General features: G+C 42.5%; 2 protein-coding genes across 4 annotated transcripts in view; both read right to left on the reverse strand.

Moving 5' to 3' along the window:
* Window positions 1-601: 601 nt before the first annotated feature.
* On the reverse strand, window positions 602-209901 carry OTOGL (otogelin like). Of its 2 annotated transcripts, none has more exons than XM_075600516.1 (57): window positions 209568-209901; window positions 208811-208853; window positions 206845-206893; window positions 205474-205543; window positions 202290-202388; window positions 198808-198962; window positions 195195-195316; window positions 194043-194248; window positions 188822-188949; window positions 173866-173972; window positions 166933-167039; window positions 164564-164689; window positions 152077-152185; window positions 151903-151949; window positions 149851-149996; window positions 145487-145610; window positions 143085-143262; window positions 136451-136575; window positions 126484-126693; window positions 123988-124153; window positions 120991-121065; window positions 119344-119396; window positions 103404-103566; window positions 100682-100789; window positions 99529-99667; window positions 76213-76347; window positions 75216-75362; window positions 71691-71810; window positions 70215-70331; window positions 66229-66385; window positions 65753-65779; window positions 64176-64343; window positions 61522-61800; window positions 57892-58009; window positions 57325-57404; window positions 54322-56810; window positions 52503-52680; window positions 50991-51133; window positions 45865-45888; window positions 45040-45132; window positions 44419-44608; window positions 43352-43566; window positions 42688-42829; window positions 41216-41401; window positions 40356-40568; window positions 39103-39204; window positions 38450-38557; window positions 30563-30664; window positions 30342-30446; window positions 28818-28858; window positions 24985-25048; window positions 24106-24284; window positions 14143-14247; window positions 12577-12696; window positions 8019-8064; window positions 2802-2881; window positions 602-2125 (listed from the first exon to the last, which is right to left on the reverse strand). In XM_075600516.1, the coding sequence occupies exons 1-57, from the start codon at window positions 209644-209646 to the stop codon at window positions 1925-1927; spliced, it is 9408 nt and encodes a 3135-aa protein (XP_075456631.1). In that variant the 5' UTR covers window positions 209647-209901; the 3' UTR covers window positions 602-1924. The 2 variants fall into 2 exon arrangements, with proteins under 2 accessions (XP_075456631.1, XP_075456632.1); XM_075600517.1 differs by having other exon boundaries at window positions 195195-195305; window positions 209568-209612.
* A 61464-nt stretch (window positions 209902-271365) lies between these two features.
* Window positions 271366-288358, reverse strand: part of RPS16 (ribosomal protein S16) — a 243444-nt gene continuing 226451 nt past the window's right edge. Inside the window, exons 1-6 of one of the 2 annotated variants that reach the window (XM_075600524.1) lie at window positions 275894-275998; window positions 275739-275790; window positions 273998-274099; window positions 272152-272248; window positions 271643-271690; window positions 271366-271550 (exon numbers count right to left, since the gene is read on the reverse strand). In XM_075600524.1, the coding sequence (XP_075456639.1) occupies window positions 271405-271550; window positions 271643-271690; window positions 272152-272248; window positions 273998-274099; window positions 275739-275790; window positions 275894-275910 (462 nt within the window). In that variant the 5' untranslated portion in view covers window positions 275911-275998 and the 3' untranslated portion in view covers window positions 271366-271404. Of the gene's footprint in view, window positions 271551-271642; window positions 271691-272151; window positions 272249-273997; window positions 274100-275738; window positions 275791-275893; window positions 275999-288358 lie in introns of those variants that run through there. The other variant, XM_075600525.1, reaches the window with a different exon arrangement.

Consider the following 288358-nt stretch of genomic DNA (forward strand, 5'->3'; position numbering starts at 1 on the left):
CTCTCCATGTCACATTTTCACCCTCTCCATGTCACATTTTCACCCTCCCCCCTCTCCATGTCACAGTTTCACCCTCCCTCCTCTCCATGTCACAGTTTCACCCTCCCTCCTCTCCATGTCACATTTTCACCCTCCATCCCCCCTCTCCATGTCACAGTTTCACCCTCTCTCCTCTCCATGTCACATTTTCACCCTCCCTCCTCTCCATGTCACATTTTCACCCTCCCTCCCCCCTCTCCATGTCACACACTCACACACCCACACTCTGACCTTATCAGGCAAGGTAAACAAGGTGCTGCATGAGCTTTGTAGCACAGCGCCACCTAATGGCTGAAAGAGAAATTGCAGTTACCGACTGCTTTTCTCTCTGCTCCTAGCACAATTGCCCCCCCTTTGAAGAATCTTGTGCCCCCCCTTTTGCGCACAGCTGAGATAAGGCATAGGCAATCATTGTTCGGGAACGCTCACATAAACCAAACCTTTCGTCGAGAATTTTTGTAGGGAAAAAAATTTGCATTGAATACTCAAGAGTAATCCTTCATCGCTCAAAGAAAAATACAAGCAACCACACAAGTTTTTAATCAGTTATATTTTTAAATATTTTTAAAATATTTGAAATGCAAGGGATTAACAATGCATAACACGTACAGAAATGTATCAACATTAAAAAAAACAAGATTTACAGTATGCAACAGCATTCTGAAGAGGAATAAATGTTATACTTGCCTTGTGTAATCTAACAATAATTTTAGCCAGCAAATAATGTGAGTTGACAATAGGTGTTTTAATTGATTGTATTCATTTCCAATAATTCCTTGGTCTAGGTGCCTAATGCTCAATAAATATAATTAGTCTATATAAACATCAGGCAGTTTAAAAAAATTAAAAAATCCCTTAATTTATCCATTATGTGTATATATACACACAGAATTAGTTGAATTCAGCTACACATTAATCCATCTTAATTGCTATTATAGGCTTAATAATTAAGAGAAATTAAAAGTTCACATCATATTATACCAGTTCTATGTGTATTACAAATTATACTGGATGTTATACTATATCATTATTAAATCCAATAGGATATTTTAGATTTTTCCTTTACATAAATTATAGTAACGTCTTATAGTAATATGTACGCTACATTCAAAAGGGTTAAAAAGATGCAACTCACGTTTTGTTATATGTGGGATGTTATGTTGTTGGATATATCCAAAGTTTTGCATTTACGAATGCAAATTTAAAATATCTAGACAATTTACATTAAGATTATTACCCATCATGGTACATTTTGGATCAATAACGAAAATATATATTTTATAAATGTAATATTATGTACCTTAAATCAAGTATAAAATGTACTATAAATTTCACATGGACAGTTTATATATGCTGATCAACATTGGCAGGTCATATGTCCAAGCCAATCAATATGCAATGTCTGTGTATAATATAATAATGATGTGCTTTTTTACCACAGTTTCCGAATGATCATCATGTATTTATATTAAAATATTCTGTTGTCACTCATTTTTCATAGCAGTGGAAGACCTTTCATGTGACAATAAATATAATATATTTGATACATTTGATGACTTTCTCATGATTGTCAATGACTTCTTGTAAACTGGAAAATATTTTGGTCTCACTCTAATCAAAATAATCTGGGGCTAATTTTCTATTCTTTTTGTTCTCAACATATAAAATATTTATCTTGCATAAATAACAGGCATCGATTTAATACTTTAAATAAACCAAGATATTGGAGTTTCGTGCTGGATATATGAATCTTTTATGGAAACATACAGGCCTGCTCTCTTTTATTCTGGAAATGTAAAACACATGGTAGTTCTTATACGCTCTTTGATTTTCTGTCTCTGGTTGTAAAGAACAAATCAGTTGTACAGAATCCATTTGAGATTGTTTAATTCCATTGACATGAACAGTCCATTGGCTCTTGTAAGACATACATCACTTCAGTACCATTTCCTGAGCAGTATAGTGGCACAGTCAGATTCTGCACTCCATTTTCTCGGCAACATTTACAGAATCTTATATGGCTATCAATGTTGACATTAAAAATTGTAGCTGATGGACACTTCCCATCGCAGGATGCCACCGTTATCTGTTGAATCGATAAAGAAAAAAAAAAGGACATCAAACGTGTACTTTAGTTGAGAAAAAATAATTAAGATTAAAAGGCATGTGGGATAACTTCAAGTGATTGAACTAAAATCATAAAATGTCCCACACAGTGAGTATTGGACCTATTGTTACTGTCTTTACTGTAAAATGAGACATACAGTATACAGCATAACAGCAACAAATTTACATTTAAAAAAAGACTGAAGAACAAAATTAGAATTGATTTAAACTCTAGATAAATATTTACTTTGCTTTATACATACGATACAGTATACTGGATTTTGCAAATGTGCTAAGTCAGTATTATTTTATATATAGGACAACTTTTTTTTTTACAGAATACTGACTTACAAAGAGTCTGTCTCCTTCAAGACCTTTGAATTTTTAGCTTGACCAAACTCAGCAAATAGTAGGATCATGTTACGTTTACAAAGTTACTCAACATTCAGCATTTTATAATAATATTGCTTCCTGAATCCTATAGTCTGTCAGTTGATGAGAATATTGACCTTGAGCCAAAATTATTTGACACAGACAATTTGAAGGCACAGATTTGCAGGCCCATAATTATGTTGTGTGTACACTGTACAACTATGTTTTTCTACAACCAAGTTTTATGCAACTAATACTTCAATCAGTAGAATTGCTGTACTTACAGGACTTTGACTTATACAGTCATGTTTCCTTATAGTGGTCCTGACTGCCACTTTCTGACAGATTTTTTCTTCCTTTGTGCCTGATAAGATATAGAAAATATTCATTTGCCAACTATATAATTCAGTGCCTATTTGATTGCTAATAACATCTACATTTTATTCTAACATTATAAGAAAATCCAAGTCCTAAACTTTCAGACATACAGATGTAGACAACATTATTGCAACCCATGGCATGCTTCAGCAGGACATACCGAATGCACCAGCGGGACAAGTGGTCACTATTTTGAATCGCCATAAGTTGCTACATCTGTATAAATAAATGCAACTTTTTATTAAAATAGTTTTACCTATCTCATTGGCATATACCTCAATAAGTCAAACATGCTTTTCATCTTTTGGCCAAAATATGTAACTAAAAAACCCTCCTTTATTATAAATGTAAAAATTTAGGAAAGGGTTCACTTTTTACATATATATATTTTTTTATTTGTACCATTTTGGGGTGAAGATGTGTGTTGTTACTCTCTTTTTTGTTCTTATATGTATTGTCCACAACTATTTTTTTTAAGAAATAATATTGTGAGGCATTTTTATACTTAAAACTACGTGGCTTTTTATAGCAGGAAGTAAAAACGGAGTAACCTAGTTTGGCTAACACGCCATAAACATTGGCTTTTTTTTTTTTTTTTTTAAGCATATGGTCCTGCATTTTAGCCATGACTTTTAGCTCCTTTAATGCTCACATGTGATCTACTGATTAAAATACAAAACACATGTTTAGGTTTTTAAATTGAGGTTGGCTTCATGTAATAGGAATTAGGGTTTTCATTCTGCTGATAAGCGCATTTAAGGATGTAAAGGTGTAGTGTAGAACGCTCCTATTGAGAGTTTGCCTTGATAAGGCTGGCAGGCATTTCATCTTCTGGCCAAAATATGTACCTGAAAACCTCTCCCTCATGGTAAATTTAGCAATAACAAAGAGTTTACTTTTATGAATTCTTTTATTTATTTTTATTGTAATATTGATAATCAGGAGGTGCATTGGTGGCTTTTTTGTGTGCTTAAAAATGTGTATTTCACTGGCTAATATATATTTCTACCACATTTTAATTAAAGAGAATACAAATACAGTACAAGGAATAAAGATGAAATTGTATTTCTTTTAAAACGGTTGACATCAATCATGTATTCTAGTCATCTGAATGTTATAAACAAGTACCAGTGCATATAAATGTAGAGTTATGGTTATGGTCACAATTATTGCCCATCATCATGGTGCTACATTCTGCAGTACTTTACTCTTTTCTACCTTTCTTAAATAACTCTGCCTCTCATTTCTATAGTACTTTACTATCTATGAAGGAATTCTGACTCTCTGCAACATCACTACCTTCTTTCTGACTGGTTGGAAAAATAATGTTTAAACATTATAAATGTTTCTTATGTTACACAATCGACATCTATAAATTGTTACTATTCGTTTTTCAAATTCCTTCTACTTTTACAAACTAGAAGAAAATATTGCAAGTAAATCACAACAAGCTGAAATATACAGTAATTATGAGTCTCCCTCACTAAATTGTGGTAGCAATTAGCCTAGTACCTAGTTAGCATAATCACCAAATGCAGTATAGCTACAGCATTGCCATTTGGTATATAGGTACAATGTATGCAAGTTCTTTTTCAGACCCAGTTAGCAATTTACTGTATACTATAGTTGTATATGCATAATAATTCTATTTATTTCATATGTAAAGATTTGTTTTATGTTTCACATTGCAAATTCTTTCATTAACGACTGCCAGACTGCTTAAATAATTATTCCACAACAATCTAGCTGCAGTGCATGTTCTCAGCCAGTTGCTAGAAAATTCATACATTTTGTAGTACTATGAGAACTTTGTGTAAGGCATACTACATTCGATGCTATTAATGTCAAGAATTTTCTCTTATTGGTTTACTGTATGTATATGCTTTCCAACCCCAACCACAGTAATGAACGTAGATGGAGTTACCACTAAATGGCAGGCCAAGATATTTAAGTATAGATTGTGTGTACCTGACTCCAGGGAAATTACTTCCCAATGAATGATAAAAAATACAAATGTATGGAGCAATAAAGATTCCTTTAATTTATATCATGTAATCTATATTGCTTTCACCGTGAGTACAGTCATATTTACAGAAAGAACCCTGCAGGGATTCCAGTGAGGCAGCACAATTATATAGAACATGTATCATTATTAATATTAGAAGCCAATAATGAGCTCAACAATTAGAAAAGTAAGGATAATTTGCTCATATAACATTTTGGGTAAGGGTACGTGATACAGGAGTGTAAAGGTGTAATTCCTTCAAAGCAGTTAAACATAAATACATTTATAGCATTGTTATAAATATTGAATAGCGGGTTATTGTTTTTTTTCACATTTCTAAATAGTATCACAAACTTGTAATCAGTTGGCATCAAAACCAATGATTTTCTATTAAACAAATGGCACTCTTTCTATATACTCCAAATAAAACTAACAACATACAGCTCAGTATATTTTAAGTGATACGGCATAGAAAAGAAACAAATTGTGTTTAATACAAACTCTTGTATTTCCCTTTTAACATTAAGGACCTTATTCTATATATGCCAAATCGGTTGTTTGGGACGTTTTCGCCCCCAAATCCCAATAGACTTCAATGGGGCTTGCGGACGAAAATGACCTGAGTGGCCTACTGTATATGGAATCACCCCCTACTGTATGTGTAATTAAATATGGGTGTAAGAATGAACAAAGTTAGATGCATGATCATTTATTTTTTTAAACAAAGCTACAATTTTATCTCTTGTTATGTTGGGACCACCATTTAAACATCAGCACAAGATATGTTAAATGAAAAGATGTATTTACAATACACATTCTTTCTGTAGATGTGGGAGAATTAAACCAGTGCTCTTCTAACTGCACAGGCTTTCAACTAACATTGTATTATGCTGGTAATGTGTTTGTTAATTAGGGGGTTATGTATTAAAGTGCCCGACTGCAAAATGGGAGCTACAAAACTGCACCAAATGTATCAATGCAAAATATTCCATTTCTTTCGATGGGACCTTTATCTTTGAGAAATCTGAACAATTTTATTGCTCCCGTTTTGCAGAGATTTTGCAGCCTGGAGACTTTGGGGCTGTGTATAATATAACACAATTACACTTTGTCAAAAAAAATGCACACAGAGAATAATTTTAAATGTGCGCCTCAAAATCTCAATGTATCAAGGTCATTTTCACTACGTTTGCCCCATGTATATCAACTTGTGCTCTAGGGGAATGGTTACAGAAGTCACCAGATGCACTTACTATAATAAGATATATATGTTATATGAAATATATTACAGTGGGTGCGTTGTTTTCTATTTTAATTGCGTCAAAATTATCTGCCAAATCAAACTTAGTGTAAACTCCTCTTACTAAGGAGCGTTAACTGCAAGAAATGTGTTTACCTATTTTCTTACGTTTGAAATGGGTACATTTTTGGTGCTGTGATTTTCAACAACTTTAAAACAAAGGACCCCAAGATGCATAACCCCCAATATTCTCTTAAAGCAGCTATTACATTTATCAGTAAAGTACAATAAAATGCATTAAATAATAGTACCTGGTTCACAATTTATTTTAGCAGTAGGAACTACGGGGGTAATGGTAAAGGGTAATACACCCATTCCAGAACCTGGCAGAATTATTAGGAATATAAGATTTTGTAAAATAAAACATTTTGACACAAATAACATGTTCATTAATTCTTACACTGCCAAGTGCTTTCTCACATGTGTAATGCAAGGATCTATATTTTTTTTCCCAATACATTTTTATAAAAATATCATCACACCAGAAGTTCCTGACGTACAGCAATGTTCACAGACATAACTTTACTATGGTTGTTGCAAAGTAGCTATGGCAAGGTAAGAATTAATACATGGACTCACTGCATGCATTTAATCAAGCTTTTTACATTTCCCTGCCCATTGCAACCCTCAAAACTGCAAGCCCACATTCTTAAGTAGGTTGCCTTTCCCATAGAGCACATGCTTTTAGTTCATAACCCCACTTTTAATTAGCAGTTAAAGTAGCATTTTCATGTTACAAACACTTTTAGTTTTAAAAGCCACATCAGCAGATTTTTTTTCTGAAGTATAACATTGACTTTTCTGGGGCCACAGAGTATTGTGAAATCTACAGCAACTCTTTCATCTTAAGGTAGTACAGAATAATGAAAAAAATACTGCGTGGTTTCAAGGATTTAGTACACATTTCATTGTGTTAATATAACATAAGCCTTTTTTCAGAAATTTAAGGCAACGTTGATTCCTACAAAATATTTTATTGTATGTTCTGCTGTGTTGAAAATATATATATTTTCACATACTAGTTACAATTGCCACTATTGCAGTGCACTTAAAAAGGTTACTGTAAAAATCCACACAGTACAACCTGAAAATAAACTATCTGAATCTCGAACCTACAGTAGAGCTAGTGTAGTAGCATGTTATTGTGACTGTTATAGAATATTATTTTCGTATAACGCAAGATATTTGAACTATTTGCATAGTTATTGTTTGTAAAGCGAACATTTGTGATCAAATATTGTACTTTTGCTTATCTTTAAGAATTATGACTTATGGTGTCAAATTGTGTTAATAACTGTGGGTGATTCATACTATACGACATTAAAACAAGTTCAGATTCAATATGTTTTCAGTGTCTTCTTAAGGTAAGAAAAGTTTGCTCCCATACTTTGGCAATAGAAAAAAGTAGAAAAACAAAACATACCAATATTATGCTTTATTCTGATTCAAAACGTGGATTCTTGTGGTATTCATATTAATGTCAGTAATGCTGTACATACAGCCTATGCTGCTGAGTTCATTTTACAAACATATATGCTACAGAACGTATATTGTGATTCAAATATTGTTGTTTTTCCTTTCTTATTATATTTTTAAATAAACTATAGTTATACTCCAGAATGATAAGGTTAAAATCACCATGTAGTCAGCCATGAAAAGCAATGCCCGTGAGTGCTAGTTGTTAAAGAAATACAGCTTGATTGGGCCGCTGCATGCTTATTCTCTCCCTTATGACCCAGCAGATGAGTTATATAAACCACAGCTCTCCAAAACAAAGCAGAAACTAGCACATACAGTAATGTAGCTGTGTTCACTTACAAATCTTGCAGCAGCCATCATTGTACGTATGTATAGTTCCTCCATTCTAAAAAAGAAAAGGAAAAGAAGTACATAAGAAAAATACTGTGCTAAGCTTTCCCAACCCTCAAATGTCTGCTTAGAGACTTCTACAAATATGTCAGCGCTGAATATAATCATGAAACAGAACCGAGATACAGTAGCTGTGCCTGAAACATAGCAAACAAGATGTTTGGCCATCAATGGGATCTTCACCAATAAATAGCTGATGCAGGACCAGCTTATAAGTTGTATACAAAATAGATAAGATTGGGTGTTAATAAACGGCTTAATGAATGATTGAAAATATAGAGATGAGAAAGATAAAAATAAATCTGAACCAGCAATCTCGCCTAACCAGTTTATATGCCCTGAGGAAACACATATACCTAAACCAGTATTCTTGGAAACCGGTTTAGGACTGATTCTGGGATGCTTGAGTTCTCTGTAACAAAATACCCCTCTTAGCACTGACTGAAACTTGGCTTTCACATTCTGACTCTGATCTGGAGGCACCTTCATTTTATGGTGGCCTCTGTTTCTCACACAACTCTATTTGTGGAACGTGGTGATGGAGTGAGAATTCTTCTTTCTTCTCACTACAAGTTTCAGCTCCTGTCTACCGCTGCATCAGGCATGGTCATGTTTGAATTCACGACACCAATAGTAGGCATGGCACGGAAGCAGTACTCCTAGCTGTGAGCCACATGCACTTCTGGACAGCGCCAGTGCTCCAGGATAGCCTTGGGCTATGCTCCGTTCCTGCTGCCAATCTAATTTGTTGGCAATCATGCCTCACTGACAAAGTCTCTCGCTTCCTACTTAAGGCCAGCCATTTCCTCCTGTCCTTTGCTGCATCAACTTGTTTGTTTGGCTGCTGTGACTCGTATCCTTCTAACAGAGACCTGCCCACTGCCTGCTTTGACCTGTGTCAGCCTGACCACTCTACCTGCCGCCTGATTTGACCTGTGCCAGCCTGACCACTCTACCTGCCGCCTGATTTGACCTGTGCCAGCCTGACCGTGCTTCATCCTGATACTTATGACCATGTATAACCTGAACTGCCTACAGTAGCTCCAGCTGCTAGAATCTACCCCGCTACATAGAGCCCCCAGCAATGGGCCTGTCATCCTGATTCCCTGTCATTCTCATTCTTTGAGGTTCACGTTTCCCGTTTCCCGTTTCTCTACACTCTCTCTGCACATTGCTTTCATCTATAGGCCACCTAACTTCACATCCTCCCACTTAATTTTCCTTTTTAACTTTGAATCTTGGTTATCCTTCTTCCTCTCTTTTGACTCAGTAGCTTTCCTCTTAGGGGACTTTAACTGCCACATTTATAACCTCTCACTTTTCTGGGCATCTCTCCTCCTCATGTCTTCCTTTGGTTTCCACCATTAGACTGCTTATAGCACCCACAGGGATGGCCACTTGCTTGACCTCATTGTTACTAAAAACTGCTATTTGTCTGAGTTTTCAAATTTTCCTCACCCAATCTCGGACCATAACCTCATCTCATGTCCCCCCCTCTCACATTCCTGACACTGAACCTCTGCTTTCTATACTGGCACATCTGCATAGAAGTGACCTTCAGTATTTGGATTCCAACTTGAAATCTAAACTTTCTTCTTTACCACCCTTGTATATGGACTTTATTTGACTGTTCCCTTTCTTTCTCCACTAATATTTATTTATAAAAATGTTTTACCAGGAAGTAATACATTGAGAGTTACCTCTCGTTTTCAAGTATGTATTGGGCATAGAGTTATAGAAATACATGGTTGCATTACAAGAACAAGGTTATACAATGCAATGCAATATATGAATGCTGTTGCTAAAGCTTGCAGTTTCTTCCTCTGCAACTTAGCAAACATATGCCCTTTCCTCAACGACTAAAACACTAATGCATGCCCGTTCTCTCCCTTATTCTTCAAGGGACACATGCTCCTTGAAGAAGTTCTCACGAACGAAACACGTAGGGCGGCTCTCCAAACAAGTAGGAGGTGTGCTGAGCATTGGTGTTCAATGAGGGATTGCCCACCCAGGATTGACTCCTTGTATCTGGTGAACTGCTGTGGATGGCCGCCACAAGGTTTTCCTGAGAGAAAAGGAGTGTTGGACTTCCCCTCAACTTTCTGACCCCGGGTGGTCCCACTGCTTAAAACCCATTTATGTCTGTGAGTGCTACTGATTTATTAATATTTATATTATTATAAAGCAATCTGCACTATATCTTGTGTCCTCTCTTCCATATTTTGGCTATCTCCTCTGCATCCTCCTGTGATCTGTGACCTGAGTTGGTTACTCCTAATAACCTCAAGGCTCTTACTACTCATAATAAATGTGAGTAGGATTACTTCTGTGTATCATTCGGGTACTTTCCCCCCTTTTTGTACTCCATTGCACTATTGTGTGCTTTTTCTGTTTCTAATACATAAACCTACCTGGATGTGAGTTCGCACCCGAACTTCTGACTTCAATGTCTCTATGGATCTGGATTGAATCCATTAAGGAGCAGCATCCATTACAGGACCATATTTATACCTCTTGTTTTTCTTATTTATTTTATATCTTCTTTAACTACGGTATTTGCGCTCGATCTTTATTCACATTAGTAATAGTCAGCATGGATTTATGAAGGATAGATCATGCCAAACTAACCTTATTTGTTTCTTTGAGGAGATAAGTAGGAATGTAGACCAGGGTAATGCAGTTGATGTGGTCTACTTAGATTTTGCAAAGACTCTTGATACGGTTCCACACAAGAGGTTGGTGTATAAAATAAAGCAAATTGGACTCAGTAAAAATATATGCACCTGGATTGAAAACTGGTTGAAGGATAGACAACAGAGGGTTGTCATTAATGGAACTTTTTCAGATTGGGCTAAGGTCGTGAGTAGAGTACCTCAGGGATCGGTACTGGGACCCCTGCTTTTTAACTTGTTTATTAATGACCTTGAGGTTGGCATCGAGAGCAAAGTCTCCAACTTTGCAGATGATACTAAATTGTGTAGGATGTTGGGAAGGATGTTGATCCAGGGATTAATCCGATTGCCAATTCTTGGAGTCAGGAAGGAATTAATTTTTCCCCTTAATGGGGTTTTTTGTTTGCCTTCCTCTGGATCAATAAGTAAGTATAGATATAGGATAAAGTATCTGTTGTCTAAATTTAGCATAGGTTGAACTTGATGGACCTACGTCTTTTTTTCAACCTCATCTACTATGTACTATGTAACTATGTGTAAGGTGGTAGAAACAGAGCAGGATGTAATTTCTCTCCAGAAGGACTTGGAGAGACTGTAAACTTGGGCAGGTAAATGGCAGATGAGGTTTAATACAGATAAATGTAAGGTTATGCATTTGGGAAGCAAGAATAAACAGGCGATTTACAAATTAAATGGGGATAAATTGGGGGAATCCTTGTTAGAGAAGGATTTAGGAGTGCTTGTAGACAGCAGGCTTAGCAATAGTGCCCAAAGTCATGCAGTAGCTGCAAAGGCAAACAAGATCTTATCTTGCATTAAACGGGCAATGGATGGAAGGGAAGTAAACATAATTATGCCCCTTTACAAAGCATTAGTAAGACCACACCTTGAATATGAAGTACAATTTTGGGCACCACTCCTTAGAAAAGACATTATGGAACTAGAGAGAGTGCAGAGAAGAGCCACCAAATAAATAAAGGGGATGGACAATCTAACTTATGAGGAAAGGCGGACTAAATTAGATTTATTTACATTAGAAAAGAGGCGTCTAAGAGGGGATATGATAACTATATACAAATATATTTGGGGACAGTACAAAGAGCTTTCAAAAGAACTATTCATCCTAAGGGCAGTACAAAGGACTCTGGGCCATCCCTTATGGTTGGAGGAAAGGAGATTTCACCAGCAACAAAGGAAAGGGTTCTTTACAGTAAGGGTAGTTAAAATGTGGAATTAATTACCCATGGAGACTGATAGCAGATACAATAGATATCTTTTAAAAAAAAAGTTGGACATCTTTTTAGAAAGGAAAGGTATACATGGATAAACCAAATAAGTAAACATGGGAAGGATGTTGATCCAGGGAGTAATCTGATTGCCAATTCTTGGAGTCAGGAAGGAAATTATTTTTCCCCTTATGTGATATCATTGGATGATATGTCACTGGGGTTTTTTGTTTGTTTTCCTCTGGATCAATAAGTAAGTATAGATAAAGGATAAATTATCTGTTGTCTAAATTTAGCATAGGTTGAACTTGATGGACACATGACTTTTCTCAACCTCATCTACTATGTAACTATGTAACTATGTAATTCTAATGTGTTGCTGTCAGAAGTGGTTTGTTTGTATTAAAGACATATTGCTATTAAGCTTTGTTATTTGACATTGAACAAACCACCTGGTTTCGTTTGGTCCTATGCCTCAGTTTCACTCTGTTTGGATTTCCATTTAGCTACTTTGGCCCTAAGAGTGATATATTTATTAAACAATAATGGGTTAAATATATTCACTTCACTTGTTAATACATGCACGCCATTAGCATTGATAACACAAACCTTTAGACATTCACTGCCATTAAAAGGGGGGCAGACAACACTAGAGCCCAGTATCATAGCACCTACAGTTGTCTTTGTACACTCATATTTTGTGCAGTTGGAAATCCATGCGTCTCCCACCTGAAAAAAAGAAATGCCTTTGTCACTGATATTATGTAAACATGGTTCGTTAGCAGAAGCACCATTTTCCAAGAAGCATTAAAAATTAGTATCCTCTCTTTATGGTCTACTGAAACCACGTTTATATGTGAAAGTCTTTTTTCCCATATATAAAAAGCAAGCACAATAGACAACACATTTGTATAGTCTTGTCCTTTTCCACAGCATAGAATGTGTCAAATGCAAATATAAACCTTACTTTCATGGAGGTTTTACATTGATCAAACTTAACTTCAATGTAGACCATCACAGGGCACGTCACTGTGTTCTGCTGCACATATAATATGAAAGCACAGTGAGATTATTTTTATGATTTTATTTCCAGCTTTTAGAAAAGTCACTACAGGCATACCCCGGTTTAAGGACACTCACTTTAAGTACACTCGCGAGTAAGGACATATTTTCAATAGCCCCATACCCCTGTGTCCGTACGCTCGCCTCGCGAGTACGGACACTTATTCTGCCCTACATACTGCCGTAGTAGTGATGCGCTGATTCCCCTCACCCAATAGGCAAATGGCAGCTCGGGCATGCGCCAGTCAGTACGTCCTGAACAGCTTTTTGCTGAGATACATTTTCTTATGCTGCCAGCTTTTTGCTGTTTTAATCAGTAAGCAATAGACTAGTTCTCTGGGAAAGGCAACATCACCTCACATAGTTGCTAGAGAAATCAAGGTTGTTTATAACGTAGACAGTGAGAAAGCTATGTATTTCAGACAGTGCCTGTCTTGGAAGAATTACGCCCCAAGATCATTCCACTAACATGTCCTGCCCCTAAATCACGCCTCTAACCCAAGTTACGCTCACGTTACGCCACTAACCAATACATTCTTTTTTCTGTATAAAAATCTTTACCCTATGCTTAATAAACTGAGGCGGAAGGATTGAAACACTGTCTGTGTGTCGGTTCTTTCATTTTCCCGGGCCCATACGTTTTACCAGATCGGAGATCAACAGTGCCAGGGCGTGGTGCCAAAGCTTCCCGGGAAGTCAGCAGTGTGGTACTGCTCTGTGTGTGTATCCAGTCCAGTCACAAGGTCTCCAGCCCTTTTTCCAATTGGCAGAGCAAGTTCTTACACTTACTGCTTAGTAAATATGGGTTGTAAATTGTTGCTGTGCACCTTCTCTGCAAGTTCATGTTTCACCTTCTCTGTGGGTATTTAAAGCCATGATAACCAAGATGAAGAGCATTCATTGTTAAAAGCTGCCTTTAAGACCATAAATGACCGATTTTCTCCAGAAACAATACAGACAAACTAATCTGCCCATTTTATGCTAAATAAATAATTAACCTGACTTCCTGTAATCTATATCTTGGGAGACAATCAACTATAAATTGTAAACACCCAAAAGAGGGGAATAAATACTTATATATAAATGTATATTTATCCATATTGGTACACTTACCTCATGTGTCGCCAATGTTCCATTTTCACTAAGAAATGTGCATGACACATTTTTGCAGGTGCCACAACACATCTGATGGCTGGAAGATGGAATATACAGCTGGTTCTGTTGAAATGGATTGGTATGTTAAAATAACCTAATAACATAATACTGTAATTTTCTTAATTTTTCTAACTATATTTTATTTAGGTTTATTCCTGTCAAATCTGTAGCAGTTTTTAATTCCAGAGAAATACCAATGTGAAATATATTTTGGGGCTGAGAGTCCAAAAATGAAACAGTGTTGCTATTGTGAATTTTCCATAAAATGCACTATAACAAAGCCCAGGTAAGTAAACATGGGAAGGATGATCTAGGGAGTAATCCAATTGAATGTTCTATGTGATCCTGTTAAAGGATCATACAGCTGCACATCCAGGAATTTAGTGTATATGATTCAGTGCAACAAATGTGACCAAGGTTGCTACATTGGGGAAACCAGCCAAAAACTAAAGGAAGAATGAATATGCATAGACACTCTATACTCCATCACGAAGAAGGAAGATACTGCTCACCTGTGGGACATGACTTCTCACAACCAGATCATTCCATAAATGATCTAAAAATCAAAATCCTCAATGGAATGTTTAAAAGCACCCAAGAACGGAAAACATTTGAACTCAGAATGATAAGACTCTTTGACACCAAAACCAAAGGACTTAATGCGGACATGGGTTTTCTCACACCCTATCAAAATTGCTTGTAATCATCCTGCTTGCCTCTATTCTTATCCACACTTTCTCTCCCCCAGTATCCCTCCCCCTCCCCACCTTTCTTTGACACTGTCCCCTGGCTTCAAACACTTAACACCCTACCTTATCTACAGTAAATATCTGGGTTTTTTTCCCTCTCTCCACACTGTTTTAGCCATAGATTCCTTTGTATATCAGTATTGCCTGACCTGAAGAAGAGAGGATAACTCTCGAAAGCTTGTCCTATGACATAAATTGTTAGTCCAATAAAAAAGGTATCACCGAATACTGAAGAACTCATTTATTCTGCACTATTGCAACTGGACTAACACGGCTATTTTCTGCTTTATATATATACATAATATACATATATATATATATATATACACATACACACACACAAATACAAAGGATAATAGGCACTCCATAGATGAATAAAAGAGTAGGGGCAAATGCATGTATCATATATATTACACATGGTAAATACGTCAACCAAACTAGAGTCCGATGAAAAAGACACAGCACTGCAGAATTGATATTCAAAAAAGGATTATATTACATTTTAGTCGACTATTGGACCTTCATCAGGGCTTGTGAAGAGTCATGGGGAAAGTGCAACCAGATATCCAGTAATATAGCCCAGAAGTGAAGAAACAAAAAACCATGAAGCCCAGGGGCCACACAGCCCAACCTCCCACTGCCTAGTGATCACCCAGAAAAAAAATGATTCCTACAACTGTGAATGCTTCTAAATCCCATGATGCATAGTGAGGGGTAATTACAATATCCATAAATATACCTAGCTAGAGAGCTATCAGCGAGATACAAATGTAACAGAAAAAATATAACAAAACAATGTATCCAACAAAGTTGCAGAACATAGAGACAAAACAGCACAATTATGTGGACAAATATCAGGACAATATCACTACATATAAAAAATGAGACTTAAATTTGTTAAAACTGACAATAGAGATAACAGAGTCTATAAGTGGTTATTGGGAATGAACGAGATACCTCAAGACAGACCACAAAGATGATGCTTCAATAGGACTAGATGCCCGGTGTATACCGCCAGTCCAATTAATACCAGTCATACAGACTTTTCTGACACCCAGGATAGTGCAAACGGGGTCACAACTTATTCAGAAATGGGGGCCGTGAGCCGGACGAGTGCAAATCCCCCACATTCTGGGGCAGGGACAGAAGGGGTGGGAGAAAACATAACTGTGCAAACCAACAGGAAGAGAATCAGACCCAGACTAAGAAAACTGCGATTTATAATTTATCATCCCACAATTTCATTTAGACTGAGATGTGTCTGTAGACCAAATGATTATCATTTGTCCCATCAAATAAACATGACCCATTTGACTGGGAGATCCCTAGATACAAATTATATAGACATTTAAATTAAATGCCGGGGGATCGTGTGAAGCCCCTGCAACACTAAAACTTACCTTGACTCTGCCGGCGTCACTCGTCTCCATGGCAACGCGGCGTCATTTGACGCCGCAGGGTCATGTGGCATCAAACGCATCAAATGACGCTGCGGGTCACGTGACGTCACGTGACATGACCCAGCAGCGCTCGAGGTAAGGAGGGGGGCCAGAACGCAGGAGAGCAGGCGGGAGTGGAGGGGGGGGGGGGCACAGCAAAAAAAGTTTGCATTAACAGACACAAGAGAAGCTTTAGTAGGATTGAGTACCACTCGATTAAACAATTAAATGACAATAAGGAGATCATTTTTACGGCAGCAGACAAGGGAGAAGGAATTGTGGTTAGCGGTAAAAGAATTACAAATCTGACATTGACACAATTGGGCAACATAACCTGCTATAAGCAACTTGATTCTGATCCAACTGTGTTTCAGAAGAGACCGATCATTTTGTGACAAATGCACCCCATTGTCCCTTATCTGAAGGACCACTCAGTGGTTAGGGAGAAGTATTTACTATTAGACTGTAAGCTCCTCGGGGCAGGGACTCCTCTTCCGAAATGTTACTTTTATGTCTAAAGCACTTATTCCCATGATCTGTTATTTATATTATCTGTTATTTATTTGATTACCACATGTATTACTACTGTGAAGCGCTATGTACACTAATGGCGCTATATAAATAAAGACATACAATACAATACAATACAATACTATATAGATATATAGATATATAGATATAGATATATATATATATATAATGTATAATAAACTTAATTCTTCGCTAACACTATTAAGAATTATTTTAGGGTATACACCAAGTTGAACTTGGCGAATGATGTTGACCCTTATTTTGGGGTAATATTTGCATGGAAATATAATTTTTTTGCACAGAAATATTATTTTTACTGCATAACATTTACATCTGTACACCAAACACAGTCCATTTCTGTTTGCAAAAACATGAAAAAATAAAACTTTTTGACACAACTGGAGAAATTGTGCTTAGTAGAATTGAAATCGAGTTTGAAGGACGCCATTTTTGCCCCAAAAAATAAGTTTGAGATGCTTAGTATATAGGCCCCGTTGTGTGTGGATCTCATATCCTAAACATATACTGTAACTTCCTGAGAGACACCTGTTTCAAATCTTTTGGGGTGTCTGTTCACAAATGTTTCATTTGGTAAAGTATAGGATTTTATTTTATTCCCTTTTATTTTATAACTGTCTGATCTTATTTTTAGTGAGGAGAGGCAATTCAGCGGGCACCACGAGGCAGAAGAAAAAGTTGCTGATGCTGGACTGTGCTGTATAACAATTCTTTAATAAAGCATGATTAAAAAGAGGGGGGACGCATACCCCTGCACCTCTAACGCGTTTCACCCGCAAAATGGGCTTTTTCAAAGAGAACATTACCCGTGCGCAGGTCATTGATATACCGGGAGTTAACCGGATGTGACGCCATCCAGCCAATGGGCTGTGAGTATGTCGCGAGCGGCATGATGGGATGCCAAGCCCACTGCCTGACGGCGTCCACACGGAATGAACCGGAAGTGACGTCATCCAGCCAATGAGCTAATGGCTTGCCGCAAGCTGCATGATGGAACACTGAGTCCAGGCTGGATGGTAATCGCACGGAACCCCCGGGCATCAGTGTCATGCACAGTTGGGACAGGAAAGTTAAAAACAAAACAAAATTAAAAGGACATTTGAACAATCTACGTGTCGAATATGATATAACAATATAATGTTAATAAAAGACAAATGATATGAAAACATACTTTTCATAAAGTATATGTATAAATTATAGTAGAAAGCAAAAATGAAAAAACAGAATTAATTGGAAATAATTAATTAAGAATAAAAACAAGTAATGGCAGAGGTAATAGACATTTCCAATATATAGATGTTGTATTCTAATGATATTGAAACACACAGCTGTTACAGTTGTGTTATAATTGGTACAGTTTGTTTATATCATTGTTCAATCAGATAGTAATCAATTGCAATTAGAGAAATAAAAGATATAATGACATCATTTCAACTTTATAATATAACTAGACTAACAAAGCATTACATGATTCAGCATGATATTGGTTATCAAATTCATCATTTTAAATGATAGAGTGCACCAGTGTGGACATAGCAGGTCTCATTTATGAAATGGAAGAAATATGTGGAAAGCAGGGAAATCGGGGGAAGGGGAAAAGAAAGAGACGGAGGGCTGGGGATGAGAAATTGAATTGAGAAAAAGAGGGAAAAGAGAAGAAAAAAAGAGAGAAAAAGAAAGAAAAAAGAAGACAGAAGTAAGAAGAAAATGGGGGAAGGGACATTGAAGAGGGGGGGGGGGGGAGGGGGAGAGGGAAGGGAAAGTGGGGAAAACGGGGAAGGGAAGGGGGGGGGAGGGAGGGGAGAAGGGAAAGGAAAAAGGAGGGGGGGGGGGGGGGATGGGAATGAAAACATTGAATGAGTATATTATCAAAATGCATTATAATCATATACAAACATATGGACTCGAGTAAGTGGGCAAAAACATGCTGATAGATACCTCTTCATTGATCACGAAATCCAAGGACTGGATAAGGAATATGTTAACATATCAAGCATATATTGAGCATTTAAACCTGGAGGTTGCATATAGACGGGGAAGGTTTAGTGTATTTCTTCCCCCTAACATGTTAGTGATAATAATTGCATGAAACATTATGTTAATGGGCCACATGGGCGAACTAGAGACAATGAGACACTTTATTATACAGGGTTCCCTGTGGCAAGAGGAAAACGTTCTATAAAAAGTGTTTTATCTCCCAGTCCACGTTGATACCATTGGTCACCCACGTTCCTTAATTAAAGGTATACCAAAGGCTCAATTCCTAAGGTTGAAACGTATTTGCTCCACAGATGATTCATTTGTGGAGCAATCCAAAGAACTGGCCTTGAGATTTTTCAACAGGGGATACAGTAAAGTGGATTTACAGGAGGCTTTTGAACATGCGTGCCAGATTCCACGCTCTAAGTTGTTGAAGAAAAAGATCAAATTGGATCGTAAAAAAGAATCAATGCCACTCTACTTTATCACACAACATAGCCGCCAAGCAAACAACATCCGGTCTATTATATCTAAACACTGGAACATCCTGTCATTGGACAGTAAACTGAAGCCACACATCGAGAAGCTACCTAAATTTGTGTTTAAAAAAGCTAAGACCATCTCTAACTATATATCACCAAGTATGTATACACAACCACACATGAAAACCAAGGGTTTTGCTCCCCCGATAGGCTTCTTCAAATGTGGCTTTTGCAAAGTCTGTACTCATGCAAAACCAATTAAAACAATTCAGTCAAAGATAAATAAAAACAAAATCAAACTGAGGAGTTTTATCACGTGCAATACCAACTACGTGATATATCTCTTGACATGCGGTTGTGGCATGGGCTACATAGGGCGAACTATACGGCCATTAAAACTTCGAATAATGGAACACATCAGAAGTATTAAAAACAAAGACCAGAGGTTCCCTGTGGCACGACACTTTATGGAATGTCCCAAAGGAAAGCTAGACCATCTTACCTTTAGTGGTCTAGAATACATTCCACTCCCAGTCCGACGTGGAGATCGTCAGAACATTCTAAATAAAAAAGAGATGTTCTGGATTTTCACACTTGATACCATGACACCAAATGGTATCAACGTGGACTGGGAGATAAAACACTTTTTATAGAACGTTTTCCTCTTGCCACAGGGAACCCTGTATAATAAAGTGTCTCATTGTCTCTAGTTCGCCCATGTGGCCCATTAACATAATGTTTCATGCAATTATTATCACTAACATGTTAGGGGGAAGAAATACACTAAACCTTCCCCGTCTATATGCAACCTCCAGGTTTAAATGCTCAATATATGCTTGATATGTTAACATATTCCTTATCCAGTCCTTGGATTTCGTGATCAATGAAGAGGTATCTATCAGCATGTTTTTGCCCACTTACTCGAGTCCATATGTTTGTATATGATTATAATGCATTTTGATAATATACTCATTCAATGTTTTCATTCCCATCCCCCCCCCCCCTCCTTTTTCCTTTCCCTTCTCCCCTCCCTCCCCCCCCCTTCCCTTCCCCGTTTTCCCCACTTTCCCTTCCCTCTCCCCCTCCCCCCCCCCCCCCCCTCTTCAATGTCCCTTCCCCCATTTTCTTCTTACTTCTGTCTTCTTTTTTCTTTCTTTTTCTCTCTTTTTTTCTTCTCTTTTCCCTCTTTTTCTCAATTCAATTTCTCATCCCCAGCCCTCCGTCTCTTTCTTTTCCCCTTCCCCCGATTTCCCTGCTTTCCACATATTTCTTCCATTTCATAAATGAGACCTGCTATGTCCACACTGGTGCACTCTATCATTTAAAATGATGAATTTGATAACCAATATCATGCTGAATCATGTAATGCTTTGTTAGTCTAGTTATATTATAAAGTTGAAATGATGTCATTATATCTTTTATTTCTCTAATTGCAATTGATTACTATCTGATTGAACAATGATATAAACAAACTGTACCAATTATAACACAACTGTAACAGCTGTGTGTTTCAATATCATTAGAATACAACATCTATATATTGGAAATGTCTATTACCTCTGCCATTACTTGTTTTTATTCTTAATTAATTATTTCCAATTAATTCTGTTTTTTCATTTTTGCTTTCTACTATAATTTATACATATACTTTATGAAAAGTATGTTTTCATATCATTTGTCTTTTATTAACATTATATTGTTATATCATATTCGACACGTAGATTGTTCAAATGTCCTTTTAATTTTGTTTTGTTTTTAACTTTCCTGTCCCAACTGCGCATGACACTGATGCCCGGGGGTTCCGTGCGATTACCATCCAGCCTGGACTCAGTGTTCCATCATGCAGCTTGCGGCAAGCCATTAGCTCATTGGCTGGATGACGTCACTTCCGGTTCATTCCGTGTGGACGCCGTCAGGCAGTGGGCTTGGCATCCCATCATGCCGCTCGCGACATACTCACAGCCCATTGGCTGGATGGCGTCACATCCGGTTAACTCCCGGTATATCAATGACCTGCGCACGGGTAATGTTCTCTTTGAAAAAGCCCATTTTGCGGGTGAAACGCGTTAGAGGTGCAGGGGTATGCGTCCCCCCTCTTTTTAATCATGCTTTATTAAAGAATTGTTATACAGCACAGTCCAGCATCAGCAACTTTTTCTTCTGCCTCGTGGTGCCCGCTGAATTGCCTCTCCTCACCGGAACAGGCATACTTCCTCTGCTTACCACAATCAGCTTGGAGCACACAGAACCGGTGGATTCACAGTGAGTAACATTGCTGCCCCATGAGAGCTGCCCCAGGCATTATAGGATGATTTAGTACAGAGAGACTGGAGAGGTCAGGGGGGTGGTTTCACGACTCCCCCCTACAACTCTGCACAACTCTGCCACCTTGTGCCATCTAGGGGATTTATGCATACAGCCTCAAGCACGCATTTTTCACATTAAGTGACCCGGTTCATAAGCAGTTAGATACTTACACATTTTTTATTATTTTTTCATCATTGTGGGTTATTATAAAGCTCTGTAGCACCGGGTGTTTGGGGTCCTCCACCCCATTTTTTCCTGTGATCTTATTTTTACTTTGTAATCTTTTTTTCTGTACAAGCACAGTAATACATTGTTGTTATACTGTAGTAGTGTCTTTGTGCTTCAATTGAACATATTACTTTTGAAGGGACGTTTTGCTAAATTGGGTTTATACAGTTGTGTGAAAAAGAAAGTACACCCTCTTGGAATTCTATGGTTTTACATATCAGGACATAATAACAATCATCTATTCCTTGGCAGGTCTTAAAATTAGGTAAATACAACCTCAGATGAACAACAACACATGACATATTACACCGTTTCATGATTTATTTAACAAAAATAAAGCCAAAATGGAGAAGCTTTGTGTGAAAAACTAAGTACACCCTTACTGCTTCCATAGGAATTAAGATGCCAAGTAGCAGACAGGTGCTGCTAATCAAATGCCCTTGATTCATTGATCATCAGCATGTGTGACCACGTCTATAAAAGCCGACGTTTTAGCAGTTTGCTGGTCTGGAGCATTCAGGTGTGTGTTAACACAATGCCAAGGAGAAAATACATCAGCAATGATCTTAGAAAAGCAATTGTTGCTGCCCATCAATCTGGGAAGGGTTATAAGGCCATTTCCAAACAATTTAAAGTCCATCATTCTAAGTTGCATCTGAACAAACCACAAGACTTCTGGAACAATGTCCTTTGGACAGACGAGACCAAAGTGGAGATGTTTGGCCATAATGCACAGCACCACGTTTGGCGAAAACCAAACACAGCATATCAGCACAAACACCTCATACCAACTGTTTAAGCACGGTGGTGGAGGGGAGATGATTTGGGCTTGTTTTGCAGCCACAGGACCTGAGAACCTTGCAGTCATTGAGTCGACCATGAACTCCTCTGTATACCAAAGTATTCTAGAGTCAAATGTGAGGCCATCTGTCCGACAGCTAAAGCTTGGCCGAATTGGGTCATGCAACAGGACAATGATCCCAAGCACACCAGCAAATCTACAACAGAATGGCTGAAAAAGAAAAGAATCAAGGTGTTGCAATGGCCAAGTCAAAGTTTAGACCTCAACCCGATTGAAATGCTGTGGCTGGACCTTAAGAGAGCTGTGCATGAACAAATGCCCACAAACCTCAATGAACTGAAGCAACGTTGTAAAGAAGAGTGGGCCAAAATTCCTCCACAATGATGTGAGAGACTGATAAAATCATACAGAAAACGATTACTTCAAGTTATTGTTGCTAAAGGTGGTTCTTCAAGCTATTGAATCATAAGGTAAACTTAGTTTTTCACACATGGCTTCACTGTTTTGGCTTTATTTTTGTTAAATAAATCATAACACGGTGTAATGTGTCATGTGTTGTTGTTCATCTGAGGTTGAATTTACCTAATTTTAAGACCTGCTAAGGAACAGATGATTGTTATTATGTCCTGATATGTAAAACCATAGAATTCAAAGAGGGTGTACTTTCTTTTTCACACAACTGTATGTCCTGCTGGGGGACCAGGTAAGCGTGTACACCTTAAATCACTCCTGTAATTGGGGTGTAGTGCGAAGGTTTTGGGGCTGTGAGAGCTTATTTGTAATGCACTGCAGGGAGGCGAGTATGACATTTGGACAGCCAGTTGTTATTGACCTCTTTCACACACACTCACATGGGCAAGCATGTATATTACAGGGTCCATTTAATAAAGTCTCCCCACTAAAAAAAAAAAAAAAAAAAAGAACAGCACCATATTTATTACCAAGGGAAAAGAATCTTGTTGAAATCGATTGTTATACTCACAGAACAAAAAGCAAATAGCGCACTGCCAGGGAGACAGGTGGTGAAAAAACATAAGTCCCATTTATTTCAGTACATAACTGATAAAAACATCACCCCAGGGGGGGGGGTAACAAACAGCCTCCTACGCGTTTCTGACGGGTAGGTCCTTTATCAAGGAGTATTGAAATCGATTGTTGATTATTAAAATGGATCTGGTGCAATTCTTTCGCACTAGTTTGATCCCAGTTTTGTACCCGGAAGACTTTAGTAAATAACCCTGAGTGTTTCCACATCACTAGGACATATATACCTTTACATTAAAGATACAAACTTGCACGGCAGTTATTATTTCTTAATCAGAATATATTTCAGAGTAAAGCATTATTGTTTTGCATATGCATCTCTTCTCATGTTCATTACTTACAGCTTCACACCGTTTTGAGCAGTTCACCGTCGAACTTTCCATGGCATGAAATCCAGTGTTTTGATCTTTTTCATGTAAACACTGAACAGTGTAACACAGCTCCGCATCTAAATATTGAACCAACGACTGACCGGGATTTAGTACCGTGATTCCCTGAAACACGCAGACTTCTTGCTTTTCTTTAATAAAAAAGATAGCAAAGGAAATGGGTTATGGAATATTCCAACAAATTTGTATCTAACACTATAGATGTTTTGCTTTGGTTCTAAAAAAAATATCACGTTATGGTTTGGACGAAGCTCTATTGGTTTTAGATTTGGTTTAGGATGTGTACAAAATTATATTTAAAAAAAAAAAAAAACTTCAAATAAGCAGGATATATATATATTTTTTAAAGCAACATTTTTAAACTTCAAATCCCCCCCACCCCTCCCCCCCCCCAAAACTATTGTGAAAAAGTTTGTTCACAAATGTAAAAGTTCGCCCAGCCTCTCTGGTTACATTTTGCTCACATTTCAACGTTCATTCTGAAGTTCGACTCGGACATCCGATGAACTTCTAAGTGAAGGGAATTCAAACATGCTTGAGATAGACATAAGGCTATGCTACATAGGTAAGAAAGGCATGGATCAAGCAGGGTTTTTACAGCAGATGGGGAATTGAGCAGACAAGGTGGGCAAAGTGCTTCTTATCTGCTGTCAAATTCTGTTTTTATGTTTCTAACCTAACTGTGTATTTCTGAATATATTCAAAATTCCCTTTGCAGAAAAAGGGTCTTTAAATGATACATTCTTTGTTTATGTTGATGAGTTGTCAGAATATAATTAAACACACTTTGAACAGAAAAAGTACAAAAATAAACAGAATAAAAGTAATTACCACAAAAGTAATGAGTACATCCACAGGAACTTTGATAGTCAGCATCTATTGTTTGAACTTCTCCCTGTTTAACATGTAAAGAAATACATGAGAATATCAGATTATATATAGCATTTATATGAAGAGAATAATTTCTAATTTGCACAGCACTCCCATGAAAATAAACTGGATAAATAACTGAGAAAACGCAAAGTTTCATATCATTAAAACAAATGAAAATGCCACTTGTGAGCACATTCACGTGAGCACATTCACATGTCTCAGACAGGTCTGCAACATTGCTTTTCCCCATTATCTCTTAAAGCAGCAGTCCAAGATGCTGTAAAAAAATAAAAAATAAATATATATATATATATATATATATATATATATATATATATATATATTCCCCTTTAAAATGTGCATCAAAACAATCCACACAATGATAAGTAATTCGCTAAGTTGCCGATCGATCTGTTCTCCTGTGATCGATCAGTGAAGATTTGGCTCGGGAGTTCACTAAAAATCTGTCAATGCAGCAGTAGAGGACCAAAGATGCAAAGTTCTGTGGGGAAGATCATGTGACAAGGCAGTTACTTTATACAATTGGTGCACTGCTAGAGCGAGGGTAGAGCTAAAAAGGGGTGTGCCAGAGCCTGTTTCAGAAGAGGAAGGGGATGTGACTTTGTAAATGGTTGCTATAGAAACAAAATATGCTTGTTACATTATAATATATTAAAAATGTCATTCAGAGTTGTTTAAAAAGAAATTCTAAAAGTATGTTCTCATAGTACAGAACTGATTTATTTAAAAAAAACACATGTAGGATATTGCTTGGTCTGCAGTTATAACATACAAGGCTTCTACTGCAGCCATGGATTCTGCAAATGACATGCAAATGAGCTTATTATTGAAACAAACCACATCATTATGCATTTGTCATAGTATTTACACATTTTTAAATGTCAATGTAGAAGGTGCAACCAGGGTGTTGACGTGTTAAAAGACCTTAAAGACATATTAGTTAATTTATCAAAACTGTGTAAAACAGGTGCAAACAGTGTACCACATTTATATTATCAAAAATACTTTTTCTATATGAATCTGGTGTAGTGTGTTTGCCTTAGATTTGCAGTTGGGACTTTTGTAAATTACACCCTAATGGTATATTTATTAAAATCTTCTAGCTCCAAAAACTGAGGCAGAACCAGTGCAAAATAGTACCACAAGATTTATCAATGAAAACAATCCATTAGTTTTACAATTAAAATTAGAAATTGATGGCAGATAGGAACAATTTGGCCCACCTAATCTTCCCATTTTTCTATCTGCTGTAAGACCTTAAACCCCACTTGATCCTCGGGTTTCTTTAATATTTACAATAGTTTTATATCTATCCCAATCATGTTTTAATTCCTTTACTGTTATAGCCTCTCGTACCAAGTTGGGGAGGCTTTTCTACAAATTAACCACCTTTCCCTGCAGTACTTCTTCATATCTCCCGTGTCTGCCACCCTCCAGCTTCATAGCATGACCTCTTATTCTAGCACTGAAATCTTGTACTTTGTTGAAACCCGTTATATATTTGAATCTTAACTCATTATCATAAATCATATCCTCTCCCATCTCTTATCTTAGTTGCATATATTAAGCTCCTTTAGGCTAAGGCCCCGCTCCCTCAGTCAGCGCGCCCGCACTGCAGACAGGCGGCGCGCTGACAGGCACAGACCGCGATATGCGGTCTGTAGGGAGCTGGGAGCCGGAACGGGAGGGGGGCGGGAGTGGGAGGAGGGGGGGCGGGAGTGGGAGGGGGGGCATGGTTTGAGCGGAGGGACCCGCAACTCCCCCCCCCCCCCCTCCCTCCACGGGCTCGGTGTCGGTCTCCCGGGCTGCAGGAGGGAACTTCTGCGGGCTGCTGGAAGGTAAGCAGCTCCCGCTCCCTCCCCCTCCCCCCACAAATGCCCTCCTCACACACGCTGATACACACACACACCCCTACCTTGTGGAGGAAGCTGTCTGACAGCTCCCGCCCCCGCCGCTGATAGGCTTATCAGCGCACCACGTGACGCGTCAACGCTCGGGATCACAATTTTCTTGCATCCCCTGGCAGCTGACGCGTCACAGCACGTTGTGAGCCATGCAGCGAGGGGGGACTGGGACCGGCTAGGAAAGGATACCCCTGCTGGTGAAGAATGCGCACGCGGCCGCGCACCGCCGGACGCAGCGGGACCAAAGCCTTAGTCTTTCTTCATAAGTTTTATGCTGTAGATGATGACCATTTTAGTAGTCTTTCTTTTCACAAGAACAACGTAGGATGGGCTGGACGCAAAATCTAAGTGAATGCACTCCACAGCTAAATCATCCTATGTGGGGGAGACGGTGCCTCATACGGAGAGACGGAAAGCCAAGAACAACACCAAACTCGGACGGGGGCTTCAGAGGTAATTTTATATTTTCCTCTGTTGTGCATACCCCCCACCAAGTGTTGCAGCTAAGAGACAGTATATATATATATACACATCTCATCTCCATACACCTCTCCGTTTACTCTAATCCCCCATCCTACCTACGTTGGATGTTACCAGTTCCTGCCTATTATTATATTTACTTACCTGCATATCACAACTGCTGTTTAAACTACAATCAAACTTTTTCAAGATCTACTATATTTGTGGGACTAATTGTTCTCTCAGGTTATTCTTGGAGCTAGCAATGGCTTATCTATTACATATTTCTTTGCACAAAGTCTGGTCTATTTATGTCCATCTATCTGGAGATATGGTTTCTATTGGATTCATTTTGTTATAAATCTGTTGCTATTTTTGTCCTAGTTTTGCAGCCGTAATTTGATACACAAACCCATAGTTGTTTAAAGCCATTAAGCAATTTGTATTCTGATAAACTACCTGATTTATTAATAAGATTTATTGCAAGGAAAGTCTGCCATACAAAATAATTAAGATGGATATTCTGTAGTATTTTATTGTGATACGCTCATCTTTTGAACACGCCATTGACAAAGCTGCTTAAGTTACCTAGTTCTAAACCTTGGGGAATATTTACCAAATGGAGCACCACCGTGATTGAGAATACATTTTCACCAATGTGTTCCTGCTCCATATGTATGAAGCGTCTTAACTGAGCTTCTTATATCTGGCGCTAAGCAAAAGAGGTTAATGCCACATCAGGTCTGGTGGGCTAAATTGACTCAACTCTGCTCCATTATATTGATGCAAACGTTGACACATTCCATTAAACTAATGCACCAAGCACCTCAGCCTAACTACTTCAAAAGTACACCCTTATGCCCATATTCACTAAGCTAACTCTGGCGTTACTATCATCCTGACCTTAAATTAGGAGAAAACTTGTGAACAATCCAGAGAAATATATTAATTTATATAATGAATATATAAAATATATTTAAATGATTTAAACTAGCATTTTCACAGGTATCTCAGGTGTGTTCACAGGTATCACCTCTTTTTCTCTATGGAAATAGAGCCAAAAACGTATAAAAAGGGGTGTTAACCCTATGCTACTGAGCCCACATAGGGACAATATTTTTGCATATAATTACCTTAGTGAATAAGGATTCAACTTAGGGAACATAATGGCAGTTCCTGTTTTAGGTAAAGTCACGTTTCAAAACTTGGAACAAAGACCTTGATACAGGTATATTGATGCAAAGAGATCAAAATGATGACATTTGCACTATTTACTCTCCAAATTTGCCTTTATACTGTACATCACCCACACTGTGTATTGATATATGCATATTTTACCTTGGGCTTGTATTAAAACGTATCCTACCTGCATCTCATATCAAGAACGTGTTTAGAAAATGTTCTTACCAAGTGGCACTCCAGACTTGTAACATTTTCACAGTCGCATTCTACAAAAAGCAATTGGTACAGATCAGTAACCCATCTACATGCCTAAACAAGCCTACAGAGTATTTTATGATTGATATAGTAATTAAACTGTCTATTACATTAAGCATAATGCACAGCTAAGCTTAGGTTAAAGACACACAAGAACAACAAGCCATTAAAAGGCAGTATATTGTCCTTTTAGATATTTCTGTCTGGCCTTGTTGTTCTGGTTTTGCATTAGAAAGCTGAATGCGATTTGCAAATTAGACACACTAACATCCCTATCATACAAGGTAAACACAAAGGCAAAACTGGTGGAATGTAAAGGCAAAAAACTGCACCAGAAGTATCAAAGAAAAAAATCCTACAAGTGTAACGCCCCATCTAAAGGGTTACTAGCATGTTTAGCGTGTTCCGGGCCCCACCCTCTGTTGCCATGGGATCATGACATCATGGAGAATACATAAAGGGAGGTGAAGGTTCGAGAAGGTTAGGTTCGAGAAGTACAAGAGAAGAGGAGCCTCGGGGAGGAGAGATAGGAATGTTCATAATACAATAGTACAGACCAGACCCCCCTCTCCTTTATTATGTTGTAGCTAGTGACAGTACCCTTGTTAAGTTAGAGACCCAGAAGAAGATTAAGGGAGTGCAATATAAGCTTTTAAGTATGAAAACGGCAGCCACAGAGGGCTTCAGTAATGAGGACTACTGGGTGCCAGCGAATAAGCATTACCGGGATAATACAGATGTATGCCCAGGTCTCAGAATATTTAAGCAACTAAGATCTATACCTGCCTCTGAGTGTTAAGTGTAGACACTCATGGAAGCACAGAATGCATCAATAATAATAGAGAAACAGTACAACGTTGTTTAAAGTGTGGTGTGCGGTCCCAGTACCAGGGGACCTGAATAAAAGACTGTTGTATGACAAAACTTCCTGGAGCCTATTATGCCACACACTTGCTACCTCATCACCCAGCTGCCTGAATCCAGCACCTGAGTTAAGGTAACCCATGCAGAGTAGCCATACTGTACATAACACACTTATGTAATCGCCCTACAACCCGGGCTAGGAGGAGTTACACAAACAAGACAATTTCTGTCTTTCATACACCTGCGGGGCTATGTATAAAGAATTGTTTTTTTTTTTCAAAAGTAATTGAAAGAGTGCATTCCGTCAAAAAATCAACATTCTTATCATAGATAGGTTTTTTTAGCTAGAAACTGCCAACTGCAATTATATTATATAACCGAGAAGTATTTTTTCTTCCAAGTCAGCGTTCTCTGTTATTCAGAGAATTGAGTTTCATTATTCATTATATTTGATGGAAATAAGAGCACTGTATAATGCTGCACATAGCGCATGTATATTACATCATTATAGATAGACAGTACAATCTCCTGAAGCACATTGATGAAGAAAATTGTGCCTACAGTACTTATAACCCCTGCAAAAATTAATTAAAAATAAAAACAAGCGTAAAAAAAAACAAGTATACTGACCACAGTGCCAGTCGGGACAACAATATTCAGAATTTTTTCTCTTAACTAGTTTGGTGTCAGCCAAGCAATTCGACTCTGGTGCAGAGCAAAGATTCTCATCGCATACTAAAAATGGAAAAAATGATACACAATGAAGAACCACTTACAGTACTATATTTTGTTTCAAATACAGTATTTAGATTGTATAAGTATATCACTTATTTGAGAAACATTATTCTTACCACAGATATAATGAGGGCAACAGTGGTGTGTAGTGTTCAAATCAACAGTAAGAATTTCCCCGTCACTGCAGACAGGAACTGGTTCTGTACAGGATTCACAAACTACATATGAATAAAATAAATCATTGTTAACGTTTTGTAAATGATGACAGTAATATACAGCATTTATTTAAGGTCTCTACTATCTTTATATTTAAAAAATGTTTCAAAACTGTTTATAGGTGAGTGGAAGACAACCCCTACTTTGAAAAGCAATACGGAAATGCAGGGGTGCTCAACTCAAGTCCTCAAACCCCCTCAACAGGTCAGGTTTTCAGAATATCCCAGCTTCAGCACAGGTGGTTCAATCAGAGACTGATACACTGATTGAGCAAACTGTGCTGAAGCAGGGACTGATTGAGACACCTGTGCTAAAGCAAGGATATCCTGAAAACCTGACCTGTTGGGGGGACTTGAGGACTGGAGTTGAGCGTCCCTGCTGTAATGAAAGAGACTGGAGCAGGCAGTTAATAAAAGGTATTTAGAGTATTAATAAATGCATATTACATAAACAATTTACACTGACATGTGTCTTAAAGTTTTATTAGATTTTTCAGATCATGGTATCTTAAAGTAAATAAAAGTGTATTTTTTTTTTTCAAACATTACCTTTGTTCTCATTTTTTTTACTAAGGCTCCTATTCCTAGCTGAATAATATATACTTTGTTTCAGTTGGGGAGACAAATAGAACAGGTTCACATTTTCAGCTGTTTGGGGTTTGAAAGTTCTGCATCATACATTCAATTCTACTTGTCCATTGTCTTACCAGCAATTGTAGAGGACATATTATTGCCTTGAGCATGCCTGTAAACTTGGGGTACATATCAACTGAACCATGGACAAGAGTGGACATCTGTCTTTAAGCGGGACAAAGATCCATAGTTCAAGCAGTGTGATGAAGATTGATGTTTAAAAATAGTACATATTAACTACTGTAGGTAGTATACAGTACATGTTAAAAGAAAATATTGAGGCGCATGCGCGAAGGATCGGAGTATGGAGGCATAAAAGACTAGCTCCGTCCCGCGCGATTAAAAGAGAACGCATAACACTACCTCAAAATAAAATCAGAGTTTCAAACACCTAACCGGAGCACTACTAACATCCCAGGATGGCGCCGAAGAAATCAGGGGGGCAAAAAAAACAAAAACTGGCGGATGTAAGGACATATTTCGGTGGAGCAGCTGAAAGCGCCCCACCAAGAGAAATGGCCGACACGGACACTGAAATGGAAGGAGACGAGGAGGATACAAGTAATCAATCCCAACTCCCAGTCAGACGCTGCGACTTCGAGCGACTATATATGGACTTAAAAAAACTGCTCCAAGCAGATATTAAAGAGCTCAAACGTGAACATACAAAACTGGGGACACGCACAGACGACCTGGAAACTAAGGTGGATCTTACGATTAAAGCGGGGAGAAAAACAGATAAAAAAATGACTGACTTACAACAACAGATTGACGACCTCAAAGAAAGACAGGAAGATGCAGAAAACCGCGATAGAAGAAACAACATTAGGATCCGCGGAGTCCCAGAAGAGATAGGAGACTGGGAGGCCTTTACCGAAAGATGGCTGGAGTCCCTCATGCCAGACAGCCCAAAAGAAAAACTCCTAATGGACCGATGTCACCGGGCCCTGCGATCGCGTCCGACACAGAACGAGCAGCCGAGGGATATAATTCTCAGGCTGCACTATTATTCTACACGTGAAGCTATACTGCGGTTAACAAGAGGAATGCCAGTAATAGAATTTGAAGCCACGAAACTACAAATATTTCAAGATTTATCTCCCCTTACCTTAGCGAGGCGTCGCACCCTGTTCCCTGTAACTAAAGTACTCCGGGAATCAAACACACGCTACCGCTGGATGTTTCCGTTTGGACTCCAAGTCACGCAAAACGGGAGATCCCTTGTGCTAAAAAACATTGGAGAGGGCCCAGGGTTTCTGAAAGCACTCGGCCTACACAGCCCCCCGCTAGGAGCAGCAGAGGAAGAACCAACCCTGGAACCGGAATGGTCCGGCGGACCTTCCACTCCAAAACCAAAGCGCACGAAATGATGCATGGAATAAAACACAAGTGCATATCACTTAAAATACGTTGTTCAGAGTTCTCCCAAGTTTACTGTTAAAACACCACGTTGTGCCAAGGGTGGTACTGAATAGAAGCAGACCTACACCCACATAGTGTCTGCAGACCCCAAGCGGAGTACCTCCAACAAACCCCTGGAATAAAATCTAAATCTTCCCGTCATATCCGCCCAAGAAAGAGCCAAGTTCCAGTAAAAGAACCCAAGAGACTCACTTTTTGTTGTACGCCATGTGGGCAGGAGAAGATGGCTGACATGCTGGAGCTTCTTGCACCCCACCGTGAAGCGCACAGGTAGGAAATGGCCGACGCGCGGGAGCAGAGATCAGCACATCCTACACGAACCAGCCAAGGATCCAAAATGGCCGCCGCCGGAAACCGGAAGCGGATGGCACCGAACGGAAGGAGAGACACCTGCGCCATCTTGGAGGTGGCAGAGCTGCCCGGAGCGACCACAGGCCGCGAAAGCCCCCACAGGCATGAGAGGACACCTAAAGGGCGCCGACTCATATACCTGACGCGAGTCGGGGATCCGACAGGCCCCGAACTAAGACACCATACTCAGCGCGGAGGCAGGGAGACTCGGGCACTTAACAAAATAAAAGAGATAGCACCATGCCCACACACACTTAGACAGAGATACAAGAGGGAGCAGACGGCAAGGGCGATCACTCAGCTACGGATAGTCACTCCTAAGATGTCACACACACAAGGCCCCACAGCACTGCTCATAAGAGGGATATAAAGTGAAGGGAGCTAGGGAAGAGACACAGATACAACTATGAGAATAGTTGAAAGAACACTAGGGGGCTGCAACACAAGCGATAGGAGAGAAAAAGGCACAACATGAGTTGCAATTATAGGTTAAGGTTACAGCTACTTACAGCTATACAGAAGTTGAAGTTACGGTCTAGATAGACCTACAGTTGGTAGTTCGCAAATGAGCGCGGGCCGGAGGGTAGGAGGGAGCTCTATACCCCGAGGTAGGCATGTGCCTTGGACAGGACCTGGGATGGAGGGTCTCCCGGAACCCTGTCAAAGTCCTTTGGGGAGGGAGGGTGGGTAGAGGCCCTAGGGGAAAGGGGCCACACTCCCCGAAGGCGCTGGACTCTAATTCAGGACTGGGGAGTCTGGATGGGGAGCCCATGCTGTTTGGATATGTTCATTTAAACAGTGTTTTTTTTGTCATGTTATGTTTGTACCTACCCTCTTGTGTCTTGCCCTCCTCCCCCCCCCACCTCCCATCCCAGCGACTGCGGTCATCAATGAGGCGGAGGACACGGCCCTACCAGACCGAAAAAGGAGAAGGACTACGCAGAAGGAGCCCACCCAGATGTTACAAACCTCCGTAAAGCAGCCACCAGACGCTGATCCAAATGGGTAGAGAGATATGTTGCCTTTCCCATAATGTAAAGGGACTGAATCACCCAGCTAAACGTAAGTTAGCCTTTAAAGACTATAAGAGGCATAGAGCTGACATCCTCTTCCTTCAAGAGACCCACTTCTCCAAAAAAAGCTACCCCAAATATATAGACAAAGAGTACCCCACAATATATCTAGCCTCAGCCCTAACAAAAAAGAGAGGGGTGGCCATTATATTCCACAAGAACATACTGTTCGAACTAGAAAGGAAAGTTATAGATCCTGAGGGCAGATACATTATCTTAATAGGCTCCATCCAGGGTCAAGCTATCACATTAGTCTCGCTGTACGCCCCATGCGAACAAGCAAAATAATTTTTTGCTCTCTTCTTTAGGCGCTTACAGAGGGAAGCAAAGGGCCAAATCATATTAGCAGGCGACCTGAACAGAGCGTTAAATTCAAAGCTAGATAGATGTACAGCCCCTAATCAGTCCAATAAACGAGACATACTAACAATCTCCCACGGACTCCGGGACTGTTAGCTAGTAGACATCTGGAGGGAGCAACATCCACAGACCAAGGACTATACTTTTTACTCCCACCCCCATGACAGATATAGCCGGATAGATTACTTCCTTGTATCCAACAGACTGGTCCCAATGGTCTCCCACACGGGCATACACGACATTTCGTGGTCAGACCATGCACCGATAGAGCTGCGGTGCGAACTACAGTTGCGGGACAGACCAGGAGCGAATTGGAGGATAAATGAACTACTGCTAAAAATCCCTAAATTTGATCTCGAAATTGCAGACAAAATCAGAGAATACTTTACAGAGAACGAGGGAAGTGTATCCTCACCTGCCACTTTGTGGGAGGCCCATAAAGCTACCCTCCGTGGATCTCTCATGTGCCTAGCTGCTAGACGCAAGAGAGAACAAGAGAGTCAGATCAAAGAACTGAAGGGGAAACTGGCCTCCCTGACAGCAATACATAAAACCTCAAAAAGCGAGGCAATCTTGACTCAGATCCAAGATACCAAAAAACAACTAAATTTAAAACTGACATCTCACGCTGAAAAAGAAATGAGCTGGACGAAACGCCGATTCTTCGAGAGAGCGAACAAGCCAGGCACGCTCTTAGCGACTAAACTTCGAAACAAACAACCAAATTACCAAATACAATCAATTCGCACGCAGGGAGGGGAACTTACCTCTAATCCTGCGCGAATCGTAGAGGAATTTAAGCACTACTACGAGTCGCTGTACGATGGGGGTAAGGTTATCCACAATCAAACAACAAACAAAAATCTCCGAGAATTCCTGAAAGAGGCAAATTTGCCCAAATTGAGCAGAGCGGAAAGAGAGGCACTACAGGCAGACTTCTCTTCCGACGAGTTGACGGATGTCGTAAAGTCTCTTAAGCCAGCCAAGGCGCCGGGCCCAGATGGATACTCCAACCTCTATTACAAAAAATACATAAAACTTCTAGCCCCATACTTATTGCAACTCTTTAATTCGGTATTGCAGGGAGCTTCCTTCCCGGCGCAGATGCTCCAGGCGTCCATTTCACTGATCTACAAAGCTGGAAAGGACCCGGCAGACTGTAAGAGTTACCGGCCCATCTCTTTAATTAATACAGATATTAAAATTTTCTCAAAACTCATAGCCAATAGAGTGGGTATCGTCCTTCCAAAGCTGATACATCCAGATCAGGTGGGGTTCATTAGCGGCAGACAGGCGGCAGACAACACCAGACGAATAATTGACGTTATCGATCTGGCCCAAAAGCAAAATATTCCTTCGATGGTGCTTAGTCTGGACGCTGAAAAAGCGTTTGATCGGATCGATTGGCCCTACCTGAAAGAGACGCTGGGGGCGTTTGGCTTCGGAGGAAGCTTGTTGGAGGCCATCATGGCACTGTACGAGGGGCCGGCAGCTAGAGTGAGGCATCAGGGATTCCCTTCAGAGCTTTTTCAGATTCATAGTGGCACGAGACAGGGATGCCCGTTGTCACCCTTGCTGTTCGCCCTATGTGTAGAACCCTTGGCGGCACATATTAGGTCAAGCCCGGATGTCAAGGGCATAACTTTTAAAGAGCAATCCCATAAGGTTGCCCTGTACGCAGATGATGTGATCCTGACATTATCGCAGCCTCTTACCTCTCTGCCCAATGTGTTCTCAATTCTGGGGAGATTCCATCAAATCTCGGGTTTCAAAATAAATCAGGCCAAATCAGAAGCTCTCAATCTCAATCTACCTAAATCAACTGAAAAACTAATTGGACTCAATTTCAATTTTAAATGGCAGCCCTCTATGATTAAATATTTAGGGGTTAACCTCACCAAAGATTATAAAACCTTATATAAGGCAAATTACCCACAGTTGTTCAAGACACTAAAGGAGGATCTACGGAGATGGGCAGAATATAGCATCTCGTGGATAGGCAAGATACAAAGCGTAAAAATGAATCTTCTCCCACGAGTGCTGTATCTCTTTCAGACCCTCCCGATTCCCCTGCCAAGAGAAAAGATCCTCTCTTTACAGTCCGCGATAACAAAATTCATTTGGAATAAAAAAAGGCCCAGAATTAAACAAGATATCTTGAGGAGGCCGACCTCAAGAGGGGGGCTGGGCGTGCCGTGCTTGTTTGCTTACTACGAAGCAGCTCAATTAACGCAGATTCTGCAGTGGCACACAGACCCAACCCTTAGGAGATGGGTGGCACTGGAGAGGGAGTGCTGCGCCCCGGTGGATCTGAAGAACCTGATATGGCTACCCAAGAGTAGTCATGTACGGATGTCCACACCACTGCAGGCCATGAGAAATTCCCTGAAGGTATGGGGGGCCACTAAATTTAGATGTTCTCTTACATCACAGCAGTCATTGATGACCCCCATATGGGGCAACCCGGACTTCGCTCCTGGTCTAGACAGCGCTCAGTTCACAAAGTGGAGACTAGCAGGCTACCTCCGATTGTACGATCTTGGCAGCAAGGGTGTAATTAAATCCTTCGCTCACGTAAAAGAGGAAAAAAACATTCCGAATACTGAATTATTTAGATACCTACAGATAAGGGCCTTCTATGCCAAGACCCCAATTCGGCCACGGAGAACAAATTTCGAGCAGCTGTGCGCCAGACAAACGGACACACGGGGACTAACCTCTCGAATGTACAGGGAAGTGATTTGTCCGGAGACAACTGACACACCTAGACTTAATTATATGAGGCAGTGGGAAGCTGACTTAGGGGACACATTAGAGGACGACGATTGGGATAGGATCCTACAGGCAGCAGCAAAGAGCTCTATCTGTACCACGCTAAAGGAGAACGCCTATAAGGTCCTCATGCGTTGGTACTATACCCCATCAAAACTCTCGAAATTTGTCAGAGGCTACTCCCCGCTCTGCCCCAAACAGTGCGGGGAGAGAGCGGACATGCTCCACATGCTGTGGTCGTGCGCAAAAGTGGCCCCGATTTGGGAGGAGGTACGGGAGTGGCTACAACGGCTGTTGGGGATCGAGGTCCCCTTGGATCCGTGGCTGTTCCTGTTAGGCCGGCGGGTTCAGGGGTTCTCGAACGCAACACACAGACTAGTGGCACATTTTGCCACTGCCACTAGATGCGAGATCGCAGCACTGTGGAAGCAACCACAGATTCCAATTATACCCAAAATCAGAAATCGAATTTGGTTCGTCTGCCGGATGGAACAGTTGACAAGTCTGGTCAACGACACCGGCACAAATTTTCTAAAAGTGTGGTCACCTTGGCTGACACAGACAGACATCCCGGGGGTTGACCTCACCAACATATTGCAATGATAGCTAGCAAAGGCGTTCTCCGGTGGCGAAATGGATCCTAGACACTAGGCCCTGAGGTAAGCAACATAAAAAGGGGAGATTTAGTTAAAGGATATTCCGAACTGGTAGAGGAAGATAGGCACACAGCCACATAAAGAGCTGCGATCCCGGACCTAATTAGGAAAGCCTAAACTAGCACAGACCAAAAACCGCCAGTGTCGCTCACCACCCCCCCCACCCCCTCCCTCCCCCCCCCTTTCTCTCTCCTTTCCCCGGTTCCTTTGTTCGTCCGGTATGTCATGTCATGTTTTGTATGTTGTTTGGAGAAGAAGTATGAAAAAACAGTGACGCATTGTAAGCCAATGGATTGTGTTAATATGTCTGTATTGCCTCACCTAATAAAATGAAAGTTTAAAAAAAAAAAGAAAATATTGATATACTGTAAGGAATACTGCTTTGTTCAGTTATTTCTACTAACATGCTGCAACCATCTTAGGGATAATAAAACGTATTATACTGTACATCGACAGAAGCAAACATGCCGATTCAATGAAAAATATATCATTAAAGGTAAATCCACTACATATTTCCTCACCACAGATATAAGAGAAGCAGCAAGGATCATTTTGTCTTGCTTCAACTCTGATCTGATCTTCTCTGCAATCAAGACGTGAAGCTTTAGGACATGCATAAGGATCACACTCTATGCGGGGAAGAAAACGGATTTAGCTGGAATCTGACAACGTTTCAATAGTTTTACAGATGCTTTAATGCTTCCTAATAAATATCACATATAAAAGTATCAATCATAAATACAATCTAATGTATTTGGGTTTCCCATGTATTCATCATCATCATCATCATCATCATCATCATCATCATCATCATCATCATCATCATCATCATCATCATCATCATCATCATCATCATCCAGCTCTTCTGATTCTTATCCAGGATGATTTGGAAATACAGTAGTTACAATGTGTGCCACTCACTACCAAGATGCTTACACACAGTATATTTAATAAACTAACGCATCCAATTTTTAAAACTATAGACCACGATCAGCCTTAGATCAACAATATTATAATTTGCAGTCGAAGTAAAGGGTGAAAAAAAAGAGAGAAAAGTTAAGATTCCTCTTTTGGAAGCGTTAAATGTTGTATACTGAACATGTAATGTGGTGTCATGTGGTGCAATGTGGTGTCATGCTGAGTTTATGAGAACCACGAGTAATAAACTACTCACCACAACGGTACTGTGGACAGCAGGATTCAGGGTTGTAATTGGCAACCGATCTTTCACCGATTTTACATATTATATCATTTTCACATGAGGACATATTGCATTCTGCAAACATAAAATGCAACAATGTACAAAAAAGCTGCAAACATACTCAGAGTGTTACTTTAGGAAAGGATGGGCAAATTAATGTAAGAATGCATAGAGTTCAAACGTTCAGATTTCTTACAGTCAAAGCCACAATCTTTATACAGCTGATATCTGAATGTTATGTGGATAAACAGAAGCAAAAGTAGCAAACTCCTTTGATGCCTCGGAGGGATACTGGCTATGATCTCAGGACCACATGGGGTGTCTGTCGCTCTGTGCTAAGGGTACTGCACCCTACGCTGGGTGGTTGAGCCTTGTCACGTGCAGCTTCAGAAGTCTGGAACTTGCTACCGCCAGAGATTGACTCTACCACTGTTTCGGGCACGGTATAAGACATTTTTTCCTTCTGACTTCTCCTGTCTAACAAAATGAATTGCATATAATTTTAGTTTGTTCTTACACTGACTGTAAAGTATTGCAGTGCTTCCTTAAGTGGAGGCGCGCTTTTACTTAAAAAAATAAATAAATGATGATGGAAAATCATTATAATGTGTGCAACAAGTGCCTAGTTTTTTAGAGCTAATCGTGGGAAAGGAGATAACTTTGAAGAATTGTCCCATTTAAAAAAAACAAATTATGAATTAGTTGGGCGTACATATTACTTCTTATTATTTTACTACATTGTGTTTCCACTTTGGATGTGTACAGTTGAATTGTTAAAATGAATGGTTTCTCACAAAAAAAATTGATTATTTTGAATTGTTTTTAAAGGTGGCGGATAGATTCAGCATATGACTTATTTAATACCACATATCACCTCAGATGGCTATGTACAAACCATTTTATTTTAATAAGTTACTTGTTTAGAGGCCAAATTGACTCCAGTTTTACAAATGGCGAATGTCTGTAAAATGTGGATGAATTCTAACATTTCTTAAATACGTAGCTACTAAAAGAAAGTTCAATTATATTGCTTACTGCAGAAACTGATACATTTTACTGCCCCAGCATCTGTAAAGTTTGCTAACGCTTATTACAGCAAAAAGATTGTTTACAAAAAAGTACTTCAAAAGTAGGAGGATTTTTTTGAAGAGTTAAGCAAATAACTTAATATTGTATACAAAATATATTATTAATTAGAGTTATCTTTATATACAGATGTTACATACCACACACTTTCCTTGGACAGCATACTCCTTCTGCAATGATACTGATGAGAGCCTCGCCCTCCCGTTGACAAGTTGGCATTGGTTCTTCACTGCAATTAGGTTCTATAGCTATAACAGTTCCGTTCTCTAAGCATTTAGACATACAACATCCTTTCGCTGATCCATTCCAGACCTCTCCTGGTGAGTGTGGATTCCCTTCATTATCAGTACATGCTTAAACACAAAAAATAAATGCATCATTTAGAAATGCATTCCCCAACTTGAATTGCTTATTGTCATATTGTGCTCTGCCTCACTCTGGCCAAACAAAGTATAATTCACATTAAAAGTGTTACATTTAAATATCCCATACAGACATTTTGCTGTCCATTTATTTTTATTTGGGATCACCTTTCAAAGCTATTTTATGTGCTCTGGTTGTCCTAGGATTTAGGGATGTAAAAATGATTTGTATTCCCTCTTAAATGAAATAACAGGTTTGCTGCCCTATAATTAAATATGCGTACAATGATTTCTAATGAGAAATTAAATAAAACGCTGAATGTTTTAAGGGTTCTACTTTTAGATTCTTTCCATATCTTTATGATTAGGACAGAATGTATGTCCTGTGCAATCACCTTTTTGCCCACTGGCAGTATGGCTCATTAACACTAATCTTAATCAATTAATATAAGTTTTGCTCAATTGTAAAATGACAATAAATGGTTAAAGTTTAGGTATTATATGCATAACGTAAATAAGGTAATAACACTAATCAAAGCAATTGTGGCAAGAGTTTATACCATGGGAAATTAGTAGTTAGATGGGGAAAAACTGAAATTAAAAATGAAACAATAATTAAACAATTGTTTAAAATGTACCGCATTTTTCTTCTGGAATACAAAGCTCAGAATCAGTCCTGTGAAGAATGGTTCCTTTTTTGCACACACAGTCTTCCCGTAAATAAGAGCATGGTGACTCTGCATAGTACCACTTATTTACACATGTTTTGGCGGCACAGGGTTGCACACAGGGCTGATATTCCTTCCCTTCCGGACAAGTCAACGCTATCAAAGAAAATGCAGCTTAATTAGAAATATCGTTTTCATGGTCCCTGAAATGTTTCTCAGACCCAGATATTTAGACAAAAATTGTGCTAAGGCTTAGCAACATTTAGTAAATCTTTTATTTTTGAAAGCTTAATTAATAAAAGTATTAGCATGCCTGGAATATTAGCAGTATAATTATCATTGCAGCATCATTTCCCTTTACAGCATTTATTATAAAAACAATTGACCCTGTATATATTTGGGGAAAGAGCAACTGTGGACAAAACAGTGTTCAAATCTGATGGGCACGTTTTTTATTAAATAGGTTGCTGGAATCACTTATACATTTTTCTATATAAAATACTAGAGCGACATTACCCTGTAAACATTTAGATACATAATTAAAGAGACTCTATGCTTACCCTGGACACTACTTGGCCAAAGGCCATCTATAACAATATTGACTGAATAATCACCTAAAGAATAGTGGTGCTATCAAATTCCACAGTCGACAACATATGATAATCTGCCATGTCTGGCTTAATGTGGAGCTATTTGCTTTTCAATATTGCAAGTCCCTTCATCTCCATTGATAACATCATCTTATTGTACTTTAGTAAATGAATTGTACAATAATGAATGAATGAATGAATGTCTTTATTTATATAGCGCCATTAATGTACATAGTGCTTCACAGCAGTAATATACGTGACAATCATAGTAATAATAAGATATAAATAACACAAAGGGAAGAAGTGCTCAGACATAAAAGTAACATTTTGGAAAGGGAGTCCCTGCTCCGAAGAGCTTACAATCTAATTGGTAGGTAGGAAGAACGTACAGAGACAGTAGGAGGGCATTCTGGTAAGTGCGTTTGCAAGGGGCCAAGGTTAATGTGTGAGATGTTAATTATCAGCCATGGAGCTACTCATATGCTTCCTTAAGCAGGTGTGTTTTAAGGTGGGTCTTAAAGGTGGATAGAGAAGGTAAGTGTTGTGTGCATTTGTATGAGCACACAACTTCAAGGGCCACTCCCAAATCCCAACTAAAACTAAAGAATTACATTACAGTTCCCTTCACTAACGGATAGGTTAAAAAAACAAAACGTTTGGATAACTATGTGTTTACCATATCAAAACCTAGTGGTGAAGATGCAGTAAACTGGCCTACCAAAACTCAGCAAATACCTGCACTACATCATTGCTGTGAATGAATCAAGGTGAATATCAGCACATTTATATTTCTGATGGCAGAAAGGGGGGATCAAACTTATAAAAATGATTTGGTTGTATTTTCTCACTTACAGCAGTAATCTCTGGTTCTCCATCTAATGCAGATATTGTGCTTGCTACATAGTGCTACATATGCAGAAAGAGCATCACATTCATAATTTAAAAAATATGTGTTGTTGATCCACATCTTCTCACAGAAGTCTTGCGGTGAAACCTAAAATAAATATAATTGAAAATAAATGAATTAGTTATTACCTTGCAGTTAGTATAAATAAGTCACAGATACTGGTTTATGAAACCTGTGCTGTTAAAGCAGCACACTTGGGAAATATGCCAATTGCTGTGCAAAGTATATTTAAATGCATCCCATCCAACACTTCCTAAAAGGATTTCCATACTAACTATATAGAGTTGATAAGCATAAGGCACCTAGTGACTGGAATGGTGTACTGATGTCTGACCAAACACTTCTAGAATCTCTATATAAAAAAAATCCAGAGACTTTTTGAGACTGATCGGCGGACCTAAGGAATCCGCACGATCCGAGGCGGATCCAAATGTTCCCATCTCTAAGAGTAACATCTTATTTATGAAGGTCTCTAGTATTAGCCAACTAAAAGATATCACATCCTACAGAAAATCTACATTTCTCCAGGACCAATACAGCCACTAGAACTCAGAACTATAATTTGTTTAGTAACAGTACATTAATATTATGCCATACATCTTACAGTACCTTCCTGTGACATGGGGCAAAAGCCCTTCTATTCAGTAGTTCCATGCAGTATGTGCAGTTATCCTCAGTACAGTTCCTCACAGGCCGTCTTGTGGTGACATCAATTGATTTCTCAATCTCCCAGCTTTTAATAAAAGCTTCAATGTCTTCCTTGTTTGTAACTATTGTTCTGTTTTGCATCTTCAAATCATCACTTGGATCCCCATTGCAAATACCTTGAAACGTAGATCAGGAGAGTCATACACTTATTCATTTACAAACTAACAGTATTACTGTACCTATTGGTTGTCTATAGATAGTAATGGCATATCTATATATGTATATATAGATAAACAATGACAAATCTGTAGTACTCGCTGAATACTGTAATGGTAGCAATGTATTCCATTACAAATACGCAAATTATTAAAAACAAATGGGTGAAGTTTCGGTCAACAAAGTACTTTTTAAATAATTTTTGTATTTCTGATGGAATAAATTGTTACCATTTAACATTATTGAGTGAGTGCTGCCAATTTTTCCTTGTTTATCTATGTTTCCTGGATCTGGATGGTGATTCTGGCCCCTCTGTGTGCACCCTTTTGGAAACGACGTATTTTTTTAATTTTATACCATTGTACTACTTTGAGTGCCACAGATCATTGTTTTTCTGTGTGTGTATACATATATATATATATATATATATATATATATATATATATATATATGTATGTATCAATATCTACAGTATATCTGTATCTATATAATGTGAAGGTATTGGTGCAGACACTTAAATAGTATAGACCAGACTACTGGAGAGGGTGCTGCTATCAGAGTGCCTGTACAAAAATAACAAAGGGATAAGCACACCAAAAATATGCAAAACACATTTTTTATTGGCCCAACGTTTTGACTACCCTCTGGAGCCTTTATCAAGATATTTATGATTTTCTATATAAGATCACAAAAGGAATTTGATAAAAATCAGATCTCCATCCAACAGATCTAAGCACAACCAACAACATAGATATTTTTGTAAGCCTTCAAGTCTAAAAATATAAGATTCTTCTTGCAGACACAGTTCTTACCACAAAGTCCTTCTGTTTTGGTAGAGAGATTGGAATACAGGCCATATTGTATATCTATAATGCCGGTAACATGAGTCCACTTAATGCTGATGCCTGCTGGTGTGTTAATGACATACATTGCACCTGTATCCTGAATGCACAGTCCTTGTTTTGAGAAAGGCAAAGGCTGAATTACTGAATTCACTTCTACCTAAAACAATAGCAAAAACAATTAATCATAAAACACTATTGCTGGACAACTTGTATCCCAAGCAACTTCCAGGTAACAAATTGCAGCCCCATAAATATTGCGCCCCTACTCCTGTTCGGCCACAATTCCCCCTGTCTTATCCACACAAACACCATTAAACAACAGTTCATATTATCTCTAATGCAGTTGCCTTTGTAGCTAAATATTCAAGTTGACATCATCTTTATCTGTTATACATGTTTTGTGCATTTATTCATGTTACCTTGGTAAACGGGTACGAGAGGGATTATGACTCGAATTACTTCTGATGTTTTTTGAGGCTGCAGTTACCTTTTGATTTGCTTATGTTACAAGCGCTAGCCAATACTCCAGACCTCTTTAGTAAAAATATAGGCTACTCATACAGAGAGCTTAATTAGCTCTGTCCTCACCTTCCTTTCCAAGCGGTTTACGAGCACTTGGAAATTTGCTGTTGTAACATTTAACTTCTTAAAGCAGAGTCCAGATGTGCCTCCAGCAGCAACCTAGATTAAAGAGCAAACATTTCACAGGACCAACAGATGCACTGTTGGGATATGAGGGGGCATGGACAGTGCAAATAAATGTGACCAAAAATGAACAGAAAATATTACAGAAGAGAATGAATTGTGGAACCCTAATACTAATACAAAAAGTAACATGACATGTAAAAATTGCTGAGAAGGGCCACATTTGGCATACATTAACATGTTTCTAAAAAAACTTATGAACAGCAACTGTATATAAACATATTATTATGTTAATCTAATACAATGTATCACAGACTGCAAACGTTTAGGTAATAACATTAGTCAATACAAAATATACCTGATGAAGAATGAACCTGAAACGTTGTATACACTGATGTTTCACCAATAAATCACATGCTGAATGATTTGAAAGTAGAGCTCTACAAAGTTCTTTTGTATCAAATATGTTTGAAGAAAATGAATAATAGCAGATTCTTGTATAGTGCTGCTAGTTTTACATAGCTTTTTACAGAGACATTTTACAGGCACAGGTCCCTGCCTCGTGGAGTTTACAATCTATGTTTTTTGGTGCCTGAAGCACAAGGAGATTAGGTTACTTGTTCAAGGTGACAAGGAGCCGACACCAGGAATTGAACCAAGTTCCCCTGCTTCAAACTCAGTGCCAGTCAGTGTTGTTACTCACTGAGCTGCTCCTTCTCCCATGTATGAGTTTAACATTGTGCAGTTTACAAATAATACAGTACTCACCAGCTTTCTTATTGAGTTCACACTCTGGAAATGAAAGTAAATATATGCATTAGGATAGAATTATTTTCCTGAAAAAACCCTATTCTTATTGAATAGTTTTTTCAGTTTTTTGGTGAATACTCTCTGACACAACAGCAAGAAAACAGAATAGGGACATCCTACAGTATAAGGTTAGGAATGGCTAAGACAAAATTGGTAAATCGGAGATTATAAAGTAATTGTGAGACAGAGATACAAAATCTTCACTTTGTATACACAGGCCTCATAGTTTCTAGCAAATGAAATCATATTACCAGCTACAGATATATATTTATTAATATATTTGCTTATATTAGAAAAGAGGCATCTCCATGAGGAATTGATAACTTTATACAAATATATTCGGGGACAATACAAAGAGCTTTCAAAAGAACTATTCATCCCAAGGGCAGTACAAATGACTTGGGGCATCCCTTTAGGTTGGAGGAAAGGAGATTTCACCAGCAACAAAGGAAAGGGTTATTTACAATAAGGGCAGTTACAATGTGAAATTCATTAATCATGGAGACTGTTATGGCAGATAAAATAGATTTTTATATATTTTTTTTTAAAAAGGTTCACCATCTTTTTAGAAAGAAAAGTTATACAGGGATATACCAAATACGTAAACATCGGAAGGATGTAGATCCCAGGAGAAATCTGACTATTGGAGTCAGGGAGGAATTTATTTTTCCCCTTATATCATTAGCTACTGTCTCACTGGAGTTTTGTTTGCCTTCCTCTGTATAAATATAATGTAAATACAAATATAGGATAATAATCTGTAATCTAAATTTAACATACATGTAGGTTGAACTTGATGGACAAATGTCTTTTTTGAACCTCATCTACTATATAACTATGTAACTATATACTGTAGATATCAATTAGTTATAATAGACATGAAGTGAAAATAATGCCCTTTTTAAGATACATAATGAAACTTCTGCTGTGTCAAAATAACATTTGTTGATACATACTGTAACAACTTTATTCTGCACTAACTAGTAATAGACTTTAAGGTTTTCTCCAAGTTGAACTAGGTGGATGTTTTTGATGAACTTTTCCTTTTATCTTGCTGCACAGAAACATTCTTTGTTACTATATATCATTTAAATCTGTAAACCTAGTGCAGTTAGTTTCTGTGTCGCAAAAGAAAAAAATTATGAGATGATTGCACAGATGTCAGGATAGTACTTAAGCGCACACGAGCACAATGAAAAAATGATGTGCACCAATTTTCTGCAAAAATAGCCACTTAGAACATAGACGCTAATTATTGCCCATTTACTTGGTATTCTAACTTGCCATTATCACAAAAAACGAATTAAGTATTAATGAGTTATTTCATATAAATATTTCCTTTTATTCTCACATGATGTTTATAAACATAAGAACTGCCGATAAGTATATCTTCTGTTCCATTTTCTAACATGTATTCCTCTCTCTTCAGCAGTTATTATAATTCTAATTACAATTAAAATGAAAAAAGCGGATTAATAAGGAATGTGGCAACATTTTAAAAGAAGAGGAACCCTTGCTTCCCCCCCCTAAAAAAACACATTTTAAAATGTAATTTAATAGAACCCCCTATATGGTGAGGATGTTTTTCAATACATCTCCAAAAACACCTATTCAGATATTTATGTTGCAATATACAGTATTTTTGTGTTCCCAAGTACAGTACTTCTTTTTCTGTGTTTCTTTGTGTATTGAGAGATCACCCATCTTAACATTTGGTTTAATAATGGTGCAAAAATAGCATCAGATTCATCCCACTGCTTTTAATATATATATATATATATATATATATATATATATATATATATTATATAGAAGTGGTATTCTGTGTGAGTGTAAATGTTGTTCTGGGAATTGTTGAAGGTATTTGCGAAGATGTTGGGAGGCTTATTGTAGTTGACAATTTAGGGAGACTAATGACAGATACTGCAGCTGTAGAATACACCACAGGTCTGTGAGAAGTAAATATATATATATATAGACCATACGATATCGGTTGCAACACGACATCAAGGGACAGCACGCAGGTAAGTAAATCATGAATTTTCTATATTTGATAGAAGACACAAAAACCGACGTTTCGGTCCCCCAGTGAGAAAGGTCCCACTGGGGGACCGAAACGTCGGTTTTTGTGGCTTCTATCAAATATAGAAAATTCATGATTTACTTACAGCACCGACAAAGTTTATTGCAGCAAATGCCGCCGGTTCACTGGGATTTACTCCGGCTGGTGCTGAGGAAAGTCAGCACATCAGCCGCATCCAGACGCGTCCCCTCCGTTCCCCCCCCCCCCTCCAATCCGCGCGTAATTTAAACATCTTCCCGACCCTCTAGCTGCGCCTGCTGTGCCCCTCTGCTTCCCCGCTCCCCCGCTTACCTCACTTCAAACCTTCAGGGGAGTCGGGGAAGCCGGGGAAGCCGGGGAAGCCGGGGAAGCCGGGCGCTCGCTTGACTGTGACGTCACCGACGTCACGCGAACGAGCCGCTTCCCAACGCTTCTCCACGCTGCCGCCACGCATCCTGCCGAGCGGCATTTGCTCGAATAAACTTTGTCGCTACTGTACCTGCGTGCTGTCCCTTGATGTCGTGTTGCAACCGGTATCGTATGGTCTGTTATTGCTTTATGGGATAAGCACCAAAACTTATTTACTTGCATATGGTGTGCCGGCTGTGCATTGGAATCTATATATATATATATATATATATATATATATGGTGGGTAAAAAAAGTGACAAAAACCCTCCACAGTATAGCATAAAGCAACTGTAAAAATTCCTGTATATTCATTTGCATGTCTTAGACCAGCGGTGCGCAAAGTGGGGGGCGCGACCCCCAGGGGGGGCGGGAGATTGTGCTGGGGGGGCGCGGGCAGTTGCAGAGGCCCCGCGCTCTTCCCCCAGGCATTTAAATTAAATGCCGGGGGATCGCGTGAGGCCCCTGCAACTGTTTACTTACCGGGATTCAGCCGTCTGTGTTGCGTCACCATGGCAACGCCGCGGCACCATGTGACCTGACGTCACACGCCCACGCAGCGTCATCTGACGCAGCTGAAGGAAGGCAGGGGGGCGCGAGAGCCGGGGCAGAGAGACAGGGGGGCGCAGCTCAAAAAGTTTGCGCTCCCCTGTCTTAGACAGGTCTGCAAACCTGTCTTTCACCATTATCACCCAGTACACAGCACTTCCACTGCAGCAAGGAATTCTGGGAAATGACATGCAAATGAGCACACAGTGCCACCTTTTATCTCAAGCTGACATTATATGAACAACAATTAGCCCAGCTGTGGGGCGCGACCCCCAGGGGGGGCGCGAGACTGCCGACGGGGGGGCGCGGGGTTTACAGAGGCCTCGCGCGCTTCCCGAAGGCACTTCAATTAAGTGCCGGGGGAGCTGCAGGGCCTCTGTAAACCTAACTTACCGTGGCTCCCTCCCTGCGTTGCCATGGCAACGCGGCATCAAAATGACGCCGCGAGGTCATGTGACGTCACGTTGCCATACGCCGGAGCGCGGGTAAGTTGGGGGGGGGGCGCAGGAGTAAGGGGACAGCCGGCAGGGGGGCGCAGGGAAAAAAGTTTGCGCTCCCCTGCCTTAGGCCTTGCCCCCGCTGCCTGCTACAGCGTCCTCTGTGGCGGACGCTGCGCTCACGAGAGCCCTCCCCGCAATGGCGCCGGGCCCGCTGCGAAGGGGGCCTCAGCGCTCGCGCGAGAGCTACTCCTGCTCTCAATAGAATTGAGAGCAGGAACTCGCGTCGAGCGGCTAGGCACGCCCCCCGGCGGTTCAGCCAATGAGGGCGAACCTGCCGGGTGACGTCATGGCCGCGCCCCCGTCACTCCTCCGCCACGCCCCCCCCAGTCTCTGCTCCTGCAGTGAGCTGCAGACCGGGGAATCGCCGGAATGCGCAGCCAAAAGCGCGGGCGCGCATTACAGCGCCGTGACCGGGGCCTTAGCCAATACATGCTGCTTTAAACACAGCTTTTAAGCAAGGACTTGGGAGATGCAAAGTCAGTTAACCCACTCACATGTAATGTGAGCTTGCGATAAAAGGTGGCACTGTGTGCTCATTTGCATGTCATTAGACAGAATCCCTTGCTGCAGTGGAAGTGCTGTGTGCTGGGTGATAATGGTGAAAGACAGGGTTGCAGACCTGTCTAAGACATGCAAATGAATATACAGGAATATTTACAGTATATATATAGTATAGTAAGATTTTGAATATATAACCCCTCAAGAATTGTTTTCTTGTGTACCTGCAAAAGAACATACTTACTAGTACAGGCAGTCCTCGTTTTACAACACTTCGCTTTACAACGAATGGCTTATCCAACGCTATGCAATGCATACCTATGTTCATTTTTACAACGCCAAAACGGCTTATCCAACGCTCTTATGATGCTTTGCAGCGTTGTTTTATGTATATATCACATTCTGATGACCGAAACGTTGGATGCAGTGCCTATGTATTTATTCTGAATACATCAGCTTTGGATTTCCCTGACTGTGTGCTGTCTCGTTTTTCCTGGATCTCTATCTGGTAAAATCTTTCTGTGTATATATACACACACATACACATAAACAACGTTGCAAAGCGTCGTAAGAGCTTATGTATATATATATTATTTATTATGTTAGATTATATATATATATATATATATATATATAATACAGTATATACACTATATAATTTGTGTGTGCTGTATATCTCATTGCCTGCGTAAAATATTTGGTGTATTTTAGTGTTAAAAATGCCTTCAGGAATGGAACTTTTCATTTAAACAGTGTTCCTATGGGAAAACGTGTTTCGCTTTACAACGTTTCGCTATCCAATGCCATATTGAGTAACGCATTGTGTCGGATAACCGAGGACTGCCTGTATTATAGTAGTTCAGATGCATGTTTATGTTAGAAGAATAGCTACATTGCATAGACAAACAATAGATTTGTAGGAATTGCAAGTCACAGAAGCTGGACTGATTGTTCCTGCGTTATCCTACTTTACACTATGGACTATTGTATTCATTACGTAAATAAAATATTGTTTTCCTACTGCTTTGCACAAAACATTTAGCTTGCACATATGCATAAACAACTTACCAGACTCGGAGGACACTTTTCAATGTGAGCTACAATTGTTTCTTTCGGAAACCTGACTAAAATATAGGGTGCAGCATTATACAGTGCTATATTATTTCCATCAAATGTGATGATACTCAATTCAGATAACACAGAACACTGACCTGGAAGAAAAAGATTTTTCTGTTATATTCTGATGCATTTATGTCACAAAATTATCCTTTATTTGTATCAGAAATGCAACATACTTATAGCGTGTACAGGCATACCCTGGTTTAAGGACCCTCACTTTAAGTACACTCGCGAGTAAGGACATATTGCCCAATAGGCAAACAGCAGCTCACGTCCTGAACAGCAATACCAGCTCCCTACCTGCACCTAAGCTGTGCGCAAGTGGGGAGACTATAGAGCCTGTTACAAATGCGTTATTTACATCAGTTATGCACGTATATGACGATTGCAGTACAGTACATGCATCGATAAGTGAAAAAAAGGTAGTGCTTCACTTTAAGTACCTGTTCGCTTTACATACATGCTCTTGACCCATGGCGTACGTTAATGCGGGGTATGCCTGTATTTCTAGAGTTTGGTGCATGCTGCACTAGTATTCTGTGCTAAAAAAAGGCTTAAGCTACCTTCAAAGTGACGGAGAAAACGGATTCTGAAACCCGTCAAGAAATTAACGTAAGCCGCACATTTGCTTAAGGCTGCGTCCCCGCTAGCGCTAAGCGGGTGGCGCTTGCCGCGGTTACTTACATATATAGATATATGTAAGTCCCCGCTCACGCGGGGCACGCTCGGGCACACATGTCACCCGCGCTCAGCGCTTATGTTTAAAAAAAAATCTAACTTTCTAGCGCGCTCAATGGCCCCCCCGTGCGCTTGTGTAAATAACAGGACACCCGGCGCTCATGGTTGGAGCGCTCACCAAGCATGAGCGTGCTCAGCACCAGCGGGGACGCAGCCTAAGGCATGAAGCTCATTGTGTTTATATGTTGCCTGGCAACCACCATCATGCTTCTCTACAGGCAGCCTCCATTATCTCTGCTATGTTGTCGTCACTTGTTTACTCATTGCTACGCCACGTGGATTACTGCCTCTTCATTGCTGCCGAGCTGTTGGAAGTTATTGTAGTGAGTGGATCTCTTTATGGTTGATGGCACCACCAGGATTTGTGGCACCATTTGCCATTAGTCCCATTGGTTTTATATAGTACATTTGCCTGTTTGGGTCCTGATGAATGTCTCAACTCAAGACCAAAACATTGTTCTGTATTTTGACTTGAAAAAATTCTTACAATTCTTTCTTATTCTCATATAATAATTTTATTTAAAGAAAAATGTTAAAGCATTTTATAAAAAATATATATTAATAATATAGTAATACAAATGCAAATAAATTGAGGCATTGTTCCATATGAAAGTATTAAAAACATGTCAAAGTTGGAAACATATATAATGTAATTCATATAGTTTTTATACTAAAACCACTAGTGGGTTTAATTTGCAGATTTCTTGCATCAAAAATACTTACAGGGACACTCCCATTCTGGGCAACAGCTATCACTGTTCACTTGAACAGGCATTCCACGGAAGCCACAATCTGGCTTTTCCACGTTTTTGTGACAGTTACTTGAAACATTATACAACATCCAGCCCATGTTAATACAGACATACTGACTACATGGATCCAGTGGTTCAATGTATCTTGGCTGTAATGAGACAGAAACCAACAGAAATATTTTTGGGGGATGGTATTGTCAGCTATAATTATGGCATCCTATAAGCTGTATACATTGAGCATTACATTACAATTAAACAAAGTTTAAATACATACATCTCTGAAGATGCCTGGAAACATAACACGAGGCCAAAGAAATGAAAGAATAGCATGGCTTTTTCCTCTGAAGGAAAGTGCAAGCAGAAGAGGCTAGATAATTTAAAGGAGAGAGTAAATGTGAATCTATAGATACATTTGCAAATTTACTCTACAAAATAAAATGATTCATGGTGGAAGATATCAATAGAGATTAGTTACAAATAGAATTATTTAGATTTATGATATAAATGTGAAAGTTTGCACTAATGTCACATTATTCTCTGTGTATTTGCCTTTGCCACTGACGAAGGTTTTGCTTTTTGTCTTTCCCATGTCTATAAGAACGTCATGCAAGTAACTTTTTCAAACCTTTCAATAAAAAATATAATAATCAAGGTCCATACAGTCCTGCTGAAATACACAGCTTGAATACTAAAAGGGTTTTCATTTTCCACATAGTCTAATACTTTTGAAGCCCCCCTTTTCTAAATGTAATTCAAGTAAGCTTAGCCACAATGTACAGTATAACAGGGTTTTAATGCTTCTCACTGTAGAAGATGTGTGCAGAGATAACACACCTTAGACGTTTTTAGGTGAAAATATACGTCGGCTTTATTAGCCAGCAGCTTTAAAACAGAAAGCAGCTTCAAATCAGCAAACAAAATGAGAGCAGAAAACAATAACCAGGCCTAACCCCATGCAAGGCATTTACTAAAATTCAGGTGTCCCTATCTGAGGGTTGGAAGGCTAGGCCTCTTACCAACCTTTGACACAAGTCCAGAGGGAGGTACCTGTGCTCTCTACGTCGGTTCTGAGTCTGTGGGGTGGGAGTTCCCCCTGGCGGGTTCCAGGGACGGATACTGTCTGGGCAGAGTCTCTCTTCCCCTGGGATCTCTCTTGCAGCACAGACTCTGCTAGAAATCCCATGCAATCTGGGCAGCAGGCTTTAAACATGTTTGATGAGCCTGGTGGGGACTAGTCAATTAATTCCTGCTGAAATGAGTCAGCTCCCTGCTGGACTCCTCAGCAGAAGACAGGCTATATTTTGAAAGCCTTTTAGACAGGGGAAAGGCCCTGTTACACTCACAAGTACTTTTTTTTAATCACATTTACAATCACTTTTTGTGTGATACTCTTCCCACTCTCAAGTACTGACGTAGACCCCCTATTTGTCTTACATGCCTGTTTTTGATTTCTGAAATGTAAGTGTGCTCACTTACTTTTCACTGCTAAATATGAATATATTTTTATATACAGTACTACCCAGATTCTGTCTTATTTTTCTCTGTCTGATCCATATGTGTTAACACCTATTTAAGGAAACACAGAGATTGAGGAGAGGAAGAAGATTTTCTACTAAGGATTCTGATACTGCCCAATATACATGAGAGTGCAAACACTTGGAATTTTGACATCACTACTTATTATTATAAGCTTATTACACTATATATATGTTTTCTATAAAAAAAGTTTATGAACTAGCCTGAGACTGCGCTTCCAACATTTGAAATAACAAAATAATTAGAAGTCTTACCATGCATTCTGTGGGGCTACTAGACATCATGGTATGCATCATTGTGCCAAAGGAAAAATAATCAGAGGAGGTTGTAACATTCCCCATCATCTCAGTAGCTGTTTCTGCACTTCGTGTTTGAAAAGATGAGGCAGTAGAAGACAACATAGAATCATATGATCCAGAAGTGAAGTTTTCTGATGTTCTATTTGACAGTTGTATTGGTTCTGTGTAGTTATAGACAGGTTCCAATGTTTTTTGTGGCGGAACTTTGGACAAGTCTGATAATGTTATATTTGTTATTTTAGAAGGATAAACTGGTATGCTTAAAGTTTTATCTGTAAAAGAAGATGTAACTTCTACTGATGATGTAGATGATAGTTTAGTTGTTTCTTCTTCAGTATTCATCCATGTTTGACTAATATTGAAATATGCAGGCTCACTAGTTTCATGCAATAGTTTTTCTCTTGATGTTGTAACATTAATTCCAGATTGTGTAGAAGGTGTGGCAGCTGGTTCTGTTGTCACTGATTTCGTAGCACGTGTTACTGGTGTCTCAATGCTTTTGCTAGTTGAAATAGACTTGCTGTAAACTTTATAGTCGCTAATGGTGGAAGCTGTGCTTTTTACTGATCCTGCTTGATATGATGTAGATGAACTAAAAGAGGGGAGATGTTTTGAAGTTTCAGGGGCTGGAGCCAGGAAGGAAGTGGTAAAGGGACTCCCTTTGGAGAATGTCACATATGGCTCTGAAGAGGGAGTTACTGTCACTGCCATTGTTACTTCATGTTTCATTGAAGGTCTCATATCTGAGCTTGTAGCAAATGAATGCTCAGTAGGAGTAGATACCAGTAGTTCTGTAGATTTGATTTCCAAACTGTGACTGGGCAGTTCTGGAGTAGGAATTTGTGTACTTGAGAATACTTTAGTACTGAATTGAGAAACTGTCTTGGGTGCTGTTTCTGTGATTTTTGGAAATTTTTTGGTGCTCAAAGTCACGGGTCGTGTCTGAATAATTGTTACATTGGAAATAAAAAATGAGGTTGTGTTTTTTGTGGAAGTCATTATAAAGTCTTTTGTTTGGGATGTAATTGCTGAAAGCTGAACAGCTTTTTTGGAAGTTACTGGTGACAGAGTAGATGGTACAGAAGTTACAGAAGTGGTATTCTGTGTAAGTGAAAATGTTGTTCTGGGAATTGTTGAAGGTATTTGCGAAGATGTTGGGAGGCTTATTGTAGTTGACAATTTAGGGAGACTAATGACAGATACTGCAGCTGTAGAAATCACCATAGGTCTGTGAGAAGTAAATGACGTTTGTGATAAGGTGAAGTAGTCTTGCTTTCTCCCAGTTATTTCTGTTTGCGTGACAGACTTTAAAGTTTGATGTACATCTGGAACAGATACTGAAGCAGTTATGGGACTCAATGATGATATGACCTTCAGTGTTGACAATGGCAAATGAGTATCTAATTGAGATGAATATGAAGATAATGTTTGTGCAGTTCCTGGACTTACAGAAACTCCTGTGCTTTTAGTTTTTGGAGTTTGCATTGAAGAAAATGATTCATCCAGTAAGGATGTTTGAATCAAAGTACTGGGTGATTGTTTTCCATGAGTGACTTTATAAGTTGCTTGCAAAGGTTGGCTGCTTAGTAGCACATCGGAACTTGTGATAGAAGTTGTAAAAGGGGGAGAAACAAATGACGTAGTAGGTATCAATACTATGGGAGGGACAGTTGTTTCAAGAGGTACGGTTAAACTTGATAGTGATGGTAATCCTATTGCATCTATGAGTCTAGACAAAGTTGTTCTTCCTGTTATGGAGGAATATGGAGTTACAGTGACTGATTTTGTTGCCACCTGGAAATGGTCCAGTGAAGATGGGCCCAACATTCTTGTTGGTGTTTTAGTTGTGTCAACAACTGGTCCTGGTGGTAGAGTTGACAAAGTTGTAAAGGAGTCTACTGTTTCAAGTGAAATTGTTTTTTGTGAATATACAGATGACGTCCTTAATGGAGCAGTGGTTACTAATGAAGAGTCTGTGGTGATTGCAGGGCTCACCCTCAATGTGGTTTTTGTAATATCTAACAAAGATGGTGATATACTTTGGAATGTTTCGGAGTACTTACCTGTAGGCAGTTCAAAAGGTGACTTTGTACTATGCATATCTGAAGCAGCCTGTTGAGTACTTGGAACTGATAATTCTGGGTAAATTGTTCCAGTTGTATTTGGGGGTCCAGAAAAAGACTTGAATGTAGAATGTGGTGACACAGTAGCATTGACCTCTCCAGGTGTTGTTTGTCTTGTTGTGGTTAGTTTTGCAACACTTATGAAACTTGAACTTGTTCTAGTGTGTTCATCAGGGGAAACTGTTTCAAATGAACCTAAAGCAGCTGGTATTGTTGGATACATTGTTTTTGTGATAACTTTTTCAGGAGAGGTTGTTTCTGTTGGACCAATCTTCATTGGTATTGTAGCAACAGGGGAATCTGTTGGTCTGACTGGAACACCTTTGAAAAATATGTATTATAGTTAATTTGTAATGTCAAAAACATAGAAAAAAAACAAGAATGCATCTCGGTGTCATACACAACTTGCATGTCCTTTTATGTTTGTAATACATTGTGCATTGTTAAATCTGAAGATATTTTGATTGCTTTTAGACATGAATCTCACAAAAGCTTTGGTCTGCTGAATTACACAGCTCACACAGCTAACTAAGCCTGAATTAATGACAGAACCAGGAGACCTACTCAAATACAGCATCTCACCCCTTAGGATGCCATAAAGCAAATGCAATGTAGCTCCATTTTTATGGCTACTCATGAGATATTATTATTTTTGCATGTTTCTATTTACAATGGCTTGGACACTTTTCCCTTTACGAGCAGCTACTTTATACTACTGAATAGTGTTCTAAATACACACAAAATTACAACTAACAATGACATAAATATATATATATATATATATATATATATATAAATCCGACCCACAATGGTTTAAAACTAACTTGATACTCACAGTCTTCCGGATAGACACATTTAAGTGTTGTCTCGTCAAGAATCATATGGCTTGGGCAGTATGGTATACATCCTTCTACCCTTCAAACATCAAGCAAAGACAAAAAAATAACAATAATGTTGATATTATCATTAATTACATACAGTGAAAAATATCAAGAAATGCAAACCGTGAATTTACCTAAAGTTTACTTAAAGTAATTACTTAAAGTAATAAAAAACATAACGTGAAGTTTAAGAATAGTTGGGAAATGATAATGTATTTAATTATAAAAAATTCCCGTACCTATGTCTTTCTTCTAAAAATAATACAGACCTTTAATTAACTTAAAAAGCCAACTCATGTGTTTCTTTTAATTACAACTGTAAATTAACTGTGTCGTGTAATAAATCAACTGATCAACTCCCCCCCCCCCCACTCCCACACACACTTTCCCTTTATTGCATAAGTGGTATAATTGTTGTAAAGTGACACTAATAGATTTGTAATGTAATCCGTTTTATGTTTAGAATAATGTACATTCACCAGGCTCTTGTAAAATGCTTAACACTGCATATGCCCACTTACGGTGGAAGAAATGTGCATGTTATGGCTTCAGGATCACTACAGGTTTTAACACAAGGACTGGCACATGGTTCATATCTCCACTCACACATTCTCCTGTATGGTACTGCGGCAACAATCTCTGCAATGCAGAATTGTTATGAAAAGTTAGACATTCGGGCGTGATTGAAGTTATTAAAAACTTTAACAGATTTGTATTCATATTTCAGAGGGCCCCTATTTGATTACCACTCCAATATATATTTATAATAATAAAAGTCAATTTGACATTGTTTACTTTGCACTGTTTCTAGGTGCAACGTTTATTGTTCTTGTTTAATCTTCAAATACTTCCAAGAAAAGAGACCCAAGCAAATGAGCAGGCTATTCATTCACACACTGTAAAGTCCTAACCACCTAAGAGCATCCATCACCATTATGTTATACATCCCCAGATTGAAAAATAACGGCTAATTAGCTGACTGTCGACTGCAGAACATCTACCTCCTAGAATTCATTAGCCTTGTCTATAACTGGTCATTGTGCATAGTGCAATTGTTATTTGTGCATTTATCTCATTTTTATTACCTGATCATTCCAATAAATACCCAGTTAAGTAATGAAAAGGTACAAGAAGAAGGGCATAATCAGAATATGCTTTAGTCTCTCAAAAAGCAATAATATAAATATATACATATATATTCATATACACACACACACACACACACACACACACACACATTGCCCTCACATAACATGGCCGTTTTGGGCTCAGAAAGCACATGAAAAGATGGAGCTACAGATATGAAGAAAGAAGATTTACAAGAAATATGGAGAGAGGATTTACTATATCTATCTTCAAGAAACAGAGGAGCAAGGGATTCAAGTAAGATTGACGATGCCTCATTGAAAGTCGGGAAGAACTTCAAATTGGAGCTGGGCACAGGCATTAGGTTCTATTTGAGGCTGATTTATTCTTTAGGTTTGTTTTTGGGGTGGCACTATTTTTTTTTTGCTATGGACTGTTATGTGGCTATATTTGGTATTTTAGTTTTTTGTTTGTGTATGTATTTTTTTTAGGGTGGACATTGACCAACCTATTTAAATGAAGTTGTTCCAGGAGGTTTATAACCCTTAAGATCGTGGAGGACATTATTGTGAAATGGAGTAAGTGGTTTAACTTTTTTCATTAGCACCTTCAGTGCCAATGAACTATTTAGGAGCTGCCAGATCAGGGGGTGTGGGGGGTGGGGGCGAGACATGAAAGAGGAAAAATAGAAATATGTATGAAGAGACAAAAATAAAAAAAAGAGAAAATGAAGGAGAAAAAAATAAATACATAAGAGGGATAAGAAAGAGTCATGTGAGAGAGAAATACACTATGGAGCAAGAGGAGAGAGAGAGACATGCTGAGGGAGAGAGAAAAAGACACTGGGGGAGAAGAGAGAGAAAGACATATTGGGAGAAGAGGGAGAATGATGCTAGAGAAAAAGAGAAAGACATGCTCAGAGTAGAGGAAAGAGTGTCACGCTGTGCTCACCACAAACAAGATGAGACCCCCGGTACTGAGGTGGGAATAGATATAACGCCACCGACAGGCACAGGGGCAGGTCTAGAGTATGGATAGTCGAGATTGCCGGGTCTGGAGTGGAGAGGTTAGAGTCATCGTATATACTTGCCAAGGTCAGGGTAGGAAAAATCCGGAATGTAGTGGGTACTAGTAGCCGAGGTCAGAGCTGGAGATGGTAGAGTGGTCCTAATGCCGAGGTCAGGGTAGGAGAGTAGCGGAGGGTCGAGGATAGCCGAGGTCAGTAGTCCAGAGAAGCGGTAGTCCAAAGGCAAGCCGGGTCGGTACACAGGTATACAATAGCAAGGGAGGGAATCTAGAACACAGGAGAGGTAAGCACAGGGAACATGAATCTATGCTCAGCCAAAGTGCCAGTGGCACAGCTGAGCATATATATAGGCAGGACTGCCCAATCCCATGGAGGGGTGGAGCCGAGGAGCGGCCTCAGAGGAAGCTGTGACAGGGTAGGAGCAGGAGACAGGTGAAGGTAATGGAGCTGATAAAACTCTGTTCCCATGGAGCTCGGGTGTGTCACACGCGCGTAACAGGTGCGCCGAGCACTGGTGACGCAATGCAGAGGCTACCCCTGCAGCGTCTGGGGATGTCGGAAGTGCGCGCATGCGTGTTGCGCGAACGCTCCTCTGCAAGGAGAAGTCCTGCGCGGGAGAGGTGCGGGAGCGTGCGCAAGACCACGCAGCTCCGGGTTCCTCACAGAGAGAAAGAAATGCTTGGGGGAAAAGAAAGAGAAAGACATGCTGGGGGGAGAAAGGAGAAAAAGACATGTGGGGGGAGAAGAGATAGAAATAAATGCTAGGGGAAATGAGAGAGAGAGAGAGAGAGAGAGAGACATGCTGGGGGAGAGGAGAAAGAAAGCCATGCTGGTGAAAGGAGAGAGAAGACTTGCTGGGAGGGAAATTAGATAGAAAGACAAGCTGGTGGGGAGAAGAGAGAGGTAGACATGATGGGGGGGAAGAGAAGAGAAAGAAAGACATGCTGTGGAGAGAAGAGAGAGAAAGTCATGCAGGAGTAGAGGAGAGAGACATTCTGGGGGAGAGAGAAGAGATATTCTGGAGGGGAGAGGAGAGAGAAAGGCATGCTGGGTGTGAGACGAGAGAGAAAGACATGCTTGTGGGCAGAAGGAAGAGGAAGATATGCTTCAGGAGAGGAAAGAGAAAGACATGCTGGTGAGGAAAATAGAGGGGAAGTCATGCAGGGGAGAAGAGAGGGGAAGACATGCTGGGGCAAAAAAAAGGGGGTAAAAGAAATTGAGAAACACAAATGGGTGAAAGAAGAAAAACACATTGGGGAAGGGGACAAGGAGACGAGGAAAAGATGGACTGACAAAGGGTGTGAGAGAAACACTAGGAGGAAAAGGAGAGCGAAAGGTATGGATGAAGGGGCATAGAGATGTTAAATCCAAGTAAACCAATGTATAATTATGTCATTACATTTGTGGAGGTCCCATTTTTCATATTTGTTCTAAGCCCCAAAAATGCTGCTGGCTGCCCTTTGCAATATTGTGGAGGGAGAAACAACAACATTTAGCAACAGAATTTGAATGAAGAGAGAAAGAGATGGAGAAGTTTTGTATATATATATATATATACACATACATAAATACAGTAGGCACAGTATGAGGCACAGGGTGATAAAGTGACTTGCTCAAGGTCACAAGGAGCCAACACCGGGAATTGAACAGGTTCCTCCTACTTCAAACTCAGTGCCAGTCAGTGTCTTTACTCACTGAGCCGCTCCCTCTCCCACTCCTACATGTGCAGTTTATTGGTTAACGGGTCTCTGTCCAACAAAAATCATCGTTTATACCGCTAACGTAATGCCGCTACTTTTACTAATGCCCATTATTTCTCCATATCATTAGCTTTTGAGGATACCCATTAAACTGCGGGAAAATTACGGACATATCCTAATTAGTTACTGGTCGACATAATCGCAAATTTTACGGACTTCTGAGGAGCAACCCCATAGTCTCAAAAGATCTAGATGTAATTGTTCTGCTGGTCAAATCAGTGTTATTCCAACAATGCTGTTTTCACAAACACTACTTATGCCGAGATTCCAGAACTCACCTTCAATCTTAAAGCTGCTTGAAAGTTTAAACTCTTCTGAAATGTCGTATTTAGAAACTTCCGCCTCTGCAGCAGTCAGTACAATAAAATACCCTTTCTTGCTGTGTAATTCAAATGCACTGTAACCTGGAATCCAAAGGCCTTGGTGGTGAAAAAAAGTAGCCCTCCTGCGATATAATGAATTCGCCTCCCATTGTTCCAAACGAATTGTATCATTTTCGTGTACAGACAGGAAATAATTCGGTCTTTCGGCCGACTCCAAAGAGACAAGTGATAGGGCTTTTATCAGATCAGATAACATAGAAAAAGAATATTACATTTATTTACATATAAAAAAGGTAAAAAAAATACAGACAAACTAATTATTTCCACTGTTATTTATCCCCACTTAGCTTAAGGCTTAATCTAGCAAACTATATAGAATCAAGTATAGTACATTTTATACAAATACATCATTAATCAAGTATTTCTGAACTTAAAATTAATACAATGACACAAGTGAATCCTTCCTTACAATCACTGAAAATGCTTTATATAAATAGCAGACCGGGGCTATTCATACTACTGTATGTAAAGTCATGCAAGGATAGAAAACATATGCCAGCAAAAGACAAGCTTAATTCTCTTGGGAAGAATATTGTCAGGAGTGAGGGTATAAACGCACCCATCACCACTTGTGCCTAGTATTATTCCAAACAGGACTGTCAGATGATTCGTTGCCGCAAGATTTATACTGTAGAGCAGGGGTGGGCAACTCCAGTCCTCATGGGCCTGTAACAGGTCAGGCATTCAGGATATCCCTGCTTCAGCACAGGTGGTGCAGTCAAAGACTGAGCCACCTGTGCTGAAGTTTGGATATCCTGAAAACCTGACCTGTTGGTGGACCTGCTGTAGACTCTTTCTGGCACTTACTGTAAATGTTCTGCTGCTATAGAAACATGTGATTGTCGGCCATTGTACAATATCTGCATGCAGGATCATATTGTGAGGGGGTTGTGTCATCTGAAAAATAATTACCTTTCCCCAGTCTACAGTTTCATTTTTTTAGAGAAAAAGTGGGGGTTTTAAAAAAGAATCTCTCCCGTCCTGACTGGGTAAAAAGAGACATCTCCGTACCTTTATTGTCTTTCTTACAATGTTTTATTAAAACTTTATTATTCATTAAAAGCGTTACATTTCTAGTGTAAATAAAATATGTTACTAGAATCTTAGTCAAACCTACTACACATTACTCTCAGAAACCTTGCTATGCATATTGCTTGGGACATACACACTAACTGTGTTCATGTTCTATTTAATATATACAGTATGTTAGTACTATTGGCTGGATATTTTCTAAGCAACTGATTGATGTCATTTTGAAAGCCATAGAGTAAAATTTAGCATAATATGTATAAATCTCAGGTAACTCACACCTATAATAATGATAAACTTTCCAAATATAAAAACACTGTTTTATTCTAATAGAACACCACCATAAGTTGCAATTCAGACAATGGCTTAGAGCAGGCCTGCACAACATACGGCCCGCTGGCCACATGCGGCCTGCCCGGACTCACTGTGCGGCCAGCAACGGCTTTGGTCCGCTCTCCCCCCTCTCCCCCCGACCAGAGCCCGCTCTCCCCTGCCCGCTTCTTAATCACTTGTGTCAGAGGAGGACGGCAGGGTAGGAGCGCGCTCTAGCAGTGTGACACGCTCTTGCAGTGTGACCTGGAACTTCTGGTGCCTGCTGCTAGAGCGCTCTTCTTACCGCGTGCGGTCCTGCTCTGCTCTGACTGCTGGCTAATTTATTACCTCCTGGGGCCCGCTGCTGTGACCGCAGCATACCACATCTCCCCGTGCCTGTCTCCGAGTGAATCATTATCAGGTAGGCATATGGGGGGGGGGGGATATGATGATGATGGTGATGATGATGATGATGATGATGATGATGATGATGATGATGATGATGATGATGATGATGATGGAGACTGGGGGAGATATGATGATGATGATGATGAGGGGGATGGAAGGAGCTATGATGATGATGATGATGAGGGGGGCTGGGGAGATATGATGATGAAGGGGGCTGGGGTAGATATGATGATGATGAGGGGGACTGAGGGAGATATGATGATGGTAATGATGATGAGGGGGACTGCCCCGAAATACAACAAGCTTGTTGCTGAAAAAAGGTGTAATACCGCTCATTAAGTTTGTGAGATGATTAGGAAATTAAATCATTTGAATTAAAGTATTTTAAATGTAATTTTGTTTCAAGTAAACATGGTAAAGAAATGTATCATTGTGAATAATAAATGCTGTTTTACCCGTGCGGCCCGAATCTGTTTTCCTTGGAGCAGTTCGGCACGTCTCACTTTAAGTTGTGCAGGCCTGGCTTAGAGCGATTTTGACAGACCCCCCTAACATGTTTTGTGACATAAAAATTCCTCTGCTGAATGTTTGAGCTGTTTCTTTAGAAATACACAATTTGTAAAAACAGAACAAAAATTACTTTGTAAAAAGAAACTTTTGCACCATAGCAAATCTATGGGATGAAAGTCCTGTTATGGACAAAACATACTGTACATATGAAGTAGATACATTTTCAAAGTGTAGTGCCTCTTTTTATATCTATTAATAAATACAATATTATTTACATTTAGAATACTCACACAGGTCTTTATCTTTGAAAAGTCCAGGTGTTATCATGAAGTTAAACAAAACATTTCCATGTGCACTCATTCTTGGCAATGGGAATATGTTTTTGCTGGTAACATTTACCCCTAAAACTATTTCACTGTTGCCACAACTAGCCAGAATAAAGGGACCTTCTCCAAGTCCTAGACAAACAAGAGCAAAGACACACTGTTATAAACATGTTATGACACATTTACTATAGATTTATTCATCTTAAACCATATTTGTTGCACTGGTTAATCAATACATGAAAAACATTGAGTTTTTACATAGTTTTGCCTGTATAGTGCAACATCAATGCTGCCTCACTTTGCAATTATTATTTAGATATTGCTGTATTTATGTATGTATGTCTTTATTTACATAGCACCATTAATGTACATAGCGATGAAATACATACACAAACTGTATATGTTTTCGCTGAAATAGTATTTATCTGGCATAAAGAGCTTGGGGTTTGTTCACATAACTGCATACATACAGTAATTACTTTTTTCTTAAATATTCAAGCAATATTATTTTAATGTAAGGTTTTGAAACATAGTAAGTGGCAGGGCTGTCAACATTTTGTCTGAACTGTGATACATGGTAAGTGTTTGTAATAAGTCTTTGTGTTTAGCTACTCTCCAGCGGTGAAGGGGTAGAAGGTCTGCTCTTATTCGCTTATTAGATAACAGAATTTTCCTACACATACATGTATGTATACTATATATGCAACCGAGTATCCCAAGTGAGATAACAAGTATTAGGCCTCGTTCAGGGTGCAGGCTTCGGAGGGAGGGTGTGCTGCCGTGTGAGCTGCCTTGGGACACAAAGTATTCAAATTGAATACTGGTTGTCAGGGTAGCAGCTGCCCTGTCTCCGAAGCCAGGAGTTGATGCTGGCTACAGTTTCAATAAACAAAAAATTCGGTTTTTGAAGCTGCAGCAGCGTCACTGGGACCTCGGCAGCCAATGAAATCATTCTTGAGAATGATTTCAAGACTGCAGCCTCGATCCTTAACCTCACGTCTGTAGCCCCGTCCTCCCCTCAACGTCTGAAAAAGTCTGCTGGGGATGAACACACATCGCCCAGCAGACTGCCGCCCTCCCGAACGCCCTCCCTCCAACTCCTTCCTCTGGCACCCTGAACGAGGCCTTACTCTACTCAGAAATGTCTCAGTGCAGTCTCTTCAATTTATTAGAGAGCTATGAAGAGTACAACGTCTCAGGTCCCATACAGACCTTTCATCAGGTGAACCCGTATGGGACCTGAAACCTTGTACTCTTCACTGCTCTATAATAAATGGAAGAGACTGCGCTAGGACATCTGTGAGTAGGGTCCTACTTGGTATCTCACTTGGGAAATGCTGTTGCATTGTTTTTCACATATTGCTTTAACATGACACAATAGTTGTCCACCTTTGCTTCTTTAGTTAATTATTTATCAATAAATTTCTACTGTGGATATTATAATGCCCAACATAACACTGCAGTAAATATACATAAATATGATAGCTTTTAAAGTACACGTGTTTAAAATACATAGTACTGTATGTCTAATTTCTACTTACCTTGGTTATAGTATTCACAGTCATATGCTGAAAAAACAAATGGGAGGAAAAATATAAGTATTACGTGTTATTTAAATGTCTCTCATATAGCATTAGCCCTTTTTATAAGCTGGAGCCACCGAGTCTAAATGGTTTATGACAGCACCAGTTGTGTCAATGCCTGAAAAGCATATGCACTCATAAGCAACTCAATAGGATGCCGCCGAAATTAGTGGTTGGCACAATGGCAAAGATATTAATTTCAGCTTATTCCAACTACATTTATGAAGCCTCTTGCTCAATAATAATGTCTTCTTATACAGTGCCACTTATAAAAGATTGACACCATTTGTAATAACACCTGTGGCTGCTAGATGGGACAGCAACATACCGTAAACCCCTGCACCACAGGCATCACTACCCGTGAAAAACATAAGGTGCCATTAGATATGTGTTGTTTATTTACAAAGGCATGTATGTAAATTAGGGCTACTTACGGCACATGGTTGGAGATCTCCAATGAACTGCTACCCCTTGTTGGCAGCATTTGTGAGCATAAGCTGCTATGCTGGTACACAGACACTCGCAGTCACCACCAAGGTTACAATTGCATGTATCTGTATGGCAATTTTTAACAAATGAAGTCACATCAATCTGTCAAAAAATACATTAAATTAAACACACAAAAGATAAGAATGATCCTGTGTTTTTAAAAATGTGAAAATCTCATATTTTAAAGCAATCTCTATCTTTTTGAGTCCTTTATATAGTCCCAATTTCATTAAATGAATTCTCAATCTTTACAACTTCTACACAGGAATTCTTCAGTCATTTTATTCCACATACAGTAGTTACAGTAACATTGTGCTTATCTATTGCCAAGAATATAACCACTGCAGTGCCTTAAATGGGTTAACTCTTCAGTCCTTTAGACCAGTGTTTTTCAACTAGGGATCCGCGGGAATCCCTAAAGGGTTTTTATGCAATTTATTTGTCAGACTTGCCCAGCAGCAGAGGGAATTAGTTAGGCCAAACCGGAAGTCGCTCCCAACTTCCTGTATTGGCTGCCTTGGTGGGTCCTCCTGCATCACCGGCTGGGCACTGACAAGAGGATGTTGTGTGTAAAAATGCTGGGTAGAAGGATATTGTAAAGAAAAATGGGGGGTGGAGGGGGCTGTGAGTAAAAATGGAGGGGTGGCTGAGTGTAGTGAGTAAAACCAGAGAGGGGGGGTTAGAGTAAAAACAGGGGGTTGGGGTTCTGCAGGGTTTCACAATATAATTATAGGGTTCCTTAACAAAAAAGAGGTTGGAAACCAACGACTGCTTTATTCATATGAAATTATTACAATGCCATCTAGTGTTTGCATTACAGTACTACAGTAGTTTTCTGCTCATAAGGAATCATTTCCTGATTACAACGCAGGCCCAGATCAACAGAGCTCTGTTATTAACTTAAGAAGTCATTAACTTAAGTTATCACAATGTTAAGTGCTATGGGTATCTTCAGATCTCACTAACATAGTTTAAGTGCTGTTTTCAGCCATAATAGGCCTTGCTTTAACTATAATGGATGCATCTCGGAGATATGCAAGGTATATTTAAATCAGTTAAATGAGCATATTTCCCATTTGTATGCACAGTTGTCTTTCCGCGTGTTGCCTAAAGATGTGTTTTGGGAGATAGATATAGCTCTTGGGGGTTCAGTAAAATAGGACCTACTTTCTCGTGTGGATTCGTGGTAACTGCAGGGAACATAATGTCTGTCATGTTAATTCCTTTAACCTATTCAGTTGTGTTAACAATACATCACCCAAGGGGTTAACTTTAATTTTAAAAATACCTATTTTTCTCTGTCTCCTGTGAGGTTCCCTTGGTCAACATGGTCTCTGAATAAATGGGCCAGGTAAGCAATGAAAAAATGATAGTTTATAATTTCTGTGACTTGTGACCTTTGAATGGATCTCTTGGCTAACTTTAAAAGGGAGCATCATAAAACTCTATAACAATTCCTGAGACCATTTCGGGCTAGCAGACAAAAGATGACAGAAAGGGCACTCCCCATTTCCTTACAGATTAAAACATGTATGATAATTAAAAGCTGGTTTAATTCACAAGGATAACAAATATATGCTTTGAACAAGCCAAAATCAGAATTGTACTGACCCTAAACATGACAAGGTATCTGGGCTGCATAGCTAGGGAAATGTTTTCTCTTTATCAAAAGTAGAAGTTGCATTAGCAAAGGGATGTCTACGCCTTCAGCATAATCATACGAATGCAATGATGAGTGTAGCATTATTCTAGGGCTTATAGGGAGAGAGTTATAGGGTATTGTATACTGTCAGATTTATTTGGGTTTCAAATCCTTCTCTCTCCCAGCCACAAAATATTGATGAGTGTGAGAGAAGACACACCCACAAAATATTGGCCTGTCCTTGTCACATGGACAAAGATAAGAGCATAACAACAATGCTTTTGAGTATCAAAAGTAGAATTCAACAAGCATGGGTGTTATAGCAATAATATGTGAGGTTTCCTATCTTCAACTTCAAGACCTCTTTGGAGAGGACGAATATTGTTCATTAGAAACGTATAGGCTCTCTGTTTCATAATTTTATTTTCTGAAACTGTCTGCATATAAATATTGTATGTGGTTGTAACATTCATTTTCTATAAACAAGCTCTGTTCCCTTTTTGTATATTTAATCTAAAATGTAATACGTACTGTCTTTGGGATTTAATTGCATTTTCAGACACATTTTGCTACATTGGGATTTTTGTGTTAAACACATGTTTTTTCTAGTAAACAAGGGACTAAGGACTCCTGAGGGTAAAACCTTAAATTATTCATGGTGGTGACAGTGTATTTAGGAGTAGTGTGACATTTTTTGGGGAGAAATTGTTAATTTGTAGTGCCCTATAGTGAATTGAGTCAGCTGGATGGCTGGAGATCTTCACATACACAAGTCACGTGCACACAAGTAGTGGCGTTCGTGACAACATCCGTTTCTGATTTTTATATATTATGGTCCTGAGTAAACGGAACTCTTTGGATATGGGCCACAATGGGGCTTATGTATAAAGAATTTTTTTTCAATGAATTTAAGATACAGTACATCTCAGTTTTAGGTATGCTCAGGGAAGGATACAAGACCATCTGCAGCCAGTTCAGGTTTTTTTAGCTACATTTAATTTTTTATTTATTTGATTACAGTATATTGGGCTATTTGTCAAACAACTTTTAGCATTTCCAGCCCAAGACACGAACTGGGTCAAATTTACTTCTGCCATAAACCACCAAATATCTGTGAGATTGAAGAAGCCAAAATACTTTTGTAAATGGAGAAGGCAGCAAAACAAGGTTATGTTTTTATCATGAGCAAATTTAATAATCCGGACATAGACTTGATCAATGAGATTAGCTTTGCAACTAAATGAAATACGCTTTTTGTGGGTGCTGAAAGACAATTACATGACCCAAATTATTGACAAACCAACCAGGGGAGGATTTGGTAATATTAAACAGAGAGGACTTAGAAAAAAAAAAATGATTTATTTTTTCTCCATTGGATTGATGCCGGGAGCCTCCGGAGCTGATACCCATTAATATCAGTACTGGAGACCCCCGGCATGAATCCCAGGCAATAAAAATGCATTTACAGGCAACTTCATTACCTTAGCGGCTGACCACTAAGGAAATGACGGGGATAACCACCAGTGCCCAGTTTATTGTGGGTAGAGGGGTTGGGTGAAGGTGGTATTCGGCCCTTGGTGGGTGTTTAGGCCTTGCGAGGGGTTGCGGGTGGAGTTAACCCCTTCATTATCTTAGCGGTTAATACCGCTAAGGTAATGAAGGGTTAAGCCTTCCCGTTACCGCCCGGTAGGCCTAAACATCCATCCTTGAGGCTATTACCCCTTTCACCCAATCCCTCTAACCACAATAAACAAAAATAAACACAACAACCCTACTATTATTTTTGTTAAATAAATCATGACACGGTGTAATATGTCATGTGTTGTTGTTCATCTGAAGTTGTATTTACCTAATTTTAAGACCTGCTAAGGAACAGATGATTGTTATTATATCCTGATATGTAAAACCATAGAATTCAAAGATGGCGTACTTTCTTTTTCACACAACTGTAAGTCTTTTTTCAACCTCATCTACTGTGTAACTATTTAACTATGTAATAAGGCACTATCTAAGACTGGAATATATCTTACAGGCCATTCAAGTCAATTAACTGTAAGGTGTCATTTAGCACCCATAGGGGTATTATGGCAGAAGGCTACTTAGTAAATATGGACCATTATATCAATATAAATTTGCTCTTCAATAGTGTTTGGTCAGAATGTTTCCCGTCATAATATTTTTCAATGTATGCAATGAATGTATGTAAAGATGATATCATATCATACCCCTATTAGCTAATTTTGCTAACTCCTAATCACTTATCAGTTGTTAAAAAAAGTATGAACTTACCACATTACGACAAGGAGCAAAAACATCACTGTAGAGGATTGAGCACTCCTTTTTTGCATATGGAAATTTGCTCTGATGAACCTCACAAGGTCTCATCGTCTCATTTGAACTTTTACACTGGGTGGGAATTAAAAAAACGATACATTCATTTTCTATTTAATTGTTTCTGTGCGGGTTCCACCCAAACCGTTATAGTCTCCATTTCCATCGCCTGTTTATGTTTTTTGCAAACGGCCCCTTATGGAATTTTTATAAAGGACTTCAAAGCCTACAACTTGTAACAGGATGAATCACTATTACATTGTACAATTTGCACGGGCAGTGTTAGTTATAATAGGTAGTGATGTGAGCAAAGACAAACCAAGAAAAATAATAAATGGGGACATACAGTAGCTCTAGCTGTAAATGTTACTACAGTATGTACTCTGCTGTATGCGTATAAGCACTACATAAGGATAAATATCTATCAGTGTTTCTTCATTTCTTTTGGCATTGTGTGTTCAGTTGAAGCACTGTATGTTAGGGCAGAGGAGCGCAAACTTTTTAGCTGCGCCCCCTTGCCTGCTTCCCCTCACTTTCGTGCCCCCCCTCACCTTGTTTGGCGGCGTTAAATGATGCTGCGGGGTCACGTGGTGGGATACCCCGTTGCCCAGTTGCCATGGAGACGGACATGTGACGTCACTTTGCATGACACCGCGGCGTCATTTGACGCCATCTTACCAGCTCTGCAGAATCCCTGCAAGTGAGTTGCAGAGGCCTGACGTGATCCCCCGGCATTTAATTTAAATGCCTCGGGGAAGAGCGCGGGTCCTCTGCAACCGCCCACACCCTTCCCCCCCCAAACAAATCCAGCGCCCCCCCCCCCCCCCCCCCACTTTGCACACCGCTGTGTTAGGGGATAATGGGGAAAAGCAGGGTTGCATACAGTACTTGTCTGAGAATGTGAATGCACATTTTTATTTGATGTATGCTACACGGTGGAGGGTTTGTATCACTTGTTTACCCCCATAACATATTTAATGTGTGGTTGAAACCTATCCCAGCTTCAAATTACAAAACTAGTCTAACCAGCCTCACACTGATGAAACCCAAAAGGTTGAAACAGCTGTCTGAGAGTAGGTTTAATGGTTATGCTGAATAAGCTTATAGGGGGGGGGTTAATGTTAAAATGTATTTGAAGCAAAGGGGGACACAATGTGCTCATTTGCATGTAATTTCCCAGAATCCCTTGCTGCAGGGGAAGCACTCTATGCTAGGAGATATAGGTGAAATGCAGAATTACAAACCTGTCTGAGAAGTGTGAATGCGCTCACAACTGAGAACTGTATTTGCTGTATTCAATTTTACAACAGTAACAGAAACAAGTTCAAAGCACACAAACATATTGTATCAGAGAAAAATGCTTACTTATAGACTAGATAGACTGGATAGACTGATGCAAATAGAGAAAACTGTTGAACAAACATATTTTCATACCTGTCCAATTGTCCAACTATCTCCAAAGACTTGAGCATTTCTCACTTCCATGTTGTTTGATGTAGTCAGATCATTTGATGTGTATTTGTCAAAGTTTCCACACAGACCTGACAGTCTTCCCTAGTTATGAAAAGGAGATGTGTGTTATACTGTACTTTTGTGTGTGCGAGGTGTGTGCATGTCTGTGCACATGTGTTGTGTGAGCATGTGCACAATGTCCTCATCATGGGGAAAATATCAATATACTCTCAGCAACCATATATATATATTTCCTTACCTTCCTTTTGCTTTTTACTGTATCAAAAAATGTTTTTGCATTGCGTTATGATTTTATTTACCAGTAATTATCTTTTCTATTGGCACTTTGCAACCTGCATTCTATTGTGCAAGTATCATAAATGAATAATTATAGAAAATTCAAATGATAATGAAATGTATATGTAGTTGTTATTGTTATTGTACATGAGCCTTCAAGAGAAGACATTTATCAAAATCCGAACTGCACATGGAAATCGTATTCAGATTGGGCACTAAAAAATTCAGGTAGATATGTCTTCATCCACCATGAGATCCATTCCAGAGAGAGCGATTAGCAGATCTCCAGGTGTGCTCCTTTTTGAGCACAGGTGTCTCTCCATATGTTATCTGGAGGGAGGTTTGAGGGGATCTCTCTCTCTCTTTCGCAATTTTCTCCACGTCCATATGAAAGCTGGACATTTCATCTCCACAGTAAGTTCATTTATTTAGAATGTAGCTAAAATACAGATTTCTACTAGACCAAAGTCAGATTAAAGAAAGAACCTAAACAATAGGATGGTGGGTTCACTTCTGTAATGGTTTGCTACAATGTATTTACTATAGTATTCAGATATATTCAGATACAAGCACGTGAATATATTTTATTATTGCCTACTATAAAGATGTGCACTATATACTTCTTTATGCCTCCCATGAGACTTTGGGTCCTCAAGTTACTTCCCTCCTTTGTATTAGACATACTGTGCCAGTTGTGGATAAAAAGTTCCAAGTATGAGTTAATTTGACAAAGTATCCTAGGTGATTTGTTGCTACTACTTTGATACACTTCAGCCTTTATCATTCTGAGGCACAGATCCACAAATCTCCATTGTCAGGGCTCATAACAAAATATTATTGTAGCCAGGTCCCCTCTGGGCACACCCCCGGCTTTCCCCTTACCTCCGCTGCAGGTGGAGAGAGTGCAGCTAGGTAGGGAGGTTGCGCTGGATGACCAGGTTGCCGAGAGGTTCGCGGCACACCTGATAGTGGGGGCCGCCATGTTGAATTGGCCGCGTATGCGCAGAAGCACTCGAGCATGTGCAGAGGAGATTCCGAGTTGCGGCGACCATCTTGCTCAACCTCGTGCATGCGCAGGAGCTAGAATAGCGGCGGCCATTACACCCAAAGCTCCGCAGTGGAACTACAATTCCCAGCAGCCCCAGGGGCTGCACAACACATGAGCAAGGACAGCCCATATGGCTGCTAGGATCTCGGCAGGCAGAAGGATACATTTGGTGCGCGCATGGGACCATCTCAGTTGAACGAGGGAGCTTTATCCAGCAGGTAAAAAAGGATTATAAATGGCACACCACTGTTTAAGGAAAATTAGCAAGGTGTTTGCTTTTGGTGCTCACCTTCTGTTGATCCTGGTGTCCCAAAGCTGGATCCTAAATACTGGCAAGGTAGGAGAAGAAAGAAGGAACACACAAAATATAGTGGTATCAAAAGATTACCAAATGTATTGATGCATCAGAGCTTAATGTGGTAACGTTTCAGGACACAAAGTCCCTTCCTCAGACCAAACAGGTGTTTGGTCTGAGGAAGGGATTTGTGTCCTGAAACGTTACCACATTAAGCTCTGATGCATCAATACGTTTGGTAATCTTTTGATACCACTATATTTTGTGTGCTCCTTCTTTCTTCTCCTACCTTGCCTTTATCCAGCAGGTAGTGTCTCAACGAGTCAGTGGCTCTGAGACTAGGTGAAGCCAGTTTCCTGAAGTTTGTGGTTCAATACTATATAAACACCGCTGATCGATGAGGAGTCTGTTCCTTCATCCGGGCATTCAGCAGATGCATTTCCACCAATCAGAGCTTCATCAATTCCACCATTAGGCCCAAGCTAGGCCCCGACTCACAGTAGCTTGTAGTTGCTGCAGGGAATGCCCCTTAGATAGGGACACTTCCCCATTGTACTGTCTAGTGTCAGGGACACAGTGAGGACGCTGTACGGTGATTGCGGCCTGTGGTCTGTGACCAGACCATCTCCATTGTAAGAGACTCTGTATGGTGATATTATCCACGCCAGAATTCACCCCACGTGGAGGCGAATGACATCGTGGACGACGTCCCTGGATCAGCGGATCCCTGTTGCTATGTCGTCTGCACCGAGTACTGGAGTACACGGCAGGTACCTCAACTAAGTGCACCAACACTCCACAGGATAGTGCTATCTTCTACACCTTTGGTTGGGCCCTGACATTGGGGGAAAAGGACAACAGGGTATGGGTGCCAAGCACCCTATGTACTTTGGGGGACACTCACTGGTGGTATCAGGCTGAGGCATTGTTATACTGTGGGGTACAGGGAACTGTGGTCTGTGTTCAGTAAAGGTTGTTGTTATATACCTGACTGTGTATTATTGTTATTGTTCCTGTAAGGGGCCTATTCCACCATGCTGGGATCCCTTACAGGTGGAGGTGCTGCACTGAGACGAACCAGAATCACCCCAGGCTCCCAGTGGCGGAGGCTCAGGCCTTCTGGTTGCCAAGAGGTAATAGCAGCATTGGTAGTTCCATCCTTGGAACGGGGGAACAAGGGTTACATTATCAAAATCAGTAACAGACATTATGTTCCTTGAGGTTAACACAAATCAACAAAGATAATGAAATGCAAAAACAACAGCCGTTCGTTTTCTCACTGTAATAGGCTTAACAGCCAGTTAAGTTAGCACTGCCTCGCGGTATCTGAACATGACACCTGTCTTACCTAAAGATGGCATTACTGATGTAGCAAAACTTACTGATCCCGGGACCGGCCCAAGCTACAGTCATCTGACCGCAGTGTTCCTGGCCCGGAGGAATAACACTGTGGGGGTTCTGATCCGGAAGCATGAACCCCCGGCAGCATGAGCATGGCAGACATTGGCATAGATCACTGCTTTTCACCTGAGGAAAGGGAGACCAATTCCTCTTCTCCCCCCAACCCCTAAGACATTATGCGTTCATTATGTATATATGCAATAAAGGGAACCTACACAACTGATGTATGCTAATGCTGTTATGGCACAAAGACGTGCAGGGAAAATACAACCTACCCCAGTGTAAAGTTCCTTCGTGCTCCGAAGCCCACACTCCAATACACACAGGCCTTCTTTCCCTTTCCTATAATCTTACCACTGTTATTTTTCCAGAAATATTGTCAGTGGAGTCTCTTCTTATATTTCATTGCTATTGCAGCGCTATTCTGACATTCATTTTACTAACATATTATAGAAATATGACTTACTCTCCATCGTGGTCCCACTTTGACATGGACAGTTGTTTTCTTATCCCAAAGTATTGTGATTTCCAATTCTGGAAAGTGCACCACTGTATAATACCCAGCCTTCCAATGCTGGTACCTGTGAGCACTTTGTTGCATTCTTAACATCTTCTATAATAATAAATATAAATAAATCATAACATAAAAAACAGTAATAACCATAACAGCCATAGTAAATATATAAATAAATGACCATTACATGCATATTAAAGATATATAGATATATATATACACACAAAATAACACTGAAATAACCTACAGTATATCATTTCTATTAGTTAACAGTGGTTATGTAAAACTCTAAATCAACAAACAATGGCCTTCATGCTCAGTTTTCAGTGTTATAGTGTTATGTATGTAAATGTTCTGCCATTAATTCTGTTAAGTTTTTGAAACCTGTGACTGCTCTTGAGCTTGTATTTTTAGGGTGAAAAATGTATTAATACTTACTCTCAGTTTTATTGTTCAAATGTAACAATACATTAAACATGAAGTGAATAGGGAAAAACTGGTGTACCTAACCAAGCTCTCTGCACGTGTCTCATGCAGTGATAAGGTGCAAGGTTAAAATAAAGGAGACAGCCAACAATTCAGAGTATGTAAAAGGAACTGAAGAAGAATGGCTAATAATGGTTTAAATCAGAAAATCACTGGCTCGCACCCCCCAAAAATAAACATTTAAAAAATATATATTTTACCGGAACCATGGGTTCCCAGTAGCTGATCTGTGGTCCCATGATATCTGGAGACACAACGCAGAAGAGAAATCCCTGAAGGGATTCTTTCTCAACCCCACCCCAACAAGATCAACTCCGGGTGCTCCTTAGTTCAAGTGAATAAAACTCCCCCTCCCCCCCCCCAAAAAAAAATGGGCAGAGCAGATTACTGCTTTTAAACAAAGTAACTACTCTAGGGTGCTTTACAAAATTCAAGGGATATATCAAAACAATATCAGACTGACCTGTTTATCAGATGTTTCACTGAAATAAATTTCAGTATCACCCAGAGAGATAATGAGGTTCTTGGAACAAATTATGTCATTGTCAAAGCATTTTCTATTCTGAGCAATGACAGACACATTGGAGTTATCTGCACTCTGTAACAGACAAAAAAAAAAGCAACTTAATACCCAGCTATTTGTTACAGAACCTGCTGAAACAATGTGTTATTAATTTATGATATTATTATGTTGTGCTTGTTATTAATTACTATATGTTGTTATCCTGTGTAGTGAAATTACAATAACCTCCTGCTTGAAGGACTCACAGAACTATAAGTTATAGACATATCAGGCAGGAAATTATTTTTGTTGAAGTACATTTTTTTCTCTCACACAACTAATCAATTCTCTTCCAATGAACTCAATGAACACCACATATTACTCATGTACAAACTATACAGCAGTGACAAGTTGCACCATTTGTAAAAAAGGTCTTTAATATCCAACACGCGAGAAAGAGAAGCAGGTACAGTAGCGGTCATACAACTGGATTAGAAGGTGTTTTTCAAATCAAACATGCAGCATTATGGACAAACACTGCTGTGACTATAGTCTGCAAGGCAGCTTCCAAAAGAGAAAGATTACAATATGGGAAAATGACAATAGTGTTGCTATCACAACTACAGCTACTGTAGGTAAGCTGAGAAAAAGTAGGATAAAATATTTCGTCCAAAATCAAATGTTGCACAACCTTATGAGACATCTAGTTATTCAATTGTGAAAGAAAAGAATTTAGAGTAATACCTTTCCAGGGTAAATTCCAAATGCTGCTGTCTTCGTTATTTACAGTATCATGCCAAATAATATAAAGTAAAGGTGACATTTGAGAATCGTGCGCACTAAATGAATGTTTTTCCAATTAAGTCCCTTGCTTTACGTTTTAATAAACTTTTCACCCTTCTCACTTCACCTACATCATTTCCTCAGCCACATAGTCATCTTCTAAGCACACCCAGAGTACACAGCAACAATCTTGTTTTACAGCACAGTACACAAAAGAGAATAATTGAGTCTGTTTACTCCAAAAACAAAGCATTGATATTTCTGAGCAGGGGAAATGCCATAACCTAAAGTTATGGAAAAAGGTCACTTTTCAGTTGGATGAAATGACCTCCATTGTTTTCCGTATTATCAGGAAAAGAATGCATGCAATTATTTCAAACAAGATCTCCTTTGTTTTCTTTGTCCGGCTTCATCTTGTTTATCAAACGGACTTGGCATTTCTTTGGATTACATTTCAGCAATCCTGTTCTAATTAAAAATGCCTCTGATTTTCCCAAGATTAGTCTTTGAAAATGTGCAAGTATCTGTTTCCCAATGACAACAATCCATTTCAGTGTAGACTTTTTAAACACAGGAGTGAATCTCTGATGTATTGTCACCAGGAAAGTTTGCAGTCCTTCAATAATGATTGCAAATGAAGTCATAACAGATAATCAACTATTCTATTTCAGTTTAATGATGGGTATGCATGGATGCTATAATAGTATGACCAATAGTATAATAAACATGGTAATGGGGGTAGTTGCCCTTGTTGACTTTTGTGGTCAGTAAAGTATTGCTTTACCAGCTACTAAGGTAGCCAAGGGGGGTAGGTAGTGATTTTTGTAACCCCTTTGATGTCAACCTTGGTAGCCACAGGCATCAAAGGGGTTAATATTATTTCTACCATAGGGTTCTGTAATAATACATATTATAAAAGCCTATGATAGAAATGTTATTATTATTATTTATTATTTATATTATTATATTATAATATTTATTATTGTGGAGAAGAAGTGCCTCAGTGAATAAAGACACTGACTGGCACTGAGTTTGAAGCAGGGGAGCCTAGTTCAATTCCTGGTGTCGGCTCCTTGTGATCTTGGGCAGGTCACTTTATCTCTCTATGCCTCAGGCACCAAAAACATAGATTGTAAGCTCCATGGGGCAGGGACTTGTGCCTGCAAAATTTCTCTGTAAAGCGCTACGTAAAACTAGCAGCGCTATACAAGAACATGCTATTATTATCATTAATGCGATCGCGATGGGCAATAAACGCATTATTTAAATACATTAAATCCTGCATCACGACTATATGTAAAATATTGCAGCCGGCAAATAATTAAAGCAATCTTGATGATTTCCATCATGAAATTGCAGTAATAAGATGCAGTCTTTTTTGGGGGGGGGGCTGAAAAAACCCGGCAGCAGATCAATCGAAGAAAAGAAATCCTACGGAAAGCAATTGAAACTTTTCCTCATCCATCTCATGTGATCCTTTTGTTCTGCTTTTCCCAGCTTTGTAGCTTGGAGACTTTAGTAAATAACTCCGTGTGTTTCTATTACTAGGTAAGCAAAATTGTAGAGATGGGTTTTCAGTTTATTTTTTTAAACGACATCAAAATGTACAAATTGTACATATCTTTTTGCACATTAGTAATGCAAAACTTAAAAACCCATGGACAAGATAGAAAAAAATGGCACATTCGAAAAATGTAAGTTCTTAAAAATGCAAATTTGTAGAAACTTAATGGGGGGGTATATACTAAAGTCTCCTGGCTGCAGAATTGGGGCAAAGGCTGCGCAAAAGAATTGCACCAGATTTATCAAAGGAAAAACCCCCACTGCTTTCAATGGGATTTCTTTTCATTGATGAATATGGCTCTGTCTTTTGCACTGGATTTGCCCTACTTTTGCAGCCCGGAAACTTTTGCAAATAGACCCAGATATCTGACCCAGGGGGGAAAAAACAGTTTACTAATAAGCTCTTCCCCATTTAGAGGATTATTCATTGAACTGCATTTGTGCACTATCACATGGAAATTTACATTGAACGGGACGGGACGGGAGTATCTCTGTGATAGTGATCCAATCACAACATCGAGCGACACTCTTGTCATCTTAGTTTCTACAGTACATATAATACATTAAAGATATGTGTTTAATTATCAAGAGAAAATGCATTTGAACTTTACTGGACCATTAAAGCTGCAGACCAAGCAATATGCAACATGTATGGTTTTTTGTTTTGTTTCGTTTTCTTTAATAATAAATCAGTTCTGTACTATGAGAAAATACTTGTAACATTTTTTTTAAACATCTCTGAATTACATTTTTACTGTATTATGTAACAAGCCTTTTTTTTCTATAGCAACCATTTACAAAGTCACAGATGTTGAGTCAATACTCTGCTGCAGCCATTTAGTGAACACCCAAACTGAATCTTCACCAATCGATCACAGGGGAATGGATCGATCGGCAACTTGGCTAATTACTTATCATTGTGTTGATTATACTGATGCACATACTAAAGGGGAAAAAAATAATATAAAAAAAAAATAGCAGCTTGGACTGCTGTTTTAAAGGTCTGATTCCTTAAAGCAAGGGGTGCACATACTGGGAGGTGCAATGTTTTTTGGGGGGGACACAGCGGTTACAGAGGCCCCGTGCTCTTGCACAAGGCATTTAAATTAAATTAAATGCGCGGGGGACTGAGGGAGGCCTCTGTAACTCATTAACCTTGATTCAGCCGGCTTCGGGCGATGCGTCGCCATGGCAACACGTCGTCAAAGGATGCAGTGTGGTCAAGTGACGTGATTCACAGGACCTCGCGGTGTCATTCGACACCGGCACAAAGGAAACGGGTGGTGTGAGCACTGGGGGAGAGCAGGTAGGGGAGCGCAGCACCACAAGGTTTGCTCACCCCTGCCTTAAGCAATGCAAAACAAAAAACAGCGAGTGGGTATCTGTAACAGGGACTTATCCCTGTTTAAGAAAAACTGCCTCTAAATCCAGCAGGGAGCTGGTTAATTGCAGACAGGCTGGCTAATTAGAGCTCAAAAAAAGCCTCCTGGGGGAAAATGCCAGGAGATTTCCTTAGCACACAGAGGGTGTTGACAGAGGAGGAGGACTGAGCAGAGAGACACTCCATAGCACACCAGCTTGCTGACCCAGGAGAGCAGAGAGGCCTTCCCCTATAGCAACAGAAACAGATAAGAGACTTTCTTGTTGGACTGTTGTATGAATACATGTTTGGGGTGGTAACCAGCCAGTTACTAGCCACCCAGTTAGAAAGGGCAGGAGTAGATGTTTAGTCAGACTCCTGAATAGGAGTAGGTGTTTGTTTATTTTGTTTCTTTTTGTATGTTTTGCCTTGTAAAAGGAACAGGCTCAATAAAGCCAGGATTTAATTTCACCCTAATTGGTCTCCATTAAATGTACCTCTGCACACATCTCTTACATATGGTGTCAGAAGTTGGGATGAGAGGTGGCCCTTGAATTTCAAATGGGCCTTGGAGACTGCCCGTGAATTTTTGCGCTTTTGCCTGCATACAGGTCCTGCAAAAAACAAAGAATCACATGCAGAAGTGACCAGAATTAAAGGGCTACACAGGCAGGACAAATGCTACACTGCATTGGAGAAAGCCACAATGCCACAGTTGGACTGGGAGGAATGCAACATATGGTGACCCACTCAAGGAACTGATGCTATAATAAAAATAATAATAATAACATGTTCTTGTATAACGCTGCTAGTTTTACGTACACTTTTGCAGGCACAGGTCCCAGCCACGTGGAGCTTACAATCGATTTTTTGAGCCAGAGGCCCAGGGAGATAAAGTGACTTGCCCAAGGTCACAAGGAGCCGACACTGGGAATTGAACCTGAGTCCATCTCACCACTTGTGAAGAGAGAGGGGAAAGAAAACTTGGGTTTTTAAAATGACCGCCCAGCTGAAGTTAAATACAGACTCTGCAAGAATGGGGGAAAAAAATTGTTCCTGGTGTAAAGAGCCCAGTCACACGGAACTGTGTCCCTTCAGACCTTATTCTGATGAGGATGCCTATGTGGCCCCAGAAAAAGGGCAGTAGCCAGTGGAATATTTTTTTCACCGTGCCAAGGAACTGCAGCAGCAAGCAGTGCGCTGTGGTCACAAGGAAATTGCAGAAGTTTTCTTTAAGGAGGGCACGATCAGTACCACTGATGATAAAGAGAAAGAATGTGTGCACAGTACTGCTGGTCTCATAACCTGCAAAAGTAAAGAAGAAGAAAAAGTCTACAGAGACGCCTGTGAGAGCTACAAACTCTGCAAGTGAAGTTTGCCCACCTGTAGGACTACCAGCTTGGGTTCAACTGATTACAGTGAAAACAGCTGCAATAGCGCCTCCCGAGGTCAAGAAAAGAAAAATACACCTAACACCACCAAAATGGAGGACAAGATGTGGCATTCCTGTAATGAACTCAACTCCACGGAAGAGTGGCCCTTCCGATTCTATAAGGATAGTGATAAATATGAAGATATCTCGTATGTGGGACCCGAACCGAATCACACCCACAAAATACCCCTAGGATGGTGGAGGTGCCTGAACTTGGTACACACCGAAAAGACCGGTCTCTATGATGATGAAGTCGATCTGCAGGAGCAAGAGCGGGAGCAGAAGATAGCTGAATATTTACGCCACCTAACGCAACTACAAGGAAAGCATGACTGACACTGTGAAACTTCTGAAGATTCAAATAAAGAAGGAGACCCCAGTATACCTGATGGGATGGAGATGTCCTAAACAAAAAGGCGAGAAAAGAAAAGCGGTTCTTCCCTTACCGGAGAAGGCACAGACACGTCCGCAGATTGCGTGAAGAAAAAGGGGGGCAAAATGCCCTGCAGCCAAGAGAAAATGGAGAATTCATCCCGCGGATGACAGAATATCCAGAGGGCCCAAAGCAGAAGTCATGTACCCCAAAGAAGTGTCTGTCTGGTACTGACAGTGAAAAAACCTTAAACTATACCAGGGAAGCGGAGCCAGAACCAAAAAGTGACAATCCCTTGACCAGCCTTGAAGATACACTGCAAGCTGCCAGGCATAATTGTGATCTGCTCCGAGAACAATTGAAACTGGAGAGAGAAAATAATTCTGAGCTACAGAAGACTGTGCTCGCAATTTACTCTTTGGCCAGGACCGAATTGGAGGATCTAAAGACTGATCTACATACTGTGAATGCTACTAATGCCACCATGGTGGAAAATCAGAGCAATTTTGATAGAATGATTGCTAAGATAAAACAGAAGTATGAGCAGGCACTGAAAGAGATTAGTCTCTCTCAGCAAGAGGTTTGAAATTGCCATAAAGAGTTCGAAGTCTCCCAGAATGAGGTTCATACTCTCTGCATGGAGCTGGATGCCTCACACCAAGAGATCAGCAGTTGCCGCACAGAACTGGAAGTCTCTAAAAAAGAACTTCTGAGTCTCGCTGAGGAGATGGACATCTCTCAAAAAGCTGTCCTCTGTCTTAGTATGGACCTTAAAGTCTCTCAGAAGGAGCTTCACACCCTCAACCTAGAGATAGAAGTCTCACGCCAGGAGACCTGGAGTCTCAAATCAAAAGTGCGTAAATGGAAGGAGGACTACAAGGAAGCAATGGATATTGTAGAGACTGTAAAATGAGAAAATACAAGGATGAAAGAAGAAAATTCTGATTTGACTGACCACGTCAATAAAAAACTGCATGAGCTAAAAAAAAAAGTAAAGAAACTATTGGAAGATGAAAAGTTAGAAGCATAGGAGCAATGCACACAAGTGGAGCGGATACTGCGGGGCCAGCAGCAAGGTCTGCGTATGCACCTACAGAATACCGAGGAGAAGCAGCAAACTCTGCCGGAAGAAAATCTGCAGGCTGTTAAAGAAGTAAAAGTGCTACAGGAACGTCTGAGAGCCAAGTATGTCCTTGCAGAGCAACATGTGAAACTGAAGGCTACCCTGAGCAACACCAGAGCTTCACTGGAGGCCAAGCTTAGTGGCCAGGTGACTCAGTATGAGAGGGAGCGCGAGAAGGCCCAGAAACTGAAGCAAGTGCTAAACTTGTTAAAAAGTGATAAAAGCATCAGAGTCATTCAAAAATACTACATAGCAAGGTTGGAAAGAGAATGGAATCTGCGCAAACGCTCTGCAGCGCTCACCATACAGGCTACCTACAGTGGAATGAAAATTCATTGGTTAAATCAGGGGTGCACAAACTTTTCTTGCTGCGCCCCCCCCTGCCTGCTCTCCTCCGTTTTAACGTCATGTTACCATGGCAACCATGATATCACATGACCCCGCGGCGTCATTTGACGTTGCGTTGCCATGATCACACGTCCTGAAGTCAGCTGAACCTCTCAGTAAGTAGAGGTTGCAGAGTTCTCGCGCCGTCCCCCGGCATTTAATTTAAATGCCTTTGGAAAGAGCGCAGGACCTCTACAACCACCCGTGCCCCCCCAAAAAAAATCCCCCCAGTTTGCGCATTCCTGAGCTAAATCCCCAGAATAAAGCAGCCTGTCTGCTCCAATCCATATGGAGAATGAGAACTATGAATATTTGAATCAATGTGTCATTTTACTCCAGTCACATGTTAGGAAGTGTCTGCAGCAAAGATACTACAAAGAAATGAAGGATGCTGCTGGTGTGATTCAATCCAGATACAGGTCCTACATAACAACACATCACAACCAAGCAAGCTGTCCGTTGCTATAAGCGCAATGCAATCTCAGTACTTCGATCGGCTTTCCACACAATTCAGGAAAGAAGAACCAAATTACGACTGAGAAGCACAATACCAATACAGTCATGCTATTGCGCCCCATGGCCCAAGCCAGAGTCCTCACAATGGAAAGAGCCGCTAGAAAGATACAGTCTTTGGCTAGATTGAGGCAGAACTGTTTTGGTGTTCACACCTATACAGGTACAACACTAGGTAACTACCAAACTGAGATGCCACAGGAGTCAAACCAGTATGGATAAAAACTCTGCCCAGATTGAATCACCCGTGATTATGACTACAGAACCCGATGCAGGTGGTCACCATAGACTCAGGGAAGAAAGGATTGCCCAACGCAAGGGAAAACTCGTGACCAAGCAGTCAGAAGAAAGACTGTGCTTGGAAAAAGTCCTCCTCGTGCGACTGAGGAGTGTTGATCTCAAGCACCTTCTGGAGGAGACATTACTAGCCTGGAGTAAGGGCTCCAATCCCAGCAGGATTGAGAGTTCTCATCCTCCATCCACTCTTATTCGAGCTGCAGGGATATCCCGAGTGAGAGTGGAAGGATGGGCTTTAGCCGTGGTAAGCCCGAGCTTCCCACAAACAGGGGATGTATGTAACAGGGACATATCCCTGTTTAAGAAAAACTGCCTCTAAATCAAGAAGGGAGCTTGTTAACTCCAGCTGGCTAATTAGAACTCTAAAAAAGCCTCTTTGGGGAAAATGCCAGGAGATTTCCTTAGCACACAAGTATAGGAACAGGCTAAATAAAGCCAGGATTTAATTTCACCCTAAATCGGTTTCCATTAAATGTACCTTTGCACACATCTCTTACAGTGTCCTAAAAGAGCGTTAAAGCTTTTCACTTCAAAACTTGTATATAAATGTGAATAGTGGCAGCATACACAGGCTCTTCTTTTAAACAACATCAACAAATATCTTTAGCAATGTGTAGTTATTGTGTATGAAAAAAGGAAGAAATAGGTAGGGTAACAAAATGGGCAGTAGTGCTTCCATAATTAAAGATGAAGTCCTGTCCTGCTGCTCGTTCTCATCAGGGTTCATGATGGGCATCAGTATGTTGCATACGGACTTTATTTAATTTCAATGTGTATTGTGTGGGGCCTGCTCTATTTTATGAAGGTTACGCTTTAACAGATATAAGATGTGGTACTGCTCAGGACTGCAAACATTGTGCTTCCTTACACATGAAAGCAGTGGTACTGCTCCTCAGAAGTAGCTCTGGACATGGAGGAGTTAAATCAGAGACTTTCTCAGCATCAGAGCCATGATCCTGGGTTACATCCGCTTTTCTATGCCTGGGATCGGGGGGGGAGGGGGCTAGGGGGGCTTGTAAATGTTACTCATTATTTCTGGGCATTTTGCCATGACTTTTGGGTGCTGAGTGCAAAGGGCAGCATGTGCAGAGGCCAGTGTGGGAAGGGCACCTGCTGGGATTGATCAGGGAACAAAGGCGGAGTGGTTTTCTTCAGCGACATGATGGCGCTAATCAATCTGGCACGTGGAAATCTGTGGCCTCGTTTAGGGTGCCAGAGACAGGAGGTGGAGGGCACGCGTCCGTGTGTGCGCGCGTCAGTCTGCTGGGCGATGTGTGCACATCATCCCTAGCACACCTTTGCTAGCGTTTAGGAGGCGGGGCTACAGACCTGAGGTTAGGGATGGGTGTTGCTCCTCTCACTACACTTTCCCGAATTATTTCATTGGCTGCCGAAGTTATGTTTCCCCATTTTATTTAATGGTGGGTGTTTTAAATATGTTTTTGCATGTGTTGCTCCGTGCTGGCCCCTGTCAGAATAACCCCCCATTTATGTAACCCTTTGTTCTGACTAGTGTTTGCAATCCCTGTGTAAATCGTCTGGTTTTCCGTGACAAGTAGTGTGAGACATTTAATTGGACTAACAAGTGCCAGTGTAAAAGCTTTCGAACCTCACAAGTAGCTGTACGTCTACCTGAAGATGAACCCTATGAGGTTTTAAAGTTTGTACTGTACACAAGGGTGCGCAAACTGTGGGACGTAAGATTTTCTGGGGGTGGCACAGTGCTTACAGAGACAAGGTAAGAGGGGGGCACGAGCAGGGGTGAGAGCAGGCAGGGGGGTGCAGGGGAAAAAGTGTGCGCACCCCTGCTTTACACTATAGATAAAATTGGTGGTCCAATTAAAGGTATTATGCTACCTACTGTATTTTTTCCTTTTTTGTAATAAACAATATGGAGCCAATATGGCTAAGATTATTTTTGTCTAACTATTTTATAATAATTGTAGGATTATCACTGTCTTTTGTAAACATTTTTTTTTTATTTCAGGCCCCAAAAAAAAAAAAAAAATGTTGGCAGTAACAATAAACCCTTTCTCTGGCAAAGTTGGTGTTAAATAAAATCTGCTGACAGAAATGCAATTACAGATATGAAGGGGTTGTTTCATCTTTTCATTGCCCAAAAAGACCTGTAACATATTGCAATGGTTTCACCCAATGGTACTAAAGACTTTAACCTCTTCGGTATTAGATGGGGCAACTGCACACTGCAGTGAATGTCTCAAATAATAATTGTTTGTCCTTAGTTTGAGTAAGACATTTTGGGCTATGTTGCTAATCAGTGCTACACCTTCTGGTACCTATTAAAGGCTAATCACCTCTGATTAAATCTGGTCCAATACAGAAAATTCAAGTGAATAAATTGCAAGGTGTCTTCCGGCAAGAGAACTTAAGGTACCTTATAGAGTAGCAAAGCTTAATAAATATGGGTCGTTGTGCTATCTCACGGTAAGTGGATAGGATATATATTCATTTAACAGTTATCAAAGTATAACTAGTATAACCATAGCACAATGGATCACTGCACTACAACTACTGGATATACTTTTTTGGGGGCGGGGGTTTCATCGGAGCAATACAGCTGTTTCCTGGCAGTAGCACACACTCAAAAACTTAGCTTTCTAGCTCAATGGAGCAGAAATTTCAAGTACAAGTAGGAGAGCAGCTTGGTAATAACGATAAATGATAGATTGAGCATGTCTACTCAGTGCCAAAATGGGACTGGCCAAGTCTGCAGAGACTGGCATGCGTTGCAAGAAGTATTACTTGCCTAGATAAAGAAATTATTCTTCCATTTTACAATGCACTGGTCAAGGATATTAAGAGCACAATGTAAATTTTTAAGATGAAGAGAGCGTTATGTGGCAAAGTACCAGATTAACATAAAACATTTTATATTGTGGTAAGTGGTTACTTTCTTGATGAAATATGTAGGAAAAAGTATTACACTTTACTTTAGGGCAGGGGTGCTCAAAGGGGGTGCGAGATTTTCCTGGGGGGGTGGGGGTGCGAGATTTTCCTGGGGGGGTGGGGGTGCAGGCAGTTGCAGAGGCCCTGCGCTCATCCCCAAGACATTTAAATTAAATGTCAGGGGATTGTGTGAGGCCTCTGTAACTCATTTACTGGGATTCAGATGCGTGGTCTGACGCATCGCCATGGCAACGCAGCATCAAATTATGCCGCAGGATCATATGACGTGACGTCACACGACCCGTCGCCATGCAACGCAGCGTTAAATGACGCTGTGGCACAATTTGGTGCTGGAAAACGAGGCGGGGGGGGCGAGTACCGGGGGAGCAAGCAGGGGGGCATAGCAAGCGGGGGGGCATAGCTCCAATAGTTTGCGCAGCCCTGCTTTAGTGGATCATTTATTGAATCTACCATCTGTAAAACCAAGGCAACTCTGGAAGAAAAACACTGCACCAGATTAATCAAACAAGAAAATTACATTGCTTTTAATGGAAAAGGCTTTTCTTAATAAATCTGGTTGATACTAAACCACCATAGAAAGTAAAGCAAGTGACAATTTGACTACAGATGGGTGAACCAGTCCAAATGTGTTTCCCAGAATTCCGTGGATTGTTTTGACCAAATTCCCCCCACCCCTCCACTACCAAAATCCATCTGCAGATTGGGTACTGAGAGAGAGAGAATTAGGGAAACTTGCTTCTGCTGAAAAAGGAGCACACCTTAGTCTGTTAGTCCTTTGCTTGTCAACTTTCTGTTTACCGATCAGGAGTCAGGTAATTATTTTTCCCTAGTACTGCAACTTTCCATGCTCCTTTTTATCAGGCTCCCAGTTCTGCTAAACTTCAACTACCTTCTTGTTTGTCTTTTATTCCCCTTGCACTCTTTTCCCTTGGTTTATTATATTGTCCCCTGTTATGTTGTTCCGTTTTGTTCCCATAGCTACTTTAGCTTTTTGCCTGTAGATATAATATGTGCATGATTTAACACCATGGCAGTCAATGGTCAACCTAAAAAATAAACAACTGCCAACAATATCCAATTCAATCAAAACAATCACCAAATAAAACAACAATAAACAAGTAAACACAGCAAAATTACCATCAATCAAAAAAGCAACTACCATATAAACACAAGAATTACAAATTAAAACCCCCCAAAAAACATCAATAAATAAAAGAAAACTCCAAATAAACACCATTTTTAAAAATCAAAAGGGGGGAGGTGTATTTATTGCAATGTATTCCACATTTTTTTTGCTACAGCATTGGTACTGCAGGCCAGTGGGGCCCCCCGGACACCATCCAAGGGCCCACAGACACCGTGATGACTAGTGTAAAAAAGAAAATGTGAGGCGCTTCTAATAGAGGTGCAATAAATGTGAATAATAAACCTTATAAAAACCTTTTATAAAAAAGTGCTCATTAATAATAATAAATAAAATATGTATATATTAAAGTGAACTTCGCTGCTCAACCCTCTGTGGAGAAGATCCAATTCCTCCTGATGTGGATTGTAGGGAGAAGCTTGTGGGGAGCGCAGATGTCACCATATGTGGGAAAAGAAATATAAATATAGTGTAGTATGTTCTACAAGTTCAACAGTCAATTCAAAGAGTCACGATAGGGAACTCACACTTTCCCAGTCAAATATCAGCAGTGGAGATAATAATGATCTTGATCAGTGTGGAATATCAGGAATCAGCAGCATAATCCCTCAATGTGAAAAGATAACACACTTAGTGCAACATTGCATGTTCCAGTGAATTATTTATCAGAGGCAATAAGTATTGCACTTACATTAGGCACTTTGTGATATCTAGGTTTGTGATCCCGGGAGCAGATCAGCGTTCTCATGTGTTAACGGAGGAAGGGAGCAACGTTGATTGAGAAGACCCTACAGAGTGATTCATGAGTGAAAAAAAACAGATTTCACAGACCGCACCATATAGACATATGTAATGCCACAGATTGAACTCCTGATGAAGCTGCCAAGCCAGCGAAATGCGTTGAGTTGAACCTGCAGCAGCCTGAGAAGTGTATTGAGCATCTTCCCCTCTCCCTGGTGATTCCACCATTGCGATCGATTGCAACCGGAAGTGACGCGACGGACCGACCGGAAGTGACGCAACACAACCTTGGGAGCAGGGCTGGAGGCATACACAAGCTGCACATAACTATTGTTACGTGTCTATGCACAAAGTGCCTAATGTAAGTGCAATGCTTATTGCCTCTGATAAATAATTCACTGGAACATGCAATGTTGCACTAAGTGTGTTATCTTTTCACATTGAGGGATTATGCTGCTGATTCCTGATATTCCACACTGATCAAGTCTTCATTATTATCTCCCCTGCTGATCTTTGACTGGGAAAGTGTGAGTTCCCTATCGTGACTCTTTGAATTGACTGTTGAACTTAAAGAACATACTACACTATATTTATATTTCTTTTCCCACATATGGTGACATCTGCGCTCCCCAAAAGCTTCTCCCTACAACCCGTGGGGACTACCTGAGAATCACCGGACACCCACATGGACCACCTGAGGACCCCCGGACACCCACAGGGACAACCTGAGGATCCCCAGACACCCACAGGGACCACCCGAAGGCCCACAGACACCCACGGGGACTACCTGGAGGCCCACGGCACTTGCTGGGACCACCTTGGGACCCCTGCCGGCCTCTGGTATCAATCCTATGTATAAGAAAATACTGTATTCGTGGTTAGTACATATTGTAATGTTTATTGGGGGCAGAGGGTGCAGAGTGAAGGGTCAAGGTCAAGGGCTTAAATAGCAGCCAGTGACTTCCAACCCCTGCCTGAGCACTGTATAGTTTTCCCTTGAGTTCTAGTAGCTGAGCCTTCCTTGTTTGTGAGCCTTCCCTGTGTTCCTGTTACTGTGCCTAGCCTGTTTCTGAGTCTTCCTTGTTTGTGAGCCATCCCTGTGGCTTCCCTGTTGCGGAGGCTAGCCTGTTTCTGAGCCTTCCTTATTCGTGAGCCATCCCTGTGGCTTCCCTGTTGTGGAGGCTAGCCTGTTTCTGAGCCTTCCTTATTCGTGAGCCATCCCTGTGGCTTCCCTGTTGCGGAGGCTAGTCTGTTTCTGAGCCTTTCTTGTTCGTGATCCATCCCTGTGGCTTCCCTGTTCCGAAGGCTAGCCTGTTTCTGAGCCTTCCTTATTCGTGAGGCATCCCTGTGGCTTCCCTGTTGCGGAGGCTAGCCTGTTTCTGAGCCTTTCTTGTTCGCGATCCATCCATGTGGCTTCCCTGTTCCGGAGGCTAGCCTGTTTCTGAGCCTTTCTTGTTCGTGAGCCATCCCTGTGGCTTCCCTGTTCCGGAGGCTAGCCTGTTCATTTGGAATCCCTGTTGTTGACCCCAGACCATGACCGCAACCTCGCTGCCTGCCGCCTGCCGCCTGCCCTGACCCTTTGCCTGGTCTTTGCCCCACTGCCACCAGCCCTGACCTCCTGCCTGCTTACCGACTATGGATACTCTAAGAGGACTCTATGCCTGGGTTCATTTGCATTCCTACCTCAGCCCTGCGGGTCCGCTTCCTGATCGGAGATGAGCACCGTCACACCCTGAGCACCTGTACATAAACAAATACTCTTAGATGTGATCCTCCTTTGAAAGCCGGGCAAGGAGGGAGTTACAAGTGTAACAATAAACCCTGTCAGTTTATATGCATTTTTGTCTCCTGTCTTTTGTGGGTTTTCATGCTATCTCCGAAGGGTCTATACATCCTGATATTCTCATTGAGTTCTCATACCTGTACAAAGCATTTTACCCTCTTTTGGGTAACCATATATTCCAGGCATTCTTCTGCCATGAGACATCTTCTGGCGTTGGAAGACACCTTACAGTCCATTTATTTGAATAGGCTGCAATGTTTCCAGCACCGTACATTCCTTATGACAGGACACTGCTTAGTAAATATGTCCCACTGTTATTGTCCTTTATAAAGGTTAGAAGTACTAACTCAAGTCACAAGTTCGCTTTGTTATATTACTGTCTCTATGCATCTGCTTTATTTGCTGTGCTTCACTTTGTTTTTACTTGTGTGTGTCAGAAAACATGTGTTTTATTTAATCTCACCTGTCTTCAGTAACTCATAGCCCTCAGTGTGACGGTTTGGGGTAGATTTGGCTGCTTTTAAATAATAGTTAAGCTGCCACTAGCCCTACCTGTCAATAATATGATGTAGTTATTTCTGTAAGTAAGTATAGATAGAGGATAAAGTATCTGTTGTCTAAATGTAGCATAGGTTGAACATGATGGATGCATGTCTTTTTTCAACCTCATCTACTATGTAACTATGTATGTACAGTTTATTGTAGCAGTCCTATACATGCTCCTCTTAAAGTACAGTATGTGAAACAGTGATGTACAGCTATATTCAAGAGTGGGACCTGTAGGGATTAACTCTTTCTTGCAAAATGAACTGTAATCATATCAGAGTTTGGTATTGTATGCCTGGACACTGTGATTGGACTAGGTCCATTTTTGAGGAACCAGGGAGAGGTGGACCACCTGCTGTGTGGACTTGCTCTGCAAGAAAGCTGTAAACCCTGAGGCTACGGCCCCAGTCCTCCCTGCTGCACGCGCACCTGGCGGCATCGCGGGGCGTGCAGAGACTACATCCGCGATCGGCAGTCTTAGGGGAGATCTAGGGAGAGCGAAGGGGGGTGGGGCCATGCTGGGGGGAGCGGCCATGACAAGGCATATCTGTGCTCAGTGCTATACAAAAGAGACATTGCAACAATAATAGGGAATTATAAGTGCAACAAACAAAATCAGACAATGAGAAAGGAAACAATGAATAAGCAAACTCCCCCCTCCCACGACCACTCTACAATTGAGAACTATATTAAATTGTAATCAGGAACATAGTGTGTGCAGATCAGTACATAGTAACAATGGGTCACTGCAAGCGAGTGCACAGCATGTGCTGTACAGTACATATACAGAATAACCCACCAGATGATTGACATAGGTATAGGTGGGGACTGATAGTTGTAATCAGTAATAACAAAATATGTATACTTGTAGGGCAAAAAAGTGTCCACAATATAATGAACACTAAGCACACAAAAACAATGATAATGCTAGTGTGATATCCCTGAATAAATAGCCAGGAAAAAAGAGATCCATATATAAGCATTAACAAAGTACATTACTTGCCTTACGGTGATCTCTCAAAGAAGCTCCTACACATGCTCCCTATGTAGTGCCCATAAGTGAAAATCGGAAAGGCTCAGTCTGTCATGGAAAGTGCGTATATAATTACACGTAGGTGCCCATGGGATTAGTAACAGCAGCCCCAATGGCCGTTTCGCATAGGCGCCTAAATATACTCACACTCCCACACACACTCTCCACTTACACACACTCCCACACACACTCTCCCACTTACACACACTCCCACACACACACTCTCCACTTACACACACTCCCACTTACACAAACACACCCACACACACTTACACCCACAATCCCACTTACACACACACACTCCTACTTACATACCCACTCTCTCACTTACACAAACACTCTCCCACTTACACAAACACTCCCCCACTTACATACACACTCTGACCTCCTGTCTGGACCAGTTCAGGAGAGAAGCTCTGGGAATGTGCTGCTGCTTAGCTCGGGAGCCGTTGGGTCACTGCTATATGGGGGTGTTGCCATGCTGCCGGTCCTGGGACAGTTGGAAGAGTTGTCCCAGCTCTCCCCCCCTGGCGGCCGCGGAACCCCGGTTGAAAACCACTGGTTTAGACTATTGAAATGCTTCATATAAAAGGTGAATTTTAAGATTTGACTTAAAAGTGGGGAGAGATGGTGCTTGGCGTATACTGAGTGTGAGGGTGTTCCACAGGTAAGGCGGCAGTGAGGGAAAAAGGTTTAAGGCAAGAGAGCAGTTGAGGTGAAAGGGGTGTAAAGGAGACAATTATGGGTAGAGCACAGGAGACGACCAGGGACGTAACGAGAGATCAAAGCTGATATTTAGGGAGGAGCAGATGCGTGGAGAGCCTTGAAGGTAAGGAGGAGAACTTTGTATGTGATCCGAAACTTGATGGGAAGCCAGAAGGGTGATTTTAGTAGGAGATAAGCAGGTGCTGTTCCATGAGAAAATGAAATTATTCTAGCAGCTGAATTTTGGAGAGGCCTGTTAGCAGAATATTACAATAATCCAGATGGGAGAGGATAAGGGCATGAGTTTTAGCAGTAGATGGACAGAGGAAAGGGCAAATCTTGGCAATGTTGCTGGGAATGGAGAAGGAAAGTGAGGAGTGAAATGTCACACCTACAGTAGGCAATGTGCTTTGACGACAGAATAGATGTAGTATCATTTACTGTGATAGAAAAGGGGGATATTAGGACAAGTTTAGGAGGAAATATGAGAATCTCAGTTTTAGATATTAAGTTTAAGGTGGCAGAGCACCATCTGTGAGGATATAGCCAGGAAGAAATCAGAAACTGGATTGCAGATGTGAAGTTAGAGGTGGATAGATATATCTGCGTATCATATGCATACAGATGATACTTAAAGCCAAAAGAGTTGATGAGGTCGACAGGTGTGAATACGAGAGAAACGAAGAGTTCCCAGAACAGAGCCTGAGGTATAGTACACCAACAGACAGATCAACAGGAGATGAAGACATGTTAGCAACAGAGACAGAAAATGTGCGATGGGAGATGTACTGTATGATGAGAACCAAGATAGAGTTTGGTTATTGATACCAAGAGAGTGTACAATATGAAGGAGAAGGGAGTGATCAACAAATATGTTGGCGTCTTGTATAATAATAATGGATGTATTTTAATGCACCAACGTTAATACATCAATAATACAGTAATTTGCTTGCTAAAAGCCCTACATTCCATTGATTTGTGAAATGCATTGTTGGTCACTCCCATGGGTGGTCTCACTGACAATGAATCTGTATATCTCAAATAAAATTGCCATTTTAAAAATAAACAGGTGAAGGTTCTCATCTCAGGTGAAATAATACAAAGTGGCCTACTTTTTCTATTCCAGGTTTCATGACCTCTGTAAGCAGTATCCTTATGACATCCAACAGAATACATATTCATTTCATTATGGGGCATTTTGAAATAGCACTAGGGTCTGTTATGTATCAAAACATTTGCACTATTTATGATGTCAGTAGCACATGGGAGCCACAGAGACACAATCAGCTTCATAATTAGTAATTAGCACTAGTGGAGAGTAGGTACAATCCTTCGTCAATAACTCAATGCAATTCCCCAGACATGAACAAATTAGCCTTTGTTAACCACTCTGCTTCATTTAAGAGTCTGAGTACAAAGGCCAGAAGACCAACCAAGTATTGCACCTGTCTGTGAAAAAACAAGTCTAGTTTTAATATGGCAAATCCCCACAGCCAAGATTTTCATCACCAGTGTAATCTGGTCAGGTTGATGAGGAGTCTGCAGGCACTTTGCCATCATGACTGATTGCGTTTCTTTCAATTGTATTCATGAACTTTAGAACTTCAAATACTCCCTGAGATTCATTCATACGGGATATAAAATAACCAAGTACTGTATCTAGCCAAGGTCCTCTGATACCGTTGTTATTTTCTTTTTTTGTGTTTGCATCACAACGTGCACTTTGGTTATCTCAACATTCTTGCAAAGAAACTCTCCTACTCACGGCCTTTGCCTTCACGAAATTGCACTGTGATAAATTGTATGCACTGTTAAAGCATTGCTAAAATATTTACCCACTTCCCCACTGCATATAGCATTGCTTTGTGTAGCAGGAAGGGGTTAAGTTATGAAATTCCACAAAATACGTACCATTTAGGTAAACTAGGGACTTATTGCTATTCTTTATTTTTTGCTGATCAACAATATAAGAAGCCGCCTCGACAAAAAATATATAAAAAGATAAGAACCCTACACTGTGCAATTAGCCCTTTTCCCTTGACAAAAAAAAGACATACCCCCATTACAAATACCATGATTCCCTTTCAGTGGATTCTCGCTAATCCTGTTATTTGCAGACATATAGCTAAGGCTTTAGCTGTATAGAATGGCTATCATTAAAATTGAAAATGACCAGCAAAACACTGCTCACTCATCAGGGGTTACAGTTTCAGTTGCAAATTCACTACTGAATTGTTAATGCTTTGTCTTTATTGTCCTAATCCCTTACGCTGCCACTGGTGACTGTGCACCTTCAGAGAATGGAAGATTGAATGTGTGCTACTGTATGTGGGAGAAATGACTCCTTAATTTCATTGCATTGTTTGAGTTATTTGATACAAGCATTATTTTTTTATTACGTTGCAATGATTGAGGAGCTCTGACATTTCAATTACTCATAGTAGGACTGCTCGTTGGCACTGCTACAAGCTAATAAAAGCCAAGATTAATCCTGCATTTTTGTGCATTGTTTGAATTTGAAAGGGGTGTCATGGTTATTATGAAAAAGATTGATTTAATAAGGGAACTCCGACTAATATACGCTTGCTGCAGCTCCTGACATTTTCTAGTCATCATATTTTAATAAACAATGTATTTCATTTGATGCCAGTAGATCGTTTTTAATAATACTTTATTGTAATTAAAATGAGATACACAGCAGTATATTTAGCTACATTTGACGATACAGTTATGAAATGTATAGTGCAGTAAATGCTAGAAATGCTAAATAGTATACATTAGGGTTATGTGCACAAGCAAAAGGGTATAGAACAGTGGTTCCCAAACTTTTTCGGTTCAAGGCTCCCCAAGGCAATCAGAATTTTTTCAAGGCTCCCCAAGGCGATCAGGATTTTTACGCGGCGCCCAAAGTAAAAACAAAGGTGTATATACATACCTAACAGTTGCAGTGCGCAGTTGGTGTCTCTCTCAGACACTCTCACACACTCTCACTCTCTCTCACACACTCTCACTCTCTCTGACCTCACTCTCTTTCTCTCTGACCTCACTCTCTCTCTCTCTGACCTCACTCTCTCTCTCTCTGACCTCACTCTCTCTCTCTCTGACCTCACTCTCTCTCTCTCTGACCTCACTCTCTCTCTGACCTCACTCTCTCTCTCTCTCTGACCTCACTCTCTCTCTCTCTCTGACCTCACTCTCTCTCTCTCTCTCTCTGACCTCACTCTCTCTCTCTCTCTGACCTCACTCTCTCTCTGACCTCACTCTCTCTCTGACCTCACTCTCTCTCTGACCTCACTCTCTCTCTGACCTCTCTCTCTCTCTGACCTCACTCTCTCTCTCTCTCTCTGACCTCACTCTCTCTCTGACCTCACTCTCTCTCTGACCTCACTCTCTCTCTGACCTCTCTCTCTCTCTGACCTCTCTCTCTGACCTCTCTCTCTCTCTGGCCTCTCTCTCTCTCTCTGACCTCTCTCTCTCTCTCTCTCTCTCTGACCTCTCTCTCTCTCTCTCTGACCTCTCTCTCTCTCTGACACACACACAGACAGACAGACAGACAGACAGACACTCTCTCTCACAGACAGACACTCTCTCTCACAGACAGACACTCTCTCTCACAGACAGACACTCTCTCACACAGACAGACACTCTCTCTAACAGACAGACACTCTCTCTCACAGACAGACACTCTCTCTCACAGACAGACACTCTCTCACACAGACAGACACTCTCTCTCTCACAGACAGACACTCTCTCTCACAGACAGACACTCTCTCTCACAGACAGACAAGCTACCTCTCTCACACAGACACTCTACCTCTCTCACACAGACACTCTCTCACTCTCTCAGACACACTCTCTCTCTCACTCTCTCAGACACACTCTCTTTCTCACTCTCTCTCTCAGGGAGGGAGGAAAGGCAGGAGATCCGTGCAGGCAGCTCCCTGCACACAGACACACACACACACAAATAAATACACACACACACAAATAAATACACACACACATAAATACACACACACACATAAATACACACACACAGATACACACACACAGATGCAGATACACACACACACAAATAAATACACACAGATACAGGGGGGTGGGGGAGGGTATGGCTGAACGGCCCAGTCCCTGCACGGGGGAGGTCAGTGCTGAGGGGGCCTGTGCCACATGGGGAGGGCCGGTGTGCTGCGGGGAGGGAGGGCCAGTGTGCTGCGGGGAGGGAGGGCAGGTGTGCTGCGGGGAGGGAGGGCAGGTGTGCTGCGGGGAGGGAGGGCAGGTGTGCTGCAGGGAGGGCCGGTGTGCTGCAGGGAGGGAGGGGGGGGGGGGTGAGGCTGCAGTGCTGCTGGGAGACATCTGTCTCCCGGTGCTGCTCCTCCAGCGTGCGCGCCGGGCCTCCCTCTCTCAGCGTCGCTGAGCCGGGCTGAGCCGCGCTGAACAGATGCACAAAGCCCCTGCATCTGTAATCAGCGCGGCTATAGTTCCTCCGGCCTGGGACATAGTAAGTGCTTAGGTGCTGCTGCTCGCTCTTGCTTGCTGCCACTCGCTCTACCAGGAGCTTTTTTTACTCACTATAACTTAACTCAGTATTATGGTTTAGCCTATCCCATAGCCTCTCTTGCATTCCCAGTAAAATCAACCCCACACTGATGAGACCCATCAAGGTCGAAACAGCTGTCTGTGGGTGGTTTTCTGGGTATGCACCTTAACCCTGGCTGTGCTCAAAGCTGTGACCATGCAGCAAGCTTAAGCCTATAGGGAACCATGTTAAAAATGGTTATTGAGGCAAAAAGTGACACTGTGTGCTCATTTGCATGTCATTTCCCAGAATCCCTTGCTGCAGTGGAAGTGCTGTATGCTGGGTGATAATGGGGAAAGGCGGGGTTGCAGACCTGCCTAAAACATGCAGATTAGCATACAGTTATATTTGCATATATATATATATAATACACACACACACACACACACCCTGCAGCCTGTTTTTGTCACACACACACACACCCTGCAGCCCGTTTTACACACACACACACACACACACACACACACACACACACACACACACACACACACACACACACACACACACACACACACACACACACACCATGCAGCCCGTTTTTCACACACACACACACACACACACACACACACACACACACACACACACACACACACCGCTCCTCCGCTTCCCCTCTGGGTTTTTTTTTTTTAATTAGCTAGCAGCCCTTGTTCCCTGCTGCTGGCGGCCCTGATCGCGGCGCCCCTCTAGCCAAGCCGCGGCGCACCAGGGCGCCGCGGCGCACACTTTGGGAAACACTGGTATAGAAAACTGGGTACTCGAAGTGTCAATGCATTTTATAATACTACGAACATGAATTATACTATGTGGTGGTGATAGTTCAGATATTATCGTTCAGAGGTTCAGAGGGGTTCAGGAGCTCTGACACTTGCAGGAAATAAGAATAGTCATTACCAATTAGCCAATCATGAAGGGCAAAAATGTTATGATGCAAGATGATACCTTTATTCTTTGGCTCTTGGGACCACTTTCAAATTGTACTTCTCAAAAAGCTTAGACCAGGGGATCTCAACCCCAGTCCCCAAGAAACACCCCCACCCCCGCCTCAACAGGACAGGTTTCCAGGATATCCCAGCTTCAGCACAGGCAGGCCAATCAGTGCTAAAGCAGGGATATCCTGAAAACCTGACCTGTGGGGGGGATCCTGAGGACTGCAGTCGAGAACCTCTGGCTTAGACCATTCTCGCTCCATCCCCACTGACCTACAGTAGGCAACTCCCAGCTGTAACACCAGGTGGTAAGTTTTAGAATATTATTATTTTTTAAACTATAAATATTTATGTCATCAAGTATTTTATTTATGTTAATGTATTTTTAAGAAAATGCTGAAAAACTGTAACAAGATGGATGACACATCCAATCTGACAGGCATGGGGAAAAGGACTGGAATTGGTTTCTATGGAATAAAAGCTGAATTGTAACCTTCATATTTTACAAAATGCACCCATGATAATTAGTCCACAAAACTTTCTGATATATATATATATATATATATATATATATATATATATATATATATATATTGTTACAGTTTACATCTCAAACTACTGGGAATATTGGCAAAAAAATATCAGAAACAGGAAAGTGTTGCAAAGATCTTGCACTGCTAGAGAGGTGGCTAAAACCTGCTATAGAAATCAAAGCACACTTTAAAACTCATTAAAAATGGCATTAAGAGTTGAATAATACATTTTTTTTAATGCACTAAACATCTAATACTACATAACTGATTATTTTTTTTTAACGCAGGATATCGTTTGATTTCTCTTGACACATTATACTTAAGACTAACAAACAGTGAGAGTTACTAGAGCAGCAAAAATAAACCTCATACATACATATCTGCCTGCATATTTGAACATTTTGCACTGGTCAATTTAAAAAAAAATAAGGAAGCTGAGATCACATACATTTTTGCTTTTAGAATGAAAAGAAATTAAAAGAAAATTTTAAAATTAAAAGAAAAAAGAATGATTTTCTTTCTTACCTTAAGTAAATAAACTTGGCAGTCACTGACATAATCATATTCCAGACCATCAAAGGTGTAATAGTGCCGATCACCATACACTGTACACACAGATGGGCAGGGGTAAGTGGTACAGTTAAATATCCCTCTTCTGCAAATGCTATAGGGAAAGAATTGAAACAAATGGTCTTTCATATTTGGAAGGAGTTCATTTGACAAAGGAGGAGTTGTTTCTGTACACGCAATACTAATACTGTACTTCACAAACGAGAACAGTAAAAATAAAACAGTGGTGGGACTTCAGCTATTGTTTGTAACGTGTCCATTTCCAATCTTACTGCAATTCACTGTCACTAATACTTTTCTTTTGAAAAGGCTAAAGACAAGGTTAGTATAATAAAAATTGGGACTGAATTATAAACCGTGTGACTACTTACTGAAATTTACTTAATAACCATTTTGAATCATTCATAAATTGATCAATATAATTCTTAGCATAATTTGATTGATTTATAAAAAATTATAATTTTTTTGAGAATCTTGAATTCCATTGTTTATTTAAAATACATTTTGGAATTGATTGCACCTTAATATTTAGCATAAGCTACTTGTGCATTGTATAGTATGACCATAAGTACTGCAAAGATGCATACTGCACAGTATGACATGAGTACTGCAGAGATCCATAGTGCACAGTACAAAATGCTACATCATTGGTAAATTCCATATCTGACTGAATGGGGTCTATCAATGCAAAAAAAGAGTTTACTTAGACACATTGCGCAGTTTTTTGCTCCCCGTGGCACCTTGTGTTAATGACGGTTTTTACATTTAGCACACAATGACAGCCATGGACCAGTTATGCCATCTAAGACCTGCCAGATTTTGGGGTGCAAAGAAAAGCTTAAAAAATAATCCAGAGTTGTAGCAGTATTAATCCTCCCCACCCACCCACACACACAGCAAAAGCTGGTGCACACAAACAAAGTGAGAAAAAAGTACATTGATGCACTGACTTGATTAAACACAGGATGAAAATGTGTCTCCTTGGTACAGTTTTGCTCAGGTGCGCAATATGTTTCATGTTTCAACTGTACTTAAAAAAGTGCTTGAGAGAACATGAAACCTGAATTTCTTATTACCCTTGATATACATATTCATAAAATGTACCTACCAGGTATAACAAGGTGTAGATATCACCTCTCCTGATAGATATTCCCAGTCCTTCCATGTGCATGGACAGCTATCAGGAACATAACATTTTCCTTTGTGCTCTGCCATTCTTCAAACAGAGAATAAACAAGTGAATAACATGCAAACATTCAAGGTGCACATACCCTAACCTCAATAACCCTAACCTCAATAACCCTAACCTCAAGAACCCTAACTTCAATAACCTTAACCTCAATAACCCTAACCTCAACAACCCTAACTTCAATAACCCTAACCTCAATAACCCTAACTTCAACAACCCTAACTTCAACAACCCTAACCTCAACAAACCAAGTTCACATAATCGTGAGAACACTCTAAAAGGAGGAAACAGGAGCAAGAGCATGATTTATCCAAAATCCTGGTAGTGAGATCAATAAATGCACACCAGCATTCGCAGAAATGCGACCCATCAGTGTTTTCGTCCCCTACCTCCAATTAGGTGTTCTAGTATATTGTTTTAATCGTGATCTTGATAAATGGACCCAAAGATCGATTTTACTCATGACAAACTATGAACCCAGATGAGAAAAGCAATAGCCGGCACTCCAGAAGACTTGATATAAACGTGTAAGTTTGTTGTGGGATCAATGTTTCAGTCCCCGTTTAGACCTTTGTCAAGATACAGTGAATATAAAAAGTGCAGCTTATATACACATATTCACCTAGTTCCGTGATTTTCAACCGGGGCTCCATGAGCACCCCTCAGGGGTTCCGCAGCCACCAAGGGGGAGAGCCGAGACAACTCTCTCAGCTGTTCCAGGCCTGGCGGCGTGGCGGCACCCCATGCAGCAGTGACCCGGTGGCTCCTGAGCTCAGCAACAGCCGCTTGGTCACTGCTATCCTTCCTCTCTTTGCTCCTGCCAGCACTGAAAGTCACGTCAACTTCCGACTGACAGGAGGGAGAGGAGGGAGAGGAAAGACCAGGTAAGAGTGCACGCTTTCAGCGCCGGCAGCAATTTTACAGAGAGCGCGCTAACGCTGAGGCTCGCCTGCTTCAGTCAGCGTGATTGCATGGACTTGCAGGCGAGCCAGCGTGCGCGAAGGGAGCAGGGGGGAGGTGATTGGAGGCGGGGCAGTGACGTCGCTGGGCCAATTGCCCGCGACGCACTGAAGTCAATGTCATGGCGCCGACGTCACGGCGCCGTGACGTTGACGCTGCCTCAGGCTGATTGGATGTTTTCAGCCGACAGCGCGCTGAAAAACAGCTTGGCGCTCGGCTGAAAACTCCAAAGCCTCAGCACGCCTGCGGACGCTCGCGTGAGCCCCCTCTCAAGGCATCCTCATTGAGGATGCAGGGGCTCAGCGCGGAGCGTCCGCACGCCTCAGCACGGCTTGTCCATCTATGGACGCAGCCTAAGAGATGGTGGCTACGAGGGTGAGGGGGGCGAGGGTGGGAGTTCTCCAGAATTTCACAATCGAATTCTGGGGTTCCCTAACCAAAAATTTTTGAAAACACTGATCGTTAATTATGTGCAACAAGGAGATTTGGTGCCAGAAACACTGTGTATAATTGCTAATCAACAGAGCCAAACGGAAATGTTAGATCAAGGTGATGTCGTGAAATATATTGACTGATGAAAGACATATGTTATCATGAACTGTGCACTACAATTAAGTGTGTATAATGTGAATAAACTTTGTAAATATAATAATAACATTGGTATACAGCCGTCTGTCTATTCATTATGTGTTAAAATAAAAACGTACTTATTGCAGATTTATGCAGGTTCATCAATATAATTGTAGTTATGAGAGGTTAATATTAACGAGACAATAGAACACCATACTGTATATTGAAATGCATGATTTCCCCCTGAAACAGTTTCATATGGCATATTTAATATTGAAAATTAAAAGCAAAGTTTTCTACCATTGAGCAAAAATGTGATCAAATTGAAAGGGCATAAAAACAAAGGGGCAAAGTGAAGCTGTAACAGAAGCTGCCGTGATACAAAAAACAAGCAAAAGATAATTTCAGCGAAAAAAGGTACAGCAAAAAATGTGTAACAATGGACTAAGGCTAAACTGGCCTAGCACAGCATGAATTAATGCGTAATGCGTAATGTAAACCTCCGGCTTTAGGCCCTTAATGATGCCATTGTTAATTTTCTAAGTGACACAGGCAGTGAAATGAATGATATTAGAGTTAATAACAGTCATTGCACTGCTTAACCTGACAATATGAGGTGACTGAGTGCATATCAGCATTTGGTTTCGAATGAGACATTGAAAAACAACAATATAAACACTGATCTTTCTGTTTTGCCTATTTGATACTGTTTTTAACAGGGGGGGGGGGTGGTTCCCCCACTTTCTTTGTCCTAATGAAGCTTTGCCATTCATCTTTAGTAGATGTCTGTCTATCATTTTTAGGTATAAATAACTTATCTCCTAGTTGCGATTAGAGATGTGTAAATTGCACAGACGTTTATGAAACTGGTGAATATTGAACTTATTAGCAAAATTGCTAATATCCACCAAAATTCACTGAGCATTCAAAATCTCTATTTCTTTCTCTCTTGCCTGAACACTAACATTAGATACCAAACTGGAGAAATTCCCTAGGAGTATACATTTGCGCAAAATCTTTTTAAAGTTTCACAAAAATGTTCACAAACTGAACTGCAAGGGATTCACACATATCTAGTGGTGATACAGATAAGTTCTAGTTCAGCACTTACCCTGGTGGACAAATACATCCACTGGCACACGGTGGGGAGGGAACACATGTAAAGTTCATAGCCAAGTTGGCACAGGTGACCTCACAGTTAACCCCAGCTAATGGTAAACCAAGAACAGGGTTCCTACAATCGAAGTATATTTTTCCTTCTGGGCATATGTGACCTTCAATAAAAAAAATATATATAAAATAGGAAACATAAGTGTACTAGAATATATCATTAATTCACAGGTCTATTCAAAGAATTTCAGTAATTAAATGGTGTGAGTTTTAACCACATAGTAACATACATTCAGTAGAATCATGACTGTAGCACATAATCTGTGAACATGTTTCACAATTAAGGACGTGTGTGTGTGTGTGTGTGTGTGTGTGTGTGTGTGTGTGTGTGTGTGTGTGTGTGTGTGTGTGTGTGTGTGTGTGTGTGTGTGTGTGTGTGTGTGTGTGTGTGTGTGTGTGTGTGTGTATAATGTGAAACGTAATGAAAGATTGGTGATAAAGAAACTTTTTGGATTAACCACTTGTGTCCTTAAGACATCCACTGACAGGTAGCCATTATACAATAAGGGCAAGTGCCAGATAAGGATATGGGAAAGTGAAGGTTTTCGAAACTAGAATGCAAGCAGAGAAGGACTATATGAGGTGTAGTATTAGGATGTGCAAGCCCAGTGTTACTTTCCTGTTAAAGATATTAGCCATAGCTACAGTTTGTAACTTTTATTGGTATAACGAGATGGAGTGCTGCAATAGAAAGAAGGGTAGTAGGTAAAACAAGCTTTATTAAAATATGGTACTGACTAAATCGTTGTTGCAGTATAAATATATCAATAAATACAATCCTTCACTCCTACTGATCTATTAAATATTATGTGCGCCATATACAGAACTTCATTAAACAAGTGAAGTATCTAACACTAAGCTGCTATGTTTTGCTTTGGTTAACTGTTCAATACATTTCCCCTATAAAATAAACTTCAACTATAGCAGAACAACCACTTTATAATAAAATAATTCTTACCCCACAATAATTGAGTAATTTAGGACTATATATAGGTTATTAATTAAAGTCCCACAGATGCAAAGCTAATGCAACAAAACAGCAGCAAATTTATCTAAGAAAAAAATCCTTTCTTTTCTTTGATAAATATGGTGCTGATTTTGCACAAGTTTTGCCCCACTTTAATAAATAGCTTCCCTTTAACATTACCAAGAATAATGATCCTGAAATAATGCTATTTATATTAAGCCCTAAGAAATGTTACCACCGCCAATAGTGCAGTTGTATATCCATTTAGACTAAGCTCTGAGGCAGTTGTTTTCAAACCTCTCCTCATGGATCTCTGCTACACTGGGTTCTTGGGATAACTAATGCATGTGCACATAGGTGAATGCACCTTTTTTCATTTGCACATAGGTGAATGCACCTTTTTTCATTTGCACATAGGTGAATGCACCTTTTTTCATTTGCACATAGGTGAATGCACCTTTTTTCATATGCACAAAATGCTGGGAAGTTGACTCAAAAGCTGGTCTGGCTCAGGGCCCTTAGGAGAGATATGAAAAACACTGCTCTGTGGTATGGAGCATAGGAGCTGGTTGAGTTATGAGTGTTGTTTAAATTGAAGCTCGAGTAGCATTTTTGGGAAGCAGTTACATGTAGGGATGTAGCAGGCATTATTACTGTCTGTATTGCATAGAAGTACAGATGTTGTTACCTGTGGCTCTATTTGTCTGGATTATGGCTGCAAGTCATCAAACTGCAGTAGAACAAAGTTAATATCGCACCCGGAAAAAAAAAGTACTGGCTGCTATTACCGCAATTTTATGATCTAAATCATCAAGATTGAGGAAAGCTTGCGAGTGCAATATTTTTAGACAAGTTACGAACCGAGAATGACATAGTAATTACTGCATCTCGGTTAAAATGAGGATGGCAATGGCATATTTTTATCATAAGGTTATATATTATAAATTATTACATAACCCTTTGGTATAAATGACATGAGCCCCTTTCATGCCTGTGTTACTAGAACTCAATATTACTAGAACTACACTACCTGCCCCCATTGGGTACCTATGTGGCTAGTGAACCAACCGCTAAGGCAAACAAGGTGTTATCCTCTACCACCACCCCTGGGGATTAACCACACTTCCTGGAGCAACAACCCCCAACACCCCAACAAACATAACTCTCTTCCCCCCCTCTCCCCCCCCTTGTGAGTAATGGCCAATAGCCCTATTATCCGAATTTAGCTGATAGGCTTTTAGCCACTAAAACTACAAACATATTAAAGTAGTTTAACAAAAACATACTACCATTAAAAATATAATGTTAAACATTTTATTAAAAATACATTGTAAACATAAAACCTTTGACTGTCCCTGTGGTTATGTAGGCCCTCTCAATGGGAACCTAGATAGCCACATTGACAATCAATGGGAAGCTGTAAGAAAATTGTTGTTACTTACTCCATCCAGGAGGAAGGCTGTTCTTATCTTCATGGCTGTAGCCCCCTGGAACCAATATCCAAAGATAGACGATATCCAACACAAAAAAGCTCGATACAATTAACCCAAGGCCCAATGGCTACCAAAAAAAAAGCATAGAAATCAATCCTAGGCCTGATTGCGCCATCTCCCCCCCATAAAAGAAAAGAAAAATCACTCCAAAAATCAATCCAGGACTAATGGTCTATTTGTAATCCAAGACTGATGGACAATATGTACTCCAGGTTTAATCACCTATTTGTAATCCATACCCATCCATGAACCTTCTGTTGATAGAAATACTTACAGAAGAACATTTTTCTTTCTTCTTAGAAGTAGCCACCGGATTTGGCTTCCATGGTAATTTCCAGTCTTTTGCGAGGGCCTTGGCCTCTTATAGAGGCTAGGGCCATCACAGAAGACGTGTCATAGGGACACATGGTACAGCAACCAATGTTATTGTTTATTATACCATGTGCTTCCCTCCATTAGTGATGACATCACAACATTTCAGCAAACAAGCTTTCTCTGGTTAGCAAAATCCATGATGTCATAAAAATCATAAATCTAATTGGTTTATGTACCATGTATCCCTATGACACGTGTTCTGCAATGTACCTTCCCATTATAAAAGGCCAGGGCCCTCACAGAAGACTCAAATTCAACATGTAGGCCACATCCAGTGGCTGAAGACTGAAGAAGAAGACAAAACTACTTCTAAGAAGAAAAGAAGAAACAAATACTTACGTAAGAAGATTCTTCTATCACAGAGGCAAGAGAATCCCCAGTTTAAGGCTCATGAATGGGCATGGATTACAAATAGGCCATCAGGCTTGGATTACAAATTGGCCATTGGTCCTGAATTATAAATAGGTCAAATGACCTGGATTGATTTTCTATGGGATATTCATTTTATCTTATTTGGGCCATAGGGCCTCGGATTTATTTTCATGGTTTTTAATTTTTGTTTTTTGGTGGTCACCTGGCCTTGCATTCATTTCATGCTTTTTTCCATGGTTGGGCATCAGCCCTTTTTGGGGATTGTTCCAGAGAGCTACAGCCCTGATGATGAGTACAGTCTTCATCTAGGATAGGGTAAGTATTAAAATGTTCTTACAGCTTCCCATTGATTTGCAAAGTTGCTATCTAGGCTCCCATTGAGAGGGTCTAGGTAGCCACAGTAACAATCAATGGGTTTATATTTACAATGCATTTTTAATAAATTTTGTAACATTGTATTTTTAATGGTAATTTGTTTTTATTACTTTAATATGTTTGTAGTTTTAGTGGCCAAAAGCCCTATTAGTCAAATTTGGCTAGTGCAATTGGTCATTACTGAACAAGGGGAGAGGTTATATTTGTTGGGCGGAGTGTACTTGCCCCAGGGAGGGTGGTTAGGCCCCGAGGGTGGTGGTGGGAGGGGGGGGGGGGGGCATAGAGGTTAATTCCTGTCTTGCCTTAGAGCAGAATAAAGAAAAAACCGTGTGAAAGCTCCAGGAGGTTGGAAATAAAGCCTTTAGGCAGTAGTAAAATGATAATAGGAGTTGACACCAGAAAATAAAGGATTAAGGGGCTGCAGTTTTCTGTGTTCAGATAGATAATGGGGACAAGGAGGGGACATGGAGGGACAACCAATTGTGAGGTGCAGTCACTAACGTCCCCCTTACCCTGGCTATGCCCGGCGTGGAGTACTCTTTACTCACGATGATACGCCGCCTTGGTCATCCTTTCTTGCTGCAGCTGCCCAGACGCTGCCAAAAGCGTCTCCTCCAGGCATCCGGTGGTGAAGCAGATTCTCATACACAGCAATAGAACAAGGTAAGAATCAAAAATCCAGCCGCTCCATGATACAAAAAGTAGGCACTCACCAGCAAAAAAGGGGTTAAAAAGGTATACTTTAATGGACTACATAAAAAAAAAAAACAGACAGTACTCTCCCACATGTTTCACGCCTACTGTGGCGCTTTCTTGAGAAAGTTAGTAGTTAGTACTGTCTGTTTTTTTTTTTATGTAGTCCATTAAAGTATACCTTTTTAACCCCTTTTTTGCTGGTGAGTGCCTACTTTTTGTATCATGGAGCGGCTGGATATTTGATTCTTACCTTGTTCTATTGCCTTAGAGCAGGCCTGCACAACACGCGGCCCGCCTGCACTCACTGTGCGGCCTGCGGCAGCTTTCTGCTCTCCCCCTCCCTCTCGAGTCCACTCTCCCGTGCCCCCCCCTTCCCTCCCGCGAGCCCGCTGTCACCCTCCCCCGCGAGCCCGCTCTCCCCCTCGCAGGGTAGCAGCGTGCTCTAGCATTGAGGCACTTCCTTTCCTGCCTGCTGCTTGCTAGAGCGTGCGTGCACTCCTGCCTGCTCTGCCGCCGCCTCTTCCACTGTAAGCCGAGGGGAGGGGAGGGAGGGTTTGAAGTGCATGGGGGCTTGATGTGAGGTGCTGGGGGGTTAATGTGAGGTGCTGGGGGCTTGATGTGTGGTGCTGGGGGGTTAATGTGAGGTGCTGGGGGCTTGATGTGAGGTGCTGGGGGGTTAATGTTTGGTGTTGGGGGGTTAATGTAAGGTGCTGGGGGGCTTGATGTGTGGTGCAGGGGGGGTTGATGTGAGGTGCTGGTGGGGTTGATGTGAGGTGCTGGGGGGTTAATGTGAGGTGCTGGGGGTTAATATGAGGTGCTGGGGCCTGGGGGCTTGATGTGAGGTGCTGGGGGGTTGATGTGAGGTGCTGGGGAGGTTGATGTGAGGTGCTGGGGGGTTAATGTGAGGTGCTGGGGGTTAATATGAGGTGCTGGGGCCTGGGGGCTTGATGTGAGGTGCTGGGGGGTTAATGTGAGGTGCTGGGGGCTTGATGTGTGGTGCTGGGGGGTTAATGTGAGGTGCTGAGGGCTTGATGTGAGGTGCTGGGGGGTTAATGTGAGGTGTTGGGGGGCTTGATGTGTGGTGCATGGGGGGGTTGATGTGAGCTGCTGGGGTGTTAATGTGAGGTGCTGGGGGTTAATATGAGGTGCTGGGGCCTGGGGGCTTGATGTGAGGTGCTGGGGGGTTAATGTGAGGTGCCGGGGGGGTTGATGTGTGGTGCTGGGGGTTTAATGTGTGGTGCTGGGGGTTTAATGTGAGGTGCTGTGGGGTTAATGTGAGGTGCTGTGGGGTTAATGTGAGGTGCAGGGGGGGTTGATGTGAGGTGCTGGGGGGTTAATGTGAGGTGCTGGGGGTTTGATGTGAGGTGCAGGGGGGGTTGATGTGAGGTGCTGGGGGGTTGATGTGAGGTGCTGGGGGGTTGATGTGAGGTGCTGGGGGGTTGATGTGAGGTGCTGGGGGGTTGATATGAGGTGCTGGGGGCTTGATTTGTGGTGCTGGGGGCTTGATGTGAGGTGCTGGGGGGGGTTGATGTGAGGTGCTGGGGGGGTAATGTGAGGTGCTGGGGGCTTGATGTGAGGTGCTGGGGGCTTGATGTGTGGTGCAGGGGGGGTTGATGTGAGGTGCAGGGTAGTTGATGTGAGGTGCAGGGGGGGAGGGTGATGTGAAGTGCAGGGGGGTGGGATGTGTGTGATGTGCAGGGGGGTATTGTGTGTTTGATGTGGAGGGGGAGTATTATGTGTGTGGGTGAGGGGGAGAGATGGGGGTACGAAAGATAGATAGGGAGTATCGCAAATGTTGATAGTGAGGGGTTCTGGGGGAGATATGAGGATGATGATGAAGGGTGCTGGGGGAGATATATGAGGATGATGAGGATGAGGTGCTGGAGGAGAGATGATGATGATGATGATGATGATGATGATGATGATGATGATGATGATGATGATGATGATGATGATGATGATGATGATGATGATGATGATGATGATTTTACCTGTGCAGCCTAATTTTTTTTTCCTTGGAGTAGTTCGGCCCTTCTCACGTTACGAGTTGTGCAGGCCGGCCTTAAAGCTTAGTAAGTTATTGCTTTGCAATGCCTTACTAGCCACTTAGGTAGCAAGGAGGCAGATAGTGAAGTTTAATTTGTGTAGTAATGCCTTAGTGGTCAGCTAGTTATGGAAACCATGACTAGCTGTGCACTTAAGCTACTAGAATGTGTAATATGTAATGTTTTATAATCTATTACATGTTGGTTAAGCTTATTTTGCCTGTATGTAATGACTATTGTGATGGCCATTACATACATAGGAAAGATAGAGCTAATGCCAGCCTGGAGTAGGTCATTAATAAAATGCTGTATTTTGGGGTATCGGTCTAGTTCCGATATATATCATCATTGAAGCCTTTGCTGTGTGTATTATATAGTATATGCAAGTGATCCAATGCTATGTAAAAACCATATTTGAATGCTGTTTTCTGTCTACCCCTAATCAAATTAAGTGTTGCCACCTAGGCAGGGAACACCCTGTGTAGAAAACCATTTGTTTGAATGTGCCTCAGATGTGCTAATTAAGCAGACAGAACCACACTGTCAGGTGACTTTTTAGGCCTATATAAACCCAGTCAGAACAGCTAGTCTGCCTGCAGCCCATATCCAAGTGGCCCATTATAAGTGGCATGACTACTGACAACTGAAGTTTAAAAGGAAGTGGCCCATTATAAGTGGCATGACTACTGACAACTGAAGTTTAAAAGGAAGTAGCCCATTATAAGTGGCATGACTACTGACAACTGAAGTTTAAAAGGAAGTGGCCCATTATAAGTGGCATGACTACTGACAACTGAAGTTTAAAAGGAAGTTCAAAAGAAGTGAGGAAGAAGTGGACACCCCATCTGGCCCTGATTCCTGCATTTGAACTACGCTGGAAAGGAGGATATCATCAATACCAGACTGCATCATTACTGCTGTGATGCTGCCTTTACCATTTATATTTGCTGTGACTTCACTTCTTCTCAAATTATGCACTTCTTTTTACCAGCCTCAGTATGTCTCTAACTCCATTCATATATCTCCATCTCTCCTTCCTTCACCACTTCTCTGTTCACATGAACTCCTTTCTTACCTGTTTCCTCTGACACCACACAGCTACTGTATATCCCCTGCACTAAAACACACCCCTATAAATCATCCTCACACATCCTCTTTCTATCCATGCTTCTCCTCCTTGCTTCTGGGGATATCTCGCCCAATCCTGGTCCCTGTCTTATTCCTACATGCGCTCATCCTCGCCTGCCAACTGCAACCTCTACTCCTTCTGGTGTCAACCCCTCCAACCTCATACCCATCCCCTGCCACCCTCCCTCCTCTCTCCCTTTCTCCTGTGCCCTTTGGAATGTTCGCTCCCTCTCTAACAAGTTCCTCTCTGTGCATGACTTCTTTCTCTCTCACTCCCTGCTTCTATTTGCTATAACTGAGACCTGGCTCACTCAGTCTGACTCTGCTCTGGAAGCTGCCCTCTCCTACTGTGGCCTTTCCTTCTCCCACACTCCGCGCACTGAGGGCAGGGATGGAGGCGTGGGGCTCCTGCTCTCCTCTCTCTGTCATTACCGAACCCTTCCTATTCCTCCCTCTCTTGCTTTTCCCTCCTTTGAGGCTCACACTGTCCAGATTTTCTCTCCTCTCCCTGTTCATGTGGCGGTCATCTATCGCCCACCTACCTCTACTCATCCCCCTTCTGCCTTTCTCTCTCACTTTGAATCCTGGCTCTCTTTCTTCCTCTCCTCAGACTCCCCTGTTCTTCTCCTTGGGGACTTCAATTGCCACATTGATGACCCCTCTCTCCCTTGGGCTTCCCGCTTTCTTTCTCTAACCTCTTCTTTTGGCCTTCAACAGTGGACTGCAGCCAGCACCCACAAGGATGGCCACTACTTAGACCTGGTTTTCACTAAGAACTTCTCTCTCTCCGATTTCTGCATTTCCCTTTTTCCTCTCTCTGACCATCATCTCATCTCATTTTCTCTATCTCGCTTCTCCCCTTCTCCACCTCCATCTACACCCCGGTTCTGCAGAAACCTGCGCTCTATTCACTTACCTGACTTTGAGTCCACTTTACGCTCCTCCCTCTCCTCTCTCAGCTCTGCTACAGACCCCGACAACCTGGTCAGGAACTACAACTCTGTCTTGTCCTCCTCTCTTGATCTACATGCCCCACTTTCTCTCTGCCGCACTCGCCCTTCTAACCCTAGACCCTGGCTAAATTCCCACACACGCATGCTGCATTCCTCCACTCGTTCCTCTGAACGCCTCTGCAGGAAGTCTCACATTCTAGCAGACTTCCTTCACTACAAATTTATGCTATCCTGTTTCAACTCTGCCCTCTTGCAAGCTAAACAAGCCTACTTTTCTGCACTAATCAACATGCACAAGTCTAACCCACGCCGACTGTTCTCTGTCTTTGATACTCTACTCAAACCACCCTCAGCTGCCTCTCCTTCCTCCATCTCCGCTCAGGACTTTGCTGACTATTTTAAGGAAAAGGTGGAATCCATACGTCAGAACATCCCCTCTGTTTCTTCTTCCCATCCTACACCTCTTCCTAACTCTCCTCCTGCCTTCCTTGACTCTTTTTCCACTGTCTCAGAGGAGGATGTGTCGCTGTTGATCGCCACTTCTCCCTCTACCACTTGCCCTCTTGACCCCATTCCCTCCCATCTCCTAAAACCCCTTGCTCCTACTATAATCCCTACGCTCACACACATTTTTAACTCCTCCCTCTGCTCTGGAACCTTTCCATCCTCCTTCAAACATGCAACAGTCATACCATTACTCAAAAACAGCAAGCTTGACCCTACCTGTCTTTCTAACTCCTTTGAGGCTCACCTGACCTGTCTCCCTCCTGCCTTTTGCCTCTAAACTCCTTGAACGTATTCTCTCGCTTGCTTCATTTTCTCAACACCTATTCTCTCCTAGACCCTCTACAATCTGGCTTTCGCACTGCTCACTCCACGGAAACAGCCCTCACTAAAATAACTGACGACCTCCATGCTGCCAAAGACAGAGGTCATTACACTCTGCTCATATTACTCGACCTCTCTGCAGCATTTGACACCGTGGACCACCCTCTTCTCCTTCACATTCTCCATACTCTTGGTATTCGGAACAAAGCTCTATCCTGGATCTCATCCTACCTCTCCCATCGTACTTTCAGTGTCTCTTCTGCTAACACCTCCTCCTCTATTGATCTCTCTGTGGGGGTACCCCAGGGCTCTGTCCTGGGACCTCTTCTCTTTTCTCTGTACACACTCTCTCTAAGTGACCTAATAACATCTTTTGGGTTTAAATATCACCTCTATGCTGACGACACACAAATATACTTTTCAACACCTGACCTTACACCTGCTATACAGACCAAAGTTTCTGAATGTCTCTCTGCTATATCATCCTGGATGGCCCTCGTCGCCTTAAACTCAAGATGGCTAAAAGAGAGCTCCTCATACTTCCTCCTAAACCTGGCCCTACTACCACCTTCCACATTACTGTTGAAACTACGATCATCCACCCAGTAGCCCAAGCACGCTGCCTAGGGGTCACACTCGACTCCTCTCTCACATTCGCCCCTCACATTCAAAACATTTCTAAAACTTGTCGCTTTTTCCTCCGCAATATAACAAAGATACACCCTTTCCTCTGTTGCTCGACTGCTAAAACTCTGACTCAGGCCCTCATTCTCTCCCGTCTTGATTACTGCTGTCCGGCCTTCCTGCCTCTCACCTGTCTCCCCTACAATCTATCCTAAATGCTGCTGCCAGAATCACTCTACTCTTTCCTAGATCTGTCTCAGCATCTCCCCTCCTGAAATCCCTCTCCTGGCTTCCAATCAAATCCCGCATCTCACACTCCATTCTTCTCCTCACTTTTAAAGCTTTACACTCTTCTGCCCCTCCTTACATCTCAGCCCTAATTTCTCGCTATGCACCACCCCGACTCTTGCGTTCTGCTCAAGGATGTCTTCTTTCTACCCCCTTTTTATCTAAAGCCCTCTCCCGCCTTAAACCTTTTTCACTGACTGCCCCACACCTCTGGAATGCCCTTCCCCTCAGTACCCGACTAGCACCCTCTCTATCCACCTTTAAGACCCACCTTAAGACACACTTGCTTAAAGAAGCATATGAATAGCACTGTGAACATTCTGAACACATGATACATAAAGCTTGGCCCCCTGCAGACGCACTTACCAGAACTCCCTCCTACTGTCTCTGTACGTTCTCCCTACCTACCAATTAGATTGTAAGCTCCTCGGGGCAGGGACTCCTCTTCCTTAATGTTATGTTTGTCTAAAGCACTTATCCCCATGACCTGTTATTTATATTATCTGTTATTTATTTGATTACCACATGTATTACTACAGTGAAGCGCTATGTACATTAATGGCGCTATATAAATAAAGACATACAATACAATACAATACAATGTGGTATTAATATAAATATTTGCGATATTTAATCATTTTGTTGCTGGTCACGATATTATGATCAGCCGCTGTAAAAAAAAATGTTTTATTTTAAGCGGTACAATGTTGATGACTTAAACCATAAAAAATTATGATTTTTTCCCCCCCTATAATACTGCATTTTTCCTTTCGTTTCGCATTAGAGTTTGATGACTAGGTCTAAAACTCTTGCAAGCAGTAATGCAATATTGTGTGATAACGGGAGTAATACCACATGCAGCAGGTGGAGTTTGAGATCAGTTACATGGCACAAATATGGTGATTGTATGAATTATTGCACATCATTGAATTACAGATGTGTCCCGTTTGTTTTTCCGCTACGCCACGCGGTTTCCTGAGCTGAGCCTGTGCCTTTTGCGATATTTCGGCCAAAATTTCCACGAGTTATCCGCGATTTAACCTGGGTTAACAGTAAGCAGAATGCAGGCAGAAAATAAAATTTGGCATTGTCCATAATACCGTCCGGAAACTCAAGTCGGAGACCACAAGTCTTGGTGTCTTAAAATTATAATTTGCTACTGTAGATCACACAGAACCGCTTGCTTTTAAAGGTTTTTAAAGGTTTCTCCAAGAGCCCCCTCCCCTAGGGTTATCCTGCTACAGCTCAGGATGCTCAACCTATCCTTTCACTCATTCCTGTTCATGTGTGCCTGATCCGATATCACACAGATTTGTATATACAGTATGTGCGTGTATATAAACAGTATAAATTGTATTTATTTTCTATATTCATTGTGTGTACGTGGGTTTGCCGGAATAAACTCAATTTTATTCCACTACTAAAATATGTGCGTGTAAATGTATATATATGTGTATATGTGTATACACACGTGTGTAGAGTGTGTATATATATATATATATAATATATTATTATATATATATATATATATATATATATATATATACAGTGTTCGACAAACCTATACATTTGCACGCCCCGGGCGAGTGGATTTAACATCGTGGCGAGCTCCTATTGGCCCAAGCAGCACACGTGTGGTACTAGGTGGCGAGTAGATTTTTTGGTGATTTGACGACCACTGTATATATATATATATATATATATATATATATATATATATATAATATATATATATATATATATATATATTATATATATATATATATATATACAATAAAGGTATGCGCTAGTGTAAAATATGCCAGAGAATATAGGAAAAATATATAATAAAAAATATGTATATAATAAAATAAAGTAATAAAAATATTTAACTAAAACAATTGAACTGTAACTCTCCGCAAACTCCTCTCCCCGGGCACACACCAACAGTTGATCTTTGGTTCCCTCTGGGGACGATGGATGCGGCGGGACAGCGGATGACGTCACACGGTAGATGTAGATACCAAACAGGTAGGAATAACGAGCAGGAACCAAAGATCAACTGTTGGTGTGTGCCCGGGGAGAGGAGTTTGCGGAGAGCCTGATATCGTGAGTTCCTGCTGGCGGTGAAAAACGAGGGCAATATTGGACACAGTGGAGTCACGGAGCAGTACAGCACAAAAGCGGCGGATGCTGATCCTCTGGAGCATGAGTATTATCATAATATGCTTTTAAATATTCTATGTTTGTGAGTTCAATTTATGAGCCTTTTTTGGGAATTAAATTTATTTTTTGCACAGTAATGCACTAGGATTCGGCGCTTTTTTTCTTCTTTTTTTCTATATATATATATATATATATATATATATATATATATATATATATGTATGTGTGTGTGTGTGTGTGTGTGTGTATATATATATATGGACAGTACTACTGAGTGAATTTAATTACTAATATATTAGTGTATATGTATATATACAGTTAGGTCCGGACATAATTGGACACTGATACAAGTTTTGTTATTTCGGCTGTGTACCAAAATAGATTCTAACAGACACTTGAGATTCCAATTGCTGGGAGAAGTGGTGTGTTTCCGGATTTGAAAGAACAAACACAGTTGGAAGTTGGAAGTTTGGCGTCAAAATTGTGAAATCTGATGGATGGCTGTGGTAAGGGACGTGGGACGTGGGACGTGGGACGTGGGAGGTGGGAGGTGGGAGCTTCAGAGCAGCTGCATTATCAACAGCATTGCTGCAGCACCTTGGGGAATATCACAAAACAGAGAACTACACTGATGGCAGTGAAGGAAGATGTGAGATAGCAAGCGAGTCAGAGTATCATTGGAACATCTGCAGGAGTAACCCAGTCGGCTACGTGGAGAGACGCAACAAGCACATGTGAACCGCATTGCCCGCAGTATCAATCCGATACTCTGTGAAGGTAACCTCGGTAGCTGTCTGGTGAGGTGTGGGGATCATTGACATTCAGTGAGACTCACAGCACCTAAAGCGCTCTGTGGAGACACTGTGGTGTTTGTGTGGAGAGCCGTTCAGGCTCCAGGTGGGGGGCAGTGCCTATAAAATCATTACAGCACCTGTTTAAAACACACATCAAACGAAAAATATATCCACTTTCGAGGGCTAGAAGCAGCGTGGAAAGTATTCTTTCTGGAGGTCTGTGTTTCCCCACCCGCCCCCCTTTTCCCCCTTTTCCCCCTTACCCCGTTACCCAGCCAGTACAATACTACATGAGCCAGGGACACACATAGTGTGGTTACCTTTCTAAAGAAACATACCAACCAAACTTAGTTCGGACCAAAGGTTTGTTAAAACAAACATTTAAAATCACAGCACTTTGTTGCAGAACTAGGAGATTTCATCTGAACATATAACAACTGAAGTTTTCAGCAAATACTGTATCTCTAAACCAGGACAGTACCACTAGATGTGGTTACAAAGCATTTACATCACAATATATAACTGGAGTCACACTAATTTTTTTTTTAAATGGCCGCCGCGTGCCCGATCGGGAGGAGGGGGGAGGGCGGAGGAGGAGGTGGAGTGAGGCGCCGGCAGCCCTACATGGCCCCTAGCAGTCACTGTAGTTCTCCCAGCATTCCCCGCACACCCCTCAGCAGCTCCGCACCAGCCAACCATGGATCCACAACTATCCTCCAGCCTCGCACCGATCTCCCCCTCCACCTATTCCACCCCCCCCAGCCTCCCACTGATCCCCGCACCAGCCCAAGCCTTGCGCTGATTCCCGCACTGCCCCCCCCCCCCCCAAGCCTTGCGCCAATCCCTGCACCGCCCCCACCCCCAGCCTTGTGCCGATCCCCGCACTGGCTCCCCCCAGCCTCGCGCCGATCCCCCAGCCTTGCACCGTTCCTCCCTCCCCCCCAGCCTTGCACCATTCCTCCCCCCTCCCCAGCAGCCCCACGGTGCCCCCAAAGGTGGGCTGTGACACCAAAGGTAGGGTGTGTGTGTGTGTGTGTGTGTGTGTGTGTGTAGTGGTGTGCTGTGTGTGTATGCAGTGTGCTGTGAGTGTGCAGTATGCTGTGCTGTGAGTGCTGTGAGTGTATGCAGTGTGCTGTGAGTGTGTGGTGTGTGCTGGTGCTGTGTGTGCTGTGAGTGTATGCAGTGTGCTGTGAGTGTGTGCAGTGCGCTGGTGCTGTTTGTGCTGTGAGTGTGCAGTGTGCTGTTCTGTGAGTGCTGTGAGTGTATGCAGTGTGCTGTGAGTGTGTGGTGTGTGCTGGTGCTGTGTGTGCTGTGAGTGTATGCAGTGTGCTGTGAGTGTGGGCAGTGCGCTGGTGCTGTTTGTGCTGTGAGTGCTTGCAGTGTGCTGTGAGTGTATGCAGTGTGCTGTGAGTGTATGCAGTGAGTGTGTGCTGTGAGTCTATGCAGTGTGCTGTGCTGTGTGTGCTGTGAGTGTATGCAGTGTGCTGTGAGTGTGTGTAGTGTGCTGTGAATGTGTGCAGTGTGCTGTGAGTGTATGCAGTGTGCAGTGAGTGTATGCAGTGTGCAGTTAGTGTGTGCAGTGTGCTGTGTGTGCTGTGAGTGTATGCAGTGTGCTGTGAGTATATGTAGTGTGCAGTGTGCAGTGAGTGTGTGCAGTGTGCTGTGAGTGTGTGTAGTGTGTTCTGGTGCTGTGAGTGTGTCTAGTGTGCTGTGAGTGTGTGCAATGTGCAGTGTGCAGTGTGCAGTGTGCAGTGTGCAAATTTTTTTTTTAAATTATTTTTAAAAAAAAATTAAATTCGGAGTCCATGCTCAAACCGCGTTATATCGGATCCGCGTTACAGCGGATCGCGCTATAACTGGGTTGAGCTGTATATATAACAAAAAACTGTGAGCGCACACTCCTATGTATATGGAATATAAATGATGTTAAAATGTAATGGTAAGCGGAGATAAAACAGATCAAAAAAATGGAAATGACAATCCTAAATGAACAACAAATAATAATATAATAAGAAATTATGGAACTTGCTGCAGCAAGTGAGGGGTTAAACCTGAGATCAATTCAGTCTGCGTAAAGTCCTGTAGGTGGTAAAGTCAAACAAATTCTCCTTAAAAAGAATGGTCTCCAATCCAAGCAAATGTTATAATAATTCCAATACGATGTATGAAAACCAGCTCTGTTTGTGTGCTGGATGTGTCTGCACGGTACTACAAACCAGGACAAGGTGATCTGAACCGGGGGGGGGGGGCACATCAGCAGCAGGAGAGCAAACACAATAACATGTCCACAACAAAGTCTCAGTATGTACTGTAGCCCATATAAGATAAGATTCAGTTCATAGATCCAGAAGCTGAATACAGTTTACCCTAAGGGATTGAACACGAGTTTAGCTCTCTCCTGTTTTCTGAACCCTAGGTAAACTTTCCCTTGTTACCCTGAATGATCACGGTACAGATGAACACCGTACTTGTGTCTCATGACATTTTAGTGACCGTAGTGTCACTTTAGTGGGACCCTGACTGTCTTCTATAATTATAACCCCCCCCCGCCCCCCTGCCACACCAGACGTACCACATGGCCATGACCATGGTTCTGAAGTGACCCACCCTGGCCTATTACAATCATCGGTTGAATTGTGTGGATTTCCCCTTCCACAGGATGAATACTATGATCTGGGAGTGATTACTGCAGTGATCCCTCATAGCCCTATGATGTATATGTACTTTGCTTTGGCATGACTATTCAGACATATACTTATATCAGCATGCATAAAAAAAAACTGTAGCTTAATCCTTACCTGTCAAGGTTGTAGCTGTTTCAGTACACCTCATTGTTCCATTCAAACACTGGCTAGCATAAAAAGAAAAACATCTTTACTTCTGCAAATAACTACGTTGAACATATTATATGATAAATAACAATATAATGTATTTCACTAAAAGGTACACGTAGATGTTGTCATTAATGAGATGTCACTTTCTTCTTTTACAAGCCTAAATTCAGGTTTCCAGAACGTATTAATAAACTACATTGAAGCTGCCTAAATATCAGACAGTGTGCAAAATTGGCCAAATCTATGATGTCATCATTAAAGGTGGCAATCACATGGTACAGAAACCAAATCCTATTGGTTGCTGTACCATATGATGCTACGACGAGTCTTTTGCGACAGCCCTGGCCCCCCATGTAAAAGGCATAGGCTGTCACAAAAGGCAGACAGTTGCTGGAAAAACCCCATCCGGTGGATGAATAAATAAGATGTCTACGGATACAGATGAAGATGAAGAAGGAAGAAAAGATGAAGAAAATAAGATTTTCTAAGAAAAATTACAGATGAATATTCTTCAAGCAGCAGAGGATTGACCTTTTTTATGGTAGGGCATCCGCCATTTTGATTGAATTGGTAGCGGGGGTTCACTGCCCATAAGATGGAGGCCATCAAGAAGGATGGTGTAAAGTCAAATATTTATTTAATCTACCAATTCAGTGCCATTGTGACTACCTAATACATAAAGAAAATCACTTGTGAGCACATTCACATGTCTTAGACAAGTCTGCAACCCTGCCTTTCAACCATTATCACCTCGCATACAGTGCTCCCACTGCAGCAAGGGATTCTGGGAAATGACATGCAAATGAGCACACAATGTGTCACCTTTTTCCTGGAATATCCATTTCACATGGAGCCAATTTAAGCTGATGTATCGCCTTTCACACAGCTTTTAAAGACAGCATAGGACTAGCACAGCAAGTACAGACCACTCACAGACATCTTTCAACCTTGATGGGTATCATCAGTGTGAGGTTGGACTATACTTGCCTTGAAATATTTCTAGGCTGGGTAGGTTTACCATACATTTTAAGTTATGGTGGGTGAAAAAGGCGACAGAAAACCTCCACCGTTAGCATATAGCCAATAAAGAATATCACTTGTGAGCACATTCACATGTCTTACACAGGTCTGCAACCCTGCCTTTCAACCATTATCACCTTGCATACAGTGCTCCCACTGCAGTAAGAGATTCTGGGACATGCAAATGAGCACACAATGTGTCACCTTTTGCCTGGAATATCCATTCACATGGAGCCCATTTAAGCTGATGTATCGCCGTTCACACAGCTTTTAAACACAGCATGGGACTAGCAAAGCAAGTACCCTAACCTCTGGTTTCTGGGCCTGTGACACTTTTTCCTGCACTCCCCCCCCCCCTCCTGCCCATGGCCCTGATTGGGCCATTTAAACATTGTATAACTTACAGGCACTATATGTACATGAGACAGCTTCCCCATATTCATAGTCCCAGTTTACACATGGCACTAGACTGGCTTTTCCAGTCCTAGTTCTAATGATTAAACTAGCAAACCATACATACATTGTGCTGATTGCACAGCATGCAGTAGAATTGACCATTTCTAATGCAATATTATTTTGACTGAATCTTACCAAGAACCTGATTGTCTTAATATGATCTCCCCTGGATGGTAGATTCTGCCCTTGTATTGACATCGACAACTATATCTGTTGAATGAGAAAATTTTAGTAATTTAAATTGTCTAAAAATACAGTATTGTGTGTAATTATAAGCCCAAAGATTGTGGAGAAGGAGTGTCTCAGTGAGAAAAGACACTGACTCTGGCACTGAGTTTGAAGCAGCGGAACCTGGTTCAATTCCCAGTGTCGGCTCCTTGAGCAAGTAAGTCACTTTGTCTCCCCGTGCCTCAGGCACCAAAAACATAAATTGTAACCTCTATGGGGCAGAGACTGTGTCTGAAAAAATGTCTCTGTAAAGCACTACGTAAAACTATCAGCACTATACAGGAACAAACAATTGTTATTATGTTATTACAAAAAAAGTCTGTTTGTTTTTAAATGTTCATTTTGTAGAACAGGGGTGCTGAAAGTGTGGGGCATGGCTATGGCAGAGGCCCCGTGCTTCCCCAGAGGCATTTAAAATAAATGCTGGGGGTTTGCGCGAGGCCTCTATAACTTTTCACTTACCTGGAGTTCCAGTGACACGTCTCCACGGCAACCGGCATCAAACGATGCCGCGGGGTCATGTGACGTCACGCTGCCATGAGCCGTGCGGGGAGTGGGGGCGCGAGCCAGAGGGGAGAGGAGACAGGGGGGAGCATGTAGGTATGTAAGTTTGCGCACCCCTGTTGTAGAACATTGGACACTGTGTACAAATGTGTATTCACGCCTAAAAATGTTTGATATACCAAACTGAGAATAAACTAAGTATATTTAAATCCAACAGATAACACATTACTTAATTTACAAATTTGTTAATCTAAATAAGAAATATACATGAAGTTTCATTTTTATTAACAATGCGCTTCATATAAAAATGTTCCTAGTGAAACATTTGTATCTTTCCACGTAGATGGAGCTTCATTTGTACCTGTTATATCCTGGCCTTATCTCAATTACATCATTTAACTGCAGAAAGTAAAATCATACCTCTATTCACTCCCAGATATTGCAGAACTGGGTGAAATGCATTGGTATTCTATGAAGCAGTAAACTTGACTTTATTAGCAATAATACTGCATAATAAAATAACTCTAAGATAGAAAATCACACCGAAAGATAATATATTTCCTCAGATTTTAAATTAATTTATATACTAAAAATGTTAAACCCCTCATTTACCCTTCATATGGCTAATAATTGCAGAAATTGCAAGGGTACAGGAATAGCTTAAATGTTTAGTTTACCATAATAATGCCAACCCATTACCTTTGGCCTTCCACTATTGTGTCCGAGATCAATAGAACAAGCCAAGCCCTGTACAACATTGGCAATACTGTAAAAGTGTTGGTACCAGAAAATGGTTTAAAAATCTAAAGTATGACATTTTTCTACTCGAAAGTTGGCAACTGGCACTGATAATGATGATGGTGGTGGTGATGGGCACTAGAGGGTGCTGACGGTGGTGATGTGCCATGGAAAGGATGGCATTCGTGGTTGCTCAGTCAAGAGCAGAAGCTTAGCGTGAAAGTTTCAGGCTTTCACATACCCACATGTCTGTTATAAGGTGCACTGTCTTATTGTGTGAATCATCAGGACACTGGACCACTAATTCAACAACCTTTTGGTAAAGTTGTGGAACAGCCTTGGTGGAAAAATATGGCCTACTGGGTATTTTCAAGTAAAGCTCAGCTTATTTAAGTAGCACCCTTTACATGGAGCAACATGTCAACTGTAAGCATTGTGGCCAATTTGCTTTTCAGTATAAAAGTCCTATCATGTGAGTGATAGCCACAGATTTAACATCTGTACTATCTCACAGAAAAGGTGTAGCCAGGCTAATGGCCCATCGGATTAATACAGCGGGTGACCAAAGCATTTGAATGGGACTGCAGGGAATCCAGCTGTGTTATTCTGATGGGCCACTAGTCTGGCTGCAGTTTTTCTGAGCGATAGCCACAGGTTTTCCTAAGGCAAAAGGGGGAATACAGTTGGCCGTATCTGTACATACGCACCCTATCAAAAGCTTTGTGAACCGTAACTTGGTAATGGATTAGACATAATTGGTGCATGTGTTGTTTACTGCCAGAAGGCCCCTTTTCGCCATGACTATGCTGCCCACTATAATCAGCTCATGCTGGAACAGCCCCCACAGCCTCATCATCACTACTATTATTTAGTCTACCAGTGCTAAGTACATTCCTTATTAGTGAAAAACAGATACTGTGCGGCGCCCCAGTGCTAATATAAACAGTGTAACAATTCACTAGCAATGAATTGCGAGTGTTGCTAATGCAATTAATGGAAAAACATTGAATAAATCAGAAACACTCGTTATTAGTGACCTTCCCCCAAAAAACCCTCAGAGTCACCTGATTGACTACCAGGACTTGAGCCATTCCTCCTTCTCACAACTGTGCTACTGCTTGTGCTCTTTATGGAGTTTAAACTTCTTTCCCATTCAGCCCTATGATGACTATCAAAGGACTTGTGCCCTATTTATAGTATCCGAGAGAAGAGAAATTAGAGTGGAATTTAAGAGACCATTGGGAATTCTCACAAATTTGCAATTTCCATTGACTTTTTATTGCTTGACATTCTTTACGAAGTTTAATTTTCTTGCAAATATTATCACGAAAAAGACAGATTTGTGCACATCCCTATTGGGAGTATTGAGTGATCTGCACTATTGACCACAAATATTGGTTCTGCTGCAACAGCCTCATTCAATTCTTTCTATACTGCCTGCCCGTTTTATAAAGGAAGCGACCATATTATGAACATGAACCTGTCTGCTAGTTCTATGCAGAATGCATGCAGGCCCACACAGCATGTGTCTCAGATGAATTGCAGTCTGTTTCATCTTCCTCAAACCAAGCCAAATGATATTTAATAAGATGCAATGCTGCAGTAATTTAATGAAAATGCTGCCATTGATATGTTCCCTCAAACATAACACATAATACTTACATTGCCACACAAAAGTTAATAGACTCTTCAAAGTATTTCCCTTCAGGGCAATTGCATCCCTCAATACATTCATCACTGCAGACTTCGCCAGAAGAAAGAGATGAGCAAGAACGTCCACAATATGAGGAACACTGGTGGTACAACATTCCATATCGACATATGACCCCTATAGGATAAAATTCACCATTTAGTACTGTATTTGAAATTTAAAAGGAATATACTTCTAAACAAATTGCCAATGCTGGTAAAATGTCCAATAACCGCCATACCATATGAAATGAATGGAAAATCATATCATATGAATGGAATATCATATTATATCATATGAAATGAAGGGAATATCATATCATACAGTACATGTGCAGTTTATTTGACATGTTGACTCGTTGTTTCCATTTCTCTATCTACAGGTCATTATATGGGTTAGCCTTCATTTTCCAATGAAAATTATTCTACTGTATATTCTATGTTTTCAGGAACTTTCTATTATGACATCAGAACTGTTTTTAGCAAATAAAAATGCCACTTGTGGGGCATTTGCATGTCTCAGACAGATCTGCAACCCTGTCTTTCCCCGTTATAGATTAGGAAACAGTGCTTTCACTGCAGCCAGGGATTCTGGTTAATGACATGCAAATGAGCACAGTGTGTCACACTTTACTTCATATCCATTTTAACATGGATAAGCTTAGGTCTGCTGTATTATGCAGCTTTTCAGTACAGCCCAGCTAAAGCAGCAATACTACAGATGCAACTGCCGGTTTTAAACCACTCCCAGTAACTTGTGAGATGGTCAACAGAAGGCTGTAATGGCCCATCAGATTAACACTGTGGGGGTCCCAGAGTTGGAATGGGACTCCCAGCCTGGTAGGATTCACACAGCGTGAGTCCCATTCAAATGCAGCGACCCCACTGTGTTAATCCGATGGGCCATTAGTCTGGCTGCAGAAGTCTCACAGCATTGGATGGGGTTTAGTGCAGAATTCTCAAGGCAAGCAGTCTACAACTGGTAGTTGCAGCTGTACTGTACACCCCACCCTCCCCCCATCCCTTTTTTCTTCTTACTTTTATATGTAAAGCATGTGGCAATGCATAATTCTATATTCTTACCTAAACTGGCAATCGTTTGGTGCTCCTGTTACAAACCTGTAAAAATCCTAATTGTGTGCCTAACATAATGGCTGCTTCAGTCAGTGTAACTCAGCAGCTATAACGTATCCTTATATTACTAAGGTAACATTATCTATTGTTACAGTTTGCAGCTAAAACTGCTTTGAATATTGTCAACAAATGATCCCAAACAGAAAAGTGTTGCAAAGATCTTGCATTGCTGGGGAGGTGGGTTAAACCTGCTTTAGAAATCAAAGGATGCTTTAAAACTCATTAAAATGGCATTAAGAGTTGAATTTAAAACAAAAATGCAGTATGTATTATCTCGGGAGCGCAATCTTTTATACCTGCGCCCCCCTGCCGGCTATCCCCCCTGCTTACCTTGACTCGGACGTCCTGGCGTCATGATGTCACATGACCCTGGTTGCCATGGCGACGCGTCATCAGGAGCCGTCTGAATCAAGGTAAGGAGAAGTTTACAGAGGCCTTGCAGCTTCCCAGGCATTAATTTAAATGCCTTCGGGAAGTGCTCAGGGCCTCTGTAAACCCCGCGCCCCCCGCAGTGAATCTCGCGCCCTCCCTCCCACTTTGCGCACCGCTGTATTATCTAATACTACACAACTGATTTATTTTAAAAAAAAACATAAGAATTCACGTGTTGATGCTTTAAAGACGTGCATAGCCAGTAACCCTGCTCACAGACAGCTCTTTCGACCTTTTGGATCTCATCAGTACGAAGTTGGTTGCTGGCTATGCAACGTGAAGCTGGTACGTGGGTGTTTTACACTCTCCCCTAAAGCAAGTCATTTAGAAATGAACTATTGTTTTTTATTAGGTGGTGTAATTAAGGTACGTTGAAGCATTTTTTTAGTTTTAATTGTCTTCTACAATATAAACAAAAACATTACTTTAATGTGATATGTCTAAATGTCTTGATTTCACTGTCTTCTGCAAAAATAAGCCTCAAATTAGGGAGACTTCTTGCAATTATTATACTAAATTCTATGACTAAAGAGAGACCAAGAGCTCCGCTCCCCATTTTTCCTTTCCATTTGAAAGACCACCTCTCCTTATTCCACTAGTTACTATAGTTAAATCCCTCCACATTCTCCAGGAGCACCCACACAATTGTTTTATTATACAGTTATGGGGTTCTCACACTTTCCATTCTAACGGTGAAAACCATACCGCAAACATATGAAAAAGACAGCGTGCTTGACTAGCAATTAAAATTAACTGTACGCTGTGATGCATGTACAAACAGAATGCATTATAATAATGCACTGTTTTATTACTAAAACTTCTGCTAAATCTCATAAATAAGTAATAAATATTAAAAAAAAACATGAATCACAACATAATGCCTTTGTCGATTTCTATACTCACCGCAATAGGAAACTTGATATCTGAAATTGATAATAACCCCGTGCTTGCTGCAGATGTAGGCATAGTGGGCAAGAGAATTGCACAGACAGCTGCTCCCACACTTGCATGCATCAAATCGACACAGCTGGTAATATAATCCAGGACTCACATATGCATGGCATGGTGCAAAAAGCTCTTGATTCATGACATCACAGTGGCTTGCGTATCCAACTGTAAGGAAATCTCTGTTTAATAGAGCCTTGTAAATTGCAATCGGAATATTGTAGCAGTGATGCCATCTACGGTATCAAGATAATGAAGAAATATGTTAAGTTGTATGTCACAGGGTTGTGCATAACAAAAAGGTAATTCCTTGATAAACACCAAGATCTAAGAATAACCAGTTAATTTAATCATCAGTCACTTTCCTTATTCTACTGAATTCACTTATGCTTGCCCAGAATAAGGGTGTTACATCTAAACAAGCGCCTGCTTATCTTTAGTTATTTAAAAAAAAAAAAAAAACAATATAGTTAGCCAGAAAACTCCTAAAATGTAAATGCACTAGTAACTCAGGAGACATATGCAATACAATGCTGTTTAACTTAGTGCAGGCTCTGCCACTAACATTGGCTGTGATTTATCAAGCAGCCATGCAGTGTATTGTACCCAGATTCAGCGTTAATTGCCATTGACTTGAACAGCTTTTACCGCAGTATCTGGGTGTTTAACCCTGCATCATGACTTGATGAATCCCAGTTCACGTGGCTAATATACTTTTCATAATTAAATACAGTACACATAATACAATATAGAAAAAATACAGAGCATAATCTAAATAAAGCAAGCTGATTGTGATCAATATATCTTGCCTGTGGCCATAGGTGACATTCACAAAACTAACTGAAAAAGTATTATAGGGAATACCGATGCTATTTATTTTCTTATGTAAGAGTTATGCTGTATTCTAGGGCAGGTGTGTGCAAACTGGGGGGCGCCCCCCAGGGGGGGCGTGAGATTGTCTTCGAGGGGCGCAGGGTTTACAGAGGCCCCACGCGCTTCCTGAAGGCACTTAAATGAAGTGCCGGGGAAGCGGCGAAGACCTCTGTAAACTGCCCTTACCTTGGCTCAGACGGCTTCTGGAGACGCGTCACCAAGACAACGCAGCGTCAAATTACGCCAGGAGGTCATGTGACATCACGTTGCCATGGCAATGTGACGTCATGACGCCCAGGCGCCGAAGCTGAGTTTGTGGGGGGGCACACAGAGAGAGGAACAGTTGGCAGGGTGGTGCAGGGAAAAAGATTGCGCTCCCTTGTTCTAGGGAACTACTGTATATTCTTTGGTCTATGATAATTGAAACCCTAATTTTTTTCCCATTTGAACACAACATAGTATTGCTTCAATATCACATTGTTTAAATATAACCAACTGCAGTAAGGTCTGTCCAGCAAAGTTTGGGCCCAGAGGTTATGTTTTTCAAACAAAAGCGTGCTAAGCTTTATCAAATCTTTACTCCCATTTACATGACTGGGAGTGGATGTGCTGAAACGTTTGTGGAACTGGGCCTATGAATTGTAGCATGACAAGACTTTGCTGTTTGGCATGTGTCTGAAATGAACACCTGAAACTGTAGGGTTGGATAAACCATTTGAGGTTTCTCCTTCCATGGAATACAATGGGAAAATCAGAAGCACGTAAACTGTACATTTGTGTGCATGTATAGTACGGGACGGAGAATAATGTCAGCAGAGAAGTAATCCCCAACAAATCAATAATTTCAATAAATTAAAGAATGGTAAAATAGTTTTAAAAAAAACCTTTTAGAAAGTAGATGATAGTGTGACATGTAGTGTGAATGTAAATATAGGGTAAAAAAGAAGCACAAAAAGTGAAGGGAAACACAAAATGGATGTGCCCCCTAAAAGAATTCACTTAAATGCACACCAAAGAAGTGTAAAAATTAACTTTTAATAAATTTACTTAAAACATATATTACCAAAGTAATGTGTAATGTGAATTAAAAATATATTAAATCAACGCTATCAGGCAACCATGTCGTCAGTTACAAAATCATACTATCCCAGTTAACCACTTAATGTTGGTGGGATATAGAGGACATAGGATGCTAAGAGTCAGGGTATTAACCCCTCTGGAGCAACGGTGAGACCCAGTGATAGAAGTATATAGATGTACACAAGTTGGTGGCCAATGGATTAAATATCCAGCACCCTTGCTAAATTAACCAGCGCTGCGCACTATAATGGAGACTTTAGTGTGTTAAAATAAGAGTGCTTGAGTGATAAAGCTGGCACATGCAGTGACAATGATAGTACATACACTGCATCATAAAACTGCCAGACACAGCAGTACTAAGGTGAATTCACAGTGATGAACTGTGAGAACGCCTCACATAGATTGCAAGGAAAGCAGGCACACTCACTATAAAATTAAAGAGATAAATAAATAACTAACTACTGGAGTCTACACAGTTAGAACCAGGAGACTGCAGACACTACATTAAAACAGCTCCAAGATGTGCTATTCCTACAGGAAACGCACTTCAACACGATATCTCCCCCCAACACCTTTCAAAGATACTACCCCCAGGCATACTATGCATCCTGCTCCACTAAAAAAAAAGGGGTAGCCATACTATTTAGTCAAAGTGTCAAATTTACACTTCAAAAACAGACCCTAGATCCAGAAGGTAGATTTCTCATTCTGCAAGGCACACTGTCAGAGGTAGAGATCACCCTTGTTAATATATACGCTCCGAACGAGGGTCAAGCGGATTTTCTGCGAGACCTATGTGACAAGCTAGCCCCGCAACCTAGAACCACGCTCTTGATAGCAGGAGATTTTAACATGCTCGTATCACCTGATCAAGATAGGACAAGCCCATTGGATACACCCCTCCCGCGCATTACAACCAAAAATGCCAAAAGATTTCAGAGCATACTGAAAGAGTTTTCACTGATAGATATTTGGCGGGCACAGCACCAGGGCCAGAGGGACTATTCGTATTTCTCCCCCCCGCACCAGACCTATTCAAGGATTGATTATTTTCTGGGTACTAAAGATATCTTTCAGGCAACCTCCCAGTCAGACATAGGCTCTATAACATGGTCGGACCATGCCCCGGTTTCACTGACGCTCTCCCTCCCCTTCCATAAATATAATCAATATAATTGGAAACTAAACGATTCTCTGTTAAACCAAATAGACGTAGAGATAGAGATTAAACAAAAGCTCAGAGAATATTTTATGCTGAACAAGGGCTCTGTAAAGTCATCAGCGATGCTATGGGAGGCCCATAAGGCTACGATACGAGGGAATATTATTTCCATAGCATCATTTAAGAAAAAACAAAAACAGAAACTGTACGACGAATTAGCGGAGAAGGTCAAATTCCTTGAACATAAACATAAAGCTAACCCCTCAAAACAAATACGTAAAGTATTAGATAAGGCTAGATCTGATTTCAAACAGATACAAATGGATGAAGTGGAGAGGGCGCTGAGGTGGACGAAACAGAAATATTATGACAAAGGAAATAAGGCCGACCGGCTACTAGCATCTAAATTAAGGGGTCTGAGAACCAAATCCCAAATATCCGTTGTACAAACAAAGACGGGCACTAAAACATACTGCGAAAAACAGATAGCGGCCACATTCTCAGATTTCTACTCCAAACTATATAATCTGAATTTCCCCCAAAACAGCTCCTCAAATGCAGAAGCAATTACTAAGTACCTAAAGTCATGTAATCTTCCAAGTCTATCAAAAGCTGACCTACTAGGGCTAAATAAAGAGATATCGCAGGAAGAGTTGCTAGAAGCTATATCACAACTAAAACCTAGTAAAACGCCAGGTCCAGATGGGTTTTCCAATCAATACTATAAAAAATGTAAACTGATCTTAGCACCACATCTCCTAGATATGTTTAATGAGTTTATGGAGGGAACGGCTATCCCTGCTTCTATGTCTAGAGCGAATTTGGCACTCATTCCAAAGGAAGGGAGAGACCCACTACAGTGTGGTAATTATCGCCCCATAGCCCTCCTTAATTCGGACCTAAAACTGTATAGCAAAATCCTAGATAACAGATTAACTCCTATTCTCCCAGGCTTGATCCACAAGGACCAAGTCGGATTCATTTCCGGCAGACAAGCCTCAGATAATACGAGAAAAATTATAAACATAATCGACCATGTACATCTCTCATCCACGAAAGCCATCCTGTTAAGTCTAGACGCGGAAAAGGCGTTTGACAGGATTAGATGGGACTTTTTAGACCAAACTTTAGTTAAATTCGGATTTCAGGGCCCATATCTTGAGGGGGTTAGAGCCCTCTATAAAACTCCCACGGCTGTAGTGAAACTCCCAGGAGGAAACTCAAACCCTATAAACATTAGAAATGGTACTCGACAGGGGTGTCCTTTGTCTCCACTTCTGTTCGCCCTCTCTATAGAACCTTTGGCAGCAACAATTAGAGAGGACAACAATATAAGTGGCATTACAATAGGAGATACGGATTACAAAATATCCCTTTTTGCTGACGACATCATCCTAACTCTAGCCAACCCCTTGACTTCGCTAGCGAACTTACATTCACAATTAGATAAATTTAGCAAAATCTCGGGGTACAAAATCAATATGGATAAGTCAGAAGCATTAAATGTATCTCTACCCACTCCCGAGGCCAAGCTACTACAATTAAATTTTAATTATAAATGGAGTTCCACGAAAATTAAATACTTGGGAATCCAAATAACAAGGGAGTACAAATCATTATACCAATATAACTATCCACCTCTATTTGAGAGGCTAAAAAAAGACTTACAGAGCTGGAATGAATACCAGATATCTTGGTTAGGCAGAATAGCTTCGGTCAAAATGAATATCCTACCAAGACTTCTATATTACTTTCAGACTCTCCCAATTGATATCCCGATATCGGAACTAAAGAATATACAAAATAGAATTTTTCAATTTATTTGGCAAAAAAAAAGACCAAGAGTAGCCAGAACCATAATGTTGGCACCAAAAGAATGTGGAGGCTTGGCAGTCCCAGATATCACTAAGTATTATTTGGCGGCCCAACTAAAACAAGTGATAATGTGGAATAACGACCCAACTACAAGCTGTTGGACATGGATAGAGTCTTCCTACACGAGACCCCTCTCACTCCCGGCCACCCTGTGGACTGTGCGGGGTAGAGAGATCCTCTCAGAGACATTAAAACTGGGAGCAATGAAATGTACATGGAGAGTATGGACCAAAAATAAAGACAAATTTGGCCTGACGGCTCAGCCCTCCCTGCTAACACCCATATTTAATAACCCAGAATTCCCACCCGGCGAGTTCCCACAGAGACTCAGTAAATTTAAACAGCTGAAGATGTTGATAGCAGAAGATTTCTTTGGGCAAGGTAGGCTTTTGTCGATTCAAGAACTAGAAAAAAAAAAAACAAACGACAAACCTCCCAATATTTGGCTTTTTACAAATCAGGCATTACCTGCAAACAGTATCCAAGGCTAAGGGGTTCCAGCAGCTCACAAATTTTGAACGAATGTGCAAGAAAGGGTATTATGTTAAAGGCTTGATCTCGGAGATATATCTGGGCCTGGCGCAATTAACAAGCTGTTCTCAACACAGCTATATGTCCAAATGGGCAGAAGATTTAAACATAGAAATTGATAGAGAAGACTGGGAGGATATTTGGGAGGCAGCATCCAAAACATCGATTTGTACGACCATTAAAGAGAATATCTATAAAATCATTTTTTACTGGTACCCCGAATAGGCTGAGCCAGATCTTCCCCGGGACCCCGGATTTGTGCTGGAGGGGTTGCGGGCAAAAAGGAGACATGGTTCATATCTGGTGGAACTGCCCCAAGATTCATGTGTTCTGGGTCATGATCCAAACAATGATCCGAGAATATCTGGGGTTGGAGATTGAGGTGGACCCGCTGACCATGGTGCTGGCCAGGCCAATTGATAATTTAGACACAGCAGAGAGTAAGATGGTGAGCCACGTGCTCACGGCAGCACGCTGTTCCATAGCTGCAGCGTGGAAAAAGGTGAATACCCCAGCTAAACAGACAATAATCCGCAGAATGCGAGAAGTGAAGACAATGGAACTTCTTACGGCGAAATTGACCCAAAAGATGGATAAATTCCACAAGACATGGGAAATTTGGTCAGGAATATAATAAAACATGAGAGGCAACGGCAGGATACATATAAAATTGGACGTCACCCCTCAGCTCCCCCCCCCCCTCCCTTTCTTTTCTCTCCTTCTTTGTTCTCTGCTCTCCATCTTTTCTTTCCTCTACTATGCTATTAAAAACAGGACTCACGGAAGCGGCTGCTTCCTAATTAAAACCAAAACAACAGGAACATAAGAGCATTTAGACATACAAACATTTAGATATACACCCAAATGAATAAGGACAGCGGAATAAAAATGTTTTTCTTTTATTAATATATGCAAATACCAATATTTGTCCAAACTGTGTACAACAAAAATTTCTGTCTGTTGTGATCAATGATAGAACAATAAAAAAATTGAAACACAAAATGCCTGGAAATAAACTGCAAGTAAGTGTCACTGACAGCTATCTGCTGTATAACGTTTAGTAGGCTTGCAGATTGTTATATTGTTACTCTACATTGTAGAAGACCTCGATTTTTTTTATACTGTAGACTTAATACATCATTAAAATGTGTGTTAATTATTTGTACCAACATATTGTACAAAACATATTTCTTAATATTTCTCTTTTTTAAGGGTTGTAATGATATTTGGCAAAATGATACATGGAGAAAAGGTCTACACTGTGAGGTCTCCCTGCTAAAGTAGGTTTTATATTTGAAAGGTTTCTACATACAGTATAGTAGCTTTTTGAGCTGTAACATGTTCATTATGTCCTATGTTACTATCTATTTTCATTCTAGTTCATTAACAATATATATTTTTATACCATGCACCCACATTGCGGAAATTCCCAAAAATGAGGGGACTGCTGGGCTAAGGTGACAATCATGGAACATGCTTCCATATTATTAGAGATTGTATTGTATTGTATGTCTTTATTTATATAGCGCCATTAATGTACATAGCACTTCACAGTAGTAATAGATCACAACTACAGTATAGTACTGCTTTTCTCATTTGCTATTTACTCTAAAAAAACACATATTAGAAAATGATAATGTAAGATTTCTTTAGTTAAGTAAGTAAATGCTGAGCCATAAAGGAACTTAAGGGTGGTAGTAGCAGTAAGGATACCAAAATGAGAATAAAATGCATAGGTTGTTATGATATTTTTTAATTGACCAACATATCAATCATAAATCCAATGTGTTGACTTCATTGACTTCATAATGCAGAATTTATCAAGGGGATGGGCAAGATAAAGGCTGCATTATGGAGCCAAAGCGTTGGTTCTTCTGGCTCATTAAAAGTTTTTTTAAAAGACGGAAGTGCCTTGCATCGCTCTCTGGCTATCTGTTACTTCCTTTGGAGCGTTACAGGATAGCCCCGCAGCAGCACTGAGCATTGGCAATTTACACCTAGTTTTGGATTCCTTTATATGGAGTGTCTGTATTGTTCCTTTATGGTCCATTAAAATGTATCACACTCTAAGAAGTATCTCACAGGAACTAAGGAGTAGATCTTCAGAATGTTACTAGTTTTGTGCAAATAACATAACGTTCCTTAAATAGGTAACTGACCTTATTTTCCTCCTTACTAATGGTTATCCTCAAGATTAATTATATGCAAAAGTGAGGTCCGTTAGCAAATGAACAACATAACGTTACCTTAATGAAGGGGGATTACCGTAGCCTAAAAAAATACACTGCACATGCGCATTCGGAAATAATGTTATTCATTATCATATGGAAAATGTGTACACTATACTTGTTAGAATATTATATCTGCTACACTTTGTATTTTATTTTTTACACACAGTGCTTAAACTGTCTATAATTAAATATTATTTTGGTTAAAAAAAAAAAAAAAAAAAAAAAAACCAGCTCCAAGTAGGAGACTGCCAACATTGCACGTCCAACGCGCGTTTCCCTCCAGCAAAGGAGCTTCTTCAGGGACAAATTTTACTGGGGGAGAGAGGTCTGAACCTTTTTATACCCTTGCAATACCCTAATTGCAAAATCAATAGCTATCAGCTGTTGCACATGCGCAGTGAGCTCGCGCCCAAACTGGCTCAACAAAGTACTAAAATGCTAATAAAATGCAGTATCAGAGGAATCCTTGGTGTTGTACCTTTATTTAGCCCTTTTCCCATCGTTATCCGGCTGTTGGTAGAGTTTCTAAAGCTATAAATCATATGCGCCGCATAAAGTATCTAATGCGCATGCGCGGGGACTTAGACAATATTTCTGTATTAGTCCGTGCGCGTTGCGCATGCGCGGGAACTTAGATGTAATTTCACTCTGTTCCGTATCCATTGCGCGTGCGCGGGGACTTAGAAAATATTCCTATATTGGTCCGTGCGCGGACTAATACAGAAATATTGTCTAAGTCCCCGCGCATGCGCATTAGATACTTTATGCGGCGCATATGATTTATAGCTTTAGAAACTCTACCAACAGCCGGATAACGATGGGAAAAGGGCTAAATAAAGGTACAACACCAAGGATTCCTCTGATACTGCATTTTATTAGCATTTTAGTACTTTGTTGAGCCAGTTTGGGCGCGAGCTCACTGCGCATGTGCAACAGCTGATAGCTATTGATTTTGCAATTAGGGTATTGCAAGGGTATAAAAAGGTTCAGACCTCTCTTCCCCAGTAATATTTGTCCCTGAAGAAGCTCCTTTGCTGGAGGGAAACGCGCGTTGGACATGCAATGTTGTCAGTCTCCTACTTGGAGCTGTTTTAATGTAGTGTCTGCAGTCTCCTGGTTCTAACTGTGTAGACTCCAGTAGTTAGTTATTTATTTATCTCTTTAATTTTATAGTGAGTGTGCCTGCTTTCCTTGCAATCTATGTGAGGCGTTCTCACAGTTCATCACTGTGAATTCACCTTAGTACTGCTGTGTCTGGCAGTTTTATGATGCAGTGTATGTACTATCATTGTCACTGCATGTGCCAGCTTTATCACTCAAGCACTCTTATTTTAACACACTAAAGTCTCCATTATAGTGCGCAGCGCTGGTTAATTTAGCAAGGGTGCTGGATATTTAATCCATTGGCCACCAACTTGTGTACATCTATATACTTCTATCACTGGGTCTCACCGTTGCTCCAGGGGGGTTAATACCCTGACTCTTAGCATCCTATGTCCTCTATATCCCACCAACATTAAGTGGTTAACTGGGATAGTATGATTTTGTAACTGACGACATGGTTGCCTGATAGCGTTGATTTAATATATTTTTAATTCACATTACACATTACTTTGGTAATATATGTTTTAAGTAAATTTATTAAAAGTTAATTTTTACACTTCTTTGTGTGCATTTAAGTGAATTCTTTTAGGGGGCACATCCATTTTGTGTTTCCCTTCACTTTTTCTGATTCACTTTTCAGTTCACAGTTTGCACCCATCATTTGATTACCTTATTTATGTACTTGATTACTCCATTCAATTAGTATGGTTTTGTGATCACTCCCTATCCCTCTGTTGTTTCTCTAAAAAAGAAGCACCAAGCAGGATTTATATTTTCTAGTAATAGCTAATAATATGTCCTGTGTGACTGCATTGTGATATTTGTATTATATTATTATATCATGCTCTTTAAACATGTAATTAAAGAAAATAAATCTGATAAAGCTGTAATCATATTTGTTTTACTGTTACCCTGGGGGGGGGGGGAGGGAGCACATATGTGTCTTTCTGAAGGTCTTCATTCTAGTGACAGAGCCTTGTCTCTCAATATACCATTATAGGATATGGAGAGATAATATATAATTGTACAAAACCGACAATTGAGGGCATTTTTGTAGTTAACATTTTACCATTTTGAAGATTTATGTCACATGGATCCACTATTGGGATGTTTACTGGAGTTAAACAAGCTGATGATATCTTCCAAGCATTGGCATGAAGCTGTGGAGTTCCTTCAATCATACCTGCTGGAGAACTAATGAGAAGATACACATTTGTTACACCATTTTAATTCTCAGTGTGCAGAAAAAGTACGCATGTTTATAGCTACATACGGTATACTTCTAAGATGATGCAGACACTTGTCCTTTTATAAAATATCACAAGTATCTATCTTTTGGATTAGTCACTGAAGAAGACTGGTCATTGTTACATTCTGTATAAACACCTAGTCCTTAATGAGACCCTAGAGAACTAGACAAACATGAGATTTCTATGAGGAAGAAAGTCTCCCTCAAATTCCCTGGTTTCTGGAATAGAATCACATGGTAGAGTAGATTAAGAGGAAGTTTAAATCCAGTCTGATGATGTCACTGCCCTCACTTAGGAGGAGCCAGTATACAGAGTGGATTGAATAGCAGGAGATTCTGGCAATCAGCAACCATATGTTCTCCATGTGTACCCTTAAACTAAAATTGTCAGTAAATTTTAGATCTTCATTTGGAGAAAAAAAACTGGGGATTTACTTGGCTGCATCTGCATTTAGCAGGAGACTTCACTAGAGATGGAGAATGTGTCAAAATTCAATACACACATTCTTAGCTGTGTTTTTGACAAAATTCAATTCGCAGTTGAATATTCAATCTCAAAATGGGATTGAGTAATTTGGCCAAAAGTTTCTCAACCTGCCGCCGTTTTCACTTTGCCTTCCCTTTTCGTGAATGTCCTAACATTATATTAACAAGTGTAGCAGACAGCACTACTAGATCCGATATGGAGAAAAATAGCAAGACAAAATACAAGGATGGTGCAATGGGAACACAAAGGGACCCCTCAGTTCCATAATCAAACACTATATATACACAAAAGGGAGACACCAGGACACACGCTAGGTGACTTCATATATTCTAAATTGGCTGTTTTCAATACTATGCCCCTTTGGTTGAGCACTTAAGGAAAGTACCATGTTTATATAACGTGGGAACGGGCCAGAAGAAGGGGTTCTTACCCCTGAAATGTTGCCCCCCCCCTCTTCTGTGACCATTTATTTAATTTCTGCATAATTTCCTTATATGTCAGTGCTCTAACAGAATTATATATATTTTTTATGATATTGACCTTGTAACACAAATCATGGACCTTTGAGTCCTTGAAAATCCAGCAGACTCACTGGACAATCATTTTTCAATGTTTGTTTCGTTATCAAATGGTATTTGCTTTCTTATAAAAACTATTTGCTTTCTTATTAACAGCTAAATATAGCATATAGAAGCTTACTATTATCAATACTGAGATTTTATATCTTTGAAATACATTAGTCCATGTGACTCACGGAGTCTGTGTACATACATTGTTTTTATATATTTTGTCTGTATTTATGTCTAAATGTATTTTATTACTTCAGTAAATATTATATACGTAGCACCTATTTCCCCCTGCCACGGAAGATCTGGCCACTACATGGGTGTTTCCCTGGTGCTGTTCTGTAGCTCACCTGCTTGGTACAGGAGGTCTGAGTTGCTCCGCGGTTGTTGTATGGGAGCAACAACAGGGCAGGATTTCTCCTTCTCATAGTGCAGCGCCTCCATCCCATGAGGATCCTGCTGAAAGCAGGATGGTCCCCACAGGCAATTCTCCTTCCCAATAACCACATATCATAGTTGATCAATGGCAGGTTTATTGTGCAGACAGCATGGCATCATCTCCATTCCCTGGAGCAGACCCCAGGGGTTTGAGGCCCCAAGAGTCCCTCCTAATCTCCTTTACCCTCTTGCAGGGAAAAGGGTATCACACCATATACAGCTAATCATAGCCCATAGCACCCCTCAATTTGGTGGAGTGTCAACTTTTATACCTGGGACCTGGGGGTAGGGCTTGTAACCCCGTCCCATAACAGGGCAGGTCCAGGTACTTGACAGGCATCACACCATATACATGTGACCCAGTCAGTAACCTCCCTAGGTATGACACTTCAACTGCCGGTTTATGCCTGCCCCTTTAAAGCAACATAGTACCCATCCAGGCTGCAACTGCAGGCTAGGCCCTATGCAGGAGTTTAACCCCAACACTGACTGTTTCTATCAGGACTTATAGAGTTGAGGCCAGTGGAAGGCAGGGGCACTTGGCTACATCCTCCCTCTGGTAAAATCTCCCTTTCGACCCCGCATGAGGAACATAATTATGCACCATCAATAATTGTGCCGGCCCACAGAATTATAAAACACATAAAATACTATACAATACAATAGCGGAATAACTGGTTCCTCTTAGTCAAGGGAACCTTTCGCCCGGTTGCAGTACATTTCCTGCTGTAAATACCTCCCTTCTCAATATGCAGTACTGCCCCTGCCGTATCAATAGTAATGATCAGGGTCTGGCTTCCGGACAAGCTTACCCTCCTTATTAGGCACTGTCACTGAGTAGCACTTCTTCTTGCCATACTCACTAACATACTCTACTCGGTCCAGATGAATATTGCATCCCACCTGCCAGACCTTAACCAAATACTCAGCATGACCTTCCCTAAATACAGCTGTAGTGTTATATTTAGGAGCCATGTACTCTATCACTGCCGCCCTTACCCACTCATCCCTATAAGCTTCTGCAGTTCCCATGAGCTCTTCGGGGAGATAAGGGTAATCCCTTGAGAACGCCTAAAACGCTGAACAAGGACTCTCTCTGCATGGCTACCCTTCATGAGATTCTGCCCAAATGCCCTACCTAGCAATACCCAGAATAGTGGACCATCCCAGGGGGAAGCATGGAAATCATCCCCCTTCTCTGGTTGTGCAAGTAATCCCTGGTCCATACATTGGTTACGTTTTCTAATTATCACCGCCTCCTGCTCTGGAGTAAACTTGCCATTCTCCCACCAGTGATTTATCTGATCGCCCCTTTCCAGGACAAAGCACGTCCTGATTAAATGTGGTATATAACCCCTGAACATAGGATCCCACCACCGGTACACATCATTAGCTGCGTCAGAAACATACATATTATATACTTTTCCAACATTACACTTTGGTGCTACAGGCATGGTAGGTGATCATGGCCGAGGGGACGATAGTTGTTATCTAGGGCAGAGGTCTCTGGGCAGGTGGTAGGGACCGTAGAACATGCAGTAGGGGATTGGGCTGGCACATCCTTCTTTATAACTGGCCGCACCTCCGCCAAGGATAAGGCCGATGTAGGCCGGTCATAGGCCAGCAGCCACAGTTAATTACAGGCTACATCGCATCGTAGGCAACGAGCATCATCTCCTATCTCGCCTCCCGGACAACCGCAAATCTGGCAGACATAGTGCAGGAACTTCTCACCCTTGTCCCGCAGCATTAGGATGCCTCCGGGCAGCACACATCGCTGGAAGGGGAACATATCCATGATGGTAGAAGTGGGGACAGTTTATGTGTAAGTCTCTCTGCATTGAGCAACATGTGCATCTGGGCTTTGGCAGGCTTCACATCCGGTCACAACCCACACTGAGCTGTTGGCTCTTCGACTCCTCCCTCTGGTGAAATCAGGAGTCCCAGTCAGAATAGAGGGGCGTGGCTACAGACTTTGGCGCCAATCCCAGATATTTTGCAATCATGAGTGTGCAACTCACCACGCGCTCCCTCTGGTGTTCAGCGGGAACTGCGGTCAGACTCCAGGATCCTCCTCCTGGACCCTGAACTCTCCTCCTCAGTGCCTGTGACACGTTCCATCTTGGGAGGGGGCCATTTTCAAGCGCCCACACCGGCTGGCATACTCCACAGGCACTATAATCCTCCCCAACTGCAAGGGGATAGTCCCAATGTAAGGGTGCTATCTTTCAAGACACGTCCCCGGTTGAGCATCCTATTCCACTTGCGGATCTAGCACAGTATTGGAGCACATGCTGTAGTCCCATCATGGGGGGTGCTGTCTTGCAAGTGATAACCCCCTGGGGCATGTGCTGCAGCGTGCCCTTGGTTGATACCTTGATGGTCAGTCACATCTCAGCCTTTGAACGTAGAACAATGGAGAGAAAAGAAGTACCCTACAGAATGCACTCACTGTGTGAGCATGTGTAATAGTTAATTAAATCTAAAACCCTTTTATTGAGTATTAAAAATGAGATTGGAAAGAGGGATCAGGTATATACATCCAGGACAGGTCCACCTTTGTCAGCAGCTATTTCTTCTGTCACTGACCTCAGATGATTCTGTCAGTGTAGTGATTTAGATTGTTGATGCTTCTTGTGCCCAAGTCCATCTGTTGTTTGAACAAGTGTGTGAGTCGGAAATGCAGCAGCATGCAGGTCAGGGTTGAATTGTAACAAAACACACAAAACCCCAGCAATTGAATTGTAGCCTGAGGAGGTTGTGACTGTTGAAAGCCAGCCTGAGTCAGTGGGTGCGTCAGTCAAAGTTGGAGAGGGTCATCATTGGGGTTGTGGTGGTGATGGTGGATCTTCTGATGATATTAGCGAGGAGCGCCTTGGAGAAGGCGAGGTCGAGGAACGCAGATGTGCTTCTCAAATACTTCATGGCGGTATGCCCCAAGTTGGTTTCCATGGTATTGCAGCTCCTCCCCTAGCTCTCAGGCATCACAGGGACACTGTTGTGCACACAGGAGAACCACCTCCTAGGTGTAGGAATTCTTTAAATTACCACAACATGGGATGGTGTATGACTATGTGGTGATACACTATGACCTTTGTGATGCATCGGCACAGGAGTCGATGCTGCCTGGGGACGACTGCTCTGCAGCAACATTTGAAGAGCAATCACCATGACCTTTGGCAGAAATGGAGAAGGCAAACCTCTGCGTCTTCCTCTGTTTGCAGACATGGTGATCCTCCTCAGGGTGATCATAGAAGAGTCACCCCCACCACCCTGCAAACGGGGTGGTCATCCATTCTTTCTCCTCGAAGGCACACCCGGTACAGACGGGTTCGCCTCTTCTGTGGGAAGTGACTCTGTTGCCTCTTCACCCATCTCCCTGCTTGTTGAACCTCCTCCTTCTTCCCCACATTCCTCTACACACCAGAGACAATGGGGCAAGAGAGGGAGAGTGAGATCTAGTAGGCTTCAGAGTGGGAAAAAGTTTGGTGCCACAGAACGCGTATTTTATCCTTTCGAGTGGTATTCTTTGAGGGGGCAATGTGTATACTATAGGCACGTTGTTAGTAGGCATGAGTTAGTTGATGAGACATAGACATGGACCATCGCTGAGCATTTGAGGCTGTACCTCCCCCAACAATTCCATTATTTTGAGCGGTCGCCAGGCTCAGAGCACGCCGATCCTACTTTTCCTGTAGTTGAGCATCATAAATTACAAGAAGATGGATCTCCATCGTCCTCTCCATCCTCACCTTGAAAGCAATTGGCGCTGTCCAAATGTAATTACTCTGGCCTACTTTTTCTTACTCTCACTCTTTGACCACGTCATTTACTGTTGGAGTCTGTCACTATTCACCTTTAAAACACAATAGGAAACTTCAATTTTACCCCTGAGGAAGGAGGCAGAGGCTTCCGAAATGCGTTGGGTGGTCCCTGGTATCACTGCGAGTGTCATCTGCTGCCGTCATCCCCGCAAACCGTGCCGTACGGCTGCTCAGCCCAAAAGCATCTTTTGAATTTGCCGCCACATCCCTACACGCGACCGCGAGGAGCAGGAGAATCTGCGGTTTAATCCCTCTGGTGCCGGGCGCTTCTGCGCATGCCCAAACTACGGAGGACGGAAGCAGGGCATTCAGACTGCTTTCCCTGCCCCTGCGACAGCGTGGACGGACGCTCATCCTACCGCTGGTACACACCACACGTGGCAGACGCTGGAGAGGAGTGTAGGAGCCGTGCCAGCTGCTATGAGAGGGGATACTCTCTGATTATCCACTGCTGATTACCCTCTAGGCTCCGGTAAGCGGGCATTTCGGCCAGTTACAGGATATCGTTGGGACCTATAACTTTGTCATAATTGTCTTATATGTTTTTATGATATATTAAATATACATTTTTTATTTAGTCATCTGTGTGTTTCAGCAACATTGTTAGTCATTGTCTGTCTGTTTGTTTTTAGTGTATACAGTATTATACTATGTTTTTCTTCTCTTGCATTTCATGTTTGATCACCGTCTGCTGAGATCATCATTGAATTTTCCAATCGTCATCTGGTTGTATATTCATTCACTTATATTGATATATTATTGTTAGCGCCATTGATACCATTATAGTTCTATTCACCTTTAAGACAAACTTTCCTGTTAGGAATACATATGATTAATAGACTTTGACATGAATAAATAATACATTAGAAGGAAAATGCACTGCTGTAATGAAATGAATCAACACAAAATAAAATGAAATAGCAAAAGTCTAGCCATTCAAATTTTGGAAAGCACTTCCTGACATAGCATCCGTTACATAATGTAATTGATGCACCCCTGATGTGGCCTACTTTTCTTGCATAGCAAAATAGAACAAAATCATACATTAAAAAATAGTTTTAATAAATGTGGCTGTCCACTCTATCACTGACTCCTTTATTTTATGGTATTAAAATTCTGAATATATAAATCAGGCTTACAGAAAGTCATCTCTTAGGTTGCCATTAAATGTCCCACAGAGGCCCCGCATTCTTCTCTTCCATGAACTGCTTGCCTGAATGTAGAGCCTGTCTCCAGCCTTAGAAAACTGAATCCTTATTCCAAATGTTGTCTTCACTTGCACAAACATAGATGACAAATTCCGAATTTCAATGTCCCCTAAACAACAAAAAAGGACACAGGGAGATTAAACTACTTTTATCCCTACTATCTAAAATAAATCTTGCCTGAATAATGTCTAACAGAATAGATGTTAGTTTTGTCTCATTTAAATATTATCTGTACATTAACATTTACCTTCACAATGCTACTGCCTGTTCGTCATTCTTAGAAACAACTTTAATTAAAGCAGCAATACTGCTTTCCAACTTGTTTTTCTTTTTTTATGTAAAGCATGTGACAATGTATAATCTGACAAAATGAAAATTATTCTACTGTATATTCTATGTGTAGCGGTCATGTAAAATGCCTACAGTCATCTCTCCTGCTGGCAGCAAGGCCTGGTAAGTGTGGGCATGCCAGCAGTAATCATGGAGGTTTTCCCTCACACCCTGGTGGGGTGCCCTGTGTATGGATGGGACTGGTCACATGCTCTGACTCCATGGTTAGTGATGTCAGAGGTGTGTCAGCCTCAGAAGTTACATAAGGCACAGCACAGTGACTAACAGTTAGTGTTGAGGAAGGAGTTCAAGTTCTTGCAAGGTGTTTGCAGAGTTAAGAGACTAGTGGACGGTTATGTTATAGTAGCTGATATAGGAGTCTGTGTCCAGGGACCTGGCACAGAGCAGTGAATCCCTATTTTAGGAGACATACCTACCAAAGGGAAGCGGCTGGAAAATGATTGGCTGAGTACACCCCATTGTGGAGGGCAGCTATGCCCACCTGTACAATAAAGATGGAGCTGATCAGAAAGACCCCTGTGTGTGAGAGTATGATTACACAGGAGGTTGCACCACCGAGGAGTTCCTCACCAGGACCATCCCCATGCGGACGCAGGGACCCTGATGAGGTGGAGGCGCTGCACTGGAACTAGGTGCGACTCAGCACACTACCTCAGCTGCCTGTCTGGACGGGTCCTCCCCACACACCATCATGCGGGAGACTCAGGAGTCCTGTAGCCAACAGGTGCACCACCAGACACTACCACACTGTAATGGGGACCGGTTAGACCACAGGGGCCAATGTGAGATTGGGTGGGTCAGGCCGGGCCAGAAATACCGGTACATATGTTTTCAGGAACTTTCTATTATGACATCAGAACTGTTTTTAGCAAATAAAAATGCCACTTGTGGTGCATTTGCATGTCTCAGAAAAGTCTGCAACCCTGTCTTTCCCCATTATAGATAATGAAACAGTGCTTTCACTGCAACCAGGGATTCTGGGTAATGACATGCAAATGAGCATAGTGTGTCACACTTTACTTCATATCCATTTTAACATGGATAAGCTTATGTCTGCTATATTATGCAGCTTTTCAGTACAGCCTGCGTTCAGGCAGCAATACTTCACCCCCCTCCCCCCCCTTTTTTTATTTTTTTATTATTTTTATATGTAACCTGTAAAAATGCTGATTGTGTGCCCAACATAATGGCTGCTCCAGTTACTGTAGCTCAGCAGCTACAATTTATCCTGATATTACTTAGGCTATGTCCCCAGTACATGCTGCAGCGCGCACTATGGCGTGCGCTGCAGGAACAAGAATCGCCCCTCAATGGGGTCGGGCCCACTAGCTGCCTTGGCGCACAATTTGCCTCTGTGTGGCTCAACAAAATTTTCTGAAGACAAGAACATTTTCATTAGAGCTGGCGACCAAGTGCTGGCCACGCCCCCCCAGCGGGTCAGCCAATGAGGACAAACCAGCCAGGTGAGGTCATGGCTGCGCCCCGCCACGGCCCCGTCACAATCTTCTGCAGCTCAGCCACAGACCGGAGATCGCGGTTTACAGGCGTGCGTGCAGCAGCCGACACTGTGGCCGTAGCCTAAGGTAACATTATCCAACAGCAAAGTGTTACAAATATCTTGCACTGATTGGGAGATGGGTAAAATCTGCTATAGAAATCAAAGGATGCTTTAAAACTCATTAAAATTGCATCAAGAGTTGAATACATTTTTTTTGTAAAAGTCACTATTATCTAATAATACAGAACTGATTCATTTTAATAAAAAAACATATAAGATTTCACACGTTTTCCTGCTTTAAATGTTTGTGGTTCTTACAAATAAATTCATTACATGATCATAAGACATAGGAAGGTTTTACTTTTGCCATCTGCTTACTTTTATGGGAACTGTAGGAGTGTGTCAACGATTGATTGGTAATGATAGCACCATTCTGTCATCACTCACGTAATTAACCTCTCATCTTTTTTCATAAATCACTTACCATTAAGGGTAAGACCTTGGTTAGGGCCAATTTGGACTTCTCCTCCTCTGAGCACCGTCACTTGTTTATTCATATCCTCATCAAACACAAGTGTAATTGACTGGATACACGCATGGTCAAAATTCTGAAAGAGACAAATTACTTTTATTGTGTCCTGTTCAATTACTTCAGTGCTGGATCGGATGATACGTTCAGTTTTAGGTTCTAACCCTTTTTACCAGGTATTTCCTAAAGCTTCAGCCTGCTGCATTACACATTTCCCACCATGTAGGAGAGTAGAACCTGTGCCAGACAGAACTGGTGTGCTTTTACAGGAACACAATTAGCAATGCCAAGAGTATCAATATTACTGTCACCTTTCATTACAGGAACACAATTAGCAATGCCAAGAGTATCAATATTACTGCCACCTTTCATTGCTTGTGCTGTCTTCATTCTACCGAAATGCCACCTAAATGCCACTTCACTGATGTGTTCAGTTAATGGTGGAATTTAAGATGTTTAAACAAAACGTGACAATTTAGGAATGTGCAGAATAAACACAAGAACGCTGTCACTGACTGGTATCCTGTGTTTTCAGCAGTTATGGTTTACTTTAAGGTGTCGCTCAATTTGCTTTTACTGTCGCCTTTTCATTCAGATCACACACTAAAATTAGAAATATTATTGCAGTTTTCAATTTAAGAAAAATACTTTACAAACAACAATTATGGTGGGCAGACCTTAAAATGTATGTCATTGCGATTTTCTGAAAACTGACTTTAAAACTCAGCTCTTATCAGACAATTAGTTAGAAACTAAATGTTACAAAACAAGTGGTACTAAAACAAGCGCTAGACCTAATACTAAGTGCAGTGCACAAAAAGCAGCCTGGTGATCTAATATGGGTATTATCTCAAATAATGGCCAAAAACAAATTAAAAATACAAAAATAGAAATATACCTGGCGCATGAAACTAAATGTTGTTGAATGCTGTATGGGGTCAATGTATATGTCAATTGTATATTTAAGTAATAATCCCCGAAGAACAGGGCATTACTGGCCAATAATGCCCTGGCTGGAAGAGTTGAAGGCCCGAGGTGAAGCCGAAGGACTTTAACCCAGCCAGGGCATTATTGGCCAGTAATGCCCTATTCTGGGGGGATTATTACTATTATAGGCTGAATGTAGGTTTTTTTCATAAACAATAGACTCTTTTGTATAGTTATATAGATTTTTTTAATTAAAATAAAATGGTAAATAAATTAAAGCACCTCTATACACGCTTACACTGCAGCTATCTATATCCACATACTGCCGCCCCCTCTGTGTATACACACACACACACACACTGCAGCTCTACACACTCTACACACAGCACAGCACCTTTACACACACACAGAAACAGCAGCCACAAACAAACTGCAGATAGCCACTTACTTTGCAGTCTCAGTCTCTCACACAGTCTCAGTCTCTCACACAGTCTCAGTCTCTCACACAGTCTCAGTCTCTCACACAGTGTCTCTCTCTCTCTCTCTCTCTCTCTCACACAGTCTCTCTCTCGCACACAGTCTCTCTCTCTCTCTCTCTCACAGTCTCTCTCTCTCTCTCTCTCTCTCTCACAAAGTCTCTCTCTCACACACAGTCTCTCTCTCACACACAGTCTCTCTCTCACACACAGTCTCTCTCTCACACACAGTCTCTCTCTCTCTCTCTCACACAGTCTCTCTCTCACACAGTCTCTCTCTCTCACACAGTCTCTCTCTCTCACACAGTCTCTCTCTCACACACAGTCTCACTCAGTCTCACTCAGTCTCACACAGTCTCACACAGTCTCACACAGTCTCTCTCTCTCTCTCCTCTGTTCAGAGAGGGAGGGTGAGGAGTCACTGCCTGCTGCTTACTGACCAATCCCCTGCCCTGTCTCAGAGCTGTTCTGAAAGCTGATTGGCTGGAAATAAACACATTGCAAGCTGCTGGTGCAAACAGGTTTTAAAAGAAGCCCATGACTCACATATCTAAATGATCTAATAAAATATTTTTTATATATGCTTCAAAAATGTTGTAGAAACTGCATCAACATTCTATGCCAAATTTTTCCTGGTACATTCTTAGAAGTGCTTACATTATTATGTATCCACGAAAAAATAATGCAGCAAGGCTTTAGTTGCCTTATGGATGTGCCTGGTACGTCCCTGTCCCTGGCACACCAGAGGCCCTTTTGACATACTAGATATGTTATCATATTACTGCTCATTTTCTAAGGATGGATATGGCTTACCACTCCATCAAAGGCAATGGGGGGGGGGGGGAGGGGAAAGGGGGGAGGGACTGTTAGATGTGTTGGGTTAGAATCGGTGTATAGAGGGTAGGTGATAGGTTACCCTACCTAGGTGGAGAAAGGTAGGGGTTAACCTCCTTGTTTGACGAGGGGGTTAGTAAGGCTATGCCATGCAATGCCTTATTAGCCTCTTTAATATGAAAGAGTGTTTTGTTATTGTTTCAACTCCTTTAGTGCCTTGTGCCATTCGTTTACAATGCATTGGTAGCCTCATGCATTAAAGGGGTTACATAATTAATTACCTGCCATAGGGTTTTGTTAAAACTCGGTTTCATTACCCTATGGTAGAAGACTGTGATATTCCCATCACCCCCACACAGATTTTATTGCATCGCTATCGATGAATATTTTGTATAGCTCGTTAATACAAAACAGAGCAAGCACAAATCAAATGATCAAAATGGACCTGGACCGCAATACAGCTTTACATAATCAAAATACAAAAAAACAAAACGGGTAGCACACCCAAAAATAGCAAGTATTGTACTAGCATATATTGGGGCATGTGAATCAAGGCAAAAGAGGTGCAATTTGCGGGCAACAAACCTGCACCATACAGTGTCTATCAGAGAAGAAATGCCATTGAAATCCGTATGATTTTTCTTTAAATCATCTGGAGCTATGTTTTTGTGCCACAACTGCGTCACTTTTACCTTTAGAGTTTAGACATATGCCCCTTACTAAAATATCTTCATGATGCTTACTAATTAGTGAACAGATGTTCAAAAAACCTAGGTACAATACAATATGATCCCTCTTTTTGTTCCTCCTTTCTTTATGCCTTATTGATACATAGCGGGTTATGTATTAAAGTCACTTGGTTGCAAAATTGGAAAAAAAAACTAGAGAAAAAAATGACACCAGATTTATCAAAGAAAAATGTCCCATAGCATAAAATATGATTATTTGCTTTCAACGACAGTGTGCAATTGTTTGCTATGGTTTTGTACCCATGAGATATTCATACATAAATCCCATCATTGTTTTTTTTTACAGCATTAAGTAGTCTGTGATTATTATCTATCTCTGATGACATTCAGCTGATCCAAAGTTCATTTCAGCTAAAACCTGACAATTGAATGTATACATAAAAAGGGCAGAAGAATGCCAAGAATTGGAGAATTGATATATCTCTTTAGCATAATAAATATGTATCCAGTTTCTCCTCCTACTCTTGTTGGTCCATATAAATACCCCAGATATGCATAATTGGCACAAACTGGCCTAAATCAATCCAAAGTACCTACTGAATAAGCTGATATTGTGAGACGCATACGAAAGAGCCAGTCTGGGACCACGACACAAAGATCCCTTTGTTGGTTACAATGCAATTCTCTACTGCACTTTAAACTCTTGGCTGGTAGCCTTATTTTTGTATGTTCTACCCCTGACCTATGCACGGCAACGTCCAGCATACAATTTAGTCTAATGAGAAGTTGTATTCATCTGTTTGGTGGTAAATTAAAGCACTCCCTGCCAATCACGAGATTGAGGTATCTTATTAAGACACCTGCCTGTGTTGTAATGGAAGCCTGGCACAGAGTACTGTACTTGTGCAATCATGCATAAGATATACAAAGAATAGTGGCAACTTGAGACAGAAGACACTAGGATTTTTGATAGAAAGATGCAATAGAGAAAAACTGCAAAATTAAGAATGACAGTGGAATCCAACAGGTAGAAATAATTGTTGCATATAGCAATAAATGCTGCACATACCTAGGAGTGCACACTAGTCCATACAGATAGGTGGCAGCTGATTGTAGCACAGCACCCAAGATTCCCAGGAATTCCACAGACAAATTACATTTATTGTGCAGAATGAGCAACATTTCAGCCTTTACAGGATTTCGGGATTTCCTAAGTGTTATGAAAGCTGGCTTGGTTGCAAAGTTGGTCGCTCTCCACAATAAATGCTCCTGCTCTTCTAAATATTTCAGGTGTGCCTGGACTTACTTCTAAAAATGATATACATTATAACTCAAATATTTTCATTTAGTTCATCTTGTATCTTATGTCACAAGACACGTACATTGCTCTTACCTGGTCACAAGGAGCCTTTTGTAAGGTGATAGTGAATTTATCTTTTCCAGTCCCTTTCATAAGAATATATTGACACATGCCCAGGAAGGTAAAGTAACGGCCGTCAAAGGTTGTAAAGTGAGAGTCACCAACTACAGAACACTCAGCTTGTGAAAAGGGACAAATATAACATAAGTACTATACCATTATTGCATTATGTAATTATAGGTAATTTATATATTTTTGTAACGCAGTACAGGCCTTTTCAGGTTAACAGGGTTAAAAAAAAAACCCATTATAAACATGCTTAAGGTTTTTGAGTTCTTGACACTTTCATATAAATTTGAAAAATTTTCAGGGAAAACCATCAGTTGAACTTGCCATTTACAGTAGTTATTTCTATTTGTGTATTGCTCTCTAGAAATATATACGTGTAGGTTTCTGTATTGTCACAAAATGTTGCTTGGAAAAAATGCATCTGTAAGTACAAACTCATCTCAGGTTGTATTGAAGCCGTGTAAACATGTGGTGGTAGAAGAAGCAAAGACTTTCCTTCTCTCCAAACTTTAGTAAACAGTGAAAATGAGTTCCTCACAGCACATAAGCCCAGATTCATTAAATGGTGCTAAGCTTTAGGACACCTTATCTAAATCAATCAGAGCTAAGGCGTGCTGGATATTTGCACCCTGTAGTGAATCTGGTCCCTAGAGAGTAGTTACAATATAGCTAAATGTCATGTACATTATATACTGATATCACTTTAAAAAAAGGTATGCTTAGCACACAAATAATACATTAACATTAATTTTGTTGTTCCTATTGTATTCAATACATTATATTGTTTCCTACTTATTTGATTGTTACTTCTATTAGGATCCGTATAACAGGGAAAGGTCTTGTTACCATAGACTACAGGTACCTATAGTCTATTCCTCCTGGTTTTCCTGAGCTCAGTTGGGATTAAAGGATTTTAAAGCCCATCTTCTGGCAGCATCACACATAGACATATTGTAGTAGCTGTGAGTTTGTCTCATGGTTTGGAGAGAGACCTAATGTAGTAAAGTCTCATGTTGTGTATATATTGCCTCAAACCTACCTCGAAATAATATAGTTAGAGACATATGTGTTCAAAAAAGACCATTACTGGGATATATGCTAATGAGATATGCAAAGTATATTTAAATTAGTCACATCTCTTGTACAAACAATACTGACAGGTTTAAAGCCCCTTGTGATGAGGGGGGTTGTGGTGTCAGGCCCAACAGGATCAGAACCCACAACTTCTACTATTCTGGGCAGCAGCTCTAGCATTGAACAATCACAGCTTACAATGTATACGACACTACTCAAACCTATAGCCCCCTCCCCCTTCCATTAAAAGCCGAACACTTCCACTTCCTGCTTGCCAGTTCAATGTGCCATGTGCACAAAAAGGAGCACACCTAATATACCTGGAAGATATGCGACACTGGAGCTTTTCAGCATCGGGTTTATTTAAATGCTAGTGATGCTGCCCAGAATAGCAGAGGTTGTGGGTTCTGATCATGTTGGGCCTGACACCAGTACCCCCTTCATCATAAGGGGCCTCAGACTTGTCAGTATTGGTCTTATGGAAATATTTTATGGGGTGTGACTCGTTTAAATATACTTTACATATCTCATTGGCATATATCCTAGGTATGCTCTCCCTCTGTCCAACCCACAGCTACTAGAATATGCCCAACAGACCCTCTCTGTTCTACTTTGCACACAACTGCTGAGACTGGCAGAAGCTTGCACGATCATGCTAGAGTGTACATCTGTCAAAGGCTGTGAATATACACTTCATGTTAGTAGTGCTGAATATATTTCATTTGGACAGTTTGCTACTTTTCTTGTGGACATTTTTGCTGAATAAAAGCCAAGTTTCATGTTCCTCTGAGCCCCAGCATCTGATTCACCCCACAACAGCCTAATGTTGTCTTAACATAAGATCATAACTGCAATTACTGGAAGAATATCAGCAATTTGACCACGTGTTTAAAAAGCAGAATCTTTTCAGAAATCATTCCACTAATAATGTTTTAAAATTACCTGGACATTCGTGTTCAGTGCAATTCCAAATGCCACCAGCACAAACACTGCAACAAACAATAAGACAAACGGTCAAATTCACTCTGCTTTAAATGTGCAAAATTAGTTCATTAATGTCTATATTTTAAGCTAAAAGGGATATTTGGAACAGAATAGTAAATTAACGTTAGTTACCATAAGCTGCATTCTTGTTCAATTTTAAAGCCTGCGGGGTAGGCTGTCCCATGGTAAATACAAGGACAACTCGTCACCGAGACGCATGTGCCATTATCCATGATAAGACCTAGGCCATGAAAAGCAAACATATTGAGAAAAATAATACATAGAGTTCCTTATTCAATCTGAAATGAAGCTGGTTCCCTGTACTGGAGAAGATTTTAATCGTACTCACTTGGAGATTAGCTTTAACCTAAGTACTGGGAAGCAGCGTTACGACATATTGAATAAGAGTCACAGAATTCAAAGAGAATATTCAAACTTATAATGTTAGCATCAAGGTCAACAAGATAAGACTTGTTTATTCTGAGAAGTGAATTAATATGCAATGTATTGCACTCTTTCTGCTTTCAAATATATTTTGGAGTTATACATGCGCAATACAAGTTCCTTATGAAAAGGATGTTATGGTGCTGGGTATGGGGTACTGTACATGTTAGCTAAACTCCCCAGTGCCTTTTGTCTCTTCTCAAGAAAGTAACTTAATTACATACACAAGAATTGCATTTAGGGCCTAAGCCACAAGAGACTCTGTGAATGGCTCTATCCTTTTGTGATTATGTATACATGTGTTTGACGTGATGATTTTTGTTATACAGTGTATACATATAGCCATTGTATCACCTGGGAAATGTATTCTTAATGCGCGATTTTTAACATTTTATTTTTAAAAGCACAAATGATGTTCACAAATTAATGTGTGAAACACATCTCTGGCTGCACTTTGTCATGGTATGACAAGTATTTTATCAAATGTTATCAGAAGTCATCTATAGATGACTAAGATCTTAGACTAAAATCGACAGACAATATGATTTATAAAGGTAATATTCTGGAAGTTTTAGTCCTGGGATATACAGTACTACAATTGTGCAGACGTCAGGGACAGATTAAAGCATCAGACAGCATCAGTTTTAATTTGCATGGCACTTTGATCTATTCCTGATATATATATATATATATTGTAAATATTACTGTGTGCTCATTTGCATGTCTCAGACAGGTCTGCAACCCTGCCTTTCACCATTATCACCCAGCACACAGCACTTCCACTGCAGCAAGGGATTCTGGGAAATGACAGGCATATGAGCACATAGTGCCAACTTTTGTCTCAAGCCCACATTACATGAACAACCCTTAAGCCAATGCATGCTGCTTTCCTACTCTCAGTCTCAAACCAGCAAAGCCAGTACAACCAACCTCACACTGAAGAGACCCACAAGGTCGAAACAGTCTGTCTGTGAGTGGGTTTACTGGCTTTGCATCTCATCCCAGCCTATGTTTAAATGCTGTGTTTAAAGCAGCATGCATTGGCTTAAGGGTTGTTCATGTAATTCGAGCGTTGCCCTGTGTAATTTTGGGTTTACATTCCTCTCTCTTTCTGTGCAGTAATCCCTGTTAAGAGGGCAGGTTTGCCAGAAGTCCTCATGGAGGTTTGCCCTCAACCCCTGTGATGTGTAAGGTGTAGCAAAGGAAGTGACAGCATGCTCTGTGTCCACTGTTAGTGACCAGGGGTGGGTCTTCTGGAAATTATAAAGTACGCATCACTTCCTAAAGTTAGTAGTTCAAGTCTGTCTGCAGAGTTCAAGAGTGTGTCAGATCAGATCCAGATAGTGCAAGTGTCTGGTGCAAGAGCTGTGAGTCTGTGCAGCTCAAGTGTCAGTAGCTGCAGAGTGACAAGCTGACCCCACACTGTGTCCAGGGCTCTGGCACAGCTGGTAGCCTCCCTTAGGGGAGAGGTGTCAGAAATATCCCTGGCTCGATTACAGAGTCAGGAGGGAACTTCCTTATGATGTGCAGCTATATGATGTGTGGCTAAGTACCGGCCGCTATGATGGGCAGGCTGCCATGCAAGATGCAAATAAAGATGCCCTTGATTCAAAGACTCTTCTTGCCTGTGACTGGAGTTAATCAGGAAGAAGATGCACCCAGGAGTTCTCTTCCAGAAACTCCTCCCTGCTATCGTGGGGATCTGGAAGGGATGGAGGCGCTGTATCAACTGTGAGTAGAACTCAGCACTACCTCATATGCCTGTCATGGTGAAATCCCCACTACCAACGAGCAGGAGACTCAGGAGTCCTGTGAGCCAGCAGGTGCACCACACTACACTGAGATTTAACTGAGGGCAGATTCAGACCATAGGGGCCCATATGAGATTGGGTAGGGGTCGAACCGTTACATGAGCTTAAGACAAAAGGTGGCACTGTGTGCTCATTTGCATGTCATTTTCCAGAATCCTTTGCTGCAGTGGAAGTGCTGTGTGCTGGGTGATAATGGTGAAAGGCAGGGTTGCAGACCTGTCTGAGACGTGCAAATGAGCATACAGTAATATTTACAGTTGCAATATGCTTTACTGTGGAGGGTTTTTGTCACTTTTTTTACCCACATAACCTTAATAATATACACCACATTTTTTTTACTTATATTGTTTTTTAGTATGTTGATAAATATAAAGTATAACAAGAAGAATTATATAGCAATAGTGTTCAAATTGCTTTAAATTGCTTTCAATTGCAAAGCCAGTGTAACCATCCTCACACTGACTAAACTGAAAAGGTCGAAACAACTGTCGGTGAGTAGGTTTACTAGCTATGCATTTCTTTAACCCAGGCTATGCTGTAAAGCTGTGTAATGCGGCAGGCATAAGCTTATAGTGGTCCATGTTAAAATGGCTTTGAAGCAAAAAGTGACACTGTGTGCTCATTTGCATGTAATTTCCCAGAATCCCTGGCAGCAGTGGAAGCATTGTACTGCATGCTAAGAGATAATGGTTAAAAGCATGTGAATGTGCTCTCAAATAATATTTTCATTTGCTATTGAAATGGCTATAACATAATAATAACATATCCAAACTGTATAAAAGCAAAGGTCCAGGGAAAGGATGAATAAATAATGAGTTAGAGTACATGATATATGCAGATATACATAAGACTAAAAGTGAGCAGGACATTATCTGGGAATATTTTACTCTAATTTCAGAGAGCTATTTTCCATGTCTAGTGAGGCATTAAGGGGCTATTCTATAAGCCTTGATAAGCCACTTATCGAGGCCTTTTCGACCAAAATGCTGCTATTCAGTAAGCCTCGATAAGTGGCGATAAAGGCATGAATTGCCGATTTTTTCAGCCGTCCAAAACACATCGCCGGGTGAGCGGCGATAAGACACTTATCGGCAGGTTCTGAAACTCGTGCAATTCTAGTAGTGATTAGCTTATCGATGGCTAATCATGGCTCTAGAATGGCGAGTTTCTCCCAAAATCCTCACGCCAGGAAAAGTTGGCGTGAGACAGGGGAGAAACTGCTGAGAAGGTGGCGAGAGAAGGCATAGAAAAAAAATGTTTTTTTCCTGCCTCGGATTGATGCCGGGTGTCTCCGGAGCTGATACCCATTAATATCAGCACCGGAGCCCCCCTGCTCATCTACACTTGTATTAAAATTTATATTAAAATCTTGCGATTGCTGGCGAGATATGCGCCGGCCAGATCGCTGCAGGTCACCATGTGAGCCCTTTAGAGAGAGGCGATCATCACGTCGCCGGCTACTCACCAGTTTGGGGCATTTTGCGATTGCAGGTATTCGAGGCTTTCTGAAAACCGGGATAGCAACGCTAAAAAAACTGGCGGCGTAACCGGCCCAGTGATTTCTTTATGAAGGCTTATAGAATAGGCCCCTAAATCTCTGCAGTGTCATAATCCTTACAATTTCACTTCTTAAATGGCCAATTATGGGTGAAATAGCCTTCATGCTGTTATGTGCAATACATTTTCTTGAGATTAATAACATAATGTCAATTAACTCGAAATCTTGCTTGGCAATCAGGTTCCGATTCATATTAAGTGAGACTTATCTTATAGTTTAGCACTCTATTGATACAATAGTTCACCTTGCACCAACATTTTATAATCTCCCCTAAACCTGTATTTGCGCTTTGCATCTCAAATATGACATTTTCTGTAGGAAATAATCCATCAACATTTGTATAAAACACAGCAAATAGCTTTGGTGACATGTACAGATGCATGTCAGGAATCGGCGTTCTCCACGCTCCCCACACAAAGCACCCCCTTCTCGCAGGGAGTCGCTGGACACACAAAACAAACCTGCCTTACCGGCCTCCACGGCTCCTCGCTCCTGCCGCCGTCGCGGGATCTCTCCCCTCGGCGATTCCTCTGCTCAGCGCCGGGCGCGCCCACGACCACCTGCACGCACACCTGCACGCACACCTGCACACACACCTGCACCATCCACTGGCTCGGTTCACATGCGTACACGAGTTACGGAGCACGCTCAGTCTGCACACTCTTCTTCCCGTCCCCCGGACCTCAGGCTCCGCCCCCGCACACTGCACGGGCATACTCAGGTTACCAACAAGACTCACCTGGCCTGTTATGCCTGCACCAATCTGCAGTGTCTCCCTGTAGCTCTTCCTGTCCCGCCTCCGTTCCTAATTGGACGTTCCTGCTTTATCTAGCTCCTCTCTGCTCTCAGTCTTTGCTCGACATAGTCTCTGTATAGAAGTACTTCTGGATTCTCTCAGTGTTTTCACAGGTTCTGACGCGGCTTGTACGACTACCCCCTCTGGCTCTCGATCTCGGCACTCCTTGGACAACGCTCACTCTGGTAACCCCTTGAACACGGCTTGGACAACGACCTATCTCCACTCTCCACTCCCTGACTTCGGCGAGGCATCCTTCACTCTATCTCTACAACCGGTACCGGCAAATATTGTCTACCTTACTACACCTGGCCTGGCAACGCTTCATACCACACTCCGGACGCTCCCTTTGCTGCGGGTGCGTGTATTACCACTTCCCCCTTCAGCTCAGGGGATAGGTCTGGTCTGCGGGCAGCACCGGCGTAACATTATGTCGAGCCCACAAGACGCAGACCAGACCGAACTTCAACAGTTTCTCTCCAATCTGCTTCAGCAAAACCAGGCCATGGCGGATCAAATTGTGGCACTTACACGCCAGGTCGCAGTACTCTCAGACAGGGTACCGACCGCGACCCCGCCAGATGTAAGCTCCCACTCCGCAAGCGCAGTTAGCAGCTCAGATGTAAGGATTCCTCCCCCCAAGCCTTATGCAGGTGAACCGCAAGATTCTAGGGGTTTCCTAAACCAGTGTGAGGTGCAGTTTGAAATGGCCCCCCATCTCTACAATACTGATCGCAAGAAGGTAGCCTACATTTATAACCTCCTCACTGGCAGCGCCCTGGCTTGGGCTTCCCCGGTTTGGGAGCGACGTTCTGACCTTACCCAAGATTACCCGGCATTTAAAGCCGAATTTCAACGAGTATTCGATTCTCCCGCTCGTCGGGAGATGGCATCTGTTTCTCTCCTCCAGATCACTCAGGGACGGCGAATAGTGACACAGTATGCTGTGGAATTCCAGACTCTAGCAACCGAGACTAACTGGGGACAAGAGGCTCTCGTCTCCGTATTCTGGCAAGGCCTCGCAGATCCCATCAAGGACGAACTCTCTCGCCAATCCAGGCCGGATCAATTGGAGGTCCTCATTGATTTGGCTGTCCGAGTGGATCAACGTATCCAGGTACGCCGCTCTGAGCGTCAGCGCACTCGCTTCCATAACTTTCAAATTCCGTTCTCCAGTACTCCCAGCAACACTCCTGCTCCCCCAAGTGCTACCATATCTCTTCGTCCTGCACTGGAGTTGCCAGAGCCAATGCAATTGGGGGTACAACGCATCCGCACACCGATACGGCAGTTCCGCCACGCCGGGGGATTGTGTTTCTACTGCGGATCCATGGAACATCTGGTTCGGGAGTGTCCACTGCGTCCGGGAAACGGGAACACCCAGTGAGTACAGAGGGGCTCTCTCTGGGTGTAATGTCTCCACGTCCCCTTTCTAAAGTTGAACTCCCTAAGAAACTTACATTTCCAGTCTCCCTTTCAGGTGAAAAGTTCAAGACTTCTACCGCCGCTTTCATTGACTCAGGAGCTGGAGGAAACTTCGTGGATCTTGAATTCGCCAGGTTAAACCGCATACCACTCGTGAGAAAGGAGGTTCCCATCGCACTCGTCGGTATCGATGGACGTCCTCTTACCCCGGCCCACATCTCCTTAGAGACGGCTCCTTTGCTTCTGTCCTCACATCTGCACAAGGAGACCTTAGTTCTCGATGCCATTCACGCTCCTGGGATACCCATCACCCTTGGTCTTCCTTGGCTACAGCTTAACAATCCTCTCATTGACTGGACTTCCTCTGCTCCCATTTCCTGGAGGCCAAGGTCAGGCGAGACTCATCAACTGCTGGCCAATACCTCTGTTCCCGAAGTTATTCTACCTTCCGTTTACCATCAATTCCGGGACGTTTTCAATAAGGAACAGTCAGACCTCTTGCCGCCACACAGGACATACGATTGTCCGATCGACCTAGTTCCAGGTTACTCCCTATCCAAATCCAAGACCTACCCCTTGTCGTTACCAGAATCTCACGCTATGGATGAATTTATCCAGGAGAATCTCAAGAAAGGCTTTATTCGTCCCTCCAATTCCCCAGCAGGGGCTGGGTTTTTCTTCGTCAAGAAAAAGGACGGGTCATTGAGGCCTTGCATCGACTACAGGGGTTTAAACCACATAACTATTAAAAATCGTTACCCTCTTCCCCTTATTACCGAACTGTTCGATAAATTACAGGGGGCCAAGATTTTTTCCAAGTTGGATCTACGTGGTGCCTATAACTTGGTGCGCATCAGGAAGGGGGATGAATGGAAGACGCCTTCAACACGCGTAGTGGACACAACGAATATCTGGTAATGCCTTTCGGCTTATGTAATGCTCCCGCTGTTTTCCAGGATTTCATCAACGACGTCTTTCGTAAGGTACTCAATATTTTTGTTATTGTATACTTGGATGATATCCTGATTTTTTCCAAAGATCTCCAGGACCATATACGCCACACCTCCTACGTCCTTTCCCGTCTCCGTGAACACCATTTGTACGCCAAACTGGAGAAGTGCACCTTTCATCAGACCTCTACTCCGTTCCTGGAGTACATCATTTCCGATGAGGGCTTTATGATGGACTCCGGTAAACTTCAAGCAGTCACTGAATGGCCAAGAACCAACTCTCTCAAGGCCATACATTTTTTAGGGTTCGCTAATTATTATAGTAAGTTTATACGGAGTTTTTCCACCATTGTGGCACCCCTTACTGCGCTCACCAAAAAAGGAGCTGATCCTTCTGCTTGGTCATCCGAGGCCATCTCCGCCTTCGAGACACTCAAGGAAGCCTTTATATCCGCACCTATTCTCCGTCATCCCAACATTGAACTTCCCTTCATCCTGGAGGTCGACGCTTCTGATTGTGGCGCTGGTGCCGTTCTTTCTCAGAGACCCACGCCCCAAGATAAGTTACATCCCTGTGCATATTTTTCCAAGAAATTCTCGTCTGCCGAGAGGAACTATGACGTGGGTAACAGGGAACTTCTGGCCGTGAAGATGGCTCTTCAAGAGTGGAGACACCTGCTGGAGGGGTCGAAAGAGCCGTTTACTATTCTCACGGACCACAAGAACCTTCTTTACATAGAGAACGCTCGACGCCTTGGTCCACGACAGGCTCGCTGGACTCTTTTTTTTCTCGATTTGATTTTCACCTTTCCTATATCCCCGGGAACAAGAACGTAAAGGCAGACGCACTCTCCCGTATACATTCTTCTGAAGAGAGGCCAGAGGAATCTTTGGAGACTATCCTTCTGCATGAGCGGATTCTCGCCACGTCTTCTTTCAAGAATCTTGACAAGATTTTGCACTCCCAGAGACGCATTCTCAAGGACTTGGTCGTTCCCGACAACAAACTCTTTGTACCTTCCAAATTTGTTCAAGAGGTCCTGTCTTGGGGTCACTCCTCTAAATCTGCAGGTCATCCAGGTTTTAAGAAGACTACTGATCTCATTCGTCGGAATTTCTGGTGGCCAAGGATGTCTCAAAATATTCTGGAGTTTACCCGCGCCTGTCCCACGTGCGCTCAAAGCAAGACTCTCCGTCAAAAGCCTCAGGGTTTTCTGTTACCCCTTCCAGTTCCCGACCGCCCCTGGTCCCACATTTCGATGGACTTTATCGTGGAGTTGCCCAGGTCCAGAGGAATGAACACTGGTCGTGGATGTCCCATTTCATTCCACTTAAAGGATTACCCACCTCCCCCGCCCTTGCTGATATTTTTACGGAGCAGATTTTCCGGATTCATGGGATCCCTTCGTCCATTGTTTCTGACAGAGGTTCTCAGTTCGTATCCAAATTTTGGAGAGCTTTCACGAAGAGATTGGGCATCTCTTCTTCCTTCTCTTCCGCCTATCATCCTCAGTCCAATGGACAAACGGAGAGAATCAATCAATCCCTGGAGAAGTACCTGAGATGTTTCATATCCGATTTCCAGGATGATTGGGCTCAACTCCTCTCTTGGGCAGAGTATGCCGTCAATTCTGCCAAAAACAAGTCCACCTGGGAGTCACCCTTCTTTATAAATTATGGGTTCCATCCTCCCTGTCTTCCCATCCCCAACATCCCTTCTGGAGTACCAGCCGTAGATGACCGCATTTCTTCCCTCCAAACCGCATGGTCCAGGATTCAGTCTACCCTTCTCAACTCCTCCCGCAGATCGAAACTACAGGCCGATCGTCATCATCGTTCGGCGCCCAGTTACAAACCAGGGGATTTGGTATGGCTCTCCTCTAAGAATATCCACCTCAAGGTACCATCTCCTAAACTGGCACCTAAGTTCCTGGGTCCCTTCCCTATTTGCGAACAAATCAATCCCGTGGCATTCCGGCTCCAACTACCACCCAGTATGAAGATTCCCAATGTCTTTCATGTGTCCCTCTTTAAACCATTTATCTCCAGTCACTTCTTTCCGGATCAGACTCGTAAACCGGATCCCATTACTGTACAAAATAACGAGGAATATGAAGTTCACTCTCTTTTGGATTCTCGCCTATCCAGGGGTCAGCTCCAGTTCTTGGTGCAGTGGAAGGGCTTTGGCCCTGAAGAGAGATCCTGGGTACCTTCAAAGGACATTCATGCCCCGGCCCTTCTTAAGTCCTTCAGGAAAAAGTTTCCAGAGAAACCGTTCTTGGATCGTCCTGAGGCCGTTCCTGAAGAGGGGGGTACTGTCAGGAATCTGCGTTCTCCACGCTCCCCACACAAAACACCCCCTTCCCGCAGGGAGTCCCTGGACACACAAAACAAACCTGCCTTACCGGCCTCCACGGCTCCTCGCTCCTGCCGCCGTCGCGGGATCTCTCCCCTCGGCGATTCCTCTGCTCAGCGCCGGGCGCACCCACGCCCTCCTGCACGCACACCTGCACACACACCTGCACCATCCACTGGCTCGGTTCATGCGCGTACACGAGTTACGGAGCATGCTCAGTCTGCACACTCTTCTTCCCGTCCCCCGGACCTCAGGCTCCGCCCCCGCACACTGCACGGGCATACTCAGGTTACCAACAAGACTCACCTGGCCTGTTATGCCTGCACCAATCTGCAGTGTCTCCCTGTAGCTCTTCCTGTCCCGCCTCCGTTCCTAATTGGACCTTTCTGCTTTATCTAGCTCCTCTCTGCTCTCAGTCTTTGCTAGACATAGTCTCTGTATGGAAGTACTTCTGGATTCTCTCAGTGTTTTCACAGGTTCTGACGCGGCTTGTACGACTACCCCCTCTGGCTCTCGATCTCGGCACTCCTTGGACAACGCTCACTCTGGTAACCCCTTGAACACGGCTTGGACAACGACCTATCTCCACTCTCCACTCTCTGACTTCGGCGAGGCATCCTTCACTCTATCTCTACAACCGGTACCAGCAAGTATTGTCTACCTTACTACACCTGGCCTGGCAACGCTTCATACCACACTCCGGACACTCCCTTTGCTGCGGGTGCGTGTATTACCACTTGCCCCTTCAGCTCAGGGGATAGGTCTGGTCTGCGGGCAGCACCGGCGTAACAATGCAGCCACCAGCATCCGATCACTTGCCTGGGAAAATCTGGGGCAATCTCCCAATAAACTTCAAAATTTCTGTGAGGTTTCTGCAGCCAGACTAATGGCCCATCCGATTAACACAGCGGGGGGTCCCTGCAGTCCCATTCAAACCATTAGTCTGGCAGCAGAATCTCACAGAAAAGTTGAGGCATTTACCGTGAGATGCCTTAGCTTTTACCCAGGCAAGTGATCGGATACTGGTGGCTGCATCTGTAGGAGCTATGTAAAATGTGGAACAGCACTTTAAATTTGCAGATTCTGTTGCTTTCTTTGCACTAGATCTGGAAGGTCAAATTTCTACTTGCCCAATATTAACTCAAAATTTTTGCTACCTTATTTTATTTATTTTTTAAGTTTTGTTATCAAATGTGTTGTATTGTTGGCCATCTTTGAGAACTCAGTGCATTCTTCTACATTGTTACAAGACCATACAGTAGATGCGGGTTAGATTTGAGTAAACTGTTTAGTGTCTTCTATGTAAGTACGCATAAAATGTGTTTGACATTTGTGTCCCAGATCTTGAAATTGATACATGCATTTCATTAAGGTATCTACAAGATTTTTAATTTGTTTTATTCCAGCATTTTCCTAGAGCTTACACTGAGAGGAGGATGTCCTCTGTACGTTCAGCTTCACCACAAATGTGTAAGTATTTAGTGGCAGCAATAGTTACATTAAGATATTTCATTAATTACTTCCAAGCTTTTATAGGTCCTTGAAATATATTATCTTTAATATGTGATGGGAGAGAAGTGATCTTGGTCAAGGTAAGTATTGTTAATAAATTAGATACCACAAGATAGTTTACACATTTCTGTTGGTAAAGGTCCCAACTCTGATTACCTTACTCAGAGAGGTCATATTAAACCACTCCAAATTTGGTACATTAATCCTTCCTTTCTTTTTGACTAGCTTTAATCTAAAAAGATTTATTCTTTGTTTCTTGCCTCTCCATAAAAATGTTGAGAGAGCCTTATTTAGTATCATTATGGGGTTTATTCCATATCAGCCAATACGGCATATTTGTTATTAGTAGATATACATTGATTTTAGTTTCCAAATATTAAAAGTGGTACCAGGGCTATAATGAATAATAATAGAGAAAGTGGACAACCTCGTCTTGTGCTCTTGCCAAGAATCAATGAATTAGAAAGAACTTTGTTTACAATTAAGGAAGCTGTGGGGTTAACATACAAAACTTATAACACTTGCACAAATTTTCCATTCCTACCAAACTTCTGTAAAGCGGTAAATATACGGTCCCAGCTGACCATATCAAAGCTTTTCCTGTATAAATACTAAGTGTAGCACCTTTTTCCCCACCCTAAGTGAGATCATGTAGCTACCAGTGTATTCTGGTGCGGGTGCATACCTGTTAGGTAGAACAGAAGGCCTAAGATCTCCACGGTGGTTTACGGAGACATAAGGACAGGCTATCAATGATGGTTCATCGGTCAGCGCTGTGCCTCCAGCCCAGGAGGACGCTGGTACAGCCAGGATGAACCTCAGGGGCAACTTTTCTTGGTTGTTCAAACTCCAGACATCACACCAGTGATGGTATAACTGGGGTTTATTTGATTCAGTAAAGCATTACAGGATACATTCCTTGAAGGCAGTACCCCGGGCTTGAGGCCCTGAGCACCCCTCCTCAGCATACCTTACCCCCTAACAGAGCAAGACCTCAATCCACTTCTATCCAGGAGAGACTTACTGCTGTGTGCTCATAGCAGGGAGGGCAGCACCGAATTAACTCCCAGAACCCTTGCTCTAACCTCTAGAGGGAAACCCCCTCCTTCCCAGGGGAGTGGCCTATAAGCCGGCCTCCTATCAGTCATAGGCCACCTTTTAATACCAAACTACTCCTGAACTTTATTAGGTAACACACATATAACAATACAACCTGGCCTGCAGGATTTGCTCCCAACACTGCCCACGCTGTACTGGGACTTACAGTGCTAGAGGGGCCAGAGAATTAGTAGCCGAAGGGGACTTCGCTACATCAGCATAAATATTGAAACTGAATTAGCTGTATCCTTTGCTAACAAATTCTTTGTCATTACTGAGATCAGAATAATATTTTAAAATTAAAAAGTTTTTTCATAACAAAGCCCGTTTCATCTCTAGAAATAAGACCATTTTGCAAGCAATTTAGTAAGTATTTTTTTTTTCAAGCTTTAGAAAGGAAATTGTTCCTGAAATATTTTGTTAAGTCATGTGTCCTTCATTCCAGATGCAACATACAGGCACCAGTGCACGAATCATACTTTAGCCACGAGATGAATGTTCTAACTTTGAAGCAAAAGGATTCAGTGCATGTCCTGTAACCATTTTAAAAAATAGGTATGCAAAAGCTATAAGAAATGTTAGACTAGTAACAGATTCTGGCAACTTCATTAATTGTAGCAAATAATGCTTCACACATTAAACATGCACAATAATGTTCACTGTTCTTACCATCCGGACAGTAGCAGCCATCTAGGCAGTGAAGGTTGCTCCCCAAACATTCCTTTTCATATGTGCAGGTTGGTGGACAGCAGCTAATACAATCCCGATGGACAAAGCTGTCTTCACACTTTTCAGCTCAAATGTATAAAGTAAAAGCATAACATGAATAAATGAATAGTACAGTTTTTTTTTTTTTGCTGCTATACAAACATCATACTTTAACCACTTTGTTACTAAATAGGTCTCTAAATATATGAGAGAGAGAGAGAGAGAGAGAGAGAGAGAGAGAGAGAGAGAGAGAGAGAGAGAGAGAGAGAGAGAGAGAGAGAGAGTCAACTTTAATTATGTGGCCTTTTACGACACCACTAAATTAATCAACATTATTTATTTAATAATAAGAGAATCCAAATTGCCAAAGGATGAGGTATTTAAAAAAAATTACAATAAAATAAACAAGAATAAATACTATACAGCTTTCTGTGTAGGTATTCATGCCACAGTAGCATGCCGTTGTACTTGTGGGTATAAGATAAATAGTTGATAGCCAGTACAGAAAAGCTACATTCACTAAATTCTGTTAGCTTATTTAGGCCCAGATCCACAAAAGGGTGCTGCTCTAGCACACCTCAGCTCTCATTCAAATGAATGGGTGTAAAAGCGTGCTAAGGCTTAGCCCTCTCTTGTGGATCTGGGCCTTAATCTGTTGTTACCCTAAGTCAGGGGTGCGCAAACTGGGGGGTGGGAGATTTTTCTGGGGGGTGCGGGCAGTTACAGAAGTTCCGCACTCTTCCCCAAGGCATTTAAATTAAATGCCGGGGGATCGAGTGGGGCCTCTGCAACAATAAAACTTACCGGGATTCAGACGCTGTGACGCGTCTTCGTGGCAATGCGGCGTCAAATGACGCAGCGGGATCATGTGACGTGATGTCACAGGCATCAAATGACGACGCGGATCACGTGACCTGACCACATGACCTTGGAGTATCATTTGACGCAGCTGCAAGGTAGGAGCTGGGGGTGGGGGGGGCGCGAGCTCCGGAGCAGGCCAGACAGGGGGGCGCAGCAGTAAAAGTTTGCGCTCCCCTGCCCTAAGTAACACATCCTTTAATCATTGCTCTGTATTCACTAAAGCAAATAACTTAATGTTAATGGGGATTTACTCCTGTAAATAACATGTTGTTATTTGTAGCGGCCGTTATTGTAAATAACATGCAATTGAGCTCATTACAGCCTATGATGATATTCATCCCATATTCACTAAGCTCCTTTAAGGTTAACGCCAGGAAATAACACTGTGTCATTTCAGTCATACCCAACTCTGGCATTACTCCCATCAAGAGACAAGGAGACAGACAGAGTAACGCTATGATATAAATACCTAACAGTATTTACAAGATAAATCATCGTTATCCTGACGTTAACCCTACACTAATGAGATAAATTATGACCATTAATTTTCCATATGTTAACTCAGGGCACATAACAGCTGTTGCTGATTTAGTTAATGTCACATTATTTGCCCTGATTTAGCAGAGTGCATAGTGAATTAAGCTTAAAGGGAAAGGCTACTGTGCCATTTGCGCTAAACAAGGATGGACACTTCATATGCAAGTAATATAATAATAAAATAAACTTTTAAGATGTTGTGGATTTGTTGGTCATAACAATGATTGGGTTAATGTATCAAGGAAAAAGTGGAGCAATTCTGGGGGAAACAAAATCCAAATCCAAATTTCAATTAGACTTTTCCCTTACATACTGTGCATTTATTTATTTTCTCAGAATTGCTGCAGTTTTGCCTTGATACATATGCCCCGACATGTTATTAGGAGAAAGCATCATAATCATAATAGTAATGATAATGTAACATTGTCATGATTTATATTGTACATGACCTAGCGTCCACTAAGAAAAGTATACCGATACGCCAGCCTTAAGCTTTGCGGGGCCCAAGGACGCATGCTGGCGGCGGGGCCCCCCTGTAAAAAAGTTAAGGGTATTTACCTTGATGAGTGGCCCTCCTCCAGCAATGCCAATGTGTCGTCATATGACATTGTGGCGCCATTTGATGTTGGTCACCATGGCAATGCGATGCTACAAGGGGCTGCCCGCTCCGGAAAAGGTAATACCCGCTCACATAGGAACACACACCTCTGCTGGTCCGTGGGCGCCACGTTTCTTCCTCTTCCACCTCCTCCTGTCAGCACTTGTTCCAACGTCCACCTGACTGCAGGGGGGAGGTTGGATACTGGCGCTGACAGGAGGAGGGAGAGGAGGGTGCACGGGACGGCTGCCTTGCCCTAATGCCGGCCGTGTTATTTACCCCGTTCAAATGAGATTCTGTGAAATATACAAGTTGACCAAAAAAGTACACGTACTGCAGGCAGGAAAATCGTCTCTCCAGTCTCGTATAGGATAGCCAGAATGTGAACATGCTCTTGCATACTCCATGACAGCACGGCAATATGTTTCGTCATCATCTAGTCTAACGAAACATACAGTTACTTAATCTTTACTTGTGAGCAAAAGACGACACAATAGATGTACAAGAAGATGTTGATGGACGGTGATCAATTTTTAGAAGTTTGACTACACAAAAGAAATACAAGTACATTGAAGAACATATGTGATGTGAAAGTATGAAACAAATTAATATGTTGTCCTACGTAGTCAGGTCCTGGAAAACGGGGCCCAGTGCATATCTCAGTTTTTTATTTTGCATGCGTCTGCATGAAACATAAGATATTTGTTACCAATTTGTCTTTGCGTTTGAAGCACATTTTTAGGCAGAGGAGTTAACAACAGTTCAAACTTGGCGGTGTTTCTTGATGAAGAGGAGTAATAAATCTCAAAAGTAGAATTTCAGGCACCACGTTATAAAATAAGTAATCCCTTGTTATCGTTATTTGGTTGTAAATTATTAGCATTGTATTTAATATGTTTCTTAAGGATGTAATTCTTTATTCTTAAAATAATTAAATGAATTCTTAATTCTTTATTCTTAAAAAATAATAATAATAATTTACACCCCCAAAAAAATAAAAAAATAAAAAATGGGTGTTTGTTTGTCACAGCTGGGGTCGGGTGTTCAGGTTGCATGTGGAAAGGATGGATCAGTGATCCAGTTGGAAATAAGGTGGGGAAGGTGATGCTAAGGCTGTGACTAAGGTGGCTACGGTATTGCGACACCCTTCTGGTTATCTGGTGGTACAGTATTTTATATATCTCCCGCTAGGGCGGTACCACTGGGGGGCTTTGGTGTTTATAAAATGCAATTGGATTAACACGTGTGGGTGAAATCTAACGCTGCTAGTATTTGGTATGTTTTCTAATAAAAGATGTGGCCATTTTACCCCAACTTTAGTGTCTGTGTCTGATTGGTTGGGTTTAAGGGACTGACATGTTAGCTTGAGACCTTTTGATGTCATAGCACCACTGGAACAGTCTGCATTTACAGTAGTTACATTCGGTCTTGCTCGCCACACTTAGTCCAGTTAAATTATCCTCATGGTAATGAATAAGATGGTTTGGCAATCTCATTGAAACTACATCATACCAAAGAATGCCCTAAACTGACATTAAGATTCTTTTTAGAAACGTTCCAGTGAATTCCACATTCTGACATATGAAACAAGTACAGTAATTCATTATTTATGCCAAAAGCAACAGGTCCTTTTAGGTCAAACAAATACAGTGAATTGTATTCCAAGAATACTGTTTTTCTTTTAAAATTTTCTGAATGATTTATGATAATTTAGTGCTTTCTCACATACACTGCCCAACAAAATAAATCCCTAATACTAGCAATTCTAGCATTAAATTGATGCATTATTGGAACAGTTTTCGTTTTTGGAGTCAATTACAAGTGGTATGAATTATTGCCTTGATTTTGGTGTACTGCACCGACACACTTTATTCGAGCAAATGCCCAGTATGTACCTGGCAGATACCTGGAATGCGCCGCTCCTCACCTCTGACAAGCCCCATTGCGTTTGCCTTCCCAGCCTGGGTTCATGCCTGGCTGACGGGCGGCTGATCTGTTAAATGATAATGATTAGGATTTAATAGGCTGCAATGCTTCGCGTGTCTACCAGATGGCATAAATTCATGAATTGTAATGCAGTATATATATATATATATACTGTGCAGTATTGCAGCCAGCGGGAATAAAATGCTTAAATCCCTGCCTGGAAAATACCTCAATGCACTCGGGCAGAAAACAGTCACAAACCTCAATACACCCGGGTATACCCGAATTCGTGGGACTAGCCGAGCTCGAATAAAGTGTGTCGCCAGTGTATGTCAATAAAAACTGTTGGGGCTCAGGATTTGTACAATTTGTATCATGGGATATTTGCATTTAACGTAAAACAGCTTTATCATTAATGGGGATTTGTATCAAAATGGTACAGAAATGTTAATCTACATCAATTTGTGCCAGCAACATATGAATGGAGCTTGTTAATTTTGTTTCTTACAGTTGGCCCATATCTCTTAGGTGCAGAGGTTAATACCATTAATCCAAACGGGTTTATTCAATGCAAAGACAGGGGGAAACTGCACCAGTCATAGGTCCACATTTTGGTCTCTCCTCCCTCACCCCTCTTATAACAACGCCCCAAAACCTTTGTGAAGCCTTTTAAGGCAAAAGGGGAGCAAAGCACCAGAGTTAAAATGACAGCATTTGAACCTGTTTTTGGAGCAAAAGTGTTTGTAACACTTGATAACTATCTCATTTAATATAACCCTGACACGTTTCTCAGACTTGGTCCTGTGGACTGCAAAGCTATAAATAAAAGAGCCTTGTTAACTAAATGACAGTAATGTGATTACCCGTGGGTATAAACTACGTGATGAACAACGTTTTAAGAACTGCACTTCTCAATATTATATCAATTGTATGTGCAACAGTGTGAAAAATACACTTACTGAAGAAAAGAGAAAAAAATATATAAAGCTCTCTAATTCTTTCCCTGCAGCCTAGGTCAGGTTACGCACACCTAAAATTAAAATACATATGTACAAAGCAGAAAGTAACTATGGCACCAAGAGAAAATACAAGGGAAAAGTAAATATATGTGCTCCCGCACTCCAAAGCGGTAAACTCACCCATTGATTTCTTTGTACAAGCGTGGTGTAAACAGTGATCTCCTGGTGTGCAAGCGTGGTGTAAACCGTGATCTCCTGGTGTGCAAGTATGGTGTAAACAGTGATCTCCTGGTGTGCAAGCGAGGTGTAAACCGTGATCTCCTGGTGTGCAAGAGTGGTGTAAACAGTGATCTCCTGGTGTGCAAGCGTGGTATAAACCGTGATCTCCTGGTGTGCAAGCGTGGTGTAAACCGTGATCTCTTGGTGTGCAAGCGTGGTGTAAACCGTGATCTCCTGGTGTGCAAGCGTGGTGTAAACAGCGATCTCCTGGAAAACCTCCTCCACTACGTTGTTCCTTCAAACAGACTCCTCACTTTCCTCCTTGTACAGACTCAAAAGAAGAGAAAGCGCCAATAGTAAATACTGTTTTAATATAGTAAGATGTATAAGAGCTCACGAGTGCACAAACAAATCAGTTTGTGAGTTTACCACTTTGGAGTGCGAGAGCACATATATTTACTCTTCCCACTGGATTGCACTATGTATTCTCTCTTTGTGCCATAGGTCCTTTCTGCTTTCTATACTATGCTTAATGCAACACCATGAGGACATTTTTTCACAGACAATCTAAAAAAAACGTAGTGCAATTTTCTTACAGCATTTTTAATGTAGTCAAATGAAGTGTGTGTGTGTGTGTGTGTGTGTGTGTGTGTGTGTGTGTGTGTGTGTGTGTGTGTGTGTGTGTGTGTGTGTGTGTGTGTGTGTGTGTGTGTGTGTGTGTGTGTGTGTGTGTGTGTGTGTGTGTGTTGAGCTCAGTTTTTACATTTTAATGCACAATTTTATATTTTAATATGAATAATATCAGATAATAAGCACCCACAAGGATGGCCACTACCTAGGTCTGGTTTTCACAAAAAACTTTTCTCTCTCTGACTTCTCCATTTCCCCCTTTCCACTCTTACCATAACCTCATCACATTTTCTCTATCTCGCGTCTCCACTTCTCCACCTCAATCTACCCCTCGTTTCTGCAGAGACCTGCGCACTATTAACCTACCAGATTTTGATTCCACTTTATGCTCCTCCCTCTCCTCTCTCAGTTCTGCTCCAGACCCTGACAACGTGGTCAGAAACTACAACTTTGCCCTATTCTCCTCTCTTGATCTACATGCCCCGCTTTGCCTCTGCCATTCTTGCCCTTCTAACACCAGACCCTGGCTAAATTCCCACAGGTGCATGCTGCGTTCCTGCACTCGTTCCTCTGAACGCCTCTGGAGGAAACTCTCGCAAACTTCCTTCAATACAAATTGATGCTATCCTGTTTCAACTCTGCCCTCTCTCAGGCTAAACAAACCTACTTTTCTTTACTAATCAACATGCACAAGTCGAATCCATGCCAACTCTTCTCTGTCTTTGACTCTCTACTCAGACCACCCTCTGCTGCCTGTTCTTCTTCCTCCATCTCCCCTCAGGACTTTGCCGACTATTTCAAGGAAAAGGTGGAATCCATACGTCAGGACATCCCCTCTGTATCCTCATCCCATCCTACACCTCTTCATAACTCTCCTCCTGCATTCCTTGACTCGTTTTCCGCTGTCACAGAGGAGGATATGTAGCCATGAATGCAGGGATGCAGCACACAGCAAAGGAACAGGATTCCACGGGACAGCAGCGGTATAGTAAAAAAGATCCTTTACTATAACATCATGGTGCAGACTGGACTGGGTGCAGAAAAAACCTCAGTCTCTTACGCGTTTCACGCCTGTGTGGCGTTTCGTCAATGGAGATAAGCAATGGGGAGATCACATATACATCACCACCGAGACAGAATGTAAACAACATTGACTCGCGCATTGCGCAACGTCATTTCCGGTTAGTGAGAAAGCGTGTCACTTCCGGTTTTCGATCCCCACGGCTGTTTGCAAATTCAGCAAATTGGCATCACTATAAGAGGGCGAACATGGCACACCTACCTGTACTCTCTGACGAAGCGCCACACAGGCGTGAAACGCGTAAGAGACGGAGGTTTTTTCTGCACCCAGTCCTGTCTGCACCGAGATGTTATAATAAAGGATCTTTTTTACTATACCGCTGCTGTCCAGTGGAATCCTGTTCCTTTGCTGTGCGCTGCATCCCTGCATTCGTGGCTACCTTACCTTCATTCTACCCGCAGAAGCACGCATCTTGGAAGGCATTATGGGCATGGTCACGTGAGTTGGTACTTTATTTGTACTTTGAGGTATCTTATCGGTGTCATTAGTCGTTTGTCAGACCCAGTCCATATTGGCAGTGAGGGGGTGGGGCTCATATATCTCCATTACCCTCACTCACCAGGACATTTTATTCAGGTCACAGACATATACGCTCACCCATATATACCTCACTACTCATTCATACACCTTAACCCAGCCTATTACCGTTCTTCAATCAAGAAACCAATGCATTATCACATGTGCAACATCTAAGGTTCTTAGAGCACTATTACTGAACTAGGTTCTCCTACCTTGTGTCCAACATAGGAGGATATGTTGTTGCTGATCTCCTCTTCTCCCTCTACCACCTGTCTTCTTGACCCCATTCCCTCCCATCTCCTAAAACCTCTTGCTCCTACTATAATCCCTATGCTCACACACATGTTTAACTCCTCTCTCTACTCTGGTACCTTTCCCTCTTCCTTCAAACATGTAACAGTTATACCATTACTCAAAAACAGGAAGCTTGACCATATCTGTCTTTCTAACTATCAACCTGTCTCCCTCCTGCCCTTTGCCTCTAAACGCCTTGAATGTCTTGTATTCTCGTTTACTCCATTTTCTCAACACCTACTCTCGCCTAGACCCTCTACAATTTGGCTTCTACACTGCTCACTCCACTGAAACAGCCCTCACTAAAATAACTAATGACCTCCATGCTGCCAAAGACAGAGGTCATTACACTCTGCTCTTTTACTTGACCTCTCTGCAGCATTTGATACTGTGGACCACCCTCTTCTCCTTGACATTCTCCATACGCTGGGTATTGTAACAAAGCTTTATCCTGGATGTCCTCTTACCTCTCCCATCGTACTTGCAGTGTCTATTTTGCTAACACCTCATCATCCTCCTCTATTGATCTCTCTGTGGGGGTACCTCAGGGCTTTGTCCTGACACCTATTCTCTTTTATCTTTACACAATCTCTCTAGGTGACCTAATCACATCTCTTGGGTTCAAATATCACCTCTATGCGGCTAACATACACATTTACTTTTCAACCCTTGACCTTACACCTGCTGTACAGACTAAAGTTTCTCAACGTCTCTCTGCTATATCATCCTGGGTGGCCCTCCGCCGACTTAAACTTAACATGGCAAAAACAGAGCTCCACATACTTCCTTCCAAACCTGGCCCTACTACCTCCTTCCACATTACTGTTGGAAGTACTATAATTCACCCAGTAGACCAAGCATGCTGTCTAGGGGTCACACTCGACTCCTCTCTCACATTCTCCTCTCACATTCAAAAGGTAGCCAAAATCTGTCGTTTTTTGCTCCGCAGTATTACAAACATACGCCCTTTCCTCTGTTGCTCGACTGCACCAACTCTGACACTCTCCCACCTTAAACCTTTCTCACTGACTGCCCCACACCGCTGGAATGCCCTTCCCCTCAATATCCGACAAGCACCCTCTCTATCCACCTTTAAGACCCAACTCAAAACACACCTGCTTAAGGAAGCATATGAGTAGCTCCATGGCTGATAATTAACACCTCATACAAAAAGCTTGGCCCCTTGCAGGCGCACTTACTAGAACGCCCTCCTACTGTCTCTGTATGTCCTTCCTACCAACCAACTAGATTGTAAGCTCTTCGGAGCAGGGACTCCCTTTCCAAAATGTTACTGTCATGTCTGAAGCACTTCTCCCCTTTATGTGTTATTTATATTATTTTTTATCTATATGATTACCACGTGTATGACTGCTGTGAAGCGCTATGTACATTAATGGCGCTAAATAAATAAAGACATATAATGCAATACAATTCAATGTCTTGATCCTTCTGTATATGTCTTTATTTAACCCTTGTAAATTGGCTTTAAGACTGCATAGATTGTGAAAGATTATACGCAACAATATCCACGAAAACACTCAAGTTGTAATTGAAGATATCAAAACCTGCAGCACATCCTGTATACAAATCTCTGGCACCAATGGAGTCATTTCCTGTGTGTGCTATTTTTCTCACTTACTTGCAGAGGTCATTCATACAGCTGGCAATATAAGAGTATGGATCAATAGTCTCGTGGCAGCTTAGAAAAGGGAACTGTAACAAGACTTGGCACTTGAGAAACATCACCTGTATACAAAGCATATGAGACATTAAAGCAGTGGCATCACTCTTCTTTGAACATGACTATATTCATTGTGTGGATATTTACTGAACGTGAACATTTTACTTAAGTAAAATCTATCTCTGTGTTACACCAGAAATACACTGAATGCTATGCTTAAAAAAAACCCACAATATTAAATATTGAAAATGCCTGTTTTTCAATTGAACTTTATCAAATAAAAGTTGTGTGTGTGACTTTAATTATTTACTAGCTTGGGGATTGATGGATGCCATTGGTTTTCTATTATTTCCTGTGACATTGAATACATTTCAATGAACTCTCACTGCCACAATATCTACACCATCCTAATACCGTACATCTCAGCCTCCTACCCAGTTAAAGCAGCAGATCAAGCAATATCCTACATGTGTGTTTTTTTTAATAAATCAGTTCTGTACTTTGAGAAAATATTTGTAGCATTTAAAAGAAATGTTTTAAAGACATTTGTAATGTTTCTCATGTAGGAAGCATTTCCAAAGTGACAGCCCCTTCCCCTTCTGGCTCTTGTCAGTGTGCAGATTGTATTGATGCACATATTGAATGGGGAAAAATATATATTATTATTTTTTGTTTAAACGGCAGCTTGAACTGCAGCTTTAACTTTCCTTATTTACCCGTCCCTAACGATATCTTAAGAAAATATTCACAGCTTTTGTGGTTAGAAATCGTTGAGTAATCTAATAAGTGAGTAGCAAAAAACACTGCACATTTGCAATGAAACCTCCTAATGTTAATTAAAGGAACACTACCGCTGGATAAATACTTCCAAAATCCAACATATAACTTTCTATCGGTAAATAAATACTACCTGTAATTAAATACGACAATACAAAGTGGCAAACCAAGCCCCCCAAAAATAAACAAAAGGAATTAAACTCTTCATAGCTTAATAATGAGCTTAAATTGATGCACATGCAATGGTAAAAACAAACCATGCAGCACATGAATCACGGAAATAGTGTCGTAATTCCAGTGCAACATACTGTAACTGCACCATATACAGTATTGTACATTGAAGAACAAAGCTCATTTAAATAAATGGGCTTTTTTTCTTTGATACATCGCGTGCAGTTTCGCCAGAGAATTGCAGCACTGGTGCTTTACCAAACTTTATGGCTCGGCACGTTACTTTATATTGCTGTTTTTGTAACATACTCCGGGGAACAGTCCTATGAACTCTTTCCTACAGTATCATTCAGTGAAGGAGGGATCACTGAACATTGCTGCCAATTAATGCACAGTGGTATTCTCTCGTAAATATCATTGTCTTGTAGAATTTATGTATGTTAGTACAGCAGAGGGTATAAGACATATTTACATTTTATTAGCTACCTTGTAACGCTTTTATTTAGTTTAAAACTACAGTAAGTACTGCTAAATGCTTTCTAATGGACTTCATTTCTACATAACATTCAGGGTCCCACAGAATAATTCAAATGTACATAGTGTAATATTAGCCTTTACTGTACCACCACACTTTTGGTATTTGCCGCCATATAATTGCTTTGGTAGCTTCCATAAGCCAACAATTGGCCCTCAATGCCGGAAACTGAAGTGAAATGACAGAACTCAATTGTTTTTTTGTTGTTGTTGTTTTTTTTAAAGATGCAAAAAAACTAAATATAAGCAAGAAAATGCTAAAACAACACTATAAAGCAGGGGTGCGCAAAGTGGGGGGTGCGCGATTTTTCTTTTGCAGAGGCCCCGTGCTCTTCTCCAAGGCATTAAAACTAAATGCTGGGGGATCGCGTGAGGCCTCTGGAACCTCAACTTACCTTGCTTTAGCCGGCGTCTGGAAGCATTTCCATGGCAACGCGCTGTCAAAAGACCCCGCGGGGTCATGCGGTGTGACGTCACTAGCTCGTTGCCATAGCAACGCGGTGTCAAATGACGCTGCGGGTCACGTGACATCCCATGACATGCACATCAATTGACACCACACAGAGCGAAGGGGGGTACGAGCACCGGAGGGCAAGAGGCAGGGGGGGCGCAAGGCCAAAAGTTTGCGCACCCCTGCTATAAAGAATAGAAAAAAAGTTTAAATATGTATAAAATCATAAAAACAATAATAAAACCCTGGCACCTGGTCTAACTCCTATCTCCCCTCCCCCTTATTATTTTCAGTACCCTTTCCCCCATGTATACAAAATCAATGAAATACAAGTTAAAAAATAATAATAATAATAATAATAATAATAATACAACTAAAGTATAAACTATATATACAACTGCAAAACCTAAATAATAAAAAATCTATATCTATATGCCAACCTTGATACCCAACACAGGTAACTTAATGGTGTTATCCCAACTGGAACTGATTGACTTGTATACTAGCAGATGTGATATCTCTACGCCAAACTAGTATACTGTATACCCAGCATACACAGGTAACCTAATGGTGTTAACCCACAGAAACTTAATTGACTGATAGAGAATCAGGTCAGTTGTTGGTATCGCTTTGCCAACCTAGTATAATATATACCCAGCACATACAGTGTTAGCCCAACTGGAACTGAATTGACTGGTAGAGAGTAGAGAAAGATCAGATGGTGGTATATCTATGCCAACCTAGTATAGTATGCTATATACCCAAAACATCCATATAACCTAATCTTGTTAACAATAATAATAATGTAACTATTATCTACTCCTGTATGTCTTTCTCTATCTGCCCCTCTGCTGTATGTGTTTCTCTGTGCCCAGCTGCTGCGTGTGTGTGTGTGTGTGTGTCTCTCTCTCTCTCTCTCTCTCTGTCCCGCTGCTGTCTCTCTCTGCCCCACTGCTGTGTGTCTCTCTCTGCCCTGTTGCTGTGTGTATCTCTCTCTGCCCAGCTGTTGTCTGTTTCTCTCTCTGCCCAGCTGTTGTGTGTTTCTCTCTCTGCCCAGCTGCTTTGTCTCCCTCTGCCCTGCAACTGTATCTCTCTCTCTCTCTCTCTCTCTGCCCCACAGCTGTGTCTCTCTCTGCCCAGCTGCTGTGTGTCACTCTCTGTCCTACTACTGTGTGTCTCTCTGCCCCACAGCTTTATCTCTCTCTGCTCCTCTGTTGTGTGTCTCTGCTCCTCTGCTCTGTGTCTCTCTCTCTGCTCCTCTGCTGTGTCTCTCAGTGCCCCTTTGATCTTTGTGTATTTCACTGCCCCTCTCTGATCTGTATCTCTGTGTGTAAATCAAAAACAAGATTTTGTTTGGGTGTCTATTTGGGTTGGACATGGAGATCCTTCTGGGGCTCCGATTCAGGAAATTCAGAGCCAGGCAAGTTCTGGGGGTTTCGGATTCTGGGAATACTGAACCACTCATTCTTAATATTTACCAAACAAACTTACAAAGTTCAAGTAAATAAAGAGTAAATCTAAATCACTCCGTTTAAAATAACATTAAAGTATTTTCAACAAGAATTAAAAGAGCAACCACCACCTCCCTCACCTTTTTCACATGGAAGAGAATCATGGGGTCCCCAGAGCTGAACCGCATTATCCCTGTTACCCGAGATACATACCAAGAAAGATGCTGCCGGTACTTCTGCAAATCTAAACACCCTGCATCACACGGGTCATTTGGAAGCCACAAAGGATGCCCCCATTTTGTTTCCCCTGGAGGGGACAGTTCCGGCACTACCATTACAGGTTTGTTTCAGGGGAACCAGCGGGTTCCTGGAGCTGAAGTTAATACGTTTAAGATACAGGGACCCCCTACTTTCCTTCTACAATAAGGGGGGGGGCATAAAATGAAGCAGGAGTCACTGCTCTTTTAAATATAAAAACTGTGACACCCTTGTAAAATGTGCTTGATGCTTAAAAAGCGATCACAACTGTAAAATAAATGTGTGAGAGATTCAGGATGCAAATCATAAAAATATATCTTGAAATATCTTTATGAAGTGGAATTCACTGGGTGTACTCTATGCCAGGAGTGGCCAACTCAAGTCCTAAGGGCCACCATCAGGCAAGGTTTTAAGGATATCCCTGCTTCAGCACAGGTGGTTCAATCAGAGGCTCAATCAGAATTACTGAGCCCCCTGTGCTGAAACAGGGATATCCCTAATACCTGGCCTGTTGCTGGCCCTTAGGACTGGAATTGCCCCCCCATGCTCTATGCCATATTTTGTATTGCATCTCTTTAATTTTTGGAAAACTAACATATTTCTCAGATAAAAACCAGGCCTTCAATGTATCTTGATATGGGTCTTGCAAACTGGTAAAGCATGTTCTTAAAAAAACTGCTGTTACAGAATATAAAGTCCTGAAACGTGTCAATTGATATTAAATAATGTCATATGTGTGTTGACAAAAGAATTAGCAAAACTAAAGAGATTAGAGGAAACCAAATTAAAAACGACAGAATATTATTTCTTTTTTTTTTTTTTAAATAAAGTATTTTATTTTGCTGAAGTATAGAGAAGTTTAAAGACAAATGGCAATATGTCCAAATTTTATGCCAATGTTTTTTTGTTTGTTTTTTAACATATTATTAAAAAAACAGTGATACAGAGTAAGGTCAGATTATGGAATCCCTGTAGAAGTTTAACATTACCATATAGTTTTTCTAGGAATAATTATTTGTTTTAAAGTATTTTGACATCTTTTATATTAATGACACCCATCTCAGCATAGCGTAGTAAGCAGAGAAAGATTGTGCAAAAAAACAAGTTCTTCATATTGATAGCTATCCGTGGCCAGGATACTACTAAGATGAGTGAACTTGTTATTGTGTTCAAAGGTTTATATGGAAGGAATAGTTAGAAAAGTATTTTTATATTAGAAATAAATAGTTATTAATGGTTAAGATTAATTTTTATTTTGTTTTATAGGGAAGATTTTAGAGATGTTTTTGTTCCGTTTTTTTTTTGTTATTTTTTTTTTATTAAAATTTTTTAGGGAGAGGGGAGGAATGAAGAAAATAAAAAATGGGGGGGGTGGAAGGGTACAGAAAATAGAGATGGGAGAAAGTTCACATTAATTTACAATTTTACCTAACAAGATTTCTTAAAATATTCTAGCACACAGTTAATATAAATATCCTTTTTTTTTTTTTTTTGTATAAATGTGGCTTGTACTCCACAACATCCTTTCGGACATGTAGTTGGGTACTCTGGGATGAATGGGGGTTAAGTACCATCTCATCATAACTTTATATGCATTTTCTCTGATTGTGATACACATTGATGATGTGGCAACTTTTTGAAAAATATCATTCCAGTCTTCCATGTCTAATACCTCCCCCAGGTCATCCTCCCATTGTAGCATATATTTCAGTTTTTGATTCATTTGTGGAGGGGGGCTAACAAAGTATCCATACAATTTAGATATCAGTTCAGGTGTGTTACTATCTGCTAGACAAAGTGACTCAAATCTAGTTAGCAATTCGTGAGGTCGGATTTTGTTATAAAAGGCTTTCAATTGAAGGTATTGGAGGAACTGATTGTTTGGGATAGCCTTTTCTTTGTGGAAATATTCAAATGTTCTGGGAAATCCTTCTGAACCTACATCTTTTAATCTTGTGATACCTGCTATTTTCCTGTCTATAAACCTATTACGGCCTATTCCTGGACCAAATTCTGGGTTATCATATAGTGGAGTCATAAGTGTATTTATTCCGTGTTGTAAGGAAGTGTCGATTTGCAACTGAGTTCCATAATTTGAGTGAATGGGCTATAATTTGGCTGGATTTGAGTATTTCGGGACTCTTTCTCACTGGGGACCATAGAAGATTACTTAATTCGACTGGGGCAACTAAATCCATTTCCAATGATACCCAGCGTCTGTGGACTGGATTAGAGTGCCATAGTATTAGTTGGTTTGTTTGGGCTGCTTTGTAATAGGACATAAGGCATGGTAGTCCCAGCCCTCCTGTCTTGTTTGGTATATTTAAGATTTTCTTACCAATTCTTGGTGTTTTATTTTTCCATATAAATTTGTTTATTATAGACTGTAGAGTTTTAATTTCCTCCAATACCAATGGAATGGTTAGAGTTTGGAAAAGATACAGAAGACGGGGCAATATGTTCATTTTTATACTGTGTATTCTGCCTATCCATGATATAGCGTGGCCGGACCACTTCCCAATATCAGACTTAAGAGCTCTTAGGACCTTTGGATAATTCTCCCTATACAGAGAACTATAGTTTTTTGTGAGAAATATCCCTAGGTATTTGATCGTATTCGGTTGCCATTTAAAATCAAAGTTTAAAGCAATCAATTTAATTTGATCTTTAGGCAGATTTATATTTAGTGTCTCAGATTTGTTACTATTGATTTTGAAACCTGAGATATCCTTAAAAGACGACAGAGTGGAGTATAAATTTGGAAGTGAAGTTTGAGGTTTGGTTATTGTAAGGATCACATCATCTGCATAAAGTGCGATTTTGTATATCTGACTCTTCACCTGAACTCCTGTTATATTTGGGTTGTTTCTTATGTTTGCAGCTAGTGGCTCCATACAGAGGGTGAACAGCAGTGGAGATAAGGGACATCCCTGTCTGGTTCCATTTTTTATAGGAAAGGTCTCAGAGGAGAAACCTTGGGAGTATATTTTTGCCGATGGTGTAGTGTATAAAGACTCGATGGCTTTAAGGAAAGGGCCTTCCACTCCAAATGCCTGCAATGTTTTTGACATGTATTTCCAATCGATTCGGTCAAACGCCTTTTCGGCGTCAAGGCTCAGGACCATCGATGGTATTTTATTTTTGGTAGCTAATGACACCAACTCAATAATGCGTCTGGTATTGTCCGCAGCTTGTCTTCCAGGGATAAATCCCACCTGGTCCGGATGAACCAGAGATGGGAGAACTTTATTTAATCTAATAGCTAATATTTTGGAGAATATTTTTAAGTCTGAGTTTATTAAAGAAATTGGTCTGTAGTTCTTACAGTCTGTAGGGTCTTTTCCATCTTTATGGATTAATGTTATGGTTGCCTGGAGCATACTGTTGGGAAATTGGGAGTCTATTAGTATAGAGTTGAACATATTTAATAGTACTGGGGCGAAGATATTAGAGAATTTTTTATAGTATAAGTTCGAGAAGCCATCGGGCCCCGGAGCCTTAGCCGGTTTGAGATCTTTAATAACCCTGAGAACTTCTTCGAGTGTGAAAATTTGGGCTAATTTGTCTTTATCGTCTGGAGTAATTATGGGGAGATGAGCTGAATCTAGGAAGTTTTCCATTTTGGTTGTTAATTATTTGCTTTGTTTAGTCTTATTACCATCATATAATTTGGAATAGAAGGCCTGGAATTCCTTAATTATAAGTGTCGGATTTGTTGAGAGAATACCTGATTTTTGTCTGATTGCGTGGATATTACGGTTTGTTAGAACTGATCTAAGTCTAGCGGCCAGCATTTTATCAGGTTTATTTGATTTCTCAAAAAATGTAGCTTTAGTAAAGGTGAGGGATTGTTCTGCCTCAGCCATGAGAAGGAGATTCAGTTCAGTTTTGGCCTCCTTTACTTTTTCTAGATCTACATGTTAATTCCCTCTTTGGTGTAATTTTGTTAATTCTTCCACTTTTGTTTGGGCCCTCTTTATATTGGCTTCCCTTTCTTTCTATTTCCTGCAATACTGATTAGCTTTCCTCTAAGGGTGACCTTATGGGCCTCCCAGAGAACAAAGGGGGATGATACAGAGCCTGTATTGGTTTTGAAAAAAAACTCTAGTTCTTCATCCAGTATTTTTTTAATCTCAGGTATTTTGAGTAAGGACTCATTTATTTTCCATTGGGCTGAATGTGGGGGCATGTTAAGATGTGAGATTCTCATCTCCACCTGGGCATGATCCGACCAGGCCACAGCACGTATTTTTGAATATGCACAGTATGGTATTGCTCTAGAGGAAATAAAAATATAGTCTATACAGGAGTGTGAGCCATGAGGAGGAGAGTAGAAAGTAAATTCCCTGTTTGTTGGGTTAAGTTCTCTCCATCCATCTGCCAAATGGACATCCTCCAGACCTTTGATCGGGGCCCTATGATCTACCTTTCCTCGAATGGTTACAGGCCCAGTCCTATCAGTGTTTGGGTCCATGGTTAAGTTAAAATCCCCTCCAATTACAATCCTACCTCTAGCTACTTTTTTTAGGGTACAGAAGAATTTAGTGAAGAATTTAGCGCTGGTTTCATTAGGGGCATAAACATTGGCGAAGGTCAGGTCTTGACCGTATAGAGATCCTGCTAGGATTAGATATCTTCCATCTCCATCTGATTTAGATTGGGTAACTTTAAAAGGAATTGTGTTATTAAATAGAATCGTAACTCCTCTTTTTTTTGCTGGTGCATTCGAATAAAAAACCTGTTTGTATTGTTTATCAATGAATGAAGGGATATTGTTCTTCTTAAAGTGCGTCTCTTGTAGGAGGATTACATCGCTCTTATATCTCTTATATTCTGTCATGGCCATTTTCCTCTTACAGGGTTCGTTAAGACCCTTGACATTATGTGATATAATTACTATTGCCATTTATACGGAAAGAGCTAATCTAACTTATTTCTCAGTGTGGTTATTAGTAAATTGGATGATTAGTGAAGAGGAATTCACTCTGTTTTGAATGTTCTGAATGTGATAGGATAGTACCCTATTATATAAAAAAAATGGGGGGGGTGGGGAGGAGAAAAAAAAAGGGGGGGGGAAATGCAGAGCTTTTAGGGACAATTATGTCCAGTAGCTCGATTATTTCAATGTTATTTGAATATTGAATTTACAAAATAATCTATGGTAATTCAAGGGTTCTCCTTGATCATTAATTCAATCAGTTAGGACTAAAATATTCTCATTAATCCAATTTGACATAAAAAGAGATTAATCAATGTGAAATGTGTAGACTTATCTGGAAATATTTAAAGCAGCAATCCTGCCTAGTTGTTTTTTTTTTTCACATAGATTTCTTACCGAATGCAAGTTTGGGGGGAGGGGGGGTCCTTTGGAGCTGAATCTCACTATTTTTAGCTCAAATGAGCCCTTAGTTTGAGTTGCTGGTGTTTCAGCTACGATTCAGTAATTCAAAATGGCTTCCAAATGCCGCATGTCAACAGGAAGCCTCAAACGGGTTACTCTGGACTGTAAGCATCTTTGAAATTGTATGTATTTTAGGAACTGTGGAGTCGCCGTAGCTACAAATAGTATAGTTCAGCTCTGAAGGAGCCCTTCCCCATTTCAAATACTATTAAAAAAAAAATCTTTGTGGAAAATTAGCAGGATTGCTGCTTTAAGACATTGTGGCTAATTGTGTTTTGGCGTGGGTTAGTAACAATTCAATTACATCACAGGGGCGGGGTTAAATATTCTGGTTTTCAGTGGAAATGTTTGTATGCTTTTATAGAGCCATGAGGATAGTGGGTGTTGATTAGCAGATTTCCTATTCGTTTCTGCAGAAATTGAAAGAGCAAAGCCTATTTTTCATGAGCTACTTTGCACACTGTACATTATGCTTTCTAAATAAAGCAAACATTCAAAACATAACCATCAACATTCACAAGTTAAACTTACTTTGCTCCCTTTAGTGAGACTGACTAGAGATCAGCGAACTGGTCTGAATCCCCTGCCCGGATTTCCTAGATTTTGTAGACCAAATCCAATTCCCCCTCCAAAATTTATCTGTGGGTTTAGTTCTAAAAATCAGAGCGGATACAACCAAATCCGCCACTAAACCCATCCCGTCCAGATTTCTTTCCATCGCTGAAAATCCACCCTGCGGATTCTGGATTTTAACATATCCACAGAACGGATTCACAATCCTCCTCCTCCTCACCACCACAACCACAACCACAACCACAACCATGCTTCAGGCAGGCGGATTGAATCCGACCACGGATTTGCAATCTTTTGAATCCTTTTTTAAACTGATCCGCAGATTTCTGAGGATGAAAGAAAGTGGCCAATGCGTGGCGGATACAAATGCGATGGAAAAATATGCCCATCTCTAAGGCTGACCCAAGTTGGGTAGATGGTCATTGTCTGCTTTATCTAGCATTTATTTTTCTATATTTTACATGCCATGTTGTTTCCTTCTGCTTCTCATGTCGAGACAACAAAGGGTAGAGAGTGATCACAGGACCATACTAATTGAATAGAGTATTTTAGTACATAAGTGAGGTAATCAAATGGTGGGTGCAAACTGTGAACTGAAAAGTGAATCAGAAAAAAGGGAAGGGGAAACACAAAATGGATGTGCCCCCTAAAAGAATTCACTTAAATGCACACCAGCAAAGTGTTAAAATTTACTTTTAATAAATTCCTTAAAACATATATTACCAAAGTAATGTGTAATGTGAATTAAAAATGTATTAAATCATCGCTATCAAGCAACCGTGTCATTAATTATAGAGTCATACTATCCCAGTAGACCAGTAAATATTGGTGGGATGTAGAAGACAGGGGATGCTATGAGTCAGGATATTAACCCCTCTGGAGCAACGGTGAGACCAGATAGTGAATAATATATAGATGTACACAAGTAAGTGGCCAAAGGATTAAATATCCTGCTTTCCTGCTAAGTATAACTTCACTGCACACTTACATAGAGATTAATCTAAGTGATAGAGCTGGCACATGCAGTGATGATGATGGTATATTAGCTGCGTCATAAGACTGCCAAGCACAGCAGTGCTGGGGTGAATTCACAGTAATGAACTGTGAAAACGCCTCACATAAAGTGCAAGGATTGCTGGCACACTGACTATGAAATTAAATTAATAAATGACTAACTCATATGGTCTACACAGTTAGAACCAGGAGACTGCAAACACTACATTAAAACAGCTCCAAGTAGAAGACTGACAACATTGCGCGTCCAACGCGCGTTTCCCTCCAGCAAAGGAGCTTCTTCAGGGACAAATTTTACTGGGGGAGAGAGGTCTGAATCCTTTTATACCCTTACAACACCCTAATTACAAAATCAATAGATATCAGCTGTTGCACATGCGCACTGAGGTCACATCCAAACTGACTCAATAAACTACTCAAATGTTAATAAATACAGTTTCTGGGGAAACCTTAGTGTTGTACCTTCATTTTGCCACATCCGCATCATTATCCGATCGTTTGTAGAACTTATAAGACCATAAATCATAAGCGCCGCATAAAGTGTCTAATGCGCATGCGCGGGGACTTAGAAAACATTTCTGTTAGCCCATACGTACTGCGCATGCGCGGGAACTTAGAAATAATTCCAGTCAGTTGCGTACACACTGCGCATGCGCAGGGACTTAGGAAACATTTCCATTATTGCCCGTGCACATGGCGCAAGCGCGGGAACTTAGAGATAACTTCATTTAGTTAGATGTAAATCGCGCATGCGCAGGGACTTAGGAATAATTCCATATATGCCCACATTTGTTGCGCATGCGCGGGGACTTAAACATTGAGCCATCCTGTCCCATGCGTATTGCGCAGGCGCGGGGACGGAGAAATTTCGACAATTTCTGCCCATTCTTTACGCACATGCGTGGGGACTTAGAAGTAATTCCATTGGTGCCCATTCGTATTGCGCATGTGTAGGGACATAGAAATTTGCCACGATTTCTAGCCGTTGATACTGCGCATGCGTAGGGACTTAGAAATTTTTCCATTTCGGTCCGTATGAGTAGCGCATGCGTGAGGACTTAGAAAATCTTCGCGATTTCTGCCCGATGGTATCGAAGCAGAATGGATTTATAAGTTAAAAACCAGGAGTCCCAATGGCCTCAATGAGGGGTTCACTTTTACGCCCTTTATTTGATTTGGGGGTCATTTGTTTGGACATAAGTATCCTTCTCTCACATACTGTGAATATATAGTTTACTGGTCTCTCTGACAACCAGCTATGTCATTTTCACTGTCCACTATGACAGTTTCCAGCGTTTGGTATTGATATACTTCAATAGATTATAGCATTATTATTATTATTTAGATTAGTGACAATAATACTAAAGTCCTAAGCCCAACAGTGGGCTTCGTGTCTGTGTAAGGTGTGTATATGTGCTGTATATAATGATTATAGATAATGAATTTTGTACATGTATACATTTATGCCTCTTGAATTGTTAAATCTACTTATACTTCACTGCATTTCAAGTTGACACATTGTGTAATAAAATATATTTATGGTGGATTGTATATAACCAACTTTATTTGTATAATCACCCTATATAAAAAATGTGCAACATAGGTCGTATATACCCTCCTCCCGCTTCTTTTTTATAGCTAGCACCCGGTAAACTCGTTGTATCATAATTCTATCCTTGTGCCATCAGCAGGTTTGTGACTGTTTGTCATCAGTCCACTCCTGCTGATTATATGCCTTTACCTGGGCATATGTCATACTGTATAATTCCTATGTTCCCACGCATGAGTACTACGTTTGGAAAGATACTACAATAAATTCCAAGTCCCCGCGCATGCGCTATACCATCGGGCAGAAATCGCGAAGATTTTCTAAGTCCTCACGCATGCGCTACTCATACGGACCGAAATGGAAAAATTTCTAAGTCTCTACGCATGCGCAGTATCAACGGCTAGAAATCGTGGCAAATTTCTATGTCCCTACACATGCGCAATACGAATGGGCACCAATGGAATTACTTCTAAGTCCCCACGCATGCGCGTAAAGAATGGGCAGAAATTGTCGAAATTTCTCCGTCCCCGCGCCTGCGCAATACGCATGGGACAGGATGGCTCAATGTTTAAGTCCCCGCGCATGCGCAACAAATGTGGGCATATATGGAATTATTCCTAAATCCCTGCGCATGCGCGATTTACATCTAACTAAATGAAGTTATCTCTAAGTTCCCGCGCTTGCGCCATGTGCACGGGCAATAATGGAAATGTTTCCTAAGTCCCTGCGCATGCGCAGTGTGTACGCAACTGACTGGAATTATTTTTAAGTTCCCGCGCATGCGCAGTACGTATGGGCTAACAGAAATGTTTTCTAAGTCCCCGCGCATGCGCATTAGACACTTTATGCGGCGCTTATGATTTATGGTCTTATAAGTTCTACAAACGATCGGATAATGATGCGGATGTGGCAAAATGAAGGTACAACACTAAGGTTTCCCCAGAAACTGTATTTATTAACATTTGAGTAGTTTATTGAGTCAGTTTGGATGTGACCTCAGTGCGCATGTGCAACAGCTGATATCTATTGATTTTGTAATTAGGGTGTTGTAAGGGTATAAAAGGGTTCAGACCTCTCTCCCCCAGTAAAATTTGTCCCTGAAGAAGCTCCTTTGCTGGAGGGAAACGCGCGTTGGACGCGCAATGTTGTCAGTCTCCTACTTGGAGCTGTTTTAATGTAGTGTTTGCAGTCTCCTGGTTCTAACTGTGTAGACCATATGAGTTAGTCATTTATTAATTTAATTTCATAGTCAGTGTGCCTGCAATCCTTGCACTTTATGTGAGGCGTTTTCACAGTTCATTACTGTGAATTCACCCCAGCACTGCTGTGCTTGGCAGTCTTATGACGCAGCTAATATACCATCATCATCACTGCATGTGCCAGCTCTATCACTTAGATTAATCTCTATGTAAGTGTGCAGTGAAGTTATACTTAGCAGGAAAGCAGGATATTTAATCCTTTGGCCACTTACTTTTGTACATCTATATATTATTCACTATCTGGTCTCACCGTTGCTCCAGAGGGGTTAATACCCTGACTCATAGCATCCCCTGTCTTCTACATCCCACCAATATTTACTGGTCTACTGGGATAGTATGACTCTATAATTAATGACACGGTTGCTTGATAGCGATGATTTAATACATTTTTAATTCACATTACACATTACTTTGGTAATATATGTTTTAAGGAATTTATTAAAAGTTAATTTTTACACTTTGCTGGTGTGCATTTAAGTGAATTATTTTAGGGGGCACATCCATTTTGTGTTTCCCCTTCCCTTTTTTCTGCTTCTCATGTCACCTTATTTTGTCCTCTTTCAGCAAATTCAGCAGCATATTATTGAGAAATCAATTTTTAATAATGGAATTTAAAATGTAATGGACAGGAAAAAAAGAAACTTAATTTAGACATTTATAATTTGATACTGTGATATATATGTGACTATAATCCACGTGTAATTAACCCTTTCTTATCTCTGAATTCAATGTAACATGCTGCCTAAAACTTGCAATGTAATATTGTTAACCTTTTCAGATTTCTTAGTTCAAAAGAGGGGTCCAAAATATGACAAGCCTCCCCACCACAGAAAGGTAATCCCAAGAGACAGATCCTGCACTACATTTGTATCTCTTCCCAAAAGCTGAACTTTGTCTGCTTCTCTCTTCGCCTGAACTCTTAGGCTATGGCCCCAGTGTTCACTGCAGCCCGCGCGCCTGGCGGCCTGGTGGCACGTGCACGGGTGAAGGCCACAATGTGCGGTCTAGGGGGAGTGATGGGATGTTGCGGTGGGCACAGCCATGATGGGGGCAGGTGCTTTGGTCTACACTATCTGCCTTTCCATTGGCTACCCGCAGACCATGTGATCGCATCACGGCAAGGAAAGACAAAATTCTTGTCTTCCCTGCCAGCGTATGCGTCATTGTGCTTTGCGCGCCCACACACACGGCAACTGGGGCCTGCCCCATAGTGGGCTGTGTTGTGGTGTGTGGCGCGCACAATGTAGCGCGTGCAGCAGCGGCCACTGGGGACCTGGCCTTAGGCCCAAAAAAATCCGTTATTTACTTAATGTGGTGTTAAGTTAAAGCAATGTTAAGTGCTGTTTTCATGGGGAACGGGCTTTCTGGTAGTATAATGGGTGTCAGTGTCTTCTAATTAGGGGACTATACAAATAAAAAAGATTGCTTAATGTTTTCTGAAACAAATAAGTGTTGCTCATAATCACTTAAACTTACCTCCTGTGTTGCCTCATCAGAGCAAGGATCAGGATAATCAGAAGAAGTGGCCACACAAAGGGGTTCCTCTGGGGTCTGCACATACCAACTGTTGGCAAACATAGCAATGTCTTCAGTAGACTCCCCTGCTGTATAAGAAACAAATGATAATATATTGTACATAGTTATTGTTATTTCTCTTTATACAGAAAGTACAAATACGTTTATACCACCAGTACTTGCCTGTGGCTACTGTATGTGAACTATGTTCTAAGTCTCCATTTCAAAACTGAGGGACTTCAATAAGCGCTGAAGTGGCCGATTGCACTGCTTACTGCAATCAGCCAAAAACTCCCATTGACTTGAGGTCGCTTACGGGGGTTAGTTAGTAATCCTCTAATATCTGCAAATCTGTACATCATTTGCTTCACTTTCATGTCATGTTTAAAAAACTTGTGGCATATGAATATGAAACAAATGTGACCTTTGCATTCAATAACTATTTAATTTAAATGTATATACTGTACTATGCTCTTAGGGGCTGATTCTATAAACTCTGAATCAACCACTTGCAGATTGCCGTTGAGTTAAATGGGAGTTTTGAGGTGATTGTGGTATGATCGCCGACTTCTGATTTTATAGAATGTCTTCATTAGCCAATAAGTGACTTTCAAGTGATGCTAATGAACAGCACGTTTTACAAAACACTATCCTGCACCCAAAGTTTGTAAACCATCATCCTAATCCAGTGCAGACATTTTACATATGATTTTGTTTTATATTACCTCATTTAAAATGCCTTAATATTTGTACATATATTGCAGTGTTCTGGCACAGAACGCATGCTAAGTGCCCCTTCCTATGTAAAACAAGATGTTAGAAATTGAATGATATTGAATGTCACATAAGGGAAAGTGTGCCAGGAATTTATGATGAGCGTGAGACTGCATAACTAAAAATAAACTTGTCACAAACGGTACACCTGTCAGGACGTGACTTGTGTACAGCAGCGGCTTTGAAGATCCGCCGCCCCATGGCACTTACCTGTGGCAGCCGCCTCCTTGCTGCCACCCTCCTTCCGAATTGCAGCGTCAAATGACGCTGCGGACGTCACACAGTGTCACGTTGCCATGGAAACATGACGTCATTACGTCGTTTGATAGGTCTGAGAGCGCGGCATCTGTATATGGTGGTGGATATTTTTACCGCCCCGCATTTTACCACCCTAGGTCCGGGCCTATCGAGCCTAATGGGAAATTCGCCACTGTGTGTATATGTGACAATGGTTGATACACACAGCTATCTTTCTGACTCGCTTATATCTGCAGGGTCCCTAAAATAAGTAATATCTCCCCTCAATCCGTCACAATATATCTTAATTCGCTTCCACCACCAAAAATAGGTTAAAGTTTTACTTGCAGAGTTTTTGGCACCTGGTTACTAAGAAAAATTAGTGTCATTAACACACAGAAACCTATTATAGCAAAATGTGTCCACAAATGCAGTTACTCTCTTCAAAACATGCAAAGTTCAATTAGGTTCCAAAGACAGTACTTATTAAGTTTTAGATTTAATATACAAAAGTAGTACAGTGCATAGTTACAGAAAAGAATGATATGAGAAACATACTATATAATATGCAGACAGTTTCATAAAAATAATGGGCTTAAACAAGCAGAAATTCATAACACACATTACCACCCTTCTCAAAGGGTCTTGAGTTGGAAATGTGAGATTTCCCATGTCATGGCATTAACACTCACTTTGTAGAATTCTAAATTCATATCCCAAATGCGTGGTTTTTATCCCCCAAAAAACTGTATTGGAAACAGAATACGCCCACCTAACGCCCCCTTATCAATCACTAATTACATTTTTAAGGCTTGGGGAGAGAAAACAGTTTTTTTTATTTAAACTAAAAAATGCCTGAGTATAAACATACCCCATAACTTTCTTTCTGTGACACCTAGAATAATGAAATCTTCATCGTTGCATTTGTATAATTAAAATACACATATGGACACCCATCTTGATTGGGGTAACGTAAATCTTTGAAGGTGACATATGTATCTGATATGTAACATAGACCAACTTGTCATATTTGGCATCATTTAATCCGTCTGTTCGCAAATGTTATAAAGCTATTGTTTATTCTTGAGCATCATTTCAGATCCAAGATATCTTTTATTTTTAGTAAAGACCTTTTCAATTCATGGCTGTAATGTTTACAACAATTTTATGGAAAGCAAGTTGCTGGTTGCTCTGTTTTCCACCTCAGATGAGGCAAAGTTTTAAACAAGAAGTGTGTCCTGAACCAGAGACCCGCAAACTATTTTTAGCTGTGGTAATTTACAAGAAGACCCTCTAGCATAGGTAGATATGTTGATAGGTAGATAAACAGAGAGGTGGCTAGGTCAATAGATAAGTATATTGGATGGGTAAATGGATATATTTATGGATAAATGGATGGATAGATAGATGACAGTTATTTAATTAAAATCCCTCCTACGTAAAATTTGTTTCCTCCATAAAAACGAAGATATCTTTTCTATCAGGTGGCTTCAAAATTGCTAAAATGTAGTATGGTGGCCATTATATTTTATTTGAATTAATAATTGATTCTTTAATAGAAGAGAATAAATCTTTTTATGGATATAGAAGACAACTCTGGTACTCAGGCTAGATCTAGAGGTGCTGCTATGCATGTGTACACACCCTAGGCATAGGAAGTATCAGTCAAATTGAAGTTCTGAGCAAATCTCTTTGTACAAAAGCAAACCCGACTTGTTTTTAAAATTAACAAATGTCTCTTATGGAAACACATGAATTGATGGTAGACAAGAACCATCAGGCCTACCTAATCTTCCCATTTTCCTATTGCCCTATTCTTAGCTTTATGTTTTGACAATACACTATTTTTGCAATATTCTTGTCTTGTTCGTAGTGAAAGTTATGGCACAATTTTAATTGCACTTGTGACACTGATTTGCCCTAAGGGAAAAGTGTGAATTTAAATTGTAAACTGGGATTAGCAGTCTGGTGTCACTAAAGTACACGTGCAAAATTAGGTTGTGTATCTCTATTTGTTACAAAAACAGACTAATCCATTAGGAATATGCGTAAATTCCAAAACAAGAAGTTAAGGCAAAATACAACAAGCGCACCTACATGTTGCAATAAGTAAATGTTATGTATATATGTATGTACAGCTCAACCCCGTTATAGCGCGATCCGCTTTTTTTTAAAAGTTTTTTTCTTTTGCACACACACTGCACACACTCACTGCACACTGCATACTGCATACATTCACAGCACACTGCACAAACTCACAGCACACTGCATACATTCACAGCACACTGCACAAACTCACAGCACACTGCATACATTCACAACACACTGCACACACTCACAGCACACTGCACACACTCACAGCACACTGCACATACTCCCAGCACACTGCACACTCACAGCACACTGCATACATTCACAGCACACTGCATACATTCACAGCACACTGCATACATTCACAGCACACTGCATACATTCACAGCACACTGCACACACTCACAGCACACTGCATACATTCACAGCACACTGCACAAACTCACAGCACACTGCATACATTCACAGCACACTGCACACACTCACAGCACACTGCACACACTCACAGCACACTGCACACACTCACAGCACACTGCACATACTCCCAGCACACTGCACACTCACAGCACACTGCATACATTCACAGCACACTGCATACATTCACAGCACACTGCACACACTCACAGCACACTGCACACACTCACAGCACACTGCACACACTCACAGCACACTGCACACACTCACAGCACACTGCACACACTCACAGCACACTGCACACACTCACAGCACAATGCACACACTCACAGCACAATGCACACACTCACGGTACACTGCACACACACTGCATACACTCACAGCACACTGCACACACTCACAGCACACTGCACACACTCGCAGCACACTGCACACACACACACACTGACACACACACAGCACACACTCATAGCACACACTCACAGCACATTGCACACACTCACAGCACACTGCATACACTCACAGCACACTGCACACACTCACAGCACACTGCACACACTCACAGCACACTGCACACACACACACTGACACACTGACACACACAGTCTCACACAGTCAAATAACACACACACACACACACAGAGACACACTGCCTCTTTAAGGGAGCTTGCTCTTGCAAGACGGAAGCAGAAGTAGGAAGCAGAGACAGGGAGAAGAGCTGCCAGATGCCGGGTAAGTGCTGTGTGCTGTTGCTGCTGCCCCACTGGGTCTGGGAACGCTGGGAGAGTTCTCAGCTTTCCCCCTCCGGCAAACACGGTACCACCACACGAAAAAAAATAAAAAAAATTGGCGGCCATTTTTTTTCCGCGACCCGTTTATAACACAGTGGTCGTGGGTGGCCCCCGAGGACCGCGCTATAACAGGGTTATAGCACTATATATCTTTATTTATATAGTGCCATCTATTTACATATCTCGTCCCAGCAGTAATACACGTAACATAATAATAGAATAAATAGGGGGAATAAGTGCTTCAGACATGAGAGTAACAATAGGAAAGGGAGACCCTGCCCCGAAGAGCTTACAATCTAATTGGTAAGTAGGGAGAACTTACAGAGACAGTAGGAAAGTGTTATGGTAAGTGTGTCTGCAAGGGGTCAAGGTCAGTGCATCTGAGATGTACGGTATAGTATCAGCCAGCAGAGCTACCTATATGTTTCATTAAAGAGCTGTGATTTAAGGAAGGTCCTTTATTTATCTCAAGAGTATTACTGCTCTGAAGTGCTATGATGGAGCTATATAAATAAAGATATATATACAGTACATACATAAATACATACATACATACAAATGAACACATTGTGGCTATTCAAATTAACTTAACTAATATATTGAGAAACAAATTACAGCTATTTTGTGAAATTGGTGAAAACTTCAATCGCTGAAAAGGTGACAGAGAGTTTACTTTCTCGTCAGTCACGTTCATGAGTTCATTGCTGCTCATATATCACCAAAAGTAAGATAACATGGAGACAGTAATACAACCAATGTTTGCTTAGAAATATACATCCAGTCTGAACAAACATTGGGGCTCTCAGCAGGCAGATAGCAGGCGGACATACTATAACAAAGCACAGTCCCATTCGTACTGTATCTTCTGAACTTACTGTATTGTATTATCAGATCATCAGACCAATTGCCATTAAAATTCCCACACAGGCCGCAGGGTTTGCCTTTGTGATCTTCTGTCAGTTTGATATAAATCCCGCAGCTTCCATCCCAAGCAAGAGAGAATCCAAAGGTAGTTTTCACCAGAATGTAGTCAGCTAGTCTCTCAATAAAAACATTTTCTACTGTCTGTGGCAGTAACAATCTGCTCAACAGAGATAGGAGACATGTAATAAAATAGAAATAATGTAATTACCGCAGCACGTTACAATAAATCACTCATTCACAATTCATTATTTGCTGGTGTAACAGGAATATGCAAAATGTATGTATTGATCCTCTTGTTATTACTATCATCTCCACTATGAAAGGAAAAGATTTGACTTTGGAGATCACCCAAACAGTAATAGCATTTAAATAAAGTGAATTAAAAAGGTTCAGTATATAAACTAACACAAATCCTGATCCTTAGACTCTTGGTGCGTATTTATTAAACGGGTCACTATTGCAGTCAATGGGAGTTTCTGTGCGATAGTGCTACGATCTGTACAATTGCAATTTAATGAATAACCCATTTTCTGTCTGTAAATATCAACTGCTCAAAAAGTTTTAACTCTGTTCTCTTCTGTAAAAAATAGGCAAATATTCTGTTATAATGCTGAGTCGCTATCACTATTTAGCGGCTGAACAATTAGTTCGTGCTACGACTCCACTGTCATTAGCCAACTTTAATCAGCTCCCCAGAGTCTCTACAAAATGTTACACTACCTCTCAGTGCCACATATCCTGGTCCAATAAAGCCTATAATTAAAGTGCTCTGACAGAGAGCACAGTGTATCATTCCCCGTACCTACAGTATATGATTTAAAGGCTCCTATTCAAGAGACATCAGATTAGTTCAACTCTTTGGTGACAAATTCTCAGTATAATCGGTTTTTTTTTCTGGGTAATATGTGCATAAAAGGATCCTTTTAAATGTATTCATTGTGTGAATCCAGGCATAAGTGGATATGTGGACCATAAAGTGACATTTTCTTTCGATTTAAATGGTATGGGTACTATGTTCCACTATTTAACTTAAGACAAAGGTAACCTAATATCTGAATATGGGGCAATTCCTAATGAATATAATGAATGAGCAGTTTGCTTACCGTACACCTCCCATTCTCACTTCATAACCAGAAACAGTGATCTCGTCTTGGCTTGAAAAGAACATACTGATTGAGCGTGGACATGTATACACTGAACCATCACACTTAGGGCTGTTATGAACCTTACAACAAAACAGGAAAAACAATCAGGCTTGTGCTCTCGTAGTTAATTTACTTATACTGTAACTTTGTTCTACAACTGCACACTTAGTAATTGGTATATCAAATCTGACAATAAGACAGACGGTTTCAAGATTTGCATCACACTCTCTTACAGTATAATATTGTATTTTCAAAGTGGTACTGGCAAATGTTTTTTACACCTATGTACATTATCATAGAGAGGAAATAGTGATAGACAGCACTCAAAAAAACAGATGATCTAATGCAGGTTGCAGGGTGCAAACTAAAGGAACAAAAAGAAGGACCCAATTCCTCCTAAATAATGACATAGCAGTAATAATAGTTCCAGCACTCACTGACTTATAGAGTAAATCTAAGGAGTAGGTAATTGCAAAATCAAAAAAGTATTTAATAACAACACAAGTTAAATACACAGAACAATGTGACCAACACAAAATCGTCTAAAATACATAATGCAAGCAGGGCCCCCCTGTTTATCCCCATTTTTTGCCCCCCCACCCCCCCCCCCACTTCCCAGTGTGTTACATCCTGTTTTTTCTTATACTACTTGTGCTTGCATTATGTATTTTAGACGATTTTGTGTTGGTCACATTGCTCTGTGTATTTAACTTGTGTTGATATTAAATACTTTTTTGATTTGGCAATTACCAACTCCTTAGATTTACTCTATAAGTCAGTGAGTGCTGGAACTATTATTACTGCTATGTACATTATCATATTTTCGCACCTTTGTGTGCCTCTGTATAATACCAATTTTGATATGTTGTGTCACCTTTTTTGTTCACTTTTTGCAAGTGACATGCATAATTAATTGCAATCAGGCACCGCTTCAGTGTGCATCAACATTGTCTGTCCAATTCTTCTTGGTGTAAAAGACAAATGAAAGTAGACGCAGATAATTCTTAGTGCATCTATATGTACAGTACGAACATATCACGCAGCATGCAAACAGTAGGGAAAACATGCACCAAATGTAAGAACAGGAATAATTACTGGACATTTTTACACAATGCACTCTTTCAATTCATTTTTAAAAAAGGAACACATGGATACTTAGATTTTTGATGTTGTTGCCATATAATACATAATACAATATATGTATTAAGGCTCTGCCTTAAAAAGCACCGTGCCGGAATAGCTATCAGCTAGTGGGATCGCTTTTTTGTGTTCCTGCAGGAGCATGTATGTATTATTCCCACCTAAAGATTAGTAGTTGTGCAATGATATCTGCTTTTTCACTTCTTTTTTTCTGCTGTTTTTAAAGAACATTTGAGAATAAAATAAGAAGAAAAATGCACACAAAGTGCACCACGAATTAGTTACAAATATTTAACAATTTTTATATCTGGTCAAATGACCACACAAATGGTACAGAAACAACAACTACAAAGATCAATGTAAATGAAAAATACACAATTAAATAATAAAAAAAACTACATTAAATGCCAGGGCACTCCCAGATTGGGATACTAAACCGAAGCCTACACGAGAATCAGAGTTAATCTAACCAAACATTTATAATAGAAGTTCTACTAAGCAACCTGATTCAAATACCACAATGATGGGGACAGATACTGACAACAAGCGATAACGGTAGTCGTGGTTGGCGTGAAATGTCCGGACTGCACCAGCACTCGACAGAACTTCCCTCTGCCCACGTTTCCTGGTCCCAGCCAATGGGTGAGCGCGCAGAGCAGCCTCTTGTGACCTCTACGCGTTTCGCAACAGCGTGCTTCGGCAGGAGGTCACGTTAGAGGCTGCCCACGCGCATTATATGGCAACAGTAACCAATGAGATCAGAACACATAACTTGGCACTGACACAAGCATTACTAATGCGTGAAATTAGTGATATGTGAAAAAATTGTCGGGTCAAGTTAATCTCCAACAAATATTGACAAATATGTGATAACTAGTGATCAGAATATATCTCTAATAACTAAACATATAACAAAGCCCTTTCTTGGATTATTTTAAAGTATTTTTCTACTGAGAATTAAGACCAATTGAACTATGAACTATAAACATATCCACAGGAAATGACATCTGTCTGATCTGTACTGTGTTATATCATATAAGTTAGTGGCAGTTTTAAGGAACTTTGGAGAAAACTATTGCATAATTAAGTTTACTCAACAGTGATGTCTTATTTTGTTTATTGAAAAATAAGACTAGACGGAAACATACAGACATAAATATTTATAATTAATTTCTAATGTAATACTTTTGGGTATTTATAGATGTCTATAGAGGTCTAATGATCAATCTCCAGAAATGCCACTTTTGGTGTGTCTAGGCAATAAAAGAGATTGGACAGACATTTATTGAATTAGATAGCTTTGGCCTGTGTCTTCCACACCAGTGATGCACACACACAGGACAGGAAACATCTTATGGAAAGCACCAGTGTGAAGCCATAGCTACTGCATCGCCCATCCTCTGGGAATACTAGAGTAAGTAATGCTACAGTAAATGAAAATGGAATTTGAAATTGCAATAACAATAGCCTGTGTTTGATACCGAGAATGATACCTGGGTAAGCTTTGCATAGCACGAGGTCCAGGGTCAGTGGGAATGCCTTTGACCTTGGAAGAGGAGGAGGTGCACAGCACTAGCAGAATACTGCTAGTTGGCCACTTTATTATCAAGGTGATATGATGTTACTACTGTAGTGTAGAAGGCAGCAGGCAGCAGGCCGCAGGCAGCAGGCAGCAGGCAGCAGGCAGCAGGCTGAATTAAGGAAGCGTAACTTAATGCAGACACAATAGATGGTTACAAATTAGATTTGAAGAATGGAGAAGTCAGAAAATACTGGGAAACAGAGATGGGATCCCAGAATAAGTGAACTGTCACCACTATATCAGCCGTTATAGTGTTACTATCACCTGGACAGTATCTAAATTCATGTATTTGCAAAACTCATTATTGGCTTTAATTGAGAAACAGTTTCTTCAACAAGTCACTATTTCAGTTCATGTCTAATATGGTGGGACAGTTAGCAATAGGGCAAAGAAATGCCTGTGGTAAATGATTATCCACTGTCGCAGGAAAGATAAAAAGCCTGTATTTGTATAGCTATATAACAAGTATAGGATTAAGCCTTCCAATAAGTGAGATTTTTTCAAGGTAATTTTTTTTAAGCACTTTACTCTTATTTTGACTTTGCACATCAGCTTGTGTTCTAGGAAGTATCAATAGCAGAGTTATGGAGGAGCTATGGGATGCACATATTACCATGAGGTGTATTAAATTCAGGGGCTTCCGCATCAGCATTTCCCCCCTATTTCTTGAAAACATTTACCAGGGTTAAGTTGGAGTGAACCACACAGCCTAAACCTAATATCATATATTAAAGTTTTGGAAACTTGAGAAGTTTCATTCATTTGAAGACGACAATATGCTGAAGCTGATAGATCAACTACATAATCTGCAAGGGGACTACTGTTTTGTACCTATGCAATTGTTCTTACCCATATAGTATAAAGAGGCACAGGATCACTGCAATCCCTTGCAAAAATGTAAGAACAGTTTCCGGGGAAGTAGTAGTAGACACCATCAAATGTTTCAAAATTATATTGACCCCAGGTTTTGCAAATCCCATCTCTTTCTTTGCCAGTGTTTGGTACTATGGAGAAAAAAAGTAACATCAGTTATAACTTGTACACAATTCCCAATTAAAGAGAGTGGCATGTTTTCCAGTCAGCAACTCTAAAATATATGAAGGATGATTTAAATAGAAGGTTATTCCCCTTGAGAGTCAGACAGTATGAGGTAATTGGTTAGTGTGGTACTACAGGTGAGAACTCATGTTGATGCTACATGGCAGATATGCACAAGGTGGCTGCAATATAACAGAACAGAGACAAACATTTTCATTGTGCCATCTGCCAGAGTGCCAGACACATACTGAATTGAAATGCTTTATTTTAAAATAAATACAACTCTAAAAACTGCAGGAAGTGATTCCACTAGCATATCACAGCAAATAAAGTGATATTGGGTTGACAAGTCTAAGGCATCATATAAGCAATGTGGTATGGTGTCAGACCCAACAGAATCAGAAGTTGAACTCACACAACCTCTGTTATCCAGGACAACAGCTCTAGCAGTGTGAGCTTAACCAGCTGTAGAACTAGTTTTGAGCTCTACTTATAATTGAGTGTTCATATCTATACAAAGCACTTTACCCTCTTCTGGGATAGATAAGCTTATCTAATAAGCAATCTTCTGCCATGAAACACCTTCTGGCATAGGAAGACACTTTACAGTCCATTTATTTGAATAGGCTATAATGTATTCCAGCATGCATTATGGCAGAACAATGCTTAGTAAATATGGTCTACTGTTTTTATCCTTTATAACAGGCCTGCCCAACTCGTAAAGTGAGAAGGGCCGAACTGCTCCAAGGAAAAATGTTGGGCCGCACGGGTGAAATCATCATCATCATCATCATCATCATCATCATCATCATCATCATCTCTCCTCCAGCACCTCTCAGCATCATCATCATCATCATCATCATCATCATCATCATCATCATCATCATCGTCGTCATCGTCATCGTCATCATCATCCTCATATCTCCCCCAGAACCCCTCACTATCAATCTTTACGATACTCCCCATCTATCTCTCATACCCCCATCTCTCCCCCTCACCCACACAATACCCCCCTCCACATCAAACACACAATACCCCCTCCACATCAAACACACAATACCCCCCTCCACATCAAACATACAATACCCCCCTCCACATCCCCCCAGCCCATTCCATGTCAGCATCCCCCCCACAAGTCAGCATCCCCCCCATGTCTCTCTCCCCTCAATATGACACTCTCCCCCTCCCCTCAATATGACACTCTTTCCCCCTCCCCTCAATATGACACTCTTTCCCCCTCCCCTCAATATGACACTCTCTCCCCCCCCTGCAACTCACATCACACCCTCCCCCTGCAACTCACATCACTCTCACCCTCCCCCTGCAACTCACATCACTCTCTCCCGCCCCCTGCAACTCACATCAGTATCTCCCCCCCCTGCACCTCACATCAGTATCTCCCCCCCCTGCATCTCACATCACTCTCTCCCCCCCTGCACCTCACATCACTCTCCCCCCCTGCATCTCACATCACTCTCTCCCCCCCCTGCACCTCACATCACTCTCTACCCCCCTGCACCTCACATCACTCTCTCCCTGCACCTCACATCACTTCCCCCCCTGCCCCTCACATGTCAGCAGCCCAGCCCCCCCTCACATGTCAGCAGCCCTCCCCTCCCCATGTCAGCAGCCCACCCCCTCACATGTCAGCAGCCCACCCCCCTCACATGTCAGCAGCCCCCCCCCTCACATGTCAGCAGCCCACCCCCCCACTAGCCCATTTTTCACACCCACCCCCCCCCACCAGCCTGTTTTTCACACACCACCAGCCCGTTTTTCTCACACAGATACACACACACACACAGATACACACACACACACACAAACCTTTCTTAGATCAGCTCAGCACATCCTCTCTCCCCGGTACTAAGCCCCGCCCCCGGCATGCTCTGACCTCCCCGGCAGCCTGCTATTGAAAAAAAATACACGGCTGCCGTATCCTCCTCATGCTGCTGCTGCCCCCGCGCACTGCAAAACCTGGGGACTGGGAGGGAGAGGGAGGGGGCTGGGTGGGAGAGGGAGGGAGGAGGGATGAATCGCCACCATTTTTTTAAACTTTTTTTTTTTTTAATTTATTTAATTAACTGGCGCCGCACAGAGAGGCCGGACTGGCCACATGCGGCCCGCGGGCTGTATGTTGTGCAGGCCTGCTTTATAAGACTAGAAGTACTAACTCAAGTCACAAGCTCACTTTGTTATATTACATTCTCTCTGCATCTGCTTTATTTGCTGTGCTTCACCTTGTTTTTACTTGTGTGTCAGAAAACATGTGTTTGATTTAATCTCAACTGGTCTCAGTAACTCATAGGCCTCAGTACATATTACTTTGTGCTTGAAGTTCTTTCAAGGTTACAATCAACAACATAGATATCCCTGGGAAGTATGCTTTTAGTAGACAGTAGTGCACTGTTAACCATCAGCTGGTTTTGCTCACACTGCTAGAGCTGCAGTCTAGAAAAGTAAGGGTTGTCGGTTCCAGTCTTATTGGGTCTGACACTATTCCAGTCTTTAGATTGGTGCCTTGTACTGATCAACTCTATATAGTTGGTATGGAAATCCTTTCAGGAAATGTGGGATGGGACTAATTTAAATATACTTTGCATGGTAATTAGCATATCTCCCAGCTAGGTAACTCAGGTGTGCTCATTTATCAGAACAGGCATGTCTCCCTAATTTATATATATATATACACACACACACACACACAACTGGAGAAACTTACTAAATTTGAAAGGTGCTCTCCTGTGCTCTTTCTAAAATTTCAACAACAGATTAATCTCTTTCTTTGGTAAAAAAAAAATCCAAAATTGTGGATTGCCCTTTTTGAGATTGATCAGCAGACCAAAGGAACCAGCAGATACAAATCCGCAGAAATAACTTGACCATCTCTACCTGTTGTTTTGGTACAACAATGCAGCATGTGTCAATGAACCAAAAATAGATTTCTACTCCAATAGATACAGAGATATTTTAACTACATATTTGCAAACAATGCATTAAAACAGTGGTTCGTGAACTAGCAAACTTCATATTTATGTTCATATTCTTCATATTCATATTCATGAAGACTACACCATCTGAAACACAATAGCCTTCACTGAAATCGAAACTCCCCAACAAACCTAAAGCCCAGCTATACTGTCTTAAATATAATAATATTATATCATGATCAACAATTGAGAGCACTGCCCAGCATATTATATTCTAGTAGCGGACAAATGCCTTGAATAAACTGTGATTTATCACAAGAAGCTGATGTATGTATCAGGATTCATTTAAATAATTCAACTTACCAAATTGACATCTGTTTCCCTGGGCTTGAAAGGTCTCACAATCACATACACCAGTCTCTGAACAAATTGCCCCATTAAGGCAGCCTTGAGGGCAGGAATCTGCAATGACAATGACTTTATAAAGGATGGTCTGTTGTACGAGTGTCGTGGAGTACACCTCTGGGTACAAATATATCAAGTATATGTTGAGACAGATAGCAATTGATAAGATACATATGTTTAGTTTAAAGTTACATGTTCATGTTTTCAAATAGTTCATAGGCATATTATATGCAGAAAACTAAATAATGGATTATAAAAGCTTTCTATAGGATCGGGTTACGTACATTGAATAGACATAATAGCCACAATACTATTTTAGAATCCATTAAATATTGTTTCCTAGTGCTCAAGACCCCATTTGTATTGCAGAATGTAAACGTCGATTGAGAATTGAGTTTTTAATATAAATTGGCAAAACATTTGCTTACACTCGCAAATATAGTATGGAAAATGTTATACATTTTGTATATTATATATAGATATATATATCTATATATATATATAAAATACGTCAACGTTCGCAACATATGCATGGTGCTCATCCAATGATTTAAACTACCCCCCAAATGTTGCTGGCTGCATTAAATGTGCTCATAATTCTCTTACTTTCTAGAGCAGTGTTTTTCGACCAGGGTTCCCCGGACATCCCTAAAGGGTTCCCAGCAATTTTCAGGCCATTTTAAAACTCTACCAAATAAAGAATAAATGAGTACTTCAGTATTAGGGGATTCCTTTTTTTTTTAATTTGGACTAACAATTGATATATTAAGAGAAGATTTTGAGAGTTCTACTCCCTTTCTCAGGTCAGCAATTCTGATTTACTAAATATTTCAGGAGTTTAACAGATGTAAAAATCCAGATAACAATCTAAGGGGTAGATTCTCAGACTGTTCATTTTTTAACATTACGTTATCTCAATTTAACATCTCGATATCTGTAACGAATATCTGCAAAGGCGCTTAGCACTACGATGTTCAGCCATTTTCCTTACAAATAAGGGAAATATACATTTTATTGGAGTTTAGATTTACTCATAACCAAATTATATGGTAATGAGCAGTTTACCTAACAACGGAAATCCTCCGACCTCCGTTACTGCTAAGGTTATGTTAATACCATAACCATATTTAGCGCCTGCTGAAAGCTGCTCTTACACCCATCCAGACTCTGCTTATCATTAAGTTATTTATTGGAATAGCAATGTAATGAGTATAGGACTTAACCCTTTCATTGAAAAAAGTTACATGCGTCATACAAAGATATATATTATAGATCAAATAAATGTCTGAAACACATCATAAACGATAATATGTTTTTTAGTGATTACAGTGATTATATCTTTGTGTGAACTAATATGGTATATAATGTAATAATGACTGTATCTGATCTCAGACGCGCTATTAGAGTGGATTGGGGTTCTTACAATGCATCTGATCTCAGACACACTATTAGAGTGGATTGGGGTTCTTACAATGCATCTGATCTCAGACGCGGCATTGGAGAGGTTTGGGGTTCCTTAAAATGCAAAACAAATACAGTACGTTACTGGCTTTGTCCAGCTTTTAAGTGCACTAAATCACAAATAAACATATGTGTCATTTATTTAACCCTTTCAGTGCACTTTCACATACTTCACAAAGTTTAATCCATAGGACAGTAAGAAATTGCATATATTCAGTGTAGGTACCTGCTAAACAGAGTTTACCATGACAATGTTGGCAGGCTTGAATCATGTTTTGATCAAAATATGCAACCAAATGGCACTAGAGTTTTTTAACCCAATTGGTAGGAGCGCAGGAATTGTTCTTTGTTTCCCTTAAAAACTCTAACGCGTTTTGGGCAGTGGCCCTTTGTCAACACTCTTTGACAAAGGGCCACTGCCCGAAACGCGTTAGTGTTTTTACCTGCCACTGTACCATGATGTGTACCATGATGTGTGCCATGGATTAAGCATTTTTAACCCTTAATTTACAGGTGTCTAGCCCCCAAGTTCATTGCTGTGCTCCGCTTTATTTCCTCATGGAATTCTCCTGCTGACTTATACAACAAGCGTGATGCAGGCTGACGGATCAACCGCCTCAAAACTGTGAGTACTCCTCTCCTTTATGCTTAGTATTGGGGGATTATTTCTCTTTTTATGTGAGCCATTCTCCAGGGTGACGATCAATGGTAGTGGTGTTCACACAGAGTTATACTTGCTTATACTTTGACTACTGTTAGGTTCTAAATGTAAAAATGTCACTCGTATATTTTAGCCAAATTGGTAGGAATTTTTCTTTGTGTTCCTTACAATGCATCTGATCTCAGACGCACAATTAGAGAGGGTTGGAGCTCCTTACAATGCATCTTATTTCAGACATGCTATTAGAGAGGTTTGGGGTTCCTTACAATACATCTGATCTCAGATGCGCTATTAGAGAGGTTTGGGGTTCCTTACAATGCATATGATCTCAGACACACTATTAGGGAGGGTTGGGGTTCCTTACAATGCATGTGATCTCAGATGCGCTGTTAGAGAGTGTTGGGGTCCCTACAATGCATCTAATCTCAGATGCGCTATTAGAGAGGTTGGGATTCCACACAATGCATCTGATCGCAGACACACTATTAGAGAGGGTTGGGGTTCCTTACAATGCATCTGATCTCAGACGTGATGTTAGAGAGGGTTGGGGTTCCTTATAATGCATCTGATCTCAGACGCGCTATTAGAGAGGGTTGGGGTTCCTTATAATGCATCTGATCTCATGTGCGCTATTAGAGAAGGTTGGGGTTCCTTACAATGCATCTTGTCTCAGACGCGCAATTGGAAAGGGTTGGGGTTCCTTACAATGCATATGATCTCAGACACGCTATTAGAGGGTTGGCGTTCCGCAGAATTTAAATATATAATTATAGGTTCTTGACCAAAAAAAGGTTGACCACCATTGTTCTAGAGGCTATAAGTATACGGTCAGGAATTCTCCCTCATCATTTTGGAATGATAGCCAGAATGTCTAGCAGGTCATTTTACAAACCAAAACAGGCTCACACATCTCTGGTAATAATGTGCAAGATGATGGTGATAGTAAGGGTAAGTGTATGGTTAGTAATAATAAAGAAAATAATGATAGTGATGACAAAAATTGTAACATAATTCTCCAACCTTGTTTTGGAATAAGAACTTCAGTAAGCAGCCTACGAGACTGAGCTCCAAGGGCAGGAGTTCCATAATCCTGTTATTGAAAGATCAAATAATACATTAATGAACCTGTTACATTTATGAAAATTGGATACAAAACTGTAAGCAGAAATGGATCAATCAATTCAAAGATGAATGTTTTACATTGATCCCATTTGATGTCAGAGGTGCTGGTAACACATTGGTCTGACATTGATTGGTGCCCCTCCTGGCAACACACGGGTTCATTTTATTTACCACAAACACTCTTCCAAAGGAGTTTGTAAAATCAGAGCAGCTTAGACAAGTTGTAACCGCGTCATCACCCCAAAATCTACTTCAGAGAATATATTAAATAGATTTACAGTGGCATGCGCAAAATTATCCCTTCTTTTAAGTATTCTTTGATTATACATATTTACAAACTTCGGGAGATTATGTATCAAAGTGTTGCAGCTGCAACACAGTATAGCATTTGTACTAAATGTATTAAATAAAAATGCCATTAATTTTAATAGGAACAGTTCCTCTGATAAATTTGATACTATGTTTTACATCACTGTTTGATCCATGTTTGCCTCTGTGAAACCTTGATAATTAACCCCCATATTGTCTTTCTTATCAGCCTTCAGCCACAATATGGCATACTACTCAGGTTTCCATAATTGGTTCTTGTACTTTTCTCTCCCGTCTGAGCGTTTGTTTCCTATTGGGGAATTGTTTAAGATTGGTAGAAAGCAGACACTACTTTCATAAGAAATGTGCTAACATGACATTTGAGAGGCAAACCTGAAATGTCATGATGTTGTTGCTTGTGCTATGATCTATTTATAAAACCATTACCAAAAACTATTATAAAGTAAAATGATGATTCACAGTCATAGGACTGAGTGCTAAGGAGGTGATCAGTGAAACGGATTTACTCCCTAAATTCTCCATCATCTTCTTAATCCTTAGCTAAATAATTAATTTATTTAACCACTATTGTTTGTGATGTAAATGACCGACATGGTATGAACACAATTGTATGATGAAAAGCTCCATCCAGACCTGAAACTTTATCCCAATATTTCACGCGAAAAAAAAAAAAAAAAAAGATTTAAAGTTGAATTTTCAACAAATGACACTACTGTATATCTAGAACTATCTGCCTTAGGTGGAAGGCCTGTGTGAGAATGAGATGGGCTCAGGCGCACTTGATAAGTGAGACGGTTTGAGAATCACAAAAAAGCAGCTCTAAAAAAAAGAATTGATCCTCCCTGCGTTATTTGCCATTTTCTGTCGTGTCACAAAGACTTCATTGTCAGTGCAAGGCTCATTTCAGAAGCGAGCTTTTCTTTTGAAGGTATAACCTACCTCTGCTGTTAAGAGATCTCTTTTCTGGCGAATTGCATTAAATCCGTTTCTGGAAGAAAACAAAAAGTATCTTGTGTTTTCAAAGGTCCAGGAGCAACCTGAATACGCTATTCCTAGGGGAACGTTTTTTTTTTTCTGATTTCCATCACCTATGAAAGAGGTCTTTCTTGGGTTAACATTTAAAAGGTAACTTGTACTGTATGTGAGTGTTCTCATCTTACACAATTGAAGAGAGCTTCCCCGATCTCTGGCCCCCAGCAGGAACTGCTTGCATTTGGAAAGTACTTTGCATTTTTTTTGTTTCACACAAAGTCAGACTCTATTTTATTTTTAGTGAACAAGTGATCAAAAGCGCAAATGAGTGAATATAATAAAGTGATAAAGCAATGCAAATGACAGTGTTAACGTGTATCAAAACGATGAATGCACTCACTGGTTGAGACGGTACAAACAGTAAGCTGGTATATCATGAATCCTCAAATGGAAAGGAAATAAGAGAAAACATAGCATAATAATGTTTTAATAAGATCTGGGAAGCACAGTAGGTAACAAACTCACATGCTCTCAGTCTTGTAAGGCAGAACGTGTATTTAAGCACACTTAGGCTGCGCTTACAGTGCCGGCGACAACAACGCAATGTCGTGTCAAAACAAATGCATTGCCGCCGTCGCGTGCGCTTATAGTAAGCGCGACGTGATGGAGCAACGGCTTGGTCGCGATCGCTGGAAGTCATCTCAATTTGATTTTTCCAGCAACCGCTGCCTGACGTCACCGTCGCTGGCACTATCAGCGTAGTCTAAGACCTTGCAGGACAGATGCACACTCCAATCTAGGGGTGACCGGTGATCTCTCCTCGCGATGTGATACAGGACCTCCTTCAGCCGACATTACTCATAACCTGCACTCAGGAGTTATTATTCTATTTAGCTTTAATACTGTTATTATTATTGATTTCATTTGCGCATTTACTTTGTTCACTGTTCTATTTTATTTTTAAGCAGTGTCTTAATTATCTGACTCCTTAAAAAAGATGTTTCATATGAAACCTACAGAATGTCCGGCAGGTACTTTTGGCCAGACAACATTCATCGTTTATATTTGCTCAGGAGGAATGAAGATATTTTATGTTGCACACACAATTTAGTGGACATCTATTCATAAAGCTCCAATTCACTTACTGAATTTTTTTTTACTTCTCTAGGCTGCCCTGTAATGCCGATTTATTGCAATTAAACACATTCATTTTTTGTAAGCAGTTCAATTGAAGATCCAATTATTATTTTTTTAAGTCATTGTTTATAATATAAAAAAAAAATGTAAACATATTTAAAACATGTTGCACAAGTTGCTCCTCTCCTAATCAAAAACGAATTGTTAATGGACAAATGCACATTAAAGGATTATACATCAAAGTGTCCTGGCTGCAAAATCAGGTTAAAAAAAAACCAGCAACAGATTTGTTAACGAAAATATCACACAGCAGCAGATTTTCTCTGATAAATCTGAACAACATTTGCACCTTGGACAGGTTAGAAACCTTGTTAAATAGCCTCCTGCACGTAACCCCTGCAGTGCTGGTAAGGTCTGCAGAAACATCTCCAGCATGAATTCGTTTAAATAAATTCAATCTTTACATTTTGTAAGTAAAACTAATTGCTTATGGGACAATAATCAACATGCAGATATGCTCCTATCTTGGTTGGTGAATATCTTCCCAGTTGTTATTTTTTAACATTATTTAGGTATTCGAAATAAAATACGGTAGTAAGCAAAGCCCCACAATGTGTGAGAATGTCGTACATGTGGCATACAGTAAAAATGTATAATATATCAACAATGCCCATAATGAACATAGCACAAATGCATAACTTTGTATGGAGAAACAGAAAAAGTAAACACTTGGGTAGCCATAGAAATGGTGCACTAAGGATATGTGCTCTAAAGCGGGGTTACATTCTGCACTTACATTGGTGCTCTTGTTTTCAAACCAGAAGCTGTAGAGTGGGACCCTGAAAAGTAAAACAGTCACATGAAACCAGGTCTCCCTGAGTCTCTCTGGTCACTGGGTCACAATAAAAGCTAAACATATTTCCCTTTCAAGGCAATAACTTACTCGTTGGTTTGTACAGTATGTATGTTTGTTATTACCCTGTACTTTCTGAGTGCTCTTCATCTCTGTTACAATGTAGTGATAGTGTGAAATATATTGGGGGGTTTTATATGTGAAAGTGATTCACTTAATCATAAACTACATTATTATTTTCTTTGCTGGTTATGTATATGTAAAGTGCAGTAGTATCTAATTACATATCAGAAGAGTTTATCTTGATAACAAACAAGACTTTATTTAAACTTTCATGTAAGTATATAGTACAGTAGGTATACATGTAATACGTATAAGACATTGTAATACTGTACATCGTTTGTAATTTACATTCCACTACTACGGGATTGGTATTATTCTCCATGAATCCATATGATCTGGCTTTTATTTTATATATATTATTTATTTTTTTATATATATACATACACACACACACACATTTTTTTACAATACAATTATTCCATAAAGATCAACATTATGGTGTTATTCTGACATTCTTTACTTTAACTAAAAGTTTTCAGCTTCTGAAACTAATCAAAACAATGTTTCTCTCAATTATCCATATAAAATGTGTAGTAGCTAAAGTTCAACATGTGATTTTTAAAGAGAATATACTTACCTAGGAAAGAGAGCAGCAGTGAATAAAAGAAGAATACGTTCCAAGGTATCATCAATTTGAGAATTCCCACAATGTTCATCTCAGTGTAGCTTCTTAGCTGGAATTGCACCCAAATAGCTGCTCTTCACTATTATGGCATCTTAAAAAAAATATTTGCTTTGTAGTCTAATTAGATCTTTCATTGGGTATAGAATATTAATGCTTCAGGGCCGCGAGGAAAAACCAAAGCTGTCTAATCTTCACTTGCTTCGGGGCTTTAGAAAAAAATCTTGCAAGTTCTTTGGCTGAGCTTCCCTCATTAGTAATGCATGATAACTCCTTGTCTGTATCAATTGCACATGCTCCTGCAGACTGGCACGTTTTCCTCTCCTAAAGGCTGACATATCCTTTTATAACAATCCTAGATGATCACATAAGATATGGTGTCGTATCAAGATAACTTTGTACATTTTTCACTGGGCTGTTCTCATTAACCCATTGTCTTACAGATGATCTCATGCCCTCCAACTGTAGGTATTTAGCAGGTACACCACATATTTTTGGGGACTGCAAGACCAGCTGTACCTATTACACTGAAAGATGTCTTGTGTGTGATAAGCTGCATAGGTTAGGGGACTTCCAATTCTAATAATAATAATAATAACTTTTATTTATATAGCACTTTTCTCCCAATGGGACTCAAAGCATTTCAAAGTTATGTAGCCGTGCTTCCTATCACTAGCAAGCTGCTACTATATGCTGTATTACCTGCCGGCTCACAGGGCCTAAGTCTCTGCCACGGAGAGCCTGGGGTGCGCGCAATATGGGTAACGGGTGCAGCGCCTCCACCTGCGACAGCTCCCGCCAAAGGGGGAGTGAGTCTTCGCAGGACGTATATGCAAGAATTATACTTACACAGCCAAGTTCTAAAACCAATCTCTTTTACTTGCAGGTCAAACTCACTGTACATTACATGCCATAACATTCCTGTATACGGGTATACATTATATAACACGCCACGGCGGACGTCAACATTGCCTAGCGCCACGGCGGACACCCCACAACCTGCGCCACAGTGGACGCCAACAATAATCCCCCACACCCGCCACCGGGTGAGCCCACCCCGTGTCCAATCCTTACGGATTAGTCCTCCCACTCACAACAGGCCTTATGTGTGTGTATGGGTGACTGCGCAGCCACTATGTCTCGGGTGAATGAATGATACAGTTGGTGCACTTGATGAAATACCTGCCGAGCACTCAGGTGCTCGGAACCACCACGATCTTCAAAAAGGGTCTGTGTACGTCGACACCGCTTTATCCCTCTCTCTCTCTTTCTAGAGTCCGGGGTGCTCCCACCCGGACTCCGGCAACTCCAAGGGGGGGGGTCTGAGCCCAGACCTCCCTCTCGACAGTATAGTCCCGGTCAAAACTTTCAGTACTAGGAGGGCAGGAACCTTACTAAGGCGATCCCTAGCTCAGCTTGTCTCTAAGGTGACTCAGGGCTAGCTGGGCCTGGGGCACCTGACCTGCGCCGGGGCGGTTCAACCTCCCCTCACAGACTCTCAGTCTCCTCTCCTCTCCAATCAGCTCTGGCTCCACGTGCGCGCAACCACTGCCTATATCTCTGGCACCTCCTCCGCCCATTGGCTAGACTCTCTCACCTGACCCTCCCCGCAGGGCTGCTGGGTCAAGGGACATGCTTCCTCCCGCCAAATGCACTCTCCTCCTTCACGGGCTTTTACAACTACTATTTGCAAGCGCAACCTCCCGCTCATTGGGGTGAATCCGGGGTCACGGCTACAGTTACAAAAAGGAAAAAGGAAGAAAGCAGTTAAGGTTATAAAACAGATCAAAAACCAGGAAGGATTCAATACAGGAAGGGACGGTATTGTGGCTATTAAATGCCGGACAGGCTGTGGTTCATTAATTAAATGCCTGGGTAGACATGTAGGTCTTGAACCTGTTTTTATATATTTCCAGAGAGGGGGCCTCTCGAACTGCCCGAGGCAGATTGACGTGTTGATATTCAAACAATCTTGAAATAAATTCTCCATTTTACAGGAAGTGAGTGCAAAGAATGGAGAACAGGTGTCATGTGGCAAGAACAGGTCTGGTTAGTTAACAACCTGACCACAGCATTCTGCACCAGCTGCAGGTGGCACAGCTCTGTTTCCAGAAGACCCAGGTCGAGTGCCATGGTCCGTGTTATCAAATGGTGAAGAGAGGTCAAGGAGAACAAAGATCGAACAGTCACCTCTGTCTCTCACCATAAGTAGATCATTAGACACATGAACTAGAGCTGTTTCAGTACTATGATGCTGTCTTCTGAATCCTGACTGGAATGGGTCAAAAACAGAGACAGACTGGCCTGGGGGGCAGAAGGTAAATTGCCTCCCGGGCTGGTAAAAAAAAAAAAATTGGGCTGACCGGTAGCAGAAGAGAGTAGCTGTGTACATGCACTGCAGATTCCGGCCACAGGTGTTGCTACAGAGCCCAACAGCTCCTCATCTCCTTGGCCGACTCCTCTCTGGTGTGCTACAGGTAATAAGTGTGTGTGTGTGTGTGTGTGTGCGTGTGTTTGCAGGGCCAGTGCAATCACTAGGAAACCTAGGTGTTTGCCTTGGGTGGCCTATTTTTTGGGGGGGGGCGGAGGGGCAGCAAAGGTGCTGGGAGCAGAGCAGGATGGGGGTGCAAAAACAGAGGGGGAGGGAGAAATAAAAATGGATTGGGAGAGGGTGTGTAAAAACGGAGGGGGAGCGGAAAGGTGTAAAAAGGTCAAAGAGGCAGGTCCAAAACAGTTCAGGGTTTTCACCTCGCCAGCAGTGGATTAGTGTCCACCATGGTATCAGGTCACACAGAAAACGAACCAGTTAGGTCTCTCAGAGGAGAAATTACCACCGGAAAGTTCAAATAGTGTCCATCACACACAATCTTCACCTCCGTGTCAACAAGCGCGGTGGCATCAGTGCACGTAACCCTATGCGTTTTGTCACTTACGTGACTTCATCAGGGTTTCCCTCGATGAAGTCAGATACGTCTATATAAAAGTTTAGAACTATTCTCTTTTACTAACATTTTCAATGAAATTATAGATATAGTTTCCCAGATTTCTGCCCATTCCTATATTTCCAATGGCTCACCAATATCCTTCTCCCATTGCCTAATATACAGACGTTCACAATCCCCTGTAGCAGTAATAATAATAATTTTATGTCATATAGTGCTTTTCTCCCAATGTAACTCAAAGCGCTTCGCAATCACAGTATAGTGCGCGGTACATAGGATTTTTACAGACACAGTTCCTGGCAAGATAAGCTTACAATGTATGTTTTTGGTGCCTGAAGCATAGGGATATAAAGTGACTTACCACAGGCTACAAGGAGCTGATACCAAGATTTTAACCAAGTTCTACTGCTTCAAGCTCAGTGTCGTTGTTACACTGGCGACACACTTTATTCGAGCTCGGCTAGTCCCACGAATTCGGGTATACTCGGGTGTATTGAGGTTTGTGACTGATTTCTGCCCGAGTGCATTGAGGTATTTTCCAGGCAGGGATTGAAGCATTTTATTCCCGCTGGCTGCAATACTGCACAGTATATATATATATACTGCATTACAATTCATGAATTTATGCCATCTGGTAGACACGCGAAGCATTGCAGCCTATTAAATCCTAATCATTATCATTTAACAGATCAGCCGCCCGTCAGCCAGGCATGAACCCAGGCTGGGAAGGCAAATGCAACGGGGCTTGTCAGAGGTGAGGAGCGGCGCATTCCAGGTATCTGCCAGGTACATACTGGGTATTTGCTCGAATAAAGTGTGTCGCAGCAGTATCAGAGTCAGTGGGGCTTCGATAAAATCACTGCCAAATCGAACGGTTTGGCATGCCCCTACCTCACAGTCTGATATTTGTGTTACCACGGTATTCAGAAAGAATTATTGAAATTCAGACACCGTGAGGTAGGAAAATGCCAATACCACTCTGGATAGCAGTGTCCTTATCTCAGCCTTTTTCTAAGTTCTACCGCAGCAACCTGCCTTCAGTCAGTAAGAACTGCACTGACAGCTGCATCTCCCTACACAGCTTTTACGGGCTATCTCACTGTTTTTATTTCATATTTCAATTTTAATAACAGAGTATTGTAGCAGGGGGTCTCTGGATCAGAACCACATGAATTCAGCCAATCATGTGCATGGTCGCACTTTGTTGCGTACGCTATGGCCTGCCTCAGTAGCACGGCCTTTTGTTCGCACCATGCTCTTCATCGTGTGCGCGGTCGCGCTAAGTATGGACGTGACCTTTTCTCTCTCTGATTTCTCCATTTCCCCCTTTCCTGTCTCTGACCATCACCTCGTCTCATTTTCTCTCTCACTTCTCCCCTTCTCCATCTACCCCTCATTTCTGCAGAGACCTGTGCTCTATTAATCTACCAGCCTTTGATTCCACTTTACGCTCACTACAAATTTATGCTATCCTGTTTCAACTATGCCCTCTCTCAAGCTAAACAAAACATACTTTTCTTCACTAAACACGCATAAATCTAACCCACACCGACTCTTCTCTGTCTTTGACTCTACTCAAACCACCCTCAGCTGCCTCTTCTTCTTCCTCCATCTCACCTCAGGACTTTGCTGACTATTTTAAGGAAAAAATCGTAATGGAGGGGGAAGAGAGGGAAACTCCCGCGTCAGCTTAAATTACAGAACAATAATCAGTGGTAGACTGTGAAAAGTAAAGATAATGATGTAGATCACAAAATAATGTGTAGGTCTTAAAAAATACCTAAAGAAGACAGAAATCTCATAAATCTCCAATAGCTAGTATACTATCAAATGAAATAATACAGCTCTAGGATGTGGGTATTGCCAATATAGTTACAATACTATTTACTAAAAAAACTGGAAAGGTTACACGATACCTAATACCAGTACGGATTCCTTGATACTTGATTGAGCTGTATATAATGTATCTCAATTATAGCAAAATAGAATAAAAACTGTTCTGTCTGTTAGGTATATATTGGTAGACGTAAAATCACTATGCGAACACAGTACAGTTCCGTGTGATCGCCTTGGTTGGTAACTAACATCAACAGGGGTCCTATTTATAAAGGGCTAAAACAAAATGTGCACTGAAGCCCTATAGTGGCAATACCCACATCCTTGGTGCTGTATTATTTCATTTGATAGTATTCTAGCTATTGGAGAGTTATGAGATTTCTGTCTTCTTTAGGTATTTTTTAAGACCTACACATTATTTTGTGATTAGGAATTGGTGTGTCATTAGGGAGTGGTCAAGGACATGTATACCATATCCCTCTGTACAACATATTTGATTAAAGAGTATTTTTAGCTCATTCATCATTTCTCACACTTTGATCTGAGTGCATTCATTGGGGAATCTTTGTTTGTTTTGTTAGTGTTTTTTTTAAGGAAAAGATAGAATCCATACTCCCAACTCTCCTCCTGCCTTACTTGACTCTTTTACCGCTGTCTCAGAGGAGGATGTGTCATTGCTGATCTCCTCTTCTCCCTCTACCACTTGCCCTCTTGACCACATTCCCTCCCATCTCTTAAACCCTCTTGCTCCTACTATAACCCCTATGATCACACACATTTTTAACTCCTCCCTCTACTCTGGTACCTTCCTCTCCTCCTTCAAACATGCAACAGTTATACCACATATCTCTATCTACCTTTAAGACTCACCTTAAGACACACTTTCTTAAAAAAGCATATGAGTAGCACCATGGCTAATACGATACACATGATACATAAAGCTAGGCCCCCTGCAGATGAACTTACCAGAACGCCCTCCTACTGTCTCTACATTCTTCCTACCTACCAATTAGATTGTAAGCTCTTCAGAGCAGGAACTCTTCTTCCGAAATGTTACTTTTATGTCTGGAGCACTTATTCCCATGATCTTATATTTGTATTATTTGTTATTTATATGATTGTCACATGTATTACTACTGTGAAGTGTCCCTGACCTTTGGTCTGTACAGCAGGTGTAAGGTCAGAGGTGGAAAAGTAAATTTGTGTGTCGTGAGCATAGAGGTGATATTTAAACCAAACAGATGTTATTAGGTCACCTAGAGTAAGTGTGTACAGAGAAAAGAGAAGAGGTGCCAGGACAGCCCTGGGGTACCCCCACAGAGAGATCGATGGAGGCCTACAATCCGAGTGGGAGAGGGACACAGTGAGGTTTCTAGACAAGACCACCACAACCCCTACCTTCACCAGCCCACAGATCATCAACCTGTCCAAATTCAAACTTAACGAAATACATTTGAAAGTCCTAGAAAGAGGACTCTCTTTCTCGCCTAAAGCGAGCTTTGACCGCTTTGAGTGAGTCAAAGAAATGCATTTGTTTTCAAGAAAGCTACATCTAGACAAATGTTGTTTTAAAAGACAGAGACTGGCACATAGAGATACAATACAATGACTGAATTCGAGAAACAGGCCACAGATATCACCTCAAGGTTTATCGAAAGAAGATACAGTAAATCCTGCCTCCGGAAAAGCCTACAGAAGAGCGAAATACTGTGACCGTAATCTTTTACTAAAAACCAAATCGCCCGTGACGCAAGAAAATAAAACCATTCAGCTCATAGGGACGTATAACGCGCAATGGAGTAACATCAAAACAGTTCTATCTAAACACTGGCACATATTGCTGGATGATAACGATTTGGAAGAAATACTGAAATCCGAGCCCACTCTAGTACCCAGAAGGGCTAGAAACCTAAAGGACATTTTGGTCAGAAGCCACATGCCCCTACTCCAAACATCTACATGGATTCCTGCAAAACCAAAAGGCTCATTTAGATGTGGGCAATGTAAAGCATGCCCCCTAATGGTGCCCTCTAAGAAAATCTCAAATTCTGAGAATAGCAGGCAATTTGTAATACAACATTTCATCAACTATCAAACAGAAGGAGTAATCTACCAAATGGTATGTAAGTGTGGTAAACAATATATAGGCAAAACCAGGCGACACTGCAGAGGAGGGTCCTGGAACACGTCGGTTCAGTCAGAAATAAATGGGAGACCCCTGTAGCACGTCATATGAATGACATGCATGCAGGAGATGTTAAAATTATGCGTTTCAGAGGGATTGACCATCTCAAAATTGGCCCCAGAAAGGGGGACTGGGACAAAATCATTTTACAAAGAGAGATCAAATGGATATACTAGCTACAGACTCAGTCTCTTAAAGGCCTAAATGATGGCTTCTTGTTTACCCCTTTCTTATAAAAGATCAAATAGCTAATTTTAAATAAAATCATTCAGATTTCTATATTTGTTGATAAGATCGCAATACCCGAATTATACCAACAACCTAACCTTAGCATTACAAATATAGTTGTTCAAAATAATTGGGACATGCAATACCTGTTACTCTGTCATATAGAACTCAGCGTTTCATGTTGTAAATGATCACTCACAGGGTTAATTCTCTCCAATACGGGCTCCCACCCCTCCCATTAAAATTGGGGAGGATATTTAAACTCAATCTTAACAGGAGTGGCTCCTCCCTCAAGAAAGCGATAACGAAACATACGTCGGGAGTGCATGATGACGTCACCCGGATGAGACGAGCAGTAGGAGCTACGATAGTGCATTACACTAGGCTCCGGCAGTCTCTACACAGTCCGCTGTAAGCTCCGACTATAAATAGATTACAAAGAGTGACCATTATTAGACCTAAGTACCTACAGAAGATAGTATACTAGACTACCAGGCGGAATATATAGCCAGACCATTTACACTCTGTGGTGAACAATTATTATGTTCGCCAAAGTAGTAGTCATGTATATTGTGCTATAGCCAGCCTGTACTCGATGATGAATTTATATTATATTTGTCAAGGCAGTGGTCCGATGGCTTTCACCAATGGACTATGAATTTCAACTTAAGTGGTATATATGATACAAAAGACACCACTCTACTGCATACACTCCACAGTGAATCAATACTTTGTTCACTGAGGCAGTGTTTGAAATATATATTAACCACTTTCATTCCATGGCAACTAATCTGTGGGAACTCCAAGGTGAACATAAAAACCCTGTTTCACCTGTAGCCCCCTGTAAACAGCACGGGCTATATATATCTTTCTCCTACTGTGGTAAGTCCTGTTAAGGGCAGGCGCCAGTAGTAATCATGGGTTTTCCCCCTTCACGCCCTGCCCTGAGTGATAGATGCAGGCCCCTGACTCTGCTGCCGGCAAGAGACAGAGGGGTGGTCCTGCTGACATCATGAGGGGTGGGGCTGACCCTATTTAGCAGACAGCTCCTGTGAGTGTCAGTAAGTCTACTCTAGGAAGTCTGTCCTGGGAGTTGGAGGAGAGAAGTAGGTCGAGCTCTCCTGGGAGCAGGAGAGCTACAAAGAGAACTATGGCCTATGATAGTTGGCGAGGGATCAGAGCTCCGGTGGGACCAATGTCTCTCACCCTGATGGGGGACCCTCTGAGGTGGGCACTGGGGTATTGAGGCCCCTCACAGACCATCCTCTCAGAGTACCTCGTGGAGGAAAGGAGAGGAGAGGAGAAAGGCTGTACATCTTGGGATTTCTGTGTGTGCTGCTGCTATTGCTGTTGTTGTTGCGGCTGTATGCTGCAAGGCTGCTGTGTGCGATCTAGAGACAATAAAGAGAGACCTTGCTGATCTTACTAAAGACTGTTGTGTGATTCTGGAGCATCCACCCTGGGACCGGGGTCAATTCTTCTATACGGGTCCTACCCCATATCTCTGGGAAGGTATAGAGGATGGAGGCGCTGCACCACCACTAAAAGAATGAGGCAACTACCCCAGAAGCCTGGTCCTGTGTCCCCAACAACATCGCGGGAAGCTCAGGCCCTCCTGTTACCTGCAGGTACGCACCACTCAAGCACGTGTAACCAGCCCTCACACACCCTAGATATAGTATCTGTGTCTGGGGGCGGGGGGGAACATGGGTTACACACCTTTCCAATAATGTTACTGGGTTACATTTGGAGGCGAGCTGCTGAGATCCAGAACAGGACAGGCTTACTGCAAGGCAGAGCAGGAAGAATGATGTGCACTCTCCGGTCAAGTGCTGAGGAAAGTAGGGTGCAATTGCATACCGGGGGTAGTCAGGGGAGCGTGGACCTCCGCTCCCGCACAGTACGCCCTGGGCGCCCTAAGCGGGTGGCGTAAGATGGGTGCATAGCTATAGCTGTCCTAGTCCCTTGAGGCAGATAGTGTGAGGCAACTGGGGGGGTTAGCCTGTTAACTTGTCCAGGGACCATGGCCCTATGAGTGGCCAAAAGTAGGGATGCCAGTACCTAGGGAGATGCCCGGTACACTAGCTAGCACCCACATAAAACGCACCACAGAGCACTTGCCGGAACAGTCACCGAGTTCAGTGCACAAGAAGGAGTTCTGCCTAGCCTAGGGTATCCCACCTCATATTAGTGGGTACCAGATTGAGCATGCAGAGAGAAGCAGAAAGTGTCAGCGAGTACGGTCAGCGTCTAGGAACACGTTACACCCTAGACACTGAGAGCAGTGTACAATTACATGTGGTGGGCGCATCGAAGATGGCGGCCGTCACTACATGTGCTCCGCGGAGCAAAGAAGAACCCAAAATGGTGGTAACAAATGCGCCATCCACGGCCCAGCAGATAGCAGCCGACCTAAAATGGCATTTCCCGCCGATCCTGGAGCGAGCACGTGAATCGTGCAAAAAGACTGTACGAGAAATGTGGCGGGAAATGTGCAAGGGTTTGGCGCCAAACCCAGATCCCTTGCAAGAGGAGCGGAGCGGCACGAAAGCCGAAAGCCCACCCACCTGTGCTGTGACTGGTCAACAAACCCGGTCGCGTCACACTGAAAGAAGGAGGGCCCCGCCTCTGGATTCCACCAGAGGGAGGGGGCACAAGGAGAGCCAATCAGAAGCGTCCTCTCCAGCAAAGGGAGGGACAGGAAGCGAGAGCGAAGAGCTTCACTTCTGTCTAGCATTCGAGGAGCAAGGAGCTGAAACACTGAACTGTTCCACCCCTGAGCTGACCATGTCCGAGATGAGCACCACGATCTATCAGCTACCAGGAGGCTTACTAGTAGTGGAGGTGGTGGAGCACGAATACCTCCGGTGTTTGTGCGTACACTGCAGGATACCCGGAGCGGTCCCAAGCACCAAGGCACGATGCCCTCAATGCGGCACGTTTTACCTGTGGCCTAACGAGCCATGGCCTCTGATCGAGACCCCGCGGGGTGCCTCTCCAGGAACATTAACGGAGGTGGATGAAATGAAGGACAAGGCTGCCCTAGTTCCCCGTTGCAACCAAGCGGGAAGAACCAAGGCCCAGCCCACTACAGAGCCGAGCGAACTGTCGGCGGAGAAGAGCGCGACCGCTTCGTACCCATAACCACTGGTTGTATCGCAGAAGAACCCGGTGACTCCCTTGCGGAGGATCCGATCATGATTTCCTCAGAGGAAGAGGTTGGCGTCCCAACGGTGGCGATGCGCCTACCGGCGAACCACCCCAGCGGTAACAAAGAGAAGCAGACGAGTCCGGACACCTTCCGACGGCGAGCGCTGGTGCGGCCTGAGGCACGTAGAAGTCCCACGGCCGTAGTGACTCCCAGTGCGGTGGAGATGGCGTCCGAGACGACTCTGCAGGACCCCAAGATCACTAAACAGCAGCGGAGCAGTAAAGTGACACCACCACCCCCTTACTCCCGCCAGGCGAAGACAGCAACCGCGGAGGATGAGAAGGAGAGGCTTGAGGCCTACTTGTCCTTCCGTGAACCGGATGCTCCACCACCGCCCCTTCCAGTCCTCGACGCACTACCGGTGCATGACCACGGAGCGGATGGAGATTCCGCGGGCACCGGCGATGACGTCACTTCCGGGCCCGACGGAAAGAGAGGCCCGGGAGCGCTGTTCTCCTCACTGAGAATAGCCATGGCCACTGCAATGGCCACCCTGAAGAGCCAAGGCCCATCGAGAGAGGCACGAAGTATGGCGGAGAAAGCACCCAAGAAAGCGTCCCTTGGTCGCGGTATTACCCGCTTGCTGGACACTGACTTGAACGTTGCCCCTGCCCCAACCCCTAGCTCCATCGACCCGGCCACTGCCCCTGCCCCGTCACGAGTGTTGTCACCGGGACCTAGCGGGGATAAATTGAGCAAGTATCCCAAATACTCCAGAGATTTGCGGGACTGGGAATTGAGCGATGAGGGGTCTGATGGGGAAATACCATATGACCGTGTGATACCTGTGCCTAACCCTGTGCCGTTTTCTCCTACAGCTAGAGGGAGAGCCCGAGGGTCCCACACTCCAGCAGAGGCTGGGTCGGTCAGTACGGTGGTTCACAAGATGAACCCTACCAGGTACATAAATGCCAAAGGGAGGAGAGATTGCTCGCGCTCTACAGAGGCGGGGACGTCCGGTGTCTCGTCACAAGCAGAGTCAGAGGTAGAGCACACTAGCCATTCCACGGAGTACGAACACCGTGACAAGTGGTGGGCACCCCTGTTCACTGGGTACCACAGAGGCATGGACCGTACGCGGTTCTTGCTCATTAAGAACAACATAGTTGATCATTGGTGGGCGGCAGGTGTCTTTACTCCCCAGGAGGTAGAGGACGAGATAGATCACAGGTACCGGGAGATAGAACAGAAACTCATTCAGCCCAAACCCCCAGTATATTGTACGACGAGATTGCTCTTGTAGAACCAGAATTTTGGGTACTGCCAAGCAGGGCAGGTCACCGTAAGCTTACTAAGTTGAGCCGAGCCGACAGAGCCATAGTGGCTAGGTATTGGCAGTCACATGGATATGAATACCTTATGTGCCTGAGCCCATCATGAGGGAAATAGAGGAGAGCAGAGACAGTTGGCTCCGAGAAGCCATACAAGAATACCTTCGGACCAAGTTTGGTAATCCGGTTATCATAACGAGGACCGTATAAGTGAGTTGGTCAGGATCTGGAGTATAGGACGTTGTATATACATGCACAGTGTAATATATCGACCGGACCATGGGTCGGTCCAGTCCTACTTTGTGACCGTTACGGATCACAATGGCAGGAAAATTCGTAAACCAGATCCGAACCATTACTACTAGGGTTCTCCACGTTGGGAGTAACCATGTGTTATATTTCTACATCATGGGAGCATATGTTATGTCCATCAAACTGCATGATATGTGTGTTTGTTTCCCAGGTTGTTCACCACAGGATGTTACTGCTAAAGCTAGGTCCAAGTGGGGACCATTGGATTCCACCATAGGGAGAGTGTAGCCCCCTGTAAACAGCACGGGCTATATATATCTTTCTCCTACTGTGGTAAGTCCTGTTAAGGGCAGGCGCCAGTAGTAATCATGGGTTTTCCCCCTTCACGCCCTGCCCTGAGTGATAGATGCAGGCCCCTGACTCTGCTGTCGGCAAGAGACAGAGGGGTGGTCCTGCTGACATCATGAGGGGTGGGGCTGACCCTATTTAGCAGACAGCTCCCGTGAGTGTCAGTTAGTCTACTCTAGGAAGTCTGTCCTGGGAGTTGGAGGAGAGAAGTAGGTCGAGCTCTCTCCTGGGAGCAGGAGAGCTACAAAGAGAACTCTGGCCTATGATAGTTGGCGAGGGAGCAGAGCTCCAGTGGGACCAATGCCTCTCACCCTGATGAGGGGGTTATGGGGAGGATCTACCCCCGCCCAGAGGGGACCCTCTGAGGTGGGCACTGGGGTATTGAGGCCCCTCACAGACCATCCTGTCGGAGTACCTCTTGGAGGAAAGGAGAGGAGAGGAGAAAGGCTGTACATCTTGGGATTTCTGTGTGTGCTGCTGCTATTGCTGTTGTTGTTGCGGCTGCTTGCTGCAAGGCTGCTGTGTGCAATCTAGAGACAATAAAGAGAGACCTTGCTGATCTTACTAAAGACTGTTGCGTGATTCTGGAGCATCCACCCTGGGATCGGGGTCAATTCTTCTATACGGGTCCTACCCATATCCCTGGGAAGGTATAGAGGATGGAGGCGCTGCACCACCACTAAAAGAATGAGGCAACTACCCCAGAAGCCTGGTCCTGTGTCCCCAACAACATCGCGGGAAGCTCAGGCCCTCCTGTTACCTGCAGGTACGCACCACTCAAGCACGTGTAACCAGCCCTCACACACCCTAGATATAGTATCTGTGTCTGGGGGCGGGGGGGAACATGGGTTACACACCTTTCCAATAATGTTACTGGGTTACATTTGGAGGCGAGCTGCTGAGATCCAGAACAGGACAGGCTTACTGCAAGGCAGAGCAGGAAGAATGATGTGCACTGTCCGGTCAAGTGCTGAGGAAAGTAGGGCGCAATTGCATACCGGGGGTAGTCAGGGGAGCGTGGACCTCCGCTCCCGCACAGTACGCCCTGGGCGCCCTAAGCGGGTGGCGTAAGATGGGTGCATAGCTATAGCTGTCCTAGTCCCTTGAGGCAGACAGTGTGAGGCAACTGGGGGGGTTAGCCTGTTAACTTGTCCAGGGACCATGGCCCTATGAGTGGCCAAAAGTAGGGACGCCAGTACCTAGGGAGATGCCCGGTACACTAGCTAGCACCCACATAAAACGCACCACAGAGCACTTGCCGGAACAGTCACCGAGTTCAGTGCACAAGAAGGAGTTCTGCCTAGCCTAGGGTATCCCACCTCATATTAGTGGGTACCAGATTGAGCATGCAGAGAGAAGCAGAAAGTGTCAGTGAGTACGGTCAGCGTCTAGGAACACGTTACACCCTAGACACTGAGAGCAGTGTACAATTACATGTGGTGGGCGCATCGAAGATGGCGGCCGTCACTACATGTGCTCCGCGGAGCAAAGAAGAACCCAAAATGGTGGTAACAAATGCGCCATCCATGGCCCAGCAGATAGCAGCCGACCTAAAATGGCATTTCCCGCCGATCCTGGAGCGAGCACGTGAATCGTGCAAAAAGACTGTACGAGAAATGTGGCGGGAAATGTGCAAGGGTTTGGCGCCAAACCCAGATCCCTTGCAAGAGGAGCGGAGCGGCACGAAAGCCGAAAGCCCACCCACCTGTGCTGTGACTGGTCAACAAACCCGGTCGCGTCACACTGAAAGAAGGAGGGCCCCGCCTCTGGATTCCACCAGAGGGAGGGGGCACAAGGAGAGCCAATCAGAAGCGTTCTCTCCAGCAAAGGGAGGGACAGGAAGCGAGAGCGAAGAGCTTCACTTCTGTCTAGCATTCGAGGAGCAAGGAGCTGAAACACTGAACTGTTCCACCCCTGAGCTGACCATGTCCGAGATGAGCACCACGATCTATCAGCTACCAGGAGGCTTACTAGTAGTGGAGGTGGTGGAGCACGAATACCTCCGGTGTTTGTGCGTACACTGCAGGATACCCGGAGCGGTCCCAAGCACCAAGGCACGATGCCCTCAATGCGGCACGTTTTACCTGTGGCCTAACGAGCCATGGCCTCTGATCGAGACCCCGCGGGGTGCCTCTCCAGGAACATTAACGGAGGTGGATGAAATGAAGGACAAGGCTGCCCTAGTTCCCCGTTGCAACCAAGCGGGAAGAACCAAGGCCCAGCCCACTACAGAGCCGAGCGAACTGTCGGCGGAGAAGAGCGCGACCGCTTCGTACCCATAACCACTGGTTGTATCGCAGAAGAACCCGGTGACTCCCTTGCGGAGGATCCGATCATGATTTCCTCAGAGGAAGAGGTTGGCGTCCCAACGGTGGCGATGCGCCTACCGGCGAACCACCCCAGCGGTAACAAAGAGAAGCAGACGAGTCCGGACACCTTCCGACGGCGAGCGCTGGTGCGGCCTGAGGCCCGTAGAAGTCCCACGGCCGTGGTGACTCCCAGTGCGGTGGAGATGGCGTCCGAGACGACTCTGCAGGACCCCAAGATCACTAAACAGCAGCGGAGCAGTAAAGTGACACCACCACCCCCTTACTCCCGCCAGGCGAAGACAGCAACCGCGGAGGATGAGAAGGAGAGGCTTGAGGCCTACTTGTCCTTCCGTGAACCGGATGCTCCACCACCGCCCCTTCCAGTCCTCGACGCACTACCGGTGCATGACCACGGAGCGGATGGAGATTCCGCGGGCACCGGCGATGACGTCACTTCCGGGCCCGACGGAAAGAGAGGCCCGGGAGCGCTGTTCTCCTCACTGAGAATAGCCATGGCCACTGCAATGGCCACCCTGAAGAGCCAAGGCCCATCGAGAGAGGCACGAAGTATGGCGGAGAAAGCACCCAAGAAAGCGTCCCTTGGTCGCGGTATTACCCGCTTGCTGGACACTGACTTGAACGTTGCCCCTGCCCCAACCCCTAGCTCCATCGACCCGGCCACTGCCCCTGCCCCGTCACGAGTGTTGTCACCGGGACCTAGCGGGGATAAATTGAGCAAGTATCCCAAATACTCCAGAGATTTGCGGGACTGGGAATTGAGCGATGAGGGGTCTGATGGGGAAATACCATATGACCGTGTGATACCTGTGCCTAACCCTGTGCCGTTTTCTCCTACAGCTAGAGGGAGAGCCCGAGGGTCCCACACTCCAGCAGAGGCTGGGTCGGTCAGTACGGTGGTTCACAAGATGAACCCTACCAGGTACATAAATGCCAAAGGGAGGAGAGATTGCTCGCGCTCTACAGAGGCGGGGACGTCCGGTGTCTCGTCACAAGCAGAGTCAGAGGTAGAGCACACTAGCCATTCCACGGAGTACGAACACCGTGACAAGTGGTGGGCACCCCTGTTCACTGGGTACCACAGAGGCATGGACCGTACGCGGTTCTTGCTCATTAAGAACAACATAGTTGATCATTGGTGGGCGGCAGGTGTCTTTACTCCCCAGGAGGTAGAGGACGAGATAGATCACAGGTACCGGGAGATAGAACAGAAACTCATTCAGCCCAAACCCCCAGTATATTGTACGACGAGATTGCTCTTGTAGAACCAGAATTTTGGGTACTGCCAAGCAGGGCAGGTCACCGTAAGCTTACTAAGTTGAGCCGAGCCGACAGAGCCATAGTGGCTAGGTATTGGCAGTCACATGGATATGAATACCTTATGTGCCTGAGCCCATCATGAGGGAAATAGAGGAGAGCAGAGACAGTTGGCTCCGAGAAGCCATACAAGAATACCTTCGGACCAAGTTTGGTAATCCGGTTATCATAACGAGGACCGTATAAGTGAGTTGGTCAGGATCTGGAGTATAGGACGTTGTATATACATGCACAGTGTAATATATCGACCGGACCATGGGTCGGTCCAGTCCTACTTTGTGACCGTTACGGATCACAATGGCAGGAAAATTCGTAAACCAGATCCGAACCATTACTACTAGGGTTCTCCACGTTGGGAGTAACCATGTGTTATATTTCTACATCATGGGAGCATATGTTATGTCCATCAAACTGCATGATATGTGTGTTTGTTTCCCAGGTTGTTCACCACAGGATGTTACTGCTAAAGCTAGGTCCAAGTGGGGACCATTGGATTCCACCATAGGGAGAGTGTAGCCCCCTGTAAACAGCACGGGCTATATATATCTTTCTCCTACTGTGGTAAGTCCTGTTAAGGGCAGGCGCCAGTAGTAATCATGGGTTTTCCCCCTTCACGCCCTGCCCTGAGTGATAGATGCAGGCCCCTGACTCTGCTGTCGGCAAGAGACAGAGGGGTGGTCCTGCTGACATCATGAGGGGTGGGGCTGACCCTATTTAGCAGACAGCTCCCGTGAGTGTCAGTTAGTCTACTCTAGGAAGTCTGTCCTGGGAGTTGGAGGAGAGAAGTAGGTCGAGCTCTCTCCTGGGAGCAGGAGAGCTACAAAGAGAACTCTGGCCTATGATAGTTGGCGAGGGAGCAGAGCTCCAGTGGGACCAATGCCTCTCACCCTGATGAGGGGGTTATGGGGAGGATCTACCCCCGCCCAGAGGGGACCCTCTGAGGTGGGCACTGGGGTATTGAGGCCCCTCACAGACCATCCTGTCGGAGTACCTCTTGGAGGAAAGGAGAGGAGAGGAGAAAGGCTGTACATCTTGGGATTTCTGTGTGTGCTGCTGCTATTGCTGTTGTTGTTGCGGCTGCTTGCTGCAAGGCTGCTGTGTGCAATCTAGAGACAATAAAGAGAGACCTTGCTGATCTTACTAAAGACTGTTGCGTGATTCTGGAGCATCCACCCTGGGATCGGGGTCAATTCTTCTATACGGGTCCTACCCATATCCCTGGGAAGGTATAGAGGATGGAGGCGCTGCACCACCACTAAAAGAATGAGGCAACTACCCCAGAAGCCTGGTCCTGTCTCCCCAACAACATCGCGGGAAGCTCAGGCCCTCCTGTTACCTGCAGGTACGCACCACTCAAGCACGTGTAACCAGCCCTCACACACCCTAGATATAGTATCTGTGTCTGGGGGCGGGGGGGAACATGGGTTACACACCTTTCCAATAATGTTACTGGGTTACATTTGGAGGCGAGCTGCTGAGATCCAGAACAGGACAGGCTTACTGCAAGGCAGAGCAGGAAGAATGATGTGCACTGTCCGGTCAAGTGCTGAGGAAAGTAGGGCGCAATTGCATACCGGGGGTAGTCAGGGGAGCGTGGACCTCCGCTCCCGCACAGTACGCCCTGGGCGCCCTAAGCGGGTGGCGTAAGATGGGTGCATAGCTATAGCTGTCCTAGTCCCTTGAGGCAGACAGTGTGAGGCAACTGGGGGGGTTAGCCTGTTAACTTGTCCAGGGACCATGGCCCTATGAGTGGCCAAAAGTAGGGACGCCAGTACCTAGGGAGATGCCCGGTACACTAGCTAGCACCCACATAAAACGCACCACAGAGCACTTGCCGGAACAGTCACCGAGTTCAGTGCACAAGAAGGAGTTCTGCCTAGCCTAGGGTATCCCACCTCATATTAGTGGGTACCAGATTGAGCATGCAGAGAGAAGCAGAAAGTGTCAGTGAGTACGGTCAGCGTCTAGGAACACGTTACACCCTAGACACTGAGAGCAGTGTACAATTACATGTGGTGGGCGCATCGAAGATGGCGGCCGTCACTACATGTGCTCCGCGGAGCAAAGAAGAACCCAAAATGGTGGTAACAAATGCGCCATCCATGGCCCAGCAGATAGCAGCCGACCTAAAATGGCATTTCCCGCCGATCCTGGAGCGAGCACGTGAATCGTGCAAAAAGACTGTACGAGAAATGTGGCGGGAAATGTGCAAGGGTTTGGCGCCAAACCCAGATCCCTTGCAAGAGGAGCGGAGCGGCACGAAAGCCGAAAGCCCACCCACCTGTGCTGTGACTGGTCAACAAACCCGGTCGCGTCACACTGAAAGAAGGAGGGCCCCGCCTCTGGATTCCACCAGAGGGAGGGGGCACAAGGAGAGCCAATCAGAAGCGTTCTCTCCAGCAAAGGGAGGGACAGGAAGCGAGAGCGAAGAGCTTCACTTCTGTCTAGCATTCGAGGAGCAAGGAGCTGAAACACTGAACTGTTCCACCCCTGAGCTGACCATGTCCGAGATGAGCACCACGATCTATCAGCTACCAGGAGGCTTACTAGTAGTGGAGGTGGTGGAGCACGAATACCTCCGGTGTTTGTGCGTACACTGCAGGATACCCGGAGCGGTCCCAAGCACCAAGGCACGATGCCCTCAATGCGGCACGTTTTACCTGTGGCCTAACGAGCCATGGCCTCTGATCGAGACCCCGCGGGGTGCCTCTCCAGGAACATTAACGGAGGTGGATGAAATGAAGGACAAGGCTGCCCTAGTTCCCCGTTGCAACCAAGCGGGAAGAACCAAGGCCCAGCCCACTACAGAGCCGAGCGAACTGTCGGCGGAGAAGAGCGCGACCGCTTCGTACCCATAACCACTGGTTGTATCGCAGAAGAACCCGGTGACTCCCTTGCGGAGGATCCGATCATGATTTCCTCAGAGGAAGAGGTTGGCGTCCCAACGGTGGCGATGCGCCTACCGGCGAACCACCCCAGCGGTAACAAAGAGAAGCAGACGAGTCCGGACACCTTCCGACGGCGAGCGCTGGTGCGGCCTGAGGCCCGTAGAAGTCCCACGGCCGTGGTGACTCCCAGTGCGGTGGAGATGGCGTCCGAGACGACTCTGCAGGACCCCAAGATCACTAAACAGCAGCGGAGCAGTAAAGTGACACCACCACCCCCTTACTCCCGCCAGGCGAAGACAGCAACCGCGGAGGATGAGAAGGAGAGGCTTGAGGCCTACTTGTCCTTCCGTGAACCGGATGCTCCACCACCGCCCCTTCCAGTCCTCGACGCACTACCGGTGCATGACCACGGAGCGGATGGAGATTCCGCGGGCACCGGCGATGACGTCACTTCCGGGCCCGACGGAAAGAGAGGCCCGGGAGCGCTGTTCTCCTCACTGAGAATAGCCATGGCCACTGCAATGGCCACCCTGAAGAGCCAAGGCCCATCGAGAGAGGCACGAAGTATGGCGGAGAAAGCACCCAAGAAAGCGTCCCTTGGTCGCGGTATTACCCGCTTGCTGGACACTGACTTGAACGTTGCCCCTGCCCCAACCCCTAGCTCCATCGACCCGGCCACTGCCCCTGCCCCGTCACGAGTGTTGTCACCGGGACCTAGCGGGGATAAATTGAGCAAGTATCCCAAATACTCCAGAGATTTGCGGGACTGGGAATTGAGCGATGAGGGGTCTGATGGGGAAATACCATATGACCGTGTGATACCTGTGCCTAACCCTGTGCCGTTTTCTCCTACAGCTAGAGGGAGAGCCCGAGGGTCCCACACTCCAGCAGAGGCTGGGTCGGTCAGTACGGTGGTTCACAAGATGAACCCTACCAGGTACATAAATGCCAAAGGGAGGAGAGATTGCTCGCGCTCTACAGAGGCGGGGACGTCCGGTGTCTCGTCACAAGCAGAGTCAGAGGTAGAGCACACTAGCCATTCCACGGAGTACGAACACCGTGACAAGTGGTGGGCACCCCTGTTCACTGGGTACCACAGAGGCATGGACCGTACGCGGTTCTTGCTCATTAAGAACAACATAGTTGATCATTGGTGGGCGGCAGGTGCCTTTACTCCCCAGGAGGTAGAGGACGAGATAGATCACAGGTACCGGGAGATAGAACAGAAACTCATTCAGCCCAAACCCCCAGTATATTGTACGACGAGATTGCTCTTGTAGAACCAGAATTTTGGGTACTGCCAAGCAGGGCAGGTCACCGTAAGCTTACTAAGTTGAGCCGAGCCGACAGAGCCATAGTGGCTAGGTATTGGCAGTCACATGGATATGAATACCTTATGTGCCTGAGCCCATCATGAGGGAAATAGAGGAGAGCAGAGACAGTTGGCTCCGAGAAGCCATACAAGAATACCTTCGGACCAAGTTTGGTAATCCGGTTATCATAACGAGGACCGTATAAGTGAGTTGGTCAGGATCTGGAGTATAGGACGTTGTATATACATGCACAGTGTAATATATCGACCGGACCATGGGTCGGTCCAGTCCTACTTTGTGACCGTTACGGATCACAATGGCAGGAAAATTCGTAAACCAGATCCGAACCATTACTACTAGGGTTCTCCACGTTGGGAGTAACCATGTGTTATATTTCTACATCATGGGAGCATATGTTATGTCCATCAAACTGCATGATATGTGTGTTTGTTTCCCAGGTTGTTCACCACAGGATGTTACTGCTAAAGCTAGGTCCAAGTGGGGACCATTGGATTCCACCATAGGGAGAGTGTAGCCCCCTGTAAACAGCACGGGCTATATATATCTTTCTCCTACTGTGGTAAGTCCTGTTAAGGGCAGGCGCCAGTAGTAATCATGGGTTTTCCCCCTTCACGCCCTGCCCTGAGTGATAGATGCAGGCCCCTGACTCTGCTGTCGGCAAGAGACAGAGGGGTGGTCCTGCTGACATCATGAGGGGTGGGGCTGACCCTATTTAGCAGACAGCTCCCGTGAGTGTCAGTTAGTCTACTCTAGGAAGTCTGTCCTGGGAGTTGGAGGAGAGAAGTAGGTCGAGCTCTCTCCTGGGAGCAGGAGAGCTACAAAGAGAACTCTGGCCTATGATAGTTGGCGAGGGAGCAGAGCTCCAGTGGGACCAATGCCTCTCACCCTGATGAGGGGGTTATGGGGAGGATCTACCCCCGCCCAGAGGGGACCCTCTGAGGTGGGCACTGGGGTATTGAGGCCCCTCACAGACCATCCTGTCGGAGTACCTCTTGGAGGAAAGGAGAGGAGAGGAGAAAGGCTGTACATCTTGGGATTTCTGTGTGTGCTGCTGCTATTGCTGTTGTTGTTGCGGCTGCTTGCTGCAAGGCTGCTGTGTGCAATCTAGAGACAATAAAGAGAGACCTTGCTGATCTTACTAAAGACTGTTGCGTGATTCTGGAGCATCCACCCTGGGATCGGGGTCAATTCTTCTATACGGGTCCTACCCATATCCCTGGGAAGGTATAGAGGATGGAGGCGCTGCACCACCACTAAAAGAATGAGGCAACTACCCCAGAAGCCTGGTCCTGTGTCCCCAACAACATCGCGGGAAGCTCAGGCCCTCCTGTTACCTGCAGGTACGCACCACTCAAGCACGTGTAACCAGCCCTCACACACCCTAGATATAGTATCTGTGTCTGGGGGCGGGGGGGAACATGGGTTACACACCTTTCCAATAATGTTACTTTGTTGTTCACTGAGGTAGTGACCGAAAGATATACTACCTACTGGTGATCCGTGGCAACAAATTTGTATGTATTCTAAGGCAAATTCAAATGTCTGCCTCACCACAGCGGTAATGCTACTCCGTTGCATTATATGGATGATTAAAAGATCAACAGGAGAGCAATAATTGCACCATTTTACACCCCGCGCTGTCTTTATTAAGTGTGGTTTGGAATAGCATTTTCTAATGCCCACTATGAGTATATACTTTTAACAAGGGTGCGCCCCGATTATACTATCTTAGAGGGCCACTACTGGACACAGGGAGTTAACCTGGTCTGCGCAATAATTCCACTACACGAAATGGCCAGGACGCAGATCACGCATAATATTTGTAAAGACACATGGGAATACCCCCAGGAGTCAGACTATCCTTAGAACTGAACTCAATTCTAGTGATTAATCATAATCCAATTGGAGGGTATATACCTCTCTTGGGTGTCCTTACTAGCACACCCGTTTTTGTATTAATATATGTATGTAGGTGTTTGTATACCCCATTTCATTTTATATTTTGAGTTTAATAAAGTATATTTTTAACTACGTTCATACACCCATCAATAATAGGGGCTATCTACGTTTTCATATAAACTACTAATCACTATCTCTAATATCTCATTATGTGACCAGTCTTGTTCAATTGTATATACTATCCCTACATATAGGAGTACACTATAAGGGGTTCTTGGGGTATTGCTGCACTCTGCGACAATTACTCCACACTCTTTTTCGCTACTGTTTACATTAATCCGAGTGCACCCCTATTTTACCAATAGGCAGAGCGGGTGTGTCCACAGTAACATTCTTTAGCTATTATAGTTCCAGTCATTATCATGCTTTTCTATCTCTTGGCTGAAATAAAGCTGTATTGGCAAACATTGGAGAGAAAAGATATGAAAAATAAAGCAGGACGGTGTCCCTTACTCACTAACACCAATAAAGAAGCTAATTGTATTATTATATTATTCATTACTAATTGTTTGTATTATGTACTTATTTTTATTATTCTCTCTGTATTACTATTTCTATGAACCTCTGTGTGAATGTTGGCACTACTGTACATAAATAAAAATACAATACAATCATCTGAAATCCAACTTTAGATTTACCCATTCAGAGAGCCCTCTGTACATGGAGACATTATGACCTAGACCAGCGGTGCGCAAACTGTGGGGCGCGACCCCCAGGGGGGGCGCAACACTGCCGACGGGGGGCGCGGGGTTTACAGAGGCCCCGCGCGCTTCCCGAAGGCACTTAAATTAAGTGCCGGGGGAGCTGCAGGGCCTCTGTAAACCTAACTTACCGTGGCTCCGGCGGCTTCCTCCCTGCGTCGCCATGGCAACGCGGCGTCAAAATGACGCTGCGAGGTCATGTGACGTCACGTTGCTATGGCAACGTGACGTCATTACGCCGGAGCGCGGGGAAGTTGGGGTTGGGGGGGGGGCGCGGGAGTGAGGGACAGCCGGCAGGGGGGCGCAGGGAAAAAAGTTTGCGCCCCCCTGACCTAGACCAATAGTTCACAACCCCAGTCCTGCAATGCCACCAACAAGTCATGTTTTAAGGATATCCCTGCTTTTGAACAGGTTGTCAATCAAAATGACTGAGCCACTGATTGAGCCAGGGGTATCCTTTAAACCTTACCTGTTGGTTGTACTTGAGGACTGGAGTTGAGAACCACTGCCTTAGAAAACACTGGGAGTAACTTTCCTTGGTAGAAGTATTGGTTCAGCAAGTTATGGATCTACAATCCCACAATCCTTATACAGATGTACAGACAACATATGCTTTCAATTCTAGCGAGCTGCATCTCTATGGTGTCTTTCGGTTTATTTTCAGTTACCACAGGTAGGAGAGCTAAAAGACCAACGTTTCAGAAGGTGTTGCAGTGTGTCAACATTAATAGGGTTGTCCCTTGGTAAAATAAAATTAGATTTAATGTCACCTTCACACATAATAACGCATTTGTAGGAGCTATGCAATTATTTACATCAAAAATATATCAAATGAAAATTTAGCATGTTATTGATAGTGGCTGTTAAAGAATAAACACCATATTGTTTAAAGTATACACTCAATCTCTGTCTACAGTTTTTGATACACAGAGGGAGCAAGCCACGGAACACAGAACTTTGCTTGATTTAGTTACGATAACCTTTTTATTATATGTCCAGAAATCTGTGAAATTGGAAAAGAAGACTCGGTTATTTTCAGTAATAATAGATGATTGTTTCTATTTTTTTCTTTAATGACTAATAAATGGAAATGGAACCTAAAACGGGAATGTTCGAGGTGCAATCTAAGTAATCTCTATAGGGGCACAATGGTTGCATTTACATCTTGTGAGAAAAAAGAAACCACGAGATGTCCGCTTGTAGCAAAAGTTAAGACTCAATTCTGATTAATTTGCACAGCACACGTCCTGGCATAATTTTTCTTGGAAGCGATGCATTCAGTTAAGCTTCTTATCCCCTAAGCCTCCAAAAAATCTTAAGAACCCCCAGATCAACTTCTGAATTCTGTAATTTTGACAATGTCACCCTGTCTTCTTTCCAAATTCTTTGAGCAAATGTTTTTTTTTTGACCACCCAAATAAATTGTAATTTTATATGCCAGGTGCATTAGTTTATCTTCTAAAAGCAATAGGGTCACAATTTAGAAATACAACTTTAATTTCCTCGGGCAGGATTCTTTCAAAGCTCCCATTATTCAATGCCCTTCTACCAAAAGAAAACATGGTTTCATTTTATCTGGCTCGTATAACATTAACAATTAAATCATTCAAGAACAATGCATCCTTAATTGCTAGTACTTATTAGAACAATGAAGAATAATTGCACACAGTACATGATCTACAGTATGCATCCCTATATCTTTTATTGGAAAGACGTGCCACTTTGTCATGTATGTATGTATGTATGTATGTATATCTTTATTTATATAGAGGCCACAATGTTCTCAGCACTTTACAAGAGGGACAGCACAGGAAATTATAATATATTAAGTGAAACAAACAAAGTCAGGCAGTAGGAAAGGCAATCCCTGCTGATTGGTATGTTAGGAGATTTCCAGAGGCAGGAGGTGAGGGAATAAGTTCAGTATATGGACACATTGGTTGGAGCAGTGACTGTGGGTGAAGGACAGTAGCTGTTAGTCTGGGCTATTGAAATGCTTAATTTAAGAGGTGTTTTAAGGTTTGACTTAAAGGTGGGGAGAAAATGTGAGGGAGTTCCACAGGTAAGGGGGCAGTGAGGGAAAAGGTTTAACGCGAGAGAGAGCAATAGCGGTGAAAGGGGAAGAGACAGTTATGTGTAGAGTGCAGGAGAACTCTAGTGGACTTCAATTGGAGATACTTCAAGGTAAGGAGGAGAACTTTGAAGGCGATCTAAAATGTTATGGAAAGCCAGGAAAAGAGATTTAAGTAGATGAGCAGAGACTGTTTTGGGAGAAAATTATTTAGCAGCAGAATTTTGGATAGATTGCAAAGGAAAAAGTTGTGAGGCAGAGAGGCCTATTAGTAGTATGTTACAATAATCCAGACGGGAGAGGATAAGGGCATGCATTAGAGTTTTAGCAGTAGCTTGACAGAGGAAAGGGCGGATCTTGACAATATTACAATATAGGAAGAAGCGAGAAATTGTTGCCATACCAATACATGTGAATGGAGAAGGGAAGAGTCAAATGTCACTGCTAGGCAACGCGCTTTGGCAACAGGATAGATGGTAGTACCATCTACTGTGATGGAAAAGGAGATATTAGGCTAAGTTTGGGGGAAAATATAAGGAGCTCAGTTTTAGATATATTACGTTAAGACAGCGGAGCGCTGAAAATAAACAGTTTGTAGTAAAAAAAAAAAAGCCATGCTTGAGAAAAATTACCTCAAAACAGATTAAAAACAGCTAACCAGAAACACTGTTCTCCGTCTATAGCCTGTAACATCTTATTCCTGCTAACTGAAGCTTGGTATTGTAAAATGCCTCAAGAATAAAACTTTGAACTTCAAACACGCCTGTGCCGGAATCTGTATGTTCACAAAGATCTTATGGTATTTGAACAAAGAAGAATCTTATATTTTCAGAAGGCCTCCCAGAGACATAATGATGTCTCACTGTAACATGTGCTCACCACAAACAGACCACGGGGCTGAGGTGGGGATGTAGATAACCACCGACCTACAACGGCAAGACCGAGTCCGGATTGCAGAGTCAGGGTTGTGTAGCCGGGTCAGGGTAGGAGAGTTCAGGTAGGTCAAGGTACTTGCCGTAGTCAGGGGTTGGAGAGTGGAGAGTAGTTGTATATCCATAGCTGAGGTCAAGGAGTGGAGAGAGCAGGAATCCAGAAGCGAGGCAAGGTCCAGGGGTCTAAGAAGGCGGGGTCCAGGTACGATCAGAGGTCACGACGAAGACAAAGCAAAACAATGCAACGGCAACGAGTAGCTAGTAGCACGCACAGGTACATGAACGAGCAGCAGGTGATGAGCAGCTGATGTTGATTTTAGCCTTATTGCCAACAGCCCGGCGTGCACTGCACACCACCCGTGTCACCGGCGCGCGCGTCAGAAGGGCGGAGCTTGGAGTCCATCCCTCCTGGGTTCTGTCTTGTGCGGCACATGCACGTCAGTGGTGCCTGGCAAGCGTCTGCCGTGACGCTGCGTGACGCATCCGGGAGGCGGGGCCTAAGCCCGATCCTGACACTCACTCCATGCAAGCTATACCATCACAGATGTGGTCCCAGACTGATCATGATGAAAAAAATCTTCAAGCTATATTGCAAAAATGTAATTGGTATACATCGAGCAAAGGGGGGAAAAGCCTAACGCGTTTCGCACTGTACACAGCAATGCCTCAGAGGCTCATCAAATGAAACGCATTAAGCTTTTTATTCACTTTGTTGAATCCATGTATACAATTTACATTTTTGCAATAAAGTGCGAAGATTTTTTATCATTATCTGTCTGGAACCACATCTGTGAAGGCATTAGATCTTGCAAGGAGCGTAACGTCATTATGTTTTTGATCCATTTCCTTTGAAGAGTTATGAAAAGCTAACACGCCAGTGCCATGAGCCATGCGGTGAAGTTATCAACACTATTGTGGTTCTGAAGGATGTGAGTACCGCGTTAGGAGAAGCTATATGAAGTTATATAAAGAAAATTAATTTAATGGGTTATGGAGCACTATGGATTTTTCTGTTTCTCCAGGCCTCCCACTAAAAGAAAATTAATTGCAGCAGTGCTGTGGTTGCTAGAGATCAGGTGATCGGGATTACTCACCTTGGTGACCGCACGCACCCAATAACAGTCAGATAACTTCTTCCTAAAAACTGACAATCCTGACCTAAAGCAAATGCAATATACAGATCATGTTAAAGTGGCTGTTTTTGAAATATATTTTTTTAACTATGTTCGAAGTAGGGGATCTCTGTAGCTTAACTGCATTGATTTCAGCTCCAGTAACACTCTGCTTCCCAAGATAATTACATCTGAAGGGGCTGCCGGTAGTAGCACCGTCTGGGCACAGAAAATGCCTGTTTCGAGGTCCTGCATCCCACTAGCCAATAGGTGAGTGTTGAGCAGAAATTGGGACTTTCTGCAGTGTAAGGGAAGCAAATAAAAACAAATAAAATAGAGACAATGCTACCAGCTTCTTCCTTAGTATGTTTGCTATCAGTACGAGAAGTATCTCTTAAGTCCAGTAAGATCTAAGATTTTAATTTCTGGATAAAATTGAAATTCCCAGGAGGAATTCCCAGGGTCATTGAATGAGTGTCAAGTAACAATCCTAGAAACCTTATTCCCCAATTTATGCTGAAAGCCAGATCAACCAATAGCAAAAGAGTATAGTCACTTTATCTTATTCTATCTGGCACATTCTTGTTTAAGAACAACAATAGATCATCCAGGTAAATGAGCCCTAGCTCTCACCCACCACTGCTTTCATGATTATGGTGTACACATAAAGGGCATTTGAGAGTCCAATCACCATTAAAACACCTGGCCATTCAAGCAAAGCCTGTACCTGGATAGATAGGGATTGAATGGAAAGCATCCGTCAAATATATTTTTATTGCAAAGCAATGCAGACTCGGGAGAGTTGAAAGATCTTTGAAAACCCTCCATCCTAAAAAAAAATTGAGTTGATAAATTGATTGAGTGGTATTAAATGGAGGACCAGAGAGTAGGAATTATCTGATTATTTTATAGGAAACAAATTACATATCCAACCCTTTCTGCACCCAGCTACCAAATCTATTTTCTCTTGTTCTATGGCAAATCTCAGGATCAGATCTAGGACTGAACTGCAGTTTTTTTTTTATGATTGAAGAAATGTGAAAAGGGAAATGAATAAGAAGAAGAGGTAGGCCTCTCTTTATTATTTTGACGATGAGATCTAAGGACCATTTTGGCCTCTTTAATAAGTCGGGCAGTTTTGCTAATTCGAACATTTCCGAATGTGTATCTTACGCCCACCGTGCCGTGTTTAATCTTGTTTAGTACCTTCATTCATAAATAGTCCTGCTATTTGAATGCTATTTCTATTACCCCTTTCTGTAGAGGCAAAAGAAAGTACCAACTCCTCATAACCCCAATCTACATTTGCGTGAAAAGAAATGGTTCCCTCCATGGGTTCATCTTCAGATGAAGGCATGTCTGTCCCCTTTAATGAAGAGGATCACCTCTTAAACAAGCATCTCTGGTCAGTTTGGGTGGGCATTTTTATTTTATTTTAAAGTGTCCTCCTGCATTGCCCTTGATAGGCACCTTCAAACAAGGTAGTCATTTGATTGCTTTTATTTTTCACAAATTTACTCTTCAAATGAAGAGCTATTGGCTCTGAATTTTCCAATGATCATAAGGGACCTGATGAACTATCCCCATCAGATAGTCTCTGACCTTCCCAGAGGGTGGAACTAAATCATACTCCGCAGAGGAAGAAAAGTCACTAATCACAACTTTCTTCCTCCTGCTAACCTTCTGTAACAAGGGCTTCTTTGTTAGATTGGACGAGGTGGGTATGGAGCAGATCCTGGGGGGAAAACCTGGAGAGTCTGTCACATTCCATATCTGACTGCCAAAGTAAATTCTAATTGTTATGGGAAGCGAGCCAAATCATGCGAGTCTACTTTTGCGGTCTTCTACGGGAGACCTGCCTGCTCCCCCATATCTGTTTCTGGATGGCAAAGAACAAACGTCGTTACAGTATAAATGAAAATCTACCTCGCACTCATAGATCGAGTACACGTATATATCGAGATGCTTTCATCCAAAATAAAAAGGTATATTTAGTGATGGGTAAAAATTGCATATATAGATACGGACAAACCTCAATTACTGCATACAGAATGTCAGGGAAAAGGTAGGCGCACGGAACAATCTATGATGTGTTAGTTTAGAACTACTGTGCTACAGACATGAAAAGTGTCAAAAATATTGTGAAAGGTACCATCATACCCCAATATAGGTGAAAAAACAGGGTAATATGTCCATATAGTAAAGGACTAAGGGCCTCATGCAGTAAGCGACGATTATGTGAAATGGGCAAGCTTACCGATTAGTCATGTTATTGGCGATTTTTCCTCTCCGTATGCAGTAAGTGCCGAATAGATTCAAAATTAAGCCGAAAACATATCCGCCCACTCTCACGATGATTTGCCGATCACACACAGGTGTATCGGCGTGCATGGCGGGGTGCTGTTACGTTCGCCAATCAAAAATCTTGCTGAATCAGGCGAACCAAGCATGTATTGGATAGCGCGCCATATTTAAAGGCAACGTGTACTGTTAATCATTCTCTGTGTTGTTGGGAGTGAGAGAGAGAGAGACGCACAGAGCTGGGTGATTTAAGATTTGCATATTGACTGAGAGACTTGTTGTGTATTGGGAGAGCTTTGTCCTTTGTTGTTTTGTTTACATCTTTGTCTTGTTTTATATGTGGAAGTGTTTCGTGTGATTGGCTGTACATTTGTTGTCTGTTTTTTGTGAGTGCTGTAAGTATGCCCGCAAAGCGTGGGAAGAGTGATGCTGGTGGGAGTGGGAGTGCTACTCATGCGAGTACGCGTCGGAGTGAACGTACTGTTCAGGGGAGTGATGTTACTAGGAGTGCGAGTGCTGTTGCTGGGAGTGCGAGTGCTGTTGCTGGGAGTGGGAGTGCTGTTGCTGGGAGTGGGAGTGCTGTTGCTGGGAGTGGGAGTGCAGGTGCTAGGAGTGCGAGTGCTGTTGCTGGGAGTGGGAGTGCTGCTGGTAACTCAGTTGCTGATGGGGTGTCTGGTGGTGGAGTGCTTGCTGGTGGCCAGCTTTTGGAGTCTCTTCCATTGGAAGAAGGAGAGTCCAGTCAGCACCAGGCAAGCTCTGAGCCTAAACCTGCTCGGAAGAATCGTGTGGAGAAGCCACGTAATCCTCGCTTCAATGACCAGGAAAATACAGCTCTTGTCACTGGGATTCTGGAGCACTATGACAGTATCTATGGACATTTAGTAGGTAAGTGTACCTTTCCATTTATTCTTCAAATACATGTGATCCTAGGTCATCTGAGTTTTGTTCATATGCAAATATGGGTACAGAATATCTTTCTATGTTAATTAGTGTGGAAACACAGCTTTTTATCATGCGTTACAAGGACAACTAAACACAGGCGTTCAATTTGCCATAACTGCATACAATATGAATGCAAGCTTGCTTACATGTATAGGTTTAGTAGTGAATGCTCATGTGCTTCACATATTACACCTAAAACAGCATGTTTGCTATCTCTTGGAACAGCTAGCAGTGTAGGAAACTGGTGCTTCTATTATTATTAATTTACCTCATATATTTTCTATGTTTTTCAAGGGCGGACAAGTTCATCAAGCAGAAAAGAAATGTGGGACACAATAGTCATTGGTGTCAATGCGTGTGGGAATCGTGTCAGGGACAAGTATCATTGTCGGAAAAGATTTGATGATATTAGGTCAAAATTGAAAAAGAAAATACAAGACCAACGCGTGCATGCTACTGGCACTGGAGGTGGGCCGACACCACAACGTCTGATATTAACTCCATTGGAGGAGCTGCTTCGGGCAAAATTACTTCCCGTCGTCGTGGAGGGCTTGGCTGGTGACCGTGATATTGGAATTTATCCCTCACAATTTCCACCAGGTGAGAAATATTACTGTACTAGGCGTGTCGTTGCTTACAGTTATTTTGCATATTTCCGCTGCTTTTTATACTGTCTTCACAATATAAGCATACCTGCATCTATATATGTATATGTCTGATTCTGTATATATATATATATCAAAATAGACATATATGTTGTAGTCCTACTAAAAGCAGTAACTAATATAGCACATGCCATTGCGTGGTCATTTACATGTGAATTCCCAAAATGCATTGCTGCAGTGGAAGCAATTGATGGTGGGCGAAGATGGGGAACAACAGGGTAGTACACATGTGTAACACATGCTAATGAGAAATTATTACTAGCTACAGGTACAGAACATAAATATGTATAATATTATTGTGTATTTTATTTATTTTACTCCTACAAACACGACATTAATGCCTATTTTAAGCATGCATCAAATATATTGCATGCAACGGCCTACAAACATCACTTGCACTAACACATCTATAGTTGTTTATGAAAAGGTAAATTTTTGCTTTATTTCATATACAGACAGCATAATGAGGCACACGTACCATATGTTATGTCATTGTGTTCATAACTTAAACACTGCAGACGACTATTTAGCTCCTCTAACATTGTGTTAAAGCAGCTGCAATGAATATCTCATCACAGCATACACGTCAACAGAGGGGGTGGGGTTCAGCACACACACAAATTACAGGCTCATCTTAGGGTCAACTTAGTTCACACCATTTTCACCTGTTTGAAGTAATTGAAAGGTCTGGCTGATTAGGCTTTTTATGGGAAGGGAATACCGTTCTTACAACCTGACTAGCACAACTGAAGTTAATCACACTCATTTGAAAGCGTAACTCTAGCTACTAAATGCCCCAACAAGTCATTAGTTCACTCATATCAATAGTTGAACTACTATCAACGACACATTATCACACACTGCATGTGTTGTCTTGTTGAGTGACAGCCACATTCAGGTGTGCCACATCTTCTATTAATGTACCACACATATCCTGTACCAAAAACAACACTTTTTGCAATATGACCACCTTCATGATAACCATTGTGAATGTTCATCTCATGATAGTTATGTACATTATGATACTGATATCACTACACAACATATGATTTTTATGTACAATTTTAATCTATTTATCCTCACGCATTACTGCAGAAACATAGTATGTTGTATGTTAGGGAACTCAAAAGTTCTAAGTACACAGGCATGTACATTGTTATTACAACTATTTATGTTCACTTTCACACACACATTTTCGGTTAAGGAACTGATGCTGTTAGGTACTCATAAATACAGAACATACAATAACTGTTTGTTCAATATTTACACATGTAAATGTAAAACTAATGTTATTGTTATATATAGTTGCCCCTGGAGGACATGTGTCACCTGAGACGGAACAAGTGTCTTCACCTGGGTCATGCAGCTCAACACACATAGAAGGTGAGTGTATCAGTTGGTGGCCATATAATATGTGCTCTTCTATATGTTATGTTGTCATGTTCATTATTTGTTTTGCACATGTTCTTTAAATAGGATTACTTAGTGTCAGTGAAAATGAAGTGTAAGGCAACATGTATTGTGTTAGTGATGTTAAGTATCATGTAGGAGTTGTGAGTTTAGAGCAAGTTTTCATTCATTCATATTTCATACTGAGTCCAAACATTATTCGTAAGTCAAGGTAGTTTTTAATGTGAGGTTATAAAACGTATGGAAACATGTTAGTTGTTACTTATGACACAGTATAATTACATAGTAAGACAGCAGAGATTAACATGCCATTTAATAATGTGATAGGAACATTGACCGTATATGAGCTCAAAGAGCGTAGACAACGGTGCCAGGCAGGGCAAAGTCAATATAAATTAAATTAAATGGAGTTGACACCGGGTGTATAAAGTCGGGTAGGACTGTAATAAGGAGCAAGGTGAGTAACGGGTAACGCAAGAGAGGGCTAGTAACGGGAGGGTGAAGAGGTACTCACTCAGTCCCTGGCCCTGACTGACCGCCCGGTGTGGAGTCCACGCGACTCACAAGATCACCGCTCTGCTTTCCTCCTTCCAGCTCCAGTCCTGTGTAGATGCGTCTCCCTCTGTGTATGCGGCTGCTTCCGCTTCCGGTGGTGAACGCTGATCCTCGCAACAGTAACGAAGAAGGTAAAGGATCCGTGGTCCATCCGCTCCAGGAGAAAAAAGGTAAGAACTCACCAGCAAAAGAAGTTAAAAGCTAATTTATTGGGCTACATAAAAACAAAAAATAGACAGTAACAAACTCTCCCACGCGTTTCACGCCCACTATGGCGGTTTCTCAAGGAGAGTTTGTTACTGTCTATTTTTTGTTTTTATGTAGCCCAATAAATTAGCTTTTAACTTCTTTTGCTGGTGAGTTCTTACCTTTTTTCTCCTGGAGCGGATGGACCACGGATCCTTTACCTTCTTCATTTAATAATGTGTACATTTATTTTTAGAACATGATGATGAAGATGATGATGATGATGCCACCGCCATAGACACAGAAATACAATCAAGTGAGCATGAAGAGGTTCCAATTGAAACAGTTTTACCGCCAAATCGTCCATCAACTACCACATACGATGCAATTGTAGCTTCTGAGGGAAAAATTGTGGAAGCAGAAAATCTTCGGCATTCTGATCTGATGACAGTGCTGGAAAGGATGATTGCACTGCAGGAAGAAACGATATCACAATTGGCACATCTCCACAGAGTCTTCATTGAAGTGCCTAAACAGTTGCAAAAAATCAACACCTCATTCGAAGCATTAGTTGTTCAGCAAACCCAAGCAAATTACTTGAGAATGACTACTGTACCACATTTCAACTTCAACACCTCACAGGCAGGATCTTTACATGCTGGTAATTTTTCACCACATGCATCTGATCTTCATTCCCCAGGTCCGATTGTTACCGGTCAAGTAGCAGACATTGCTGTGCAGGTTCCTGACGACATCCTACCGCTGCCATCTGTACAAAATCAGGAGCTGACACCTACAAAGGAGGCGACAAAAACAAAACAGCACAAGCAGTTACTACTGACCAGTTTTTGGACACAAACAAAAAAAGGCACACATGAAACAGACCAACTATCACTTGTGCAGTGTCTACCAACTTGCTCACATGTGTCAGTGGGCACAAGCCCTGTCGGTGAGTCACTGCCCAAAAGCCCTGTCGGTAAACAGTTACTGCCCACAAGCCCTGTATGTGAGTCACTGCCCAAAAGCCCTGTCGGTAAACAGTCACTGCCCAAAAGCCCTGTAGGTGAGTCACTGCCCAAAAGCCCTGTAGGTGAGTCACTGGCCACAAGCCCTGCCCGTGAAGTGCCAGAGGCCACTCAAAGTGGCTCTGTTGTGGCTAAAGTTGTTGCAAAACGAAAAAGGAAAATCCAAGAGACAACAAGCAGGCCTGTTACTCGCTCTCAAAAGGAACAAAAAAAATAAATGTTATAATTCACTAAATATGTCTTTGGCCTTGTTTTGTTGACTTCAGATTATCTAATTAATATTGTAAGTATGCTGAAGACTGTGTTGTTTCCAAACTTTCAAGTATGTTCTTGTACACGTGAAGTTTTGGAAATGTTAACAGTCCTAATTAATGAATAGTGTTATTAATATTGATGTATTAATCGTGTATTCAGTAATGGTCCACCAGGAGCCAGTTGCTATGTTTAGAGAAGCTGCCATTGACTTTGCAGCAAAACATTGTATTTGGGTGTGTTACTTGATGTAATCATTGCATGTGCATATTATTCACATGCAATTAAAAACACACCTATTTAACTGCAAACATCTTTCTTGTACGTGTACAGCAGGATTATGTGTTAAATATTACTTACCTTTGCCTTGGCTGGCCATTGTAATGTTGTCCTTTAATCATTTATGTGTTCTTGTTTCAAGAACATCTCTGATTTTATACTAATATATATGTAGTATGTATGGATATATGCACACACACACACACAGACACACACTGTGTGTGTGTGTGTGTGTGTGTGTGTGTGTGTGTGTGTGTGTGTGTGTGTGTGTGTGTGTGTGTGTGTGTGTGTGTGTGTGTGTGTGTGTGTGTGTGTGTGTGTGTGTGTGTGTGTGTGTGTGTGTGTGTGTGTGTATGTATGTATATATAGTACTATCTAAACTGGTATAGATGTATTTACAAAAAACATACACTTCATGCTTCCTTGTGAAAACACAGTATTTTAATAATACAGGCCTAATGTTTGTGAACTATACTACCTGTGAGCCTATAACAGTATTGGGCTTAAACACATTTTTATTACTTAATTCACTCATGTTTATCACCATTTAAATAGGTTTCATACAAGGGATACTTACTGGCATCAATATGTTGTGTGTACTCCTGTATTTTATATATATATATATATATATATATATATATATATATATATATATATACTGAGTTAAGTTATGGTGAGTAAAAAAAGTGACAAAAACCCTCCACAGGAAAGCAAATATGCAAATATAGCTGTATGCTCATCTGCATGTCTTAGGCAGGTCTGCAACCCCGCCTTTCCCCATTATCACCCAGCATACAGCACTTCCACTGCAGCAAGGGATTCTGGGAAATGACATGCAAATGAGCACACAGTGTCACTTTTTGCCTCAATAACCATTTTTAACATGGTTCCCTATAGGCTTAAGCTTGCTGCATGGTCACAGCTTTGAGCACAGCCAGGGTTAAGGTGCATACCCAGAAAACCACATATATATATATATTATTGGTTTTAACACTACAGCCCTTCTAAATAAAAAAAAAAACATTTTTGATGGTAAATCACATTTACCATACAGGTCAATGCAATAGGCCATACAAGTGTAAGCCTCTATTATGTTAACCTTTAAATAAATCACTGCAATATAAAAATCCCTCTTTACATATAAGCCCTTAAAAGTTGTAATATACACACACACACATTTAAAGTTTGGTTTTACAGACATATATATATATATATATATATATATATATATATATATATATATATATATATATATATATATATATATATATATATATTTATGAGAGAGATATATAAATAAATATAGACACATAGTTAAACTGATGCAGACAGGGAGTTAACCAGACTTTCAAATACACACTGAAATGTATGAGGAAAAAAAACTTTTACTTTTGCAGGTGTGTGTGTGTATTTCATTATATGGCTGTGTAAGCACTATTTCCAGACAGTGCTCTATTTTATTTTTCCAGAAAACACAATGTTACTTAATTAAAAGTCTAGCTATGTTTTGAGAAACGAGATAAAAAATGATACATGTTTGTCAGACAAACGGCTATCACAAACCACAAACGTTAAACCAATTATTTCAACACATCCAATTGGTGGTTCAAAAAAGGAGTAAAAGTTGATACTTTTTATGACCTTGAAAAGGAAACACAGCAAATTGTTAGGCATTGACCAGTTTCATTCTTATGAGCAAAGAACAGAGAGCTGCAGACATATTTTCTGTTAATCTGCAATGGCTGATGAATTGTTAAAGAATATGAATCCGCACAGAGGGTATAAATTCATGATAGCAGAAGCTATTTTGTCGACCTCAGGACACAAAGCGAACACCGGTCAAATCTATGATTTGATTAGAGCAAAGTATCCTTATTACCAAGAACCTGGGCATGCGCGCAATTTTAAATCCTCAGTAAGATTCACTTTATCAACTAATGAGTGTTTTGAACGTGTGCAGGATAAGCTAGAAGACAGGTATGGTTTCTGGAAGATTGCCAAGGATAAACATTTCACCGTGAAAGAGGGCACACATATTGTGCTTAATGGCATATTTATTCCTAATGCCAATAGCAATGGATCCGCTACTACTGTTCCGTGTGAATCGATACCTGCTGCAATATCTGCACCCTCCATTCCTGAAACCCACATTGTACAAGAACATAACTACTATGATTATGTACCAAGCCTTTCAGCTGAAAATGCATTGGAATGGGTACCCGAAGAAATGAACCTACCTCCGGACCAATTGTTTGAAGAAAGCAGTGGCGATTCCTATGAGCGCTTCATGGAGGAGATGTGTGTCATACTGGATTCAGCGTTTGGGTCAAGCGTGGATGCAAATGCCTTGCTTTTCTGGAGCGACCAGTTGCAGGCAGACGAAGTGTTAATTCTACAAGAATGGTAAATATAACAATCGTTATGCGTTGACTCTGTGTTTAAAATTTTTTTTTTTTTTTGTAACCACCATTTTCACTTTCAATGCGTGGATACAGCGTTACATTGCAGACTGCATAACATGTATCGATCACAAACACATTTTTTCCTATTACAATATAGTAGAACCTGTAGTACACATTGCTGACGGAATAAATATACGTACTTTCCTATCCCTTTAAACATATTAGCAACATTTTACCATAACTCTAACACATACCTGTTTTGTTATCATGCAACATCTACAAAATAAAAAACCGGGTCCACCACGTATGACGTGGGACCCTTGTCATGGGCCAAGGTGTCCTTAAAAAGGATTACGGATGTAAGTCCCGCCCCCAAGCGACGTGCGCGCCTCAAAGCCTATTGGCTGTGTTGTTTTGTTATAGTTACGGTAACTGCACTGTGTCATACACTGGGGGCGTACACTGGGCGTTAGCCGAATGTTAATTGAGTGGGAGGAGTGTTAGCGTGCGTTTCATGCTGGCTTAACATGACGTCACACGTATTGCATTTGCGCATTGTGTTATCGGCCGTGCTTTCTGTCCAAACACGTCTGTTTAAAAATAATACAGATGTACTCGTTTAGAACGAATGTAGTTTAGTCTTCATTGTATTTGAAATAAAGATTTTATGTTTAATGGTATTTTCAACATGTATTGAACGCACAACGTATGCATTGTTTTGCGCATGCGCTAACAGTTAGTCGACCCAAGCGTGAAGTGTGTGCGCACACTAAGATGTGCGCGCACATTTGTCAGTATACAGGCAACGTTCACTTCCTATACATAGTTATGCCTGCTACAAATTTAATGAAAAATTACATACTGATGTACACTTGTACTTCTAACATATAAGTGACTGACGTGTGTATGTACACAATCATATAGAGCTGTGTAACGCGTTGTCACGGATAAATATATAGTAAGGTGCCATCTTTGACCATCATGTGTTTGCTGTATTTCAGAGATGTGGGGGAAGATACAATCGGATCAATGTATGATTTCAGAAGACTCTACCTTTATATGAGATGATTGTGAGGAGGAGCCACCGACTACTATACTACATATGGAACTAATTTTATATTGCTTGCAGCGCTTATTAACAAACAATTAAAAATGAGATACCCTTATGCCTATATTGCATAAGCACTTAATTAACATAATGATGTTGCAAAAGAGTGCCTCATGAATTTTTATTGAGTGTTCTTTAATTACTACTAGCATTTTATGGCATGGTGTGTTTTATATATAACAACCATTCCCACTCTGCTAACACATTTGTGTATTCTATTGTGTAATGGAACGTATGACTGTCGAAACTATGTAACAATAATAATAATAATAATATGAGCATGTTCATGTATAGCGCTGCTAGTTGTACGCAGCGCTTTACAGACACATTTTTCAGGCTGAGGTCCCTGGCCCGTGGAGCGTACAATTTATTTTTTGCGGCACAGGGAGATAAAGTGACTTGGCCAAGGTCACAAGGAGCCGACACCGGGATTTGAACCAGAACTCCCCTGCTTCAAACTCTCAGTGCCAGTGTGTGTCTTTACTCACTGAGCCACTCCTTCTCCCAATGTAAAGGACAGTTACAACCAACTAGCCATTTATTGTTAAAAATCTCTTGTTACATGGGTATGTTGATAAAATGGTTTGGGACTGTAGCAAATAATGTTATTGCCTAGATGTTGTGGTCCCCTACAATGCATGATGTTCTGAATATTACATCAACATCATGTAATGAAGTACGTTTCTGTGTATATTTCATTAACCTACTGTAACTAACTATAGTTTACTGTGTTTATTAAACGATCTAAAAATAAATAGTACAGTCAATATGATGATATAAGCTACCATAATAAAGCTGCTGTTATCATTTGTCGGTGTTATACATGGATCCTACACAAATTGATACAGACACAAACAGTTGTCTTAAAAAGTGTGTCTATGCTAATGTGCACGTGATTGACGTTACAATTGTCAGAATACTGGATAATTATCATCATGATAATGATGAAGTGACGTGATTGACATTCCAAAAATATTACCAACATTGTCATAGTGGGAAATTAGAAATGCAAAATTACAGTAACATTTGCGACAAAATTGTGGTTTCTGTTAACAGTTTTACACTTGGTACATGTAGGACACATCCACACACGTGTGACTTATACATACACATGTCACAAATTTAAATTAATGTTGACTATTAATTCCTAGCATTAATAAACACCTACATTGCTAAATATAAGATGTAGTACGCATTGTTGTGATTACAGGCATTCATGCATGGAGTGTTATGATCAGTCAATTTCATCCGTGATGAATGAGCTCCCGTAAGTAAACAAATAAGTACAGTTATCCCCTTTTCTCCAAACACCTCTATATTACATTAATGGAATTTATAAGGAAACATACATAAAACGTGATGAAATGTGAGTAATCATTTTCTAATACAATGCACATGAAACCTCAAGAGTAGCTAAATGCATATACATGATACAGAAAGTACATGTATGTTACATTTGTCTTTAAACCAATATGTTGGGTTTTTACTTCAAATAATTATAGGAAGATTGAGGTAGGCACATCTTATGCCAGATGTCAGCAAATATACATACCATGATCAGTCATACTGGAGATATACCTATAATGCAATGGAACAATATATAAATTGCAAACATTGACATGCCAGCTTCAGTACCTTAAGCAACACAGCAAAGTGTGTATTTGCTGTTCAATGTGCAACACCATGTATATTTAATGACATTCCAAATGTAAAGCAGGCTGGTGTACACATCATATGGATGTACATGTTACACTGCACCAATAACATTGTATGTAAGCATACTAGAAGAATGAATGACTATGGGCATACTATGTGTATTGTCTTTGCATAAGGAACAACACAATGCTAAAATATTACTGCTTTGTTACCCCAGTTGTATTCACATACACACAACTAATGTACAATGGAAGAGGGATTATATAACCTGTGCAACAATAACATACCGGTGCCACATCCCTTTGTGCACACAGCAGAGAAAAGAAAGGTGTGCAACCCATATTCATCTGTGTCCTAACAGAAGGTTATATAAAAAAAGATTCTTGTTAATATAACATAATTAATCTATAAAAGTAGTACTAGGAACATATATGTTTTTACTTACAAGAAAAAAATGAATTGATGAGATTCTGGTGTGTCTGGCCACCACTGGCTGTTTGTTCATTTTCAGCAGCTACATGGGTGGGATGCTCGTCTACCAAAGGCTCAGCTAGGTCTGATTGTACATTGTGCCTGAGTGCAACATTGTGCAAAATGCAACAGGCAAGGATAATATCAGACACTTTTTGAGGCTTGTATAGAAGAGCCCCACCAGTTCTGTCCAGACACCTAAATCTGGTCTTGAGTGGGCCAAATGTCCTCTCTATAACAGATCTTGTAGATATAAGGGCTGCATTGTACCTCTCCTCTGCTTCAGTTTGAGGGTTTAGCACCGGAGTCAAGAGCCACGGCCTAATTCCGTATCCTGAGTAACCTATAATGAATGGAGCACACATAAGCTGACATTAGTGATCAAATTCTACAATGCCAACATTCCTAAATAAAAATGTGTTTTGTGTTAGAACATGTAAATGTGTACTCACCCAGCAGCCAACCATGTTCAAAATGTCCCTCTTCGAACGCATGGAAGACTGAAGAGTTCCTCAGGATAGAGGAATCGTGACTGGAACCAGGGAATTTGGGTACCACATGCATTATCCTCATCGTGGCATCACATACCACCTGTACATTCAGTGAATGGTAGTGCTTACGATTGCGGTAAACATGCTCACTCTGACTAGGTGCAATCAAAGCAACATGTGTGCAATCGATTGCACCCAGCACACATGGTATCCCTGCTATATTATAAAAGCCAGTCCTGACTTCCAGCCACTCTGTCGCCTCTGTAGGAAAATGAATATAATTCCTAGCGCGTCTATTGAGTGCATAGAGAAACTGGGTAAAGGCCCGCGAGAATGTAGATTGCGAGACCCCGCCCACTATGCCCACAGTTGTCTGGAATGACGCGGAAGCAAGATAATGTAATGAGCACAGCATTTTAACAAGCCCAGGGACTGCACGACCTCTGGCTGTCACAAAATCTAAATCTCCCCTTATCTCTTCATAAAGAGATAAGATTGCTGCTGAACTCAAATGATAGCGACTTACTATCTCCTCCTCACTCATCCCATCTAACAGGGTTCTCTCCCTGTACACACGCGGACGAGGCACAACTTGTCTCCTCTGTCTTCTCCTCTGATCTCCTGTCCCTCTACCTGTCCCTTGGCCTGTCCCTCTCCCTGTCCCTCTCGTATCCGCGTGCCTGTCCCTGTCACTGTCCCTCGGTCTGTCCCTCCCTTGCCCTATATCATTCTCTTGATCAGCAAGCATGTCATAGAAAAGAATGTTCCTCCGTCTCCTAAACAATCGCAACATTTTGAAATGAGTAGCTGTGAATGAGCAGGTAATGGGCGTCCTTTAAATAGGTATGTGATGATGTCAGGTGACATAGTAAAATGCAAGGTGTTACATTAACATAATAAAGTACTTCTGTGGCAAGCTGTGTGCAGTTGATGTTAGAAGTATTTGTTGTGTGTATTCTGCAGGGAATGATGATATTTGCCAATGATGTGACGTGAAGCTTTGTACAAACATTGCTTGCAAATAAATAGTGTAATGTGCAATGCATGTAAAACTTCTGAACGCAACAGTCAGTCATGTAATTAGACAAAAGGCTGAGATTGACGTGGGAAAAGTTTGGTGTAACATGTGTAATTAGCCATGTTATTGTCACGTGTTGACAACAATGAATAGTCGTGTGCATATGCATGCATTTCTGTAATGAGGATAGTTGCTATAGAATGAGTTTACAAGGTGTCACAATGATGAATTACTGTACATGTGTGTATAAGTTAGGTTGAAGTGCTTGTAATGCAACGGTTATAATGTAAACATGCAATGTGATTGCGCGTCCAATAAGTGACGTCATGAAAATAGGGAGGACCAAACCTAGATGTAAACATGAGAATAAAGATGTACATGAACGTTTAAAGATGCGTCACACATTACAAGCATTGTGTAATGTAAAGGAACATGAATATACGGTGTATGTGTGACATCTGTGACATCATGTAAACAATTGTCGCTCAATTCATTAAAATGTGTGATATGATGTGAGGTTCTCCTTTAAGAGTTGAGTATAGTATTTTCCCTTGACACATCATCACATGATGAGTAATGTGACACGCAAATGCTGAAAACATGTAAAAGTACAATGTTATGCAAATAATACACGTCAGCCGTGACACAATGCAGGGAATGCCCCCCACACTGTAATGCAAATGACGTTTGTATTGTGAGCAATGAAACGTAAACAGTACTATACTGTTATACGTCCCTGCTCCATTGACTTCCATTGATGTACAGAAGAGTTTTTTTTCTAAGTGCCGTTCCGGCAGCCTTAGCGATCGTTCTCCCCTCCAACTTGCCAACTTTAGTTGGCGGGAGAAATTGGCCATAACATCTCAATTTCGTAGTGCCGATCAGCCCCGATAAGCTGATTTTGGTACTTGAATCCAGCCGATTTAAAAAAGTGGCGATCAGTGGCGAAAACAGGCTTATCAGCAACCGACTGGCCATAACAAAATTATCGGCTACGAAAACTGGCGAAATCAAGCACTTATCGGCGCTTACTGAATCTCAAACCCAATTTTGGCTATAAAATGCCGAAAAAATCCTTATCAACGCTTACTGCATGAGGCCCTAAAATCAATAAGTGAAGTCACACAAATGTATGTAAAAGTCAATTATAGGGGGGGCAACGTCAATGGTTCAGGGTACTGACCCTTTCTTCTGGCCCATTTCTAGGCATAAAAAGCGCAGTACTTCCCTTAATGAGAAGAAATGTCCTCAAGAGCCTCCAGCATAATTCTGCAATCTTAGGCCTAGGACATAGTACATTCAGCGTCGCTGAGGCGGGCTGAGTCGCGCTGAACAGATGCACAAAGCCCCTTCATCTGTAATCAGCGTGGCTATAGTTTCTCCCTCCGCATGCGCGCTGATGCGTGCGGAGGCTGAGAAACTTGGAACAGACACCCAAGTTTGAAATTTGCTGCTCGTTGAAGCGGAGGAGCGGTCACGTGACCGCTCCCGTCCAATGGGAGCGGGGGACTAGCCCCGCCTCCCGCTCCGCCTCCTGGCACCCCTCCGCTCCGCCCCCTGAACGCGCTCACTGTCTCACCTGCATGACAGGAAAAGCATCATTTTCAGCAGGCGAGGCAGAGCAGGAGCACGCCTCAGCGAGCTTCAAGGCCACTATGCCCCAGGCCTTAGATGAAGAGAGCAGCGCTCCGAGGATCCCTGTATGTTTGGCGTCTGTGCTGTGAATCCGTGATCACCAAAGATGGCCGAGAAATAGATGTGAAACTGGTAGATGTCGGACGTGTGACATCATCAATCGTCGGCCCTATTACTATTGTATCTACAGAGGCCGACACGGTCTCCCCAGCTGAAAATCAGGTGTTGGGAAGTAACGAATCCCTTCTCGGGCAGCCACAAAAGTGGTTGTCATGGCCGCCATAAGTAAGAGTCTCACGGCATCAGATGTAATGCATGGGTTCTCCAACAGCATGTGTTACAGGCATGAAAAACAGAACAAAGAGACATATACATCGTGTGGGGAAAATGGTCAAACTATAAGCAATACAGTAAGGTCTCAGAAAAAAACATATCAAGCACAAATCTTTACTAAATGGAGTGTCTACATATTGTATATATGTATATTAATAGTATAATGGAATTTTCAGCAACAAATGGCCTAAATTACCACTTTGGCAGGTGTGGCATTAGCAGCAGGAAAGCAATATGTTTAGAAGTAAATTAGAAGTTAAAAAAAAAACAACAGTGATTTTTAAAATAATATAAACGAAGACAGATACCAACTAGAAAAGGATACGTGCCTTCTCTGATACATTAAAGGATTTAAAGTGGGATTATTTCGTGTAGTTTAGAATTGATTTTCATTTGATTGGGACCGAGGCTCCTTTTTTTCCTTACATCACTGCTAAGCCCAATGGTTAAAGTAGCTTAGAAAGCATTGGCACTGTTTCTGACTTCAAGAAATTCTAACCCTGACAGAGCTCCGTGTGGCAGTAACCGAAAGGGCACCACAAAACCCCCAAAAACATACAAAAGTGCGGCGAAAAAGTGCCCCACGAGCGAGGGAGACTCGCCCCGCACCCCGTGAAGTCCCGCGGTGACTATCCGAGCGGGCAGCGAGCGCGCAAGCGCGAAGGAGAGCCTGAGCCCTAGAGCCCCTTCAGACACGATTGCCAAGATGGCCGCCGGACGAAATTGAGAGAGCCCTGAAGCGGCGGCACCTAGTCTGCAAACCTGCTCGGCGAGAGAGGTAGGAGGGAAAGAGGAGGGGGCTCTGACTAACAGGAGCCAAAGCCAAGTTAAGCTGAGAAAGAAAGAGAGAGCGAGAGGGAGGGCAGCCACTGCATAACAGCTGGGCTGGTGAAGCATGGAGCAGAGGCCATTTAGCCTGCACACTGAAGGAGAGCTGGTAGATGTGAGTCTGCCACCCCCCCCCCCCCCCCTGGCTCCCACACCAGACCCACCTAAGAGCAGCCCCGGCCAAGAGTGAGGGTACTTGAGGGTGCCCCCCCCCAACAAGTTATCGCAGCAAGCAGACAGTGAACTCTAAAGCAAAGAATTAAAAAGTACATTGTACACCTAAGATGGCCGCTGGTGATCTATGACTGAGGGGAGAGAGGAAAACCCAGAGATGCCTGTAGGAGGCCCTATTGAACAATAGACTGCATACCACGGGCACTATCTGAACATCAAAGCCCGAAACCAGACGCTGAACAGCCGTGCACATGCACGCCCCACCCCCCCCCCCCCCCCCTCCCAACCCCCGGACGAAACTCTAAAGAACCCGGGTCTATACACTTAGTCCCATGCATTAGCAAACTGCCCAAGTTAGGGGATGCAATTGTGGTACTGAGATAAGCCTAGAAAAAGAACAAGATTCACTCCGAGTCAACATAATTTAATGCAGCCAAACAAAGTATAAAAAGAAAGATTGAGGACTGACTTACTCCCACACCATCCAGCTGCGTGCCGGCGACATGGCTCCCCCCAGAAAGTCATGGAAACCGGAAGCCGCCACGTTCTTCACGAAAAGAAGCGCAACTCCTTCACTAACAGGCAAGCGGAAAGCAGCACAGGCCCAAGACCAAGAGGAAACTGACTCAGGCTCGGATGCAGATAAAAACCCAGATATCAGGAACGAACTGAAAGCCTGGGTTAAAGAAATAAAGCAGACGTTCCATGAGGAGCTGCAAAGCGCAATGAAGAGCCTCCACACTAAGGTCGTGGAGGTAGAAGAACGGACAACAGGGCTGGAGGTAGCCATGGAAGCGGTCACCGAAAAGCAAGTGGAGACTGACGGGGAAATATCCCAAATGAAAGAACAGATTGCTCGACTCCAAGACGCCCAATAAGAGGCAGAGAATAGATCACGTAGGAACAATCTCAGAATCCGAAACATCCCAGAGTCAGTCCTCAATGAAGAAATCAAGCCCTACCTTAACAGGCTATTCCAGAGTATTCTCCCTGAAGCTACCATCGCTATGCTGGAATTGGACAGAGCCCACAGTATATACAGACCGAAAGAATTCGAAAACAGAGGGCCCAGAGATATAATTACAAGGCTCCACTATTATACCACCAAAGAGGAAATATTAAACAAAGTCAGAAACCTGGACAAGATTCCTTTTGAAGATGCAGAACTGCAGATCTTCTCGGACCTCGCACCAACAACAATCGCTAAAAGACGCGAACTCAAGGAAATTACAGGCTACCGGACGAGTAATGACGTCAGATACAGATGGGGCTTCCCCTTCCGCCTTCAAGCTTCACACAAGGGAAAACAAGCCACCTTAAGTACCCCAGAGGAAGGACCGAAATTCATCTCTGCGTTGGGCTTAGAGATCCCAGAGGAATTGAAGAGAGACACAGCGAGGACACATCCGCAACCGAGACGAGAAAGGTGGTCCAGAGTGCCAACGAACCCAAGATAACCTACCACGCCCCAAACATTGAGGCTTAATAATTTGAACTTGGCAAAGCTTTGAGAGCATAGGAGAGACAAGCCCACCTCAATTGGTGCCCCCAGCCCTGATCTTTTATGACGATCCAAATAGAAGGTTGCGAACAACTGGGGGCACGAGGAAGGGAAAAAGAGAACATTATAACTAAACAACTGATAGTAGAAGGAATAAGCCATTATTATTCCTCTAAAGACTTTGCTTAGCTTAGCTAACAATGTAACCGTGTCCCTGTTGCAGGGTACATGCAACTACACACATAGGTTTCTTGACAAGGCGTATTTATTTAGCCTTAAAAGATATTCAGCACAAAACAAAAATAGCTTTTCATCAGCAACAAACAAAAATAGGTTTTCATCAGCAACAAACGAAAATGGCTTTTTCTTCCGCAAACCAAACAAAACAGTTTCTCTTTAGCAGACAGTCTATAAATCAGGCAGTTACCCTTTTCCTATGCAGGGGACAGACAGTTCACAATTCAACTACCTTGCTACTCAGACCGTGTTACAGGAATCTCTTTAGCAGCTTACTCCTCTCTCCTCAACAGCCAGGCTCCATGTGTCTACAGCCTGGGTTTTAATACACCTTGATTAGGCAGCTGGGATCCAACTAATTGTCCTGAGGTTCCCAGCTGAAGTTAACCTAGTCAGTGCTGCACTGCAGACTAGACATAGGTTTTCCAGGCATATAACTGGTGGCTTTTATTTACCCTGACACAGTCCCATTGTACGTTATGTTTGATTCAAAAGTTTGACTGTTGTGTTTTATCTCCCTATATATGTGTTCTAGTTCCAGTCAGTTCTACTAGAAAAGAAGGTTACCCAGCAAACCGGACCACCGACGTGGGTCCGAACAGAGACGTTGACTGTATACGTTCACAACCTTTCAGGCTGCAAGTACCACATTGCACCCCACACATACCTTTCATTTTTTCTTGACTCTGCATGCCCCAAACACCCCAAACGCAGAGTCAAAGGCCCAAAGTACCAGAGGGCACTACCCCATACCATGTTAAAAACCCAGAGGTTACTTTTGTTCTCCCCCACTACCCCTCCCCCCCCCCCATCCCACCCTAACCGAAATACACTTGTATACATCCAAAAAGACACAATCGAAAAACAAGCTAAGATAAGGTCCCGAAAACTGGAAAATCTCCACAAGGCACCCAATAACAAAAAGGTGACCCTAGCGAATACCTACACAAGGTATCTTATACAAGAATATGGCTAAATTACTAAAAGTAACTACCCAGAATGTAAAGGGTCTGAACTCTCCCACGAAAAGGAGACTACTGTTCAGGGATCTCAAAGCTAGGCAAAGCGACATACACATGATCCAAGAAACACATCTAAATAGAGAAGACCCGGTTAGGTTAAGAGACAGAAACTTCCAGCAAATCTACCACTCACCAGCGATAGATAAAAAAAGCAGGAGTAGCCATCCTGATTAGAACCAGCGTCCCCTTTGAAGTAGAAAAAATAAAAAGAGATAAGATCGGACGAATGCTAATTGTATCAGGCAAACTAGGCACAGCTGAACTAACACTGGTATGTCTATATGCCCCTAATACTGACCAGGAAAGCTACATCAATGAGGCCTTCGATGTGATAAACCAAAACAAGAAGGGATACTTAATAATTGGAGGTGATTTTAACACAGTTATAGACTGCACTAAAGACAAGGCGAGACTCACGAGTAAAGAGCACCGATTGAAGAGCTCAATCGCCCTTAAACAAAGTATAAGAACGAGCGGGTTGGTCGACTCTTGGAGACTAATGAACCCCAGAACCAAAGGATTTACCTTCTATTCGACCCCACTTAGGCAATACACCGCATTGACTATATCTTCATATCTAGAGAATTGGCTGGCCAGATAACAAAAGCAGAAATAGACAATATAACATGGTCAGACCACGCCCTGGTATCATTGACCATAAGAGACCTACACCAAAGGCCGACAGGCACACTTTGGCGTATGAATGACCTTCTACTCAGGATACCAGAAACCAAAAAAGCCATAGAGACCGCCATACGGATTATTTCTCACTAAATGATAACGGCCAAGTCAGCGACTGCACACCATGGGCAGTGCTCAAAGCCACTCTTAGGGGTAAAACAATCTGCATTGCCTCTTATAGGAAAAGGGAGAAAAATAAGAGGATAAACAGCCTCAATAATAGTATTAGAAAAAATGCAGAGACTTATCAACAAAACCCAACAGATACCATTAGAGTTACGATTAATAAAGATAGATCAGAACTTAAAAACATACTGATAGAAGACACAGAGAAAGCAATGAGATGGACAAATCAGACCTTTTATGAAAAAGGCAATAAAGCAGACAGACAACTGGCGGCCAAAGTCTGAATTAAAAAGCGAGCCTTAATATATAGCATAAAAACCAACCAAAACAATTTAACTTATAACCCAGCCGAAATTAACAAAGAGTTCGTTCAATATTACAGTGACTTATATAACTTGACAAACCCAGATTGAGACAACAGGGAGTTAGAAACAAAACTAGATGAATAGATGTATAAAAGGATCAAAATGAACCAAATTGGATGAATCAGAATCTACCCAACTATGAGCCCCAATAACATTTGAGGAGGTATCAGCAGCTATTAAATTCATCAAGAACTCTAAGGCCCCGGGCCCAGACGGGTTCACTAACTTCTATTATAAGAAATTTGAAAATATACTGAAACCATACCTAGTCCGATGGTTCAACAAATTCTGGATGGTGAAGCCCCACCGAAAGAATCCCTAAAAGCCTCAATCATCGTCATACTAAAAGAAGGGAAAGACCCTGCGCTATGCTCTAGTTATAGGCCCATCTCTCTGATCAATACAGACATAAAACTATTCGCCAAAATCCTAGCAACTAGATTGAACAGAGTATTAAATATCTTGGTCCACCCGGACCAGGTGGGGTTTACCCCAGAACGACAAGCTTCCGATAACATTCGGAGAGTAATTAACATTATTCACAACAGCAATACGAATCAACGCCCCACCCTGGTCCTGGGGTTAGATGCTGAGAAGGCTTTCGACCGAGTGGACTGGTCCTTTATGTTCTGAGTATTCAGAGAGATGGGCCTACATGAAAACTTTATTATGGGCATTAAAGCACTATACTCCAACCCAATAGCTACACTTCAGGGTACACTTCAGCACCATTTAAAGTCTCTAACGGAACCAGACCGGGATGCCCACTCTCCCCTATGTTGTTTGCCCTGTGCATAGAAGTACTAGCCTCAAGGATTAGAGAGAATCAGGGGATAGAGGGAGTCCCTATAGGAAACAATATATACAAAGTATCTTTATTCGCGGACGACACTCTACTTTCTTTGACTAACCCATAAATGTAAAATTAGAGACCTGGAAAAAGAGATAACTAAATTTATTTGGAACGGAAGAAAACCCAGAATAAAGAAGAAATTGATGGTCCTCCCTCTGACCCGGGGAGACCTGGGCCAACCAGACATACCTAAATATTACGAAGCAGATAGACTAAGCCCACTAATTTATTGGTCCGCAGCCCCAGGAAAAACACTGTGGGTAGACATTGAGAGGTCGGAAGCCGGGTACGAGGAGTTAGGGTCTCTTCTATGGGTAAAAAAGGCAAATAGGCAACCAAGCTATAGAAATCATCCAGTCTTACTACACTCCTTAAATATCTGGGATAAAAACTGCAAACACAAGCAGATTTCTTCCATCCCATCGCCCCTAACACCAATCAGATCTAAGCCTGAATTCACACCAGCACATAACTCGAACATCTTTAAACAATGGGACGAGAAAGGGCTATCTAAGCTAGGAGACATGCAAAAAGGAGGCAAGGTTAAATCATTTATGGGGATAAGGGAGGAATACAATATTCCAAGCGCACAAATATTCCAATATATGCAGCTGGCCCACTATGTCTCCTTGATACAGCCAGGAGACACTTGGAACAGACCACTCACCAACTTTGAGAGTCTGTTCCAAAGGGGACAATATAACAGAGGGACGATTGCCCAATTTTACCAGACACTACTGAAACAAAATGAAGGCCAAACAAGCAAAAATATATCGGAATGGGAACACGATATTGGGAACCCCTTAGAGGAAGAGGACTGGGAAGAAATATACGAAAGGATAGCTAGAGCTTCTCGGTGCTCAACGATCAGGGAAACAAATTTGAAAGTCCTACACAGGTGGTACTATACCCCAGCGCATCTCCACTCCTTCTTCCCGCTAACTTCCCCTATGTGCTGGCGCAACTGCGGCCAAATAGGAACATTTAAACACATATGGTGGTCCTGCCCTATGATAATCCTTTTTTGGTGAAGAATCAGACGGCTAGTAGAACGGGTAACAGGTTTGGACCTACCCTGGAACATAGAAACAGTGCTCCTAGTAAAACGAGGGCCTAGAGAGAAAAATAGACTACCTGATAACACAGATCCTATCAGCAGCCAAAACACTAATCGCAAAACACTGTCCGTGGGAGACATACATTTGGAAGAATCCAATCGGAACGTCGAAATAAGGAGACCGCTAATGGTTAAACAGATTTAGTTTTGATTAAGGATGTTACAAGTATACATGTTTGTACGCTCCCTGCGTGGAGCACATGATAGATATCACCCTACTACCCCTTCCCCACACACCCTTCTATTTTCTGTACCCACTCCCCTGTCCCCCTCCCTTCTTTCTTTGTTTTCAGTTTGGAAAAACAATAAAAAAATATAAGTTGAAAAAAAAAAAAAATTCTAACCCTGTTAAACAATGGAGCAGAGCACTTTGGAAATAAATCTATCATTTCCAGATTTCTGCAATAATTAATTAGAAAAATGGTAAGTAAAAAGTAAATCCTCATTGTATTATCAAGAAAGCAGACCTGTGTATGTGTAAAAAATAGGAAGTTGTCCATACGTTTGTAAATAAACAAAAGGAGTGGTTCTCTCTGTACCCGATAGAACCATCCCCCTCCCCACCTCACAAAAATGTAAAAGTATTTAAAGAGACACTGGTGGGTAAATGGTGAACCCCTTTAACCGGTTTTGTTTCCTGACACAGACCTTCGGCTGATAAAAGCAGCAATCAAATGTGTTGACATTTTTGGGTCACTCTGAAGAAGTGCTTTTTTTAGAGTACAACTGCTGCAATCCTACACCCCTAGGATCCTCAAAAGTTATATTTGAAAAGTGGGCATTTGGACCGGAAGGGGTAGATCCTCTGAAGTCTGTTAATGACTTAATGAGATTTTAACTTCGGTTAACGTCTCTTAAAGGGCTAACAGGTTCTGCAAAGCTCCCAAATGAGGCGTTAAGTGTTGCCTTAGGCCGAGTCCCCGTGGTCACGGTGGCGCACGCGAGGGCATGCGCGCTGCACTCCAGACACCTCTCTCAGGCAGGCCCCAGTGCCAGTTCTGGGCACTCACGAAGCGCGATGGCGCATCAGCCAGCAGGGAAGACAAGAACTTTGTAGGCCGTATGCAGATTAACATTCAGTCACGGTCGCACCTCACCCCCCCACACCTCCCATCGCTCCCTACAGACCGCAGGTTGCGGCTTTAAGCTGTGCACGCACCACCAGGACACCAGACGGACGTGAAGCAGCCAACACTGGGGACGTAGCCTTACAGGTAAGAAGGCCTGCCGTTTACTTTAAGTGCCGTTAGTGCTAATGATGTGCAAAAGAGGTGTGGATCACCTCAACGCATATCTACAGTAGGCCGTTAAAGTTAATGCAGGAAATAACGTTTGTTTTGTTTTTTAGGTCATGGCTCTACCTGGCGTTAGGGGCATCCAGCATCAAAGCCAACTAGCAGAAAATGATTTGGCCTTGCCCAAGGTTTTGAAGTTGGCTACTTTGGCTAATGCCTTAGGCTACGTCCCCAGTTCTGCCTGCTGCGCACGCGCCTGGCGGCATGGCAGCATGTGCATAGGCTACAGCTGCAATCGGCGGTCTGTAGGGAGACCTAGGGGGCGGGGCCATGGCAGGGGGCGCAGCCATGATGAGGCATATCTGTCCTGCATTGGTTGCGCGCTGCCACATGACCATGTCGCGGCACAGGAAGACAAAATTCTTGTCTTCCCTACCAGCGTACGTGTCACAGCGCTTTGCTCACCCACACACACACAGCCACTGGGGCCTTCCCCATAGAGGGCTGTGCTGTGGTGTGTGTGGTGTGCACGCTGTAGCATGCGCCACCGTGACCACCGGGGACTAAGCCTTAGGAATATAGGAAGCCAAAGTGAATACCATGGACTAGGTCCAACAATGTAGCCAAAACCTGTGTATTAACCACTTGGAAGCCATAGTAACCATGAAAGCATGCATGCCCTGATGTTCACTATGGCTTCCAAAAGGTTAATAAACATATTTCTATTGGGAAGGCAAAAGCTAGGTGTATATTGCACTGCAATATACTGTATACCTAGCATTTTCCTTAGCATATGACTAACACGAGCTACCATTAGAGCCAGTTAGTGCTGGGACTGTATTATCTCGATGTTAGCTGGCTAATGCCGCATTAGCCATATGCAAACAAGGGTCTTAACGGCTGTTGTTTTTGCATATACAGTATTTCGCTTTGTAGATACCCGTTAAACTCACGGAAACTAATAGATGATAACTATTTAGGTAACGTTGCACTAGTAGACCAGATTTAACAGAGCTTTGAGTATCTACCACAAGGGGGAGATGTATCAAAGTACAAAAGTGCAAATACAAATTTGTTTTGAATCATTGCTCCATTTTCTACTCGAATTTGCATATAATGTATCAAATTGTTTATTACATTTGACACAAATTGTTACCTAGAAAAGTTACGCCACCTCAGACCTGACAGATGTTTTGATGCAAATACAAGATACAAAAGTGACGCAGGGGGACGCAGAGTTTGTTACACCTCATTATAATCTGTGCATCATGTAACTCCTCTCTAACGCCTCCTATTGTCATTCTCCAAATGAGGTAAATGGCGCAAAAGTTGGAGCCAGCAGCACAATACATTGATGTGAAGAGACGCAAGATGACGTCTATTTTCATCAATTTTTCTCCAAATTTGCTGATACATCACCACCTACTGGGCTTATTCTGTAAATTGCGAGGTTGCGGTTACGGCTTTTCAGTGCGAGATCGCAGAAACGGTTAAAGAATAAGCCCCTTGTGCACTAAAAAGCTTTAGCATGTCTAAACTCTTATAGCATCTTTCTGTGAATATACTAAGGGGAAGATCCTCAGAAGGTCGTTAAATTGTTAACGTGATTTTATATATTTTTAACGTATCGATATCCGTAACGCATATCCTCAAAGGGGCTTAACGCTACGATGTCCAGCCCATTTCCTTAAAAATAAGTCAACAATAAATGGAAATGGACGCTAGGCTTACTCGTATGCAAACCATATGTTAAGGCAGCCAGCAAATATCTGGCTGGTCCCCTGGCTTCAAAGGGGTTAGGAATTTGAAAACGCTGCAGTCTCATACACAGTGTTCGACAATCATATACATTTACACGCCCGGGGCGAGTGGATTTAACCTCCGGGCGAGTAAATATTGGCCCAAGCAGCACACGTGTTTGTTTTTTTAAATTTCCCTGCTCGCACTGAAATTTTCCCTGCTCGCGCTGAAAAAAAAAAAAAACTCCTCCTACCTGACACCTGATTGACGCACACTCCCAGGCTTTGTGGGCGCGCGGCCAGGCTCTATATGAGCCCGCCCCCAACGAGCAGCCATTCTTTCTGCCTGGAGATCTGTTGGAGGGTAAGTACTCTCCAATCTCTCCATGCTGTGGCCCCTTTGCTCCTTCCCTGCCTCCTGCAAGACAACCCGTGCGATCCCCCTGGTCCCCACATGGCTCCCTACTCACCACCGCGGCCCTCACCACCGCGGCCCTCTGCTCCTGCCCTCTCCCGCCAGTACGCGCCTTTGCGTTAGCTCTCCCCTCCTCCTGTCCCCTTCCCCTCCCCTCCGCCTGTCCCCTTCCCCTCCTCCTGTCCCCTTCCCCTCCTCTTGTCCCCTTCCCCTCCTCCTGTCCCCTTCCCCTCCCCTCCTCCTGTCCCTCCCCCTCCCCTCCTCCTGTCCCTCAGTCCACCGATCGCTGCCCGGGGCGGGAGGTCCCCACTTCTGCAGCCCGGTTGGCGTACGCGGGGGGGGCCCTCACCACCCACCCTCCTCCCCGCCAGCTAACTTCATGATGGCGCAGCAGCCGCATGAGGTGGGGGGGGGGGGGGATGCCGGCCTGCCCGCCCACTAGCCCACTAGCTTCATGCCGCCGTGGGGTGGGGTGGGGGGAAGATGCAGCCTGCAAACCTGTTTGGCCGCGCACTGCGGGACATGCCGGCGAGGGGAGCAGGGCAGTGGCGGCCATGGCGGGGCTGACTGTCCCCTGGGGCGCCCGCTGGGGGACACCTCGCCACTTGACTCCCATCCACCCTGCCACCTCCCCAAAGCTTCCACTACGCCCGCGTGAGGTATGGGGGGGGGGATGTCGGCCTGCCCCCCCCCCCCCCCATGAGCAGGAGATGGGCGCGGGTGGGGGAGGAGCGTGGTGGTGGTGCTGGTCGCGGCCTTTCCTCCCCCCCCCCTTGTGTGTAGAGTGTGTGTGTGTGTGTGTGTGTGTGTGTGTGTGTGTGTGTGTGTGTGTGTGTGTGTGTGTGTGTGTGTGTGTGTGTGTGTGTGTGTGTGTGTGTGTGTGTGTGTGTGTGTGTATGGGAGAATGGGTGTGTGTGGGAGAATGTGTATGTGTGTATGGGAGTATGCTTGTGACACCAGAGGTACCCCCCCAATCAGTCACCCCCCCAGTCAGTCACCCCTGCCCCAGTCAGTCACCCCTGCCCCAGTCAGTCACCCCTGCCTCAGTCAGTCACCCCTGCCCCAGTCAGTCACCCCTGTCCCAGTCCGTCACCCCTGCCCCAGTCAGTCACCCCTGCCCCAGTCAGTCACCCCTGCCCCAGTCAGTCAGTCACCCCTGCCCCAGTCAGTCAGTCACCCCTGCCCCAGTCAGTCAGTCACCCCTGCCCCAGTCAGACAGTCAGTCACCCCTGCCCCAGTCAGTCAGTCACCCAGCCAGTCACCCAGCCAGCCAGTCACCCAGCCAGCCAGTCACCCAGCCAGTAACCCAGCCAGTCAGTCACCCACACTCTCTCTCTCTGTGTATCACCCACCCTCTGTGTGTGTCGCCCACCGTTCCTCACCTCTGTGTCTCCCCCCTCTGTGTCTCCCCCCTCTGTGTCTCCCCCCCACACTCTCTCTCTCTCCCTCCCCCCCACACTCTCTCTCTCCCCCCCCCACACTCTCTCTCTCCCCCCCACACTCCCTCTCTCTCTCTCCCCCCTACACTCCCTCTCTCTCTCCCCCCCCACACTCTCTCTCCCCCCCACACTCCCTCTCTCTCTCCCCCCCCCACACTCCCTCTCTCTCCCCCCCACTCTCTCTCTCTCCCCCCCCACCCTCTCTCTCTCCCCCACACTCTCTCTCTCTCCCCCACTCTCTCTCTCTCCCCCACACTCTCTCTCTCTCCCCCACACCCTCTCTCTCTCCCCCCCCTCTCTCTCTCTCCCCCCCACACACACTCTCTCTCCCCCTCTCTCTCCCCCCCACTCTCTCTCTCTCCCCCCCCACCCTCTCTCTCCCCCACACTCTCTCTCTCTCCCCCACTCTCTCTCTCTCCCCCACACTCTCTCTCTCCCCCCCACACACTCTCTCTCCCCCCCACACACTCTCTCTCCCCCACTCTCTCTCTGTCACCCACACACTCTCTCTCTCTGTCACCCACACTCTCTCATACTCTGGATCTGGATCTCTTATTTACCCTATATATCCTAACTGCCCTATGCTACACCGAAATAACCTATACTGCTTTCTTCCAGATCTGACTTAAGCTTCACACGGAAGACATCGGAACCCCCCCTAACCCAGAAGACAGGTAGGGAACACATCCCCTCCAATGTATAACATTGCGGGAATGAGGGTATCTGGACATTGAGGGACTGCGGATCAGGTAAGATCCCAGGCGGGATTGCTGCTTTAGATATTGTGAAGCGGGGATGTCCAGACACTGGTTAAGGGGTTCAGGAAACTAGTCATTCACACCTGCACACACACACACACACACACACACACACACACACACACACACACACACACACACACACACACACACACACACACACACACACACACACACACACACACACACACACACACACACACACACACACACACCTAACAAGGACTAATTGTAGTATAATGTAATACAATAAATACATTTATGTTAAAAACGAATGTTGTTCTGACTAGGAATTTATTAAATGTATTTTATTTATATATTTTATTTTAAAGCGGGGTTGGGGGCGGGACATGGGGCGGGACTGGGGGCGGGACATGGGGCGGGACTAGGGGCGGGGTTGGGGGCGGGATTAGGTGGCGAGTAGATTTTTTGGTTGGGCGAGTAGATTTTTGGGTGATTTGTTGAACACTGCTCATAAATATCTCCTGAACTGGAGGACTCCCAGTGGTAAAAAAGCAGTAGAAAAAAAAAAAAGTGTAGTGAACAGTGTGGATTTCTACATTTTTAATTTAACCCTTCGCTTTCCGAGTGGACTGCAATTCCGGCCCTTCTAGCATTGAAGCATACACAGCAAATGCATAGAATTAAAATGACTAACTAGAGCTGCAATTTGTATAGTGTAAAAACACTTCTTACCACCCCTTAAAAATGACTATACTGCACGCAGGCCTGCACAACTCGTACAGTGAGAAGGGCCGAACTGCTCCAAGGAAAAAAAAATTGGGCCGCACGGGTAAAATCATCATCATCATCAACATCACCATCATCATCACAATCATCATCATCTCTCCTCCAGCACCTCATCATCATCATATCTCCCCCAGCACCCCTCATCATCATCCTCATATCTCCCCCAGCACCCTTCATCATCATCCTCATATCTCCCCCAGAACCCCTCACTATCAACCTTTGCGATACTCCCCATCTATCTCTCATACCCCCATCTCTCCCTCTCACCCACACACATAATACTCCCCCTCCACATCAAACACACAATACCCCCCTGCACATCACACACATCACACCCCCCCTGCACCTCACATCCCTCTCCCCCTCTCACCTCCCATCACCCTCTCCCCCCTGCACCTCACATCACCCATCACCATCTCCCCCCCTGCACCTCACATCCCTCTCCCCCTCTCACCTCCCATCACCCTCTCCCCCCTGCAACTCACATCACCCACAGGGCCGCCAACAGAAATCATGGGGCCCGGGACAAATGAAAGGAGCAGGCCCCCCCCCCCCCCGAACCCATAGCGCACCTACCATGAAAACATATATTTTAGCGTGCAACTTTTACTTAACTGTTTTCTTATTGTGATACAGAAAAAAACATTACATCTCCCCCTCCTCATACCTCACCCCTCCCCTCCTCATACCTCCTCCCCTTCCCTCTCCCTTCACCCACCCCCTCCCTCTCCCTTCACCCACCCTCTCTCCCTTCCCCCCCCCCCTCTCTCCCTTCTCCCCCCTCTATCTCCCTTCTGCCACCCCCTCTCCCTTCTCCCCTCTCCCTCCCTTCTGCCCCCTCTCCCTTCTGCCCCTCTCTCTTCTGCCTCCTCTCTCCCCCCTCTCCATCTCCCCCACCCCTTCTACCACCCTCTCCCTTCTCCTCCCATCTCCCCCCACCCCTTCTACCCCCCTCTCTCCCCACCCCTTCTACCCCCCTCTCTCCCCATCCCTTCTACTCCCCTCTCCCTCTCTCTCCCTTCTGCCCCTCTCTCTCCCTTCTGCCCCTCTCCCCCTCTCCATCTACTCCCACCCCTTCTCCCCCCACACCACTCCGTTTGCCCCACCCCACAGTAGCCCGTTTGCCCCACCCCACAGCAGCCCGTTTTTTACACACACCCCCCACCAGCCCGTTTTACACCCCCATCCCTGCAGCAGCCCGTTTTTTACACCCCCCACCCCCGCAGCATCCCATTTTTTACATTTAGTGAGCACATCACCCTAATTTTTATAGCTCCATTTATTTTCTTAATACTACAGTAGTTTGTTTAATTAGTATTTTTTCCCACCCAAGTGATTTGAATAATCTTTTTAAGAAAAGGATCCCATTGGGGATATCTACTACCCAGCCTTCAAACTAAAGCAGAATGTCATTCATAATCCTATGGCTTTTTTTTTTAATGTAAAATACAAATCGGTTGTATAGTATTAGATACATACTGTAGTTTTTTTTTTTAAACACTTTATGGCCTTTGTAATAATTTGTATTAAGCAACCCTGGGTTGGCATATCAACTATTTAGGAAGCTACACCAATTCCTCTTGAAATAGGCAGTCATATTGCATGCCCTAGTGCGGGGGTGCACAGTTTATTTGTTGCGAACCCCCATGTGCCGGTCCGCGCAATGGTGCCACCCCTCTCCAGTGACAAATGGCGCAGTCACGTGAACCCGTAACGTCATTTGATGTTACTATGACAGCGCATCACATGGCCCTGTGTTGTCATGGCAACGTGACCAGAAGCCGGCTGTAATTTGCAGGTTGCAGAGGCCTTGCGCGGCCCCCTAGCATTTACTTTAAATGCCTCAGGGAAGAGCATGGGGCCTCTGCAACCACAGCACCCCCCCCAAACCTAGGTACCAGGATCTGTGCTGATCAATCACAGGAGAAGTATCAGAAGCATAGCAATAAAAAAAAATTACATTACTGCATTCAAACAAAAACCAGGCAAGAGGAAATGCCCTTTGAGGTAACTGTTCTTATATTTGTTATGATGGTTGGGTGGGAAGAGATATATATCAGATCTCACCACTGTCCATCTCACTTATAGGTGTTGGGTTTTATTCAGGATTATTTATGCGAATTATATATTTGCAGTTTTTGAAGGCTATGGGCTTTTTTTTCAGATTTCTCATGGTTTCCTTTGATTGTGTCCATGGTTAGATATTTAGGGTAAAAATTTGATTTGAATACCCGTTTACATAGTTACATAGTAGATGAGGTTGAAAAAAGACATAGGTCCATCAAGTTCAACCTATGCTAAATTTAGACAAGATACTTTATCTATATCTATACTTACTTATTGATCCAGAGGAAGGCAAACAAAAAACCCCATTAAGGGGAACATTTAATTCCTTCCTGACTCCAAGAATTGGCAATCGGATTAATCCCTGGATCAACATCCTTCCCATGTATACTTATTTGGTATATCCCTGTATACCTTTCCCATCTAAAAAGATGTCCAACCTTTTTTTGAATAAATCTATTGTATCTGCCATCAGTCTCCATGGGTAATGAATTCCACATTTTAACTGCCCTTACTGTAAAGAACCCTTTTCTTCTGTTCCTGGTGAAATTTCCTTGCCTCCAACCTTAAGGGATGGCCCCGAGTCCTTAGTACTGCCCGTGGGATGAATAGTTCTTTTGAAAGCTCCTTGTATTGTCCCCGAATATATTTGTATATAGTTATCATATCCCCTCTTAGACGCCTCTTTTCTAATGTAAATAATGTAAATAAATCTTTTCTAATTTAGAGGCTAGCTAAATTAGATAATGTAAATAAATCTAATTTAGCTAGCCTCTCCTCATAAGTTAGAATGTCCATCCCCTTTATTAATTTGGTGGCTCTTCTCTGTACTCTCTCTAGTTCCATGTCTTTTCTTAGGATTGGTGCCCAAAATTGTACTCCATATTCAAGGTGTGGTCTTACTAGTGCTTTGTAAAGGGGCATAATTATGTTTACTTCCCTTCCATCCATTGCCCGTTTGATGCAAGATAAGATCTTGTTTGCCTTTGCAGCTACTGCATGACTTTGGGCACTATTGCTTGGCCTGCTGTCTACAAGCACTCCTAAATCCTTCTCCATCAAGGATTCCCCCAATATATCTCCATTTAATTTGTAAGTCGCCTTTTTATTCTTGCATCCCAAATGCATAACCTTACATTTATCTGTATTAAACCTCATTTACCTGCCCACGTTTCCAGTCTCTCCAAGTCCTTCTGAAGAGAAATTACATCCTGCTCTGATTCTATTACCTTACACAGTTTAGTATCAACAGCAAAGATGGAGACTTTGCTCTCGATCCCAACCTCAAGATCATTAATAAAGAAGATAAAAAGCAGGGGTCCCAGTACCGATCCCTGAGGTACTCCACTCACGACTTTAGCCTAACCTGAAAAAGTTCCATTTATGACAACCCTGTGTTGTCTGTCCTTTAACCAGTTTTCAATCCAGGTGCATATATTATTACTGAGTCCAATTTTCTTAATTTTGTACACCAACCTCTTGTGTGAAACTGTATCAAAAGTCTTTGCAAAATCTAAGTAGACCACATCAACTGCATTACCCTAGTCTAAATTCCTACTTACCTCTTTAAAGAAACAAATAAGGTTAGTTTGGCAAGATCTATCCTTCATAAATCCATGCTGACTATTACAAATAGTTTTGTTTTCCATTAGGTATTCCTGAATATTATCCCGTATTAAACCTTCAAGTAGTTTCTACTATTGAAGTCATGCTTACAGGTCTGTAATTTCCCAGTTGTGATCTAGCTCCCTTTTTAAATATAGGCACATCTGCTTTACGCCAATCTTGTGGTACTGAGCCTGTGGAAATGGAGTCCTTGAATATTAAATGTAATGGTTTTGCTATTACTGAGCTTAACTCCTTGAGAACTGTTGGATGTACAGTATGCCATCGGGACCAGGTGCCTTATTTACTTTATTTTTTTCAAGTCACTTATGAACTTCTTCCTCAGTTAACCAATTGTTCATTAATATGGAGTTAGGCTTCCTCCTGCAGCACTACTATTGAACTTGATTCTTCCCTGGTAAACAGAGACAAAGAATTTGTTTAATACCTCAGCTTTTTCCTTATCTCCAATAATCTGCCTACCCACCTCAATCAAATCCTATAAGATATGGGTCAGTGTTCTTTTTTAAGTTACAAGTCACCCGGGATTGCCATCCTGTTTTTTCTTTTTTTAGTATATTGACAGCATATCCAACTCAAAGATGTTAACCTAAAGTGCAGATTTTGTAAATTACTTAATTGTTAATGTTATAAAATAGCACTCAGAGGATTAGTTTCCTCCCACTCACAGAATATGAACGCAGGTCTTTGAACAGGGCCTGAATATTGCTACAGGACATTATAGAATTTCATTGACATTATTTCGATCTCCCAAAAGGTACATCTTTCCTATTTAAAATGTTATAACTTCATGCATATTGTCTTGTGCTCCATTTTGTCTGCCCCAACATAGCAGCAGATTTTACAAAGACAGCTTTGGAAAGGGCAAGGAAGAATGAGTATGGGCTACTGGTTTAAACGGATTCATTGCGGTTATCAGCCAGGAAGATCACACGCATCCAGCCGCCTGGCCAGACAGGAAAACAAACTCAAGATTGAGGAATTTCAGACCCAAATATCAGATTCATCTTACAGTAGGCACTCAAGACGACTGATGGAAATCATTGCCTCACTACTGCCAAGTTCCAGGCTACTATTTCCGCACCCTGAACGAGTAATACTAGTGTTAGACTCTGGGAAAAAATAATAAAAACCCCCATAAAATGTTATTTCATTTTGCTGACTACATAAAGATACTGAAATCTTTTCACGGTTTATTTCCAGAAAAATGTGAACAGATTTATCGGTAGGACTTCTGGTAGCGAGCACGAGCTCCAGGTCCACCAAACTTCTTGGACTCGCAACGACGAGGATCTGCAACCAGAAGGGTCCTGTCATACTGGATGAGGATGTCCTTGATCTCCTTTTTGGAAGCTTCATCCACATCTTCAGAAACAGAAACAAAAGTTAATGCAAGGTGGAGGGGAAAAAAAAAAAAAAAAAATACACATTTACTCAAAAACAGGACTTGCACTTACATTTCTGGTAGTAAGCCACAAGTGACTTGGAAATAGCCTGGCGGATAGCTGTTGGGAAACAAAGCATAACATTGAAGTAGAATTTTAGGTTATACATGGAATCCACTTAATTGCACCTTATTTTAACATCTTAAAATACATTGCACAGCTTCCTGCCCTCTGGTATCACCAGTTAATATTTTCTACATTTATACCTTCATTAATCTTGTGGACAAACCAGTCTATTTGAACGTTTAAACTACACATTTACTTCTATATCTCATGCATTTTATTCACTAGGAAATAATTTTATGTTCTTGCGTTACCCACGGAATATTAATTTGGAACTGCCCACTCCATCATTCAAAATTCAAACATCTTCATTCGGTCCAGTGATTAAGCATTAACAAGTATATATTTTATTAGTAAACCAGAGTAATCAAAAATATGATCTCTAATTTTTGATGAAACGGACAAAAACCTCCATAAAAAAAATTTAAAAAAATAAAAGACATTGGAATCATGCTTACCATATACTTGTGCAACATGTCCTCCTCCCTTAACACGGACTCTGATGTCAACACCAGCAAAGCGCTCCTTTCCCAAGAGGAGAACAGGCTCAAGCAGCTGGGAAAAAATGAAAATTACAACTTGAAATTCAACGAAACAGTCTAGGTATATTAAAAGACATGTTTACTAGTACTGTGGAACGGAAAGCAGCAATGCAAACTACTCTGCCTCACCTAGGTAAATGGTTTAGAAGGCAACAACCAGCCAACCCAACAGCCAAACAGATGACGTTGTTGCAAATGTTCTTTAATAATGCATTAGTATGATACCCTGAGCAACATCAGCCCAACTACCAAAAATAAAACGCAGGAAGGCTACCAATATACAGGCCGTCTCCTCCCAGGACAATGCCTTCATAAGTTGAATTCGTTTTAAAGTACAATCCACACTGCTCTCTACCAAACATTTGATAAATATTGCACTACTGCTGTAAAGAGATTCTAAAAACTTCCACTGCAGAAAGCTACCCAACAAAGTGTTCGTGTTTACAGACCCATCAGTGCCGCAGATAGTTTTCCCGTGGTCCAGGACTAGAGATTCCACCAGGGTCCCTCCAGCAAGTGTTGACAGCCTTGCGAAACCCCCCCCCCATGTTTTCTCTTGCACTCCCCAGTCACCCTTTTCTTCTACACCCTAGAGAGACACACACACACAGTAATGGGCCTGGGAAGGTGGTATAAGGGGGGCCTGGGTTACATAGGGCCCAGGAATGGGCCTGCTAAAGACACATGGCCAGTGCTGAGCAAAGGGGAGGCCTCTTCACTCCTGCAGGAAAGGGACAGTTGGGGGTGGCAGACAGAAAAGGGGAGAGCCCTTCTTGCCTCAAGAGTTAAGGCCAAGTTCAAGGTGGGTGCTGTGGCCGCGAGCATTCGTGCGAGCCTCCGATGCCGCGTTCGTGCGAGCCTCCGATGCGCGCTTCTGCAGCTCAGCGATCTGTGCCTTGGCTGCAGGAGTTGGGTTGCGGCGTGGCAAACGTGTCACGGAGCTGGTTCGCTGAACCAGCTCACGTGACAACTGCCGCCCCAAAAATCATTTTTGGTTGTAGCAGCAAAAAGTAGCAGCGTCAACCCTTTACTTTGCCGCCGGTGGAGTTTTCAGTTTGAAAACTCCCACCGAAAAACTCGAAATTGCGACGGACATGCGCGCGCATGTCGCGTAGCATCCACCCTGAACTCTGCCTTAGAGTTGCTGGGAGGGAGGATAGGTCACTTGAAGGCCTGGGACAGCAGTCCTTGCTGCCCCCCCTCAGCAGCACTCATAAAAGCTCCTAGTTATACAGTAACCAGGAGCAACAAATAGGCGCTTAAAATCTTGCAGGATTATTAGACTGTTCATATAGTCCTTTACCAATTACCCTAATCTTAAAAATAATTTGTAATCACCAAATAGGAATAGGAAATGGGATGCTAACCAGCTCACTTTCATATGGATTTTAAAGTTGTCCTCAGAATACATATTTGGGGTAAATTTCCTTCATGCGATAGAAATACTAGATTACTACTATAACTACCTTTACAAGATTAAATACACAATGAAAAGCAGTCCAACTCCAAAGAAACTTTAACAAAGTTGTGGGCTATTCAAATACTGCAAGGAATGAGCAATAGCAAGGACTTGAAATGTACAAAGATTGCTGAAAATAGGCATCTCACAAGGGACTTCCTGCTGTAATAAACACAACAATAAAAAAACATATGCAGATATATTTTCAGTCGGGCATTTTGATTTTGAGTCAACACAATATTAACGTAACACCCACATCTTTGTCAAATTTTAATACAAAATAATTTTGCACTACGTCCTTACTTTATACTGCAGAGTTGCAGGTTCAATCATCTCCAGGGGTCTTCCATTAACCTTAATGAGACCATTGCCTCTCTTGCAGTGGGCAACAGCTGTTGCAGTTTTCTGAGGGTAACGGAAAACAAACATTCCATGAGTGCGCAAAACCAGTACGCATTAGTGAACTTGCAACTTTAACGTAACAAAGTAAAACCTTTAAATAAAAAAAATAAAAAAGTGCTGCTACACTTCATAAGGAACAGGCATTTCCCGAATAAAAACATCAAATTTTATAATGCATTTCCTCCTATCAATAGGTAGCTTGGAGGTATGAAAGCTTCCCTTCCAAAGGCCGAGTCCATAGAAGGACAGGCCGTGCTGAGCCGTGCGGACGCTCAGCCCTTGCATCCTCAATGAGGATGCCATGAGAGGGGGCTCACGCGAGCGTCCGCAGGCGTGCGGAGGCTTTGGAATTTTCAGCCGACAGCCAAGCTGTCTTTCAGCGCACTGTCGGCTGAAAACATCCAATCAGCCTGAAGCAGCGTCAACGTCACGGCGCCGTGACATTAACGTCAGTGCGGCGCGGGCGATTGGCCCAGCGACGTCACTGCCCCGCCTCCACCTCCCCCCCAGCTCCCTTCGCGCACGCTGGCTCGCCTGCAAGTCCGTGGAATCGCGCTGACTTAAGCAGGCGAGCCTCAGCGTTAGCGCGCCTCCGTTCTCCTGAAGCCTCTATGGCCCCGGCCAAAGGATTGTAAGCTATTTAGGACAGGGCCTGCCCTCAGCGGCTCTGAGCAGGCGCGCTCACTCTGGCCGCTACGAAACACATTGGAGCCATGTGTGTGGTCAGCGTGAGCAAACAAATTTGATTTTGCTACTCGCAAACGCGTCACGTGAGCGGTTCGCCCAATGAGGGCGAACCAGCTTCGTGACGTCATGGCCACACCGCCAGGCGAGCGAACCTAGCCAGCCACAAATCGCACAGCCGAGCAGGGCGCAGCGCACGAGCGCCAGTTCCCTGCAGGCGGGCTCACGCTGGCCGCGATTAAACACATTGTGGCAACATGTGTGGCCAGCGCGGCGCTTGGCAAGCAAGCTTGAATTTGCCGCTCGCGCATCACGTGAGGGCGAACCAGCTCTGTGACGTCTTGGCCGAGCCCCCAATCGCCCCGCAGCACACGCGCGCTCCCTGCAGCCTTACGCGGTCATTTACCTATTGCGCTCACCGCCATTGTTTGTACTTTATTTATAGTATATATTGCAATTTTGTTAAGTGCTGCCTATACTGTTGGATAGGAATAAACTTATACATACAAATGTCACCAAGCAATAATGCCGTGTCTGGAGATCTCAGTGTAATTGTCAAATAGATCCTAAACTAAGTGACAGAGTGAAAAGTACAAAGTAATCTTCTTGAAGCATCAGCCCTGCCAATGGCGACTTTTCTTTAAATTGGAGCTTACTATGAATACAGTATCCATTGACTGGCCCCTCGAGCTCACCCGGCCCTGAGCTCACCCAGCCCCGGCCTCGGCCTCACCCGGCCCCGGCCTCACCCGGCCCCGGCCTCACCCGGCCCCGCTCTGAGTGCACGGAGTGCGCGTCCCGTCCCTCCCGCAGTGCCCCATACCGTCTCCGTAATCCTCATGCAACCGACTCTTACTGTCCCGGGCCGGTGGGAGCAGGGCAAATACCAGGGCGCCCTGCTCCACCCCCAGCCCGCCGGACACGCGGCCTCGCAGGCCCACGCAGCCCGAAAACTCACCTTACGGCCGAAAACCTGCACCGACTGCAGGGGCCCTTTGGCCGGCATCGTCCTGGGAAGAAAAGGGAGACACAAGAGCTGGTTAGCGCGGGCGGGTTTAGAGGGGGGCACATGGGGTATTTTACACTGTGCGGCGGAGACCGAGGACCGCTCACCTCTCCGTGACAGACATCGCAGCAGAAAGAAAGGACAGGGCTTCCCAATCCGCTCATCAGGGGCTAACGTGGCCTGCCTAGTGGGCGTATGACGTTAGCGCATGCGCAGACCTTTTCACATGATGCCAGCGAAACCATCTTGTTTGTGGGTAAAAACCCATTAGTTGCGTGTGTATATAGTAGCTGTCTGTGCAATGGCAGTGGGTGGCGCTGTCATGTTCATCATGGACCAAAAAACAGACAGCTACTTGGTACTCTTTTTCGTTACAGCATTCTTATACAGGATTACTTAAATATGTTTCCCTGTAATTATTTAACTAAATTTTTTTTAATTTTACTCGTGTTGTTTGGTGTGCTTTTGTGCTATAAACAAATTAGGCTCACATTGACTAAAGTTTTAGGAAAAAAGGAAGGCAATGACTTGAGTTCAATACTATGTATTAATAGAGAGGTAAATGACTTTTTTTTTTTTAAAGTGAGGGGGTATTTGAATCTTTAAAAATTGTGGCTTATCATATCTTCCAACATTTGAGAATGACAGAGGGTAATAAAGTTTAATATACTTCATTGCGATTGGGCAAAAACCTCTGTTGACTTGACAGTGATTTTTTGGAGGGCCAATCGCATGTAATCGGCTGCATCGGGGTAGATATACTCACATACACTGACCCTCCCATTTTGCACTAACTACACACAGCGCTTCCCCCCCCCCCCCCTAGAAATTTCCCTTTATATCCTGCATGTCAGTCCTGGTAGCTGCAGGCAGTGCAGGGGTTAATTCCTCACCAGGTGAGTGAGGCCAAGTTCAGGGTGGCTACTACGGACGCTTGCGTCCATGCGCGCCTCCCCCGCGTGCTCCTGCAGCCCGGCGATCTGTGCCCAGGCTGCAGGAGTTGGGTCGCGGCTTTTGGGGGTGGGGCAGGGCAAACGTGTCACGGAGCTGCTTCGCTGAACCAGCTCAGTTGATGCGACTGCCGCCCCAAATATAATTTCTGGTTGTAGCGGCAAAGTGTAGCAGCGTCAACGCTGCACTTTGCCACCGGTGGAGTTTTCCGTTTGAACGAACAAAACGAATTTGCGATGGAGGTGCGCGCGCACGTCGCGTAGCAGCCACCCTGAACTCGGCCTAAGGCTACGCTTATAGTGACGGCGACACGACGGTCAGGAGACGATCGCTGGAAAATCAAAGAGATGGCTTCCAGCGATCGCGACCAATCCGTCGCGCTGTAGTGTCGCGCTTACTATAAGCGCATTCAATGGCGGCAATGCACTTGTTTTGCCGAGACGTCGCTGTCGCCGGCACTATAAGCGCAGGCTGCGTTCGCTGGAAAAATCAAATAGAGATGACTTCCAGCGATCGCGACCAAGCCGTCGCTCAGTCGCATAGCGCTTACTATAAGCGCACGTAACGGCGGCAATGCATTTGTTTTGATGCGACATTGTGGCACTGTCGCCGGCACTATAAGCGCAGCCTTAGGCTGTGGCCACGCTGCTGCGGCGCTTGACGCTGTCACTCTAAGGTCAAGCTCATGTCGGCGGCATCGCGACGTGCGTGCGCTTGCATCCTCGCGCACTTCCAGGACGCTTACCTTATTGCCTATTGGAGTTCAAGTGCCCACGGCGCTGCGCGCGTCAACACTGCTACGTTTTGCCGCCACAACTCAAATTGAAATTTGGGGCTGCAGTAGCGTGACGTCAGCGTCATGTCAGCTGGTTCAGCCAATGAGGGCGAGCCAGCTCAGTGAGGCGTCCGTGAAGCGTTCGCCACGCCCCCGATTGCTGCGACTAATCTCCTGCAGCTAGCGCACACATGGCTGCAGGAGTGCGCGCCCGCGCCTCAACCATGAACTCGGCTTAATGTTGTTAAATGATCATGTCCACGCTGACGCCGCGTGTGCATGTGCACGTACGCTCGGCAATGCTGAGCGAGACATGGAAAAGTGTTTTCCAAGTGCTCTGAAGGGTCATATGACCCTTCAATAACCAATGCCAGAGCACCAGTCCCATAGACCAATCATACAGCAGCCTTCAGCCATCCAATCACAGCGCAGCACATTATTGTGCATGTGACGGAGGCAAGCTTTTGGTGGAGTGCTGTCCTGGTGTAATATTGCAGCACTGTAATTTAAAAGAAATGGATAATTCTGCCATTGAAATATTAATTTCTGAGGTCTTTCAACGAGATCCTCTGTGGAACCAAAAAAGTAAATAGTACCACGACCGGAATATCCATTATAAACTTTGGAAAGAAATATCTGTAGTAATGGCCACACCCTGTAAGTACAATTTGTATTATATGAGGATAGAGTAATTTATATCAATTTATTGAACAACGGTGACTTTTATGATATGTTGTTAGCAGCATGTATTTTTGCAATAAATAAAATAATGATATAGATTCATTATTATGTTATGTATGTAGCCAGGGCTGGTTTCTGGCTACCTGTCTGCCCTTCTCCTGGCAGTAAGCCCTGGTAAGAGCAGGCTGCCAGGATCAATCATGGGGTTTCCCCACCCCCAGCAGCTTCAGTGAGTCACAGAGGAGATGGGACTGTGCTTGTGTGTAGCCAATAGGGACTTCAGGCATGGTACCTTCTTCCCCTGTACTTAAGGGGCTGCACTGCTAAATTTAGTTAGTGCCTCTACCTGTTTGAGAGAGGCTGATCTACCCACAACAGTTGTGCAGGGCTCTGCCAATCTGTATTCCCTCCCTTAGGGGAGTGGAAGGGAGACTATACCCCTTACTCCACCAGGGAGTAAGGGAAGAGCAAGGACTGCTTCAGGGCCCCTTGGCCTGAAGTGAAGGTCCAGTGTACATCCTGAGGGTGAAGCCCCAAGAACTGCTGTAGCCACTGTGTGAGCTGTGTATGCTGACCATCTGCAGTGTAAGAATAAAGTGTGTTCCTGTTCAAATATACCTTCCTGCCTGAGACTGCAATCTATCATGGGGAGAGGAAAGAAGTTCTCCTGCAGGGATTGTCTCCACATCCCTGGGGCCTGCAAGAGATGGAGGCGCTGTCACCATCAGTTACTACCCCAGAAGCCTGTTCTGTTCTCCTCCACAACACCGCTGGAGACTCAGATCAACTGTGAGCCAGCAGGTATGCACCACACCACCCCATGTAGCAGTGAACTCACCCAGAGTGGGGGGGGGGGGAGAGGTAGCGGTGGGGAGACATGTGTTATATGTAATGTTTAAATAATTAATTATAAATTGATTTGTTTTACTCTAGTTACAATGTATACTACATAGCAATCTAATATGTATGTAAGTGTTACTTAGTTCTTTTATACATGGCTATTTGTCATTCTCCTGAGAATTAATTAGTTATTCATATGAGACATACATTTGTAATTTTACATCAATTACCAATTTTAATCTAATTTCACATATTTATTTACTAAGGTGAACAATGCAAGATCAAGTGAAAGAACTTGACAGATGCATTCCGGAGGGAACTTTAAAGGTTCCACGTTTGGGTGATACAGGGCCCAGCAGTGAAGTTTGCTCATCTTGGCCTTTCCACAATATGATGTTCTTGCAGGACCAAATGCTGCCTGCAAAAACATCCTCAAACCTGGAGACATGCATCATTACAGTGGAGCCTGTTAATTGAGTTACCGGATGATGTCATAGCTGACGAAGAATCGTTCAATCAGCCTTCAACATCTCAGGAACCACCAGCAAAGAGATCAAGGTCTGCTCTCAGTGTGAAAAAAAGAGCTCATAGCCATAGAGGCCAAAAAAATTGAACTTCTAACAGTGGCCTATACAACAGAACAAGATTCTGAGTTTGATTGTTAAAAAGACTTGTACCGTACATTAATCGGCTAGACCAAATAGTCAAGTTAAGACTACGAAAAGTGTTGTCTGATGCGGTACTAGATGCAGTTCTGGAATTCCAATTGAATTGGTAATAATAGCTCTTTTGGTTCCTTAAGTTTTCACATTTTGTAACAGTTTATGTTGTAATTTATATCTATGGCAAAAGGTTTGCAAAAAGTTCGATGTAATAAAATTTTGCACTTGTTTTCCAAGTTTTAAAAATGTTATGTTTTATATATCTTTGGCACTATGGTTGAAAAGTTGTATTTAATAAAAATGTTGTACTTGTTCACCATGTCTGTGTTTTTTCTATTAAACAAATATTATAGCGCTGCTTTTGTAATATAAAAAAGTGTGTGTGTCAGTCAGTGTGCGTATGTTTCTGTGTATGTGTCAGTCAGTGTGTTTGTGTGTCTGACATTCAGTGTGTGTGTGTTTCAGTCAGTGTGTTTGTGTGTGTCAGTCAGTGTGTGTGTGTCAGGCAGTGTGCGTATGTTTCTATTTACTGTATGTGTCAGTCACTGTGTGTGTGTGTTTCAGTCAGTGTGTGTGTGTCTCTCTCTGTATGTGTGTCTGTCAGTCAGTGTATCCAAACTCTGTAGGTGCCTGCAAAGAAGTTTCACTTCCAAAGAGAAATACAATTTATTAACAATTAAATGTTTATTAACATAACAATCATGTTCAACATCTCCTATTTCGGACATTGTGGTTGCCGTTAGCAAGATATTCTAAATTAGAAATAAAATATAGTAACTATTCAATTTTTAGTATTATTACAAACTTGAATAACATATAATGACGTGTATTTTTATTTTACAAGGCCTAAACAACATTTTGCCATGGTACTGCACCCGCAGCATTAAAATAATCTCAGAAACAATCACGGATAATTTTTGCTGTATTTCCTGGTGCATTATTTCCCCTAACTCTTTGAAGCTGATTAGACACTGCAGGAACACGTGTGCACTCCACACAGCGCCTTGCTCTGGATAGTCTATAATTAAAAATGTCTTGTTCTTTTATTAAATGTCGGTTATATGGCTTCATGAGATAAGTCAACAAAGGATAGGCTTCATCTGCTAACAGTACATGTGCACAACAAAAGAAAGGGGTGCCCAATGCTACATCCAATTGACAAAACATATATGGTAATAAATATAAAGTGTAAATACTTCAATAATAATATTTTTCTTGGTTATTTAGTTAAACCCTTTGGCCAAAGCATCATAAGCCTGCATACCGCGTCAAGGTATAACCAAATTTTGCAGGGCCTAACACTACACTGTGAACCTTCCCTTTTACCTCTGTATGAGGGGGAACAACCATAGCAGGTCCTGTTCATACAGCAAAATGTAAAAACCTCCCAAGTTAAAAAGGTGGGGAGGGGTGAGCTACATGTGGTAAGCTTTTTGTACTTGGCTATCTTTCTGCCTTCTGTCATGTAAGTCCTGGTAGCTGCAGGTGGTGGCAGGCTATCCTGTGGGGTTTACCCCCCCCCCCCTCATGTACCCTCCTCAGCGACTTCAACAGGCCGTCCTCTGGATCCCAGATGCCCACGTTTTGTGCCAAATAGAGACTTTACAGAGACTGAGTTGCCACTTAGAGATGGGCCAAGGCCCCTGGACTATGATAGACTCTGCCAAGTGGGAAACGCTGAAGAAGAGCCTCGCAGAAGTCAGCGAGAAAGACACCCTCCTAATAGAGTGACACATGATCAGCTAGGGGCACCCCATTACGAGTCACAGCAGCTGTCTCGGAGCAGGCTGATGTCTGTAATACAACAAGAAACAAAGAAGTCCAAAGCAACATCCAATGTGACAAAAATACACAGTGAAATACATATATATCTCTTGAAAAAGGGTAATTTAGTTAACCCTTTGGCCAAAGCGTATAAGCCTGCGAGCCACTTCAAGGCATGACCAAATCACAGGTCCTAACACTAACTGATTAAAATTCTTAGACATTTTATCCTAATTAAATCGATAGTAGTCATGTTGTGGTTATTTAGACGAAGTTTTGAAGGTTCTGTTTTAGATGTACTGTATGTAATTTTGTTCTAATATTCGTCTTGTGTGTATTTTGTATACTGTTAATTGTAGTAAGTATTGTCAATTTTTTTATGTTTTTAACAAGCATGTGTGTGGTACATGTGTTTTGTATAACACTGATTGGACAGCTATTAGCCAATGCGATTCCCATAGGCTGAAGGGTTACTCAGCCTGGGTACTTAACTAGTGCCAGGGAATTGATAGACCAACCCCCTGAAGAAGTGTCGTTCTGACACGAAACACGTCGCGGTGAGGTCACAGGCAGCGACGGAGAGTCCGTGACGACGGACTCCGGAAGCTGCAGTCACACCCACCCATGAGGGCATTGCTTGGAGAGTTGATTCGGCTTGCTTATTCCTCCGTTCCTTTTAACCATCAGGGACCCTTTACGAGCGCCTCCATATCATTGGGGTTACCCCTTGTGGGTTTGTGTACCATTGGGATCACTGTGATCCATTCTTATTTTAAATGTGCTGTACATGTTTCAAATGTACATATAAATTGTATTTTATTTGCCTAATTCTGTCTTTGTTTTCTCTCTTATGCGCCCCTTTTAGCGTTTAAACCTGTGACAACCAACTGCGTGAAAAGAAAATCTGCTTACTTGGAAAGTGGGGAGGAGCCACTGACCTACAAAACAGCTGAGACCAGCTGGACAAAGTTAACAAAAACACAGATACCCAGCAAGCTCTCAGAAACCCCCCCAAAATTACCACAATATATATATATATGTAGCCCTCTTACCCCCACCCTAAGTGAGATTGGGGTGGGTAGGTGTATCTGACTACTTATCAGTGTGGTGCTGTACCTGTTTGGCAACCAGGAGGGCTGAGCTTCCGCCACGGGGAACCTAGGATGAATTACTCTTACTACTACTATATGGTGCAGCGCCTCCACCTGCGATGGCTCCCAGCAGAGCGGGAGTTGTTCCTCGCAGGACACATACACATGAACACATACACTGGATGTGAAATAGCAACGGTCTTTACTACTGTATATGCAGAATGTAACTTAACACATACATCAGCAATACACAACAAGATATATGTACCACCCTCTGCCACTAGCTGGCAACTATAACCTTGCCCCTAACTGGGCTATAACCTTACACCCCCTTCCCAACCCTGTGTCCAAAGAGTCCAAGCCCACCCAAGTGTGTGAAACAGGCCTGTCACATGTGAGGAGCAAGTTAAAGTTGGTGCACGTGTGGAAGGTTGTAAATACCTGCCCAGGTGTCTCTATACCTGGGTGTCTTCGCAAAGGATCTACCGGCGCCGCTTGGTCCAGCGCTGACCTGTACCTCCGCGTGGGATGGGGTCCAGCCGAACGTCCCACCATAAGGACAGTCTCTGTATCAGCAACACAGCTTACAAGAACATGCAGCAACACTATCACTGGTCCCTGCACTAGGAACTGCACAGGGTCTCTCTCTCTCCATACACTAATGAACTGCACAGGATCTGTCACTAGGTCCCTGCCTAGCACACAGCTGAAGGGGCACAGGGTCCTTACCTAAGGGCCTGTCCCTATGAACACCCACCCTCACTAGTGGGGAGTCAGGGCCTCAACTCTAGCCTGGGGATTTCTGGCCTAGGGCATAAGCTCGCAGCTCTCTGCCCCCCTTCTTTCCCCCTCTGTGTCCTCAGCCTGACTGAACAATCCCTGTCTGCACACAACATTGTATCCAATTCCCTGCTGCAGAGAATCTGCAAGTCTCAGTGGCTGGCTGGCTGCAGGTGACAGGGATAATAGGACATTCCCCAGAGGCTGCTGGGAGATGTAGTCCACTCAGGACCTCTTTCCTATGGGGACCGCGTGGGCGATCTCTACTGCGCCTGTGCGAAGCTGTAATGGCCGCCGCTACGCTTAACTGCGCCTGCGCAACTTCCCAGAGCTCCTGCACACTTGTAATGGCCACCCCTACCCTTGCCAACCTCTGCGCATTGCGCGAACCTCGCGCCACAACCAAGATGGCGGCGCCCACCGGGAGAAGTTGCCGTCCCCTTCTCCCACTGCCACAGGGGTAAGGCAGGGGGCAAAGGAAGATCAGGGGAACCGGGGGTGACTCCCTTATACTCTCCCCCTGGTGAAAATACCAACGTCCCCGCTTGGAGGACAGCGTCACCCAGCACAAAGTTATATAATAAAAATGCAGGGCATGATATATTCAACTTATCACATATGCTTTGTATGAATTGGTACACCACATAACAACCACAGTAATACCCGAGGCCAGCTGAGTGTTAGCTGTTTGCTGAGACCAATTGTGGGGTGCCCCTAACCAATAATGTGGGAGTACCTCACTTTGACTTTTGTGAGCCTCCGCCTGGGTAATCTCTTGGAAATCATGCTCTGGGGTAACAGTCACTGGTTCGGTACTTCTTCCTCCCCCTGGTGGAAGGAATAGCACAGTGTCTCTTGGCCAGACCTTTACCTGGTGTAAGGAATCCACTACTGGCTTTGACTTTTGCCTTGCAGACCTGTGCAGTTGCAGGCTTCCTCTGGCAATCATGGCACAGGTGCTGCCTCTCATTGCAGCTTCTGCCCTGTGCTACTTCATTGGAGGAATTCTCACACACCCTCCTCCTGTGATTGGATCTCCGCCCTTTATATTCTAGGCGTTGGCTCTGAACCAGCGCCGAGCATAATTATTCCTACCTCTATGTTACTGTCTCTGCCACAAACCACCCCAGGCCTCTCTCCTAGCGTTCTTACCTTCCAAGTTCCTGAGTATCCAGAGGCCTGGTCCTGGACGTCTGTGCTGAAGCGTTGTTGCCAGCACTGGCCTGCTGCTATCTCCTTGCAGTGGCCTACCCTGGACGTCTGTGCTGAAGCGTTGATGCCAGCACTGGTACTGCTGCATTCCCTCCTAGCAGTAGCTACCCTTCCTGTCCTGTGGCCTGCCGCTATTCTCCTGTAGTGGCCTATCCTGGACGTCTGTGCTGAAGCGTTGATGCCAGCACTGGTACTGCTGCATTCCCTCCTAGCAGTGGCTACCCTTCCTTTCCTGCGGCCTGCTGCTATCTCCTTGCAGTGGCCTGCCCTGGACGTCTGTGCTGAAGCGTTGATGCCAGCACTGGCCTGCTGCTATTCTCCTGCAGTGGCCTACCCGGGACGTCTGTGCTGAAGCGTGTTGCCAGCACCGGTACCTGCTGCATTCCCTCCTAGCAGTGGCTACCCTTCCTTTCCTGCGGCTTGCTGCGATCCTCTTGCAGTGACCTGCCTTGGACTTCTGCGCTGAAGCGTTGGTTCTACCCGACGCTGCCCTGCGGTGAACTTCGGCCAGCCTGCTGTCTCCTCCTGCTGAGATCGGCGTCATGGGCCGAGGCCGCTCCTCGCGCAGAAGCCACCCCGCGCTCACGCTCCTAAGCTGAAGCGGGGAAATCCTGACTACCTGTTGCCGAACTCCTGCTTCCATAACGACGATGCTGCCTTCTCCAATCCTGACCCTGCGATGTACGACTACGAACTGCGCACTCCGGATCAGTCTGCGTGGACTCAGGTCGGTGATTATATAACCCCACCTCAGCCCCGCGGTCCGGTCCCGGTTTGTGGCGAGCATCGGCGTAACAGTATGCTCGGCCCGTTAAAACCGGACCGCGCCGTGGCGGGGGATGGCAATTTTCCAACTGAAGTTATGTCCCGTCCTGCGTATCAGTCCCACTATGAAGGCCAGTATTTGTGTGAAGTAATACCCCTGATGGATGAAATGTTTACCTATGAAGGTTTAACCCCTTTGCAAAGACAATGCCGTTGTGATCTCTTTATTAAGGCTTACTGTATCCTGAGCTTAAAACAGTCTCTAGCCGAATGTATTCGCTCCCCTGATTCCCCTTTAACCTGGGATAATGTGAACCCTATGGAACTGGCCGACGCCCAAGAGGCAATCTATGCCCTGGCCTCATCACTGGACATTCATCTAGTAGAACAGAGCGCCCTCCTCATGTTGGCTCAGTCTCAAGATACACTCCATGTATTTTCCTCAACACTAGACACTCACATAATAGAACAGGATCCCCTCCTTGCCAGCTATGCTGCTGCTTGGCAGATTCTCTGTGCTACCAGTCCTGTTACTAAACCTGTGGGGTTACCTCTCTCTCCTAAGAATGGTCAAACCATTTCTCTGTCGCTGCCCGCTAAGGAAGAAGCTGCCACGCTCCCTAATCCTGAGTTAACCTCCCTAAATTCTGTCCCTGAGGTTATTTCGGTCTTAACCCCTGCTAGTCAGGCTTATGCGTTCCCCACTGTAAATCCCTGCAGTACCCAGGTCAGTGTGTCTTCCCTAGCACCAGAGAATGAATCCTGTTTGCCCTCTTTTCCTAAACCAAAAATTCTAAGCTCTGTTTCCGAGGTTTTTTCTGTATTAACCCCTGCTAGTCTGCTCTGTGAGGTTCCTACTGCTAACCCTAGTATTCCGCAGTCTAATGATAGGTTCCTAGGGCAGGAGGCAGAACCCCCTATGACCCCACTCTCGGAGACTAGCTTCTATTTCTCTGATTCTCAGGTACAGAGTAATTTAACCCTTGGGGTTTTTCCTATGTTAACCCCTGCAGGTCAGCCCTGTGAACCTTCCTTGGTAGATCCCTTTAGTTCGTCAGTCAGGGACACCTCCTTAGCCTCAGAGGATCAACCCCTTTTGTCCTCTGACTCGGCTAAAATTCTCGGGGCTATGCCCCCTGAACTTTCGGCAATAATACTGGCTCCAGTAAAAAGTATTCTGGAGCCGTTTGTTTCTCTAAACCTGTTCGCAGAATCCCTACTCCTAGGTATTTCACTCACCCCGTCTGCCACTCAGAGAGCTGAGACCCCTGCTTCTGAGCATAGACCCCTTTTCGTGGAATCTGTTGTCGTTTCTGAAGTCCCAGACACTCTTTCCCAAATACCCACTTCAGAGGCCAGCACAGTCGTGGTTGCCCCACTTGCACTGTCTGAGTTCTCCTTTTCCCAAATCCTAGGGTTTAAAGCGAACAGTACATATTATTCTCCTTTCCAAGTGACCCCTTCTGAGATCAGCGTATCTGCTGTTGCTTCCTCAGTACCATTAAAGTTAGGGCCCTTCTTTTTGAATGATCAGGCTTTCAAGTTTGAGACTCCCTTTATCCCTGACTTTGTAAAACTGCAGTCCCTTCTCACTGTAGTTAAAAGTTCTCCAGCAGCCGCTGAGTTAAGCTTTGCCGCTGCCAAATCTTCTGTTATAGAAGCAACCTTGCCTAGCTTACTTCTGTCTGCCCTATCTGTGATGCCTATCACCTTTACTAAAATTTCTGTTTTGCAAGGTATTTCTCCTAGTAAATCTGTGATACCTGCCATTCCTTTAATCAGTTCCAAAACCCCTGTCACTAAGTCTCCCATGGAGTCTGATGCCCTCACTAGGGATTCTCAGGGACCCAATTCTGTAACAAGCAAGATGTCCCTTGTGTCTGTTGGAGAGTTTACCCCAGTTTCTCTCACGGATCATGCCACAGCCTCCGGGATGATTAAAAATGACTTTAAGTCTGGGATGCCCATTCCTGTAATAATACTGTTTCACGCTGATTCGCCCACAGTATTCGGGGTATCCACTACTGACTGTATGTCTACTACCACGCACTCAGGGGTATCGCATTTGGAACGTTGCCTTTTTTCAGAAGATCCCGTCTTTAAAATGGACTTATTTTTCTCTGTGTCTTCCACAATACTTGGGGTACTTGCTATTGACCTGTCCCAAAACTAGGGTTACCTCTCAAAAAGGTGCCTGGAGCTACCGATGTTAAAGACCCTATGTTTAAAACAGTAACAATTTGCATTGCTTCTCCCACAGTATCATGTGAGACCTGGGTACCTGGGACCTCCACTCCGAAGCCAAGCTCTAGTTCTCTGTCTTCTTTCTCTGTGTTGGAGGCATCCAGCTTTAACCCCAAGACTTTTTTCCCTAAGGTTGATGCACCGCTTAACCGCCTGCCTTGTTTTTTGGATAAAATCTGTTTTCTCACCTTTCAAACAGACTCCTTACTCGCAGGTCTCTGTGCGGTGCCCAAAGTGCCCAATCGGTATGGCAATTGGCCTCTCCCTAAGACGAAGACACCCTTACTGGACCTCGTCGCTTTACCTGAAGCGTCCGTTCCTGTTCTCTATGGGTCCACTATGGGTATAGACATGCCTATTATGTCCTTCGCCAAGGCCACAATTTCGGATTTGATTCTCTCTAAAGATCACAAACCAAAGGAAGCGGATCCTTCTTCAACTGCCAGTACCATGAGTTGCATACACACTGCTACAGACTCTCGCAAATTGCTTGGGATAGCAACCCTGCTTGGTATCAAAAGTACCGCTGCAATAGTGTGTAGTGAACCCTCCCGCCCCATTCCCTTGCTAACCACCACCCGGAATTCCTTGGAAGCTAAAGACTCTCGCAACTTCCTCCGTGCTGATTTCACCAAAGACATTGCCTTCTCTGAAGGTCCCTCTGCCATTTTTGTCCAACAATCTGTGTCCTGTGTCCCGTACTCTTGGACTATTACTATGCACCGGACACCTGGCTACCGTCCTTCCGATGTTCCCATTCCGGAGCCCTCAGGTCCCATTGTCCATGTACTAAGAACTGCAGTACCA

This window comes from Ascaphus truei, chromosome 5, assembly GCF_040206685.1.
Source record: "Ascaphus truei isolate aAscTru1 chromosome 5, aAscTru1.hap1, whole genome shotgun sequence".
Lineage (NCBI taxonomy): Eukaryota > Metazoa > Chordata > Amphibia > Anura > Ascaphidae > Ascaphus > Ascaphus truei.

Excerpts from the sequence above, each read along its gene's own strand:
- OTOGL (XM_075600516.1), bottom strand. The coding sequence starts at position 209,646 with ATGAACATTGTGGGAATTCTCAAATTGATGATACCTTGGAACGTATTC. Across the intron at positions 66,386-70,214 it reads TTGCTCCTTGTCGTAATGTG|ATTGATGTGACTTCATTTGT; the intron begins GTAAGTTCATAC and ends ATTTTTTGACAG. Across the intron at positions 65,780-66,228 it reads GAGATCTCCAACCATGTGCC|CATATGACTGTGAATACTAT; the intron begins GTAAGTAGCCCT and ends TTGTTTTTTCAG.